The sequence below is a fragment of the Scyliorhinus torazame genome, chromosome 20 (assembly GCF_047496885.1).
Source record: "Scyliorhinus torazame isolate Kashiwa2021f chromosome 20, sScyTor2.1, whole genome shotgun sequence".
Lineage (NCBI taxonomy): Eukaryota > Metazoa > Chordata > Chondrichthyes > Carcharhiniformes > Scyliorhinidae > Scyliorhinus > Scyliorhinus torazame.
The window spans coordinates 97,185,558-97,473,915 of record NC_092726.1 but is presented as its reverse complement, the minus strand read 5'-3'; positions in this window follow the sequence as shown (position 1 = coordinate 97,473,915).

The window sequence follows — 288,358 nt, the reverse complement described above, 5'->3', positions numbered from 1 at the left end:
AAAGCAATAATATCGTCTCTCAAAGAGACGGTAAAAGGCTGGCAATTCTGTGGTCACTAAAAAAGTCTGTCCACCATCGACAAACCACAAATTTTGAGTGTGATGAAATTCTATCTAAATGCCTGGATGAGTGCAGCTCCCAAAAAAACCTCAACATTTTTGTCCACATCGAGTACAAAGCAGCCAACTTTACGGACCCCATGCATGACATTGTCAGTGCAGTCCATGCCTGCAAAGGCATAGCGGAGCAGTGTCTGCCATCAGCAGGGATGCTGCAACTCAGCAATGTTTCTTCAATAGCCCGTTCCAAACCAATTACCTCCACCACCTTGAAAATCAGGGCTGTCAGATGCACGGCATTACCTGCAAGTCCACTAAAAATCATACACCATCCTAACGTTAAACCACATACCGTCCCGGCACTGTCCGCTAGTCAAAATCGAAAATAAATCTTCATTAGAGCACTCTGTGTGTATCGAAACAGAGAAACATGGAAAATAGGAACAGGAAGAGGCCAATGATCCTTCGATTCTACTCCACCATTCATTATGACAATGGCTGATTATCTACCTCAATTGCCTAAATATCCATTGATCTCTTTCACTCTAAGTGATACATCTGACTGTTGAAAATGAATGTTTTGGCCTCAACTACTCCCTATTGTTACGTATTACACAGGCCAATCACTCCATGCATGAATAAATGTCTCCGAATCACTGTCCTAAATGTTCTACCCCATATTGTCAGATTGTGACCCTTCCTTCTGGCCAAACCCATCATCGGGAACATCCTTCCTGCATCAATATTATCTAGTCATGTTAAAATGTTACCAGTTTCTGTGAGGTTCCCACTCATTCCTCTGAACTCCATCGAATACAGTTTAAACCGATTCTAAATGGCCTCATATTTCAGTTCCGCCATCGCAGGAATCAGTCTGGTAAACCTTCACGGGAATTCTTCTTGAGCAAAACATCCTTCCTGAAATAAGGAGTCAAAGCTGCACAAAGTATATCAGTTCCCGCCTCAGTGAGGCTCTGTATAATTGCAGCAAAACAGCCCTGCTCCTGTACTCGATTTCTCTTGCTATGAAGGCCAATATACCATTTTCCTTCTTTAGCACTTGCTGGACCTGCATGCTTAATTTCAGTGACTAGTGTACGAGGACACCCAGGTCTCTTTCCCCTCTCCTAATTTATGGCCATTCCGATAATAGTCCGCTTCTCGGTGTTGCTGCGAAAGTGGATATTTTAAAAAATGATACGGCGCCTGCCATTTATTTTCCCACTCACTCAACTAGTTCAAATCATATTGAACGATCTCTGCATCCTTCTTACCGCTCACCCTCCCACCCAACTTGGTGTCATCTGTTAATTTGGAGATATGACATTTTGTTCCCTGCCTAAATGATATATATATATTGCGAATAACTGGGGTCCTTACACCGATCCTTGCGGTCCTCCACTAGTCACTGCCTGCCAATTTGAAGGAGACCCGGTAATTCCTCCTTTGTCCCTGACTGCCAGCCGGTTTTCTATCCATCTCAATACACGACCACTACTCCCATGCACTTTCATTTTCCACACTAAGATCTTATGCTGTACTGTGCCAAAAGCCTTCTGTAAGTCCAAATATAAAACATCCACGGATTCCGCCTTGTGAACACAGCTAGTTACATCATAGAAGAATTCCGCTAGATTGGACCTTGGGTAGGATGGTCACCTTCCTAACACGAGAAAGTTAGCTAGTTAACGGATGTCAAGTGGGATATGGGGCTGAGACTTATCGAGCTAGTTTTGTCACACAAAATGTCTCTAGAAGGGAGAGGGATAGCGACTGGTCTATAATAGTGAATAGCAGCATCTGTTGACTGGGAAGACGGCGGTGGAACAGACAGTGACCAGTTATTTTTTTTTTCTGCTTCACTATCTAGGTGGCTGGATCGCCATCTAATATGAGCATGCGGCCTGGGAATCATCGATGAAGCAATTACATTTTGCGGTTGTAATGGCTGACTCGAGACTGGGGGAGGGGGTAAGCGACGGCCTACAAGTCTGGTTAACTGCAATGTGCGGGTCTGTGGGGGGGGGGGGGGTGCAATCAAGACAGCGCAGGCTTTTGCTTATTTATAGAAATTAGGAGCGGATGTGACATTCCTCCAGGAGAACCGCATGCGCGACTGAGGTCAGGCGTGGCATTGGAAGGCTTGGTTGAGCAAAGTTTTCTATTCAGGATTTGACAGCAGGGCCCGGGTGGTGGCGATCCTCATTAAAAATGTTCCCAGTTTGATTCGGAGAAGGTATTGGCAGATGCGGGATTGAGGTATGTTGTGGTAACTGGCGTGTTAGAAGAGATACCGGTGGTGTTGGTGAATGTGTACGCACCGAGCTGGGATGCAATAATGTTCATCAAACGGTTACTTAACGAGAAAATGCTGTAAAATCTCAGCAGGTCTGGCAGCGTTTGTAGGGAGCGAAAAGAGCTAAAGTTTCGAGTCCAGATTACCCATTGTCAAAGCTAAAAGGCAGAGAAAGTTTGAGATACTTATACTGTGGGGTGACGGACTGAAAGATGACTATTAGCCACATAAACCAATGAAACGGGGTTCTAACAACCACAGAAACCGGGGAAAAAGAGCTAAGGTCAGTCCCCAGAGAGAATACAAGGTGTGAAAGGCCAAACAGCAGATAACCTAAAATCAGAGGGTTAGCTTGATCGTGTTGGGTGCGGGGGTGAGGAGGGGGCTGGGGGGGGGGGGGGGGTGAGGGCGGGGGGGGGGGGGTGGAGAGACAAAGCAAAGTGGAGAAAAGGTAAGGAGAGGGAAAAAGAACGAGGGATATATATAAATGATTTGGAGATGCCGGCGTTGGACTGGGGTGAGCACAGTACGAAGTCTTACAACACCATGTTAAAGTCCAACAGGTTTGTTTCGATGTCACTAGCTTTCGGAGCGCTGCTCCTTCCTCAGGTGAATGAAGAGGTATGTTCCAGAAACACATATATAGACAAATTCAAAGATGCCAAGCAATGCTTGGAATGCGACCATTAGCAGGTGATTACATCTTTACAGATCCAGAGATGGGGTAACCTCAGGTTAAAGAGGTGTGAATTGTATCAAGCCAGAACAGTTGGTAGGATTTCGCAGACCAGATGGTGGGGGAATGGATGTAATGTGACATGAATCCCAGGTCCCGGTTGAGGCCGTACTCATGTGTGCGGAACTTGGCTAAAAGTTTCTGCTCGGCGATTCTGCGTTGTCGCGGGTCCTGAAGGCCGCCTTGGAGAACGCTTACCCGGAGATCAGAGGCTGAATGCCCTTGACTGCTGAAGTGTTCCCCGACTGGAAGGGAACATTCCTGCCTGGTGATTGTTGCGCGATGTCCGTTCATTCGTTGTCGCAGCGTCTGCATGGTCTCGCCAATGTACCACGCTTCGGGACATCCTTTCCTGCAGCGTATGAGGTAGACAACGTTGGCCGAGTCGCCCGAGTTTGTACCGCGTACCTGGTGGGTGGTGTTCTCACGTGTAATAGTGGTATCCGTGTCGATGATCTGGCACGTCTTGAAGAGATTGCCATAGCAGGGTTGTGTGGTGTGGTCACTGGTCTGAAGACTGGGTAGTTTGCTGCAAACAATGGTTCGTTTGAGGTTGCGCGGTTGTTTGAAGGCAAGTAGTGGGGGTGTGGGGATGACCTTGGCAAGATGTTCATCTTCATCAATGACGTGTTGAAGGCTGTGAAGAAGATGACGTAGTTTCTCCGCTCCGGGTAAGTACTGGATGACGAAGGGTATTCTGTCGGTTGTGTCCCATGTTTGTCTTCTGAGGAGGTCGGTGCGGTTTGTCGCTGTGGCGCGTTGGAACTGTCGATCGATGAGTCGAGTGCCATATCCCGTTCGTACGAGGGCACCTTTCAACGTCTGTAGATGTCTGTTACGCTCCTTCTCGTCTGAGCAGATCCTGTGTATATGGAGCGCTTGTCCATAAGGGATGGCTTCTTTAATGTGTTGAGAAGCTGGAGAAGTGGAGCATCATGAGGTTATCCGTGGGTTTGCGGTAAAGCGAAGTGCTGAGGTGACCGTCCTTGATGGAGACGAGTGTGTCCAAGAATGCAACTGATTTTGGAGAGTAGTCCATGGTGAGTCTGATGGTGGGATGGAACTTATTAATGTTATCGTGTAGTTGTTTCAGTGATTCTTCGCCGTGGGTCCAAAGGAAAAAAATGTCATCGATGTATCTGGTATATAACGTCGGTTGAAGGTCCTGTGCGGTGAGGAGGTCCTGTTCAAACTTGTGCATGAAGATGTTGGCGTATTGGGTTGCGAATTTGGTCCCCATGGCTGTTCCGTGCGTCTGAATGAAGAACTTGTTGTCGAAGGTGAAGACGTTGTGATCCAGAATGAAGCGGATGTGTTGCAGAATTGCGTCTGGAGATTGGCAGTTGTCGGTGTTGAGTACTGAGGCTGTTGCAGCATTGTCGTCGTCATGGGGGATGCTGGTGTATTGTGCCGAGACGTCCATTGTGACGAGGAATGTTCCTGGTTCAACTGGTCCATAGTTGCTGAGTTTCTGTAGGAAGTCTGTCGTGTCGCGACAGAAGCTGGGCGTACCTTGTACGATGGGTTTGAAGATGCCCTCGATGTAACCAGAGAGGTTCTCACACAAGGTCCCATTGCCTGAAACGATAGGGCGGCCTGGTGTGTTGGCCTTACGTATTTTCGGAAGGCAATAGAGAGCTCCAATGCGGGGAGTACGTGGGATGAGAGCACGTAGGGTGCTCTGAAGATCTGGATCCAAGGTCTTGATCAGTCTGTTAAGTTGGCGGATGTGTTCCTTGGTCGGATCTGCGGGTAACTGTCTGTAGTGTTCTTGGTTGTTCAGTTGTCGGTATACTTCTTTGCAGTAGTCCGTTCTGTTCAGTATGACAGTGGCCCCCCCTTTGTCGGCTGGTTTGATGACGATGCTGCGGTTGGTCTTGAGAGCGCGGATGGCATTGCGTTGTGCTTGGGTGACGTTCGGGGCTGTCTTGTGAATGCGACTGATGAATCTGGCATTGACGCGACTCCTGACGACTTGAGCATACATGTCGAGTCTAAGGCAGCGGCATTCCGGAGGAGTCCAATTCGACTCTTTCCTCTTCGGTTGCCACACCGCAGGTCTCTCGGTCTGCTGTTCCGGTTCATTGATAGTCTGCTTGAGTTCGCTGTTGGCCTCTTGGGGTCTGTGGAAGAATTCCCGGAGCTTCATTCGCCTGATGAATTCCTCCGTGTCTGCCGCGAGACTGATGGGGTCCATTTTGGTGGTGGTGCAGAAATTGAGCCCTCTGCTGAGGACTTCGATTTCGTCTGGTTGAAGGGTGTAGTCTGACAAGTTGACAATAGATTTCCCTGTATTGTTTTCTACTGTGACACCGGGGGTGGCTTGGTTGCTGCCGGTGGTGATGCCAAGTTTCTCAAGCTTTCTGTCCTTGGTGTGCATATAGGTGGCATAGTATTGTTGTCTCATCTGTTTGGCGGTGTTCCGCAGCTGGTCTGCTGCATCCTGAGCGCAAGTTGAGAATATGGCCTCTATCTTGGTTTCCAGGTTGCGTCGTCTGCTGTAGAGCTGGCGGACGAGGTGGTTGAGGAGTGTGAGAGAGGTGCGACGGCAGAGTCTCTCAGCGTAGTCTGTGTTGTAGGTCGGTTTGTGATCTGTAGCCCTTTCGGGATCTTGTCTGCTTTCTTGCATCTTTGTAGAAACTTAATGTCAGTGTCTATATGCGTGATCTTCCTGGAGATCCTCTCCACTTTGAGCCGGCAGTTTGCGGTGTCGATGGTAGCCATGATGTGGAGATGCCGGCGGTGGACAGGGGTGAGCACAGTACGAAGTCTTACAACACCAGGTTAAAGTCCAACAGGTTTGTTTCGATGTCACTAGCTTTCAGAGCGCTGCTCCTTCCTCAGGTGAATGAAGAGTTATGTTCCAGAAACACATATATAGACAAATTCAAAGATGCCAAACAATGCTAGGAATGCGACCATTAGCAGGTGATTAAATCTTTACAGATCCAGAGATGGGGTAACCCCAGGTTAAAGAGCTGTGAATTGTATCAAGCCAGGACAAATGGTAGGCTTTGGCAGGCCAGATGGTGGGGGATGAATGTAATGCGACATGAATCCCAGGTCCCGGTTGAGGCCGCACTCATGTGTGCGGAACTTGGCTATAAGTTTCTGCTCGGCGATTCTGCGTTGACGCGCGTCCTGAAGGCCGCCTTGGAGAACGCTTACCCGGAGATCAGAGGCTGAATGCCCTTGACTGCTGAAGTGTTCTCCGACTGGAAGGGAACATTCCTGCCTGGCGATTGTTGCGCGATGGCCGTTCATTCGTTGTCACAGCGTCTGCACGGTCTCGCCAATGTACCACGGTTAAATAGACACAGTTTACTCTAAGGTTATGTTTAAATTGGCTCTCTGTTCTGCACGGCTCTTTGAACAGACTGTATTTATGGCACGATTCAGTTACATTGTTTCCTAGAGGAGACTGCCTAAGTAGACTGTGTACTGTAGGACACTGTTTCAATAGACTCGGTTTACTGTAGGGCACTGGTTAAAGTGATCCCGGTTAGTTCAGGACTCCGTTTCAACTGACTGTATATTCTCTTCGATAATGTCATTAAACTGCGCTTTCTTTCGGACACAGGTTAAACAGATTATCCTATTGTGCACTGCTTAGATACACTTTTTACTTTCGGTCATTTTTAGTAGACGACGCTAATAAGGTCTGACACTTCTTTAAAATATCATGGTTAATATGCCTCATTAGTTAGTTACACTCTGTTTCTTCCACGGCTATATTGAAATAGATTCTGCATACTGTAGGGCACTGCTGAAATGGATTCAGTTTAGTAGAGGACATTGGTTAATTACATGCTGTTTCATATACGGCTATAATGAAACATATTCTGTATCCTGTAGGACACTCCTGAAATGGATTCCGTTTCGTATAGAAGATTGGTTAATTACACTCTGTTTCTTGTACGGCTACATTGAAATAGATTCTGTATACTATAGGGCACTGCTGAACTGTATTCAGTTTAGTCGAGGACATTGGTTAATTACACTCTGTTTCTTGTACGGCTACATTGAAATAGATTCTGTATACTGTAGGGCACTGCTGAACTGTATTCTGTTTAGTCGAGGACATTGGTTAATTACACTCTGTTTCTTGTACGGCTACATTGAAATAGATTCTGTATACTGTAGGGCACTGCTGAACTGTATTCTGTTTAGTAGAGGACATTGGTTAATTACACATTGGTTAGCTCCACTCTTTCTTGCAGGGCTATATTGAAATCGATTCTGGAAAGTGTGGGACACTGCTGAAATGGATTCTGTTGAGTATAAAACATTGATTAGTTACACTGTGTTTCTTGTACGGTTAAATTGAAATAGATTCTGTATTCTGCAGGACACTGCTGCAATGGATTCCGTTTAGTATAGGGCATTGATTAAATAGACTCTATCTTGTGTAGGTTATTATTCAAATGGATTCTGTTTAATTTGAGGCATTTGAAGTCTGTTCCTTACACTCGAGGGCGAAATAGACCGTGCTTACTGTCGGGTATTGTTTAATTGGCAACAAGTTCAATTGTTTAAATTGGACACAATGGTCTGGATCTTCTCCATTCAGCGATTTAAGTGACTGGCGCGCTGCACAGACACAGCGTGACCTCCCGGAAGTCCGGACGTTCAGGCATCCACATTTTACCTTCCGGACGGTATTGCCCCCTGCACGAAGCGCTATGATGCGCTGGAGCTGCTGAATTAACCATCCAGGTGCAGCGCCAACTTAGTCAATGTACCCGCATTTCTGGTGAGTTTTTACAAATTTTCATTTACACTGAATATTTTCGGTCTGTCGGAGGCAGGAGACTTCGGGAGACATTTTTCGATAGGTTAAGGTTTATTATTCTTCTTCTTTACGTTTAGACATACATATAAGAGAAAATAAAATTAAAGCGAAAATAAACATATATGTATTTTTCTTTTTTAAATAATGGGTTTGTTAAGAGGCTTCTAATTCCATTACAGAAACTAATGGACAGGAAGCGGTGCTCACTCGCTTATGGGTAAGGTTGGCTACCTTCGCTGGTCAAGGTTTCTTTGGTCCTGGTGTCGTTGATTGGCCTAATCCTAGATGCGTAACTTCAATCATCACTCGGCAGGAGTTTTCAAAGTTGGGATTGGCGCATGAACACTAATTCGCAGGAATTTCTTTCTCAAGCTACTCTTCCGGACCTCCTCTTGCCGTAGAGTTTTACCAAAGAATCGTGATCCTATTGAATTTATTTAAACACATTCCCAACAGTGAATAAAGTCTATTTAAACAGTCACCTACAGTGGTCTGTACGTATATAAACAGTGCCCTATAGTAAACATTTTGTTCAAACAGTCAACCACAGAGGATTGGATCTGGTTAAACAGTGCCCTGCAGTCAACGGACTCCATTTAAACAGCTCAATAAAGAAAACGGAGTCTATTTAAACGGCCTGCCTGCAGTAAACAGATCATACATGAACCACGCCGGCAGTACAGTCACTTTAAACTTTAAACTAAACTTCACACAGCGTGCTACAGTAAACAAAGCCTACTTAAACAGACCCTTGCAATAAACAGCCTGATTAACCAGTGCGCGACAGTAATCAGACGCAATTTAATCAGAGCCATACAGCAACCAGTGTTTATGCAAATCGTGCACCATATTAAAAAGAGTCTATGTAAACAGTTCCCCAGAGTAAACAGAGTCAAAATAAACCGTGCCCTACAGTAAAGAGTCTGTGTAAACAATGAACTACAGTACAAAGAGTCTGTGTAAACAGTGCGCTACAGGAAACAGAATATCTGCAGACAGTGCCATACGGTAAACAAAGTATATGTAAACCGTGTACGATATTCTCATATTAACCTCTCTGAATGCAAACGGCAAATATGTCAAATTGCTTAACTTGATGAGAAAACTAATTTTATAAGAATATTAGCAGGATGCAAAATGTAGTAATTTATGAAGTCCAACTCTCCGAAAACCAGTGGGACATAACTCAAAATTCTTAAATAGATCAGAAAATCACTTTGGTTTCAAAATAAACATCTCGCAAAAAGTTCTTGACTAATAAGGGGATCAGGGGAGAAGGCAGGAGAATGGGGATGAGAAAATATCAACCATGGTTGAATGGCGGAGCAGGCTCGATGGGCCAAGTGGCCTAATTCTGCTCCTATGTCTTATCGTCTTATGGTCTTTTGATTTCACCGACTTTGAAAACAAACGGCAAGTAAGCAAAATGAGATAAAAAAAATCACTTTTGTTGCAAAATTAATATCTGGTTAAAAAGTAGTAAATTATGAAGTCCACGTCTCTTATGCCAACTGGCAAAGAACTCAAATTGCTTTACTCGATCGGAACATCACTTGAGTTACAGGATAAATCTGTGGCAAAAAGTAATAAATTATGATATCAGCGTCTCTGAAAACAAATATCATAACTCAAAAAGCTTAATTCGATGTGAAAATCACTATTGTTACAAAATACGTGTCTGTTAAAAAGTACTAAATTATGAAGTCCACCTCTCTGAAAACAAATGGCAAATAATTCAACATGCTATATTCTATTTACTGCCGGGCACTGTGCAAGCAGACACTGCTCTCATATGGATACGGATAAAGTCTATTCTGTTTAATGTAGTCTTCTGTTTAAAGAGACTTTGTTAAGAGCTGCTTTGAATAGACTTTGTTTCCAGTCGGAGACGGCTTAAGTAGATTAGATTTAAAGAGACTGTGTTAACTACTTTTTTTTCTATAGGGAGCTGCTTAAATAGACTTTATTTGTAGTAGGACACGGATTAAATCAACTAGATTTACTGCAGCGCACTTTTGAAAGACACTTTACTATAGACAGCTGGTTAAGTAGACTTTGTATAAAGTGGGACACCGTTTAAATCGACTCGATTTAATGTAGAGCACTGTTGAAATAGTTTCTGGTCACTGTTCAGATCCATTCTGTTTACTGTAGAGCTCTATTGAAATAAAGGCTGTTTATTGTAAATTACTGTTTTTCTGGATTGTGTTTTGCGTGCGGCTCTGGCTAAATACAATCGTTTTTACGTCGGACATCTGTTAAATGGAGTACGTTTAATGGAGAGGGAGGTCGAAATATACTCTGTTTTCTATATGGCGCTGTTTAAACTGTTTAATCTGGGGACTGTTGAAGAAGACTGAAAAGCACTGTGTCAAAAGGCTGTTTTGTGTGGTAAAATGTTTAAATCTGAACTGTCGACTGTCGGGCACTGGTTAAGTATACTTTCTGTTTCCTGTAGAGCACTGTTGAAATCGATTCCATTTACGGCATAGCGCTGTTAAGAAATCTGTTTACTGCAGAGATCTGCTTCAAAAGACTGTTTATTTAAATTCATATTATAGAGTACCGTTTTCGTAGATTGAGTTTACTGTGTGTCACTGTTGACATGGAGTCTATTTACAGCAGTGTATGGTTTACTTAAACATTGTTTACTCTGGGACACAGATTCAATAAACTCCGTTTACTGTAGGGCACTGTTTACATATAATATGATTATTTTAGGGCACAGTTTACGTAGACTCTGTTTTCTGCCGGACACGGTTATAATAAACTGCAGTTACTATAGTGCACTCTTTAGAGATACACTGTTTACTGTTGGACACTGTTTGCGTTGACACTGTTTTCTGTAGTATATTGATTACAGAGAATCTGTGCACTGTAGGCAATGTGTACATAGACGTTCTGGAATGTAGGGCATGCTTTACATTGACACTGTTTACTCGAGTGCACTGTTTCAATAGACTGTGCTTACTGTGGGGCACTTTTCACAGAGGCTCTGTTTACTGCAGGCCAATGTTCATATAGGCCTTGTTTGCAATAAGGAGCTGTTTACATATACTCTGTTTACATTCGGACACAGTTTACGAAGACTCTGTTACTGTTTAAATGAACTATGTTTACAGTAGCGCACTCTTCATATCGACCTTGTTTGCTGTTGAGCACTGTTTCTTTCGACCATGTGTACAACATAGAGAGAATGTGTGTGTGAGAGATACAGCAAGATAGAGAGAATGTGTGTGTGAGAGACACAGCAAGATAGAGAGAATGTGTGTGAGAGAAAGACAGCAAGATAGAGAGAACGTGTGTGCGAGATAGAGATACAGCAAGATAGAGAGAATGTGTGTGAGAGAGTGATACAGCAAGACAGAGAGAATGTGTGTGAGAGAGATACAGCATGGTGCAGCGAATGAGTTTTAGAGAGAGTGATACAGCAAGATAGAGAGAATGAGTGTGTGAGAGAGATACAGCAAGATAGAGATCATGAGCGAGAGAGAGATACAGCAAGATAGAGAGAATGTGTAAGTGAGAGAAACAGCAAAATAGAGAGCATGTGTGTGCGAGAGATACAGCAAGGTAGGGAGAATGTGTGTGTGAGAGAGATATAGCAAGATAGAGAGAACGTGTGTGCGAGAGAGCGATACAGCAAGATAGAGAGAATGTATGTGAGGGAGAGAAACAGCAAGTTAGAGAGAATGTGTGTGAGAGAGAGAGATACAGCACGATAGAGAGAATGAGTGTGCGAGAGATACAGCAAGATAGAGAGAATGTGTGTGCGAGATACAGCAAGATAGAGAGAATGTGAGTGAGAGATACACAGAAAGATAGAGAGAATGTGTGTGAGAGAGAGATAAAGCAAGATAGAGAGAATGTGTGTGAGAGAGAGATACAGCATGATACAGAGAATGAGTTTTAGAGAGAGAGATACAGCAAGATAGAGAGAATGAGTGTGTGAGAGTGATACATCAAGATTGAGAGAATGAGTGAGAGAGAGAGATACAGCAAGATAGAGAGAATGTGTGTGAGAGAGAAATAGAGCAAGATAGAGAGAATGAATGAGAGAGAGAGGTACAGCAAGATAGAGAGAATGAGTGTGAGGGAGAGAAACAGCAAGTTAGAGAGAATGTGTGTGAGAGAGAGAGATACATCACGATAGAGAGAATGAGTGTGCGAGAGATACAGCAAGATAGAGAGAATGTGTGTGCGAGATACAGCAAGACAGAGAGAATGTGAGTGAGGGATACACAGCAAGATAGAGAGAATGTGTGTGAGAGAGAGATACAGCAAGATAGAGAGAATGTGTGTGAGAGAGAGATACAGCATGATACAGAGAATGAGTTTTAGAGAGACAGATACAGCAAGATAGAGAGAATGAGTGTGTGAGAGAGATACATCAAGATTGAGAGAATGAGTGAGAGAGAGAGATACAACAAGATAGAGAGAATGTGTGTGAGAGAGAAATAGAGCAAGATAGAGAGAATGAATGAGAGAGAGAGGTACAGCAAGATAGAGAGAATGAGTGTGAGAGAGAGATACAGTAAGATAGAGAGAAGGTGTGTGCGAGAGAGAGATACAGCCAGATGGAGAGAATGTGTGTGAGAGAGAAACAGCAAGATAGAGAGAATGTGTGTGCGTGAGAGAGATACAGCAAGATAGAGAGAATGTGTGTGAGAGAGAGAGATACAGCAAGCTAGAGAGAATGTGTGTGTGAGAGAGATTCAGCAAGATAGAGAGAATGTGTGTGTGAGAGAGAGATTCAGCAAGATAGAGAGAATGTGTGTGTGAGAGAGAGATACTCAAGATAGGGAGAATGTGTGTGAGCGAGAAATACAGCATGATAGAGAGAATGAGTGTGAGAGAGAGAGATACAGCAAGATAGAGAGAATGAGTGTGAGAGCGAGAGAGAGATACAGCAAGAGAGAGAGAACGTTTGTGCGTAGAGAGATACTGCCAGGTAGAGAGAATGTGTGTGAGTGAGACACAGCAAGATAGAGAGAACGTGTGAGAGAGAGATAAAGCAAGATAGGGAGAATGTGTGTGTGAGAGAGAGATACAGCAAGATTGAGAGAATGTGTGTGAGAGCGAGAGATACAGTATAAAAAAGAGAATGAGTGTGAGAGAGAGATACAACAAGAGAGAGAGAATGTGTGTGAGAGAGAGATACAGCAAGAGAGAGAGAATGTGTGTGAGAGAGACACAGCAAGATAGAGAGAATGGGTGTGTGTGAGAGAGATACAGCAAGATAGGGAGAATGTGTGTGAGAGAGGTTCAGCAACATAGAGGAAATGTGTGTGTGTGTGAGAGATACAGCAAGATAGTGTGAATGTGTGTGAGAGAGAGATACAGCAAGATAGAGAATATGTGTGTGAGAGAGAGATACAGCAAGATAGAGAGAATATGTGTGAGACAGATACAGCAAGATAGAGAGAAAGTCTTAGAGAGAGAGAGATACAGTAAGATAGAGAGATTGTGTGTGAGCGAGAAATACAGCATGATAGAGAGAATGAGTGTGAGAGAGAGAGATACAGCAAGATAGAGAGAATGAGTGTGAGAGCGTGAGAGAGATGCAGCAAGATAGAGAGAACGCGTGTGCGAGAGAGAGATACTGCCAGATAGAGAGAATGTGTGTGAGTGAGACACTGCAAGATAGAGAGAACGTGTGTGAGAGAGAGAGATACAGCAAGATAGGGAGAATGTGTGTGTGAGAGAGAGATACAGCATGATGCAGAGAATGAGTTTTAGAGAGAATGATACAGCAAGATAGAGAGAATGAGTATGTGAGAGAGATACAGCAAGATAGAGATCATGAGCGAGAGAGTAATACAGCAAGATAGAGAGAATGTGTGAGAGATGCAGCAAAATAGAGAGCATGTGTGTGCGAGAGATACAGCAAGGTAGGGAGAATGTGTGTGAGGGAGAGATATAGCAAGATAGAGAGAACGTGTGTGTGAGAGAGAGATGCAGCAAGATAGAGAGAATGTGTGAGAGAGCGATACAGCAAGATAGAGAGAATGTATGTGAGGGAGAGAAACAGCAAGTTAGAGAGAATGAGTGTGAGAGAGAGAGATACAGCAAGATAGAGAGAATGTGTGTGTGAGAGATACAGCAAGATAGCGAGAATGAGTGTGCGAGATACAGCAAGAAAGAGAGAATGTGAGTGAGAGATACACAGCAAGATAGAGAGAATGTGTGTGAGAGAGAGATACAGCACGATAGAGAGAATGTGTGTGAGAGAGAGATACAGCATGATACAGAGAATGAGTTTTAGAGAGAGGGATACAGCAAGATAGAGAGAATGAGTGTGTGAGAGAGATACATCAAGTTGAGAGAATGAGTGAGAGAGAGAGATACAGCAAGATAGAGAGAATGTGTGAGAGAGAAATAGAGCAAGATAGAGAGAATGAGTGAGAGAGAGACGTACAGCAAGATAGAGAGAATGAGTGTGAGAGAGAGAGATACAGTAAGATAGAGAGAAGGTGTGTGCGAGAGAGAGATACAGCCAGATGGAGAGAACGCGTGTGCGAGAGAGAGATACTGCCAGATAGAGAGAATGTGTGTGAGTGAGACACTGCAAGATAGAGAGAACGTGTGTGAGAGAGAGATACAGCAAGATAGGGAGAATGTGTGTGTGAGAGAGAGATACAGCAAGATAGAGAGAATGTGTGTGAGTGATAGATACAGCAAGATAGAGAGAATGTGTGTGAGAGGGAGATACAGCATGATGCAGAGAATGAGTTTTAGAGAGAATGATACAGCAAGATAGAGAGAATGAGTATGTGAGAGAGATACAGCAAGATAGAGATCATGAGCGAGAGAGTAATACAGCAAGATAGAGAGAATGTGTAAGTGAGAGATGCAGCAAAATAGAGAGCATGTGTGTGCGAGAGATACAGCAAGGTAGGGAGAATGTGTGTGAGGGAGAGATATAGCAAGATAGAGAGAACGTGTGTGTGAGAGAGAGATGCAGCAAGATAGAGAGAATGTGTGAGAGAGCGATACAGCAAGATAGAGAGAATGTATGTGAGGGAGAGAAACAGCAAGTTAGAGAGAATGAGTGTGAGAGAGAGAGATACAGCAAGATAGAGAGAATGTGTGTGTGAGAGATACAGCAAGATAGCGAGAATGAGTGTGCGAGATACAGCAAGAAAGAGAGAATTTGAGTGAGAGATACACAGCAAGATAGAGAGAATGTGTGTGAGAGAGAGATACAGCAAGATAGAGAGAATGTGTGTGAGAGAGAGATACAGCATGATACAGAGAATGAGTTTTAGAGAGAGGGATACAGCAAGATAGAGAGAATGAGTGTGTGAGAGAGATACATCAAGTTGAGAGAATGAGTGAGAGAGAGAGATACAGCAAGATAGAGAGAATGTGTGAGAGAGAAATAGAGCAAGATAGAGAGAATGAGTGAGAGAGAGACGTACAGCAAGATAGAGAGAATGAGTGTGAGAGAGAGAGATACAGTAAGATAGAGAGAAGGTGTGTGCGAGAGAGAGATACAGCCAGATGGAGAGAATGTGTGTGAGAGAGACACAGCAAGATAGAGAGAATGTGTGTGCGTGAGAGAGATACAGCAAGATAGAGAGAATGTGTGTGTGAGAGAGATACAGCAAGATAGAGAGAATGTGTGTGCGAGAGAGAGATGCAGCAAGATAGAGCGAATGTGCGTGAGAGAGAGAAACAGCAAGATAGAGAGAATGTGTGTGAGAGAGAGATACAGCAAGATAGGGAGAATGTGTTTGAGAGAGAGAGATACAGCAGAATATAGAGAATGAGTGTGAGAGAGATACAGCAAGATAGAGAGAATGTGTGTGAGGGAGCGATACAGCAAGATGGAGAGAATGTGTGTGAGAGAGAGATACAGCAACATAGAGAGAATGTGTGTGAGAGAAAGACAGCAAGATAGAGAGAACGTGTGTGCGAGATAGAGATACAGCAAGATAGAGAGAATGTGTGTGAGAGAGTGATACAGCAAGATAGAGAGAATGTGTGTGAGAGAGAGATACAGCATGATACAGAGAATGAGTTTTCGAGAGAGTGATACAGCAAGATAGAGAGAATGAGTGTGCGAGAGAGATACAGCAAGTTTGAGAGAATGAGTGAGAGAGAGATACAGCAAGATCGAGAGAATGGGTGTGAGAGATGTTCAGCAAGATAGGGAGAATGTGTGTGAGAGAGACACAGCAAGATAGAGAGAATGTGTGTGTGAGAGAGAAACAGCAAGATAGAGAGAATGTGTGTGAGAGAGAGACACAGCAAGATAGAGAGAATTTGAGTGCGAGAGAGAGATGAAGCAAGATAGAGAGAATGTGTGTGTGAGAGAGATATAGCAGGATAGAGAGCATGAGCGAGAGAGAAAGATATAGCCAGATAGAGAGAATGTGTGTGTGAGGGAGACACAGCAAGATAGAGAGAATGTGTGTGCGAGAGACAGATGCAGCAAGATAGACAGAATGAGTGTGTGAGCGAGACACAGCAAGATAGAGAGAATGTGTGTGAGAGAGACACAGCAAGATAGAGAGAAACTGTGTGCGAGAGAAAGATGCAGCAAGATAGAGAGAATGTGTGTGTGAGAGAGATATAGCAGGATAGAGAGCATGAGCGAGAGAGAAAGAACTAGCCAGATAGAGAGAATGTGTGTGAGAGAGATACAGCAAGATAGAGAGCATGAGCGAGAGATAGAGATACAGCAAGATAGAGAGAATGTGTGTGAGGGAGACACAGCAAGATGCAGAGAATGTGTGTGCGAGGGAGAGAGATACAGCAAGATAGAGAGAACGTGTGTGCGAGAGAGAGATACAGCCAGATAGAGAGAATTTGTGTGAGTGAGACACATCAAGATAGAGAGAATGTGAGTGCGAGAGAGAGATAGAACAAGATAGAGAGAATGTGTGTGAGAAAAGAGATACAGCAAGACAGAGAGAACGTGTATGCGAGAGATTGATACGGCCAGATAGAGTGAATGTGTGTGAGAGAGCCACAGCAAGATAGAGAGAATGTGTGTGCGAGAGAGACATAGAACAAGATAGGGAGAATGTGTGTGAGAAAAGGGATACAGCAAGATAGAGAGGATGTGTGTGTGAGAGAGATATAGCAGGATAGAGAGCATGAGCGAGAGAGAAAGATATAGCCAGATAGAGAGAATGTGTGTGAGAGAGATAAAGCAAGATAGAGAGCATGAGCGAGAGAGAGAGATACGGCAAGATAGAGAGAATGTGTGTTAGAGAGACACAGCAAGATAGAGAGAAAGAGTGTGTGAGAGAGAGAGATACAGCAAGATAGAGAGAACGTGTGTGCGAGAGAGAGATACCGCAAGATAGAGAGAATGAGTGTGTGAGAGAGAGATACTCAAGATAGGGAGAATGTGTGTGTGAGAGACACAGCATTATGGAGAGAATGTGTGTGAGAGAGATACAGCATAATATAGAGAATGAGGGAGAGAGAGAGATGCAACAAGAGAGCGAGAATGTGTGTGAGAGGGCGATACAGCAAGAGAGAGTGAATGTGTGTGAGTGATAGATACAGCAAGATAGAGAGAATGTGTGTGTGACAGAGATACAGCAAGATAGAGAGAATGTGTGTGAGAGAGAGATACAGCAAGATAGAGAGAATGTGTGTGAGAGAGACACAGCAAGATAGAGAGAATGTGTGTGTGAGAGAGAAACAGCAAGATAGAGAGAATGTGTGTGAGAGAGAGACACAGCAAGATAGAGAGAATTTGAGTGCGAGAGAGAGATGAAGCAAGATAGAGAGAATGAGTGTGTGAAGGAGACACAGCAAGATAGAGAGAATGTGTGTGTGAGATAGAGATACAGCATGATACAGAGAATGAGTTTTAGAGAGACAGATACAGCAAGATAGAGAGAATGAGTGTGTGAGAGAGATACATCAAGATTGAGAGAATGAGTCAGAGAGAGAGATACAACAAGATAGAGAGAATGTGTGTGAGAGAGAAATAGAGCAAGATAGAGAGAATGAATGAGAGAGAGAGGTACAGCAAGATAGAGAGAATGAGTGTGAGAGAGAGATACAGTAAGATAGAGAGAAGGTGTGTGCGAGAGAGAGATACAGCCAGATGGAGAGAATGTGTGTGAGAGAGAAACAGCAAGATAGAGAGAATGTGTGTGCGTGAGAGAGATACAGCAAGATAGAGAGAATGTGTGTGAGAGAGAGAGATACAGCAAGCTAGAGAGAATGTGTGTGTGAGAGAGAGATTCAGCAAGATAGAGAGAATGTGTGTGTGAGAGAGAGATTCAGCAAGATAGAGAGAATGTGTGTGTGAGAGAGAGATACTCAAGATAGGGAGAATGTGTGTGAGCGAGAAATACAGCATGATAGAGAGAATGAGTGTGAGAGAGAGAGATACAGCAAGATAGAGAGAATGAGTGTGAGAGCGAGAGAGAGATACAGCAAGAGAGAGAGAACGTTTGTGCGTAGAGAGATACTGCCAGGTAGAGAGAATGTGTGTGAGTGAGACACAGCAAGATAGAGAGAACGTGTGAGAGAGAGATAAAGCAAGATAGGGAGAATGTGTGTGTGAGAGAGAGATACAGCAAGATTGAGAGAATGTGTGTGAGAGCGAGAGATACAGTATAAAAAAGAGAATGAGTGTGAGAGAGAGATACAACAAGAGAGAGAGAATGTGTGTGAGAGAGAGATACAGCAAGAGAGAGAGAATGTGTGTGAGAGAGACACAGCAAGATAGAGAGAATGGGTGTGTGTGAGAGAGATACAGCAAGATAGGGAGAATGTGTGTGAGAGAGGTTCAGCAACATAGAGGAAATGTGTGTGTGTGTGAGAGATACAGCAAGATAGTGTGAATGTGTGTGAGAGAGAGATACAGCAAGATAGAGAATATGTGTGTGAGAGAGAGATACAGCAAGATAGAGAGAATATGTGTGAGACAGATACAGCAAGATAGAGAGAAAGTCTTAGAGAGAGAGAGATACAGCAAGATAGAGAGATTGTGTGTGAGCGAGAAATACAGCATGATAGAGAGAATGAGTGTGAGAGAGAGAGATACAGCAAGATAGAGAGAATGAGTGTGAGAGCGTGAGAGAGATGCAGCAAGATAGAGAGAACGCGTGTGCGAGAGAGAGATACTGCCAGATAGAGAGAATGTGTGTGAGTGAGACACTGCAAGATAGAGAGAACGTGTGTGAGAGAGAGAGATACAGCAAGATAGGGAGAATGTGTGTGTGAGAGAGAGATACAGCATGATGCAGAGAATGAGTTTTAGAGAGAATGATACAGCAAGATAGAGAGAATGAGTATGTGAGAGAGATACAGCAAGATAGAGATCATGAGCGAGAGAGTAATACAGCAAGATAGAGAGAATGTGTAAGTGAGAGATGCAGCAAAATAGAGAGCATGTGTGTGCGAGAGATACAGCAAGGTAGGGAGAATGTGTGTGAGGGAGAGATATAGCAAGATAGAGAGAACGTGTGTGTGAGAGAGAGATGCAGCAAGATAGAGAGAATGTGTGAGAGAGCGATACAGCAAGATAGAGAGAATGTATGTGAGGGAGAGAAACAGCAAGTTAGAGAGAATGAGTGTGAGAGAGAGAGATACAGCAAGATAGAGAGAATGTGTGTGTGAGAGATACAGCAAGATAGCGAGAATGAGTGTGCGAGATACAGCAAGAAAGAGAGAATGTGAGTGAGAGATACACAGCAAGATAGAGAGAATGTGTGTGAGAGAGAGATACAGCACGATAGAGAGAATGTGTGTGAGAGAGAGATACAGCATGATACAGAGAATGAGTTTTAGAGAGAGGGATACAGCAAGATAGAGAGAATGAGTGTGTGAGAGAGATACATCAAGTTGAGAGAATGAGTGAGAGAGAGAGATACAGCAAGATAGAGAGAATGTGTGAGAGAGAAATAGAGCAAGATAGAGAGAATGAGTGAGAGAGAGACGTACAGCAAGATAGAGAGAATGAGTGTGAGAGAGAGAGATACAGTAAGATAGAGAGAAGGTGTGTGCGAGAGAGAGATACAGCCAGATGGAGAGAACGCGTGTGCGAGAGAGAGATACTGCCAGATAGAGAGAATGTGTGTGAGTGAGACACTGCAAGATAGAGAGAACGTGTGTGAGAGAGAGATACAGCAAGATAGGGAGAATGTGTGTGTGAGAGAGAGATACAGCAAGATAGAGAGAATGTGTGTGAGTGATAGATACAGCAAGATAGAGAGAATGTGTGTGAGAGGGAGATACAGCATGATGCAGAGAATGAGTTTTAGAGAGAATGATACAGCAAGATAGAGAGAATGAGTATGTGAGAGAGATACAGCAAGATAGAGATCATGAGCGAGAGAGTAATACAGCAAGATAGAGAGAATGTGTAAGTGAGAGATGCAGCAAAATAGAGAGCATGTGTGTGCGAGAGATACAGCAAGGTAGGGAGAATGTGTGTGAGGGAGAGATATAGCAAGATAGAGAGAACGTGTGTGTGAGAGAGAGATGCAGCAAGATAGAGAGAATGTGTGAGAGAGCGATACAGCAAGATAGAGAGAATGTATGTGAGGGAGAGAAACAGCAAGTTAGAGAGAATGAGTGTGAGAGAGAGAGATACAGCAAGATAGAGAGAATGTGTGTGTGAGAGATACAGCAAGATAGCGAGAATGAGTGTGCGAGATACAGCAAGAAAGAGAGAATTTGAGTGAGAGATACACAGCAAGATAGAGAGAATGTGTGTGAGAGAGAGATACAGCAAGATAGAGAGAATGTGTGTGAGAGAGAGATACAGCATGATACAGAGAATGAGTTTTAGAGAGAGGGATACAGCAAGATAGAGAGAATGAGTGTGTGAGAGAGATACATCAAGTTGAGAGAATGAGTGAGAGAGAGAGATACAGCAAGATAGAGAGAATGTGTGAGAGAGAAATAGAGCAAGATAGAGAGAATGAGTGAGAGAGAGACGTACAGCAAGATAGAGAGAATGAGTGTGAGAGAGAGAGATACAGTAAGATAGAGAGAAGGTGTGTGCGAGAGAGAGATACAGCCAGATGGAGAGAATGTGTGTGAGAGAGACACAGCAAGATAGAGAGAATGTGTGTGCGTGAGAGAGATACAGCAAGATAGAGAGAATGTGTGTGTGAGAGAGATACAGCAAGATAGAGAGAATGTGTGTGCGAGAGAGAGATGCAGCAAGATAGAGCGAATGTGCGTGAGAGAGAGAAACAGCAAGATAGAGAGAATGTGTGTGAGAGAGAGATACAGCAAGATAGGGAGAATGTGTTTGAGAGAGAGAGATACAGCAGAATATAGAGAATGAGTGTGAGAGAGATACAGCAAGATAGAGAGAATGTGTGTGAGGGAGCGATACAGCAAGATGGAGAGAATGTGTGTGAGAGAGAGATACAGCAACATAGAGAGAATGTGTGTGAGAGAAAGACAGCAAGATAGAGAGAACGTGTGTGCGAGATAGAGATACAGCAAGATAGAGAGAATGTGTGTGAGAGAGTGATACAGCAAGATAGAGAGAATGTGTGTGAGAGAGAGATACAGCATGATACAGAGAATGAGTTTTCGAGAGAGTGATACAGCAAGATAGAGAGAATGAGTGTGCGAGAGAGATACAGCAAGTTTGAGAGAATGAGTGAGAGAGAGATACAGCAAGATCGAGAGAATGGGTGTGAGAGATGTTCAGCAAGATAGGGAGAATGTGTGTGAGAGAGACACAGCAAGATAGAGAGAATGTGTGTGTGAGAGAGAAACAGCAAGATAGAGAGAATGTGTGTGAGAGAGAGACACAGCAAGATAGAGAGAATTTGAGTGCGAGAGAGAGATGAAGCAAGATAGAGAGAATGTGTGTGTGAGAGAGATATAGCAGGATAGAGAGCATGAGCGAGAGAGAAAGATATAGCCAGATAGAGAGAATGTGTGTGTGAGGGAGACACAGCAAGATAGAGAGAATGTGTGTGCGAGAGACAGATGCAGCAAGATAGACAGAATGAGTGTGTGAGCGAGACACAGCAAGATAGAGAGAATGTGTGTGAGAGAGACACAGCAAGATAGAGAGAAACTGTGTGCGAGAGAAAGATGCAGCAAGATAGAGAGAATGTGTGTGTGAGAGAGATATAGCAGGATAGAGAGCATGAGCGAGAGAGAAAGAACTAGCCAGATAGAGAGAATGTGTGTGAGAGAGATACAGCAAGATAGAGAGCATGAGCGAGAGATAGAGATACAGCAAGATAGAGAGAATGTGTGTGAGGGAGACACAGCAAGATGCAGAGAATGTGTGTGCGAGGGAGAGAGATACAGCAAGATAGAGAGAACGTGTGTGCGAGAGAGAGATACAGCCAGATAGAGAGAATTTGTGTGAGTGAGACACATCAAGATAGAGAGAATGTGAGTGCGAGAGAGAGATAGAACAAGATAGAGAGAATGTGTGTGAGAAAAGAGATACAGCAAGACAGAGAGAACGTGTATGCGAGAGATTGATACGGCCAGATAGAGTGAATGTGTGTGAGAGAGCCACAGCAAGATAGAGAGAATGTGTGTGCGAGAGAGACATAGAACAAGATAGGGAGAATGTGTGTGAGAAAAGGGATACAGCAAGATAGAGAGGATGTGTGTGTGAGAGAGATATAGCAGGATAGAGAGCATGAGCGAGAGAGAAAGATATAGCCAGATAGAGAGAATGTGTGTGAGAGAGATAAAGCAAGATAGAGAGCATGAGCGAGAGAGAGAGATACGGCAAGATAGAGAGAATGTGTGTTAGAGAGACACAGCAAGATAGAGAGAAAGAGTGTGTGAGAGAGAGAGATACAGCAAGATAGAGAGAACGTGTGTGCGAGAGAGAGATACCGCAAGATAGAGAGAATGAGTGTGTGAGAGAGAGATACAGCATGATACAGAGAATGAGTTTTAGAGAGACAGATACAGCAAGATAGAGAGAATGAGTGTGTGAGAGAGATACATCAAGATTGAGAGAATGAGTCAGAGAGAGAGATACAACAAGATAGAGAGAATGTGTGTGAGAGAGAAATAGAGCAAGATAGAGAGAATGAATGAGAGAGAGAGGTACAGCAAGATAGAGAGAATGAGTGTGAGAGAGAGATACAGTAAGATAGAGAGAAGGTGTGTGCGAGAGAGAGATACAGCCAGATGGAGAGAATGTGTGTGAGAGAGAAACAGCAAGATAGAGAGAATGTGTGTGCGTGAGAGAGATACAGCAAGATAGAGAGAATGTGTGTGAGAGAGAGAGATACAGCAAGCTAGAGAGAATGTGTGTGTGAGAGAGAGATTCAGCAAGATAGAGAGAATGTGTGTGTGAGAGAGAGATTCAGCAAGATAGAGAGAATGTGTGTGTGAGAGAGAGATACTCAAGATAGGGAGAATGTGTGTGAGCGAGAAATACAGCATGATAGAGAGAATGAGTGTGAGAGAGAGAGATACAGCAAGATAGAGAGAATGAGTGTGAGAGCGAGAGAGAGATACAGCAAGAGAGAGAGAACGTTTGTGCGTAGAGAGATACTGCCAGGTAGAGAGAATGTGTGTGAGTGAGACACAGCAAGATAGAGAGAACGTGTGAGAGAGAGATAAAGCAAGATAGGGAGAATGTGTGTGTGAGAGAGAGATACAGCAAGATTGAGAGAATGTGTGTGAGAGCGAGAGATACAGTATAAAAAAGAGAATGAGTGTGAGAGAGAGATACAACAAGAGAGAGAGAATGTGTGTGAGAGAGAGATACAGCAAGAGAGAGAGAATGTGTGTGAGAGAGACACAGCAAGATAGAGAGAATGGGTGTGTGTGAGAGAGATACAGCAAGATAGGGAGAATGTGTGTGAGAGAGGTTCAGCAACATAGAGGAAATGTGTGTGTGTGTGAGAGATACAGCAAGATAGTGTGAATGTGTGTGAGAGAGAGATACAGCAAGATAGAGAATATGTGTGTGAGAGAGAGATACAGCAAGATAGAGAGAATATGTGTGAGACAGATACAGCAAGATAGAGAGAAAGTCTTAGAGAGAGAGAGATACAGCAAGATAGAGAGATTGTGTGTGAGCGAGAAATACAGCATGATAGAGAGAATGAGTGTGAGAGAGAGAGATACAGCAAGATAGAGAGAATGAGTGTGAGAGCGTGAGAGAGATGCAGCAAGATAGAGAGAACGCGTGTGCGAGAGAGAGATACTGCCAGATAGAGAGAATGTGTGTGAGTGAGACACTGCAAGATAGAGAGAACGTGTGTGAGAGAGAGATACAGCAAGATAGGGAGAATGTGTGTGTGAGAGAGAGATACAGCATGATGCAGAGAATGAGTTTTAGAGAGAATGATACAGCAAGATAGAGAGAATGAGTATGTGAGAGAGATACAGCAAGATAGAGATCATGAGCGAGAGAGTAATACAGCAAGATAGAGAGAATGTGTAAGTGAGAGATGCAGCAAAATAGAGAGCATGTGTGTGCGAGAGATACAGCAAGGTAGGGAGAATGTGTGTGAGGGAGAGATATAGCAAGATAGAGAGAACGTGTGTGTGAGAGAGAGATGCAGCAAGATAGAGAGAATGTGTGAGAGAGCGATACAGCAAGATAGAGAGAATGTATGTGAGGGAGAGAAACAGCAAGTTAGAGAGAATGAGTGTGAGAGAGAGAGATACAGCAAGATAGAGAGAATGTGTGTGTGAGAGATACAGCAAGATAGCGAGAATGAGTGTGCGAGATACAGCAAGAAAGAGAGAATGTGAGTGAGAGATACACAGCAAGATAGAGAGAATGTGTGTGAGAGAGAGATACAGCACGATAGAGAGAATGTGTGTGAGAGAGAGATACAGCATGATACAGAGAATGAGTTTTAGAGAGAGGGATACAGCAAGATAGAGAGAATGAGTGTGTGAGAGAGATACATCAAGTTGAGAGAATGAGTGAGAGAGAGAGATACAGCAAGATAGAGAGAATGTGTGAGAGAGAAATAGAGCAAGATAGAGAGAATGAGTGAGAGAGAGACGTACAGCAAGATAGAGAGAATGAGTGTGAGAGAGAGAGATACAGTAAGATAGAGAGAAGGTGTGTGCGAGAGAGAGATACAGCCAGATGGAGAGAACGCGTGTGCGAGAGAGAGATACTGCCAGATAGAGAGAATGTGTGTGAGTGAGACACTGCAAGATAGAGAGAACGTGTGTGAGAGAGAGATACAGCAAGATAGGGAGAATGTGTGTGTGAGAGAGAGATACAGCAAGATAGAGAGAATGTGTGTGAGTGATAGATACAGCAAGATAGAGAGAATGTGTGTGAGAGGGAGATACAGCATGATGCAGAGAATGAGTTTTAGAGAGAATGATACAGCAAGATAGAGAGAATGAGTATGTGAGAGAGATACAGCAAGATAGAGATCATGAGCGAGAGAGTAATACAGCAAGATAGAGAGAATGTGTAAGTGAGAGATGCAGCAAAATAGAGAGCATGTGTGTGCGAGAGATACAGCAAGGTAGGGAGAATGTGTGTGAGGGAGAGATATAGCAAGATAGAGAGAACGTGTGTGTGAGAGAGAGATGCAGCAAGATAGAGAGAATGTGTGAGAGAGCGATACAGCAAGATAGAGAGAATGTATGTGAGGGAGAGAAACAGCAAGTTAGAGAGAATGAGTGTGAGAGAGAGAGATACAGCAAGATAGAGAGAATGTGTGTGTGAGAGATACAGCAAGATAGCGAGAATGAGTGTGCGAGATACAGCAAGAAAGAGAGAATTTGAGTGAGAGATACACAGCAAGATAGAGAGAATGTGTGTGAGAGAGAGATACAGCAAGATAGAGAGAATGTGTGTGAGAGAGAGATACAGCATGATACAGAGAATGAGTTTTAGAGAGAGGGATACAGCAAGATAGAGAGAATGAGTGTGTGAGAGAGATACATAAAGTTGAGAGAATGAGTGAGAGAGAGAGATACAGCAAGATAGAGAGAATGTGTGAGAGAGAAATAGAGCAAGATAGAGAGAATGAGTGAGAGAGAGACGTACAGCAAGATAGAGAGAATGAGTGTGAGAGAGAGAGATACAGTAAGATAGAGAGAAGGTGTGTGCGAGAGAGAGATACAGCCAGATGGAGAGAATGTGTGTGAGAGAGACACAGCAAGATAGAGAGAATGTGTGTGCGTGAGAGAGATACAGCAAGATAGAGAGAATGTGTGTGTGAGAGAGATACAGCAAGATAGAGAGAATGTGTGTGCGAGAGAGAGATGCAGCAAGATAGAGCGAATGTGCGTGAGAGAGAGAAACAGCAAGATAGAGAGAATGTGTGTGAGAGAGAGATACAGCAAGATAGGGAGAATGTGTTTGAGAGAGAGAGATACAGCAGAATATAGAGAATGAGTGTGAGAGAGATACAGCAAGATAGAGAGAATGTGTGTGAGGGAGCGATACAGCAAGATGGAGAGAATGTGTGTGAGAGAGAGATACAGCAACATAGAGAGAATGTGTGTGAGAGAAAGACAGCAAGATAGAGAGAACGTGTGTGCGAGATAGAGATACAGCAAGATAGAGAGAATGTGTGTGAGAGAGTGATACAGCAAGATAGAGAGAATGTGTGTGAGAGAGAGATACAGCATGATACAGAGAATGAGTTTTCGAGAGAGTGATACAGCAAGATAGAGAGAATGAGTGTGCGAGAGAGATACAGCAAGTTTGAGAGAATGAGTGAGAGAGAGATACAGCAAGATCGAGAGAATGGGTGTGAGAGATGTTCAGCAAGATAGGGAGAATGTGTGTGAGAGAGACACAGCAAGATAGAGAGAATGTGTGTGTGAGATAGAAACAGCAAGATAGAGAGAATGTGTGTGAGAGAGAGACACAGCAAGATAGAGAGAATTTGAGTGCGAGAGAGAGATGAAGCAAGATAGAGAGAATGTGTGTGTGAGAGAGATATAGCAGGATAGAGAGCATGAGCGAGAGAGAAAGATATAGCCAGATAGAGAGAATGTGTGTGTGAGGGAGACACAGCAAGATAGAGAGAATGTGTGTGCGAGAGACAGATGCAGCAAGATAGACAGAATGAGTGTGTGAGCGAGACACAGCAAGATAGAGAGAATGTGTGTGAGAGAGACACAGCAAGATAGAGAGAAACTGTGTGCGAGAGAAAGATGCAGCAAGATAGAGAGAATGTGTGTGTGAGAGAGATATAGCAGGATAGAGAGCATGAGCGAGAGAGAAAGAACTAGCCAGATAGAGAGAATGTGTGTGAGAGAGATACAGCAAGATAGAGAGCATGAGCGAGAGATAGAGATACAGCAAGATAGAGAGAATGTGTGTGAGGGAGACACAGCAAGATGCAGAGAATGTGTGTGCGAGGGAGAGAGATACAGCAAGATAGAGAGAACGTGTGTGCGAGAGAGAGATACAGCCAGATAGAGAGAATTTGTGTGAGTGAGACACATCAAGATAGAGAGAATGTGAGTGCGAGAGAGAGATAGAATAAGATAGAGAGAATGTGTGTGAGAAAAGAGATACAGCAAGACAGAGAGAACGTGTATGCGAGAGATTGATACGGCCAGATAGAGTGAATGTGTGTGAGAGAGCCACAGCAAGATAGAGAGAATGTGTGTGCGAGAGAGACATAGAACAAGATAGGGAGAATGTGTGTGAGAAAAGGGATACAGCAAGATAGAGAGGATGTGTGTGTGAGAGAGATATAGCAGGATAGAGAGCATGAGCGAGAGAGAAAGATATAGCCAGATAGAGAGAATGTGTGTGAGAGAGATAAAGCAAGATAGAGAGCATGAGTGAGAGAGAGAGATACGGCAAGATAGAGAGAATGTGTGTTAGAGAGACACAGCAAGATAGAGAGAAAGAGTGTGTGAGAGAGAGAGATACAGCAAGATAGAGAGAACGTGTGTGCGAGAGAGAGATACCGCAAGATAGAGAGAATGAGTGTGTGAGAGAGAGATACTCAAGATAGGGAGAATGTGTGTGTGAGAGACACAGCATTATGGAGAGAATGTGTGTGAGAGAGATACAGCATAATATAGAGAATGAGGGAGAGAGAGAGATGCAACAAGAGAGCGAGAATGTGTGTGAGAGGGCGATACAGCAAGAGAGAGTGAATGTGTGTGAGTGATAGATACAGCAAGATAGAGAGAATGTGTGTGTAACAGAGATACAGCAAGATAGAGAGAATGTGTGTGAGAGAGAGATACAGCAAGATAGAGAGAATGTGTGTGAGAGAGACACAGCAAGATAGAGAGAATGTGTGTGTGAGAGAGAAACAGCAAGATAGAGAGAATGTGTGTGAGAGAGAGACACAGCAAGATAGAGAGAATTTGAGTGCGAGAGAGAGATGAAGCAAGATAGAGAGAATGAGTGTGTGAAGGAGACACAGCAAGATAGAGAGAATGTGTGTGCGAGAGACAGATGCAGCAAGATAGACAGAATGAGTGTGTGAGTGGGACACAGCAAGATAGAGAGAATGTGTGTGAGAGAGACACAGCAAGATAGAGAGAAACTGTGTGCGAGAGAGAGATGCAGCAAGATAGAGAGAATGTGTGTGTGAGAGAGATATAGCAGGATAGAGAGCATGAGCGAGAGAGAAAGATATAGCCAGATAGAGAGAATGTGTGTGAGAGAGATACAGCAAGATAGAGAGCATGAGCGAGAGATAGAGATACAGCAAGATAGAGAGAATGTGTTTGAGAGAGACACAGCAAGATGCAGAGAATGTGTGTGCGAGAGAGAGATACAGCAAGATAGAGAGAACGTGTGTGCGAGAGAGAGATACAGCCAGATAGAGAGAATGTGTGTGAGTGAGACACATCAAGATAGAGAAAATGTGAGTGCGAGAGAGAGATAGAACAAGATAGAGAGAATGTGTGTGAGAAAAGAGATACAGCAAGACAGAGAGAACGTGTATGCGAGAGAGAGATACGGCCAGATAGAGTGAATGTGTGTGAGAGAGACACAGCAAGATAGAGAGAATGTGTGTGCGAGAGAGACATAGAACAAGATAGGGAGAATGTGTGTGAGAAAAGAGATACAGCAAGATAGAGAGGATGTGTGTGTGAGAGAGATATAGCAGGATAGAGAGCATGAGCGAGAGAGAAAGATATAGCCAGATAGAGAGAATGTGTGTGAGAGAGATACAGCAAGATAGAGAGCATGAGCGAGAGAGAGAGATACAGCAAGATAGAGAGAATCTGTGTTAGAGAGACACAGCAAGATAGAGAGAAAGAGTGTGTGAGAGAGAGAGATACAACAAGATAGAGAGAACGTGTGTGCGAGAGAGATACCGCAAGACAGAGAGAATGAGTGTGTGAGAGAGAGAGATACTCAAGATAGGGAGAATGTGTGTGTGAGAGACACAGCATTATGGAGAGAATGTGTGTGAGAGAGATACAGCATAATATAGAGAATGAGGGAGAGAGAGAGATGCAACAAGAGAGCGAGAATGTGTGTGAGAGAGCGATAAAGCAAGAGAGAGTGAATGTGTGTGAGTGATAGATACAGCAAAATAGAGAGAATGTGTGTGTGAGAGAGATACAGCAAGATAGAGAGAATGTGTGTGAGAGAGAGATACAGCAAGATAGAGAGAATGTGTGTGAGAGAGACACAGCAAGATAGAGAGAATGTGTGTGCGAGAGAAAGATGCAGCAAGATAGAGAGAATGTGTGTGTGTGAGATATACAGCAATATAGAGAGAATGTGTGTGAGAGAGACACAGCAAGATAGAGAAAATGTGTGTGAGAGAAAGAAAAAGCAAGAGAGAGTGAATGTGTGTGAGTGATAGATACAGCAAGAGAGAGAGAATGTGTGTGAGAGAGAGAGATACAGCAAGATAGAGATAATGTGTGGGAGAGAGAGATACAGCAAGATAGAGAGAATGTGTGTGAGAGAGAGATACAGCATGATACAGAGAATGAGTTTTAGAGTGAGAGATACAGCAAGATAGAGAGAATGAGTGTGTGAGAGAGATACAGCAAGATTGAGAGAATGAGTGAGAGAGAGAGATACAGCAAGATAGAGAGAATGTGTGTGAGAGATGTTCAGCAAGATAGGGATAATGTGTGAGGGAGAGACACAGCAAGATAGAGAGAATGAGTGTGTGTGAGAGAGAAACAGCAAGATAGGGCGAATGTGTGTGAGGTAGGTTCATCAAGATAGAGGGAACGTGTGTGTGAGTGAGAGACACAGCAAGATAGAGAGAATGTGTGTGAGAAATGTTCAGCAAGATAGGGAGGATGTGTGAGAGAGAGATACAGCAAGGTCGAGTGAATGAGTGTGAGAGAGAGATACAGCAAGATAAAGAGAATGTGTGAGAGAGAGAGAGATACAGCAAGATAGAGAAGCTGTGTGTGAGAGACATACAGCAAGATAGAGAGAATTTGTGTGAGAGAGAGTGATACAGAAAGATAGACAGAATGTGTGTGAGAGAGAGAGATACAGGAAGATAGAGAGAATATGTGTGAGAAAGCGATACAGCAAGATAGAGAGAACGTGTTAGAGAGAGACAGATACAGCAAGATAGATAGCATGTGCGAGAGATAGAGATACAGCAACATAGAGAGAATGTGTGTGAGAGAGACACAGCAAGATAGAGAGAATGTGTGTGCGAGAGAGAGATGCAGCAAGATAGAGAGAATGTGTGTGTGAGAGAGACACAGCAAGATAGAGAGAGTGGGTGTGAGAGAGACACAGCAAGATAGAGAGAATGTGTGTGCGAGAGAGAGATGCAGCAAGATAGAGAGAATGTGTGTGAGAGAGAGAAACAGCAAGATAGAGATAATGTGTGTGAGAGCGAAACATAAAGATAGAGAGAATGTGTGTGAGAGAGATACAGCAAGATAGAGAGAATGTGTGTGAGAGAGAGATACAGCAAGATAGAGAGAATGTGTGTGTGAGAGAGAGATGCTCAAGATAGGGATGATGTGTGAGCGAGAGACACTGCAAGACAGGGAGAATGTGTGTGAGAGAGATACAGCAAGAGAGAGAGAATGTGTGTGAGAGCAATACAGCAAGATAGAGAGAATGTGTGTGCGAGAGACACAGCAAGATAGAGAGAATGTGTGTGTGAGAGAGAAACAGCAAGATAGAGAGAATGTGTGTGAGGGAGACACAGCAAGATAGAGAGAATGTGTGTGCGAGAGAGAGATGCAGCAAGATAGACAGAATGAGTGTGTGAGAGAGACACAGCAAGATAGAGAGAATGTGTGTGAGAGAGACACAGCAAGATAGAGAGAATGTGTGTGTGAGAGGGACAGAGCAAGATAGAAAGAATGTGTGTGCGAGAGAGAGATTCAGCAAGATAGAGAGAATGAGTGTTAGAGCGAGAGATACAGCAAGATAGAGGGCATGAGCGAGAGAGAGAGATACAGCAAGATAGAGAGAATGTGTGAGAGAGAGACACAGCAAGATAGAGAGAATGTGTGTGTGAGAGAGAAACAGCAAGATAGAGAGAATGTGTGTGAGAGAGAGACACAGCAAGATAGAGAGAATTTGAGTGCGAGAGAGAGATGAAGCAAGATAGAGAGAATTGGTGTGTGAGGGAGACACAGCAAGATAGAGAGAATGTGTGTGCGAGAGACAGATGCAGCAAGATAGACAGAATGAGTGTGTGAGAGAGACACAGCAAGATAGAGAGAAACTGTGTGCGAGAGAGAGATGCAGCAAGATAGAGAGAATGTGTGTGTGAGAGAGATATAGCAGGATAGAGAGCATGAGCGAGAGAGAAAGATATAGCCAGATAGAGAGAATGTGTGTGAGAGAGATACAGCAAGATAGAGAGCATGAGCGAGAGATAGAGATACAGCAAGATAGAGAGAATGTGTGTGAGAGAGACACAGCAAGATGCAGAGAATGTGTGTGCGAGAGAGAGAGATACAGCAAGATTGAGAGAACGTGTGTGCGAGAGAGAGATACAGCCAGATAGAGAGAATGTGTGTGAGTGAGACACATCAAGATAGAGAGAATGTGAGTGCGAGAGAGAGATAGAACAAGATAGAGAGAATGTGTGTGATAAAAGAGATACAGCAAGACAGAGAGAACGTGTATGCGAGAGAGAGATACGGCCAGATAGAGTGAATGTGTGTGAGAGAGACACAGCAAGATAGAAAGAATGTGTGTGCGAGAGAGACATAGAACAAGATAGGGAGAATGTGTGTGAGAAAAGAGATACAGCAAGATAGAGAGGATGTGTGTGTGAGAGAGATATAGCAGGATAGAGAGCATGAGCGAGAGAGAAAGATATAGCCAGATAGAGAGAATGTGTGTGAGAGAGATACAGCAAGATAGAGAGCATGAGCGAGAGATAGAGATACAGCAAGATAGAGAGAATGTGTGTGAGAGAGACACAGCAAGATGCAGAGAATGTGTGTGCGAGAGAGAGAGATACAGCAAGATTGAGAGAACGTGTGTGCGAGAGAGAGATACAGCCAGATAGAGAGAATGTGTGTGAGTGAGACACATCAAGATAGAGAGAATGTGAGTGCGAGAGAGAGATAGAACAAGATAGAGAGAATGTGTGTGAGAAAAGAGATACAGCAAGACAGAGAGAACGTGTATGCGAGAGAGAGATACGGCCAGATAGAGTGAATGTGTGTGAGAGAGACACAGCAAGATAGAGAGAATGTGTGTGCGAGAGAGACATAGAACAAGATAGGGAGAATGTGTGTGAGAAAAGAGATACAGCAAGATAGAGAGGATGTGTGTGTGAGAGAGATATAGCAGGATAGAGAGCATGAGCGAGAGAGAAAGATATAGCCAGATAGAGAGAATGTGTGTGAGAGAGATACAGCAAGATAGAGAGCATGAGCGAGAGAGAGAGATACAGCAAGATAGAGAGAATGTGTGTTAGAGAAACACAGCAAGATAGAGAGAAAGAGTGTGTGAGAGAGAGAGATACAGCAAGATAGAGAGAACGTGTGTGCGAGAGAGAGATACCGCAAGACAGAGAGAATGAGTGTGTGAGAGAGAGATACTCAAGATAGGGAGAATGTGTGTGTGAGAGACACAGCATTATGGAGAGAATGTGTGTGAGAGAGATACAGCATAATATAGAGAATGAGGGAGAGAGAGAGATGCAACAAGAGAGCGAGAATGTGTGTGAGAGAGCGATACAGCAAGAGAGAGTGAATGTGTGTGAGTGATAGATACAGCAAGATAGAGAGAATGTGTGTGTGAGAGAGATACAGCAAGATAGAGAGAATGTGTGTGAGAGAGAGATACAGCAAGATAGAGAGAATGTGTGTGCGAGAGAAAGATGCAGCAAGATAGAGAGAATGTGTGTGTGAGAGATATACAGCAATATAGAGAGAATGTGTGTGAGAGAGACACAGCAAGATAGAGAAAATGTGTGTGAGAGAAAGAAAAAGCAAGAGAGAGTGAATGTGTGTGAGTGATAGATACAGCAAGATAGAGAGAATGTGTGTGAGAGAGAGAGATACAGCAAGATAGAGAGAATGTGTGTGCGAGAGAAAGATGCAGCAAGATGCAGAGAATGTGTGTGAGAGAGAGATACAGCAATATAGAGAGAATGTGTGTGAGAGAGACACAGCAAGATAGAGAGAATGTGTTTGCGAGAGAAAGATGCAGCAAGATAGAGAGAATGTGTGTGAGAGCGAGAGATACAGCATAAAAAGGAGAATGAGTGTGAGAGAGAGATACAACAAGAGAGAGAGAATCTGTGTGAGAGAGATACAGCAAGATAGAGAGAATGTGTGTGAGAGAGAGATACAGCAAGATAGAGCGAATGTGTGTGAGACAGATCGAGCAAGATAGAGAGCATGAGCGAGAGATAGGGATACAGCAAGATAGAGAGAATGTGTGTGAGAGTGACACAGCAAGATAGAGAGAATGTGTGTGCGAGAGAAAGATGCAGCAAGATAGAGATAATGTATGTGAGAACGAGAGATACAGCATAAAAAGGAGAATGAGTGTGAGAGAGATACAACAAGAGAGAGAGAATGTGTGTGAGAGAGAGATACAGCAAGAGAGAGAGAATGTGTGTGAGAGAGATACAGCAAGATAGGGAGAATGTGTGTGAGAGAGGTTCAGCAACATAGAGGAAATGTGTGTGTGTGTGAGAGATACAGCAAGATAGTGTGAATGTGTGTGAGAGAGAGATACAGCAAGATAGAGAGAATGTGTGTGAGAGAGAGATACAGCAAGATAGAGAGAATGGGTGTGTGTGAGAGAGATACAGCTAGATAGGGAGAATGTGTGTGAGAGAGGTTCAGCAACATAGAGGAAATGTGTGTGTGTGTGAGAGATACAGCAAGATAGTGTGAATGTGTGTGAGAGAGAGATACAGCAAGATAGAGAGAATGTGTGTGAGAGAGAGATACAGCAAGATAGAGAGAATATGTGTGAGACAGATACAGCAAGATAGAGAGAAAGTCTTAGAGAGAGAGAGATACAGCAAGATAGAGAGATTGAGTGTGAGCGAGAAATACAGCATGATAGAGAGAATGAGTGTGAGAGAGAGAGATACAGCAAGATAGAGAGAATGACTGAGAGCGTGAGAGAGATACAGCAAGATAGAGAGAACGCGTGTGCGAGAGAGAGATACTGCCAGATAGAGAGAATGTGAGTGAGTGAGACACTGCAAGATAGAGAGAACGTGTGCGAGAGAGAGATGCAGCCTGATTGAGAGAATGAGTGTGTGAGAGAGATACAGCAAGATAGAGAGAATGTGTGTGAGAGAGATACATCAAGATAGAGAACATGTGCGAGAGATAGAGATACAGCAACATAGAGAGATTGTGTGTGAGAGAGACACAGCAAGATAGAGAGAATGAGTGTGTTAGAGAGACACAGCAAGATAGAGAGAGTGGGGTGAGAGAGACACAGCAAGATAGAGAGAATGAGTGTGCGAAAGAGAGATGCAGCAAGATAGACAGAATGTGTGTGAGAGAGAGAATCAGCAAGATAGAGAGAATGTGTGTGAGAGAGAGAAACAGGAAGATAGAGAGAATGTGAGAGGGAGAGATACAGCAAGATAGAGAGAATGTGTGTGAGAGAGAGATACAGCAAGATAGAGAGAATGTGTGTTTGAGAAAGAGATACTCAAGATAGGGAGAATGTGTGAGCGAGAGACACAGCAAGATAGGGAGAATGTGTGTGAGAGAGAGAGATACAGCAAGATAGAGAGAATGTGTGTGAGAGAGATACGGCAGGAGAGAGAGAATGTGTGTGAGAGCAATCGAGCAAGATAGAGAGAATGTGTGTGCGAGAGACACAGCAAGATAGAGAGAATGTGTGTGCGAGAGATACACAGCAAGATAGAGAGAATGTGTGTGCGAGAGACACAGCAAGATAGAGAGAGTGGGTGTGAGAGAGAGACAGCAAGATAGAGAGAATGTGTGTGAGAGCGAGAGATTCAGCAAGATAGAGGGTATGAGCGAGAGAGGGAGATAAAGCAAGATAGAGAGAATGTGTGTGAGAGAGACACAGCAAGATAGAGAGAATATGCGTATGAGAGAGAAACAGCAAGATAGAGAGAATGTTTGTGCGAGAGCGACACAGCAAGATAGAGAGAATGTGTGTGAGAGAGAGAAACATAAAGGTAGAGAGAATGTGTGTGAGAGAGATACAGCAAGATAGAGAGAATGTGTGTGAGAGACAGATACAGCAAGATAGAGAGAATGTGTGTGTGAGAGAGAGATGCTCAAGATAGGGAGAATGTGTGAGCATGAGACACAGCACGATACGGAGAATGTGTGTGAGAGAGATACAGCAAGAGAGAGAGAATGTGTGTGAGAGCAATACAGCAAGATAGAGAGAATGTGTGTGTGAGAGAGACACAGCAAGATAGAGAGAATGTGTGTGCGAGAGACACAGCAAGATAGAGAGAATGTGTGTGCGAGAGAGGGATGCAGCAAGATAGAGAGATTGTGTGTGAGAGAATACAGCAAGATAGAGAACATGTGCGAGAGATAGAGATACAGCAACATAGAGAGATTGTGTGTGAGAGAGAGATACAGCAAGATAGAGAGAATGTGTGTGTGAGAGAGAGATGCTCAAGGCAGGGAGAATGTGTGAGCGAGAGACACAGCAAGATAGGGAGAATGTGTGTGAGAGAGATACAGCAAGAGAGAGAGAATGTGTGTGAGAGCAATACAGCAAGATAGAGAGAATGTGTGTGCGAGAGATACAGCAAGATAGAGAGAATGTGTGTGCGAGAGACACAGCAAGATAGAGAGAATGTGTGTGAGAGAGAGATGCGGCAAGATAGAGAGAATGTGTGTGAGAGCGCGAGATACAGCAAGATAGAGAGAATGTGTGTGAGAGCGCGAGATACAGCAAGATAGAGGGCATGAGCGAGAGAGAAGAGATACAGCAAGATAGAGAGAATGTGTGTGAGAGAGACACAGCAAGATAGAGAGAATGTGTGTGTGAGAGAGAGATGCAGCATGATAGAGAGAATGTGTGTGAGAGAAATACAGCAAGATTGGGAACATGTGCGAGAGATAGAGATACAGCAAGATAGAGAGATTGTGTGTGAGAGAGACACAGCAAGATAGAGAGAATGTGTGTGCGAGAGAGATTCAGCAAGATAGAGAGAATGAGTGTGTTAGAGAGACACAGCAAGATAGAGAGAGTGGGTGTGAGAGAGAGACAGCAAGATAGAGAGAATGTGTGTGCGAGAGAGAGATGCAGCAAGGTAGAGAGAATGTGTGTGAGAGAGACACAGCAAGATGGTGAGAATGTGTGTGAGATAGAGAAACCGCAAGATAGAGAGAATGTGTGTGAGAGAGAGAAACAGAAAGATAGAGAGAATGAGTGTGAGAGAGATACAGCAAGATAGAGAGAATGTGTGTGTGAGAGAGATACAGCAAGATAGAGAGAATGTGTGTGTGAGAGAGAGATGCTCAAGATAGGGAGAATGTGTGAGCGAGAGACACAGCAAGATAGGGATAATGTGTGTGAGAGAGAGATACAGCAAGATAGAGAGAATGTGTGCGGGAGACACAGCAAGATAACGACAATGTGTGTGCGAGAGATACACAGCAAGATAGAGAGAATGTGTGTGCGAGAGATACACAGCAAGATAGAGAGAATGTGTGCGGGAGACACAGCAAGATAATGAGAATGTGTGTGCGTGAGAGAGATGCAGCAAGATAGAGAGAATGTGTGTGAGAGCGAGAGATTCAGCAAGATAGAGAGAATGTGTGTGAGAGCGACACAGCAAGATAGAGAGAATGTGTGTGTGAGAGAGAGATGCTCAAGATAGGGAGAATGTGTGAGCGAGAGACACAGCAAGATAGGGAGAATGTGTGTGAGAGCGCGAGATACAGCAAGATAGAGAGAATGTGTGTGAGAGCGCGAGATACAGCAAGATAGAGGGCATGAGCGAGAGAGAAGAGATACAGCAAGATAGAGAGAATGTGTGTGAGAGAGACACAGCAAGATAGAGAGAATGTGTGTGTGAGAGAGAGATGCAGCATGATAGAGAGAATGTGTGTGAGAGAAATACAGCAAGATTGGGAACATGTGCGAGAGATAGAGATACAGCAAGATAGAGAGATTGTGTGTGAGAGAGACACAGCAAGATAGAGAGAATGTGTGTGCGAGAGAGATTCAGCAAGATAGAGAGAATGAGTGTGTTAGAGAGACACAGCAAGATAGAGAGAGTGGGTGTGAGAGAGAGACAGCAAGATAGAGAGAATGTGTGTGCGAGAGAGAGATGCAGCAAGGTAGAGAGAATGTGTGTGAGAGAGACACAGCAAGATGGTGAGAATGTGTGTGAGAGAGAGAAACCGCAAGATAGAGAGAATGTGTGTGAGAGAGAGAAACAGAAAGATAGAGAGAATGAGTGTGAGAGAGATACAGCAAGATAGAGAGAATGTGTGTGTGAGAGAGATACAGCAAGATAGAGAGAATGTGTGTGTGAGAGAGAGATGCTCAAGATAGGGAGAATGTGTGAGCGAGAGACACAGCAAGATAGGGATAATGTGTGTGAGAGAGAGATACAGCAAGATAGAGAGAATGTGTGCGGGAGACACAGCAAGATAACGACAATGTGTGTGCGAGAGATACACAGCAAGATAGAGAGAATGTGTGTGCGAGAGATACACAGCAAGATAGAGAGAATGTGTGCGGGAGACACAGCAAGATAATGAGAATGTGTGTGCGTGAGAGAGATGCAGCAAGATAGAGAGAATGTGTGTGAGAGCGAGAGATTCAGCAAGATAGAGAGAATGTGTGTGAGAGCGACACAGCAAGATAGAGAGAATGTGTGTGTGAGAGAGAGATGCTCAAGATAGGGAGAATGTGTGAGCGAGAGACACAGCAAGATAGGGAGAATGTGTGTGAGAGAGATACAGCAAGAGAGAGAGAATGTGTGTGAGAGCAATACAGCAAGATAGAGGGCATGAGCGAGAGAGAAAAGATACAGCAAGATAGAGAGAATGTGTGTGAGAGAGACACAGCAAGATAGAGAGAATGTGTGTGTGAGAGAGAGATGCAGCATGATAGAGAGAATGTGTGTGAGAGAAATACAGCAAGATTGGGAACATGTGCGAGAGATAGAGATACAGCAACATAGAGAGATTGTGTGTGAGAGAGACACAGCAAGATAGAGAGAATGTGTGTGCGAGAGAGATTCAGCAAGATAGAGAGAATGAGTGTGTTAGAGAGACACAGCAAGATAGAGAGAGTGGGTGTGAGAGAGAGACAGCAAGATAGAGAGAATGTGTGTGCGAGAGAGAGATGCAGCAAGGTAGAGAGAATGTGTGTGAGAGAGACACAGCAAGATGGTGAGAATGTGTGTGAGAGAGAGAAACCGCAAGATAGAGAGAATGTGTGTGAGAGAGAGAAACAGAAAGATAGAGAGAATGAGTGTGAGAGAGATACAGCAAGATAGAGAGAATGTGTGTGAGAGAGAGAGACAGCAAGATTGAGAGAATGTGTGTGTGAGAGAGATACAGCAGGATAGAGAGAATGTGTGTGTGAGAGAGAGATGCTCAAGATAGGGAGAATGTGTGAGCGAGAGACGCAGCAAGATAGGGATAATGTGTGTGAGAGGGAGAGATACAGCAAGATAGAGAGAATGTGTGCGGGAGACACAGCAAGATAAAGACAATGTGTGTGCGAGAGATACACAGCAAGATAGAGAGAATGTGTGTGCGAGAGATACACAGCAAGATAGAGAGAATGTGTGCGGGAGACACAGCAAGATAAAGAGAATGTGTGTGCGTGAGAGAGATGCAGCAAGATAGAGAGAATGTGTGTGAGAGCGAGAGATTCAGCAAGATAGAGAGAATGTGTGTGAGAGAGACACAGCAAGATAGAGAGAATGTGTGTGTGAGAGAGAGATGCTCAAGATAGGGAGAATGTGTGAGCGAGAGACACAGCAAGATAGGGAGAATGTGTGTGAGAGAGATACAGCAAAAGAGAGAGAATGTGTGTGAGAGCAATACAGCAAGATAGAGAGAATGTGTGTGTGAGAGAGATACAGCAAGATAGAGAGAATGTGTGTGCGAGAGACACAGCAAGATAGAGAGAATGTGTGTGCGAGAGAGAGAGATGCAGCAAGATAGAGAGAATGTGTGTGAGAGCGAGAGATACAGCTAGATAGAGGGCATGAGGAGAGAGAGAGATATAGCAAGATAGAGAGAATGTGTGTGAGAGAGACACAGCAAGATAGAGAGAATGTGTGTGTGAGAGAGAGATGCAGCATGATAGAGAGAATGAGTGTGTGAGAGAGATACAGCAAGATAGAGAGAATGTGTGTGAGAGAAATACAGCAAGATAGAGAACATGTGAGAGAGATAGAGATACAGCAACATAGAGAGATTGTGTGTGAGACAGAGATACAGCAAGATCGAGAGAATGTGTGTGTGAGAGAGAGATGCTCAAGACAGGGAGAATGTGTGAGCGAGAGACACAGCAAGATAGGGAGAATGTGTGTCAGAGAGATACAGCAAGAGAGAGAGAATGTGTGTGAGAGCAATACAGCAAGATAGAGAGAATATGTGTGTGAGAGAGACACAGCAAGATAGAGAGAATGTGTGTGCGAGAGACACAGCAAGATAGAGGGAATGTGTGTGCGAGAGAGAGATGCAGCAACATAGAGAGAATGTGTGTGAGAGCGAGAGATACAGCAAGATAGAGGGCATGAGCGAGAGAGATACAGCAAGATAGAGAGAATGGGTGTGTGAGAGACACAGCAAGATAGAGAGAATGAGTGTGTGAGAGAGAGATGCAGCATGATCGAGAGAATGAGTGTGTGAGAGAGATACAGCAAGATGGTGAGAATGTGTGTGAGAGAGAGAAACCGCAAGATAGAGAGAATGTGTGTGAGAGAGAGAAACAGAAAGATAGAGAGAATGAGTGTGAGAGAGATACAGCAAGATAGAGAGAATGTGTGTGTGAGAGAGATACAGCAAGATAGAGAGAATGTGTGTGTGAGAGAGAGATGCTCAAGATAGGGAGAATGTGTGAGCGAGAGACACAGCAAGATAGGGATAATGTGTGTGAGAGAGAGATACAGCAAGATAGAGAGAATGTGTGCGGGAGACACAGCAAGATAACGACAATGTGTGTGCGAGAGATACACAGCAAGATAGAGAGAATGTGTGTGCGAGAGATACACAGCAAGATAGAGAGAATGTGTGCGGGAGACACAGCAAGATAATGAGAATGTGTGTGCGTGAGAGAGATGCAGCAAGATAGAGAGAATGTGTGTGAGAGCGAGAGATTCAGCAAGATAGAGAGAATGTGTGTGAGAGCGACACAGCAAGATAGAGAGAATGTGTGTGTGAGAGAGAGATGCAGCAACATAGAGAGAATGTGTGTGAGAGCGAGAGATACAGCAAGATAGAGGGCATGAGCGAGAGAGATACAGCAAGATAGAGAGAATGGGTGTGTGAGAGACACAGCAAGATAGAGAGAATGAGTGTGTGAGAGAGAGATGCAGCATGATCGAGAGAATGAGTGTGTGAGAGAGATACAGCAAGATAGAGAGAATGTGTGTGATAGAAATACAGCAAGATAGATAGCATGTGCGAGAGATAGAGATACAGCAACATTGAGTGATTGTGTATGAGAGAGACACAGCAAGATAGAGAGAATGTGTGTACGAGAGAGAGATGCAGCAAGATAGAGAGAATGAGTGTGTTAGAGAGACACAGCAAGATAGAGAGAGTGGGTGTGAGAGAGACACAGCAAGATTGAGAGAATGTGTGTGCGAGAGAGAGATGCAGCAAGATAGACAGAATGTGTGTGAGAGAGAGAAACAGCAAGATAGAGAGAATGTGTGTGAGAGAGAGAAACAGAAAGATAGATAGAATGTGTGTGGGAGAGATACAGCAAGATAGAGAGACTGTGTGTTAGAGAGAGATACAGCAAGATAGAGAGAAGGTGTGTGTGAGCGAGAGATGCTCAAGATAGGGAGAATGTGTGAGCGAGAGACACAGCAAGATAGGGATCATGGGTGTGAGAGGGAGAGATACAGCATAAAAACGAGAATGAGTGTGAGAGAGAGATACAACAAGAGAGAGAGAATGTGTGTGCGAGAGAGAGATGCAGCATGATAGAGAGAATGTGTGTGAGAGAGAGATACAGCAAGATAGAGAGAATATGTGTGAGACAGATACAGCAAGATAGAGAGAAAGTCTTAGAGAGAGAGAGATACAGCAAGATAGAGAGATTGAGTGTGAGCAAGAAATACAGCATGATAGAGAGAATGAGTGTGAGAGAGAGAGATACAGCAAGATAGAGAGAATGAGTGTGAGAGCGTGAGAGAGATACAGCAAGATAGAGAGAACGCGTGTGCGAGAGAGAGATACTGCCAGATAGAGAGAATGTGAGTGAGTGAGACACTGCAAGATAGAGAGAACGTGTGCGAGAGAGAGATGCAGCCTGATTGAGAGAATGAGTGTGTGAGAGAGATACAGCAAGATAGAGAGAATGTGTGTGAGAGAGATACATCAAGATAGAGAACATGTGCGAGAGATAGAGATACAGCAACATAGAGAGATTGTGTGTGAGAGAGACACAGCAAGATAGAGAGAATGAGTGTGTTAGAGAGACACAGCAAGATAGAGAGAGTGGGGTGAGAGAGACACAGCAAGATAGAGAGAATGAGTGTGCGAAAGAGAGATGCAGCAAGATAGACAGAATGTGTGTGAGAGAGAGAAGCAGCAAGATAGAGAGAATGTGTGTGTGAGAGAGAAACAGGAAGATAGAGAGAATGTGAGAGGGAGAGATACAGCAAGATAGAGAGAATGTGTGTGAGAGAGAGATACAGCAAGATAGAGAGAATGTGTGTTTGAGAAAGAGATACTCAAGATAGGGAGAATGTGTGAGCGAGAGACACAGCAAGATAGGGAGAATGTGTGTGAGAGAGAGAGATACAGCAAGATAGAGAGAATGTGTGTGAGAGAGATACGGCAGGAGAGAGAGAATGTGTGTGAGAGCAATCGAGCAAGATAGAGAGAATGTGTGTGCGAGAGACACAGCAAGATAGAGAGAATGTGTGTGCGAGAGATACACAGCAAGATAGAGAGAATGTGTGTGCGAGAGACACAGCAAGATAGAGAGAATGTGTGTGCGTGAGAGAGATGCAGCAAGATAGAGAGAATGTGTGTGAGAGCGAGAGATTCAGCAAGATAGAGGGTATGAGCGAGAGAGGGAGATAAAGCAAGATAGAGAGAATGTGTGTGAGAGAGACACAGCAAGATAGAGAGAATATGCGTATGAGAGAGAAACAGCAAGATAGAGAGAATGTTTGTGCGAGAGCGACACAGCAAGATAGAGAGAATGTGTGTGAGAGAGAGAAACATAAAGGTAGAGAGAATGTGTGTGAGAGAGATACAGCAAGATAGAGAGAATGTGTGTGAGAGACAGATACAGCAAGATAGAGAGAATGTGTGTGTGAGAGAGAGATGCTCAAGATAGGGAGAATGTGTGAGCATGAGACACAGCACGATACGGAGAATGTGTGTGAGAGAGATACAGCAAGAGAGAGAGAATGTGTGTGAGAGCAATACAGCAAGATAGAGAGAATGTGTGTGTGAGAGAGACACAGCAAGATAGAGAGAATGTGTGTGCGAGAGACACAGCAAGATAGAGAGAATGTGTGTGCGAGAGAGGGATGCAGCAAGATAGAGAGATTGTGTGTGAGAGAATACAGCAAGATAGAGAACATGTGCGAGAGATAGAGATACAGCAACATAGAGAGATTGTGTGTGAGAGAGAGATACAGCAAGATAGAGATAATGTGTGTGTGAGAGAGAGATGCTCAAGACAGGGAGAATGTGTGAGCGAGAGACACAGCAAGATAGGGAGAATGTGTGTGAGAGAGATACAGCAAGAGAGAGAGAATGTGTGTGAGAGCAATACAGCAAGATAGAGAGAATGTGTGTGCGAGAGATACAGCAAGATAGAGAGAATGTGTGTGCGAGAGACACAGCAAGATAGAGAGAATGTGTGTGCGAGAGAGATGCGGCAAGATAGAGAGAATGTGTGTGAGAGCGCGAGATACAGCAAGATAGAGGGCATGAGCGAGAGAGAAGAGATACAGCAAGATAGAGAGAATGTGTGTGAGAGAGACACAGCAAGATAGAGAGAATGTGTGTGTGAGAGAGAGATGCAGCATGATAGAGAGAATGTGTGTGAGAGAAATACAGCAAGATTGGGAACATGTGCGAGAGATAGAGATACAGCAACATAGAGAGGTTGTGTGTGAGAGAGACACAGCAAGATATAGAGAATGTGTGTGCGAGAGAGATTCAGCAAGATAGAGAGAATGAGTGTGTTAGAGAGACACAGCAAGATAGAGAGAGTGGGTGTGAGAGAGAGACAGCAAGATAGAGAGAATGTGTGTGCGAGAGAGAGATGCAGCAAGGTAGAGAGAATGTGTGTGAGAGAGACACAGCAAGATGGTGAGAATGTGTGTGAGAGAGAGAAACCGCAAGATAGAGAGAATGTGTGTGAGAGAGAGACACAGAAAGATAGAGAGAATGAGTGTGAGAGAGATACAGCAAGATAGAGAGAATGTGTGTGTGAGAGAGATACAGCAAGATAGAGAGAATGTGTGTGTGAGAGAGAGATGCTCAAGATAGGGAGAATGTGTGTGAGAGAGACACAGCAAGATAGGGATAATGTGTGTGAGAGAGAGATACAGCAAGATAGAGAGAATGTGTGCGGGAGACACAGCAAGATAACGACAATGTGTGTGCGAGAGATACACAGCAAGATAGAGAGAATGTGTGTGCGAGAGATACACAGCAAGATAGAGAGAATGTGAGCGAGAGACACAGCAAGATAGGGATAATGTGTGTGAGAGAGAGATACAGCAAGATAGAGAGAATGTGTGCGGGAGACACAGCAAGATAACGACAATGTGTGTGCGAGAGATACACAGCAAGATAGAGAGAATGTGTGTGCGAGAGATACACAGCAAGATAAAGAGAATGTGTGCGGGAGACACAGCAAGATAGAGAGAATGTGTGTGAGAGAGACACAGCAAGATAGAGAGAATGTGTGTGAGAGAGACACAGCAAGATAGAGAGAGTGGGTGTGTGAGAGAGAGATGCTCAAGATAGGGAGAATGTGTGAGCGAGAGACACAGCAAGATAGGGAGAATGAGTGTGAGAGAGATACAGCAAGAGAGAGAGAATGAGTGTGTTAGAGAGACACAGCAAGATAGAGAGAGTGGGTGTGAGAGAGAGACAGCAAGATAGAGAGAATGTGTGTGCGAGAGAGAGATGCAGCAAGGTAGAGAGAATGTGTGTGAGCGAGACACAGCAAGATGGTGAGAATGTGTGTGAGAGAGAGAAACCGCAAGATAGAGAGAATGTGTGTGAGAGAGAGAAACAGAAAGATAGAGAGAATGAGTGTGAGAGAGATACAGCAAGATAGAGAGAATGTGTGTGAGAGAGAGAGACAGCAAGATTGAGAGAATGTGTGTGTGAGAGAGATACAGCAAGATAGAGAGAATGTGTGTGTGAGAGAGAGATGCTCAAGATAGGGAGAATGTGTGAGCGAGAGACGCAGCAAGATAGGGATAATGTGTGTGAGAGGGAGAGATACAGCAAGATAGAGAGAATGTGTGCGGGAGACACAGCAAGATAAAGACAATGTGTGTGCGTGAGAGAGATGCAGCAAGATAGAGAGAATGTGTGTGAGAGCGAGAGATTCAGCAAGATAGAGAGAATGTGTGTGAGAGAGACACAGCAAGATAGAGAGAATGTGTGTGTGAGAGAGAGATGCTCAAGATAGGGAGAATGTGTGAGCGAGAGACACAGCAAGATAGGGAGAATGTGTGTGAGAGAGATACAGCAAAAGAGAGAGAATGTGTGTGAGAGCAATACAGCAAGATAGAGAGAATGTGTGTGTGAGAGAGACACAGCAAGATAGAGAGAATGTGTGTGCGAGAGACACAGCAAGATAGAGAGAATGTGTGTGCGAGAGAGAGAGATGCAGCAAGATAGAGAGAATGTGTGTGAGATCGAGAGATACAGCTAGATAGAGGGCATGAGGAGAGAGAGAGATACAGCAAGATAGAGAGAATGTGTGTGAGAGAGACGCAGCAAGATAGAGAGAATGTGTGTGTGAGAGAGAGATGCAGCATGATAGAGAGAATGAGTGTGTGAGAGAGATACAGCAAGATTGAGAGAATGTGTGTGAGAGAAATACAGCAAGATAGAGAACATGTGAGACAGATAGAGATACAGCAACATAGAGAGATTGTGTGTGAGACAGAGATACAGCAAGATCGAGAGAATGTGTGTGTGAGAGAGAGATGCTCAAGACAGGGAGAATGTGTGAGCGAGAGACACAGCAAGATAGGGAGAATGTGTGTCAGAGAGATACAGCAAGAGAGAGAGAATGTGTGTGAGAGCAATACAGCAAGATAGAGAGAATATGTGTGTGAGAGAGACACAGCAAGATAGAGAGAATGTGTGTGCGAGACACAGCAAGATAGAGAGAATGTGTGCGCGAGAGAGAGATGCAGCAACATAGAGAGAATGTGTGTGAGAGCGAGAGATACAGCAAGATAGAGGGCATGAGCGAGAGAGATACAGCAAGATAGAGAGAATGGGTGTGTGAGAGACACAGCAAGATAGAGAGAATGTGTGTGTGAGAGAGAGATGCAGCATGATCGAGAGAATGAGTGTGTGAGAGAGATACAGCAAGATAGAGAGAATGTGTGTGATAGAAATACAGCAAGATAGATAGCATGTGCGAGAGATAGAGATACAGCAACATAGAGTGATTGTGTATGAGAGAGACACAGCAAGATAGAGAGAATGTGTGTACGAGAGAGAGATGCAGCAAGATAGAGAGAATGAGTGTGTTAGAGAGACACAGCAAGATAGAGAGAGTGGGTGTGAGAGAGACACAGCAAGATTGAGAGAATGTGTGTGCGAGAGAGATGCAGCAAGATAGACAGAATGTGTGTGAGAGAGAGAAACAGCAAGATAGAGAGAATGTGTGTGAGAGAGAGAAACAGAAAGATAGATAGAATGTGTGTGGGAGAGATACAGCAAGATAGAGAGACTGTGTGTTAGAGAGAGATACAGCAAGACAGAGAGAAGGTGTGTGTGAGCGAGAGATGCTCAAGATAGGGAGAATGTGTGAGCGAGAGACACAGCAAGATAGGGATCATGGGTGTGAGAGGGAGAGATACAGCATAAAAACGAGAATGAGTGTGAGAGAGAGATACAACAAGAGAGAGAGAATGTGTGTGCGAGAGAGAGATGCAGCATGATAGAGAGAATGAGTGTGTGAGAGAGATACAGCAAGATAGAGAGAATGTGTGTGAGAGAGATGCAGCAAGATAGAGAACATGTGCGAGAGATAGAGATACAGCAACATAGAGAGATTGTGTGTGAGAGAGACACAGCAAGATAGAGAGAATGTGTGTGCGAGAGAGAGATGCAGCAAGATAGAGAGAATGAGTGTGTTAGTGAGACACAGCAAGATAGAGAGAGTGGGTGTGAGAGAGACACAGCAAGATAGAGAGAATGTGTGTGCGAGAGAGATGTAGCAAGATAGACAGAATGTGTGTGAGAGAGAGAAACAGGAAGATAGAGAGAATGTGTGTGAGAGAGAGAAACAGAAAGATGGTGAGAATGTGTGTGAGAGCAATACAGCAAGATAGGGAGAATGTGTGTGTTAGATATACAGCCAGAGAGAGAGAATGTGTTTGAGAGAGAGAGACACAGCATAACATAGAGAATGAGTGTGAGAGAGATACAGCAAAGGAGAGAGAATGTGTGTGAGGGAGAGATAGAGCAAGATAGAGATAATGTGTGTAAGAGAGAGAAACAGCAAGATAGAGAGAATGTGTGTGAGAGAGAGATACAGCAAGATAGAGAGAATGAGTGTGCGAGAGAGAGATACGGCAAGATAGAGAGAATGTGTGAGAGAGAGAGACATACAGCAAGATAGACAGAATGTGTATGACAGAGAGATACGGCAAGATAGAGAGAATGTGTGTGTGAGAGAGAGATCCTCAAGATAGGGAGAATGTGTGTGAGAGAGACACAGCAAGATAGAGAGAATTTGTGTGAGAGAGAGATACAGCAAGATAGAGAGAATGTGTGTGAGAGAGAGAAACAGCAAGATAGAGAGAATGTGTGTGAGAGAGAGATACGGCAAGATAGAGAGAATGAGTATGCGAGAGGCAGATACAGCAAGATGGAGAGAATGTGTGAGAGAGAGATACAGCAAGATACAGAGAATGTGTATGAGAGAGAGATAAAGCAAGATAGAGAGAATGTGTGTGTGAGAGAGAGATACTCAAGATAGGGAGAATGTGTGTGGGAGAGACAGAGCAAGATAGAGAGAATGTGTGTGAGAGAGAGATCCAGCAAGATAGATAGAATGAGTGTGTGAGAGAGAGATAGAAAAAGATAGAGATAATGTGAGATTGAGAGAGAGATACAGCAAGATAGAGAGAATGTGTGTGTGAGAGAGAGATGCTCAAGATAGGGAGAATGTGTGAGCGAGAGACACAGCAAGATAGGGAGAATGTGTGTGAGAGAGATACAGCAAAAGAGAGAGAATGTGTGTGAGAGCAATACAGCAAGATAGAGAGAATGTGTGTGTGAGAGAGACACAGCAAGATAGAGAGAATGTGTGTGCGAGAGACACAGCAAGATAGAGAGAATGTGTGTGCGAGAGAGAGAGATGCAGCAAGATAGAGAGAATGTGTGTGAGAGCGAGAGATACAGCTAGATAGAGGGCATGAGGAGAGAGAGAGATACAGCAAGATAGAGAGAATGTGTGTGAGAGAGACGCAGCAAGATAGAGAGAATGTGTGTGTGAGAGAGAGATGCAGCATGATAGAGAGAATGAGTGTGTGAGAGAGATACAGCAAGATTGAGAGAATGTGTGTGAGAGAAATACAGCAAGATAGAGAACATGTGAGACAGATAGAGATACAGCAACATAGAGAGATTGTGTGTGAGACAGAGATACAGCAAGATCGAGAGAATGTGTGTGTGAGAGAGAGATGCTCAAGACAGGGAGAATGTGTGAGCGAGAGACACAGCAAGATAGGGAGAATGTGTGTCAGAGAGATACAGCAAGAGAGAGAGAATGTGTGTGAGAGCAATACAGCAAGATAGAGAGAATATGTGTGTGAGAGAGACACAGCAAGATAGAGAGAATGTGTGTGCGAGACACAGCAAGATAGAGAGAATGTGTGCGCGAGAGAGAGATGCAGCAACATAGAGAGAATGTGTGTGAGAGCGAGAGATACAGCAAGATAGAGGGCATGAGCGAGAGAGATACAGCAAGATAGAGAGAATGGGTGTGTGAGAGACACAGCAAGATAGAGAGAATGTGTGTGTGAGAGAGAGATGCAGCATGATCGAGAGAATGAGTGTGTGAGAGAGATACAGCAAGATAGAGAGAATGTGTGTGATAGAAATACAGCAAGATAGATAGCATGTGCGAGAGATAGAGATACAGCAACATAGAGTGATTGTGTATGAGAGAGACACAGCAAGATAGAGAGAATGTGTGTACGAGAGAGAGATGCAGCAAGATAGAGAGAATGAGTGTGTTAGAGAGACACAGCAAGATAGAGAGAGTGGGTGTGAGAGAGACACAGCAAGATTGAGAGAATGTGTGTGCGAGAGAGATGCAGCAAGATAGACAGAATGTGTGTGAGAGAGAGAAACAGCAAGATAGAGAGAATGTGTGTGAGAGAGAGAAACAGAAAGATAGATAGAATGTGTGTGGGAGAGATACAGCAAGATAGAGAGACTGTGTGTTAGAGAGAGATACAGCAAGACAGAGAGAAGGTGTGTGTGAGCGAGAGATGCTCAAGATAGGGAGAATGTGTGAGCGAGAGACACAGCAAGATAGGGATCATGGGTGTGAGAGGGAGAGATACAGCATAAAAACGAGAATGAGTGTGAGAGAGAGATACAACAAGAGAGAGAGAATGTGTGTGCGAGAGAGAGATGCAGCATGATAGAGAGAATGAGTGTGTGAGAGAGATACAGCAAGATAGAGAGAATGTGTGTGAGAGAGATGCAGCAAGATAGAGAACATGTGCGAGAGATAGAGATACAGCAACATAGAGAGATTGTGTGTGAGAGAGACACAGCAAGATAGAGAGAATGTGTGTGCGAGAGAGAGATGCAGCAAGATAGAGAGAATGAGTGTGTTAGTGAGACACAGCAAGATAGAGAGAGTGGGTGTGAGAGAGACACAGCAAGATAGAGAGAATGTGTGTGCGAGAGAGAGATGTAGCAAGATAGACAGAATGTGTGTGAGAGAGAGAAACAGGAAGATAGAGAGAATGTGTGTGAGAGAGAGAAACAGAAAGATGGTGAGAATGTGTGTGAGAGCAATACAGCAAGATAGGGAGAATGTGTGTGTTAGATATACAGCCAGAGAGAGAGAATGTGTTTGAGAGAGAGAGACACAGCATAACATAGAGAATGAGTGTGAGAGAGATACAGCAAAGGAGAGAGAATGTGTGTGAGGGAGAGATAGAGCAAGATAGAGAGAATGTGTGTAAGAGAGAGAAACAGCAAGATAGAGAGAATGTGTGTGAGAGAGAGATACAGCAAGATAGAGAGAATGAGTGTGCGAGAGAGAGATACGGCAAGATAGAGAGAATGTGTGAGAGAGAGAGACATACAGCAAGATAGACAGAATGTGTATGACAGAGAGATACGGCAAGATAGAGAGAATGTGTGTGTGAGAGAGAGATCCTCAAGATAGGGAGAATGTGTGTGAGAGAGACACAGCAAGATAGAGAGAATTTGTGTGAGAGAGAGATACAGCAAGATAGAGAGAATGTGTGTGAGAGAGAGAAACAGCAAGATAGAGAGAATGTGTGTGAGAGAGAGATACGGCAAGATAGAGAGAATGAGTATGCGAGAGGCAGATACAGCAAGATGGAGAGAATGTGTGAGAGAGAGATACAGCAAGATACAGAGAATGTGTATGAGAGAGAGATAAAGCAAGATAGAGAGAATGTGTGTGTGAGAGAGAGATACTCAAGATAGGGAGAATGTGTGTGGGAGAGACAGAGCAAGATAGAGAGAATGTGTGTGAGAGAGAGATCCAGCAAGATAGATAGAATGAGTGTGTGAGAGAGAGATAGAAAAAGATAGAGATAATGTGAGATTGAGAGAGAGATACAGCAAGATAGAGAGAATGTGTGAGTGAGAGAGAGATACTCAAGATAGGGAGAATGTGTGTGAGAGAGACACAGCAAGATAGAGATAATGTGTGTGACAGAGAGATACAGCAAGCTAGAGAGAATGTGTGTGAGAGAGATAGAGCAAGATAGGGAGAATGTGTGTCAGAGCAATACAGCAAGATAGAGAGAATATGTGTGAGAGAGATACAGCAAGATGGTGAGAATGTGTGTGAGAGCAATACAGCAAGATAGAGAGAGTGTGAGTGAGAGGGATACAACAAGATAGAGAGAATGTGTGTGCGAGAGAGAGATACAGCAAGATAGAGAGAATGTGTGTGAGAGAGAGGTACAGCATGATGGTGAGAATGTGTGTGTGAGAGAGATACAGCAAGTTGAGAGAATGTGTGTGAGAGAGATACAGCAAGATAGGGAGAATGTGTGTCAGAGCAATACAGCAATATAGAGAGAATATGTGTGAGAGAGATACAGCAAGATGGTGAGAATGTGTGTGAGAGCAATACAGCAAGATAGAGAGAGTGTGAGTGAGAGGGATACAACAAGATAGAGAGAATGTGTGTGCGAGAGAGAGATACAGCAAGATAGAGAGAATGTGTGTGAGAGAGAGGTACAGCATGATGGTGAGAATGTGTGTGTCAGAGATGCAGCAAGAGAGCGAGAATGTGTTTGAGAGAGAGAGAAACAGCATAACATAGAGAATGAGTGTGAGAGAGATACAGCAAGAGAGAGAGAATGTGTGTGAGGGAGAGATACAGCAAGATAGAGAGAATGTGTGTGAGAGCTAGATAAAGCATGATATAGAGAATGAGTGTGAGAGAGAGAGATACAGCAAGATAGAGAGAATGTGTGTGTGAGAGAGAGATACAGCAAGATCGAGAGAATGCGTGTGTGAGAGAGACACAGCAAGATAGAGAGAGTGGGTGTGAGAGAGACACAGAAAGATAGAGAGAATGTGCATGCGAGAGAGATGCAGCAAGATAGAGAGAATGAGTGTGTGAGAGATACACAGCAAGATAGAGAGAGTGGGTGTGAGAGAGACACAGCAAGATAGAGAGAATGTATGTGCGAGAGAGACACAGCAAGATAGAGAGAATGTGTGTGTGAGAGAGAGATGCTCAAGATAGGGAGAATGTGTGAGCAAGAGACACAGCAAGATACGGAGAATGTGTGTGAGAGAGATACAGCAAGAGAGAGAGAAAGTGTGTGAGAGCAATACAGCAAGATAGAGGGAATGTGTGTGCGAGAGACACAGCAAAATAGAGAGAATGTGTGTGCGAGAGAGAGATGCAGCAAGATAGAGAGAATGTGTGTGAGAGAGAGAGATACAGCAAGATAGAGGGCATGAGCGAGAGAGAGAGATACAGCAAGATAGAGAGAATGTGTGTGAGAGAGACACAGCAAGATAGAGAGAATGTGTGTGTGAGAGAGAGATGCAGCATGATAGAGAGAATGAGTGTGAGAGAATACAGCAAGATAGAGAGAGTGGGTGTGAGAGAGACACAGCAAGATAGAGAGAATGTGCGTGTGAGAGAGAAACAGCAAGATAGAGAGAATGTATGTGCGAGAGAGACACAGCAAGATAGAGAGAATGTGTGTGAGAGAGAGAAACATAACGATAGAGAGAATGTGTGTGAGAGAGATACAGCAAGATAGAGAGAATGTGTGTGAGAGAGACACAGCAAAATAGAGAGAATGTGTGTGCGAGAGAGAGATGCAGCAAGATAGAGAGAATGTGTGTGAGAGCGAGAGATACAGCAAGATAGAGGGCATGAGCGAGAGAGAGAGATAGAGCAAGATAGAGAGAATGTGTGTGAGAGAGACACAGCAAGATAGAGAGAATGTGTGTGTGAGAGAGAGATGCAGCATGATAGAGAGAATGAGTGTGTGAGAGAGATACAGCAAGATAGAGAGAATGTGTGTGAGAGAATACAGCAAGATAGAGAGAGTGGGTGTGAGAGAGAAACAGCAAGATAGAGAGAATGTATGTGCGAGAGAGACACAGCAAGATAGAGAGAATGTGTGTGAGAGAGAGAAACATAAAGATAGAGAGAATGTGTGTGAGAGAGATACAGCAAGATAGAGAGAATGTGTGTGAGAGAGAGATACTCAAGATAGGGAGAATGTGTGCTCAAGATAGGGAGAATGTGTGTAAGAGACAAAGCAAGATAGAGAGAATGAGTGTGAGAGCTAGATAAAGCATGACAGATAGAATGAGTGTGTGTGAGAGAGATGCAGCAAGATAGAGAGAGTGGGTGTGAGAGGCAGATACAGCAAGATAGATAGAATGAGTGTGTGAGAGAGAGATAGAGCAAGATAGAGAGAATGTGAGAATGAGAGAGAGATACAGCAGGATAGAGAGAATGTGTGAGTGAGAGAGAGATACTCAAGATAGGGAGAATGTGTGTGAGAGAGACACAGCAAGATAGAGAGAATGTGTGTGAGAGAGAGATACAGCAAGCGTGAGAGAATGTGTGTGAGAGAGATACAGCAAGATAGGGAGAATGTGTGTCAGAGCAATACAGCAAGACAGAGATAATGTGTGTGAGAGAGATACAACAAGATGGTGAGAATGTGTGTGAGAGCGAGAGATATAGCAAGATAGAGGGCATGAGCGAGAGAGAGAGATACAGCAAGATAGAGAGAATGTGTGTGAGAGAGACACAGCAAGATAGAGAGAATGTGTGTGTGAAAGAGAGATGCAGCATGATAGAGAGAATGAGTGTGTGAGAGAGATACAGCAAGATAGAGAGAATGTGTGTGAGAGAATACAGCAAGATAGAGAGAGTGGGTGTGAGAGAGACACAGCAAGATAGAGAGAATGTGCGTGTGAGAGAGAAACAGCAAGATAGAGAGAATGTATGTGCGAGAGAGACACAGCAAGATAGAGAGAATGTGTGTGAGAGAGAGAAACATAAAGATAGAGAGAATGTGTGTGAGAGAGATACAGCAAGATAGAGAGAATGTGTGTGAGAGAGATACAGCAAGATAGAGAGAATGTGTGTGTGAGAGAGAGATGGTCAAGATAGGGAGAATGTGTGCTCAAGATAGGGAGAATGTGTGTGAGAGACAAAGCAAGATAGAGAGAATGAGTGTGAGAGCTAGATAAAGCATGATACAGAGAATGAGTGTGTGAGAGAGAGATACAGCAAGATCGAGAGAATGCGTGTTGTGAGAGAGATGCAGCATGATACAGAGATTGTGTGTGAGAGAGGGAGATACAGCAAGATAGAGAGAGTGGGTGTGCGAGAGAGATGCAGCAAGATAGAGAGAATGTGTGTGAGAGAGAGAAACAGCAAGATAGAGAGATTGTGTGTGAGAGAGAGATACAGCAAGATAGAGAGAATGTGTGTGTGAGAGAGAGATTCAGCAAGACAGATAGAAAGTGTGTGTGAGAGAGATGCAGCAAGATAGAGAGAGTGGGTGTGAGAGAGACACAGCAAGATAGAGAGAATGAGTGTGTGAGAGAGATACAGCAAGATAGATAGAATGAGTGTGTGAGAGAGAGATAGAGCAAGATAGAGAGAATGTGAGAATGAGAGAGAGATACAGCAAGATAGAGAGAATGTGTGAGTGAGAGAGAGATACTCAAGATAGGGAGAATGTGTGTGAGAGAGACACAGCAAGATAGAGAGAATGTGTGTGAGAGAGAGATACAGCAAGCGAGAGAGAATGTGTGTGAGAGAGATACAGCAAGATAGGGAGAATGTGTGTCAGAGCAATACAGCAAGACAGAGATAATGTGTGTGAGAGAGATACAGCAAGATGGTGGGAATGTGTGTGAGAGCAATACAGCAAGATAGAGAGAGTGTGTGTGAGAGGGATACAGCAAGATAGAGAGAATGAGTGTGCGAGAGGCAGATACAGCAAGATAGAGAGAATGTGTGTGCGAGAGAGAGATACAGCAAGATAGAGAGAATGTGTGTGAGAGAGAGGTACAGCAAGATGGTGAGAATGTGTGTGTGAGAGATACAGCAAGAGAGAGAGAATGTGTTTGAGAGAGAGAGAAACATCATAACATAGAGAATGAGTGGGAGAGAGATACAGCAAGAGAGAGAGAATGTGTATGAGGGAGAGATACTGCAAGATAGAGAGAATGTGTGTGTGAGAGACAAAGCAAGATAGAGAGAATGAGTGTGAGAGCTAGATAAAGCATGATATAGAGAATGAGTGTTAAAGAGAGAGATACAGCAAGATCGAGAGAATGCGTGTGTGAGAGAGATGCAGCATGATACAGAGATTGTGTGTGAGAGAGGGAAACAGCAAGATAGAGAGAGTGGGTGTGAGAGAGACACAGCAAGATAGAGAGAATGTGTGCGCGAGAGAGAAACAGCAAGATAGAGAGAATGTGTGTGCGAGAGAATTGCAGCAAGATAGAGAGAATGTGTGTGAGAGAGAGAAACAGCAAGATAGAGAGATTGTGTGTGAGAGAGAGATACAGCAAGATAGAGAGAATGTGTGTGTGAGAGAGAGATTCAGCAAGTCAGATAGAATGAGTGTGTGTGAGAGAGATGCAGCAAGATAGAGAGTGGGTGTGAGAGAGACACAGCAAGATAGAGAGAATGAGTGTGTGAGAGAGATACAGCAAGGTAGAGAGAATGTGTGTGAGAGAGATGCAGCAAGATAGAGAGAATGTGTGTGCGAGAGAGAGATGCAGCAAGATAGATAGAATGTGTGTGAGAGCGAGAGATACAGCAAGATAGAGAGAGTGGGTGTGAGAGAGACACAGCAAGATAGAGAGAATGTGTGTGCGAGAGAGATGCAGCAAGATAGAGAGAATGTGTGTGAGAGAGTGAAACAGCAAGATAGAGAGAGTGTGTGTAAGAGAGAGATACAGCAAGATAGAGAGAATGTGTGTGTGAGAGAGAGATTCAGCAAGACAGATAGAATGAGTGTGTGAGAGAGAGATACAGCAAGATAGAGAGAATATGTGTGAGAGAGAGAAACAGCAAGATAGAGAGATTGTGTGTGAGAGAGAGATACAGCAAGATAGAGAGAAAGTGTGTGTGAGAGAGAGATTCAGCAAGATAGAGAGAATGTGTGTGTGAGAGAGAGATTCAGCAAGATAGATGAAATCAGTGTGTGAGAGAGAGATACAGCAAGATAGAGAGAATGTGTGTGAGAGAGAGAAACAGCAAGAGAGAGAGAACGTGTGTGTGAGAGAGAGATACAGCAAGATAGAGAGATTGTGTGTGAGAGAGAGATACAGCAATATAGAGAGAATGTGTGTGAGAGAGATGCAGCAAGATAGAGAGAGTGGGTGTGAGAGGGACACAGCAAGATAGAGAGAATGTGTGTGCGAGAGAGATGCAGCAAGATAGAGAGAATGTGTGTGAGAGAGAGAAACAGCAAGATAGAGAGATTGTGTGTGAGAGAGAGATACAGCAAGATAGAGACAATGAGTGTGTGAGAGAGAGATTCAGCAAGACAGATAGAATGAGTGTGTGAGAGAGAGATACAGCAAGATAGAGAGAATGTGTGTGAGAGAGAGAAACAGCAAGATAGAGAGATAGTGTGTGAGAGAGAGATACAGCAAGAGAGAGAGAATGTGTGTGTTAGAGATTCAGCAAGATAGAGAGAATATGTGTGTGAGAGAGAGATTCAGCAAGATAGATGGAATGAGTGTGTGAGAGAGAGATACAGCAAGATAGAGAGAATGTGTGTGAGAGAGAGAAACAGCAAGAGAGAGAGAACGTGTGTGTGAGAGAGAGATACAGCAAGATAGAGAGATTGTGTGTGAGAGAGAGATACAGCAATATAGAGAGAATGTGTGTGTGAGAGAGAGATGCTTAAGATAGAGAGAATGTGTGTGAGAGAGAGAAACAGCAAGATAGAGAGATTGTGTGTGAGAGAGAGATACAGCAATATAGAGAGAATGTGTGTGTGAGAGAGAGATTCAGCAAGATAGAGAGAATGTGTGTGAGAGAGAGAAAAAGCAAGATAGAGAGATTGTGTGTGAGAGAGAGACACAGCAAGATGGAGAGAATGTGTGTGAGAGAGAGAGATGCTCAAGATAGAGAGAATGTGTGTGTGAGAGAGAGATACAGCAAGACAGAGAGAATGTGTGTGTGAGGGAGAGATACAGCAAGCCAGAGAGAATGTGTGTGTGAGAGAGAGATACAGCAAGATAGAGAGAATGTGTGTGTGAGAGAGAGATACAGCAAGATAGAGAGAATGTGTGTGTGAGAGAGAGATTCAGCAAGACAGATAGAATGAGTGTGTGAGAGAGAGATACTCAAGATAGGGAGAATGTGAGAATGAGAGAGAGATACAGCAAGATAGAGAGAATGTGTATGAGAGAGAGATACAGCAAGATCGAGAGAATGTGTGTGAGCGAGAGATACAGCAATATAGAGAGAATGAGTGAGAGATAGAGATACAGCAAGATAGATAGTATGTGTGTGGGAGGGTGAGATAGAGCAAGATAGAGAGAATGTGTGTGAGAGAGAGAAACAGCAAGATAGAGAGATTGTGTGTGAGAGAGAGATACAGCAAGATAGAGAGAATGAGTGTGTGAGAGAGAGATTCAGCAAGACAGATAGAATGAGTGTGTGAGAGAGAGATACAGCAAGATAGAGAGAATGTGTGTGAGAGAGAGAAACAGCAAGATAGAGAGATAGTGTGTGAGAGAGAGATACAGCAATAGAGAGAGAATGTGTGTGTTAGAGATTCAGCAAGATAGAGAGAATATGTGTGTGAGAGAGAGATTCAGCAAGATAGATGGAATGAGTGTGTGAGAGAGAGATACAGCAAGATAGAGAGAATGTGTGTGAGAGAGAGAAACAGCAAGAGAGAGAGAACGTGTGTGTGTGAGAGAGATACAGCAAGATAGAGAGATTGTGTGTGAGAGAGAGATACAGCAATATAGTGAGAATGTGTGTGTGAGAGAGAGATGCTCAAGATAGAGAGAATGTGTGTGAGAGAGAGAAACAGCAAGATAGAGAGATTGTGTGTGAGAGAGAGATACAGCAATATAGAGAGAATGTGTGTGTGAGAGAGAGATTCAGCAAGATAGAGAGAATGTGTGTGAGAGAGAGAAAAAGCAAGATAGAGAGATTGTGTGTGAGAGAGAGACACAGCAAGATGGAGAGAATGTGTGTGAGAGAGAGAGATGCTCAAGATAGAGAGAATGTGTGTGTGAGAGAGAGATACAGCAAGACAGAGATAATGTGTGTGTGAGGGAGAGATACAGCAAGCCAGAGAGAATGTGTGTGTGAGAGAGAGATACAGCAAGATAGAGAGAATGTGTGTGTGAGAGAGAGATACAGCAAGATAGAGAGAATGTGTGTGTGAGAGAGAGATTCAGCAAGACAGATAGAATGAGTGTGTGAGAGAGAGATACTCAAGATAGGGAGAATGTGAGAATGAGAGAGAGATACAGCAAGATAGAGAGAATGTGTATGAGAGAGAGATACAGCAAGATAGAGAGAATGTGTGTGAGCGAGAGATACAGCAATATAGAGAGAATGAGTGAGAGATAGAGATACAGCAAGATAGATATTATGTGTGTGGGAGGGTGAGATAGAGCAAGATAGAGAGAATGTGTGTGTGAGAGAGATGTAGCAAGTTAGAGAGAATGTGTGTGTGAGAGAGAGATACAGCAAGAGAGAGAGAATGTGTGTGAGAGAGATACAGCAAGATAGAGAGAATGTGTGAGAGAGAGAGATACAGCTAGATGGAGAGAATGTGTGTGAGAGCAATACAGCAAGAGAGAGAGAATGTGTGTGCGAGAGACACAGCAAGAGAGAGAGAATGATTTTGTGAGAGAGATACAGCAAGATTGAGAGTATGAGTGGGGGTGAGAGATACAGCAAGATAGAGATAATGTGTGTGTGAGAGAGATACAGCAAAGATAGGGAGAATGTGTTTGAGAGAGAGAATGTGTGTGAGAGAGACAAAGCAAGATAGAGAGAATGAGTGTGGGAGAGAGATACAGCATGATAGAGAGAATGAGTGAGAGAGAGAGATACAGCAAGATAGAGAGAATGTGTGTGAGAGAGAAATAAAGCAAGATAGAGAGAATGCGTGAGAGAGAGATACAGCAAGATAGAGAGAATGCGTGTCATAGAGAGAGAGATACAGAAAGACAGAGAGAACGTGTGTGCGAGAAAGATACAGCCAGATGGAGAGAATGTGTGTGAGAGAGACACAGCAAGATAGAGAGAATGTGTGTGCGAGAGAGAGATACAACAAGATAGAGTGAATGTGTGTGAGAGAAGAGATACAGAAAAATAGAGAGGATGTGTGTGTAAGAGAGATACAGCAAGATAGAGAGAATGAGTGTCAGAGGATGAGAGATACAGCAAGACAGAGAGAACGTGTGTGCGAGAGATACAGCCAGATGGAGAGAATGTGTGTGAGAGAGACACAGCAAGATAGAGAGAATGTGTGTGCGAGAGAGTGATACAACACGATAGAGTGAATGTGGGTGTGAGAAGAGATACAACAAGATAGAGAGAATGTGTGTGTGAGAGAGATTCAGCAAGAGAGAGAGAATGTGTGTGCGAGAGAGAGATACAGCAAGATAGAGAGAATGTGTGTGTCAGAGACACAGCAAGAGAGAGAGAATGTGTGCTAGAGAGAGATACAGTAACATTGAGAGAATGCGTGCTAGAGAGAGATACAGCAAGATAGAGAGAATGCGTGTGAGAGAGATACAGCAAGATAGAGAGAATGTGTGTGTGAGAGAGATACAGCAAGATGGAGAGAATATGTGTGAGAGAGGCACAGCAAGATAGAGAGAATGTGTGTGTGAGAGAGATACAGCAAGATGGAGAGAATATGTGTGAGAGCAATACAGCAAGATAGAGATAACGTGTGAGAGAGAGTGATACAGCAAGATAGGGAAAATGTGTGTGAGAGAGATACAGCAAGATAGAGAGAATGTGAGTGAGAGAGAGTTACAGCAAGATGGAGAGAATGTGTGTGAGAGCAATACAGCAAGATAGAGAGAATGTGTGTGAGAGAGATACAGCAAGTTAGAGAGAATGAGTGTGAGAGAGAGAGATACAGCAAGATCGAGAGAACGTGTATGCGAGAGAGAGATACGGCCAGATAGAGTGAATGTGTGTGAGAGAGACACAGCAAGATAGGGAGAATGTGTGTGCGAGAGAGACATAGAACAAGATAGGGAGAATGTGTGTGAGAAAAGAGATACAGCAAGATAGAGCAAATGTGTGTGTGAGAGAGATTCAGCAAGACAGAGAGAATGAGTGTGTGAGAGAGAGATACTCAAGACAGGGAGAATTTGTGAGCGAGAGACACTGCAAGATAGGGAGAATGTGTGTGTGAGAGAGATACAGCAAGATAGAGAGAATGAGTGAGGCAGAGAGAGATACAGCAAGATAGAGAAAATGTGTGTGAGAGAGAAATAGAGCAAGATAGAGAGAATGAGTGAGAGAGAGAGGTACAGCAAGATAGAGAGAATGTGTGTGAGAGAGAGAGATACAGCAAGACAGAGAGAATGTGTGTAAGAGAGAGAAACAGCAAGATAGAGAGAATGTGTGTGAGAGAGAGATACAGCAAGATAGAGAGAATGAGTGTGCGAGAGAGAGATACAGCAAGATAGAGAGAATGTGTGAGAGAGAGAGAGATACAGCAAGACAGAGAGAATGTGTGTAAGAGAGAGAAACAGCAAGATAGAGAGAATGTGTGTGAGAGAGAGATACAGCAAGATAGAGAGAATGAGTGTGCGAGAGAGAGGTACAGCAAGATAGAGAGAATGTGTATGAGAGAGAGATACAGCAAGATAGAGAGAATGTGTGTGTGAGAGAGAGATCCTCAAGATAGGGAGAATGTGTGTGAGAAAGACACAGCAAGATAGAGAGAATGTGTGTGAGAGAGAGAGATACAGCAAGATCGAGAGAATGCGTGTGTGAGAGAGATACAGCAAGATAGAGAGAATGAGTGTGAGAGATAGATACAGCAAGATAGAGAGAATTAGTGAGAGAGTGAGATACAGCAAGATAGAGAGAATGTGTGTGAGAGAGAGAGATACAGCCAGATAGAGAGAATGTGTGAGAGAGACACAGCAAGATAGAGAGAATGTGTGTGCGAGAGAGAGATAGAACAAGATAGAGAGAATGTGTGTGAGAAAAGAGATACAGCAAGACAGAGAGAACGTGTATGCGAGAGAGAGATACGGCCAGATAGAGTGAATGTGTGTGAGAGAGACACAGCAAGATAGAGAGAATGTGTGTGCGAGAGTGACATAGAACAAGATAGGGAGAATGTGTGTGAGAAAAGAGATACAGCAAGATAGAGCAAATGTGTGTGTGAGAGAGATACAGCAAGACAGAGTGAGTGAGTGTGTGAGAGAGAGATGCTCAAGACAGGGAGAATTTGTGAGCGAGAGACACTGCAAGATAGGGAGAATCTGTGTGTGAGAGAGATACAGCAAGATAGAGAGAATGAGTGAGGCAGAGAGAGATACAGCAAGATAGAGAAAATGTGTGTGAGAGAGAAATAGAGCAAGATAGAGAGAATGAGTGAGAGAGAGAGGTACAGCAAGATAGAGAGAATGTGTGAGAGAGAGAGAGATACAGCAAGACAGAGAGAATGTGTGTAAGAGAGAGAAACAGCAAGATAGAGAGAATGTGTGTGAGAGAGAGATACAGCAAGATAGAGAGAATGAGTGTGCGAGAGAGAGATACAGCAAGATAGAGAGAATGTGTGTGAGAGACAGATACAGCAAGATAGAGAGAATGTGTGTGAGAGAGAGAAACAGCAAGATAGAGAGAATGTGTGTGAGAGAGAGATATGGCAAGATAGAGAGAATGAGTGTGCGAGAGGCAGATACAGCAAGATAGAGAGAATGTGTGTGAGAGAGAGATACAGCAAGATAGAGAGAATGTGTATGAGAGAGAGATACAGCAAGATAGAGAGAATGTGTGTGTGAGAGAGAGATACTCAAGATAGGGAGAATGTGTGTGAGAGAGACACAGCAAGATAGAGAGAATGTGTGTGAGAGAGAGATACAGCAAGATAGATAGAATGAGTGTGTGAGAGAGAGATACAGCAAGACAGAGAGAATGTGAGAATGAGAGAGAGATACAGCAAGATAGAGAGAATGTGAGAATGAGAGAGAGATACAGCAAGATAGGGAGAATGTGTGTGAGAGAGACACAGCAAGATAGAGAGAATGTGTGTGAGAGAGAGATACAGCAAGCTAGAGAGAATGTGTGAGAGAGAGATACAGCAATATAGGGAGAATGTGTGTCAGAGCAATACAGCAAGATAGAGAGAATGTGTGTGAGAGAGATACAGCAAGATGGTGAGAATGTGTGTGAGAGCAATACAGCAAGATAGAGAGAGTGTGTGTGAGAGGGGTACAGCAAGATAGAGAGAATGTGTGTGCGAGAGAGAGATACAGCAAGATAGAGAGAATGTGTGTGAGAGAGATACAGCAAGAGAGAGAGAATGTGTTTGAGAGAGAGAGAAACAGCATTACATAGAGAATGAGTGTGAGAGAGATACAGCAAGAGAGAGAGAATGAGTGTCAGAGGATGAGAGATACAGCAAGACAGAGAGAACGTGTGTGCGAGAGATACAGCCAGATGGAGAGAATGTGTGAGAGAGAGACACAGCAAGATAGAGAGAATGTGTGTGCGAGAGAGAGATACAACAAGATAGAGTGAATGTGCGTGAGAGAAGAGATACAACAAGATAGAGAGAATGTGTGTGTGAGAGAGAGATTCAGCAAGAGAGAGAGAATGTGTGTGCGAGAGAGAGATACAGCAAGATAGAGAGAATGTGTGTGTGAGAGACACAGCAAGAGAGAGAGAATGTGTGAGAGAGAGAGATACAATAACATTGAGAGAATGTGTGCTAGAGAGAGATACAGCAAGATAGAGAGAATGTGTGTGAGAGAGATACAGCAAGATAGAGAGAATGTGTGTGTGAGAGAGATACAGCCAGATGGAGAGAATATGTGTGAGAGAGACACAGCAAGATAGAGAGAATGTGTGTGTGAGAGAGATACAGAAAGATGGAGAGAATATGTGTGAGAGCAAAACAGCAAGATAGAGAGAATGTGTGTGTGAGAGAGAGAAACAGCAAGATAGAGAGAACGTGTGAGAGAGAGTGATACAGCAAGATAGGGAAAATGTGTGTGAGAGAGATACAGCAAGATAGAGAGAATGTGAGTGAGAGAGAGTTACAGCAAGATGGAGAGAATGTGTGTGAGAGCAATACAGCAAGATAGAGAGAATGTGTGTGAGAGAGATACAGCAAGTTAGAGAGAATGAGTGTGAGAGAGAGAGATACAGCAAGATCGAGAGAATGCGTGTGTGAGAGAGATACAGCAGGATAGAGAGAATGAGTGTGAGAGATAGATACAGCAAGATAGAGAGAATTAGTGAGAGAGTGAGATACAGCAAGATAGAGAGAATGTGTGTGAGAGAGAGAGATACAGCCAGATAGAGAGAATGTGTGTGAGAGAGACTCAGCAAGATAGAGAGAATGTGTGTGCGAGAGAGAGATAGAACATGATAGAGAGAATGTGTGTGAGAAAAGAGATACAGCAAGACAGAGAGAACGTGTATGCGAGAGAGAGATACAGCCAGATAGAGTGAATGTGTGTGAGAGAGACACAGCAAGATAGAGAGAATGTGTGTGCGAGAGAGACATAGAACAAGATAGGGAGAATGTGTGTGAGAAAAGAGATACAGCAAGATAGAGCAAATGTGTGTGTGAGAGAGATACAGCAAGACAGAGAGAATGAGTGTGTGAGAGAGAGATACTCAAGACAGGGAGAATTTGTGAGCGAGAGACACTGCAAGATAGGGAGAATGTGTGTGTGAGAGAGATACAGCAAGATAGAGAGAATGAGTGAGACAGAGAGAGATACAGCAAGATAGAGAAAATGTGTGTGAGAGAGAAATAGAGCAAGATAGAGAGAATGAGTGTGAGAGAGATGTACAGCAAGATAGAGAGAATGTGTGTGAGAGAGAGAGAGATACAGCAAGACAGAGAGAATGTGTGTAAGAGAGAGAAACAGCAAGATAGAGAGAATGTGTGTGCGAGAGAGAAGCAGCAAGATAGAGAGAATGAGTCTGTGAGAGACACAGCAAGATAGAGAGAATGAGTCTGTGAGAGACACAGCAAGATAGAGAGAATGTGTGTGTGAGAGAGATGCAGCAAGATAGAGAGAATGTGTGTGCGAGATAGAGACACAGCAAGATAGAGAGAGTGGGTGTGAGAGAGACACAGCAAGATAGAGAGAATGTGTGTGCGAGAGAGATGCAGCAAGATAGAGAGAATGTGTGTGAGAGAGAGAAACAGCAAGATAGAGAGATTGTGTGAGAGAGAGAGATACAGCAAGATAGAGAGAATGATTGTGCGAGAGAGAGATACAGCAAGATAGAGAGAATGTGTGAGAGAGAGAGAGATACAGCAAGGTAGAGAGAATGTGTATGAGATGGAGATACAGCAAGATAGCGAGAATGTGTGTGTGAGAGAGAGATCCTCAAGATAGGGAGAATGTGTGTGAGAGATGCAGAAGAGGGTGCAAAAGAGATTTACCAGAATGTTGCCTGGTATGGAGGGCATAAGCTATGAGGAGCGATTGAATAAACTCGGTTTGTTCTCACTGGAACGAAGGAGGTTGAGGGGCGACCTGATAGAGGTATACAAAATTATGAGGGGCATAGACAGAGTGGATAGTCAGAGGCTTTTCCCCAGGGTAGAGGGGTCAATTACTAGGGGGCATAGGTTTCAGGTGAGAGGGGCAAAGTTTAGAGTAGATGTACGAGGCAAGTTTTTTACGCAGAGGGTAGTGGGTGCCTGGAACTCACTACCGGAGGAGGTAGTGGAGGCAGGGACGATAGGGACATTTAAGGGGCATCTTGACAAATATATGAATAGGATGGGATTAGAAGGATACGGACCGAGGAAGTGTAGAAGATTGTAGTTTAGTCGGGCAGTATGGTCGGCACGGGCTTGGAGGGCTGAAGGGCCTGTTCCTGTGCTGTACATTTCTTTGTTCTTTGTTCTTTGAGAGACACAGCAAGATAGAGAGAATGTGTGAGAGAGAGAGAGATACAGCAAGATAGAGAGAATGTGATGTGAGAGTAGAGAAAGCATGATATAGAGAATGGGTGTGAGAGAGAGAGATACAGCAAGATCGAGAGAATGTGTGTGCGAGAGAGAAGCAGCAAGATAGAGAGAATGAGTCTGTGAGAGACACAGCAAGATAGAGAGAACGAGTCTGTGAGAGACACAGCAAGATAGAGAGAATGTGTGTGTGAGAGAGATGCAGCAAGATAGAGAGAATGTGTGTGCGAGATAGAGACACAGCAAGATAGAGAGAGTGGGTGTGAGAGAGACACAGCAAGATAGAGAGAATGTGTGTGCGAGAGAGATGCAGCAAGATAGAGAGAATGTGTGTGAGAGAGAGAAACAGCAAGATAGAGAGATTGTGTGTGAGAGAGAGATACAGCAAGATAGAGAGAATGTGTGTGCGAGAGAGATGCAGCAAGATAGAGAGAATGTGAGTGAGAGAGAGTTACAGCAAGATGGAGAGAATGTGTGTGAGAGCAATACAGCAAGATAGAGAGAATGTGTGTGAGAGAGATACAGCAAGTTAGAGAGAATGAGTGTGAGAGAGAGAGATACAGCAAGATCGAGAGAATGCGTGTGTGAGAGAGATACAGCAGGATAGAGAGAATGAGTGTGAGAGATAGATACAGCAAGATAGAGAGAATTAGTGAGAGAGTGAGATACAGCAAGATAGAGAGAATGTGTGTGAGAGAGAGAGATACAGCCAGATAGAGAGAATGTGTGTGAGAGAGACTCAGCAAGATAGAGAGAATGTGTGTGCGAGAGAGAGATAGAACATGATAGAGAGAATGTGTGTGAGAAAAGAGATACAGCAAGACAGAGAGAACGTGTATGCGAGAGAGAGATACAGCCAGATAGAGTGAATGTGTGTGAGAGAGACACAGCAAGATAGAGAGAATGTGTGTGCGAGAGAGACATAGAACAAGATAGGGAGAATGTGTGTGAGAAAAGAGATACAGCAAGATAGAGCAAATGTGTGTGTGAGAGAGATACAGCAAGACAGAGAGAATGAGTGTGTGAGAGAGAGATACTCAAGACAGGGAGAATTTGTGAGCGAGAGACACTGCAAGATAGGGAGAATGTGTGTGTGAGAGAGATACAGCAAGATAGAGAGAATGAGTGAGACAGAGAGAGATACAGCAAGATAGAGAAAATGTGTGTGAGAGAGAAATAGAGCAAGATAGAGAGAATGAGTGTGAGAGAGATGTACAGCAAGATAGAGAGAATGTGTGTGAGAGAGAGAGAGATACAGCAAGACAGAGAGAATGTGTGTAAGAGAGAGAAACAGCAAGATAGAGAGAATGTGTGTGCGAGAGAGAAGCAGCAAGATAGAGAGAATGAGTCTGTGAGAGACACAGCAAGATAGAGAGAATGAGTCTGTGAGAGACACAGCAAGATAGAGAGAATGTGTGTGTGAGAGAGATGCAGCAAGATAGAGAGAATGTGTGTGCGAGATAGAGACACAGCAAGATAGAGAGAGTGGGTGTGAGAGAGACACAGCAAGATAGAGAGAATGTGTGTGCGAGAGAGATGCAGCAAGATAGAGAGAATGTGTGTGAGAGAGAGAAACAGCAAGATAGAGAGATTGTGTGAGAGAGAGAGATACAGCAAGATAGAGAGAATGATTGTGCGAGAGAGAGATACAGCAAGATAGAGAGAATGTGTGAGAGAGAGAGAGATACAGCAAGGTAGAGAGAATGTGTATGAGATGGAGATACAGCAAGATAGCGAGAATGTGTGTGTGAGAGAGAGATCCTCAAGATAGGGAGAATGTGTGTGAGAGATGCAGAAGAGGGTGCAAAAGAGATTTACCAGAATGTTGCCTGGTATGGAGGGCATAAGCTATGAGGAGCGATTGAATAAACTCGGTTTGTTCTCACTGGAACGAAGGAGGTTGAGGGGCGACCTGATAGAGGTATACAAAATTATGAGGGGCATAGACAGAGTGGATAGTCAGAGGCTTTTCCCCAGGGTAGAGGGGTCAATTACTAGGGGGCATAGGTTTCAGGTGAGAGGGGCAAAGTTTAGAGTAGATGTACGAGGCAAGTTTTTTACGCAGAGGGTAGTGGGTGCCTGGAACTCACTACCGGAGGAGGTAGTGGAGGCAGGGACGATAGGGACATTTAAGGGGCATCTTGACAAATATATGAATAGGATGGGAATAGAAGGATACGGACCGAGGAAGTGTAGAAGATTGTAGTTTAGTCGGGCAGTATGGTCGGCACGGGCTTGGAGGGCTGAAGGGCCTGTTCCTGTGCTGTACATTTCTTTGTTCTTTGTTCTTTGAGAGACACAGCAAGATAGAGAGAATGTGTGAGAGAGAGAGAGATACAGCAAGATAGAGAGAATGTGATGTGAGAGTAGAGAAAGCATGATATAGAGAATGGGTGTGAGAGAGAGAGATACAGCAAGATCGAGAGAATGTGTGTGCGAGAGAGAAGCAGCAAGATAGAGAGAATGAGTCTGTGAGAGACACAGCAAGATAGAGAGAACGAGTCTGTGAGAGACACAGCAAGATAGAGAGAATGTGTGTGTGAGAGAGATGCAGCAAGATAGAGAGAATGTGTGTGCGAGATAGAGACACAGCAAGATAGAGAGAGTGGGTGTGAGAGAGACACAGCAAGATAGAGAGAATGTGTGTGCGAGAGAGATGCAGCAAGATAGAGAGAATGTGTGTGAGAGAGAGAAACAGCAAGATAGAGAGATTGTGTGTGAGAGAGAGATACAGCAAGATAGAGAGAATGTGTGTGTGAGAGAGAGATTTAGCAAGACAGATAGAATGAGTGTGTGAGAGAGAGATACTCAAGATAGGGAGAATGTGTGCGTGAGAGACACAGCAAGATAGAGAGAATGTGTATGAGAGAGAGATACAGCAAGATAGAGAGAATGTGTATGCGAGAGAGAGATACAGCCAGATAGAGAGAATGTGTGTGAGAGAGATACAGCAAGATAGAGAGAATGTGTGTGCGAGAGAGACATAGAACCAGATAGAGAGAATTTGTGTGAGAAAAGAGATACGGCAAGATGGAGAGAATGTGTGTGTGAGAGAGATACAGCAAGACAGAGAGAATGAGTGTGTGAGAGAGAGATACTCAAGATAGGGAGAATGTGTGTGTGAGAGAGATACAGCAAGATAGAGAGAATGTGTGTGAGAGAAATAGAGCAAGATAGAGAGAATGAGTGAGAGAGAGAGATACAGCAAGATAGAAAGAATGAGTGTGAGAGAGAGAGAGATACAGCAAGACAGAGAGAACGTGCGTGCGAGAGAGAGATACAGCCAGATAGATAGAATGTGTGTGAGAGAGACTCAGTAAGATAGAGAGAATGTGTGTGCGAGAGAGAGATAGAACAAGATAGAGAGAATGTGTGTGAGAGAAGAGATACAGCAAGATAGAGAGAATGTGTGTGAGAGAGATGCAGCAGGAGAGAGAGAAAGTGTGTGAGAGAGAGAAACAGCAAGATAGAGAGAATGTGTGAGCGAGAGATACAGCAAGATAGAGAGAATGTGTGTGAGAGAGAGAAACAGCAAGAAAGATAGAATGTGTGTGTAAGAGAGAGATACTCAAGATAGGGAGAATGTGTGTGTGTGAGAGACACAGCAAGATAGAGAGATTGTGTGAGAGAGATATACAGCATAATATAGAGAATGAGGGTGAGAGAGAGATACAGCTAGATGGAGAGAATGTGTGTGAGAGTGAGATACAGCAAGATCTGGAGAATGTGAGTGTGAGAGACACAGCAAGAAAGAGAGAATGTGTTTGAGAGAGATCGATACAGCATAATATAGAGAATGAGGGTGAGAGAGAGATACAGCAAGATAGAGAGAATGAGTGTGTGAGAGAGAAATACTCAAGATAGGGAGAATGTGTGTGTGAGAGACACAGCAAGATAGAGAGAATGTGATTGAGAGAGCGAGATACAGCATAATATAGAGAATGAGGGTGAGAGGGAGATAAAGCATGATAGGGAGAATATGTGTGAGAGAGACTTACAGCAATATAGAGGGAATATGTGTGAGAGAGAAATACAGCAAAATAAAGATAATGTGTGTGTGAGAGAGATACAGCAAGATAGGGAGACTGAGTGAGAGAGAGAGATGCAGCAAGATAGAGAGAATGTGTGTGTGAGAGAGAGATACAGCAAGATAGAGAGAATGTGTGTAAGTGAGAGATGCAGCATGATAGAGAGAATGAGTGTGAGAGAGAGAGAGATACAGCAAGATAGAGCAAATGTGTGTGTGAGAGAGATACAGCAAGACAGAGAGAATGAGTGTGTGAGAGAGAGATACTCAAGACAGGGAGAATTTGTGAGCGAGAGACACTGCAAGATAGGGAGAATGTGTGTGTGAGAGAGATACAGCAAGATAGAGAGAATGAGTGAGGCAGAGAGAGATACAGCAAGATAGAGAAAATGTGTGTGAGAGAGAAATAGAGCAAGATAGAGAGAATGAGTGTGAGAGAGATGTACAGCAAGATAGAGAGAATGTGTGTGAGAGAGAGAGATACAGCAAGACAGAGAGAATGTGTCTAAGAGAGAGAAACAGCAAGATAGAGAGAATGTGTGTGCGAGAGAGAAGCAGCAAGATAGAGAGAATGAGTCTGTGAGAGACACAGCAAGATAGAGAGAATGAGTCTGTGAGAGACACAGCAAGATAGAGAGAATGTGTGTGTGAGAGAGATGCAGCAAGATAGAGAGAATGTGTGTGCGAGATAGAGACACAGCAAGATAGAGAGAGTGGGTGTGAGAGAGACACAGCAAGATAGAGAGAATGTGTGTGCGAGAGAGATGCAGCAAGATAGAGAGAATGTGTGTGAGAGAGAGAAACAGCAAGATAGAGAGATTGTGTGTGAGAGAGAGATACAGCAAGATAGAGAGAATGTGTGTGTGAGAGAGAGATTTAGCAAGACAGATAGAATGAGTGTGTGAGAGAGAGATACTCAAGATAGGGAGAATGTGTGCGTGAGAGACACAGCAAGATAGAGAGAATGTGTATGAGAGAGAGATACAGCAAGATAGAGAGAATGTGTATGCGAGAGAGAGATACAGCCAGATAGAGAGAATGTGTGTGAGAGAGATACAGCAAGATAGAGAGAATGTGTGTGCGAGAGAGACATAGAACCAGATAGAGAGAATGTGTGTGAGAAAAGAGATACAGCAAGATGGAGAGAATGTGTGTGTGAGAGAGATACAGCAAGACAGAGAGAATGAGTGTGTGAGAGAGAGATACTCAAGATAGGGAGAATGTGTGTGTGAGAGAGATACAGCAAGATAGAGAGAATGCGTGTGTGAGAGAGATACAGCAAGATAGAGAGAATGAGTGTGAGAGATAGATACAGCAAGATAGAGAGAATTAGTGAGAGAGTGAGATACAGCAAGATAGAGAGAATGTGTGTGAGAGAGAGAGATACAGCCAGATAGAGAGAATGTGTGTGAGAGAGACACAGCAAGATAGAGAGAATGTGTGTGCGAGAGAGAGATAGAACATGATAGAGAGAATGTGTGTGAGAAAAGAGATACAGCAAGACAGAGAGAACGTGTATGCGAGAGAGAGATACAGCCAGATAGAGTGAATGTGTGTGAGAGAGACACAGCAAGATAGAGAGAATGTGTGTGCGAGAGAGACATAGAACAAGATAGGGAGAATGTGTGTGAGAAAAGAGATACAGCAAGATAGAGCAAATGTGTGTGTGAGAGAGATACAGCAAGACAGAGAGAATGAGTGTGTGAGAGAGAGATACTCAAGACAGGGAGAATTTGTGAGCGAGAGACACTGCAAGATAGGGAGAATGTGTGTGTGAGAGAGATACAGCAAGATAGAGAGAATGAGTGAGACAGAGAGAGATACAGCAAGATAGAGAAAATGTGTGTGAGAGAGAAATAGAGCAAGATAGAGAGAATGAGTGTGAGAGAGATGTACAGCAAGATAGAGAGAATGAGTCTGTGAGAGACACAGCAAGATAGAGAGAATGTGTGTGTGAGAGAGATGCAGCAAGATAGAGAGAATGTGTGTGCGAGATAGAGACACAGCAAGATAGAGAGAGTGGGTGTGAGAGAGACACAGCAAGATAGAGAGAATGTGTGTGCGAGAGAGATGCAGCAAGATAGAGAGAATGTGTGTGAGAGAGAGAAACAGCAAGATAGAGAGATTGTGTGTGAGAGAGAGATACAGCAAGATAGAGAGAATGTGTGTGTGAGAGAGAGATTTAGCAAGACAGATAGAATGAGTGTGTGAGAGAGAGATACTCAAGATAGGGAGAATGTGTGCGTGAGAGACACAGCAAGATAGAGAGAATGTGTATGAGAGAGAGATACAGCAAGATAGAGAGAATGTGTATGCGAGAGAGAGATACAGCCAGATAGAGAGAATGTGTGTGAGAGAGATACAGCAAGATAGAGAGAATGTGTGTGCGAGAGAGACATAGAACCAGATAGAGAGAATGTGTGTGAGAAAAGAGATACGGCAAGATGGAGAGAATGTGTGTGTGAGAGAGATACAGCAAGACATAGAGAATGAGTGTGTGAGAGAGAGATACTCAAGATAGGGAGAATGTGTGTGTGAGAGAGATACAGCAAGATAGAGAGAATGTGTGTGAGAGAAATAGAGCAAGATAGAGAGAATGAGTGAGAGAGAGAGATACAGCAAGATAGAAAGAATGAGTGTGAGAGAGAGAGAGATACAGCAAGACAGAGAGAACGTGCGTGCGAGAGATACAGCCAGATAGATAGAATGTGTGTGAGAGAGACTCAGTAAGATAGAGAGAATGTGTGTGCGAGAGAGAGATAGAACAAGATAGAGAGAATGTGTGTGAGAGAGATGCAGCAGGAGAGAGAGAAAGTGTGTGTGAGAGAGAAACAGCAAGATAGAGAGAATGTGTGTGAGAAGAGATACAGCAAGATAGAGAGAATGTGTTTGAGAGAGATGCAGCAAGACAGAGTGAATGTGTGTGAGAGAGAGAAACAGCAAGATAGAGAGAATGTGTGAGCGAGAGATACAGCAAGATAGAGAGAATGTGTGTGAGAGAGAGAAACAGCAAGAAAGATAGAATGTGTGTGTAAGAGAGAGATACTCAAGACAGGGAGAATGTGTGTGTGTGAGAGACACAGCAAGATAGAGAGATTGTGTGAGAGAGATATACAGCATAATATAGAGAATGAGGGTGAGAGAGAGATACAGCAAGATGGAGAGAATGTGTGTGAGAGTGTGATACAGCAAGATCTGGAGAATGTGAGTGTGAGAGACACAGCAAGAAAGAGAGAATGTGTTTGAGAGAGATCGATACAGCATAATATAGAGAATGAGGGTGAGAGAGAGATACAGCAAGATAGAGAGAATGAGTGTGTGAGAGAGAAATACTCAAGATAGGGAGAATGTGTGTGTGAGAGACACAGCAAGATAGAGAGAATGTGATTGAGAGAGCGAGATACAGCATAATATAGAGAATGAGGGTGAGAGGGAGATAAAGCATGATAGGGAGAATATGTGTGAGAGAGAGTTACAGCAATATAGAGGGAATGTGTGTGAGAGAGAAATACAGCAAAATAAAGATAATGTGTGTGTGAGAGAGATACAGCAAGATAGGGAGACTGAGTGAGAGAGAGAGATGCAGCAAGATAGAGAGAATGTGTGTGTGAGAGAGATACAGCAAGACAGAGAGAATGAGTGTGTGAGAGAGAGATACTCAAGATAGGGAGAATGTGTGTGTGAGAGAGATACAGCAAGATAGAGAGAATGCGTGTGTGAGAGAGATACAGCAAGATAGAGAGAATGAGTGTGAGAGATAGATACAGCAAGATAGAGAGAATTAGTGAGAGAGTGAGATACAGCAAGATAGAGAGAATGTGTGTGAGAGAGAGAGATACAGCCAGATAGAGAGAATGTGTGTGAGAGAGACACAGCAAGATAGAGAGAATGTGTGTGCGAGAGAGAGATAGAACATGATAGAGAGAATGTGTGTGAGAAAAGAGATACAGCAAGACAGAGAGAACGTGTATGCGAGAGAGAGATACAGCCAGATAGAGTGAATGTGTGTGAGAGAGACACAGCAAGATAGAGAGAATGTGTGTGCGAGAGAGACATAGAACAAGATAGGGAGAATGTGTGTGAGAAAAGAGATACAGCAAGATAGAGCAAATGTGTGTGTGAGAGAGATACAGCAAGACAGAGAGAATGAGTGTGTGAGAGAGAGATACTCAAGACAGGGAGAATTTGTGAGCGAGAGACACTGCAAGATAGGGAGAATGTGTGTGTGAGAGAGATACAGCAAGATAGAGAGAATGAGTGAGACAGAGAGAGATACAGCAAGATAGAGAAAATGTGTGTGAGAGAGAAATAGAGCAAGATAGAGAGAATGAGTGTGAGAGAGATGTACAGCAAGATAGAGAGAATGAGTCTGTGAGAGACACAGCAAGATAGAGAGAATGTGTGTGTGAGAGAGATGCAGCAAGATAGAGAGAATGTGTGTGCGAGATAGAGACACAGCAAGATAGAGAGAGTGGGTGTGAGAGAGACACAGCAAGATAGAGAGAATGTGTGTGCGAGAGAGATGCAGCAAGATAGAGAGAATGTGTGTGAGAGAGAGAAACAGCAAGATAGAGAGATTGTGTGTGAGAGAGAGATACAGCAAGATAGAGAGAATGTGTGTGTGAGAGAGAGATTTAGCAAGACAGATAGAATGAGTGTGTGAGAGAGAGATACTCAAGATAGGGAGAATGTGTGCGTGAGAGACACAGCAAGATAGAGAGAATGTGTATGAGAGAGAGATACAGCAAGATAGAGAGAATGTGTATGCGAGAGAGAGATACAGCCAGATAGAGAGAATGTGTGTGAGAGAGATACAGCAAGATAGAGAGAATGTGTGTGCGAGAGAGACATAGAACCAGATAGAGAGAATGTGTGTGAGAAAAGAGATACGGCAAGATGGAGAGAATGTGTGTGTGAGAGAGATACAGCAAGACATAGAGAATGAGTGTGTGAGAGAGAGATACTCAAGATAGGGAGAATGTGTGTGTGAGAGAGATACAGCAAGATAGAGAGAATGTGTGTGAGAGAAATAGAGCAAGATAGAGAGAATGAGTGAGAGAGAGAGATACAGCAAGATAGAAAGAATGAGTGTGAGAGAGAGAGAGATACAGCAAGACAGAGAGAACGTGCGTGCGAGAGATACAGCCAGATAGATAGAATGTGTGTGAGAGAGACTCAGTAAGATAGAGAGAATGTGTGTGCGAGAGAGAGATAGAACAAGATAGAGAGAATGTGTGTGAGAGAGATGCAGCAGGAGAGAGAGAAAGTGTGTGTGAGAGAGAAACAGCAAGATAGAGAGAATGTGTGTGAGAAGAGATACAGCAAGATAGAGAGAATGTGTTTGAGAGAGATGCAGCAAGACAGAGTGAATGTGTGTGAGAGAGAGAAACAGCAAGATAGAGAGAATGTGTGAGCGAGAGATACAGCAAGATAGAGAGAATGTGTGTGAGAGAGAGAAACAGCAAGAAAGATAGAATGTGTGTGTAAGAGAGAGATACTCAAGACAGGGAGAATGTGTGTGTGTGAGAGACACAGCAAGATAGAGAGATTGTGTGAGAGAGATATACAGCATAATATAGAGAATGAGGGTGAGAGAGAGATACAGCAAGATGGAGAGAATGTGTGTGAGAGTGTGATACAGCAAGATCTGGAGAATGTGAGTGTGAGAGACACAGCAAGAAAGAGAGAATGTGTTTGAGAGAGATCGATACAGCATAATATAGAGAATGAGGGTGAGAGAGAGATACAGCAAGATAGAGAGAATGAGTGTGTGAGAGAGAAATACTCAAGATAGGGAGAATGTGTGTGTGAGAGACACAGCAAGATAGAGAGAATGTGATTGAGAGAGCGAGATACAGCATAATATAGAGAATGAGGGTGAGAGGGAGATAAAGCATGATAGGGAGAATATGTGTGAGAGAGAGTTACAGCAATATAGAGGGAATGTGTGTGAGAGAGAAATACAGCAAAATAAAGATAATGTGTGTGTGAGAGAGATACAGCAAGATAGGGAGACTGAGTGAGAGAGAGAGATGCAGCAAGATAGAGAGAATGTGTGTGTGAGAGAGAGATACAGCAAGATAGAGAGAATGTGTGTAAGTGAGAGATGCAGCATGATAGAGAGAATGAGTGTGAGAGAGAGAGATACAGCAAGATAGAGAGAACGTGTGTGCGAGAGGTAGATACAGCAAGTTAGAGAGAATGTGTGTGTGAGAGAGATTCAGCAAGATAGAGAGAATGTGTGAGAGAGAAGAAATGCAGCAAGATAGAGAGAATGTGTGTGTGAGAGAGAGATAAGAAAGATAGGGAAAGTGTGTGTGTGAGAGACACAGCAAGATAGAGAGAATGTGTGTGAGAGAGAGAGATACAGCATAATATAGAAAATGTGTGTGTGAGAGAGACACAGAAAGAGAGAGATAATGTGTGTGAGAGAGGGATACAGCAAGATAGTGAGAATGAGTGTGTGAGAGAGAGATACAGCAAGATAGAGAGAATGTGTCTGAGTGAGAGATACAGCATGAAATCGATAATGAGTGTGAGAGAGAGATACGCAAGATAGAGAGAATGAGTGTTTGAGAGAGATATAGCAACCTAGAGAGAATGAATGAGAGAGAGATGCAGCAAGATAGAGAGAATGTGTGTGAGAGAGACACAGCAAGATAGAGAGAATGTGTGTGAGAGAGAGATACAGCAAGATAGAGAGAATGAGTGTGAGAGAGATACAGCAAGATAGAGAGAATGTGTGTGCGAGATAGATACACAGCAAGATAGAGAGAGTGGGTGTGAGAGAGACACAGCAAGATAGAGAGAATGTGTGTGCGAGAGAGATGCAGCAAGATAGAGAGAATGTGTGTGTGAGAGAGAAACAGCAAGATAGAGAGATTGTGTGAGAGAGAGAGATACAGCAAGATAGAGAGAATGAGTGTGCGAGAGAGAGATACAGCAAGATAGAGAGAATGTGTGAGAGAGAGAGAGATACAGCAAGATAGAGAGAATGTGTATGAGATGGAGATACAGCAAGATAGAGAGAATGTGTGTGTGAGACAGAGATCCTCAAGATAGGGAGAATGTGTGTGAGAGAGACACAGCAAGATAGAGAGAATGTGTGTGAGAGAGAGATACAGCAAGATAGAGATAATGTGTGTGAGAGAGAGAAACAGCAAGATAGAGAGAATGTGTGTGAGAGACAGATACGGCAAGATAGAGAGAATGAGTGTGCGAGAGGCAGATACAGCAAGATAGAGAGAATGTGTGAGAGAGAGAGAGATACAGCAAGATAGAGAGAATGTGTATGAGAGAGATATACAGCAAGATAGAGAGAATGTGTGTGTGAGAGAGAGATACTCAAGATAGGGAGAATGTGTGTGAGAGAGACACAGCAAGATAGAGAGAATGTGTGTGAGAGAGAGATACAGCAAGATAGATAGAATGAGTGTGTGAGAGAGAGATACAGCAAGATAGAGAGAATGTGAGAATGAGAGAGAGATACAGCAAGATAGAGAGAATGTGAGAATGAGAGAGAGATACAGCAAGATAGGGAGAATGTGTGTGAGAGAGACACAGCAAGATAGAGAGAATGTGTGTGAGAGAGAGATACAGCAAGCTAGAGAGAATATGTGTGAGAGAGATACAGCAAGATAGGGAGAATGTGTGTCAGAGCAATACAGCAAGATAGAGAGAATGTGTGTGAGAGAGATACAGCAAGATGGTGAGAATGTGTGTGAGAGCAATACAGCAAGATAGAGAGAGTGTGTGTGAGAGGGATAAGCAAGATAGAGAGAATGTGTGTGCGAGAGAGAGATACAGCAAGATAGAGATAATGTGTGTGAGAGAGAGGTACAGCAAGATGGTGAGAATGTGTGTGTGAGAGATACACCAAGAGAGAGAGAATGTGTTTGAGAGAGAGAGAAACAGCATTACATAGAGAATGAGTGTGAGAGGGATACAGCAAGAGAGAGAGAATGCGTGTGAGGGAGAGTTACAGCAAGATAGAGAGAATGTGTGTGAGAGTAGAGAAAGCATGATATAGAGAATGGGTGTGAGAGAGAGAGATACAGCAAGATCGAGAGAATGTGTGTGCGAGAGAGAAGCAGCAAGATAGAGAGAATGAGTCTGTGAGAGACACAGCAAGATAGAGAGAATGAGTCTGTGAGAGACACAGCAAGATAGAGAGAATGTGTGTGTGAGAGAGATGCAGCAAGATAGAGAGAATGTGTGTGCGAGATAGAGACACAGCAAGATAGAGAGAGTGGGTGTGAGAGTGACACAGCAAGATAGAGAGAATTTGTGTGCGAGAGAGATGCAGCAAGATAGAGAGAATGTGTGTGAGAGAGAGAAACAGCAAGATAGAGAGATTGTGTGTGAGAGAGAGATACAGCAAGATAGAGAGAATGTGTGTGTGAGAGAGAGATTTAGCAAGACAGATAGAATGAGTGTGTGAGAGAGAGATACTCAAGATAGGGAGAATGTGTGCGTGAGAGACACAGCAAGATAGAGAGAATGTGTATGTGAGAGAGATACAGCAAGATAGAGAGAATGTGTATGCGAGAGAGAGATACAGCCAGATAGAGAGAAAGTGTGTGAGAGAGATACAGCAAGATAGAGAGAATGTGTGTGCGAGAGAGACATAGAACCAGATAGAGAGAATTTGTGTGTGAAAAGAGATACAGCAAGATGGAGAGAATGTGTGTGTGAGAGAGATACAGCAAGACAGAGAGAATGAGTGTGTGAGAGAGAGATACTCAAGATAGGGAGAATGTGTGTGAGAGAGAGATACAGCAAGATAGAGAGAATGTGTGTGAGAGAAATAGAGCAAGATAGAGAGAATGAGTGAGAGAGAGAGATACAGCAAGATAGAAAGAATGAGTGTGAGAGAGAGAGAGATACAGCAAGACAGAGAGAACGTGCGTGCGAGAGAGAGATACAGCCAGATAGAGAGAATGTGTGTGAGAGAGACTCAGTAAGATAGAGAGAATGTGTGTGCGAGAGAGAGATAGAACAAGATAGAGAGAATGTGTGTGAGAGAAGAGATACAGCAAGATAGAGAGAATGTGTGTGAGAGAGATGCAGCAGGAGAGAGAGAAAGTGTGTGAGAGAGAGAAACAGCAAGATAGAGAGAATGTGTGTGAGAAGAGATACAGCAAGATAGAGAGAATGTGTGTGAGAGAGATGCAGCAAGACAGAGTGAATGTGTGTGAGAGAGAGAAACAGCAAGATAGAGAGAATGTGTGAGCGAGAGATACAGCAAGATAGAGAGAATGTGTGTGAGGGAGAGAAACAGCAAGAAAGATAGAATGTGTGTGTAAGAGAGAGATACTCAAGATAGGGAGAATGTGTGTGTGTGAGAGAGATCCTCAAGATAGGGAGAATGTGTGTGAGAGAGACACAGCAAGATAGAGAGAATGTGTGTGAGAGAGAGATACAGCAAGATAGAGATAATGTGTGTGAGAGAGAGAAACAGCAAGATAGAGAGAATGTGTGTGTGAGAGAGATACGGCAAGATAGAGAGAATGAGTGTGCGAGAGGCAGATACAGCAAGATAGAGAGAATGTGTGAGAGAGAGAGAGATACAGCAAGATAGAGAGAATGTGTATGAGAGAGAGATACAGCAAGATAGAGAGAATGTGTGTGTGAGAGAGAGATACTCAAGATAGGGAGAATGTGTGTGAGAGAGACACAGCAAGATAGAGAGAATGTGTGTGAGAGAGAGATACAGCAAGATAGATAGAATGAGTGTGTGAGAGAGAGATACAGCAAGATAGAGAGAATGTGAGAATGAGAGAGAGATACAGCAAGATAGAGAGCATGTGAGAATGAGAGAGAGATACAGCAAGATAGGGAGAATGTGTGTGAGAGAGACACAGCAAGATAGAGAGAATGTGTGTGAGAGAGAGATACAGCAAGCTAGAGAGAATGTGTGTGAGAGAGATACAGCAAGATAGGGAGAATGTGTGTCAGAGCAATACAGCAAGATAGAGAGAATGTGTGTGAGAGAGATACAGCAAGATGGTGAGAATGTGTGTGAGAGCAATACAGCAAGATAGAGAGAGTGTGTGTGAGAGGGATAAGCAAGATAGAGAGAATGTGTGTGCGAGAGAGAGATACAGCAAGATAGAGAGAATGTGTGTGAGAGAGAGGTACAGCAAGATGGTGAGAATGTGTGTGTGAGAGATACAGCAAGAGAGAGAGAATGTGTTTGAGAGGGAGAGAAACAGCATTACATAGAGAATGAGTGTGAGAGGGATACAGCAAGAGAGAGAGAATGTGTGTGAGAGTAGAGAAAGCATGATATAGAGAATGGGTGTGAGAGAGAGAGATACAGCAAGATCGAGAGAATGTGCGTGCGAGAGAGAAGCAGCAAGATAGAGAGAATGAGTCTGTGAGAGACACAGCAAGATAGAGAGAATGAGTCTGTGAGAGACACAGCAAGATAGAGAGAATGTGTGTGTGAGAGAGATGCAGCAAGATAGAGAGAATGTGTGTGCGAGATAGAGACACAGCAAGATAGAGAGAGTGGGTGTGAGGGAGACACAGCAAGATAGAGAGAATGTGTGTGCGAGAGAGATGCAGCAAGATAGAGAGAATGTGTCTGAGAGAGAGAAACAGCAAGATAGAGAGATTGTGTGTGAGAGAGAGATACAGCAAGATAGAGAGAATGTGTGTGTGAGAGAGAGATTTAGCAAGACAGATAGAATGAGTGTGTGAGAGAGAGATACTCAAGATAGGGAGAATGTGTGCGTGAGAGACACAGCAAGATAGAGAGAATGTGTATGAGAGAGAGATACAGCAAGATAGAGAGAATGTGTATGCGAGAGAGAGATACAGCCAGATAGAGAGAATGTGTGTGAGAGAGATACAGCAAGATAGAGAGAATGTGTGTGCGAGAGAGACATAGAACCAGATAGAGAGAATTTGTGTGAGAAAAGAGATACAGCAAGATGGAGAGAATGTGTGTGTGAGAGAGATACAGCAAGACAGAGAGAATGAGTGTGTGAGAGAGAGATACTCAAGATAGGGAGAATGTGTGTGAGAGAGAGATACAGCAAGATAGAGAGAATGTGTGTGAGAGAAATAGAGCAAGATAGAGAGAATGAGTGAGAGAGAGAGATACAGCAAGATAGAAAGAATGAGTGTGAGAGAGAGAGAGATACAGCAAGACAGAGAGAACGTGCGTGCGAGAGAGAGATACAGCCAGATAGAGAGAATGTGTGTGAGAGAGACTCAGTAAGATAGAGAGAATGTGTGTGCGAGAAAGAGATAGAACAAGATAGAGAGAATGTGTGTGAGAGAAGAGATACAGCAAGATAGAGAGAATGTGTGTGAGAGAGATGCAGCAGGAGAGAGCGAAAGTGTGTGAGAGAGAGAAACAGCAAGATAAAGAGAATGTGTGTGAGAAGAGATACAGCAAGATAGAGAGAATGTGTGAGCGAGAGATACAGCAAGATAGAGAGAATGTGTGTGAGAGAGAGAAACAGCAAGAAAGATAGAATGTGTGTGTAAGAGAGAGATACTCAAGATAGGGAGAATGTGTGCGTGTGAGAGACACAGCAAGATAGAGAGATTGTGTGAGAGAGATATACAGCATAATATAGAGAATGAGGGTGAGAGAGAGATACAGCAAGATGGAGAGAATGTGTGTGAGAGTGAGATACAGCAAGATCGGGAGAATGTGAGTGTGAGAGACACAGCAAGAAAGAGACAATGTGTTTGAGAGAGATAGATACAGCATAATATAGAGAATGAGGGTGAGAGAGATACAGCAAGATAGAGAGAATGAGTGTGTGAGAGAGAGATACTCAAGATAGGGAGAATGTGTGTGTGAGAGACACAGCAAGATAGAGAGAATGTGATTGAGAGAGCGAGATACAGCATAATATAGAGAATGAGGGTGAGAGGGAGATAAAGCATGATAGGGAGAATATGTGTGAGAGAGAAATACAGCAAAATAAAGATAATGTGTGTGTGAGAGAGATACAGCAAGATAGGGAGACTGAGTGAGAGAGAGAGATGCAGCAAGATAGAGAGAATGTGTGTGTGAGAGAGAGATACAGCAAGATAGAGAGAATGTGTGTAAGTGAGAGATGCTGCATGATAGAGAGAATGAGTGTGAGAGAGAGAGATACAGCAAGATAGAGAGAACGTGTGTGCGAGAGGTAGATACAGCAAGTTAGAGAGAATGTGTGTGTGAGAGAGATTCAGCAAGATAGAGAGAATGTGTGAGAGAGAAGAAATGCAGCAAGATAGAGAGAATGTGTGTGTGAGAGAGAGATAAGAAAGATAGGGAAAGTGTGTGTGTGAGAGACACAGCAAGATAGAGAGAATGTGTGTGAGAGAGAGAGATACAGCATAATATAGAAAATGTGTGTGTGAGAGAGACACAGAAAGAGAGAGATAATGTGTGTGAGAGAGAGATACAGCAAGATAGTGAGAATGAGTGTGTGCGAGAGAGATACAGCAAGATAGAGAGAATGTGTCTGAGTGAGAGATACAGCATGAAATCGATAATGAGTGTGAGAGAGAGATACGCAAGATAGAGAGAATGAGTGTTTGAGAGAGATACAGCAACCTAGAGAGAATGAATGAGAGAGAGATGCAGCAAGATAGAGGGAATGTGTGTGAGAGAGACACAGCAAGATAGAGAGAATGTGTGTGAGAGAGAGATACAGCAAAATAGAGAGAATGAGTGTGAGAGAGATACAGCAAGATAGAGAGAATGTGTGTGCGAGATAGAGACACAGCAAGATAGAGAGAGTGGGTGTGATAGAGAAACAGCAAGATAGAGAGAATGTGTGTGCGAGAGAGATGCAGCAAGATAGAGAGAATGTGTGTGAGAGAGAGAAACAGCAAGATAGAGAGATTGTGTGAGAGAGAGAGATACAGCAAGATAGAGAGAATGAGTGTGCGAGAGAGAGATACAGCAAGATAAAGAGAATGTGTGAGAGAGAGAGAGATACAGCAAGATAGAGAGAATGTGTATGAGATGGAGATACAGCAAGATAGAGAGAATGTGTGTGTGAGAGAGAGATCCTCAAGATAGGGAGAATGTGTGTGAGAGAGACACAGCAAGATAGAGTGAATGTGTGTGAGAGAGAGATACAGCAAGATAGAGAGAATGTGTGTGAGAGAGAGATACAGCAAGATAGAGAGAATGAGTGTGCGAGAGGCAGATACAGCAAGATAGAGAGAATGTGTGAGAGAGAGAGAGATACAGCAAGATAGAGAGAATGTGTATGAGAGAGAGATACAGCAAGATAGAGAGATTGTGTGTCTGAGAGAGAGATACTCAAGATAGGGAGAATGTGTATGAGAGAGACACAGCAAGATAGAGAGAATGTGTGTGAGAGAGAGATACAGCAAGATAGATAGAATGACTGTGTGAGAGAGAGATACAGCAAGATAGAGAGAATGTGAGAATGAGAGAGAGATACAGCAAGATAGAGAGAATGTGAGAATGAGAGAGAGATACAGCAAGATAGGGAGAATGTGTGTGAGAGAGACACAGCAAGATAGAGAGAATGTGTGTGAGAGAGATACAGCAAGCTAGAGAGAATGTGTGTGAGAGAGATACAGCAAGATAGGGAGAATGTGTGTCAGAGCAATACAGCAAGATAGAGAGAATGTGTGTGAGAGAGATACAACAAGATGGTGAGAATGTGTGTGAGAGCAATACAGCAAGATAGAGAGAGTGTGTGTGAGAGGGTTACAGCAAGATAGAGAGAATGTGTGTGCGAGATAGAGACACAGCAAGATAGAGAGAGTGGGTGTGAGAGAGACACAGCAAGATAGAGAGAATGTGTGTGCGAGAGAGATGCAGCAAGATAGAGAGAATGTGTGTGCGAGAGAGAAGCAGCAAGATAGAGAGAATGAGTCTGTGAGAGACACAGCAAGATAGAGACAATGAGTCTGTGAGAGACACAGCAAGATAGAGAGAATGTGTGTGTGAGAGAGATGCAGCAAGATAGAGAGAATGTGTGTGCGAGATAGAGACACAGCAAGATAGAGAGAGTGGGTGTGAGAGAGACACAGCAAGATAGAGAGAATGTGTGTGAGAGAGAGAAACAGCAAGATAGAGAGATTGTGTGTGAGAGAGAGATACAGCAAGATAGAGAGAATGTGTGTGTGAGAGAGAGATTTAGCAAGACAGATAGAATGAGTGTGTGAGAGAGAGATACTCAAGATAGGGAGAATGTGTGCGTGAGAGACACAGCAAGATAGAGAGAATGTGTATGAGAGAGAGATACAGCAAGGTAGAGAGAATGTGTATGCGAGAGAGAGATACAGCCAGATAGAGAGAATGTGTGTGAGAGAGATACAGCAAGATAGAGAGAATGTGTGTGCGAGAGAGACATAGAACCAGATAGAGAGAATTTGTGTGAGAAAAGAGATACAGCAAGATGGAGAGAATGTGTGTGTGAGAGAGATACAGCAAGACAGAGAGAATGAGTGTGTGAGAGAGAGATACTCAAGATAGGGAGAATGTGTGTGTGAGAGAGATACAGCAAGATAGAGAGAATGTGTGTGAGAGAAAAAGAGCAAGATAGAGAGAATGAGTGAGAGAGAGAGATACAGCAAGATAGAAAGAATGAGTGTGAGAGAGAGAGAGATGCAGCAAGACAGAGAGAACGTGCGTGCGAGAGAGAGATACAGCCAGATAGAGAGAATGTGTGTGAGAGAGACTCAGTAAGATAGAGAGAATGTGTGTGCGAGAGAGAGATAGAACAAGATAGAGAGAATGTGTGTGAGAGAAGAGATACAGCAAGATAGAGAGAATGTGTGTGAGAGAGATGCAGCAGGAGAGAGAAAGTGTGTGAGAGAGAGAAACAGCAAGATAGAGAGAATGTGTGTGAGAGAGATGCAGCAAGACAGAGTGAATGTGTGTGAGAGAGAGAAACAGCAAGATAGAGAGAATGTGTGAGCGAGAGATACAGCAAGATAGAGAGAATGTGTGTGAGAGAGAGAAACAGCAAGAAAGATAGAATGTGTGTGTAAGAGAGAGATACTCAAGATAGGGAGAATGTGTGTGTGTGAGAGACACGGCAAGATAGAGAGATTGTGTGAGAGAGATATACAGCATAATATAGAGAATGAGGGTGAGAGAGAGGTACAGCAAGATGGAGAGAATGTGTGTGAGAGTGAGATACAGCAAGATCGGGAGAATGTGAGTGTGAGAGACACAGCAAGAAAGAGAGAATGTGTTTGAGAGAGATAGATACAGCATAATATAGAGAATGAGGGTGAGAGAGAGATACAGCAAGATAGAGAGAATGAGTGTGTGAGAGAGAGATACTCAAGATAGGGAGAATGTGTGTGTGAGAGACACAGCAAGATAGAGAGAATGTGATTGAGAGAGCGAGATACAGCATAATATAGAGAATGAGGGTGAGAGGGAGATAAAGCATGATAGGGAGAATATGTGTGAGAGAGAGTTACAGCAATATAGAGGGAATGTGTGTGAGAGAGAAATACAGCAAAATAAAGATAATGTGTGTGTGAGAGAGATACAGCAAGATAGGGAGACTGAGTGAGCGAGAGAGATGCAGCAAGATAGAGAGAATGTGTGTGTGAGAGAGAGATACAGCAAGATAGAGAGAATGTGTGTAAGTGAGAGACGCAGCATGATAGAGAGAATGAGTGTGAGAGAGAGAGATACAGCAAGATAGAGAGAACGTGTGTGCGAGAGGTAGATACAGCAAGTTAGAGAGAATGTGTGTGTGAGAGAGATTCAGCAAGATAGAGAGAATGTGTGAGAGAGAAGAAATGCAGCAAGATAGAGAGAATGTGTGTGTGAGAGAGAGATAAGAAAGATAGGGAAAGTGTGTGTGTGAGAGACACAGCAAGATAGAGAGAATGTGTGTGAGAGAGAGAGACAGCATAATATAGAAAATGTGTGTGTGAGAGAGACACAGAAAGAGAGAGATAATGTGTGTGAGAGAGAGATACAGCAAGATAGTGAGAATGAGTGTGTGCGAGAGAGATACAGCAAGATAGAGAGAATGTGTCTGAGTGAGAGATACAGCATGAAATCGATAATGAGTGTGAGAGAGAGATAAGCAAGATAGAGAGAATGAGTGTTTGAGAGAGATACAGCAACCTAGAGAGAATGAATGAGAGAGAGATGCAGCAAGATAGAGAGAATGTGTGTGAGAGAGAAACAGCAAGACAGAGAGAATGTGTGTGAGAGAGAGATACAGCAAAATAGAGAGAATGAGTGTGAGAAAGATACAGCAAGATAGAGAGAATGTGTGTGCGAGATAGAGACACAGCAAGATAGAGAGAATGAGTGTGCGAGAGAGATGCAGCAAGATAGAGAGAATGTGTGTGAGAGAGAGATGCAGCAAGATAGAGAGAATGTGTGTGAGAGAGAGAAACAGCAAGATAGAGAGATTGTGTGAGAGAGAGAGATACAGCAAGATAGAGAGAATGAGTGTGCGAGAGAGATGCAGCAAGATAGAGAGAATGTGTGTGAGAGAGAGATGCAGCAAGATAGAGAGAGTGGGTGTGAGAGAGAAACAGCAAGATAGAGAGAATGTGTGTGCGAGAGAGATGCAGCAAGATAGAGAGAATGTGTGTGAGAGAGAGAAACAGCAAGATAGAGAGATTGTGTGAGAGAGAGAGATACAGCAAGATAGAGAGAATGAGTGTGCGAGAGAGAGATACAGCAAGATAAAGAGAATGTGTGAGAGAGAGAGAGATACAGCAAGATAGAGAGAATGTGTATGAGATGGAGATACAGCAAGATAGAGAGAATGTGTGTGTGAGAGAGAGATCCTCAAGATAGGGAGAATGTGTGTGAGAGAGACACAGCAAGATAGAGAGAATGTGTGTGAGAGAGAGATACAGCAAGATAGAGAGAATGTATGTGAGAGAGAGAAACAGCAAGATAGAGAGAATGTGTGTAAGAGAGAGATACGGCAAGATAGAGAGAATGAGTGTGCGAGAGGCAGATACAGCAAGATAGAGAGAATGTGTGAGAGAGAGAGAGATACAGCAAGATAGAGAGAATGTGTATGAGAGAGAGATACAGCAAGATAGAGAAAATGTGTGTGTGAGAGAGAGATACTCAAGATAGGGAGAATGTGTGTGAGAGAGACACAGCAAGATAGAGAGAATGTGTGTGAGAGAGAGATACAGCAAGATAGATAGAATGAGTGTGTGAGAGAGAGATACAGCAAGATAGAGAGAATGTGAGAATGAGAGAGAGATACAGCAAGATAGAGAGAATGTGAGAATGAGAGAGAGATACAGCAAGATAGGGAAATGTGTGTGAGAGAGACACAGCAAGATAGAGAGAATGTGTGTGAGAGAGATACAGCAAGCTAGAGAGAATGTGTGTGAGAGAGATACAGCAAGATAGGGAGAATGTATGTCAGAGCAATACAACAAGATAGAGAGAATGTGTGTGAGAGCGATACAGCAAGATGGTGAGAATGTGTGTGAGAGCAATACAGCTAGATAGAGAGAGTGTGTGTGAGAGGGTTACAGCAAGATAGAGAGAATGTGTGTGCGAGATAGAGACACAGAAATATAGAGAGAGTGGGTATGAGAGAGACACAGCAAGATAGAGAGAATGTGTGTGCGAGAGAGATGCAGCAAGATAGAGAGAATGTGTGTGCGAGAGAGAAGCAGCACGATAGAGAGAATGAGTCTGTGAGAGACACAGCAAGATAGAGAGAATGAGACTGTGAGAGACACAGCACGATAGAGAGAATGTGTGTGCGAGAGAGATGCAGCAAGATAGAGAGAATGTGTGTGCGAGAGAGAAGCAGCAAGATAGAGAGAATGAGTCTGTGAGAGACACAGCAAGATAGAGAGAATGAGTCTGTGAGAGACACAGCAAGATAGAGAGAATGTGTGTGTGAGAGAGATGCAGCAAGATAGAGAGAATGTGTGTGCGAGATAGAGACACAGCAAGATAGAGAGAGTGGGTGTGAGAGAGACACAGCAAGATAGAGAGAATGTGTGTGAGAGAGAGAAACAGCAAGATAGAGAGATTGTGTGTGAGAGAGAGATACAGCAAGATAGAGAGAATGTGTGTGTGAGAGAGAGATTTAGCAAGACAGATAGAATGAGTGTGTGAGAGAGAGATACTCAAGATAGGGAGAATGTGTGCGTGAGAGACACAGCAAGATAGAGAGAATGTGGATGAGAGAGAGATACAGCAAGGTAGAGAGAATGTGTATGCGAGAGAGAGATACAGCCAGATAGAGAGAATGTGTGTGAGAGAGATACAGCAAGATAGAGAGAATGTGTGTGCGAGAGAGACATAGAACCAGATAGGGAGAATTTGTGTGAGAAAAGAGATACAGCAAGATGGAGAGAATGTGTGTGTGAGAGAGATACAGCAAGACAGAGAGAATGAGTGTGTGAGAGAGAGATACTCAAGATAGGGAGAATGTGTGTGTGAGAGAGATACAGCAAGATAGAGAGAATGAGTGTGAGAGAGAGATACAGCAAGATAGAGAGAATGTGTGTGAGAGAGAGAAACAGCAAGATAGAGAGAATGTGTGTAAGAGAGAGATACGGCAAGATAGAGAGAATGAGTGTGCGAGAGGCAGATACAGCAAGATAGAGAGAATGTGTGAGAGAGAGAGAGATACAGCAAGATAGAGAGAATGTGTATGAGAGAGAGATACAGCAAGATAGAGAAAATGTGTGTGTGAGAGAGAGATACTCAAGATAGGGAGAATGTGTGTGAGAGAGACACAGCAAGATAGAGAGAATGTGTGTGAGAGAGAGATACAGCAAGATAGATAGAATGAGTGTGTGAGAGAGAGATACAGCAAGATAGAGAGAATGTGAGAATGAGAGAGAGATACAGCAAGATAGAGAGAATGTGAGAATGAGAGAGAGATACAGCAAGATAGGGAAATGTGTGTGAGAGAGACACAGCAAGATAGAGAGAATGTGTGTGAGAGAGATACAGCAAGCTAGAGAGAATGTGTGTGAGAGAGATACAGCAAGATAGGGAGAATGTATGTCAGAGCAATACAGCAAGATAGAGAGAATGTGTGTGAGAGCGATACAGCAAGATGGTGAGAATGTGTGTGAGAGCAATACAGCTAGATAGAGAGAGTGTGTGTGAGAGGGTTACAGCAAGATAGAGAGAATGTGTGTGCGAGATAGAGACACAGAAAGATAGAGAGAGTGGGTATGAGAGAGACACAGCAAGATAGAGAGAATGTGTGTGCGAGAGAGATGCAGCAAGATAGAGAGAATGTGTGTGCGAGAGAGAAGCAGCACGATAGAGAGAATGAGTCTGTGAGAGACACAGCAAGATAGAGAGAATGAGACTGTGAGAGACACAGCACGATAGAGAGAATGTGTGTGCGAGAGAGATGCAGCAAGATAGAGAGAATGTGTGTGCGAGAGAGAAGCAGCAAGATAGAGAGAATGAGTCTGTGAGAGACACAGCAAGATAGAGAGAATGAGTCTGTGAGAGACACAGCAAGATAGAGAGAATGTGTGTGTGAGAGAGATGCAGCAAGATAGAGAGAATGTGTGTGCGAGATAGAGACACAGCAAGATAGAGAGAGTGGGTGTGAGAGAGACACAGCAAGATAGAGAGAATGTGTGTGAGAGAGAGAAACAGCAAGATAGAGAGATTGTGTGTGAGAGAGAGATACAGCAAGATAGAGAGAATGTGTGTGTGAGAGAGAGATTTAGCAAGACAGATAGAATGAGTGTGTGAGAGAGAGATACTCAAGATAGGGAGAATGTGTGCGTGAGAGACACAGCAAGATAGAGAGAATGTGGATGAGAGAGAGATACAGCAAGGTAGAGAGAATGTGTATGCGAGAGAGAGATACAGCCAGATAGAGAGAATGTGTGTGAGAGAGATACAGCAAGATAGAGAGAATGTGTGTGCGAGAGAGACATAGAACCAGATAGGGAGAATTTGTGTGAGAAAAGAGATACAGCAAGATGGAGAGAATGTGTGTGTGAGAGAGATACAGCAAGACAGAGAGAATGAGTGTGTGAGAGAGAGATACTCAAGATAGGGAGAATGTGTGTGTGAGAGAGATACAGCAAGATAGAGAGAATGAGTGTGAGAGAGAGATACAGCATAATATAGAAAATGTGTGTGTGAGAGAGACACAGAAAGAGAGAGATAATGTGTGTGAGAGAGAGATACAGCAAGATAGTGAGAATGAGTGTGTGAGAGAGAGATACAGCAAGATAGAGAGAATGTGTCTGAGTGAGAGATACAGCATGAAATCGATAATGAGTGTGAGAGAGAGATACGCAAGATAGAGAGAATGAGTGTTTGAGAGAGATACAGCAACCTAGAGAGAATGAATGAGAGAGAGATGCAGCAAGATAGAGAGAATGTGTGTGAGAGAGACACAGCAAGATAGAGAGAATGTGTGTGAGAGAGAGATACAGCAAAATAGAGAGAATGAGTGTGAGAGAGATACAGCAAGATAGAGAGAATGAGTGAGAGAGTGAGATGCAGCAAGATAGAGAGAATGTGTGTGTGAGAGAGAGATACAGCAAGATAGAGAGAATGTGTGTAAGTGAGAGACGCAGCATGATGGAGAGAATGAGTGTGAGAGAGAGAGATACAGCAAGATAGAGAGAACGTGTGTGCGAGAGGTAGATACAGCAAGTTAGAGAGAATGTGTGTGTGAGAGAGATTCAGCAAGATAGAGAGAATGTGTGAGAGAGAAGAAATGCAGCAAGATAGAGAGAATGTGTGTGTGAGAGAGCGATAAGAAAGATACGGAAAGTGTGTGTGTGAGAGACACAGCAAGATAGAGAGAATGTGTGTGAGAGAGAGATACAGCATAATATAGAAAATGTGTGTGTGAGAGAGACACAGAAAGAGAGAGATAATGTGTGTGAGAGAGAGATACAGCAAGATAGTGAGAATGAGTGTGTGAGAGAGAGATACAGCAAGATAGAGAGAATGTGTCTGAGTGAGAGATACAGCATGAAATCGATAATGAGTGTGAGAGAGAGATACGCAAGATAGAGAGAATGAGTGTTTGAGAGAGATACAGCAACCTAGAGAGAATGAATGAGAGAGAGATGCAGCAAGATAGAGAGAATGTGTGTGAGAGAGACACAGCAAGATAGAGAGAATGTGTGTGAGAGAGAGATACAGCAAAATAGAGAGAATGAGTGTGAGAGAGATACAGCAAGATAGAGAGAATGAGTGAGAGAGAGAAATACAGCAAGATAGAAAGAATGAGTGTGAGAGAGAGAGATATACAGCAAGACAGAGAGAACGTGCGTGCGAGAGAGAGATACAGCCAGATAGAGAGAATATGTGTGAGAGAGACTCAGTAAGATAGAGAGAATGTGTGTGCGAGAGAGAGATAGAACAAGATAGAGAGAATGTGTGTGAGAGAAGAGATACAGCAAGATAGAGAGAATGTGTGTGAGAGAGATGCAGCAGGAGAGAGAGAAAGTGTGTGAGAGAGAGAAACAGCAAGATAGAGAGAATGTGTGTGAGAAGAGATACAGCAAGATAGAGAGAATGTGTGTGAGAGAGATGCAGCAAGACAGAGTGAATGTGTGTGAGAGAGAGAAACAGCAAGATAGAGAGAATGTGTGAGCGAGAGATACAGCAAGATAGAGAGAATGTGTGTGAGAGAGAGAAACAGCAAGAAAGATAGAATGTGTGTCTAAGAGAGAGATACTCAAGACAGGGAGAATGTGTGTGTGTGAGAGACACGGCAAGATAGAGAGATTGTGTGAGAGAGATATACAGCATAATATAGAGAATGAGGGTGAGAGTGAGATACAGCAAGATGGAGAGAATGTGTGTGAGAGTGAGATACAGCAAGATCGGGAGAATGTGAGTGTGAGAGACACAGCAAGAAAGAGAGAATGTGTTTGAGAGAGATAGATACAGCATAATATAGAGAATGAGGGTGAGAGAGATACAGCAAGATAGAGAGAATGAGTGTGTGAGAGAGAGATACTCAAGATAGGGAGAATGTGTGTGTGAGAGACACAGCAAGATAGAGAGAATGTGATTGAGAGAGCGAGATACAGCATAATATAGAGAATGAGGGTGAGAGGGAGATAAAGCATGATAGGGAGAATATGTGTGAGAGAGAGTTACAGCAATATAGAGGGAATGTGTGTGAGAGAGAAATACAGCAAAATAAAGATAATGTGTGTGTGAGAGAGATACAGCAAGATAGGGAGACTGAGTGAGAGAGAGAGATGCAGCAAGATAGAGAGAATGTGTGTGTGAGAGAGAGATACAGCAAGATAGAGAGAATGTGTGTAAGTGAGAGACGCAGCATGATAGCGAGAATGAGTGTGAGAGAGAGAGATACAGCAAGATAGAGAGAACGTGTGTGCGAGAGGTAGATACAGCAAGTTAGAGAGAATGTGTGTGTGAGAGAGATTCAGCAAGATAGAGAGAATGTGTGAGAGAGAAGAAATGCAGCAAGATAGAGAGAATGTGTGTGTGAGAGAGAGATAAGAAAGATAGGGAAAGTGTGTGTGTGAGAGACACAGCAAGATAGAGAGAATGTGTGTGAGAGAGAATTACAGCATAATATAGAAAATGTGTGTGTGAGAGAGACACAGAAAGAGAGAGATAATATGTGTGAGAGAGAGATACAGCAAGATAGTGAGAATGAGTGTGTGAGAGAGAGATACAGCAAGATAGAGAGAATGTGTCTGAGTGAGAGATACAGCATGAAATCGATAATGAGTGTGAGAGAGAGATACGCAAGATAGAGAGAATGAGTGTTTGAGAGAGATACAGCAACCTAGAGAGAATGAATGAGAGAGAGATGCAGCAAGATAGAGAGAATGTGTGTGTGAGAGACACAGCAAGATAGAGAGAATGTGTGTGAGAGAGAGATACAGCAAAATAGAGAGAATGAGTGTGAGAGAGATACAGCAAGATAGAGAGAATGAGTGAGAGAGAGAGATGCAGCAAGATAGAGAGAATGTGTGTGTGAGAGAGAGATACAGCAAGATAGAGAGAATGTGTGTAAGTGAGAGACGCAGCATGATGGAGAGAATGAGTGAGAGAGAGAGATACAGCAAGATAGAGAGAACGTGTGTGCGAGAGGTAGATACAGCAAGTTAGAGAGAATGTGTGTGTGAGAGAGATTCAGCAAGATAGAGAGAATGTGTGAGAGAGAAGAAATGCAGCAAGATAGAGAGAATGTGTGTGTGAGAGAGCGATAAGAAAGATAGGGAAAGTGTGTGTGTGAGAGACACAGCAAGATAGAGAGAATGTGTGTGAGAGAGAGATACAGCATAATATAGAAAATGTGTGTGTGAGAGAGACACAGAAAGAGAGAGATAATGTGTGTGAGAGAGAGATACAGCAAGATAGTGAGAATGAGTGTGTGAGAGAGAGATACAGCAAGATAGAGAGAATGTGTCTGAGTGAGAGATACAGCATGAAATCGATAATGAGTGTGAGAGAGAGATACGCAAGATAGAGAGAATGAGTGTTTGAGAGAGATACAGCAACCTAGAGAGAATGAATGAGAGAGAGATGCAGCAAGATAGAGAGAATGTGTGTGAGAGAGACACAGCAAGATAGAGAGAATGTGTGTGAGAGAGAGATACAGCAAAATAGAGAGAATGAGTGTGAGAGAGATACAGCAAGATAGAGAGAATGAGTGAGAGAGAGAAATACAGCAAGATAGAGCGAATGTGTGTGTGAGAGAGACACAGCAAGAAAGAGAGAATGTGTGTGAGAGAGAGAAACCGCAAGATAGAGAGAATGTGTGTGTGAGAGAGAGATACAGCAAGACAGAGATAATATGTGTGAGAGAGAGATACAGCAAGATAGTGAGAATGAGTGTGTGAGAGAGAGATACAGCAAGATAGAGAGAATGTGTCTGAGTGAGAGATACAGCATGAAATCGATAATGAGTGTGAGAGAGAGATACGCAAAATAGAGAGAATGAGTGTTTGAGAGAGATACAGCAACCTAGAGAGAATGAATGAGAGAGAGATGCAGCAAGATAGAGAGAATGTGTGTGAGAGAGACACAGCAAGATAGAGAGAATGTGTGTGAGAGAGAGATACAGCAAAATAGAGAGAATGAGTGTGAGAGAGATACAGCAAGATAGAGAGAATGAGTGAGAGAGAGAAATACAGCAAGATAGAGAGAATGTGTGTGTGAGAGAGACACAGCAAGAAAGAGAGAATGTGTGTGAGAGAGAGAAACCGCAAGATAGAGAGAATGTGTGTGTGAGAGAGAGATACAGCAAGATAGGGAGACTGAGTGAGAGAGAGAGATGCAGCAAGATAGAGAGAATGTGTGTGTGAGAGAGAGATACAGCAAGATAGAGAGAATGTGTGTAAGTGAGAGACGCAGCATGATAGCGAGAATGAGTGTGAGAGAGAGAGATACAGCAAGATAGAGAGAACGTGTGTGCGAGAGGTAGATACAGCAAGTTAGAGAGAATGTGTGTGTGAGAGAGATTCAGCAAGATAGAGAGAATGTGTGAGAGAGAAGAAATGCAGCAAGATAGAGAGAATGTGTGTGTGAGAGAGAGATAAGAAAGATAGGGAAAGTGTGTGTGTGAGAGACACAGCAAGATAGAGAGAATGTGTGTGAGAGAGAATTACAGCATAATATAGAAAATGTGTGTTTGAGAGAGACACAGAAAGAGAGAGATAATATGTGTGAGAGAGAGATACAGCAAGATAGTGAGAATGAGTGTGTGAGAGAGAGATACAGCAAGATAGAGAGAATGTGTCTGAGTGAGAGATACAGCATGAAATCGATAATGAGTGTGAGAGAGAGATACGCAAGATAGAGAGAATGAGTGTTTGAGAGAGATACAGCAACCTAGAGAGAATGAATGAGAGAGAGATGCAGCAAGATAGAGAGAATGTGTGTGAGAGAGACACAGCAAGATAGAGAGAATGTGTGTGAGAGAGAGATACAGCAAAATAGAGAGAATGAGTGTGAGAGAGATACAGCAAGATAGAGAGAATGAGTGAGAGAGAGAGATGCAGCAAGATAGAGAGAATGTGTGTGTGAGAGAGAGATACAGCAAGATAGAGAGAATGTGTGTAAGTGAGAGACGCAGCATGATGGAGAGAATGAGTGAGAGAGAGAGATACAGCAAGATAGAGAGAACGTGTGTGCGAGAGGTAGATACAGCAAGTTAGAGAGAATGTGTGTGTGAGAGAGATTCAGCAAGATAGAGGGAATGTGTGAGAGAGAAGAAATGCAGCAAGATAGAGAGAATGTGTGTGTGAGAGAGCGATAAGAAAGATAGGGAAAGTGTGTGTGTGAGAGACACAGCAAGATAGAGAGAATGTGTGTGAGAGAGAGATACAGCATAATATAGAAAATGTGTGTGTGAGAGAGACACAGAAAGAGAGAGATAATGTGTGTGAGAGAGAGATACAGCAAGATAGTGAGAATGAGTGTGTGAGAGAGAGATACAGCAAGATAGAGAGAATGTGTCTGAGTGAGAGATACAGCATGAAATCGATAATGAGTGTGAGAGAGAGATACGCAAGATAGAGAGAATGAGTGTTTGAGAGAGATACAGCAACCTAGAGAGAATGAATGAGAGAGAGATGCAGCAAGATAGAGAGAATGTGTGTGAGAGAGACACAGCAAGATAGAGAGAATGTGTGTGAGAGAGAGATACAGCAAAATAGAGAGAATGAGTGTGAGAGAGATACAGCAAGATAGAGAGAATGAGTGAGAGAGAGAAATACAGCAAGATAGAGCGAATGTGTGTGAGAGAGACACAGCAAGAAAGAGAGAATGTGTGTGAGAGAGAGAAACCGCAAGATAGAGAGAATGTGTGTGTGAGAGAGAGATACAGCAAGACAGAGATAATATGTGTGAGAGAGAGATACAGCAAGATAGTGAGAATGAGTGTGTGAGAGAGAGATACAGCAAGATAGAGAGAATGTGTCTGAGTGAGAGATACAGCATGAAATCGATAATGAGTGTGAGAGAGAGATACGCAAGATAGAGAGAATGAGTGTTTGAGAGAGATACAGCAACCTAGAGAGAATGAATGAGAGAGAGATGCAGCAAGATAGAGAGAATGTGTGTGAGAGAGACACAGCAAGATAGAGAGAATGTGTGTGAGAGAGAGATACAGCAAAATAGAGAGAATGAGTGTGAGAGAGATACAGCAAGATAGAGAGAATGAGTGAGAGAGAGAAATACAGCAAGATAGAGAGAATGTGTGTGTGAGAGAGACACAGCAAGAAAGAGAGAATGTGTGTGAGAGAGAGAAACCGCAAGATAGAGAGAATGTGTGTGTGAGAGAGAGATACAGCAAGACAGAGATAATATGTGTGAGAGAGAGATACAGCAAGATAGTGAGAATGAGTGTGTGAGAGAGAGATACAGCAAGATAGAGAGAATGTGTCTGAGTGAGAGATACAGCATGAAATCGATAATGAGTGTGAGAGAGAGATACGCAAGATAGAGAGAATGAGTGTTTGAGAGAGATACAGCAACCTAGAGAGAATGAATGAGAGAGAGATGCAGCAAGATAGAGAGAATGTGTGTGAGAGAGACACAGCAAGATAGAGAGAATGTGTGTGAGAGAGAGATACAGCAAAATAGAGAGAATGAGTGTGAGAGAGATACAGCAAGATAGAGAGAATGAGTGAGAGAGAGAGATGCAGCAAGATAGAGAGAATGTGTGTGTGAGAGAGAGATACAGCAAGATAGAGAGAATGTGTGTAAGTGAGAGACGCAGCATGATGGAGAGAATGAGTGAGAGAGAGAGATACAGCAAGATAGAGAGAACGTGTGTGCGAGAGGTAGATACAGCAAGTTAGAGAGAATGTGTGTGTGAGAGAGATTCAGCAAGATAGAGAGAATGTGTGAGAGAGAAGAAATGCAGCAAGATAGAGAGAATGTGTGTGTGAGAGAGCGATAAGAAAGATAGGGAAAGTGTGTGTGTGAGAGACACAGCAAGATAGAGAGAATGTGTGTGAGAGAGAGATACAGCATAATATAGAAAATGTGTGTGTGAGAGAGACACAGAAAGAGAGAGATAATGTGTGTGAGAGAGAGATACAGCAAGATAGTGAGAATGAGTGTGTGAGAGAGAGATACAGCAAGATAGAGAGAATGTGTCTGAGTGAGAGATACAGCATGAAATCGATAATGAGTGTGAGAGAGAGATACGCAAGATAGAGAGAATGAGTGTTTGAGAGAGATACAGCAACCTAGAGAGAATGAATGAGAGAGAGATGCAGCAAGATAGAGAGAATGTGTGTGAGAGAGACACAGCAAGATAGAGAGAATGTGTGTGAGAGAGAGATACAGCAAAATAGAGAGAATGAGTGTGAGAGAGATACAGCAAGATAGAGAGAATGAGTGAGAGAGAGAAATACAGCAAGATAGAGAGAATGTGTGTGTGAGAGAGACACAGCAAGAAAGAGAGAATGTGTGTGAGAGAGAGAAACCGCAAGATAGAGAGAATGTGTGTGTGAGAGAGAGATACAGCAAGACAGAGAGAATGTGTGTGAGAGAGAGATACAGCAAGATAGAGAGAATGAGTGTGAGAGAGATACAGCAAGATAGAGAGAATGAGTGAGAGAGAGAAATACAGCAAGAGAGAGAGAATAGGTACGAGAGAGAGAGAAACTACATTCCACTCCCCTCACTCACTCAATCCATTCCACTCCCCTCACTCACTCTCTCCATCCCACTCCCCGCACTCTCTCACTCCACCACACTCACATACCTCACTCACTCCATTTCACTCCCCTCACTCACTCACTCCACCCCACTCCCCTCACTCACTCACTCAATCCCACTCCCCTCACTCACTGCATCCCACTCCCCTCACTCACTCCACCCCACTCCCCTCACTCACTCCACCCCACTCCCCTCACTCACTCCACCACACTCCCCTCACTCACTCCACCCCACTCCAATCAGTCACTCACTCCATCCCACTCCCCTCACTCACTCACTCCACCTCGCTCCCCTCACTCGCTCCACCCCACTCCCCTCACTCACTCTACTACACTCCCCTCACTCACTCCATCCCACTCCCCTCACTCACTCACTCCATCCCGCTCCCCTCACTCACTCCACCCCACTCCCCTCACTCACTCACTCCATCCCACTCCCCTCACTCACTCACTCCATCCCACTCCCCTCACTCACTCCACCCCACTCCCCTCACTCACTCCTCCACACTCCCCTCACTCACTCACTCCATCCCTCTCCCCTCACTCACTCACTCCACCCCACTCCCCTTACTCACTCCATCCCACTCCCCTCACTCACTCACTCCACCTCACTCCCATCACTCACTCCATCCCACTCCCCTCACTCACTCCATCCCACTCCCCTCACTCACTCCACCCCACTCCCTTCACTCACTCCACCCCACTCCCCTCACTCACTCTACCCCACTCCCCTCACTCACTCACTCCACCCCACTCCCCTCACTCACTCACTCCATCCCACTCCCCTCACTCACTCACTCCATCCCACTCCCCTCACTCACTCCATCCCACTCCCCTCACTCACTCCACCCCACTCCCCTCACTCACTCCAAACCACTCCCCTCACTCACTTACTCCACCCCACTACGCTCACTCACTCCATCCCGCTCCCCTCACTCACTCACTCCACCCCACTCCCCTCACTCGCTCCATCCCACTCCCCTCACTCACTCACTCCACCCCTCTCCCCTCACTCACTCCATCCCACTCCCGTCACTCACTCAACCCCACTCCCCTCACTCACTCCATCCCACTCCTCTCACTCACTCCATCCCACTCCCCTCACTCACTCACTCCATCCCACTCCCCACCCTCACTCACTCCATCCCACTCCCCTCACTCACTCACACTACCCCATCCCTTCCCTCATTCACTCCATCCCACTCCCGTCCCTCACTCACTCCATCCCATTCCCTCACTCACTCCCTGCAGAGTGATAAAAGCCACTCTCTCAGTTGATGATTTGATGATTGTTCCGGGAGTTTTCCGGCTTAAGTTTGAGTTTAAAACCCCTCCGAATGCTGATACCGGACGATGGTGATGTCGGATTTGGGAAAATCATTGAAGATGCAATTTGTGGCACAGTGGTCTCTGGTTTGGGTGGCCGTGTCGTCTCTGGCCAGTATGGCAGAGTGGTATCTGGCTTGGGTGGCAGAGTGGTCTCTGGCTTGGATGGCCGAGTGGTCTCTGGCGCGTATGGCAGCGTGGTATCTGGCTTGTGTGGCCGAGTGGTCTCTGGTGTGGGTGACGGTGTGGCCTCTGTGCTGGGTGGCAGAGTGGCCTCTGGCTTGGGTGGCAGAGTGGTATCTGGTGTGGGTGGCAGAGTGGCCTCTGCCTTGGGTAGTAGAATGTTCTCTGGGGTGTATGGCGGAGTGGTATCTGGCTTGGATGGCCTAATGGTCTACGGTGTGTGTGGCGGTCTCTTATCTGGCGTTGGTGGCAGAGTGGTCTCTGGTATGGGTGGCGAAGTTGTCTCTGGCTGTGGTGGCGGTGAGGTATCTGGCTTGAGTGGCCGAGTGGCCTCTGGCGTGTTGGCAGGGTGGTCTAAGATGTGGGTGGCGGAGTGGTCTCTGTCTTAGGTGGCAGAGTGGTCTCTGGCTTGTGTGGTAGAGTGGTCTCTGTCGTGTATGGCGGAGTGGTATCTGCCTTGGGAGGCGGAGTGGTCTATGGTGTGGGTGGCGGTCTGTTATCTGGCGTTGGTGGCGGAGTGGTCTCTGGTGTGGGTGGCAGAGTGGTATCTGGTGTGGATGGCAGAGTGGTATCTGGTATGGCTGGCAGAGTGGCCTCTGTCTTGGGTGGCCGGGCGGCCCCTGGCGTGTAAGGCAGAGTGGTATCTGGTGTGGGTGTCGGAGTGGTCTCTGACTTGGGTGGTAGAGTGGTCTCTGGCGTGTATGGCGGAGTGGTATCTGACTTGGGTGCCCGAGTGGTCTCTGGATTGGGTGGCGGAGTGGTCTCTGGCTTGGATGGCCGAGTGGTCTCTGGCTTGGGTGGCCGAGTGGTCTCTGGCTTGTGTGAGCGTGTGGTCCCTGGCTTGGGTGGCTCAGTGGTCTCTGGCTTAGATGGCGGAGTGGTCTCTGCCTTCTGTGCCCGAGTCGTCTCAGGCTTGGGTGGCGGAGTGGTCTCTAACTTGGGTGGCCGAGTGGTCTCTGTCTTGGGTGGCCGAGTGGCCTCTGGCTTGGGTGGCCGAGTGGTCTGTGGTGTGAGTGGCGGTCTGTTATCTAGCTTTGGTGGCGGAGTGTTCTCTGGCTATAGTGGCAGGGTGGTCTCTGGCTTGGGTGGCCGAGTGGCCTCTGGCTTGGATGGCCGAGTGGTCTCTGGCGTGTATGGCGGAGTGGTCTCTGTCTTGGGAGGCCGAGTGGTCTGTGGTGTGAGTGCTGGTCTTTTATCTGGCGTGTATGGCGGAGTGGTATCTGGCTTGGATGGCCGAGTGGTCTACGGTGTGAGTGGCGGTCTGTTATCTGGCGTTGGTGGCAGAGTGGTCTCTGGTATGGGTGGCGAAGTTGTCTCTGGCTGTGGTGGCGGTGAGGTATCTGGCTTGAGTGGCCGAGTGGCCGCTGGCGTGTTGGCAGGGTGGTCTAAGATGTGGGTGGCGGAGTGGTCTCTGTCTTAGGTGGCAGAGTGGTCTCTGGCTTGTGTGGTAGAGTGGTCTCTGTCGTGTATGGCGGAGTGGTATCTGCCTTGGGAGGCCGAGTGGTCTAACGTGTGAGTGGCGGTCTGTTATCTGGCGTTGGTGGCGGAGTGGTCTCTGGTATGGCTGGCAGAGTGGCCTCTGTCTTGGGTGGCCGGGCGGCCCCTGGCGTGTAAGGCAGAGTGGTCTCTGGCGTGTATGGCGGAGTGGTATCTGACTTGGGTGCCCGAGTAGTCTCTGGATTGGGTGGCGGAGTGGTCTCTGGCTTGGATGGCCGAGTGGTCTCTGGCTTGGGTGGCCGAGTGGTCTCTGGCTTGTGTGAGCGAGTGGTCCCTGGCTTGGGTGGCTCAGTGGTCTCTGGCTTAGATGGCCGAGTGGTCTCTGCCTTCTGTGCCCGAGTCGTCTCAGGCTTGGGTGGCGGAGTGGTCTCTAACTTGGGTGGCCGAGTGGTCTCTGTCTTGGGTGGCCGAGTGGCCTCTGGCTTGGGTGGCCGAGCGGTCTGTGGTGTGAGTGGCGGTCTGTTATCTAGCTTTGGTGGCGGAGTGTTCTCTGGCTATAGTGGCAGGGTGGTCTCTGGCTTGGGTGGCCGAGTGGCCTCTGGCTTGGATGGCCGAGTGGTCTCTGGCGTGTATGGCGGAGTGGTCTCTGTCTTGGGAGGCCGAGTGGTCTGTGGTGTGAGTGCTGGTCTTTTATCTGGCTTAGGTGGCGGAGTTGTCTCTGGCTTGGGTGGCCGAGTGGTCTCTGGTATGGGTGGCGAGGTTGACTCTGGCTTGGGTGCAGTGTGTCCTCTGGCGTGTATGGCAGAGTGGTCTCTGGCTTGGGTGGCCGAGTGGTCTCTGGCTTGGGTGGCAGAGTGGTCTCTGGCTTGGATGGCCGCGTGGTCTCTGCATTGTGTGCCCGAATGGTCTCTGACTTGGGTGGCGGAGTGGTCTCTGCATTGTGTGCCCGGGTGGTCTCTGGCTTGGGTGGCTGAGTGGTCTCGGGCTTGTGTGCCCGAGTGGTCTCTGGCTTGGGTGGCCGAGTGGTCTCTGGCTTGGGTGGCGGAGTGGTCTCTAACTTGGGTGGCCGAGTGGACTCTGTCATGGGTGGCCGAGTGGCCTCTGGCTTGGGTGGCAGAGTGGTCTCTGGCTTGGATGGCCGAATGGTCTCTGGCTTGGGTGACCGAGTGGTCTCTGGCTTGGGTGGCTCAGTGGTCTCTTTCTTGGATGGCCGAGTGGTGTCTGGCTTGTGTGCCCGAGTGGTCTCTGGCTTGGGTGGCCGAGTTGTCTCTGACTTGGGTGGCCGAGTGGCCTCTGGGTTGGATGGCCGAGTGGCCTCTGGCTTGGGTGGCAGTGTGGTCTCTGGCTTGGTTGGCTCAGTGGTCTCTGGCTTGGATGGCCGAGTGGTCTCTGGCTTGTGTGCCCGAGTGGTCTCTGGCTTGGGTGGCCGCGTGGTCTCTGTCATGTATGGCAGCGTGGTATCTGGCTTGTGTGCCGAGTGGTCTCTGGTGTGGGTGACGGTGTGGCCTCTGGGCTGGGTGGCAGAGTGGCCTCTGGCTTGGGTGGCAGAGTGGTATCTGGTGTGGGTGGCAGAGTGGCCTCTGGCTTGGGTGGCAGAGTGGCCTCTGGATTGGGTGGCCGAGTGGCCTCTGCCTTGGGTAGTAGAATGTTCTCTGGCGTGTATGGCGTAGTTGTATCTGGCTTGGATGGCCGAGTGGTCTACGGTGTGTGTGGCGGTCTGTTATCTGGCGTTGGTGGCAGAGTGGTCTCTGGTATGGGTGGCGAAGTTGTCTCTGGCTGTGGTGGCGGTGAGGTATCTGGCTTGAGTGGCCGAGTGGCCTCTGGCGTGTTGGCAGGGTGGTCTAAGATGTGGGTGGCGGAGTGGTCTCTGTCTTAGGTGGCAGAGTGGTCTCTGGCTTGTGTGGTACAGTGGTCTCTGTCGTGTATGACGGAGTGGTATCTGCCTTGGGAGGCCGAGTGGTATAAGGTGTGAGTGGCGGTCTGTTATCTGGCGTTGGTGGCGTAGTGTTCTCTGGCTTGTGTGGCCGAGTGGTCTCTGGCTTGTGTGAGCGAGTGGTCCCTGGCTTGGGTGGCTCAGTGGTCTCTGGCTTGGATGGCCGAGTGGTCCCTGCCTTCTGTGCCCGAGTCGTCTCAGGCTTAGGTGGCGGAGTGGTCTCTAACTTGGGTGGCCGAGTGGTCTCTGGCTTGTGTGGCCGTGTGGTCTGTGGTGTGAGTGGCGGTCTGTTATCTGGCTTTGGTGGCGGTGTTCTCTGGCTTTAGTGGCCGAGTGGCCTCTGGCTTGGGTGGTAGAGTGGTCTCTGGCTTGGATGGCCGAGTGGTCTCTGGCGTGTATGGCGCAATGGTATCTGGCTTGGGAGGCCGAGTGGTCTGTGGTTTGATTGGCGGTCTGCTATCTGGCTTAGGTGGCGGAGTGGTCTCTGGTATGGGTGGCGAGGTTGTCTCTGGCTTGGGTGCATAGTGTCCTCTGTCGTGTATGGCAGAGTGGTCTCTGGCTTGGGTGGCCGAGTGGTCTCTGGCTTGGGTGGCAGAGTGGTCTCTGGCTTGGGTGGCAGAGTGGTCTCTGGCTTGGGTGGCGGAGTGGTCTCTGGCTTGTGTGCCCGAGTGGTCTCTGGCTTGGGTGGAAGAGTGGTCTCTGGCTTGGGTGGCCGAGTGGGCTCCGGCTTGGGTGGCGGAGTGGTCTCTGGCGTGTATGGCAGAGTGGTCTCTGGCTTGGGTGGCCGAGTTGTCTCTGGCTTGGGTGGCGGAGTGGTCTCTGGCTTGGGTGGCAGAGTGGTCTCTGGCTTGGGTGGCAGAGTGGTCTCTGGCTTGGATGGCCGGGTGGTCTCTGCATTGTGTGCCCGAATGGTCTCTGGCTTGGGTGGCGGAGTGGTCTCTGGCTTGTGCGCCCGAGTGGTCTCTGGCTTGGGTGGAAGAGTGGTCTCTGGCTTGGGTGGCCGAGTGGGCTCCGGCTTGGGTGGCGGAGTGGTCTCTGGCGTGTATGGCAGAGTGGTCTCTGGCTTGGGTGACCGAGTGGTCTCTGGCGTGTTGGAAGGGTGGTCTAAGGTGTGGGTGGCGGAGTGGTCTCTGGCTTAGGTGGCAGAGTGGTCTATGGTGTGAGGGACGGCCTGTTATCTGTCTTTGGTGGCGGAGTGGTCTCTGGCTTGAGTGGCAGAGTGGTCTCTGGCTTGGGTGGCCGAGTGGTCTCTGGCTTGGATGGCCGAGTGGTCTCTGGCTTGGATGGCTGAGTGGTCTCTGGCTTGGGTGGCTCAATGGTCTCTGGCTTGGGTGGCCGAGTGGTCTCTGGCTTGGATGGCCGAGTGGTCTCTGGCTTGGATGGCTGAGTGGTCTCTGGCTTGGGTGGCACAATGGTCTCTGGCTTGGGTGGCAGAGTGGTCTCTGGCTTGGGTGGCTCAGTGGTCTCTGGCTTGGATGGCTGAGTGATCTCTGGCTTGTGTGCCCGAGTGGTCTCTGGCTTGGGTGGCCGAGTGGTCTCTGGCTTGGGTGGCGGAGTGGTCTCAAACTTGGGTGGCCGAGTGGTCTCTGTCTTGGCTGGCCGAGTGGTCTCTGGCTTGGGTGCCCGAGTGGTCGCTGGCATGGATGGCCGAGTGGTCTCTGGCTTGTGTGCCCGAGTGGTCTCTGGCTTGGGTGGAAGAGTGGCCTCTTACTTGGCTGGCCGAGTGGTCTCTGGCTTGGGTGGCTCAATGGTCTCTGGCTTGGATGGCCGAGTGATCTCTGGCTTGTGTGCCCGAGTGGTCTCTGGCTTGGGTGGCCGAGTGGTCTCTGGCTTGGGTGGCGGAGTGGTCTCTAACGTGGGTGGCCGAGTGGTCTCTGTCTTGGCTGGCCGAGTGGCCTCTGGCTTGAGTGCCCGAGTGGTCTCTGGCATGGATGGCCGAGTGGCCTCTGGCTTGTGTGCCCGAGTGATCTCTGTCTTGGGTGGCCGAGTGGTCTCTGGCGTGTATTGCAGAGTGGTCTCTGGCATGGAGGGCCGAGTGGTCTCTGTCTTGCGTGACTGAGTAGTCTCTGGTTTGGATGGCCGAGTGGTCTCAGGCTTTGGTGACCGAGTGGTCTCTGGTTTGGGTGGCGGAGTGGTCTGTGGCTTGAGTGACCGAGTGGTCTAAGGTGTGAGTGGCGGCCTGTTATCTGTCTTTGGTGGCGGAGTGGTCTCTGGCTTGAGTGGCAGAGTGGTCTCTGGCTTGCGTGGCTCAATGGTCTCTGGCTTGGGTGCCCGAGTGGTCTCTGTCTTTGGTGGCCGCGTGGTCTCTGGCGTGTATGGCAGTGTGGTCTCTGGCTTGGGTGGCTCAATGGTCTCTGGCTTGTGTGCCCGAGTGGTCTCTGGCTTGGATGGCCGAGTGGTCTCTGGCTTGGATGGCCGAGTGGTCTCTGGCTTGGGTGGCGGAGTGTTCTGTGGCTTGAGTGACCGAGAGACCTCTGGCTTGGGTGACTGAGTAGTCTCTGGTTTGGGTGGCCCAGTGGTCTCAGGCTTTAGTGACTGATTGGTCTCTGGTATGGATGGGCGAGTGGTCTGTGGCTTGAGTGACCGAGTGGTCTCTGGCTTAGGTGGCCGAGTGGTCCCTGGCGTGTGTGCCCGAGTGGTCTCTGGCGTGGATGGCCGAGTGGTCTCTGGCTTGTGTGCCCGAGTGGTCTCTGGCTTGTGTGGCGGAGTGGTCTCTAACTTGGGTGGCCGAGTGTTCTCTGTCTTGGGTGGCCGAGTGGCCTCTGGCTTGGGTGGCAGAGTGGTCTCTGGCATAGATGGCCGAGTGGTCTCTGGCTTGTGTGTCCGAATGGTCTCTGGCTTGGGTGGCGGAGTGGTCTCTGGCTTGTGTGCCCGAGTGGTCTCTGGCTTGGGTGGCTGAGTGGTCTCTGGCTTGTGTGCCCGAGTGGTCTCTGGCTTGGGTGGCGGAGTGGTCTCTGGCTTGTGTGCCCGAGTGGTCTCTGGCTTGGTTGGCGGAGTGGTCTCTAACTTGGGTGGCCGAGTGGTCTCTGTCTTGGGTGGCCGAGTGGCCTCTGGCTTGGGTGACCGAGTGGCCTCTGGCTTGGGTGGCCGAATGGTTTCTGTCTTGGGTGGCCGAGTAGCCTCTGGCTTGGGTGGCCGAGTGGCCTCTGGCTTGGGTGGCAGAGTGGTCTCTGGCGTGTATGGCAGAGTGGTCTCTGGCATGGGTGACCGAGTGGTCTCTGGCTTGGGTGGCTCAGTGGTCTCTTTTCGGATGGCCGAGTGGTCTCTGGCTTGTGTGCCCGAGTGGTATCTGGCTTGGGTGACGGAGTCTAACTTGGGTGGCCGGGTGGTCTCTGACTTGGGTGGCCGAGTTGCCTCTGGCTTGGATGGCCGAGTGGCCTCTGGCTTGGGTGGCCGAGTGGTCTCTGGCTAGGGTGGCATGGTGGTCTCTGGCTTGGATGGCCGAGTGGTCTCTGGCTTGTGGGCCCGAGTGGTCTCTGGCTTGGGTGGCAGAGTGGTCTCTGACTTGGGTAGCCGAGTGGTCTCTGCCTTGGGTGGCCGAGTGGTCTCTGGCTTGGGTGGCAGAGTGGTCTCTGGCTTTGGTGGCCGAGTGGTCTCTGGCTTGGGTGGCCGAGTGGTCTCTGGCTTGGGTGGCCGAGTGGTCTATGGTGTGAGTGGCGGCCTGTTATCTGTCTTTAGTAGCGGAGTGGTCTCTGGCTTGAGTGGCAGAGTGGTCTCTGGCTTGGGTGGCTCAATGGTCTCTGGCTTGGGTGGCCGAGTGGTCTCTGGCTTGGGTGGCCGAGTGGTCTCTGGCTTGGGTGGCCGAGTGGTCTATGGTGTGAGTGGCGGCCTGTTATCTGTCTTTAGTAGCGGAGTGGTCTCTGGCTTGGGTGGCTCAATGGTCTCTGGCTTGGATGGCCGAGTGGTCTCTGGCTTGGGTGGCCGAGTGGTCTCTGTCTTGAGTGCCCGAGTGGTCTCTGGCTTGGGTGACTGAGTAGTCTCTGGTTTGAGTGCCCGAGTGGGCTCAGGCTTTGGTGACCGAGTGGTCTCTGGCGTGTTGGCAGGGTGGTCTAAGGTGTGGGTGGCGGAGTAGTCTCTGGCTTAGGTGGCCCATGTCTTGGGTGGTAGCGTAGTCTCTGGCTTGGGTGGCCGAGTGGTCTATGGTGTGAGGGGCGGCCTGTTCTCTGTCTTTGGTGGCGGAGTGGTCTCTGGCTTGAGTGGCTCAGTGGTCTCTGGCTTGGGTGGCTCAATGGTCTCTGGCTTGGGTGCCCGACTGGTCTCTGTCTTGGGTGGCCGAGTGGTCTCTGGCGTGTATGGCTGAGTGGTCTCTGTCTTAGATGGCCGAGTGGTCTCTAGCTTGGGTGGCAGAGTGGTCTCTGGCTTGGGTGGCCGAGTGCTCTCTGTCTTGGGTGGCAGAGTGGTCTCTGGCTTGGGTGGCCGAGTGGTCTCTGTCTTGGATGGCCGAGTGGTCTCTGGCGTGTATGGCCGAGTGGTCTCTGGCTTGGGTGGCGTTGTGGTATCTGGCTTGAGTGACCGAGTGGCCTCTGGCTTTTGTGGCTGAGTAGTCTCTGGTTTGGGTGGCCGAGTGGTCTTTGGCTTGGGTGGCCGAGTGGCCTCTGTCTTGGGTGGCCGAGTGGTCTCTGGCTTGTGTGCCCGAGTGGTCTCTGGCTTGGGTGGCCGTGTGGCCTCTGTCTTAGGTGGCCGTGTGTCCTCTGGCTTGGGTGGCAGAGTGGTCTCTGGCTTGGATGGCCGAGTGGTCTCTGGCTTGTGTGCCCGAGTGGTCTCTGGCTTGGTTGGCGGAGTGGTCTCTAACTTGGGTGGCCGAGTGGTCTCTTTCTTGGATGGCCGAGTGGTCTCTGGCTTGGGTGCCCGAGTGGTCTCTAACTTGGGTGGCAGTGTGGTCTCTGGCGTGTATGGCAGAGTTTTCTCTGGCTTGGGTGGCCGAGTGGTCTCTGGCTTAGATGGCCGAGTGGTCTCCGGCTTGGGTGGCGGAGTGGTCTCTGGCTTGGGTGGCGGAGTAGTCTCTGGCTTGTGTGCCCGAGTGGTCTCTGGCTTGGTTAGCGGAGTTGTCTCTAACTTGGGTGGCCGAGTGGTCTCTGGCTTGGGTGGCAGAGTGGTCTCTGGCTTGGGTGGCCGAGTGGCCTCTGGCGTGTTGGCAGGGTGGTCTAAGGTGTGGGTGGCGGAGTGGTCTCTGGCTTAGGTGGCAGATTGGCCTCTGGCTTGGGTGGTAGAGTGGTCTCTGGCTTGGGTAGCCGAGTGGTCTGTGGTGTGAGTGGCGGCCTGTTATCTGTCTTTGGCAGCGGAGTGGTCTCTGGCTTGAGTGGCAGAGTGGTCTCTGGCTTGGGTGGCCGAGTGGTCACTGGCTTGAGTGCCCGAGTGGTCTCTGGCTTGGGTGGAAGAGTGGTCACTGGCTTGAGTGCCCGAGTGGTCTCTGGCTTGGGTGGAAGAGTGGTCGCTGGCTTGGGTGACCGAATGGTCCCTGGTTTGGGTGGCTCAGTGGTCTCTTTATTGGATGGCCGAGTGGTCTCTGGCTTGTGTGCACGAGTGGTCTCTGGCTTGGGTGACGGAGTGGTCTCTAACTTGGGTGGCCGGGAGGTCTCTGACTTGGGTGGCCGAATGGCCTCTGGCTTGGATGGCCGAGTGGCCTCTGGCTTGGGTGGCAGTGTGGTCTCTGGCGTGTATGGCAGAGTTTTTTCTGGCTTGTGTGGCCGAGTGGTCTCTGGCTTGAGTGGCTCAGTGGTCTCTGGCTTGGATGGCCGAGTGGTCTCTGGCTTGTGTGGCAGAGTGGTCTCTAACTTGGGTGGCCGAGTGGTCTCTGGCTTGGGTGGCCGAATGGTCTCAGGCTTTGGTGGCCGAGTGGTCTCTGGCTTGGGTGGCAGAGTTGTCTCTGGCTTGTGTGCCCGAGTGGTCTCTGGCTTGGGTGGCGGTGGTCTCTAACTTGGGTGGCCGAGTGGTCTCTGGCTTGGATGGCCGAGTGGTCTCTGGCTTGGGTGACTGAGTGGTCTCTAACTTGGGTGGCCGAGTGGTATCTGGCTTGTGTGCCCGAGTGGTCTCTGGCTTGGGTGGCCGAGTGGTCTCTGTCATGGATGGCCGAGTGGTCTCTGGCTTGGGTGACTGAGTGGTCTCTAACTTGGGTGGCCGAGTGGTATCTGGCTTGTGTGCCCGAGTGGTCTCTGGCTTGGTTGGCGGAGTGGTCTCTAACTTGGGTGGCCGAGTGGTCTCTGGTTTGGATGGGCGAGTGGTCTCTGGCTTGAGTGCCCGAGTGGTCTCTAACTTGGGTGGCCGAGTGGTATCTGGCTTGTGTGCCCGAGTGGTCTCTGGCTTGGGTGGCCGAGTGGTCTCTGGCTTGTGTGCCCGAGTGGTCTCTGGCTTGGTTGGCGGAGTTGTCTCTAACTTGGGTGGCCGAGTGGCCTCTGGCTTGGGTGGGTCATTAGTCTCTTTCTTGGATGGCCGAGTGGTCTCTGGATTGTGTGCCCGTGTGTCCTCTGGCTTGGGTGGCGGAGTGGTCTCTAACTTGGGTGGCCGTGTGGTCTCTGAATTGGGAGGCCGAGTGGCCTCTGGATTGGAGGGTCGAGTGGCCACTGGCTTGGGTGGCTGTGTGGTCTCTGGCGTGTATGGCAGAGTGGTCTCTGGCTTGGGTGTCCGAGTGGTCTCTGGCTTGGGTGGCCGAGTGGTCTCTGGCTTGGGTGGCAGAGTTGTCTCTGGCTTGGGTGGCCGAATGGCCTCTGGCGTGTTGGCAGGGTGGTCTAAGGTGTGGGTGGCGGAGTGGTCTCTGGCTTGGGTGGCCGAGTGGTCTATGGTGTGAGTGGCGGCCTGTTATCTGTCTTTGGTGGCGGAGTGGTCTCTGGCTTAAGTGGCAGAGTGTTCTCTGGTTTGGATGGGCGAGTGGTCTCTGGCTTGGGTGGGCGAGTGAACTCTGGCTTGGGTGGGCGAGTGGTCTCTGGTTTGGATGGGCGAGTGGTCTCTGGCGTGTATGGCAGAGTGGTCTCTGGTTTGGGAGGCTGAGTGGTCTCTGGCTTGGGTGGCCGAGTGGTCTCTAACTTGGGTGGCCGAGTGGCCTCTGGCTTGGGTGGCTCAGTAGTCTCTTTCTTGGATGGCCGAGTGGTCTCTGGATTGTGTGCCCGTGTGTCCTCTGGCTTGGGTGGCGGAGTGGTCTCTAACTTGGGAGGCCGTGTGGTCTCTGACTTGGGTGGCCGAGTGGCCTCTGGATTGGATGGCCGAGTGGCCTCTGGCTTGGGTGGCCGAGTGGTCTCTGGCTTGGGTGGCCGAGTGGTCTCTGGCTTGGGTGGCAGAGTTGTCTCTGGCTTGGGTGCCCGAATGGCCTCTGGCGTGTTGGCAGGGTGGTCTAAGGTGTGGGTGGCGGAGTGGTCTCTGGCTTGGGTGGCCGAGTGGTCTATGGTGTGAGTGGAGGCCTGTTATCTGTCTTTGGTGTCGGAGTGGTCTCTGCCTTAAGTGGCAGAGTGGTCTCTGGTTTGGATGGGCGAGTGGTCTCTGGCTTGGGTGGGCGAGTGAACTCTGGCTTGGGTGGGCGAGTGGTCTCTGGTTTGGATGGGCGAGTGGTCTCTGGCGTGTATGGCAGAGTGGTCTCTGGTTTGGGAGGCCGAGTGGTCTCTGGCTTGGGTGGCTCAGTGGTCTCTGGCTTGGGTGGCCGAATGGTCTCTGGCTTGGGTGGCAGAGTGGTCTCTGGCTTGTGTGCCGGAGTGGTCTCTGGCTTGGGTGGCAGTGTGGTCTCTGCCTTGGGTGGCCGAGTGGTTTCTGGCTTGGGTGGCCGAATTGTCTCTGGCTTGGGTGGCAGAGTGGTCTCTGGCTTGGGTGGCCGAGTGGTCTCTGGCTTGGATGGCCGAGTGGTCTCTGGCTTGGGTGCCCGAGTGGTCTCTAACTTGGGTGGCCGGGTGGTCTCTGGCTTGTGTGCCCGAGTGGTCTCTGGCTTGGGTGGCAGTGTGGTCTCTGGCGTGTATGGCAGAGTTTTCTCTGGCTTGGGTGGCCGAGTGCTCTCCGGCTTGTGTGCCCGAGTGGACTCTGGCTTGTGTGGCCGAGTGGTCTCTGGCTTGGGTGGCGGAGTGGTCTCTGGCTTGGGTGGCGGAGTAGTCTCTGGCTTGTGTGCCCGAGTGGTCTCTGGCTATGTTGGCGGAGTTGTCTCTAACTTGGGTGGCCGAGTGGCCTCTTGCGTGTTGGCAGGGTGGTCTAAGGTGTGGGTGGCGGAGTGGTCTCTGGCTTAGGTGGCAGATTGGCCTCTGGCTTGGGTGGTAGAGTGGTCTCTGGCTTGGGTGGCCGAGTGGTCTGTGGTGTGAGTGGCGGCCTGTTATCTGTCTTTGGTAGCGGAGTGGTCTCTGGCTTGAGTGGCAGAGTGGTCACTGGCTTGAGTGCCCGAGTGGTCTCTGGCTTGGGTGGAAGAGTGGTCGCTGGCTTGGGTGGCCGAGTGGTCTCTGGCTTGGGTGGCCGAGTGGTCTCTGGCTTGGGTGGAAGACTGGTCGCTGGCTTGGGTGACCGAATGGTCTCTGGTTTGGGTGGCTCAGTGGTCTCTTTATTTGATGGCCGAGTGGTCTCTGGCTTGTGTGCACGAGTGGTCTCTGGCTTGGGTGACGGAGTGGTCTCTAACTTGGGTGGCCGGGTGGTCTCTGACTTGGGTGGCCGAATGGCCTCTGGCTTGGATGGCCGAGTGGCCTCTGGCTTGGGTGGCAGTGTGGTCTCTGGCGTGTATGGCAGAGTTTTTTCTGGATTGTGTGGCCGAGTGGTCTCTGGCTTGGATGGCCGAGTGGTCTCTGGCTTGTGTGGCAGAGTGGTCTCTAACTTGGGTGGCCGAGTGGTCTCTGGCTTGGGTGGCCGAATGGTCTCTGGCTTGGGTGGCCGAGTGGTCTCTGGCTTGGGTGGCAGAGTGGTCTCTGGCTTGTGTGCCCGAGTGGTCTCTGGCTTGGGTGGCGGAGTGGTCTCTAACTTGGGTGGCCGAGTGGTCTCTGACTTGGGTGGCCGAGTGGTATCTGGCTTGTGTGCCCGAGTGGTCTCTGCCTTGGTTGGCGGAGTGGTCTCTAACTTGGGTGGCCGAGTGGTCTCTGGTTTGGATGGGCGAGTGGTCTCTGGCTTGTGTGCCCGAGTGGTCTCTAACTTGGGTGGCCGAGTGGTATCTGGCTTGTGTGCCCGAGTGGTCTCTGGCTTGGGTGGCCGAGTGGTCTCTGGCTTGTGTGCCCGAGTGGTCTCTGGCTTGGTTGGCGGAGTGGTCTCTAACTTGGGTGGCCGAGTGGTCTCTGGCTTGGGTGGCTCAGTAGTCTCTTTCTTGGATGGCCGAGTGGTATCTGGCTGTGTGCCCGAGTGGTCTCTGGCTTGGGTGGCGGAGTGGTCTCTAACTTGGGTGGCCGTGTGGTCTCTGACTTGGGTGGCCGAGTGGCCTCTGGATTGGATGGCCGAGTGGCCTCTGTCTTGGGTGGCCGAGTGGTCTCTGGCGTGTATGGCAGATTTTTTTCTGGCTTGTGTGGCCGAGTGGTCTCTGGCTTGGATGGCCGAGTGGTCTCTGGCTTGTGTGGCAGAGTGGTCTCTAACTTGGGTGGCCGAGTGGTCTCTGGCTTGGGTGGCCGAATGGTCTCTGGCTTGGGTGGCCGAGTGGTCTCTGGCTTGGGTGGCAGAGTGGTCTCTGGCTTGTGTGCCCGAGTGGTCTCTGGCTTGGGTGGCGGAGTGTTCTCTAACTTGGGTGGCCGAGTGCTCTCTGACTTGGGTGGCCGAGTGGTATCTGGCTTGTGTGCCCGAGTGGTCTCTGCCTTGGTTGGCGGAGTGGTCTCTAACTTGGGTGGCCGAGTGGTCTCTGGTTTGGATGGGCGAGTGGTCTCTGGCTTGTGTTCCCGAGTGGTCTCTAACTTGGGTGGCCGAGTGGTATCTGGCTTGTGTGCCCGAGTGGTCTCTGGCTTGGGTGGCCGAGTGGCCTCTGGCTTGTGTGCCCGAGTGGTCTCTGGCTTGGTTGGCGGAGTGGTCTCTAACTTGGGTGGCCGAGTGGTCTCTGGCTTGGGTGGCTCAGTAGTCTCTTTCTTGGATGGCCGAGTGGTCTCTGGCTGTGTGCCCGAGTGGTCTCTGGCTTGGGTGGCGGAGTGGTCTCTAACTTGGGTGGCCGTGTGGTCTCTGACTTGGGTGGCCGAGTGGCCTCTGGATTGGATGGCCGGGTGGCCTCTGTCTTGGGTGGCCGAGTGGTCTCTGGCGTGTATGGCAGAGTGGTCTCTGGCTTGGGTGGCCGAGTGGTCTCTGGCTTGGGTGGCCGAGTGGCCTCTGGCGTGTTGGCATGGTGGTCTAAGGTGTGGGTGGCGGAGTGGTCTCTGGCTTGGGTGGCCGAGTGGTCCCTGGCTTGGGTGGCGGAGTGGTGTCTGGCTTGGATGGCCGTGTGGTCTCTGGCTTGGGTGGCGGAGTGGTCTCTGGCTTGAGTGACCGAGTGGTCTCTGGCTTGGGTGACTGAGTAGTCTCTGGTTTGGGTGGCCGAGTGGTCTCAGGCTTTGGTGACCGAGTGGTCTCTGGTTTGGGTGGGCGAGTGGTCTCTGGCTTGGATGGGCGAGTGGTCTCTGGCTTTGGTGAACGAGTGGTCTCTGGTTTGGGTGGGCGAGTGGTCTCTGGCTTGGATGGGCGAGTGATCTCTGGCTTGGGTGACTGAGTAGTCTCTGGTTTGGGTGGCCGAGTGGGCTCAGGCTTTGGTGACCGAGTGGTCTCTGGTTTGGGTGGGTGAGTGGTCTCTGGTTTGGATGGGCGAGTGGTCTCTGGTTTGGGTGGGCGAGTGGTCTCTGGCTTGGATGGGCGAGTGGTCTCTGGCTTGGATGGCCGAGTGGTCTCTGGCTTGGGTGGCCGAGTGGTCTCTGGCTTGGGTGACCGAGTGATCTCTGGCTTGGTGACTGAGTAGTCTCTGGTTTGGGTGGCCGAGTGGGCTCAGGCTTTGGTGACCGAGTGGTCTCTGGTTTGGGTGGGTGAGTGGTCTCTGGTTTGGATGGGCGAGTGGTCTCTGGCGTGTATGGCAGAGTGGTCTCTGGTTTGGGTGGGCGAGTGGTCTCTAGTTTGGATGGGCGTGTGGTCTCTGGCGTGTATGGCAGAGTGGTCTCTGGTTTGGGTGGGCGAGTGGTCTCTGTTTTGGATGGGCGAGTGGACTCTGGTTTGGATTGGCGAGTGGTCTCTGGCGTGTATGGCAGTGTGGTCTCTGGTGCTGGTGGCGGAGTTAGAATGACAGTTTCACCTGGAAATCAGGGACACAAAGGCGGGACAATGAGTGAGGAAAAAATCCTAACATCAGAGCAAAATAAAGAAAGTGCCGGGAATCTGAAGCCATTCGGAAGCTTCTGGAAAGTGTCAGTACATCTGGGAGCATCTGTGGAGCGAGGAACAGAGAGCCTTGCAGCTTGAGAAACTGTTGTCATCCGAGGGCCAGAAGCCTCTCCACAAACACTGCCAGACATGCTGAGTACTTTATTCTTCTCCACAATCACCAAACTCCACTTCAAACCCTTGCTAGAATTCAGCAAATGAGAGAGAGGAGGTAAAACAGCCTCTGCAATCATTTAAATGTAACCCCTACCCAGACTGGTCCCCAACGGGACATTCCACATCCTCCTGACCCCACAACAGACTCCTCCAACCCCCCCCCCCCATGGTATTCCCCAAACCCGACCCCAGATTTGGGGCCTCTTTTGTGATGCATGTACTGGGACCCCCAGATCCCTCTGTGCCTCAGAGCTTTGCAATCTCTCACCATTTCCATAATCAGCTTCTTTGTTATTATTCCTGCCAAAATGCAGTTTCCCACTTTCCCAAGTTACACTCCATTTTCCAGATGATTTCTGCCCCCACATTTACCCTCTAGATGTCCCTTTATATCCTCATTACGTCCTCACAATTTCCTCTCTTTACTGTCATTGTTTCGTCAGCAAAGTTAGTGAGCAGACATTCAGTCCATTCACCCGAATCCCTATCGCCATGTTCCTGAAATGTCTCCGGTGACTCAGCTTCCACAGGCCTCTGGGATAGAGAATTCCAAACAGTCGCAACCCTGTGACTTTATCATTTTTAAAACTCTCTCCCCCTCGGCCCTATTTGGCTTCCCCTTATTTTGTTTTTTTGCCCGGTGGTTCTGGATTCGCCGACCAGCGGAAACAGCTCCGCCGCATCGACCCTGTCTCTCCATTTCAGTGTGGTTTTGATTGCAGTGAGAGCTCAGAGCCACAGGGTTTTACAGCAGCGAATGAGGTTCTTCGGTCCACCGAGTCTGTGCAGACCATCAGGCTCCTAACCTTTCTAATCCTATTTCCCAGCTTTTGGCCTTTAGCCTTGTAAACTGTGGCATTTCACGCCATCAGCCATCTGTTACTTAAATGCTGTGAGGGTTCCCGCCCCGACCCCCCTTTCACAGAATCACAGAACAATACAGTGCACAGAAATCTCATCGATCCATCGAGTCTGCACCGACACATGAAAAACCCCTGTCCTGACGACCTAATCCCATTTGCCAGCACTTGGCCCAGAGGCTGGAATGTTGTGACGTGCTAGGTGCTGATCCAGGTACTTTTTCAAGGATGTGAGGCAACCCGCCTCTACCACCCTCCCAGGCAGCGCATTCCAGACCCTCACCACCCTCTGGGTAAAAAATAATTTCCTCAAACCCCCCATTAACATCCCACCCCTCACCTTGAAATTGTCTCCCCGTCAGAACCGACTCTTCAACTAAGGGGTACAGCTGCTCCCTATCCACGCTGTGCATGTTCCTCAGAATCGTGTACACCTCGATCAGGTCGCCCCTGAGTCCTCTCTGCTCCAGTGAAAACAACCCAAGCCTATCCAACCTCTCTTCATAACTTAAATGTTCCATCCCAGGCAACATCCTGGCGAATCGCCTCTGCACCCCCTCCAGTGCAATCACATCCTTCCTATAATGTGGTGACCAGACTGTACACAATACTCCAGCTGTGGTCTAACCATCATTTTATACAGCCCCAGCATAACCTCTTCAGCGATCCAAATCCCTCTGCAGACTTCCCGTATCCTCTGCACGGTTTTTGTACCACTCATCTTAGTGTCGTTTGCAAACTTGGACACATTGCACTTGGTCCCCAACTCCCAATCATCTCCGTAAATTGGTAAACAGAGCTCAAATTGTGGACAGCGAAAAATCCCTAGTCCAGCTCCTTGCGAGCTCCAAAAATCAGTTCAAATAGGATCCAATTCGTGGAAGAAGAGAATATATCAGATCCCGGCATTGCACCTGACATCACGCTCATCGTATCGCAAAAGCCTCCACGAAACACATCTTCCCCTCTCTCGAAACACCCCCACAATTTTTTTACATTCCTCAGGTACTGTTCCCTCCTTGACACCCTTATCCAATCCTCGACCACACGCAACGCTCCTTCCCACGGCACCTTCCCTTGCAATCACAGACGGTGAAACAACTGTCACTTTGCCTCCTCTCGTCTCATGGCCCCAGGCAGCAAACTGGCCTTTCTGGTGAAGCAGTATTTCACTTGTCCTTCCTTCAATCTGGACTCCAGCATCCGCTGCTCCCAATACCGTCACCTCTGCATTGGGGAAACTAAACACAGACTGGGTGACCGCTTTTCTGAACCACCTTCCCTCAGCCCGCAAGCATGACTCCAACCTTCATGATGCGGCCATTTTATCTCAGCACCTTGCTCTCCTGCCCACCTGTCTGTCCGTGGCCTGCTGAAAGAAACCAGGGAAGCCCAATGCAAGCTGGAGGAGCAGCATCTCACCTTCTAATTATACACGTCACAGCTCTCAGGGCACAACTTTCAGTTCAACAACTTTAGACTGGAAATTCCTCCTGTTCTTGTTCTTTTCCAACCATCTGTCAAAAATCGTTTGTGATAATTGAACTTCAACTTTATCTTCACTCTTTGATTTCTCCTCTTGTCTTAACCTGTGACTTTGCGATCTTGTTACTACACAATCCGGAAAAATCCCAGCGTATTCATCCTTCAACACTGCAGTTGTCTGATTTTCCACTGGCTTCTCAACCACAGTAGGCAACACTCCCACCTGCAATCCAGCCATATCATTACCCAAGATAAACCACATTCCAGGACAAATTCACGCCGACTACCACTTCACCACTCTTCACTGGACTATCCTACCTTATCTTATACAATGGAAGAATGTTCTTCTCACCCTGAATTCCAAGTATTACTACCTTGTCTGGCAATATTCCTCCCAAACTGCATAACTCCTCATCTCTTACCATCAACGATTGACTAGCTCCCGTATCTCTTAAAATGGTGACTTCTTTACCTACTCATTCTGGTACACATGAGTAGACTTTACAAGCACAAGTAAATTCTTTAAAGACATCTGGCACCTTCTTATCAATCTCCTCTTGATCAGGCTGTCTAATCTTTTGCACATCCTTCGCTTCACTTGGGCTTTCCTTTACCACTTTAACAAACCCCACTGACTATGCTGCTTTATGTCATCAGCCTTCCCTGTGCTTTTCTTCAACCACCAACACTGTGACTTTACGTGGCCAGTTTATAACAGTGAAAATATTTGAAACTTTTAATTTCTCTTCAATCCACCTAGAATTATGTTTTAATCTGAGGTACACTGTCCTTATTATCTCCCATCAGATCTCATTTGACTCTACCACTTGAGTATTTCTCTTTTCCCAGTTTCTGTCACTCACAGGCTGAAACTGAGGTCGGAAACCAAGCTCTGATTTCTGAACTAATTCATAATGATCTGCCATTTCTGTTGCTGGGCTCGCAGTTTATACCCTTTGCTCTTCCACATGAGTTCTCACTACATCAGAAATTGATTTTTTGAACTCCTTCCAAAGTATAATTTCTCTGAGCGCTTCATACGTTTGGTCTATTTTCAAAGCCCTTATGCACCTATCAAAATTACTCTGTTTGATCCTTTCGAACTCCATGTATATTTTACCAGGTTATTTCCTTACATTTCCAAACCTTTGTCTGTCGGCTTCATACACTAGTTCCTATGCACCTAAGATGGATTTTTTCTCAAACTCATGCGTCCCAGATACATCCGCAGATAGTGATGCAAACACTTCACTAGTAATACCCACATGTCCTGTGGCCATTTCATTTGTTTAGCTAACTTCTCAAATGAAATGAAAAATGCTTCTACCTCCTTCTCATCAAACCTTGGCAATACTTGAACATATTTAAATTGAACCCCAACAAGCCTTGGACTATGACTCTCTTTCTCTTTCTCTTCATCACTACCCTCAAACTGTACGCTTCCCTTTACATCCTCCAATTTTTATTGATCGTCATGTTTCATGGACATTTTCTGAAGATCAAACTCTCTCACTTTTTCTTATCGTCTCTCTTTTTCCTTTTCCTCTCTTTGTATTTATTTCTGGCGTGGGAGAGGAGCCGGAGATATAAAAGCGGGAGAGCAGACGGAGATTTTAAAACCGGAGCGGGGCCGGAGATTTAAAAGCGGGAGAGGAGCCGGAGTTTTAAAAGTGGGAGAGGAGCCGGAGATATACAAGCGGGAGAGGAGCCGGAGATTTAAAATCGCGGGAGAGCAGCTACCTTGTCTAACCTAAGGGGTTGAGCGAATACCAGGTAAGATCTTTCTTTCTTTTTCTTGTTTTATCCGCAAGTTATCTGGAGGGGATGGCCGGGAAGGCAGTGCAATTATTCTCCTGCAGAATGTTTGAGGTGAGGTACAATGTCAGTATCCCTGCTGATTTCATCTGTGGGAAGTGCACCCATCTCCAGCTCCTCAGAAACCGCGTTAGGGAACTGGAGCTGGAGCTGGATGAACTTCGGATCATTCGGGAGGCAGAGGTGGTTATGGATAGAAGCTTCAGGGATGTAGTTACTCCGAAGAATGAAGGTAAATGGGTGAAGGTGAGAGGAGCTGGGAGGAAGCAGTCAGTACAGGGATCCCCTGTGGTAGTTCCTCTTAGTAACACGTATACCGCTTTGGATATTGGTGGGGACGATGACTTTCCAGGGTTAAGCCATGGAGTACAGGTCTCTGGCACAGAGTATCTCCCTGTTGCACAGAAGGGAAGGGGGGGGAGAGGAGTAGAGCATTAGTCATTGGCGACTCCATAGTTAGGGGGATAGATAGGAGATTATGTGGGGTCGAGAGAGACTCGCGGTTGGTGTGTTGCCTCCCCGATGCCAGGATCCGTGATGTCTCTGATCATGTTTTCGGGATCCTTAAGGGGAGCAGCCCCAAGTCGTAGTCCACATAGGTACCAATGGCATAGGTAGGAAAAGGGATAGGGATGTAAGGCAGGTATTCAGGGAGCTAGGGTGGAATCTTAGAGCTAGAACAAACAGAGTTATTATCTCTGGGTTGTTACCCGTGCCACGTGCTAGCAAGACGAGGACTAGGGAGAGAGAGAAGTTGAACACGTGGCTACAGAAATACTGCAGGAGGGAGGGATTCAGATTCCTGGATAATTGGGGCTCATTCTGGGGGAGGTGGACCTCTACAAACGGAATGGTCTGCACCTGTACCAATATCCTGAGCTGGAGATTTGCTAATGCTCCTCGGGAGGGTTAAAACTTATTCAGCAGAGAGATGGGAACCTGAATTGTAACTCCAGTGTACAGTAGGTTGAGAGTAGAAAGGTCATGAATAAGGTTTGAAGGTCGCAAGAGTGTACCGGCAGGCAGGAAGGTGGTTTGAAGTGTTACTTAAACACCAGGAGAATGCGCAATAAGGTGGGTGAACTTGCAGCATGGGTAGGTACCTGCACCCAGAGAAACACACGGACAATTGGAACTGAATCACTGAATGGTCACAGTTACAGAGACAGCTACACCCCAGAGTGCAGTGGAACCACCCACAGAAACATACTGACAATAGAAACCGATTCACTGAATGTTCAGTTAAAGAGTCAGCTACACTTCAGACTGCAGTGCAACCACACAGAGCAACACACGAATAATTGGAACTGAGTCACTGAATGGGCACATTCGAGTGATGGATATCACTGAAACAATCTGGGATCTAGGAATGGGACTGATGGTATTTGAGTGGATATCACCCTTTCAGTTATTGTTAGGTGATCAATGTGATCAACGCAGTTTAGTGTTTGGAAAGTGATCACTCACTCAATTAGAAATATTTTCTTTCACTGAACCCAATGTCGTAATATGTTTGTTCATATCTTTAAAAAAGAAGTCATATGATGTTGCAACCTCAATACCCCTGAGGTAGTTCTTCAGGACCTAAATTAAAGGCTTTGGGAATATATAATCTCAGATCTTAAGACTGAGAGACTGCCAGGAGCACGAAGGGACACATCACTTCACACTGAACATGCTTGATCCAATTGATGTTGCTGAGAAATGTGTCTACCCTATCCTTGCTATTGTTGGTGTTCCTGGTAAGTGACTATCAGTATTCAAGTTGTGTAAATGTGTGTGTGAGCGGCTCCCTCATTTGAAACTGAGACTGAAAATGTTGATGCTGATCTCGTGTTCACTGTTATACAGACACCTGATTTAATTCACTGAAGTCAAATGTCTTTAAACATGCCTGTGGTTTGATTCCTTTTCGTCAGTGACAATAAACCTCTATTTGTAGCTCACGGAAGCTCTGATCAATAAAATTATTATATTGGGTGGAATTTTGTAAAATGGTAGATTGGATTTCAGTGAAGGCAATCTCGCGGAAGGGAAGTTCAGTTAGAGTAAGAATGAAACCACACTGCGTGTGACTAACCAGAGTGGAATATCTGACAGCACTGAAAAACTGAACGGCAAATATCTGTCAGTGTAGAATTGTATTGAATGTGACTCACTAACCAGAGTGGAATATCTGACAGTAATGAATAAGTATTACTGGAAGCATCTGTCAGTGTAGAATTGTACTGAATGTGGGTATGTCACCAGAGTAGAATATCTCGCAGCAGTGAATATGGATTACTGGAAGTATCTGTCAGTGTAGAATTATAGTGAATGTGGGTCTCTCACCAGAGTGGAATACATGATGAAATTTTCCAGCTGTTGCAGTGGAATGTGTCAATGTTGAAATATACTGAATGTGGGTCACTAATCAGATTGGAATATCTGACAGCGGTGAACAAGTATTACTGTATTCATCTGTTAGTGTAGAATTGTACTGAGTGTGGGCACTCCTCAGAGCGCTGACCTGGCAGTAGTGAATACGTATTGCTGTAAGTATCTGTCAGTGTAGAGTTGTACTGATTGAGGATCACTAACCAGAGTGGAATATATGATCAAATTATCCATCTATTGCAGAGGATATTTGTCAGTGCAGAAGTGTATGAATGTCGATTACTAACGAGAGAGGAATATATGACAAAACTAGGCAGTTTTTAACGGGACTACCCGTCCTGTGTGGGTCAGGAACTGGACTGACATAAGTTTGATTCTGATTTGAAATTATGTTTTTTTATTCCTGAGTAATCACTCCATTCTATGCAGCTCTCTCTCTCTGTTTTTGTAATTGAAATAGATTGGCTCTGTTTTGAAGATATTTTAAATGTATTGTATGAAGTGAAGTGTCTCGGTATCTGTGTTATCTATTGAACTGCTCCACCAGCAACAGTTCTCTCCCACATCCAGAAGTTTAATAAAACCAACAATCCAGGATTCCAATAGGATTACTCATTTATTTTCACCCTGACATGAACTCTAATGTTCGCTCAATTGCTGATTGAAACGATATGTGAATTTGTTCAACTAAACTCGGAAACACCTCCTGTCCATTCAGACATTTGTTTCCAAGGAGTGATTAGCCGACTTTTTGTTCTGATCAAATGTAGCAACGGACACTAAGTTGTCGGAAAATTAATTTCCCATTGAGCAAACACTTTGCAAGTTTATGGTTGATGATGAATGTGTGACTGTATTTCGTTGCATTCTTCCTCTTTATTCACTGTCACTCTCAATTTGTAGTTGTCTGTAAACTCTGTAATGATCATTCTGAGTCCCGATTCCATTTTTTGATGTAAATGATGGAGGAGAGTGATCCAAGTGCTTGTACTGTGGACACAACTGCTCACCTTCCACCTGTTAGACTAAATCCCTTTAACGCCTCAGTGTCTTTCTCCAGGTTGCTGTCCATTCTGCTGCTGTGTCCCCTAACTCCACTTGCTCACACATTACTCATGAGGCTGTTATTTTGGACCTTGCTGAAGGCGTTCAGAAAATAAAATTGTCGAAAATCTATCATACTAATCAAATCTATCATTTCTGGCAGTTATCAAAATAATTCATAAGAATCTGCAAGGAATAATACCTCTTCATTCACCTGAGGAAGGAGCAGCGCTCCGAAAGCTAGTGACATCGAAACAAACCTGTTGGACTTTAACCTGGTGTCCAAGACTTCGTACTGTGCTCTCCCCAGTCCAACGCCGGCATCTCCACATCAGGAACAATGTTGACTTTGGAATATGTGCAGAATACTTATTCTACTCTGTGTTACTAGATATTTTCTCATAATTAAATTCCAAATTTTCTGCTATTTCTTTCTTTTTATTTAATTTTTATAAATTTAGAGTACCCAAATCATTTTGTTCCAATTAAGGGGCAATTTAGTGTGGCCAATCCCCCTAGCCGTTACATCGTTGGGTTGTGGGGGAGAAACTCACGCAAACACGGGTAGAATGTGTAAAGTCGACATGGACAGTTACCCAGACCCGGGTTCGAACTCGGTCCCTCAGCGCCATGAGGCAGCAGTTCTCACCACTGCGCCACCGTGCTGCCCCTATTTTTCCTACTATTGACGTTGTGACTGCGAGTTCTTTTCAGGAGTTAATTTATTTTCTGTTTTCAGTTCAAGAATAACAGAAACTGACTGCTGCTTTTCAGGTTTTTGGTCACATTCTGATGGTGATTAGTGAATAGATAATAATGTCTCTGCTGATTCTCACTGTCAATTTTATGAATATTTGTGCTTGAAATCCATCCGTCTCCAATAATCTCCCTCTACCTGGACCCCGTCCTCTGGCCTCCTAGCTGCTCTTGATCTTTTCATTGAGATCTGTCAGTATGGCATCGACCGTCTCAATTTCTCTGCCAATCCCGTCCACTGTATCCTGTCTCCCTCTGAACATTCTCCAATCCTCTCTCCAATATAGGGCAGCACGGTAGCATTGTGGATAGAACATAGAACATAGAACGATACAGCGCAGTACAGGCCCTTCGGCCCACGATGTTGCACCGAAACAAAAGCCATCTAACCTACACTATGCCATTATCATCCATATGTTTATCCAATAAACGTTTAAATGCCCTCAATGTTGGCGAGTTCACTACTGTAGCAGGTAGGGCATTCCACGGCCTCACTACTCTTTGCGTAAAGAACCTACCTCTGACCTCTGTCCTATATCTATTACCCCTCAGTTTAAAGCTATGTCCCCTCGTGCCAGCCATTTCCATCCGCGGGAGAAGGCTCTCACTGTCCACCCTATCCAACCCGCTGATCATTTTGTATGCCTCTATTAAGTCTCCTCTTAACCTTCTTCTCTCCAACGAAAACAACCTCAAGTCCATCAGCCTTTCCTCATAAGATTTTCCCTCCATACCAGGCAACATCCTGAATAGCACAATTGCTTCACAGCTCCAGGGTCCCAGGTACGATTCAGGCTTTGGTCACTGTCTGTGCGGAGTCTGCACATCCTCCCCGTGTGTGCGTGGGTTTCCTCCGGGTGCTCCGGTTTCCTCCCACAGTCCAAAGATGTGCAGGTTAGGTGGATTGGCCATGATAAATTGCTCTTAGTGTCCAAAATTGCCCTTGGTGTTGGGTGGGGTTACTGGGTTATGGGGATAGGGTGGAGGTGTTGACCTTGGGCAGGGTGCTCTTTCCAAGAGCCGGTGCAAACTCGATGGGCCGAATGGCCTCCTACTACACTGTAAATTCTATGATATTCTATCTATGATATCCAACCCTGACCTGGTCACCTAAGCTGCTCACAAGGGTGATGCCTTTATTGTCTGGTGTACTGACCTCTTCCTCACAGAGGGTGAAAATCAACTCTCAGGACCATCCTGCTACCTCCTCCAGCACCAGGGCCCCACCACCAAACAACATGATGTTGTTTCTTGGACCTTAACTGACCTCATCGAATCTGGGAAACTTCCGTTCACATCCTCGTTCATCGTAGTCTCGCAATCCCACACATCCTGCATCAATCTCCAGCTTCTACCTTTTTCCCAAAATCCAGAAAGAGAACTGATCCGGTTTATTCACACATAGTAGCACACTCCTATTTACTTCGCACGATTCCAGTGTCTAGGTGTTTACATTGTATATGTTATGTTTTCCCTCTGTATTTCTATCATGTATGGGATGGTCCGTCTGGGCTGCATGCAGAACAATATTTTTCACTGCACCTTGGGACAGGGGAAATAAACAAATTCAATTCAATCTAAATGTTCAGAATGGAGTACAGTCACAAGTGTAGTACCACAAGGATCTGTTCTGGGGCCGTTGCTGTTTGTCATTTTTATCAATGACCTAGAGGAAGGCGCAGAAGGGTGGGTGAGTAAATTTGCAGACGATACTAAAGTCGGTGGTGTTGTCGATAGTGTGGAAGGATGTAGCAGGTTACAGAGGGATATAGATAAGCTGCAGAGCTGGGCTGAGAGGTGGCAAATTGAGTTTAATGTAGAGAAGTGTGAGGTGATTCACTTTGGAAGGAATAACAGGAATGCGGAATATTTGGCTAACGGTAAAGTTCTTGAAAGTGTGGATGAGCAGAGGGATCTAGGTGTCCATGTACATAGATCCCTGAAAGTTGCCACCCAGGTTGATCGGGTTGTGAAGAAGGCCTATGGAGTGTTGGCCTTTATTGGTAGAGGGATTGAGTTCCGGAGTCGGGAGGTCATGTTGCAGCTGTACAGAACTCTGGTACGGCCGCATTTGGAGTATTGCCTACAATTCTGGTCACCGCATTATAGGAAGAGGGTGAAGGCTTTGGAGCGAGTGCAGAGGAGATTTACCAGGATGTTGCCTCGTATGGAGGGAAAATCTTATGAGGAAAGGCTGATGGACTTGAGGTTGTTTTCGTTGGAGAGAAGAAGGTTAAGAGGAGACTTAATAGAGGCGTACAAAATGATCAGGGGGTTGGATAAGGTGGACAGTGAGAGCCTTCTCCCGCGGATGGATATGGCTGGCACGAGGGGACATAACTTTAAACTGAGGGGTAATAGATATAGGACAGAGGTCAGAGGTAGGTTCTTTACGCAAAGCGTAGTGAGGCCGTGGAATGCCCTACCTGCTACAGTAGTGAAATCGCCAACATTGAGGGCATTTAAAAGTTTATTGGATAAACATATGGATAATAATGGCATAGAGTAGGTTAGATGGCTTTTGTTTCGGTGCAACATCGTGGGCCGAAGGGCCTGTACTGCGCTGTATTGTTCTATGTTCTATGTAACCCAAGTCCCAATATATCCATTATCTCAGTCTCCTCCAGCCCCACCAAACTGAATTCTTCCTTTCTTGACTTCATCCTCTCTCCACTGTGACTGTCTATTCCCACCCCATGGCACGCTAGAACCGATGCTGACTCACAGAACCTGGGACACGCGTTCAATTCCCGCCTTGGGTGACTGTGTGGAGGTTACACCTTCTCCCCATATCTGCTTGGTTTTCTTCCGGATGCCCCGACAAAATATGTGTAGGTTAGGTGGACGGACCACGCTAAATTACTCCTCATTGTCCAAAATCATGTGTAGGTAAGACTAAGGAGTTACTGGAATAGGGCGGGGAACTGGGCTTGGGTGAAGTACTCTTTCAGAGGTTTCCTGCAGATGTAAATGGCCGAATGACCACCTTCTTCACTGTAGGGATTCTATAATTCCAGATTCCTCTGGGGCCGTATGTCTTATAAACAAAGTCCATTTCCGTGGCCATAACCGCCTAATCGTTACTGTGGTTGTCCTATCCCTCTACACTTCTGTTTCGCAACAGGTGGGCCTGAGGACTCCCAGCTTCTTCCTTGATCGCAGGCCGGGACAATCCGCGACCTCCACAATATTCCTCCACCTTTCTGTTACTCAATCATTTCTCCTTTAACTTACATGACTTCTTCCAAATAAAAGGGGTGACGATGGGTACGCTATGTCTGTAATTTTGTGGATTATGTGAACACCCCTTATTCCAATTCCAGTCAAGTCCCCTCCCACAACTCAATTGTTATTACAACGTTGACTGTATTCGTGACACTTCATGTTTCTGTCTTAACCTGGAAACATGAATAGACTTTGCTTCCAATTCCCCCCTCTCTCTCACCTTTACAGAGTCCTTTGGCGACCCTCCCCTTCCCTTCCTTGACCTGTCTGTCCCCATTTTCAGCGATTGACTGTGCACCTATATTCATACCTACCCGCCGAATCCATGCTACCTCGTATACAGATCCTCACACCCATTCTCCCAGTTCCTCCGCATCCATGGCCTCTGATTGATAAGGATAGGGCAGTGGATGTTGCCTACATGTACTTCGGAATGGCATTTTTCAAGGTCCCTTATGGCAGACTGGTCCCGAAGGTGATATCATACGGGATCAGAGGTGAGCTGGCAAGATGGATACTTAACTGGGTAGGCGATGGAGGACAGAGGGTGCGTGTGGAAGTAAGCAATTCTGAATGGAGGGCTGTGACGTGTGGCGATTCTCAAGGATCAATGCTGGGACTTTTGCTATTTGTAATAAATCAAATGATTTGGAGGAGACTTTAACTGGTTTGATTCGTACGTTTGTGGACGACACAAAAGTTGGTGGAATTGTGGCTAGAGATGCGCGGGGGTGGGGGGAGGGGCTTCTGTTGTAGGGGAAACTGGAAAACCAAATTCGAAGGAGGAGGCAAGAGTTCAATTTAGCAATGTGGTGGATGGTCACCAGGAAATCAAAATGAGGGACAGAACAGGCGACTGTCTTTCTGCACCAAGGAATAGTAGAAGGGTTGAGAAATCTAACTGTACAACAAATTTAAAAGCTTTGTGTCTAAATCCAAGAAGCAGTCGTAACATAATTAATGAGCTCCCAGCGCAAATAAAAACAGAAGATTATGACGAGTTGGGGATTACTAAAACGTGGTTACATGGAGACCAGATTTCGGAATTGATTATTCAAGAGTACACAGTATTTCGGAATGATATGCTGAAAGGAAAAGGATATTGCGTCTCCCTGCTGGTGATGAAAGGGACCATTGCTGTACTGAGAAATTCCATAAGCAGTGGAGATCAAGATGTCGAATGTCTGGGCAGAAATAAGAAATATCAAAGGGAAGTAGTCCTTGGTACGAGTCTTCTATAGGTCCCCAAACACTAGTTCTGCAGTAGGGCACATTATACATCAGCAAATACTGCGGGCTTGTAAGAAAGGGACGGCAATAAAAAAGGATAATATTAATATGCACAAAGACTTGAGGAATCAAATTAACAAGAGTGGCCTGGAGGCAGAGTTCATTGAATGCATTCGAGATTGTTTCCTGGAACAATAATGATAGGGAACCAACCAGGGAGGAGGCGACTCCCAATTTGGTATTTTGTAATGAGGCCGGATTAATTAATGGCCTCATAGCTAAGGATCCACTCGGAAAGAGTGACCATCGTATGGTAGAATTAATGATCAAGTTTGGAGGCGAAAACGTGGAGTCCCACACTATTCTTCTGGAATTAAACAAAGGAAATTGCATCGACTTATGGTCAGATTGGGCCCACATACTGGGCAAGAAGGCTAAGAGGTAGCGCAGCTGATGAGCAGTGGCAGTTGTTTCAGCAGATACTCAATTCCTCACAACTAAAATATATCCCCGTGAAGAAGAAATATGGGAGAAGGAAATAAAAAAACATCAATGGCTAAACAACGAGATGAAGGCCAATATAAAGACAAAAAAAGAACTTACATCATATTGCGAAGGTCACTGGCAGACTGGAAGATTGGGACTCTTTCAAACATAAACAGAGGAATACTAAAATAATAATAAAAACAACTAAGGAAAATTTCGACAACAAACGAGATTAGAATATCAAAAAGGATGGCAAAGCTTCTACAGGTACATAAAAGGGAATCGAGTCGCTTATGTGAATGTCGGCCTCTTGGAAGATGAAACTGGTGAGTTAAAAGTGGCGAACACAGAAATGTAGAGGTGCTGAAGCAATACTTTGCCTCAGTTTTCACGGTGGAGGACACCGGTACCATTCCTGTGGGAACAGGCATTTCAGAGTTAATTGAAAGGTTGGAACTTGGAACAAAGCTTCAATAGCGAAAGGGGACCCTCAACAAACTCTTGGGATTGAGGGAAGACAAGTTCCCGGGGCCTTATGGCCTACATCCTAGGGTGTTGAAGAAAGTGGCAGCAGAGATAGTGGATCCAGTGGTTATGATATTCCAAAATAACATGGACATGTGGAAGGTTCCAGTGGATTGGAAAAATGTTAACGTCCTTATTCAAAGATGGAGGGAGGCAGAATGAGGGAAATTACAGACCAGTTACTTTAACATCTGTTGTTGCAAAATTGTGAGAATCAGTTATCAATGCTGTAATATCAGGACCTTTGGAACGCAAAGACGTTCTCCATCAGCATTAGCATGTTTTATGAAGGGCAAATCATGTTTGACAATTTTGCTGAGTTTTTTGAAGATGTAATTATTACATGAAGGTGCAATTATTATTTGATTCCAGAAGGGCAGCACGGTCGCATTGTGGAGGTGTTCTTTACAGGAGGTGCTCTTTACAGGAGCCGGTGCAGACTCGATAGGCCACGTGGCCTCCTTCTGCACTGTAAATTCTATGAAAATTCTATGTAACGAGCAAAGTGGATAATGGTGATTATGTCGATGTTGTATATTTGGACTTCCAGCAGGTATTTGATAAGGTGCCGCACAGAAGCTTGATTCACATGCTGAGATCACATGAGTGTAGGTGTAATTTGTTGGCTTGGATAGAAGACTGGCTGACTGACAGGAGACAGAGGCGGGATGAATAGATTCGATTTCTGGATGGCAGAATGTAACTAACGGGGTGGCATATGGTTAGGTCCTTTGACCCTAGAAATTTACAATGTATATTAACGAATTGCTTACAGGGATAGACGTTTCGATTGCCAAATTTTCAGATGGCACTTAAATAGTTGGAACAGTAATATTAATAAGGAAGTAACAACGTTACAAATTGAAAGAGATAGGTGAGGAGAGTGGGCCAAAATGTGGCAGATGGAGGTAACGTGGATAAGTGTGAGGTCATGCATTTTGGTCGAAATAATATAAAGGAAACTTATTATCTCAATGGGGAGAGATTTCGGGAGCTCCGATGCAGCAGGATCTGGATGTAGTCGTGCATGAGTCACAGAAAACGAGCAGGCATGTGCAGCAGGTAAAAAGGAAAATAAATTGAATGTTAGCATTTATGGCAAAAGGAATTGAGTACAAAGGCAAGGAAATGTTACCGCAACTACACAATGCATTGGTAAGACCGCACCTGGAGTATCGTACACAGTTTTGGAGCCTTATTTGAGGAAATATGTAGTGACGTCGGGCCATTTCAGAAGAGGTTCACTAGATTCATTCCAGAAATGAGGGTTTGTCGTCTGAGGAGGGATTTAACAGTTTCGGCCTGTACTCTCTAGAGTTTAGAAGATTGAGGGAAGATCAAATTGAAGTAGAGATGCCAAAAGGCATGGATAAAATAGACGTAGAGTTGATACTTCCTCTTGTGCGGTATTCCAAAACGAGATGCCATGATTTTAGAATAAGATGAGGTGATGCCGGCTTTGGACTGGGGTGAGCACAGAAAGAAGTCTTACAACACCAGGTAAAAGTCCAGCAGGTTTGTTTCAATCACGAGCTTTCGGAGCTAGGAGGAAGGAGCAGCGCTCCGAAAGCTACTGTTTGAAACAATCCTGTTGGACTTTAACCTGGTGCCGTAAGACTTCTTACTTAGAATTAGAGGTAGCAAATTGAAAATAGATTTGAGGAAAAACTATTTCTCCAAAGGGTTGTGAATCTGTGGAATTCGCTATTCCAGACTGTGGTGGATGCAGGGACAGTGAGTAAATTTAAAGAGGTAGACAGATTTTAAATTGGTAATGGGTTGAAGCATTTTGGAGAACGGGCAGGACGGTGGATTTGAGGCCAGAATGGGACCAGCCATGATCACGTTGTGGGTGTTTGTTTCGGAAGGCTAAATGGTCTACTCCTGCACTTCGGTCATGTGTTCTAGGCAGGAGAAGCTTTGGATGACTTCGCAATCCAGTTCTTGGAATGTTACAGATGAGGAACATATCAGCCATGATATACTGGCGGAGCAGACTCGATGGATCGAATGTCCAAATTCCGATTATTTTTCAGATGAAGTTATGAATTTATGAACGGTCAGAGTATAACAGCGTATAGATCGGTTGGAGATTTGTACGGGGAGATGGCAGATGGCGTTTAATCAGGAAACATGTGATTTAATGCATTTCGGAAGGTCTAAGACAGATGGGAAATAGACTGAAAGTGGCAGAACCCTTTAGAATATTGATAGGCAGAGGGATCTGGGTGTACAGGTACACAGATCACTGAAAGTGTCAACGCAGGTGGAAAAGGTCGTCAAGAAGGCATACGACTAGATTGGGTTCAAAATTCTCACTTTCTATACCACCGGCCTCCGCATTCAAAGGATAAACCTCCACCATTGTTTCATTACTTTATCAGAGGTACAAAACTAGAGCTCAAAGTGTGGACAGCGAAAAATCCCTAATCCAGCTCCTTGCCAGCTCCAAAAATCAGTTCAAATAGGATCCAATTCATGGAAGAAGAGAATATATCAGATCCCGGCATTGCACCTGACCTCACGCTCATCGTATCGAAAACGCCTCCACGAAACACATCTTCCACTCCCTCGAACCACCCCCACATTATTTTGCATTCCTCAGGCACTGTTCCCTCCTTGACACCCTTATCCACTCCTCCACCACACGCAACGCTCCTTCCCACGGCACCTTCCCTTGCAATCGCAGAGGGTGATACAACTGTCCCTTTACCTCCTCCCGTCTCATGGTCGCAGGCAGCAAACTGTCCTTTCTGGTGAAGCAGTATTTCACTTGTACTTCCTTCAATCTGGTCTCCAGCATCCGCTGCTCCCAATACCGTCTCCTCTGCATTGGGGAAACTAAACACAGACTGGGTGACCGCTTTTCTGAACCACCTTCCCTCAGCCCGCAAGCATGACTCCAACCTTCATGATGCGGCCATTTTATCTCAGCACCTTGCTCTCCTGCCCACATGTCTGTCCGTGGCCTGCTGCAAGAAACCAGGGAAGCCCAATGCAAGCTGGAGGAGCAGCTTCTCGCCTTCTAATTGTACACGTCACAGCTCTCAGTGCTCAACTTTCAGTTCAACAACTTTAGACTGGAAACTTTCTCCTCCATCTTAACGCCCTTGATTTTGTAATATCCCATATATTTAATCGAATGAAATGAATCCGTGTCTGGAGAGAGTCTATTCCTGGCAAGTGAACCCTGGGAAATGGCCGATGCTGGAGAGAGAATATTGCTGAGGACAGCTTGTCAGGGACTGTTTCGACACTGGGAGAGGATGTATTCCAGGGAATAGTGTTATGTGGGATATTAGTAACATGACAATGGAGTATTTCTGGGAGAGGGTGCCTTATGAATTACAGTACCTGGGAATGTCTGCCCTGGGAATGTTCTGGAGACTGCACAGGCTCTATTCGTTCGATAATTATGAACTGGGGAGATCCTGGGCTTATTTTATTTTTTCCATTGATCGTGGAGGATTTCAATAATCCTGGCGTGTAGTGCAACTCAATCAGGAATAAAGAGCAGGGAATGGTTCAATATGCGCTGTGGTCCAATAATTCAAAGTGAGGAGGGATAACAATCTCTGGTATGTTTATATCCGGTTTGGGAAACTTGGCCATTCTCAGTTAATCCTGTAAATCCGACTAAATGAGAAATGTCCTCTCCGAAAGATACTTGAATCATGAACATTTTCATCCAACTGCCATCAAACTGATAGGGTTTCAATGCACACTTTCCCCTCTCCCACTTCTTAAACACTTGGGTTACATTTGCTACTTCCCCCTCTGCAATGTTAATCCCTGTGCCCACACTTCTACCAACACTGCCATCCACCCGCTGCGCGTTTTATAGATGCTGAAATCCAATCGTGGTTCAGACACGGAGAATGTTTAATCAGTAATTTACAGGCTATTCTCCATCCTCTCTCTAACAGTTAATTTACTGGGAATTGCGATCCTGTGTCGGGGCAAGTGTGGCCTCTCTACCTGCACCACTCGCTACCTGGTGGCCATGGCGGCGGCAGATTTGCTGTTTATTGTCACGAACCCTATACTGAACAAGATCAATGGTTATTTTTTCCCTCGGAATTTCCTGCATCTCACCCCTGTGTGTAGTGTTAATCTTGCCTTGGTGTCTTCAGCCGCGGACTGTTCTGTCTGGTTCACCCTCACTTTCTCCTTTGATCGATTTGTTGCCATTCGCTGCCAGAAACTGAAAACTAAATATTGCACCGGGAAAACTGCTACTGTGGTTCTCTCAACAAGTGGCCTCCTGCTCTGTGTAAAAAACATCCCCTGGTACTTTATATATGAACCTGGAGAGATATCCGACAATGTCCAGTGGTTCTGTTGGACAAAGGGCAGCTTTGTCACTGACTCCGGATGGGTTGTATTTAACTGGTTTGATCAGGTGTTAAACCCATTGCTCCCATTCTTTACAATCTTGTTGATCAACGCTCTCACAGTCAGACACATTTTACTCAGCAGTCGGGTCCGCAAGGCACTGAGGACTCAGAATCAGAGGGGCAATCGCATAGACCCAGAGATGGAGAGCAGAAGGAAGTCGATGATTTTACTCTTCAGCATCTCCGGAACTTTCATTCTCCTCTGGACCGTGTATGTTATCAAATTTTTCTATTTGGATTTGTCAGATATTTATTACCTCACTCTTCTTCAATATAATTTCCAACAAGTCGGATTTATGCTGCGGGATTTAAATTGCTGCACAAACACATTTATTTATATGGTGACTCAGTCACGGTTCAGGGAGCAGATCAAGATCGCGGTGAAATATCCGGTTACATCAATTATTGAATTAATCAATAAATACAACTGACGAACAAGCCCTTAGCCAATCAAGACCTCCAGCCGCTGATCGACAACTTCGCAGCAAATTAGAAGCTCCATCTTCAGGCTAAATATCACCTCAGCCAATCGGATGCCTCTCGTGCTGCCTGGCTACACTGTGGAGCCCATGAGGAGAACGAAAAACAAAGTCAGAACCGGGTGAGCCAATTAGGGAATTCGGAACATTGAATGACAGAACGGTCAGCCAATAAGAGGCTCCGCATTCAGACTGACAGGAGGTGGGACCTGCAGAGGTACGAGCGTTGGCGCTGGCGGGGGGGGGGGGGGGGAGCTGGCTGTGCCAGTAGTATTGGCTGGGAGGGGACACTGCCACTGCTGGCTTTGGGGGTCAATGACAGGTCTGACTGGTGATGGAGTACAATGGCAGGTCTGTATGCGGGATACTGGCAGATTTAGCTGGGGGGTCACTGGGAGGGCTGGCTGTGGAGAGCACTGGCAGGGCTGGCTGGCAGGGGCACTGGCAGTGATGGATCTAGATGCACTGGCAATGCTGGTTGGGCTTGGAAACTGGCAGTGCTGTTTGGTGGAAGATGGCAGGGATCTGGCGTGTCAGTGGCAGGGCTGTGGGGGTACTGTCAGTGATGGCTGGGGCTGTCAGCCAACGCTGGGGCGCACTAGCATGTCTGGCAGGGGAGGGGGCACTGTCAGTGCGGCTGTGGGCACTAGCAGTGCTTGCTGGGTGAGTACTGAGCTCAATGGGGGCTGGGCCGGCCGGCTGGGAAAGGCACTTGCAGGGTTGGCTAAAAGGAGCATTGGTGGGGCTGGTGGAGGCACTGGCAAGAAATGCTGGTAGGGCAGTGGCAGGGCTGACAGGGTAGGGCCACTGATAGGTCTGGCTGGCGGCTCTGGGAATGCTGGCTGGGGGCGGGGGTCACTGCCAGGGCTGGTTGTTGCACTGGCAGGCCTGGAGGCACATGAAAGGTTTGTTGGCGGGCAGAGGCAGTGTTGGCTGTGGTGAGACGGCACTGGCAGGAATGGCACAGATAGGGCTGGCGGAGAGGGAAACTGGGATTTCTATGCGTGAACTTCCAGGGATAGATTGGGTGAGAGGGGCACTGGCATGCCTATCTGGGGAGGGTAGTGCCAGGGATGGATGGTGGGGGCATAGACAGGGGGCGGGCTGTGGGCTCCCTGGCGGAATGGATAGGAAGAGCACCGGCCGGGCTGGGGGAACTGGCAGGACGGCTGGTATGGACACTTACAAGTCTGGCTGGGTAGGGAATCTGGCAGTACTGGCTGGGAGACCACTGGAAGGGAAGGCTTTGGGAGTCCCTGGCAGGGTTTGGTGTTGCAGTGGCCGGGCTGCTGGGGCAGTGGCAGGACTGGCGGGCAACGGAGTGTCTGGCTAGAGCGGGCTCTGGAAGAGACGGCGGGCTGAGGGGCGGGCACTGTCAGGGCTGGCTGGGGGGCACTCACAGTGCTTGCTTGGCTGGCTCTGGCAGTGCTGGCTGGGGGGCACTCAGTGCTTGCTTGGCTGGCTCTGGCAGGGCTGGGGGGCACTCACAGTGCTTGCTTGGCTGGCTCTGGCAGGGCTGGGGGGCTCTCACAGTGCTTGCTTGGCTGGCTCTGGCAGGGCTGGCTGGCTGGGGGCACTCACAGTGCTTGCTTGGCTGGCTCTGGCAGTGCTGGCTGGGGGGGGGGTCACTCACAGTGCTTGCTTGGCTGGCTCTGGCAGTGCTGGCTGGGGGCACTCACAGTGCTTGCTTGGCTGGCTCTGGCAGGGCTGGCTGGGGGCACTCACAGTGCTTGCTTGGCTGGCTCTGGCAGGGCTGTGGGGCACTCACAGTGCTTGCTTGGCTGGCTCTGGCAGTGCTGGCTGGGGGCACTCACAGTGCTTGCTTGGCTGGCTCTGGCAGGGCTGGGGGGGCACTCACAGTGCTTGCTTGGCTGGCTCTGGCAGTGCTGGCTGGGGGCACTCACAGTGCTTGCTTGGCTGGCTCTGGCAGGGCTGTGGGGCACTCACAGTGCTTGCTTGGCTGGCTCTGGCAGTGCTGGCTGGGGGGCACTCACAGTGCTTGCTTGGCTGGCTCTGGCAGGGCTGGCTGGGGGGGGGTCACTCACAGTGCTTGCTTGGCTGGCTCTGGCAGTGCTGGCTGGGGGCACTGACAGTGCTTGCTTGGCTGGCTCTGGCAGTGCTGGCTGGGGGGCACTCACAGTGCTTGCTTGTCTGGCTCTGGCAGTGCTGGCTGGGGGGCACTCACAGTGCTTGCTTGGCTGGCTCTGGCAGGGCTGGGGGGCACTCACAGTGCTTGCTTGGCTGGCTCTGGCAGGGCTGTGGGGCACTCACAGTGCTTGCTTGGCTGGCTCTGGCAGTGCTGGCTGGGGGGCACTCACAGTGATTGCTTGGCTGGCTCTGGCAGGGCTGGGGGGCACTCACAGTGCTTGCTTGGCTGGCTCTGGCAGGGCTGTGGGGCACTCACAGTGCTTGCTTGGCTGGCTCTGGCAGTGCTGGCTGGGGGGCACTCACAGTGCTTGCTTGTCTGGCTCTGGCAGTGCTGGCTGGGGGGCACTCACAGTGCTTGCTTGGCTGGCTCTGGCAGGGCTGGGGGGCACTCACAGTGCTTGCTTGGCTGGCTCTGGCAGGGCTGTGGGGCACTCACAGTGCTTGCTTGGCTGGCTCTGGCAGTGCTGGCTGGGGGGCACTCACAGTGATTGCTTGGCTGGCTCTGGCAGGGCTGGGGGGCACTCACAGTGCTTGCTTGGCTGGCTCTGGCAGGGCTGTGGGGCACTCACAGTGCTTGCTTGGCTGGCTCTGGCAGTGCTGGCTGGGGGGCACTCACAGTGATTGCTTGGCTGGCTCTGGCAGTGCTGGCTGGGGGGCACTCACAGTGCTTGCTTGGCTGGCTCTGGCAGTGCTGGCTGGGGGGGGGGGTCACTCACAGTGCTTGCTTGGCTGGCTCTGGCAGTGCTGGCTGGGGGCACTCACAGTGCTTGCTTGGCTGGCTCTGGCAGGGCTGTGGGGCACTCACAGTGCTTGCTTGGCTGGCTCTGGCAGGGATGGCGGGGGAGGGCACTGACAGTGCTTGCTTGGCTGGCTCTGGCAGGGCTGTGCGGACACTTACAGGATTGAGCGATCACTGGCAGATCTGGCTGGGATTAGGCGTCATTGGCAGGGCAGGATGGGAGGGGTACTAACAGAGCTAGCTGGGGAACTCTGGCAGTGCTGGGTAGGTGCTCTGGCTGGGGCGGGTCACTGACATGGCTGGCTGGGTGGATTTTACTGGCAGTGCTGGCTGGCGGGATCAAAGGCTGGGCTTGGCGATGCACTGGCAGGGCTGCGGGGGGTTGGCAGGACTGGGGGGCACAGGCAAGGCTGGCTGATGGGGTCACGGGCTGTGCTTGCTGGAGGTGCACTCGCATGACTGGTTGTGGGGGGGCACTGGCATGGCTACCTTGGGGGTGTCACTGGCACGGCTGCGGGGGGACTGACGTCTGAGCTGTGTGGGGGCACTGGCAGGGCTACCTGGATGAGTCACTGGCAGGAGTGGCTGGGGTCTTACTGACAGGGCTGGAGTGGAACGGGAAGGATTTGGGCGGCACCGGCACTGCTGGATGTGGGGACACGATCAAGGCTGACAGGTGTACGGGGACCACTGGCAGGGATGGCTGGGCTGTCCGGGTTTTGGTAAATTTAGAGTGCCCAATTAATTATTTCCAACTAAGGGGCAATTTAGCGTGGCCAATCCATCCGCCGTGCGCACCTTTGGGTGGTCGGGTGCGAAATCCAGGCAAACACGCGGAGAATGTACAAACTCCACACGCACAGTGATCCAGATGCGGGATCGAACCTCGGACCTCGGCGTCGTGAGACGGCTGTGCTAACCACTGAGCGACAGTGCTGTCCTCAGAAACTGAAAACTCAAATTTCACCGGGAAAATTGCGGCTGTGGTACTGTCAACAAGTGGCTTCTTGCTCTGTGCAAAAAACATCCATGTGTACTTTATATATGAATGGAGAGATGAGCGACAATGTCCACTGGTTCTGTCGGTCAAAGATAAGCTTTGCCACTGACCCCGGATGGATTGCATTTAACTGGTTCGATGAGGTTTTAACCCCATTGATCTGATTATTCTAAATCCTGTTGATCAACACTGACAATAACACACATATTATTCACCACTCAATTCCGGAAGGCACGGAGGGCTCAGAGTCAGGGAGACAATTGCACAGACACAGAGATGAATAGCAGAATGAAGTCAATGATTTGACTCTTCAACATTTCTAGAGCTTTAATTTTCCTCAGGACCGTGTCTGTTATTACATTTTTCTACTTGCATTTGGCAAATTTTATTACCTCGCCCTTCTGCAATATAACTTGCTACAAGTTGGAGTATGCTGCGGGACTTAAATTGCTAATCCAACCCATTTATTTATGTGTTAACTCAGCCCGGTTCAGGGAGCAGATCAAGATCGCGGTAAAATATCCGGTTACATCAATTATTAAATGATTCAGTAAATAAAACTCACTGATACACCCTTAGCCAATCAGGAGCTCCAGCCGCTGACTGACAAATGTCATTCAATCAGAAGAAACAGCTGCTGACTGACAGCTTCCCAGCCAATCAGGAGTTTCATTGTCAGATTAAATGCCGCCTCAGCCAATCAGAGGTCTCCCGCTCTGCCTGACAACACCGTGTCGCCAATGAGGAGGACGAACCACCGACTCACAGCCGGGTGAGCCAGTCAGGAAACTCGGAATACTGAATGTCAGAACGTTCAGCTAATTAGAGTCTCCTTTTTCAGACTGACATGAGGTGGGACCTGCCGAGGTAGTAGCAGGGGTGGCTGCAGATCACGTGCAGATAGGATATGTACCGGGAAATGCTGGGGGCACTGGCAGGGCTGTCTTGGGGCAAAGGCTGGTCTGGCTGCGGAGGAGCACTGGTATGGCTGGTAGGGTGCACTGGCCGGGAAGACCGGGGGTACTGGCTGGGCTGGCTGGTGTGGGGCACGGGCAGGGATTTCTGGAGGGCACTGACAGGGCTGGTTGTGGGTAAACTGGCAGGGCTGGCTATGGGGGTACTGGCAGGTCTGGCTTCGGAGGAGCGCTGGCATGGCTGGTGGGGGCACTCGCAGGGTTGGGCTGGTGTCTGGCAAGACTTTGGGATACTGGCTTGGCTTGTCGGGTCTCTCGCTGGGCTGTCTGTGTTGGCGCACTTGCAGTGCTTGCTAGGGGGTTCACTGGCAGGGCCGTCTGGAGAGTAACTGGCAGGGTTAGCTGATGGGATCACTGACAGTGCTGGTAGGGGCACTGGCAAGTTTGGGCTGGAAATTGGAAAGACATTGGGAGCACTGGCATGGCTGGCTGGAGTTGGTCACTGGCATGGTTGCACGGAGGTGGTACTGGCAGGGCTTGCTGGGGCAGCACGATCAGGACAGGCTGTGGTGAGGGGGCACTGGCAGGACTGGCTGGCAAGGCGCACTGGCAGTGCTGACTGGAGAGGCCCTGCCAGAAACTGAAAACGTAATATTGCACCAAGTAAACTGCTGCTGTTGTTCTGTCAACAACTGTCCCCCTGCTCTGTGACAAAAACAACCCCTGGTACTTGATATATGAACCAGGAGGCACTGTCTTGGCTGGTCGGGGCGCTCGCCAATGTCCAGTGGTTTGTCGACCAAAGAGCAACTTTGTCACTCACACGGGATGGCTTGTATTAAACTGGTTCGATCAGATTTTCACCCCATTGATCCCATTCTTCTAAATCCTGTCGATCAACGCTCTGACAGTCAGACACATTTTACTCACCAGTCGATTCCGTAAGGCACTGAGGCTCAGAGTCAGGGAGACACTGGGACAGACCCAGAGATGGAGAGCACAGGGAAGTCAATGATTTTACTCTTCAGCATCCCTGGAACTTTCATTCTCCTCTGGACCGTGTCTGTTATTACATTTTTCTATTTGTATTAAGCATATTTTTGGTCCCTCACCCTTCCTCCACATCAATATTACTGACAACAAGTCGGATTTATGCTGCGGGATTTATATTGCTGCACAAAGACATTTATTGATGTGGCGTCTCAGTCCCGGTTCAGGGAGCAGATCAAGGTCGCCTTGAAATACCTGATTACATCGATTGTTAAATGAATTAATGAATAAAACTGACCGATATACCCTTAGCCAATCAGGAGCTCCAACCGGATGACTGATAAGCCCATCAGTCATTCAGGAGCTACAGCCGCTGACCGACCGGCTCGCAGCCAATCAGGAGTTCCATCTTCATGCTAAAAGACGCCTCGGCCGATCTGGGGCCTCCGTACTGACGGACAGCACAGTGTCGCCAACCAAGAGCACGAACCAACGCCTAACAGCTGGGAGAGCAAATGTGGAAACTCGGAATACTGACTAACAGGCCGATCAGCCAATCAGAGGCTCCCTTTCAGATTACCAGGAGTTGGGACCTGCAGGGACATGCGCAGGGCTGGCCGGGAGGCGGGGGGGGGGGCGTTGAGGGGGGTGCAGTGGCAAGTCTGGCTGTCTGGGGTGTCATTGGCAGGAATGATTGTGAGCGGGCACTGGCAGGCTGGGCCTTGTCAGTGCAAACAAAGCTCCCTGCGTACTTTATATATCAACATGGAGAGATAAGTGATCATGTCCACTGGTACTTTCGGTCAAAGAGCAGCTTTGTCACTGATCCGGGATGGAATGTCTTAAACTGGTTCGATCAGGTTTTAACCCCATTGATCTGATTATTCTAAATCCTGTTAATGAACACTGACAGTTAGAGACATTTTACTCACCAGTCGAGTTCGGAAGACACTGAGGGCTCAGAGTCAGGGAGGCAATCGCAGAGACCCAGAGATGGAGAGCAGAAGGAAGTCAATGATTTTACACTTCAGCATCGACAGAGCTTTTCTTCTCCTCTGGACCGTGTATGTCATTATTTTTTTCTATTTGACTTTGGCAATGTTTTATTAAATCACCGTTCCTCAATATAAATTACAAGAGGTCACATTTATGCTGCGGGATTTAAATTGCTGCACAAACACTTTTATTGATGTGATGACAGTCTCGGTACTGGGAGCAGATCAAGATCGCGGTGAAATATCCAGTGACATCAATTATTAAATTAATTTATAAATAAAACTGCCTGACAGACCCTGATCCAATAAGGAGCTCCAGCCACAGTCCGATAGCCTCTCAACCAATGAAGAACTTCTTCTTCAATCTAAATGTCGCCTCACCAATCAGACGTCTCTCGTACTGACGGACGACGCAGTGTCGCCAATCTGGAGCACGAATCGCAACTCACAGCCGGATGAGCCAATCAGGGAACTCGGAACACTGACTTACACATTTGTAGACAATGAGAGGCTCCGTTTTCAGACTGACAGGAGGTAGGACCTACAGAGGCACTAGCAGGGATGGCATGGGGGCACTGGCAGGGTTTCATATGGAGGACCACAGGCTTGGTTGGGGGGGGGGCACTGGCAAGGAAGGCTGGTTGGGGCACTCGCTGGGCTGGCTGGGGCGTTAACTGGCAGGGATGGCTGGCAGCGTCAATGGCAGGGCTGGCTGTGCGTTTCACTGGCTTCGCTGGTAGGGGCACTGGTAGGGGTGTGATGGGAAATGTCAGGACTGTGGCCGCACAGGGAAGGCTGACTGGGGGCACTGGCATGCCTGTATGGGTGCAACTGACAGTATCCGCCTCCGGGCTACAACGGAAGCAAAGGCCAGAACGTCTGCCTCTTTCTCCTCCTGGATTCCCGGATCTCCCGACACCCCGAAATTCGTCGCCTCCGGACTCGGTGCCACCCTTGTTTTTACCACCGTGGAAATGACGTCTGCAAACCCCTGCCAGAATCCCCTGAGCTTTGGGTATGCACAGAACATATGGACATGGTTCGTTGGCCATCCCGCACACCTTACACACCTGTCTTCTACAACAAAGTATCTGCTCATCCGGGCCACTGTCATGTGAGCCCGGTGAACGACCTTGAACTGTATTAGGCTGAGCCTGGCACGTGTTGTGGACGTGTTGATTGTACTCAACGCATCCGCCCAGAGACCTCCATCTAACTCTCCTCCTAACTCCTCTTCCCATTTGCACTTCAGCTCGTCAGTCTGCGTGTCCTATGACCCCATCAGCTACTTATAGATGTCGGAGACTTGCCCTTCTCCCACCCCCACTCTAGAAACTACCCTATCCTGAATCCCCTTTGGTGGTAGGAGCGGAAAGGTTGAGACATGTCCACGTAGGAAGTCCTGCATCTGGAGGTAGCTAAATTCGTTTCCCCTCGCCAATCTGAAGTTGTTCTCCAGCTCCTCCAAGCTAGGAAAGCTCCCTTCTACAAACATAGCCCCCACCTCTCAATTTCTGCCCTCTGCCATCTCCGAAATCCCCCGTCCATCTTTCCCTGGGCAAACCGGTGGTTACAAATTGGGGACCAGACCGATGTGCTCTCTGCTCCCACATGCTTCCTCCATTGCACCCAGACTCTCAGGGCTGCCACCACCACGGGGCTGTTGGAGTACCGTGCCCGCGGGAATGGCAGAGGCGCCGTTATCAGCGCCCCCAAACTGGTGCCGTTACATGAAGCCGCTTCCATGCGCTCCCATGCCGACCCTTTACCCACCACCCACTTCCTGATCATGGCTATATTCGCCGCCCAATAATAGTTACTGAAGTTTGGCAGCGCCAGCCCGCCCTATCCCCGGCGCCGCTCAAACATCCCCTTTTTAACTCGCGGGGTCTTGGCCAGCCATACAAAGCCCGTTATAACTTTGTTAACTAGAACAAAGAAGCAGCGCGGAATAAAGATGGGGAGACACTGGAACACAAACAGGAGTCTCGGAAGGACCATCATCTTCACCGTGTGGACCCTCCCAGATAGTCTCAGCGGGAGCGCGTCCCATCTCCGCAGATCATCCTTCATTTAGTCCACCAGACGGGGCAGATGAAGTTTGTGTAATCCTTCCCGTTGCAGCGGCCCTTGTATGCCTAGTTACCTAAAGCCTCCCACTACCAGTCAGCGGCAGATACCCCAATCGCCTCTCCGGCCCCCTTGCATGGATCACAATATCTCGTTTTTCCCCATATTTAGATTGTACCCCGAGAACCGGCCAAATTCCCCCAGGATCATCAGGAATTCTTCCACCGCCCCAATGGGTCCGATACCTACAGGACAGGTCCTCTGCGGCAAGCTATACTCTGTGTTCCACTCCCCCCTCCTCCCCGGAATAACCCCTTCCAGCTCCCCCCTCCCCGGAATAACCCCTTCCAGCTACCCCCACCCTCCCCGGAATAACCCCTTCCAGCTCCCCCCGCCCGGAATAGACCCTTCCAGCTCCCCCTCCTCGGAATAATCCCTTCCAGCTCCCCCCCTCCCCGGAATAACCCCTTGCAGCTCACCCCCTCAGCGGAATATCCCCTTCCTGCTCCCCCTCCCCGGAATCATCCCTTCCAGCTCCCCCGTCCCCGGAATAACCACTTCCAGCTCCCCCTCCCCGGAATAAGCCCTTCCAGCTCCCCCTCCCCTCCCCGGAATAACCCCTTCCAGCTCCCCCTCCCCGGAATAACCCCTTCCAGCTCCCCCTCCCCTGAATAACCCCTTCCAGCTCCCCGCTCCCAGGAATAACCACTTCCAGCTCCCCCTCCTCCAAGGAATAACATCTTCCATCTCCCCCCCTCCTCGGAATAACCCCTTTCAGCTACCCCCTCCCCGGAATAACCTATTCCAGCTCCGCCTCCTCGGAATAACCCCTTCCAGCTACCCCCTCCCCGGTTAACCTCTTCCAGTTCCCCCCTTTCCCGGATTAACCCTTTCCAGCTCCCCCTCTCCGGAGTAACCCCTCCCAGTTTACCCTCCCTGGAATAACCCCTTCCAGCTCCTCCCTCCCCGGAATAACCACTTCCAGCTCACCTCCTCCCCGGAAAAACCACTTCCAGCTCCCCCCTCCCCGGAATACCACCTTCCAGCTCCCCGTAATAACCCATTCCAGCGCCCCCTCTAACCGGAATAACTCTTTCCATCTCCACCACCTCCACTGAATAACCCCTTCCAGCTCCCCCTCCCCGGAATAACCCCTTCCAGCTCCCCCCTCCCGGAATAACCCCTTCCAGCTCCCCCTCCACTGAATAACGACTTTCAGCTCCCACCTCCCCGGAATAACCCCTTCCAGCTCCCCCTTTCCCGGATTAAGCCCTTGCAGCTCCCCCTCCCTGGAGTAACCCCTTCCAGCTTACCCTCCCTGGAATAACCCCTTCCAGCACCTCCCTCCCCGGAATAACGACTTCCAGCTCCCCCTGCCCGGAATAACCCCTTCCAGCTCCCTCCTCCCCGGAATAACCCCTTTCCTGCTCCCCACTCCCCAGAATAACCACTTCCAGCTCACCGCCTCACCGGAAAAAACACTTCCAGCTCCCCCCTCCCCGGAATACCACCTTCCAGCTCCCCCATCCCCGTAATAACCCATTCCAGCGCCCCTCTCCTCGGAATCACTCTTTCCATCTCCACCACCTCCCCTGAATAACCCCTGCCAGCTCCACCTCCCCGGAATAACACATTCCAGCTCCCCCACCCTCCCCGGAATAACCCCTTCCAGCTCCCCCCTCCCCGGAATAACCCCTTCCAGCTCCCCCCTCCACGGAATGGCGACTTCCAGCTCCCACCTCCCCGGAATAACCACTTCCAGCTCCCTTTCCTCCGGAATAACCACTTCCCGCTCCCCCCCCCCGGAATAACCACTTCCAGCTCCCCCTTACCCGGAATAGCCCCTTCCAGCTCCCCCCTCCGCGGAATAACCCCTTCCAGCTCCCCCTCCCCGGAATAATCCCTTCCAGCTACCCCCCTCCCCGGAATAACCCCTTCCAGCTCCCCCTCCCCGGAATATCCCCTTCCAGCTCCCCCCTCCCCGGAATAACGACTTCCAGCTCCCTTTCCCCCGGAATAACCACTTCCCGCTCCCCCCCCTCCCAGAAATAACCACTTCCAGCTCCCCCTCCTCCAAGGAATAACATCTTCCATCTCCCCCCCCCTCCTCGGAATAACCCCTTACAGCTACTCCCCTCCCCGGAATAACCCCTTCAAGCTCCGCCACCCCGGAATAACCCCTTCCAGCTACCCCCTCCCACGGCTAACCTCTTCCAGTTCCCCCCTTTCCCGGATTAACCCTTTCCAGCTCCCCCTCCCCGGAGTAACCCCTTCCAGTTTACCCTCCCTGGAATAACCCCTTCCAGCTCCTCCCTCCCCGGAATAACGACTTCCCGCTCCCCACTCCCCGGAATAACCACTTCCAGCTCACCCCCTCCCCGGAAAAACCCCTTCCAGCTCCCACCCTTCCCAGAATAACCCCGTCCAGCTCCCCCCTCCCCGGAATAACCCCTTCCAGCTCCTCCTCGACTGAATAGCGACTTTCAGCTCCCACCTCCCCGGAATAACCCCTTCCAGCTCCCCTTTCCCGGATTAACCCCTTGCAGCTCCCCCTCCCTGGAGTAACCCCTTCCAGCTTAACCTCCCTGGAATAACCCCTTCCAGCTCCTGCCTCCCCGGAATAACGATTTCCAGCTCTCCCCTCCCCAGAATAACCCCTTCCAGCTCCCTCCTCCCCGGAATAACCCCTTTCCCGCTCCCCGCTCCCCGGAATAACCACTTCCAGCTCACCCCCTCCCCGGAAAAACCACTTCCAGCTCCCCTCTCCCCGGAATACCAACTTCCAGCTCCCCCATCCCCGTAATAACCCATTCCAGCGCCCCCTCTCCTCGGAATAACTCTTTCCATCTCCACCACCTCCCCTGAATAACCCCTCCCAGCTCCCCCTCCCCGGAATAACCCCTTCCAGCTCCCCCCTCCACGGTATAGCGACTTCCAGCTCCCAACTCCCCGGAATAACCACTTCCAGCTCACTTTTCCCCGGAATAAACACTTCCCGCTCCCCCCCTCCCCGGAATAACCACTTCCAGCTCCCCCCTCCCCCGGAATAGCCCCTTCCAGCTCCCCCCCTCCCCGGAATAACCCCTTCCAGCTACCTCCTCCCCGACATAACCCCTTCCAGCTCCCTCTCCCGGAATAACCCCTTCCAGCTCCCTCCCCCTCCCCGGAATAACCCCTTCCAGCTCCCCCTCCACGGAATATCCCCTTCCAGCTCCCCCTCCCCGGAATAACGACTTCCCGCTCCCTTTCCCCCGGAATAACCACTTCCCGCTCCCCACTCCCCGGAATAACCACTTCCAGCTCACCCCCTCCCCGGAAAAACCACTTCCAGCTCCCCTCTCCCCGGAATACCAACTTCCAGCTCCCCCATCCCCGTAATAACCCATTCCAGCGCCCCCTCTCCTCGGAATAACTCTTTCCATCTCCACCACCTCCCCTGAATAACACCTCCCAGCTCCCCCTCCCCGGAATAACCCCTTCCAGCTCCCCCCCTCCCCGGAATAACCCCTTCCAGCTCCCCCTCCCCGGAATAATCCCTTCCAGCTCCCCCCTCCACGGTATAGCGACTTCCAGCTCCCAACTCCCCGGAATAACCACTTCCAGCTCCCTTTCCCCCGGAATAACCACTTCCCGCTCCCCCCCCCTCCCCGGAATAACCACTTCCAGCTCCCCCTTCCCCGGAATAGCCCCTTCCAGCTCCCCCCCCTCCCCGGAATAACCCCTTCCAGCTCCCTCCACCCCGGCATAACCCCTTCCAGCTCCCTCTCCCGGAATAACCCCTTCCAGCTCCCTCCCCCTCCCCGGAATAACCCCTTCCAGCTCCCCCTCCACTGAATATCCCCTTCCAGCTCCCCCTCCCCGGAATAACGACTTCCAGCTCCCTTTCCCCCGGAATAACCACTTCCCGCTCCCCCCCCCCCCCCCCGGAATAACCACTTCCAGCTCCCCCTTCCCCGGAATAGCCACTTCCAGCTCCCCCCTCCCCGGAATAACCCCTTCCTGCCCCCCCTCCTCGGAATAAACCCTTCCAGCTCCCCCTCAACGGAATATCCCCTTCCAGCTCCCACCTCCCCGGAATAACGACTTCCAGCTCCCATCTCCCCGGAATAACCCCTCCCAGCTCCCTTTCCCCCGGAATAACCCCTTTCCGCTCCCCCCATCTCCGGAATAACCCCTTCCCGCTCCCCCATTCCAGGAATAACCCCTTCCAGCTCCCCCGTCCACGGAATAACGCCTTCCAGCTCCCCCTCCCCGGAATAACCCCTTCCAGCTCCCCCCCTCCCCGGAATAACCCCTTCCAGCTCCACCCCCTCCACGGAATGACCCCTTCAAGCTCCCCCCCCCCTCTCCCCGGAATAACCCCTTCCATCTCCACCCACTCCCCGGAATAACCCCTTCCAGCTCCCCCTCCCCCCGAAATAACCCCTTCCAGCTCCCCCTCCCCGGAATAACTCCTTCCAGCTCCCACCCCCTCCCCGCAATAACCGCTTCCATCTTCCCACCTCCCCGGAATATCGCCTTCCACCCCCCTCCCGGAATAACCACTTCTAGCTCCCCCCTCCCAGGAATAACCCCTTCCAGCTCCCCCCTCCCCGGAATGACCCCTTCCAGCTCCCCAATACCCGGAATAACCCCTTCCAGCTCCCCCCCGCCCCCGGAATAACCCCTTCCAGCTCCCCCCCCTACCGTCCCCGGAATAACCCCTTCCAGCTTCCCCTCCCCGGAATAACCCCTTCCAGCTCCCCCGTCCCCGGAATAACACCTTCCAGCTCCTCCCCCTCCCAGAATAACCCCTTCAACTCCTCCTCCCCGGAATAAGCCCTTCCAGCTCCCCCTTCCCGGAATAAGCACTTCGAGCGCCCCCCCCCCCGGAATAACCCCTTCCAGCTCCTTCCTCCCCTCCCCGGAATAACCCCTTCCAGCTCCCCCTCCCCGGAATAACCACTTACAGCTCCCCCCATTCCAGGAAAAAACCCTTCCAGCCCCCCTTCCCGGAATAAGCCTTTCCAGCTGCCACACCCTCCCCGGAATAACCCCTTCCAGCTTCCCCCTCACCGGAATAACCCCTTCCAGCTCCCCCCCATCCTCCCCTGAATAACCCCTTCCAGCTCCCCCCCTCCCCTCCTCGGAATAACAACTTCCATCTCCCCCCCTCCCCGGAATAACCCTTCCAGCTACCACCTCCCCGGAATAACCCCTTCCAGCTTCTTGAACTCTTAGCGTAATTGCCAGTGGTTCTGTAGCTTGCACGAACAACAGTGGCGAGAGGGGGCACCCATGCCTCGTCCCCCGGTGTAGCCTAAAATTGTCCAATGTCGTCCTGCTCGCCCGTACGCTCGCCACAGGAGCCTGATACAGCAACCTCACCCAGTCAATAATGCCCCGTCGAAATCCGAACCGTCCCAGCACCTCCCACATATATTCCCATTCTACTCGATCAAAAGCCTTCTCTGCGTCCATTGCAACCACTGCCTCCACCTCCCTACCATCTGGGGGCATCATGATCGCATTTAGCAACCTTCTCACATTGGACACCAACTACCTTCTCTGAACGAACCCCGTCTGCTCCTCCTCAATCACATCCGGAACACAATCTTCAATCCGAGAGGCCAAAATTCTGGCCAGCAGTTTGGCGTGCACACTCAATAGGGATATCGGCCCTTCGGATCCACACAGCTTATCCCGCTTCCGAATCAGCGATATCGTGGCCAGTGACATCGTCGGGGGAAGTACCCCTCTCTCCCTTGCCTCATTCAATATCCTCATCAACAACGGCCCCATTATACCAGATAACGTTTTGCAGAACTCCGCTGGGTACCCGTCCGGCCCCGGGGCTTTACCCGACTGCATGGCCTTAAGCCCCTCCACTATCTCTTCCAACCTGATCGGGGCCCCCAGCCCTTCTACCAGCTCTCCGTCCAAATCAGCCTCCCCTAGGAAGTGCCTCATCCTCTCTGGCCCCGGTGGGAGTTCCGACCCATACAGCCTACTGTAAAAATCCTTAAACGCCTTATTCACCCCTGCCGAGTCTCCCACCAGGTTCCCGTCTCCATCCTGTACTTTCGCGTTCTCCCTGGCTGTCTGCCCCTTTCTAAGCTGCTGTGCAAGCCTTCTGCTGGCCTTCTCTCCATACTCATAGATCGCCACCCTCGCCTTTCTAAGCTGCTCCATCGCTTTCCCTGTGGTTAACAAGCCGAACTCCACCTTTTGCGTCCGCCGTTCCCTTCGAAGCCCTGCCTCTGGGCTCTCCCCATACCTCCTGTCGAACTGTGGTACCTCATTTACCAGTCGATCCGTCTCTGTCCTGTTTACCTTCTCCCTGTGGGCCCGTATCGTGGTCAGCTCCCCTCTAACCACCGCCTTTAATGCCTCCCAGACCTCCGCTGCTGAAATTTGCCCCGTGTCATTGACCTCCAGGTAATTCTGAATACATTTCCTCAACCGCCCACACACCTCCTCGTCCGCTAAGAGCCCCACGTCGAACCTCCAGTGTGGGCGCTGGTTATTGCCTTTACTAACCTGTAGGTGAACCCAGTGCGCGGCATGGTCTGAGATTGTATCGCCGAGTACACCGTGTCCACCACCGCCTTCAGTAAAGCCCTGCTCAGAATGAAGAAATCGATCCGGGAGTACACGTTTTGCAGGTGTGAGTAGAAGGAGAACTCCTTTACACTTGGCTGCAAAATCTCCATGGGTCCACCCCTCCCTGCACCCCCCCCCCACCCACCCCCGCCATCTGTTCCATGAACCCGTTCACTTCCTTGGCCATTGCTGGCACCCTGCCCGTTTTTGAGCTTGACCGGTCTAAACCAGGGTCAATAACTGTATTGAAGTCCCCTCCCATGACCAACCTGTGCGAGTCCAAGTCTGGTATCTTCCCCAACGTCCTCTTTATAAACTCCACATCATCCCAGTTTGGCGCATATACATTTATTACTACCACCTGCACCCCCTCCGATTTCCCACTGATCATAATGCACCGGCCTCCCCCATCTAAAACTATTTTACCGCCCTCAAACACCGCCACTCGGTTGTTGATCAGGATCGCGACACCTCTTGTCTTTGAGTCCAGTCCCAAGTGGAAAACCAGTCCGACCCAAACTTTACTTAACCTAGTCTGATCAGCTTTCTATGGTGCGCCTCCTGCAGCATTACCATGTCCACCTTCAGTCCTCTCAGATGCGCGAACACGCGTGCCCACTTGGCTGGCCCATTGAGCCCTCTTACATTCCAGGTGATCAGTCTACTTGGAGAGCTTATCGCGCCCCCCCCCCCCCTTCGCCGATTAGCCATCCCCTCTCTTGGGCCAGTCACCAGCCCGCTCCCCACGCCTCCACCGACCTGCCCCCAGGCAGCATTCTCCCCCCCGACCTCCTCTCTGTCCCTCAGCAACAGTCCCTCCCTCGTCAGCAGAACATTTGTCTCCCTCCGCCCCCCTCCCCAGTAACAGCTCTAAATAAATCAACTCCTTTGATAAGCTCACCATCTGTTCACCCCCCACTACGCTTCCGTAAGCTAGCCCGCCCACCTAGCTTGGTGGCCCTCGCCCCTGGCGCCAGGCAATCTCCCACCTATTGTCCGTCCCCCCCCCCCCCGTCCCCCACCCTCATACATTTTTATTCAAATTAAAAACAATCCCAACACAACTGTCTGACAGAGATTTTAAAAAAAAACCCAGTTGAACTCAAACAAAGGAATAGGTCAAGCAAAATATCCAGCATCTGAACAAACACACCTGCATCCCTCAGCAGTGCAAATACAAAAGTTGACCTCCCTCAGCTCTGCAGCTGGTCCCAGATCCATACAGCAGGCAATACAAATCAGGTCCGGAACCCCCCCCCCCACAAGAAACAAGAAACGTTTTCTTTGCAAAACACAAACGATACAGCCAAATTCCAAGTTCCAAGTTCTCAGTCTGACACGAGTCCTTTCGTTTTCGCGAAGTCCGGTGCTTCCTCTGGCGATTCGAAATAGAAATGTTGTTCCACGTATGTGACCGAGAGGCGGGCCGGGTCCAACAGACAGAACTTCACCTTTTTCTTGAAAACTGTGTCCATGATCTGATTGAATCCCGCTCTTCTCCTGGCCACCTCCGCACTCAGGCCTTGATAGATCCGTAGGATACTGTTGTCCCAGTTGAAGCTCCGTGTCTGCTTTGCCCGATGTAAAACACGCTCCTCAGACAGATCGCTGTGGAATCTCACCAGCATTGCTCTCGGGGGGGAGGGGGGGGGGGGGGTCTCCCATTCGCGAATTCCTCGCAAGCACTCTGTGAGTCCTGTCCACCTCAAAAGGTCGGGCGAGTGCCCCATCCCCCTGCAGCTTCCCGTAAATGGCTGCTATATATGCCCAGCGACCGCTCCTTCGGATCCCTCCGGCAGCTCAATGATCCTCAGTGTCTGCCGGCGGGACCTGTTCTCTAGCCCCTCCACCTTCTCCAGGAGCCTTTCCTGTTGGTCTCTTAACATCCCCACCTCCAACTCCACCACTGTTTGATGTTCCTCCTGGTCAGCCAGCGTCTTCTCTACTTTCTGGATCGCCCGGTCTTGGGCATCCAATCTAAGTTCCAGCCGCGAAATTGCCTCTTTAATCTGGTCTAAGCAGTCTTGCGGCTGCCTGGCGAAGCCCCCCCCCCGGACAACTTGCATCAACTGCTCTGTTGACCACTGGGTCGACTTACCAGAGGTCCTGTCCTCCGCCATGCTGTCTCCCACTGCAGCTGCAGCACAAACCTTCTCCGTCTTTGTGTTTCTGCCTCCACGAGCACTTCATAGATTTCATAGAATTTACAGTGCAGAAGGAGGCCATTCGGCCCATCGAGTCTGCACCGGCTCTTGGAAAGAGCACCCTACCCAAGCCCACACCTCCACCCTATCCCCATAACCCAGTAACCCCACCCAACACTAAGGGCAATTTTGGACACTAAGGACAATTTAACATGGCCAATCCACCTAACCTGCACATCTTTGGACTGTGGGAGGAAACCGGAGCACCCGGAGGAAACCCACGCACACACGGGGAGGACGTGCAGACTCCGCACAGACAGTGACCCAAGCCGGAATCGAACCTGGGACCCTGGATCCTGGAGGACTTCTCGTCCTCCTCGCCACGCACCGATGTGGCAATTGAGTTCACAATTGCCTCTGTCATGAATTTTTCAAATCAAGTCCTAAAAAAAATCGGAGGAAGGTCCAAAAGTCCGACCCGTGCGGGAGCGACCAAATGAGCGACTTACTCCTTCATAACCGCCCCCGGAAGTCGTTCGACCAGGTTTTAACCCCCATTGATCCCATTCTTCTCAATCCTGTTGATCAACGCTCTGACTGTCAGACACATTTTACTCACCAGTCGAGTCCGGAAGGCATTGAGGGCTCATAATCAGGCAGCCAATCGTATGACCCAGAGATGGAGAGCAGAAGGAGGTCAATAAAATTTACTCTTCAGCATCTCTCTGACTTTCATTCTCCTCTGGACCGTATCGGTTCTTACATTTTTCTATTTGGATTTGGCAGATTTTTATTCGCTCACCCTTCCTCAATATAACTTACATCAAGTCTGATTTATGCTGCAGGATTTATATTTCTGCACAAACACATTTATTGATGTGGTGACTCAGTCTCGGTTCAGGGGGCAGATCAAGATCGTAGTGAAATATCCGGTTACATCAATTATTAAATAAATCAATACATAAAACTGACAGACACACACAATGTTCCCGTCAGCGAGCCCTGCCAGTGCCCCTCGCAGCAGATCAAGAGCCAGGCCAGTCAGGAGCTCCAGCCGGCGATCGACGGCATCTCAGCCGATCTGGTGCTCCACCTTCCTAAATGTCGCCTCAGGCAATCAGTGGTCTCCGTACTGACTGACAATACCGTGTCACCAACGCCGACTCAGCCCGGTGAGCCAATGAGGGATCTCGAAGCACTTACTGACTGACTGACATGCCAATCACAGACAACGCGTTCAGACTGATACAACAGTTGGGAGCTGCAGAGGCCCGGGCAGCGCTGGCTGGGGGAGGGGGGGGGTGCGCACTGGCATTTCGAGCTGTCTAGGGAGGCAATGGCAGGGGTGGTTGTGTGGGAGCACTGGAACGGCTGGGGCTTGTCACTGGCGAGGATGGGGGCACTGGCAGGGATGATTGGGGAGACACTGGCAGGGATGGCTACGGGGCTGGCAGGTCTGGCTGGGTAGCACTGGCAAGTCTGGTAGGGGGCCACTAGCAAGGCTATATAAGGAGGACACTGGCAGGGCTGGCAGGAGGCCACTGGAAGGGCTCGCTGGGGAGAGGCACTGGCTGGGCAGTATGTGGCGGGCACTTGCACGGCTCGCTGGGAGGGGCACTGTCAGGGCTCGCTGATGGGAACACTGGCAGGGTTAGGGGCACTGGCAACGAAGGCTGGTAGGGGCACCCGCACGGCTGGCTATGTGTGGCACTGGCAATGCAGATTGATGCAGGCCATTTAGGTGCCCCTCCCCACCACACCCGCAATGCAGTTACACAAATTCCAATCCCACACCACACCGAACAAGCCCACAGCCAGTACAGTACCGCCAGCCCGCCAGACCCAAGTATCGCACTCTTCATCCCCACACCCCAGTGGCAAACCCTTTGCCTCCACACACCAGCACTGCATTTACCAAATCTGCATACCAATATCACGCCAACAAACCCTCAACCCCTGTATCACACCCTCCACCCTCACACCCTAGAAACGCAGAATCCACCCCAAACCAAATATCGCACCCTCCACAATAATTCCGCAGCGCCGCACCATCCAGCCCCCGCACGGCAGCACTACACCCTCCACCCGCTAACACCACAGTTCCGCATCCTATACCCCTCACCCTAGCGCCGCACCCTCTGTCCCTGCAGCCCACCAAACCATCACATCAACCACCCCACTACGCCAGCGCCCACCCTGCCAATCTCCCCCCGAAAACCGGCAGCCACCCACCGATGGGGTAGCACACGACCCACCCAAGTCAAGGGACTCATTGGCCCCTTGAGGAGGGCGCCGGACGGATGCAGCGGAATGGCGCACCAGCACATGTAGTGCCAGCCAGCAGGGCTGGCAGCAGGGAGATCCCCATCGTGTGCGGGCTTGGAATGAGCCAGGGATGCGAAGGGCAATGTGCGAGGGGGTACTGCGGGTGGTTGACGTGGGAATTGGGGATGGGGTGACATGCGGGGGAAAGAGCTGCAGGGCAGACCGAGGCCATTATGTAGCCCAGTGGACCTGGTTGGGCCCGATGTACGCACCATGTTAATATCTCTGTCTTTCACCCCATATAGACAATGGATTTGGGAATCCAAGCTGGCATGGTGGCCTTTATCCTGGTCGCCTCAGTCCAGGGGGATGCATTGAGTCTCTACAGCCTGGATGCCCGGGCAGCGCGGTTCACTGCCATAGCCGAGATGTCGCAGGTCCAGGGGGTGATCGATGGGATGCATGTCCCCCATGGGATACCGGCAGCCCATTGCAAACCTGTCTTCTCAAACCAAAGGGGATTCCACTCAATGAACGGGCAGTTGGTGTGTGACCATCAGATGCGCATCATGCACGTCTACAACCAATAGGCCGGCAGCGTGCATGCATCGTCCATCCTGGCACACTCGCTGATTCCTTGCCTATTCGAGAGGCATTCCCGGCTGAGGGCTGGGCTCCTTGTCGACAGGGCTTATCTGCTGTGGTCGTGGCTGATGACGCCTAACCAGGGGCCACAGACTGACGCGGAGACTCGCTGCAATGACGCCCGTTAAAAAATGAAATTTAATAAAAATCGCTTATTGTCACAAGTAGACTTCAAGTGAAGTTACTATGATAAGCCCCGAGCGTCAGCCGCGGGACCGATCAGTGCTTTGGGTTCCTGAAGATGCGGTTCAGGTGTCTGACTACTCTGGAGGGGCTCTTCAGTACAGCGCTCGAGTTTCCCGCACCTTGGTGGCCTCCTGCATTCACCACAACATTGCGTAGCAGAGGCGCGACTGGCTGGAGGAGGAGGATGAACGTCATGCCTCGTTGGATAAGAAGGATGAGGGGTTTGGCGAGGATGGGCAGCACATGGGTCCTGGGCAGGCACAGGAGGCTGCACTAATTGGGTACCTGGGTCGCACGACACTCTAATCAGCGGCACAGTAGCACCGTGTTTCGTGCTTCACAGTGCCAGAGACCCGGGCTCGATTCGCGACTTAGATCACTGTCTGTGCAGCGTCTCCACGTTCTCCCTGTGTCTGCATGGCTTTCCTCCGGTTGTTCCTATTTCCTCCCACAGGTCCCAAAATATGTATTTGTTGGGTGAATTGGACATTCTGTATTCTCCCTCAGTGTACCTCAGCAGGCGCCGACATATGGCGACCAGGTAATTTTCACAGTACCTTCATTGCAGTGTTAATGGAAGCCAACTTGTGACAATAACAGAGATTATTATTCTTATCATGTTCCCGAATCTTACATCAGAATGGAATATGACGTTCCCGTACCAGCCTTCCCGAACAGGCGCCGGAATGTGGTGAGTAGGGGCTTTTCACAGTAACTTCATTGAAGCCTACTTGTGACAATAAGCGATTTTCATTTTCATTTCATTTTACTCATCGATCGACAGTTCCAATGCTCCACAGCAAATAAACGTACTGACCTCGTCACAACACAAACACGAGACAGCCGACAGAGTACCCTTTGTCTTCCAGTACTTCGACGGAGCGGAGAAACGACAACATCTTCTTCGCAGCTTTCAGCGCGTCATCGATTATGATGAACATCTTGCCAGGCTATCCCCACAACCCCGCTACTTGCCTTCAAACAACCGCGCCACCTAAAACATACCATTGTTTGCAGCAAACCTCCCAGCTTTCAGGAGAAAAGTGACCACGAAACCATACAACCCTGCCATGGCAATCTCTGTAAGATATGCCAGGTTATCGGCATGGATACCACCATTGCACATGAGAACACCACCCATCATGTACGCGGTACATACTCGTGCGGCTCGGCCAACATTGTCTCCCTCAAACGCTGCAGGAAAGGATGTCCCGAAGCGTGGTACATTGCCGAGACCATGCAGACGCTGAGGCAATGGATGAACGGACATCACGCGACAATCACCAGGCAGGAATGTCCATTTCCAATTGGGAAGTTCTTCAGCAGTGAAGCGCATTCAGCCTATGATCTCCGGGTATGCGTTCTCCAAGGAGGCTTTCAGGGCGCACGAGAACGCAGAAGGGCCGAGCAGAAGCTGATAGCCAGATTCCGCACGCATGAGTACAGCCTCAACAGTTGATTCACGTCGCACGACATTCAGCCCCCACCATCTGGCCTGGGCTTGCGAAATCTTTCCAACTGTCCTCGCTTGAGACAATTAACACCTCTTCAATCTATGATTATCTCTCTCTCCAGTTGCACCGTCTAGACCTGTAAATGCTTAATTAACAATAAAGAGTCGCATTTAAAGTATCACCTAGCATCATTAACGTTGTCTATAGATGTGGCTGTGGAACCCACCTCTTCATTCATCTGATGATGGAGTTGTGCTCCGAAAACTAGTGATTCCAAATAAATCTGTTGGACTTGAAGCTGGTGTTTCAAGGCTTCTTTCTGCGACACACAGCATAGAGTAGTCCCTTACTTCCCGCTGAGAGAGACGTCGAGCACCAAGCTTGTCCAGCTTATTTTTGATCGCTTGAAAGTTTGCCAGGAGTATCAAGTGGAGAGGATACTTGAAACTACATTGCTTTAGTCTCACCTGCAGAGCGCCATGCTTCCTCAGCGGCTGTGTCTGGATGGCACCGGGATCCGATGCGAGAAGTGGGAACTTCTGGAATGTAGGTTATAGTGTCTGGCAGGGTCTCGGATGATGGCTGCGGTATTGGGTGTGCTGCGAGGGTGTTGGTGAGGTGCATGTTTTCGATCCATTCGGCTCCCGGCGTTCTGCGAATACCCGTGTTCATTGCGCTGCATTCGTGTCCTCGGACAGAGTCTACACCATTTCAAGGATCTTGGGTCGCAGGCAGGGCTGCTCAATCCTTGGTGGCCCAGTCGGGTGCTCCTGGAATGGAGCCTTGGAGCAGGCCTGGGCCGGGCCTGCATGTGGATTCTTCTTTCCTCCATCATTAGACAAGACTTGGAGAAGCCAGGCCAGGCCTCTCCGGGTCGGGTCGGGCCGGGTCTCGTGGTCGGTGGCCGGGATGGGTGCTCCGCGGAGTGGATCGAGCGGTCATTAATTGGCGTCGGTACCTAGGCCAGGTGGGGCGCTCCAAGGTCCCGGTCGGATCGAAATCGGGGATAAATACAGAGTAAATCTCCCTCTTCACTGTCCCCATCAAATACTCCCAGGACAGGTACAGCACGGTGTTAGTTACAGAGTAAAGCTCCCTCTTCACTGCCCCCATGAAACATTCCAAGGACAGGTTCAGCACGGGGCCAGCTGCAGAGTAAAGCTTTCTCTGCGCTGCCCCCAAACAACACTCACAGGATACGTACAACACGCTGTTAGATTAAGAGTAAAATTCCCTCGACAAGAGGCAATCGTTTAGCATTGGACAATCCTCCTAACCTGCTCATAGTTGGACTGTAGGAGGAAACCAGAACACCTGGAGAAAATTCATGTAGTCGCAAGGAGGAATTGTCATACCCAAATGGACAGTGACCTGGGGCCGGGATTGAACCAGAGTCCACGGCGCCGTGAGGCAGCAATGCTAACCCTCTCCAAGGTGCCGTCCACACTTTCTAACCGTTTAAGAGCGACTATGCACAATTGCCACACAGATACAGAGGGAGAGAGGTGGGTTGAGGTCGGGAGAGATGGGTCCAACTGTTGGGACAGAGGTAACTGTGATAGTCTATTTCCTGGGCCGAGATGCGGTGAGTTTCCAATACAGTAGCACGGCTTTACATACATCCATGCTGTCACAATCAAACAAACGCAGGACAAGTACAGCACGGGAATAGACTCAGAGTAAAACTCCATCTGCCACCTCCCGAAATAGTCTCAGGACAGACACAGCGCAGGATTAGGCAGAGAATAGAACTCCTGTACAATGTCCCCATCAAATACTTCCAACCCTGACACCTTTCTGGTATATCGACAGGGAAAATCTCCCCCTGCAAAGTCCTCTGAAATCTTACCCAGGACAGCTGCAACACAGGATTAGATACAGAGTAAATCTCCCTTTGCACTGTTTACACTTCAGGACAGGTACAGAAGAGGCCATTCAGCCCGGTGAGCATGATGTGCTATACAGTACACAAGAACAGAGGAGGCCATCCAGTCCGGTGAGCATGCTGTGCTATACAGTACACAAGTACAGAGGAGGCCATTCAGCCCGGTGAGCATGCTGTGCTATACAATACACAGGTACAGAGGAGGCCATTCTGCCGGTGAGCATGCTGTGCTATACAATACACAGGTACAGAAGAGGCCATTCAGCCCTGTGAGCATGCTGCGCTATACAGTACACAGGTACAGAGGAGGCCATTCAGCCCGGTGAGCATGCTGTGCTATACAACACGCAGGTACAGAGGAGGCCATTCAGCCCGGTGAGCATGCTGTGCTATACGATACGCAGGTACAGAGGAGGCCATTCAGCCCGGTGAGCATGCTGTGCTATACAACACGCAGGAACAGAGGAGGCCATTCAGCCCGGTGAGCATGCTGTGCTTTACAATACGCAGGTACAGAGGCGGCCATTCAGCCCGGTGAGCATGATGTGCTTTACAATACGCAGGTACAGAGGAGGCCATTCAGCCCGGTGAGCATGCTGTGCTTTACAATACACATGTACAGAGGCGGCCATTCAGCCCGGTGAGCATGCTGTGCTATACAATACACAGGTACAGAGGAGGCCATTCAGCCCGGTGAGCATGCTGTGCTTTACAATACGCAGGTACAGAGGAGGCCATTCAGCCCGGTGAGCATGCTGTGCTTTACAATATACAGGTACAGAGGAGGCCATTCAGCCCGGTGAGCATGCTGTGCTTTACAATACACAGGTACAGAGGAGGCCATTCAGCCCGGTGAGCATGCTGTGCTATACAATACACAGGTACAGAGGAGGCCATTCAGCCCGGTGAGCATGCTGTGCTTTACATTACGCAGGTACAGAGGCGGCCATTCAGCCCGGTGAGCATGATGTGCTATACAATACACAGGTACAGAGGAGGCCATTCAGCCTGGTGAGCATGATGTGCTATACAATACACAGGTACAGAGGAGGCCATTCAGCCCGGTGAGCATGCTGTGATGTACAATACGCAGGTACAGAGGAGGCCATTCAGCCCGGTGAGCATTCTGTGCTATACAATACACAGGTACAGAGGAGGCCATTCAGCCCTGTGAGCATGCTGTGCTATACAATACGCAGGTACAGAGGTGGCCATTCAGCCCGGTGAGCATGCTGTGCTATACAATACACAGTTACAGAGGCCATTCAGCCCTGTGAGCATGCTGTGCTATACAGTACACAGGTACAGAGGAGGCCATTCAGCCCGGTGAGCATGATGTGCTATACAATACACAGGTACAGAGGAGGCCATTCAGCCTGGTGAACATGATGTGCTATACAATACACAGGTACAGAGGAGGCCATTCAGCCCTGTGCGCATGCTGTGCTATACAGTACACAGGTACAGAGGTAGCCATTCAGCACGGTGAGCATGCTGTGCTATACAATACGCAGGTACAGAGGTGGCCATTCAGCACGGTGAGCATGCTGTGCTATACAATACACAGGTACAGAGGAGGCCATTCAGCCCGGTGAGCATGCTGTGCTATACACTACACAGGTACAGAGGAGGGCATTCAGCCCGGTGAGCATGCTGTGCTTTACAATACACAGGTACAGAGGAGGCCATTCAGCCCTGTGAGCATGCTGTGCTTTACAATACACAGGTACAGGGGAGGGCATTCAGCCCGGTGAGCATGCTGTGCTTTACAATAGGCAGGTACAGAGGAGGCCATTCAGCCCGGTGAGCATGCTGTGCTATACAATACAAAGGTACAGAGGAGGCCATTCAGCCCGGTGAGCATGCTGTGCTATACAATACGCAGGTACAGAGGAGGCCATTCAACCCGGTGAGCATGCTGTGCTATACAATACGCAGATACAGAGGAGGCCATTCAGCTCGGTGAGCATGCTGTGCTATACAATACGCAGGTACAGAGGAGGCCATTCAGCCCGGTGAGCATGCTGTGCTATACAGTACACAGGTACAGAGGAGGCCATTCAGCCCGGTGAGCATGCTGTGCTATACAATACACATGTACAGAGGAGGCCATTCAGCCCGTTGAGCATGCTGTGCTATACAAAACGCAGGTACAGAGGAGGCCATTCAGCCCTGTGAGCTTGCTGTGCTATACTATACACAGGTACAGAGGAGGCCATTCAGCCCGGTGAGCATGCTGTGCTATACAACACACAGGTACAGAGGAGGCCATTCAGCCCAGTGAGCATGCTGTGCTATACAATGCGCAGGTACAGAGGAGGCCATTCAGCCCGGTGAGCATGCTGTGCTATACAATACGCAGGTACAGAGGAGGCCATTCAGCCCGGTGAGCATGCTGTGCTATACAATACGCAGGTACAGAGGAGGCCTTTCAGCCATGTGAGCATGCTGTGCTATACAATACGCAGGTACAGAGGAGGCCATTCAGCCCGGTGAGCATGCTGTGTTATACAATACGCAGGTGCAGACGAGGCCATTCAGCCCGGTGAGCATGCTGTGCTATACAATACAAAGGTACAGAGGAGGCCATTCAGCCCGGTGAGCATGCTGTGCTTTACAATACGCAGGTACAGAGGAGGCCATTCAGGCTGGTGAGCATGCTGTGCTATACAATACATAGGTACAGAGGAGGCCATTCTGCCCGGTGAGCATGCTGTGCTTTACAATACGCAGGGACAGAGGTGGGCATTCAGCCCGGTGAACATGCTGTGCTATACAATACGCAGTTATAGAGGAGGCCATTCAGCCCGGTGGGCATGCTGTGCTACACAATACGCAGGTACAGAGGAGGCCATTCAGCCCGGTGGGCATGCTGTGCTTTACAATACGCAAGTACAGAGGCGGCCATTCAGCCCTGTGCGCATGCTGTGCTACACAATACGCAGGTACAGAGGAGGCCATTCAGCCCGGTGGGCATGCTGTGCTTTACAATACGCAAGTACAGAGGCGGCCATTCAGCCCTGTGAGCATGCTGTGCTATACGATACGCAGGTACAGAGGAGGCCATTCAGCCGGTGCGCATGATGTGCTATACAGCACACAGGTACAGAGGAGGCCATTCAGCCCGGTGAGCATGCTGTGCTATACAATACGCAGGTACAGAGGAGGCCATTCAGCCCGGTGAGCATTCTGTGCAATACAATACACAGGTACAGAGGAGGCCATTCAGCCCGGCGAGCATGCTGTGCTATACAATACACTGGTACAGAGGAGGCCATTCAGCCCGGTGAGCATGCTGTGCTATACAATACGCAGGTACAGAGGAGGCCATTCAGCCCGGTGAGCATGCTGTGCATTACAATACGCAGGTACAGAGGAGGCCATTCAGCCCGGTGAGCATGCTGTGCTTTACAATACGCAGGTACAGAGGAGGCCATTCAGACCGATGAGCATGCTGTGCTATACAATACGCAGTTATAGAGGAGGCCATTCAGCCCGGTGAGCATGCTGTGCTATACAGTACGCAGGTGCAGAGGAGGCCATTCAGCCCGGTGAGCATGCTGTGCTATACAATACACAGGTACAGAGGAGGCCATTCAGCCCGGTGAGCATGCTGTGCTTTACAATACGCAGGTACAGAGGAGGCCATTCACCCCGGTAAGCATGCTGTGATGTACAATACACAGGTACAGAGGAGGCCATTCAGCCCGGTGAGCATGCTGTGCTATACAATACACAGGTACAGAGGAGGCCATTCAGCCCGGTGAGCATGCTGTGCTATACAATACACAGGTACAGAGGAGGCCATTCAGCCCGGTGAGCATGCTGTGCTATACAATACACAGGTACAGAGGAGGCCATTCAGCCCGGTGAGCATGCTGTGCTATACAGTATACAAGAACAGAGGAGGCCATCCAGTCCGGTGAGCATGCTGTGCTATACAGTACACAAGTACAGAGGAGGCCATTCTGCCCGGTGAGCATGCTGTGCTTTACAATACGCAGGTACAGAGGAGGCCATTCTGCCCGGTGAGCATGCTGTGCTTTACAATACGCAGGTACAGAGGAGGCCATTCAGCCCGGTGAGCATGCTGTGCTATACAATACACAGGTAAAGAGGAGGCCATTCAGCCCGGTGAGCATTCTGTGCTTTACAATATGCAAGTACAGAGGCGGCCATTCAGCCCTGTGAGCATGCTGTGCTACACAATACGCAGGTACAGAGGAGGCCATTCAGCCCGGTGGGCATGCTGTGCTTTACAATACGCAGGTACAGAGGCGGCCATTCAGCCCTGTGAGCATGCTGTGCTATACGATACGCAGGTACAGAGGAGGCCATTCAGCCCGGTGAGCATGCTGTGCTATACAATACACAGGTACAGAGAAGGCCATTCAGCCCGGTGAGCATGCTGTGCTATACGATACGCAGGTACAGAGGAGGCCATTCAGCCCGATGAGCATGCTGTGCTTTACAATACGCAGGTTCAGAGGCGGCCATTCAGCCCTGTGAGCATGCTGTGCTATACGATACGCAGGTACAGAGGAGGCCATTCAGCCCGGTGTGCATGATGTGCTATACAGTACACAAGAACATAGGAGGCAATTCAGCCCGGTGAGCATGCTTTGCTTTACAATACACAGGTACAGAGGAGGCCATTCAGCCCGGTGACCATGCTGTGCTTTACAATACACAGGTACAGAGGTGGCCATTCAGCCCGGTGAGCATGCTGTGCTATACAATACACAGGTACAGAGGAGGCCATTCAGCCCGGTGAGCATGCTGTGCTATACAATAAGCAGGTACAGAGGAGGCCATTCAGCCCGGTGAGCATGCTGTGCTATACAGTACACAGGTACAGAGGAGGCCATTCAGACCGGTGAGCATGCTGTGCTATACAATACGCAGGTACAGAGGTGGCCATTCGGCACGGTGAGCATGCTGTGCTATACAGTACACAGGTACAGAGGAGGCCATTCAGCCCGGTGAGCATGCTGTGCTTTACAATACGCAGGTACAGAGGAGGCCATTCAGCCCTGTGAGCATGCTGTGCAATACAATACATAGGTACAGAGGAGGCCATTCAGCCCGGTGAGCATGCTGTGCTTTACAATCCGCAGGTACAGAGGCGGCCATTCAGCCCGGTGAGCATGATGTGCTATACAATACACAGGTACATAGGAGGCCATTCAGCCCGGCGAGCATGCTGTGCTATACAATACGCAGGTTCAGATGAGGCCATTCAGCCCGGTGAGCATGCTGTGCTTTACAATACGCTGGTACAGAGGAGGCCATTCAGCCCGGTGAGCATGCTGTGATGTACAATGCACAGGTACAAAGGCGGACGTTCAGCCCGGTGAGCATGCTGTGCTATACAATACACATGTACAGAGGAGGCCATTCAGCCCGGTGAGCATGCTGTGCCATACAATACACAGGTACAGAGGAGACCATTCAGCCCGGTGACCATTCTGTGCTATACAATACGCAGGTACAGAGGAGCCCATTCAGCCCGGTGAGCATGCTATGCTTTACAATACACAGGTACAGAGGAGGCCATTCAGCCCGATGACCATGCTGTGCTATACAATGCACAGGTACAGAGGAGGCCATTCCGCCTGGTGAGCATGCTGTGCTATACAATGCGCAGGTACAGAGGAGGCCATTCAGTCCGGTGAGCATGCTGTGCTATACAATACGCAGGTACAGAGGAGGCCATTCAGCCCGGTGAGCATGCTGTGCTATACAATGCGCAGGTACAGAGGAGGCCATTCAGCCCGGTGAGCATGCTGTGCTATACAATGCGCAGGTACAGAGGAGACCATTCAGCCCGGTGAGCATGCTGTGCTATACAATGCGCAGGTACAGAGGAGGCCATTCAGCCCGGTGAGCATGCTGTGCTATACAATACGCAGGTGCAGACGAGGCCATTCAGCCCGGTGAGCATGCTGTGCTTTACAATACGCAGGTACAGAGGAGGCCATTCAGCCCGGTGAGCATGCTGTGCTATACAATACGCAGGTACAGAGGAGGCCATTCAGCCCGGTGAGCATGCTGTGCTATACAATACGCAGGTACAGAGGAGGCCATTCAGCCCGGTGAGCATGCTGTGCTATACAATACACAGGTACAGAGGAGGCCATTCAGCCCGGCGAGCATGCTGTGCTATACAATACACTGGTACAGAGGAGGCCATTCAGCCCGGTGAGCATGCTGTGCTATACAATACGCAGGTACAGAGGAGGCCATTCAGCCCGGTGAGCATGCTGTGCTTTACAATACGCAGGTACAGAGGAGGCCATTCAGCCCGGTGAGCATGCTGTGCTTTACAATACGCAGGTACAGAGGACGCCATTCAGCCCGATGAGCATGCTGTGCTATACAATACGCAGTTATAGAGGAGGCCATTCAGCCCGGTGAGCATGCTGTGCTATACAGTACGCAGGTGCAGAGGAGGCCATTCAGCCCGGTGAGCATGCTGTGCTTTACAATACGCAGGTACAGAGGAGGCCATTCAGCCCGGTGAGTATGCTGTGCTACACAATACGCAGGTACAGAGGAGGCCATTCAGCCCGGTGGGCATGCTGTGCTTTACAATACGCAGGTAAAGAGGCGGCCATTCAGCCCCGTGAGCATGCTGTGCTATACGATACGCAGGTACAGAGGAGGCCATTCAGCCCGGTGAGCATGCTGTGCTATACAATACGCAGGTTCAGAGGAGGCCATTCAGCCCGGTGAGCATGCTGTGCTTTACAATACGCAGGTACAGAGGAGGCCATTCAGCCCCGTGAGCATGCTGTGCTATACAATACGCAGGTACTGAGGAGGCCATTCAGTCCTGTGAGCATGCTGTGCTATACAATACTCAGGTACAGAGGAGGCCATTCAGCCCAGTGAGCATGCTGTGCTATACAATACGCAGGTACAGAGGCGGCCATTTAGCCCGGTGAGCATGCTGTGCTATACAATACTCAGGTACAGAGGAGGCCATTCAGCCCAGTGAGCATGCTGTGCTATACAATACGCAGGTACAGAGGCGGCCATTCAGCCCGGTGAGCATGCTGTGCTTTACAATCCGCAGGTACAGAGGAGGCCGTTCAGCCCCGTGAGCATGCTGTGCTATACAATACGCAGGTACATAGGAGGCCATTCAGCCCGGTGAGCATGCTGTTCTATACAATACTCAGGTACAGAGGAGGACATTCAGCCGGTGAGCATGCTGTGTTATACAATACGATCATGGCTGACCATCCACTTCAATGGATTTTCCCCCAACATTAGCCTTTATGTCATTGGGATTTAGAAACCTCTCAATCGCTGCTTTAAATCGAGTCAATATTTTTAGCATATTTGAGAGTGGCAGCATCACCAGGAATGTACGCGTTTATCTCCAGGGTTATTTTGGAGAAACGGGGCTTGTTCCCTTGAGTGATGATTTTCAAGAGGTGTCCACGATTAAATGACAGCCCGTCGCACCAGTATCGACACTTTTTAAGGGCAACTTCACTATTTCCATTCCTTCACCCTCTCCCCACATCCCGGTAAATATTTCCCCTTCAGTTTCCTAACAACATGAACCTTAATGGGGGTTTGAGTGGTCTGGATTTGATTTGGACAAGTTCAGTGAGTGATAAATAGATGACAAAGACAGTATAATATGGAAATCATAATGTCTGTATATTGTCTGTCCAGCACTGTTAGAATAAAGTACATTTGAATCAGATCTTCCCTCATCCTTGTATATTCCAGTCAATACAGACCCAGTCGAACCAATCTCTCCCTGTCAGACAGCACGGCAGCCTCACTACCAGCTGACTGAACCTCCGTTACGCTCCCGCTCTGAAAACGTCGTCCTTTCTTAGTTATGGAGACCAAAACTGACCGCAATACACACGGTGTAGTCTCACCGTGGCCTTGCATAATTGCAGTAAAACATCTCACTTCTGAACTCCAATCCCTCTTGAAACGAAGGTCAACGTATCACTGTCCTTCTTAACTGCTCACTACATCCAACATCCCACTTTCATTGACTGGCGTGCAAGGACCCCCATATCGCTTTGTAGATCCACATTCCCCAGCAGATCACCGTTTCAATTATAATCTTTCTTTCAATTTTTTAGCACCAACATGTTCAACTGTTAACAATGCCTCAGTCTTGTGTTCAGATGAAATGGCCACCACAAAATTACTTTAAGATGCGTGACTGCTGATTGTAGATTTTATATTGACAGATTCCCAGAGAGATAGAGAGGTACAAAGACGAGAGAGACGGGGAGACTGACAGAACACGTTGAGTCGAAATTTAGAAACTCCATTAAACACTACGAGCAAAGTTATAGAATGTAATAGAAAGAGAGTAAAATTCCCTCTCTTCTGTCCCCATCAAACACTCCCAACACAGATGCAGCACAGGATCATCACACGAATCGGCAGAATCCATTGGAGTATTGACAGCAGAGAGATCTGGGCGGACAATTCCACAGATCACGGAAAGCAGAAACGCAGGTGGATAAGGTTAGTCAAGGAGGCATATGACGATTGTCTTCATTGATCAAGGCATTGCGCATAGAAATTGACAAATTGTGCTTCAGCTCTACATAACCTTATTTAGGCCACACTTGGAATATTGCGTAAAATTCGGTTCACCACACCAGCAGAAGAATGTGGACGTTTTGGAAAAGTGAGAGAAGAGGTTAGTGTTTGGGCCGAGGTTCGTGGTTTGTGGCGGGGGTCCATTTGTTGCATGCGCCTCCCATGCGAACGAATGGGATGACCTCAGGGTATTTTAAGTTGCACAGCGGGACGAGGCAGCGGAGCTCCCTGTCGGTGCAATTATTTGCGTTCGCGCTTGAGCCCTTGGCGATGACATTTCCGGCCTCGGCTGTTTGGCGGGAGATTCTGAGATGGATTGGGAGCACCGGGTTGTGATGAGATGTATAACACGTCATGTACATAGTGATAGGCAAGACCTCCATTGAGCAGCTGACAGTGGAGGATACCCACTTTTACTGTTACCACAGGGCGTTGACAGAGGGTCTTCGTAGTGGATATGTATAATTTGCCGTAATTCGCCATTAATTTATGATAGTTGCAGGCTTCTGACAGTATTCTTATAGTTATCTTTACCACGTAATTGTTAAATAACAACATTCTGACCTGTTAAGAACGAGAGGTTCTTCAGTGTATTTATTCCAATCGGCCAAGCACCAGGACGTAACATAGTACCAGGATTCAAGATCGACTGAGAAAACAAGATTGCAATCAGAGCCTGCACGGACCAGCTGGCAGAGGTATTCGCGGACATCTTTAACCTGCCCCTACTCCACTCCGTGGTCCCCACCTCCTTCAAGAAGACCACCATCATACCGGTACCAAAGAAGAACCAGGCAACGTGCCTCAGTGACTACCGACCAGTGGCCCTGACTTCAGTCATAATGAAGTGCTTCTAGAGGTTGATCATGAAGCGCATCACCTCCATACCCCCAGAACGCCTTGATCCACTTCAATTCGCATACCGCTGCAACCGGTCCACATCAGACACCATTTCCCTGGCCCTACACTCATCCCTAGAGCAGCTCGAAAACAAGGACGCCTACATCAGACTCCTATTTATTGACTACAGCTCCGCCTTCAACACCATTATCCCAGCCAAGCTCAAAGCTCCAAAACCTAGGACTTGGCTCCCCACTCTGCAACTGGATCCTCGATTTTCTGGCCAACAGATCACAATCAGTAAGAATTAACAACAACACCTCCTCCACAATAGTCCTCAACACTGGCGCCCCGCAAGGCTGCGTGCTTAGCCCCCTACTCTACTCCCTGTACACACACGACTGCGTGGCAAAACTTGGTTCCAACTCATCTACAAGTTTGCTGACGATACGACCATAGTGGGCCGGATCTCGAATAACGATGAGTCCGAATACAGGAGGGAGATAGAGAACCTAGCGGAGTGGTGTAGCGACAACAATCTCTCCCTCAATGCCAGCAAAACTAAAGAGCTGGCAATTGACTTCAGGAAGCAAAGTACTGTACACACCCCTGTCAGCATCAAAGAGGCCGAGGTGGAGATGGTTAGCAGTTTAAAATTCCGAGGGGTGCACATCTCCAAAAATATGTCCTGGTCCACCGACGTCGACGCTGCCACCAAGAAAGCACAACAGCGCCTATACTTCCTCAGGAAACTATGGAAATTCGGCATGTCCACATTAACCCTTACCAACTTTTACAGATGGCCCATAGAAAGCATCCTATCTGGCTGCATCACAGCCTGGTATGGCAACTGCTCGGCCCAGGACGGCAAGAAACTTCAGAGAGTCGGGAACACCGCCCAGTCCATCACACGAACCTGCCTCCCATCCATTGACTCCATCGACACCTCCCGCTGCCTGGGGAAAGCGAGCAGTATCATCAAAGATCCCTCCCACCCGGCTTACTCACTCTTCCAACTTCTTCCATCGGGCAGGAGATACAGAAGTCTGAGAACACGCACGAACAGACTCAAAAACAGCTTCGTCCCCAGTCACCAGACTCCTAAATGACCCTCTCATGGACTGACTTCATTAACACTACACCCTGTCTGCTTCATCCGATGCCAGTGCTTTTGTAGTTACATTGTATATGTTGTGTTGCCCTATTATGTATTTTCTTTAATTCCCTTTTCTTCTCATGTACTTAATGATCTGTTGAGCTGCTCGCAGAAAAATACTTTTCACTGTACCTCGGTACACGTGACAAGAAACAAGTCCAATCCAATCCAATGCAATCCAATTCTTTGATGATCTGAGCAGCTGAGAATAAAAGCTGAGAAAATAAAAGAAATCTTTGTGAACTACTGGCAACTCGTACTCAACGCACAGCAAGACTTGAAAGTCCAGTATGAATGTCTGAAGGCACCAGACCAGCTTCGAGTCACTGGTGCTAAAGATGAGAATTGGAACGTTTATAAGCAGCAAATCACAATCTCCGTTTCAACACTCGGTCTGCAGGCACAGCCTGAGGAGAGGTGCATAGCGTTGCTACACACTGTCGCAGTCCCGTATGTGATAGAATTATTTAATCCATTCATTTTGACAACGATGCTTATAGCAAAAACGTCAATAAATGTGTAAAGAAATTCAAACGGCATTGCACACTAAAGAAAAACGAGACGTTTGAGCACTGTAATTTTTGCACACGCACCCAGAAAGCAGCGGAATTGTTTGAGAGTTTTTGACCGATTTGCGATTGAAGGCTCAGTCATGTAATTCTTCTGCCTTGCAGGGTCAATGATCCGCAATCAAACCATGCTTGGGATTTGTAACAACAAGGCACGGAAGGCCTACCTTCAGTCGTTGATGCTATTAAAATTTGCCACGTCAATCAGCTCACTGCGCGACAGATCAACACTCCAAACCTGAAGAATTTTGGCGCGAAGCTGAGAGAGGCAGCCGGCGCCATTAGTGTTGGGAAGCACCCAAAAGCAAAATGAGTTCCCAGCAGCGGCGGCCAGTTTAAGCAAGAAATCGAAACCTCCATTGAATGAAAGTGGTGTGGCCGCAAACATTTGCCATGGCATGTGTAGCATTTGGTAAAATCTGATCCAGGTGCAAGCAAAGGCAAAAATCATTTTGCGAAACAATCCTTTACTACTGAAAAAATCGGAAATAACCAAGTCAATCAACATGACGGATGAAATAAATTTCGAAGACACTTTTTCCACTGTTATGATTTCTAGTGAAAATACGCATTGTGACAGCATGCAAGTTCAACAGGCGTGAAACATGATTTGCAGTAACAACAATGCAGATGTCAGTGTTCAAAAATATAACTGGGCAGTTCCGTTGATGAATAATGAAACATTAATCGATCTCAAGCTAGCCACGGGAGCGAGAGCTAATTAAAACAGGATATCCGATTTTCAAGAAACGAAGGTTAAGCCACACTACAGTAAGCTACACTATTAAAAGATGATTTTGCCAAAATCATTCATGCAGTAGGCATCTGTGAAAGAGAGGTCTGTGCAAAGAACAAGGTGCGCTCATTAATGTTTGCAATTGTGGACGCAGAGTGTGAATCTTTATTGAGAGTGAAAGCATGTGAAGCACTTGCGCTAGTGAAAAGAGTTACACTGCAAACTGTAATATAAATACACAACAGACGTCGATGAATGAAATCTTGAAATAAATTCCTGAAATTTTTCAAGCATTCACGTATCGCATAGAATTGAAAAATAATGCACGACGAGTTATACACGCACCAAAACGTGTACCAGTTCCCCAGAAGGGACGATTTAAGAATGAGCTGGAGAGAATGACAAAACTAAGTTGCATCAGAGAACTAACTGATTGGGTGAACTCCATAACTTGCGTAAAAAATAGTAATCATGATCTATGTACCGAGATCCATCCGAAGAATCGAAATTCAAATATTTAAAGAGAGCACCATCCCAAGCTAAAGAGAGAAGACCTCACACGTGAGATGTCAGGAGCTAGATATTTTAGCAATCTAGATGCAACACAGGGGTTTTGGCAACTCAGGTTAGATGAGGAGAGCACAGAGTTGAGAATCTTCAATACACCATTCAGGGAATAGATTTTTCTCAGAATGCAACTTGGTATAATTTCAGCATCTGAAAGTTTCCAGCGGGCAATGGAACACATTGTAGAAAGCATTCCAGGCGTCAGACTATACGGTGACGATATTATTCTATGACGCTCGACAAGAGAATAGCATGACGAAAGGCGTTCGAAAGACAAACACGAAGTCCTCAGCATGCTTGGCATGGTACATTTTGTGGAACAGTTTATTCCGAATCTGTCAGTGAAAACAACTTGCCACAGAGAGTCAATAAAGAAAGATGCTGTGTTCCCGTGGTCGGACAGACATGAACATCAATGGCAAGTGTTACAAGAAGCATTAATTACGGCACATGTGTTAACGCTTCTTTATCCTACGAAGAGGACAACGATATTGACAGACACATCGAAAGGTGGGTTGTGAGCAGTATTATTGCAGCAGAGAATTGGCTAACGCTGTGCCTCCAGGTCAATGACTGACACAGAACGGCGATATGCTCAAATAGAAAAAGAATGTTGGGCTTGATTAATGGATTGAATGAATTCCATGACGACGTGTATGGCCTACCGCCATGTTTAGTGGATGCTGACCATAGACCACTTGTGGCAATAGTGTAAAATAATCTAAATGAGATGTCACCCAAGATATAACGCATGATAATGAAGTTACAAAGATATGATTTTGTTCTAATTTACACACCCGGTAAATATCTTGTTGCAGCGGATGCATTATCTCGTGCTATGGACATGAAAGAAAACCACCATTTGGATGAGAACAGACAAGCACATTTACATTTTGTGACGGAGCCTCAGGTGAGAAGTCAAAACTTATAAATTATGAAACGACTAAAGATGAAATCTTATAAAAGATAATGAAATATCTCAATGAGTGATGTCCGAAAGGATCATGCTCTAACTACTGTAATATCAGAGCAGAGCTAAGTGCCGCTAATGGGATTTTGCTAAGGCAAAATAGATTAGTAATTCCAAAATCATTACGACTAACGACTCTTAAAAAAATTCATGAAAGGTACTGAGGCACAGAGAAATATAAAAGGAGCCAGATTGATGCTATACTGGCCGGGTATCAATCAAGAAAGCCAAGTCATGATCGAAAACTGTGCAATCTGTAGAACATTTCAGAACAGAGAGTTTACAACTAACTCACCATACAATCCATTGGAACAAACAAATCGAAACCGTGTGAGGAAACTCACATTTCAAAAAAAAAAGTATTATGACAAAACGACAAGAGCTTGAAACCATTAAAAAAACATTTAACAAATAAGAAGTAACAGGGCTATGGGGAGGTTCAGCAACCTATTGTTACGGAACCACAAGATGACATTGTGAGCGGGACAAGAGAACCCCCTGTGTACAGAAGCAGAGCAAGATGAAAATGTGCAAAGTCAAGAAAAACAGCAAGAATCATCTTCGACAACAAATGACAACCAAGCAAACTCACAGGTCCAACCAATGCTCAGACGGTCGACACCCAGACAGATTGAACTTGTGATGGACTGCCAACTTGTAAATAAGAACACATTATAAGGAATAATAAAAATAAAAAAAAAGTTATTATTGTCAAAAGTAGACTTACATTGACACTGCAATTAGATCACTGTGAAAATACTGTGGAATTATGCCTTTCATGTATATTATATAGCAAATTGAGGCAATGTATGCATATCTTTACATTTCCAAAGGAAAGGGGATGTGATGATATGCATCAGCAAACATGCACATAATAATATACAAGACCCCAGACCAGCAGGTGGCAGGAGAGAACAACCACGTGTAACTATTACCTCGGGGAGTTGATAGAGGGACTTGGAAGTGGATAGTCATATTTTGTAGTAGCTAGTAATTAATTTTGTATAGTTAGTAGTTTTTGATTGCACTCGTGTAGTTATCTTCACCAGGCAATTACTAAATAATAAAACTTCAACTAGTCTAAGACCCAGGCACACTTTATTACATTTATTCCAATCGGCCAAGCACCAGAACGCAACACGGGTGTCGCAATATGCTGATGACCAGTTGATGCTCGTGTCAGACCCATTCGAAAGCATGGGCATATTCATGACATGACTGGAGAGATTTGGAGCCATTTCGACTTATAAGTTGAATGATGGGGAAATCACCAATAGAACATCAATGTCCCGCTCCCTTCCCGTCGCCCTGTATCAAAGCACAAAAAAATCACACTGCCATACAGTCTCCCCATCGCACTGTATCAATAACGAAACTAATCCCAAATCCCATTCTCACCCCGTTGACCCATATCAATCTGCAAACTAATCCCACTGCCCCACTCTCTCCCCATAGCCCTGTATCAATGTGCAAACGGATCCCACTGTCCCACTCTCTCCCCGTAGCCCTGTATCAATCCCCAAAATAATCCCACTGCTCCGCTCTCTCCCCATAGCCCTGTATCAAACCCCAAACTAATCCCACTGCCTCAATCTCTCCCCATAGCCCTGTGTCAATGTGCAAACGGATCCCACTGCCCCACTCTCTCGCCAAAGCTCTGTATCAATCCGCATACTAAACCCACAACCACATGCTCTCCCCATAACCCTATATTAATCTACAAACTAATCCGTTGCTCCACGCTGTGCCCATCACGATGAATCAATCTGAAAACTAATCCCACTGCCTCCCTCTCTCCTCATAGCCCTGTATGAATCATTAAAAAATCGCCTGTGCCACTCTCACCGCATCGCCCTGTATCCATGCCCAAACTAATCTCACTGCATCATGCTCTCCCATAGACCTTTGTCAATCCTCAAACTAATCCACTGCCTCAGTGCTCTCCCCATAGCCCTGTATCGGTCCTAAAACTAGTTCCACTACCCATGCTCTCCCCATAGCCCTGTATCAATCCCTAAAATAATTCACAACCCACACTCCTCAGGTTTCCTCCCGCAGTCCAAAGACGTGCAGGTTAGGTGGATAGGCCATGATAAATTATCCTTAGTGACCAAAAAGATTAGGAGGGGTTATTGGTTAATGGGGACAGGGTGGAAGTGAGGGCTTTAGTAGGTCGGTGCAGACTCGTTGGGCCGAATGGCCTCCTTCTGTACTGTATGTTCTATGTTCCGTAGCGCTGCATAAATCCTCATTCTAATCCCACTGTCTCACGTTCTCCCCATCGCGCTCGATGAGTGCCCAAACTAATCCAACTGGCCCACGCTCTCCTGATAGATCAGTATCAATCCCAAAGTAATCCCATTGTCCCACTCTCTCTGTCTAGTCCAGTATCAAACTAATCCCACTGCCCGCTCTCTCCCCATAGCCCTGTATCAATACCCAAACTAATTCCACGGATCCACTCTCTCCCCATAGCCCTGTATCAATACCCAAACTAATTCCACTGATCCACTCTCTATCCATAGCCATGTATAATTCCCCAAACTAATGTCACTGTCCCGCTCCCCCCTTCCCCCCCGCCCCCATAGTCCTGAAACAAACCCCAACACTAGTTTGGGTTTTCTTGTTTCTGTTTTCCAACGTATCTGTTTTCTAACGGATCTCAGGCTCAAGGCGCAGACCTTTAATGTTTCGCTATTGTTATACTGTTCTACGTGATCAGATTGTATTCGGTATTTAAAATGAAAAGCTGTGTGAAAGTTGCTCAGGCAACAGAAATCAACGCTCGAAGAAGCTATTAGGATGTTTCGTGCGAGCATTCTTGCAAAGAATCAATCCACCAAAATGTTGGCTCGCAAAAGTGGGGCGACAACGAACAACGAGGCTACAGCTGTGGCAGAGTTGAAAAGACAGCGCGCCACATGACGCAAACAGTGTCATGACTTTCAAACGTGGTGGCCACGTCCGCCCTGTGAACAAATCCACAGCCGTCGGGAAAGTATGTACAAAGTGTCACAGTCAGAATCATTTAGAACGGGAGCTACATCGCAACAGTATAAACAGAGAAGTTCAGTTACCAAAGACAGAACTGTACACGGAGGAAATCAAAAGAGAAAATGCTGGATAGTCTCAGCCGATCTGGAAGCATCTGTCAGGAGAGAAAAGTGCGACCGCTTCTCGTCCAGATGACCTTTGTCAAAACGTCATCTGGACTCGAAACGTTGGTTCTTTTCTCTCCTTCGAGATGCTGCCAGACCTGCTGAGAGTTTCCATCATTCTCTCTTTAGGCTTCAGATTCAAGCATCGGCAGTAATTTGTTTTTATACTGTGCAAGTCGGAAATGAAAATCACTGTGCAATTAAAGCGAGTAAACCCTGCACTATTCCAGATGAGTAAGACTTGGAAGGCACATTCTTTGCCGGCATTGTAGAAAAAATGCATGTTATTCCAATGGTTACTTCTACAAAGAGAAACTCAAAGCCAATATCGATTCTCAAACAGAAAGATGAGTGGACAATTTCATTGAAGATTAATGGAACGGGTATTCAATTGAAATTCGATACCGCTGCTCATGCTAATTTGAATAATACATGTAACCTAGCCAAATTAAACCAACAGCCTCAAATACATGACAAGGAGTGTCAGTTTAGAGACTCTAGCGGCAATGTCATTGATACATTGGGTACATGTTTTCTCACTGAACAAGTTAAAGTCATTGGGATGCCTTTACAATCCAAGATAGAGGTTCCGAAGCTTTCATCACTACTCGGTCTGCAGGCAAGCGAGTTACTGCAGCTGGTGAGGAGAATTCACAGCACAGACAAAATCTCAGTCAATGCAGAAGATCAAATAGATGTCAGAATTTAAACACTTCCAAGCGTATTTCATGGAATGGGTACGTTCCAATTTAAGTACAAAATACAGCTGAAGGAGAATGCCAAGCCTGTTATTCACACTCACCGTGGCGGGTACCTGTTCCTTTGAAAGAACGCCTCAAACATGAACTCAACCACATGCAGCAGCTGGGAATTATCACAAAAGAAATAGAGCCCACTGATTGGGTTAGTTCAGTGTTATGCGTCAGAAGCCGAACGGAGAGCTCCGAGTCTGCATTGATCTCACAGATCTCAAACAGAAAGGGATCATTACCCTATTCCAAAACGTGGACCGATTACAAGTGAAATAGCACACGCCAAGAGCTTTTTCGAAACTAGATGCCTCTGGAGTGTTCTGGCAACTGAAACTGGGTGGAACCTGCAGAACGTTTTGCAAATTCACTCTTCCCTCTGGTTGGTATTATTTCAAACAAATGCCTATTGGTACATTAGCCGCAGAGATATTTCATCGTTCAATGGAGCAAATAACTGAAGGTATTGAAGGAGCCAGAGTCTCCGCTGGCGATATAATTATATGGTCACCAACACGGAGTAACATACGCAAGACTTCTTCAACAAATAGACAAGTTTGATTTGAAGCTCATTCGGACCAAATGACAATTTGTTACATCCAAACTCATGTTTCTGTGTGACCAGATTTCCACACGACGAGTGCAGCCAGGTACATAACAATCTTTATTGTCACAAGGAAGCGTACATGAACACTGCAATAAAGTTACTGTGAAAAGCTCCTCGTCACCATATTCCGACGCCTGTTAGGATACACAGAGGGAGAATTGAGAATGGCCAAATTACCGAACAGCACGTCTTGCTGGACGAGTGGGAGGAAACCGGAGCACGTGGAGGAAACCCAAGCAGGCACAGGGAGTACATGCAGACTTCACACAGACAGTGACCAAAGGCCTGGGACCCGGGAGCTGTGAAGCAACAGTGCTAACCACTGTGCTACTGTTCCGCCCACCTCAAAAGTTGCAGCAATTAACGATATGTCTTTGCCTCAGGACAGAAAGCGGTTCTCAGACTGCTGGGTGTCGTAAAATTCTTAGCAAGTTTATTCTAACATACCCTCAAAAGCAACCGCTTTGAGACAGCTGATAAAGAAGAATGTTCTGTTTACGTGGTCGGAAGAACATGAAAAGGCGTGGCCTGACTTGAAGACAGCACTTACCAGTTCTATCATTCTTCAACCCAATGAGTGAAACGTAGGACTCGACCGATGAAAGTAAGGATGGGATAGGAGCTGCGTTACTTCAGAAAATTCCTGACGGGCAATTGCAACCCATAGCCTGAACGTCAAGAGCAATGCTAGCGACTGAACAGCGCTATGCACTGGTACATAGATACAGGGAAGTTGTGAGCAGGAGGAGGCCTTTTGGCCTTCGAGCATGTCCGTTATTTATCACGATCATGGCTGATGATCCAACTCAATAGCTTTATCCTGATTTCTCCCCATAGCCATTGACCCCATTCAACCCAAATGCAATATCTGCCGTCTCTGGAATATATTAAATGTTTTAGCATGAACTACTTCCTGTGGTAAAGAATTCCCCAGCCTCACCAATCTTTGGGTGAAGAAATGTTTCCTCATCTCTGTCCGAAATTGTTTACCCTGAATCCTCAGACTGTGAACGCTGGTTCTGGACACAGCCATCATTGGAAACATCTTCCCTGCATCTACCCTTTCTAATCCCGTTAAAATTGTATCAGTCTCTATGACATCACTCGTCATTCTTCTGAACTCCAGCGAGAACAATCCTATCCTAGTCAATCTCTCCTCATATGACAATCCCACCACCTTGTATTCAGTCTGAAAAACCGTTGCTGCACTCCCTCGAGTGCAAGAACTCCCTTCCTCAGAGAAGGAGACCAAAATTGCACACAATATTCTAGGTGAAGCCTCACCAAGCATTGTATAATTGCAGCAACACACCCCAGCTTCTGTACTTGAAACCCCTCGCAATGAAGGCCAACATACCATTAGTCTTCTTTACCACCTGCTGTACCTGCATGCTTACCTTCAGCGTCTGGTGCCCAAGGTCCCGCTGCACACCCCTCTCCCCAATGTACAACCATTTCGGTAGTAATCTGCCTTCCTGTTTGTGCTAACATAGTGAATAACCTCACACTTATCCAAATTATACTGCATCTGCCATTGATTTGCCCACTTTCCCTACCTGTCCAGATCATGCTGTATGACCCGTGCATCCTCGTCATAGCTCACCCTCCCACCCAACTTGCTACCATATGCAAACTTTTATGTGTTACATTTTGTTCCCGCATCCAAACCATTTATATATATTGTGAATAGCTGAGGTCCCAGCACCTATCCATAGGGCACCCCGCTAGTAACTGCCTGCTAAATTCTACTATTTGTTTCCTCTCTGCCAACCATTTTCCTATCCACCTCAATACTCTTCCCCAATCCCATGCTCTTTAATTTTGCACAACAATCTCTTGTGCGGGACTTTGTCAAACGCCTTCTGAAAGTCCAAATATACCACTTCGACTGGCTAATCTTTTCAACTGTACTGGGTACATCTTCAAATAATTTCCACTGATTTGTCGAGCACGATTTCCGCTTCATAAATCCATGCTAGCTCTGTCTGATCCTGCCACTGCTTTCTAAATGTTCCTTTATAAAGTGCTTGAAAATGGATTCAAACATTTGCGCCGCTACCGATGTTTGTCTATAATTCCCTGCTTGCTTTCCACTTCCGTTTTACAATATTGGGAGAGATAAGCAACCCTCCAACCTCTTGGGACTGTTCCAGAGTCTATAGAATCCCGAAAGATGACCACCAATGCATCCACGATTTCCAGAGGCTTCAATGCAATTAATTTTCCCAACAACATTTCTCTAGTCATATTGATCTCCCTTAGTCCTTCCCTCACCTTCCCTAAACCTTCCATGCTCCAACATTTCTGATATGTGATTGAACTCCCCTATTGTGGAGGCAGAACCGAAGCATGTATACAATTGCTCAGCAATTTCTTTGCCCCTTATTTTGCATTCTCCTCTTTCTGTCTGTAGTGGTGCTTACTTTTGTATTTAGAGAAAGAATGTCTATGTCTTCTATCAGGAATGGAGAAAATCCACAACTATGTGCACAGGTTACCGAGCTTTACGATAGAAACGGATCATCGTCCACTTATATAAATCATCAAAAAATAGTTTGAATGCTATGTCACCGAGACTACAACGAATCATAATGAACCTCGACGTTATGAATTCGAGCTTGTATTTACACCCGATAAGGACCTTGTGGTAACTGATTCACTGTCAAGTGCAACTGAAGAAGATGCTGGGATGAACGATATACTTCAGGTAGTAGATGCTCCAGTTAACCTATTAGTAGAAAATCTACCTGTCGCGGATGAAAAAATGAAATGATTAGAAAGAATAAACAACCAAGGATGACACATTGCAGCGTGTGCTGCGTTATATCAGAGATGGCTGGCCTAAAGGAAGTTGTTCTCGTAATTGGAACTTTCGAGCTGATCTCAGCAACATCAATGGATTCCTGCTTCGGCAATAAATCGTCATTCCAACAACGATGAGGCACATGATCCGAACCAAAGTACACGAAGGACACTCGGGAACCGATAAAGTGCAAATGTAGAGCTCGCCAGACAGTCTACAGGCCAGGCATTGATGCAGACATTCCTGACCTCATGTCAGAATGTAAAGCATGTCAACACAACAAGTCACAGAAACAAAAATAAACATTGACGATCCATAATCTTGGAAAAACCCCGTGGTCAAAGGTTGACACCGATCTTTGTTCATTTACTTAGCTTGATGTTCCCTGTTCAACACTACGTACTCAGGACATGCTGAAAGACAGAACAAAGAACATCACACTGTTCTGCAAGGTCCGTCTCAACCAGCTCGTGCTCGTACAGCCTCACCGCATCTCGCAGTGCTGACATGGCGACGTTAAAGGCCACCATGCTAGCCTGGATTCCGAAGTCCATTGTCTGCAAGGAGTGAAATGCAGACATGTTAACATAATGTGTACACCCATGCCCAACCAGGTCCACCGGGCTACATGTTGTCCCCGGACTGCACTTCAGCTCCTGCCCCACAAGTCCCCACTTCCCATGTCCTCGGCCGTTCTCCCTCGCGCTCTGTCCACTACATCCCTGGTTCTTCCGACGCTCCATCACCATGAGCCTTTGGTCCCGGCCCATCCCTACTTCCAGGGAACCCATTGGCTCGCACGACTCACGCAAGCATGAAGTTCCGTTGCCCAGATCCGGCGCCCTCCTATAGGGGACTCTGTGGATATTGCCCTTGGTTGAATTGCAGCCCGCGTGTTGGTGGCCGCTGGCTGGGGCTAGGGGGAGACAGTTGGCATGGGTGGCGTGCTGCGGTGTGCGGGTGATTGGTGCGATAGTAGGGTGCAGGCGCCCCCTCCATAGCCAGCGTTATCAGTGATCCCTCGCAGACAGCCCGACCATTATCCCTGCTGCCAGTGCCCCCTACCCCCAGCCATCCATTCCATTACCCGCACTGCCACAGCCCCCACCCTCAGTCAGCCCTGCCAGTGCCCCCGCCACCTATGCTAGTGCCGCGCTTCCAGTTCCCTCCACCCCAGCAAGCCCCACAGGTGCAGCCCTCCCCAAGCGAGACTTGCTAGTAACTCCCCGTAACTGGTCCGGCCAATGCACCCTCCACCCCCACAGCCAGCACTGTCAGAACCCCCCAGCCAGTCCTGCCAGTTCCCCCACAGCCAGTCCTGCCAGTACCACCCCGATCCACCACTGCCAGTGACTCCCCAGAGCCAGTCCTCAAGTGTCCTCCCGAACCAGCCCCCCAATGCCTGCCACCCAGCTAGGCGTGCTGCTGCGGCCCCAGACCTGTCAATGCACACCACGCCAACCGTGCCAGTGCCCACTCAACCCAATGTACGCCCAGCCACACACTCAACCCAATGTACGCCTAGCCACAGACCTCCAGTCAGAACTCTAGCCCATAGCCGTGCCTCTCCAGGTCCAAGCTCCAATCAGTCGGAAAGTGGAGTCTCTGATTTGGGAAAATTTTCACAGTCAGTGTTACGAGTTCCTTGTTTGGCTCACCCTGCTGTGAGCCAGAGGCTCGTGCTCCTGATTGGCTTGACTGTGATGTCAGGCAGTATGAACGACCTATGATTTGGTGAGGCGAGTTTCAGCCTGCAGACGGATCTCTTGATTCGCTGAAGAGCGTTCACTCTGAAGCTGGAGCTCCTGATTGGCTCAGGGACTGTCAGTCAAGGCTGGAGCTCCTGATTGGCTGAGGATCTGTCAGTCAGTTTTATTTATAGATTAATTTAACCACTGATGTTACAAGATACATCACCGTGATCTTGATCTGCTCCCTGAACCCGGACTGAGTCACCACATAAATAAATGTGTGTGTGCAGCAGTCTAAATCTCGCAACATAAATCCGACTTTCTGTACATTAATTTGAGGAAGGGTGAGGGGATAAAAATCTGCCAAATCCAAATGGAAAAAAATAATAACAACCACGGTCCAGAGGAGAATGAATGTTCCGGAGATGCTGAAAAGTAATATCATTGATTTCGTTCTGCTGTCCATCTCTGGGTCTGTGCTATTGGTTCCCTGACTCTGAGCCCTCAGTGCCTTCCAGACTCGTGAGTAAAATGTGTCTGACTGTCAAAGTGTTGATCAACAGCATTGCGAAAAATGGGATCAATGGGGTTGAACCATGATCGAACCAGTTAAATACAATCCATCAGTGGTCAGTCCAATAGCTGATCTTTGTGTCACAGCCCATCTGGACATTGTAGATTATGTATGCAGGTTGATTTGCAAAGTATCGTGGGGTATTTTTTAAAGCAGAACAGGAGGCCAGTTGTTGAAAGAACCACAGACGCAGTTTTCCCGGTGCAGCACGGTAGCATTGTAGATAGCACAATTGCTTCACAGCTCCAGGGTCCCAGGTTCGATTCCGGCTTGGGTCACTGTCTGTGCGAAGTCTGCACATCCTCCCCGTGTGTGCGTGGGTTTCCTGCAGGTGCTCCGGTTTACTCCCACAGACCAAAGATGTGCAGGTTAGGTGGATTGGCCATGATAAATTGTCCTTAGTGTCCAAAATTACCCTTAGTGTTGGGTGGGGTTACTGGTTTATGGGGATGGGGTGTAGGTGTTGACCTTGGGTTGGGTGCTCTTTCCAAGAGCCGGTGCAGACTCGATGGGACGAATGGCCTCCTTCTGCACTGTAAATTCTATGATTTCTATGAGTATTTAGTTTTCAGTTTCAGGCATCCAATGGCAACAGATCGATCAAAGGAGAAAGTGAGGGTGAACCAGACAAACATTGCACCACTGCAACCATCAGGACATGGTGAAAACGACACACAGCGGTCAGGTCCAGGACATTCAAGGGGAATTAATACATGTTGATCATTTTCAGTATGGGGTTAGTGATAACAAACAGCAGGTCCGCCGTTGCCATGGCCACCAGGTAGCGAGTGATGCAGGTAGAGAGGCCACATTTCCCCGATACCTAATCTCAATTCCCAGTAAATTAACTACCAGAGAGAGAAGAGAGAATATCCTGCAAATTACTGATTAATCATTCTCCGTGTCTGAACTAGGATAGGATTTCAGCATAAATTAAGCCGGCAGTGGGTTGGCGTGTTGGTAGAGGAGTGGGGGCAGAGATTAACAATGGAAAGAGGGAAGTAGCAAATGTAACCCATGTGCTTAAATCGTGGGAAGAAGGAAAGTGTGAATTGGAGCCCTGTCAGTTTGTTTGGCAGAAGGAGGAAAATGTTCATAATTCAAATAGCTTCAGGGCAGTACGGTGGGCGCAGTGGTTAACACTGCTGCCTCGTGGCGCCGTGGCTCCGTGGCTCCGGAGTCGATCGTGGCCCCAGGTGTCAATACGTGTGGAGTTAGCATATTCCTCCCCTGCGTATGTTGGTCTCACCCCTAGACCCCAAATATGTGCCGAGTAGGTGGGTTGGGCACGCCAAATAGCCCTTAATTGGAAAGAAAATAATAATTGGGTACTGTAAATATATATGTAAAAAATGCAAATACCTTTGTGGGAGGTTACATTTCTTATTCAGTCTAATTTACAGGATTAAATCAGATCGGCCAGGTTTCCCAAAGCAAATAACAACAATGAACTGAGGAGCATAAATTGTGAACAGTTCTTCTCAGGGCAATGCGAACAGTAATGTTGGCGTTGTTGAAGGAGCACTTTCTGCGAGTGTTGGTGAGTTTTGCCCCCCGGAGACAAGGAAGGAATAGAAAGGTAATGCAGTCTTAGATGACAAGAGAAGTGAGGATTCTAATTGAGAGGCAGAAGTGAGCTTGCGTAAGGTTGAGGAAACAAGGATCTGGCAGGGTTCTAGAGTGTTAAAAGGTAGCCAGGGAGGAACTAAAATTGATTTAGGAAAGCTAGAAGGGGGCATGAAAAATCCCTGGCGGCAAGGATTAGGGAAAATCCCAAGGCATTCTACACTTATGTGAGAAATATGAAGATGATAAGAGTGAGAGTAAGGCCAATCATCCATAGTTGAAGGGTCTTGTCTGAGGAGATGGAGTAGGCCCTAAATGTGTATTTTGCTGCAGTATTCACCAGAGACGCAACCTTGCTGCTCGTGGGAACGGCGTGAACCAGATAAATAGGCTCAAACAGGTTGATATTAAGAAGGAGGATGTGCTGGACATTTTGAAATTCATCAGGGTAGATAATCCCCAGAGGGGATTTATCCAAGGTAACTACGGGAAGCGAGAGAGGAGGTTGCTGCCCGTTTGCGATTGTCTTTGGGTCCTCTCTCTCCACTGGAGTAGTACAAGATGATTGGATGGAGGCGAGTGTTGTCCACTGTTCAAGAAAGGGAATAGGGAAATCACTGGGAATTGCAGATCGGTCAGTCTTCCATCTGTGGTGAGCAAAGTACGTGAAAGGAGTCTAAGAGAGAGGATTTATGATTATTCAGAAAAGCATAGTTTGAGAAAAGATAGTCAGCATGGCTTCGTGAGAGGCAGGTCATGCCTCACAAACCCGATTGAATTCCTTGAGGATACGATAAGGCACATTGATGAAGTTCGGGCAGTGGACATGTTGCATACAGATTTCAGTAAGGCATTTGATAAGGTTCCCCATGGTAGGCTGGTTCAAAATATCAGGGGGCATGGGGTACAGGGACATTTGGCTTTTTGGATACAAAGTTGGCTGCAAAAGAAGCCACCTAGTGGTAGTGGATGGAGTGTATTCCGCCTGGAGGTCGTTGACCAGTGGTGTCCCGCAGGGTTCTGCTCTGGGAATCTGCACTTCGTGAATTTTCTTAATGACTTGGATAAGGATAAGGAAATGGAACGGTGGGTTAATACGTTTATCGATGTTACGAAGATTGGTGGAGGTCTAGATAGTGTCGAGGGCTGTTGCAGGTGACAAAAGGACATTGGCATGATGCAGAGCTGGGATGAGAAGTGGCAGATGCAGTTCAGCCTAGATAAATGTGAAGTGATTAATTTTGGAATGTCGAATTTGAATGCAGAATACAGGGTTGAAGGCAGGATTCTTGGAAGAGTGGAGATTATAGAGAGATCTTGCGGTCCACGTACAGAGACCCTTAAAGTTACCACAAAGGTTGATATTGTTGTTCAGAATGCGTCTCGTGAGTTCACTTTCATGAACAGAGGGGTTGAGTTTAAGAACCGCGAGGTTTTGCTGCAGCTTCATAAAATGTTGGTTCGGTCACACTTGGAATATTGTGTCCAGTTCTGGCCTCATCGTTATAGGAAACATGTGGATGCTTCGGAAAGGGTGCTGAGGAGATTTACCAGGATATTACCTGGACTGGAACCGATGTCTTATGAAGGCTGGAGCGAAGAAGGAAGAGAGGTGACTTGATAGGGGTGTAAAAGGTGACGAGAGTCATGGATGGAGTGGATAGCCAGCGATTTTTCCCCAGGTCGGGAATGGCTGTCACGAGGGGACATAATGTTAATGTGATTGGAGGGTATAGGGGAGATGCCAGAGGTAAGCTATTTACAAGGAGAGTGGCGGTTGCGTGGAATGCATTGCCAGCGGACCTGGTGGAGTCATAGTCAGCAGTAACTGAGGAATAAAAAAAAAAATCAGGGGAGGGGTTTGGGCGGTAGGAGATAGGTGAAGATGTGTTGCGTGGTGACATCATTCTGGATTAGCAGAAATGGTGGAGGACGATCTTATCAATGCGGAGGCGGTGGTGTGTAAAGTGAGGATAAGGGGACAATGCCATATTTCCGGAGGCGGGGGCGTGGGGGGTGGGGGCGTGGGGGGGGGGGGGGGTGTGGTGTGTGAGGGTAGAGGTGCCAAAAATTAATTGAACACGATAAATTCGATCCCTCTAGCAATGAAGGACAACGCTCCAATCGCGTTCTTAATCACCTGTTGCACCTGCAACCCAACTTTTTGCGACTCATGCATTAGGACACCCAGGTCCCTTTGCACAGCAGCACGTTTTAATATTTTATCATTTGAATAATAATTCATTTTGCTGTTATTCCTAACAAAATGGACAACGTTACATTTGTCAAAATTGTCTTCCATCTGCGAAACCCTAGCCCATTCACTTAAACGATCCAAATCCCTCTGCATACTTCCAGTATCCTCTGCACATTTTGCTTTACCACTCATCTTAGTGTCGTCTGCAAACTTGGACACATTGCCCTTGGTCCCCAACTCCAAATCATCTATATAAATTGTCAACAATTATGGCCCAATACTGATCACTCAAGGATACCACTAGCTAATGATTGCCAACCTGAGGCACACCCATTAATCCCCACTCTTTGCTTTCCATTCATTAACCAATCCTCCATCCATGCTACCACTTTACTCTTAACGCCATGCATCTTTATCTTATGCAGCAACCTTTTGTGTGGCATCTTGTCAAAAGCTTTCTGGAAATCCAGATATACCACATCCATTGGCTCCCCGTTGTCTTCCCCACTGGTAATGTCTTTAAAAAAATGCCCTTTATGAACCCTGTCCAATGGGACAATTTCCATCTAGATGCCTTGCTGTTTCTTCCTTGAAGATAGATTCCATCATCTTTCCTACAACCGAAGTTAATCTAACTGGACTATAATTACCCGTTTGGTGCCGACCTCCTTTTTTAAACAGTGGTGTCACGTTTGCTAATTTTCAATCCGCCTGGACCACTACATAGTCGAGTGAATTTTGGTAAATTATCACTAGTGCATTTGCAATTTCCGTGGCCATCTCCTTTAGCACTCCGGGATGCATTCCATCTGGGCCAGGAGACTTGTCTACTGTTAACCCCTTTAGCTTGCCCATCACTACCTCCTAAGTGATAATAATCATCGTCTCAAGGTACTCACTTGTGATAGCCTCATTTCCATCAGTCATTGGGATGTTATTTGTGTCTGCCACTGTGAAGACCGACCCAAAAAACCTGTTTAGTTCCTCAGCCATCTTCTCATCTCCCATTATTAAATCTCCCTTCTCATCCTCTGATGCAACATGTGGATGTTTACCTGAACCTCTCTTTTTTGTTTCATATATTTATAGAAACCTTTACTATATGTCTTTATATTCTGAGCGAGTTTACTCTCATAATTTATCTTGCTCTTCTTTATAGCTTTTAGGTGTCCACAAAAGATTTCCCAATCCTCTAGTCTCCGTCTAAGCTTTGCCACTTTGTCTGCTTTTTCCTTCAATTTGATACTCTTCCTTATTTCCTTAGATATCCACGGTCGATTTTCCCTCTTTCTACCGCCCTTCATTTTTGTTGGTATAAACCTTTGCTGAGCACTGTGAAAAATCACTTGGAAGGTTCTCCACTGTTCCTCAACTGTTTCACAATAAAGTTTTTTCTCCCACTCTACCTTCTATCATCCCATTGTAATCTCCTTTCTTTAAGCACAAAACACCCGTGATTCATTTTGCCTTCTGACCATCCATCTCTAGTTTAAATTCCACCATATTGTGATCGATCCTTCCAAGAGGATCCCTAACTATGAGATCATTAATCTATCCTGTCTCAATGGGCTGGACCAGATCTAATACCACTTGTTCCCTCCTAGGTTCCATTACATACTGTTCTGGGAAACTATCGCATATACTATCGGTTTGCACTCAGTGCTGAATTTGGGGGTATGTTAGTGCTCGAGTGAGGGTTTGTTGACTGAGGGACATTAAAGGTTCATTTTTATCTATCGTCTAGTCTTTCTTTTATTTAGTTAATTAACTTTAAAGTTATTGTTTGGGTTCAGAAGAACATGAGTTTTCAATCAGTTTTAAACAGTTTCTACATGCAGCTACTTGCAGCTGCAGCTTATTAATTAGATAATCAGGCCAGTGTTCAGAGGCGAGAATCAGACAGTATTAAGGTGTGCCATCTCACAATGCTGACTCTGTTTGAGCTGAGTGCTGAATCTGGATGTGTTTGCGTGCTATAGTGAGAGTTTGGTGATTGAGGGAGTTAGGTGAGGGGGAAGTAAGGTGTTCCTTTCATTTCATTTCCTACATTTCCTCAAAGAGCGAGAAGGGAGCCGGGAGTTTACAGAGAGTGCAGCTGACTGGGAGCAGAGTCGGAGGGCGGAGTTCCAGTTGGTTCAAAGGGCAGCCAAATTATGTAAGGTAAGAGTTGTTTGTTTTGGGGTTCTTTAGTTTTGTTTTTAAATTTTGGTTAACATTTTATGTTTGGTGTTTGTTTTGTTTTTTGCGTGCAGAATTCTATCATTGTATTATTTGGCAGAATCGCCAATTTTCAGGGTTCACTTGGGGGAGTAGCAACAGTATATACATATATAGATATATATCCATTTAAAGGGCGCAACGGGTGTTTAATATTTTCTCCCCCCCCCCCCCTCCCTTTAAATCTCTTTGGCAATTCAGATCAGAGAGGATGGAAGCTGGGGCAGTTGCATGCTCCTCCTGTAGAATGTGGGTGGTGAGGGATATCACCGCTGTCCCCGCTGACTATACCTGCGTTAGGGAACTGAAGCTGGAGCTGGATGAAGTTCGGATCATCCAGGAGGCAGAGGGCATGAAGAGAAGAGTTACAGGGAGGTAACCACGCCGAAGGTGCAGGACAAGAGTAGCTGGGTTACAGTCAGTGGAACAAAAAGGAACAGGCAGACAGTGCAGGGATCCCTCGTGGGCTTTCGCCTTCAAAACAAGAAGATTTCATAGATTTCATAGAATTTACAGTGCAGAAGAAGGACATTCGGCCCATCGAGTCTGCACTGGCTCTTTGAAAGAGCACCCTACCCAAGCCCACACCTCCACCCTGTCCCCGTATACCGTTTTGGATGCTGTTGGGGAGCATGACCTACCGGGGGAAGGACCTAGAGTCCGGGTCTCTGGCACTGAGCCTGCCTCTGTGGCTCAGATGAGAAGGGAGAGAATAGAAAAGCAATTGTGATAGGAGATTCAATGGTGAGGGAAACGGATAGGAGACTCTGTGTTCGCCAACGAGACTCCCGGAAGATACCTGCCAGTAACCTTTATGTAAATCCAGATTAGAAATAAAAGCAGATTCTCTCTCTTTTCAATGCAATCCTCGGAACGTGGGGTAGGATAAGAGTCCATTCTTGTAACTGCATTAACCTTTCTACAGTCCACACACCAACCGTTTGGTACCCTCTGGTTTTGGTACCATCACTATGGGTGAGGTCCATTGGCAGCAGCCCACTTCAATTATGCCATTATTAAGAATACTGTCAATCTCTTTGTTAACCTGTGCCAATTTTAAATAGTTAAGTCTGTATGGATGTTGTTTGATAGGAACAGCATTGCCCACACCTACATCATGTATAGCCATTTTAGTACTTCCTAATTTATCTCCACAAACTTGCCCATGTGATATCAATATTTCCGGTCAGCCCGTTTTTCCTCAGGAAGGTAACTCAACAATTATCCAAATTTTTAAGAACATTCTCGTTTTCCAATTTAAGTTGAGATATGTCAAATTCACAGTCATCTGGATTTGGTTCGTCACTTTGAGTTAGAATCATGAAAACCTCCTTTTTCTCTCCATCCTTTTCAAAGTACCTTTTAAGCATATTCACATGACACACTCGGTGAGTCTTCCTTGTATCTGGTATTTTTACCACATAATTCAGCTCACTTAATTTCCTTTCAATCTGATAAGGCCAACAAAACCTTGCTTTTAAAGGTTCACCTACCACTGGTAACAATACGGAAACGTTATCTCCACTGACAAAACTATGAACTTTGGATTTCTTGTCCGCTATCCGTTTGATCACAATTTGTGCAACTTTTAAATGTTGTCTACCAATTCACCTGCACTAATTAATCGATCCCTAAAATTTGACACGTAATCAATAATGTAATTTCTGATTTCTCACTCACCAATTTTTCCTTAATTCATTTAAGTGGTCCTCTTACCTCATGACCAAAAATTGATTCAAAGGGAACTAAATTTGGTTGACTCATTAGGTGCATCCCGAATTGCAAACAGTACGAATGGCCCCTTAATGTCTTTAATGTCCGATGCCACCTTTCTAACGCTCCCCGCAAAACTGGATGGTACGCAGTTGATTTAAATTGTTTTATTCCAAAGCTATCCATAACTTCTTTGAATTACCTTGAGGTAAAATGTGATCCTTGATCCTATTGTATTTCTATGGGTAGTCCATATCTAGTAAAGAATTTAAGTAACTCCTCCACAATCCTTTTAGCTGTAATATTACGTACTGGAATGGCCTCTGGAAACCTAGTAGACAAATCCATTACACTCAAAAGATATTGATTCCCAATTTTCGTTTTAGGAAGCGGTCCTATGCAATCAATTACGGCCCGTGTAAAAGGTTCCTCAAATGCTGGAATGGATATTCAGGGCGCTGGTCTTATCACTGCTTGAGGTTTCCCTATCACTTGACATCTGTGACATGATTGACAAAATGTAACTACATCTTTATGTAGTCCAGGCCAATAAAAATGTATTTTTATTATTCCTTAATCCCAAATGACCTCCCAGTGGTACCTCATGTGAAACTCGCAACACCTCCTTTATATGCCCAACCCTACTTGAACCTCTGCCCACTTTTCATCCCCCTGCATTTGTAAGGGCCTCCATTTTCTCATCAAGACATCACTTTTACTGTAATAACACTCTGGTATGCACGCAAATTACTCTTCCGTACATGCTTTCTGATACATCCGGTTTATTTCTATATCTTTGTTTGTAACTCCGCCAACTTTCCTGAACAAAAAATATCCGCCTCATCCTCCACCTGTTCTTGTTCTTTTTCAACCATCTGATCAAAAATCGTTTCTGGTTTTTCTTCAACTTTATCTTCACTCTCTGATTTCTCCTCTTGTCTTAATCTGTGACTTTGAGATCTTGTTACTACACAATCCGGAAAATCCCAGGATATTCGTCCTTCAAAACTTCTATTGTCGGATTTTCCGTTTGGCTTATCAACCACAGTAGGCATCAATCCCACCTGTGATCCAGCTATATCATTACCCAAGATAAACTGTATTCCAGGGCAGGATATTTTCTCTATTACTCCTATTGCCACTTCACCACAACTACACTGGACTTTCCAACCTTACCTTATATAATGGAACACTAACCCTCTCACCCTGAATTCCACATATCACCACCTTTTCTGCCAAAATTCTTCCCAACCTACATAACTCCTCATCTCTTAACGTTAAAGATTGACTAGCTCCCTTATCTATTAAAATTGTGACTTCTTAACCTGCTCGTCCTAATACACACGAGTAAACTTTACCCACACATGTAAATTCTTAAAGAGATCTGACACCTTCTTATAAATCACCTCTTGATCAGGCTGTACAATCTTTTGCAACTCCTTTGATTCACTTGGGCTTTCCTTTACCACTTCAACAAACCCCACTGTCTTATCCTGTTTTACCACATCAGCCTTCGCAGTGCTTTTCGTCAACCACCAACACTGTCACTTTGCATGGCCTAGTTTATTGCAGTGAAAACATTTGAAACTTTACATTTCTTTTCCACCCTCTGGGATTTCTTTTCAAATCTGAGTTACACTCTCCTTATTATCTCCCATCCATCACCTTTGCCTTTATCACTTGAGTATTTATCATTTCCCCAGTTTCCATCCTTCACAGGATGAAACTGATGTCGGAAACCAAGCTGTGATTTATGAACTAATTCAGAATCATGAGCCATTTCTGCTGCTAATCTCGCAGTTTTAACCCTCTGCTCTTCCACATGAATTCTCACTATATCAGGAATTTATTTTGTAAATTCCTCCAAAAGTATAATTTCTCTGAGAGCTTCATACGTTTGGTCTATTTTCAAAGCCCCTATCCACGTATCAAAATTACTCTGTTTTATCCTTTCAAACTCCATGTATGTTTGACCAAATTATTTCCTTAAATTTCTAAACCTTTGTCTGTAGGCTTCAGGCACTAGTTCATACGCACTTAAGATGGATTTTTTCACCTCCTCATACGACCCAGATACCTTCTCCGGTAGTGATGCAAACACTTCACTAGCCCTACCTACCAGTTTTTTTGAATCAGTAATAAATACCTGTCCTGTGGCCATTACATTTGTTTTGCTACCTTCTCAAATGAAATGAAAAATGCTTCCAACTCCTTCTCATCAAAACTTGACAATGCTGGACATATTTTAATAGATCCCCACCAAGCCTTCGACAATGACGTTCTTTCTCACTATCCTCATCGCTATCATCCAACTGTATGTTTCCCTTTACGTCTGTCAATTTTAACTGACTGTCATGTTTCACGACCATCTTCTGAATTTCAAACTCTCTCTCTGTCTTTTTCCCTGATCTGTATCTCCCTTTCTCTTTCATTTTGTTCTGCTCGGTCTATTCTTTCTTTTCTTCTTTCTTCTCTATCCTTATCTTTTTCCTCTCTCTCTCTCTTTCGTATTCATGTTGCTTCAATTCCTTCTCATGTTCCATTTGTTCAAGTTGTAACTAACTTTTTGCCATTTCCAATGAGTCAAACTGTATGTCAGGCAACTTTACATGCTTAGCAACTGCCGTAATTACCTAATCTTTTCGCATTTTGTCAGGTAATGTTAACTGCAATTTTTTTGCCAAATCTAACAGTCTGCTTTGAGTCTCTGTACGTAAGGTACTGCGTATGACCGTCTCCACCCTCTAAAACTGCTGAGCCTCTGAAAGAGCCATTGTCCACAACACACTCCGTATTCAAACTAGGATACCACACCTGAAAAGCAACCACAATATGCTCACCCCTTACTGTCTTGAAGTTCACCAAGCCAATCCAATAGATAGACTTTCATCCCGGACGAGCCGCCAATATGTTATTGGCCAGGGTATAGAGAACCCCAAAGTGTATCATGGAGATCACCTGGCCCACAACTTTTAATAGATTGTGGTATGGGGAGCACACGGCCCACTCTACAGGTGTGGTACAGCAGAAATGGAAAAGTATTGTTTAAAGCAAAACAATGTTTATTCTATGAACTCAAGTTAACCTTTTTAAAACATACAGTAAACGTCATAGCAACCATTAAGTCAAATACAACCCCAAAAGAATACAACACTATGTAATCCTTAATAACATCCCAAACAACATCCAGAAGACAAAATACATACGTTTTAACAGAAGCACTTCATTCACTACTGAGAACATTTATAATTCTGAATTCACCAAATGATCAAGAGATAGTCTTTTCATGGCAGAGAGATCAACAGTACACCTGCTCCGTCTGGCTTCAGCTCCAACACTGAAAACGAAACTAAAACAAGCCCTGCAGCAAACAGCCAGAAACGAAAGTAAAAGGCTGACAGACAGCCCAGCTCCACTCACTCTCTGACATCACTGCAGTAGTAAACACCCATTTCTTAAAGGTACATTTCTGAATCACCCATTTCTTAAAGGTACTCTCACATGACAATAATTTTAAGGTGATTGGAGAAAGGTATAGGGGAGATATCATAGTTAGGGTGTTGACACAAAGAGTGGTTCATGCGTGGAATGCACTACCGCAAGCGGTAGTGGAGTCAGAGTCATTAGGGACATTTAAACGTCTCTTTGACAGGCACATGGACAGCTTGAAATATTTCTCATGTTCCATTTGTTTAATATGCAACTGAATTTTTGCCATTTCCCATGAGTCAAACTGTATCTGGGGCAACTTTAAATGCTTAACCACCGCCATAATTACCTCATCTTTTCGCATTTTGTCAGGTAATGTTAACTGCAATCTTTTTGCCAGGCCCAACAGTCTGCTTTTCGTCTCTGTCCGTAAAGTACTGCGTGTGACAGTCTCCACCCCCAAAAACTTCTGAGTGTCTGAAAGAGCCGTTGTCCATAACACACTCCCCACTTAAACTGAATTACCACACCGGAAAAGCAACAATCCTTCACTGTCTTCAAGTTCACATAAGTCAATCCAATAGATAGACTTGTATCCCCCTCGAGCCCACAATGGTTATGGGCGAGGCGTTTCCAGAACACCAAAATGTATCATGGAGTTCAACCAACCTCCCCCTTTAATGTCTTTATTGCTTTTCCTAGCACACAGCTTCTTCCCTCGGTGTGGGATTACAATTATGGACACGTAGGTTTTTAAACACAAAACAATATTTATTCCATGAATTCAACTTAACATCTTAAATAAACATTGGATCTCTTAACACCCCTTACTTCAAAGATAACTCTGAAAATATTGCAACAGTATATAATTCCTCAAAATGTTCCTTCAAACTTCCAAGAGACTTAACACCTTTAAACAGAATCACATCAGGTTAAAGGCTTTACTGTTATGAGTTTAAATCACCCAAATGATCCAGAGATAGTCTTTCATGGCAAAGATCCAGCTCACTGCAAACATAGTCACTCCCAAGCTCTTTTCAAACTGCAACAAAAACTGCAACTCTCTGGAAACACACAGACACACACAAGCTGTTTTTTCAAAACTGACACTTCAAAATGGCCGATCTAAAGCCCAGCTCCACCCACTCTCTGACATCACAGCTTTCTTAAAGGTACATTGCTTAAACATCCATGTCTTAAAAGTACTCTCACATGACAGGTAGCATATAGACCACTCCTATCAGTGACGTTTTCGCCTTACTATTCCTGATTTCTACCCAAATGTATTCAACTTATCCTCCTTAGCACCAATGTCATCCCTCACGACTGCCCAGGTGTCATCCTTAAATAACAGAGCTCCACCACCTCCCTTACCATCCATTCTGTCCTTCTGAATAGTTTGATACCCTCGGATATTTAACTCCCAGTCGTGACCATCCTTTAACAATGTTTCAGTAATGACCACTACATCATAGTCATTCACGGTGATTTGCGACATCAACTCATTTGATGCAGGGGGAAGTAGAAAGATGGGCCTGAGAGTAGGCACTCAGCCTCTGTGAGGAAGAGGTCAGTACACCAGAGAATAAAGCCACCACCCTGTGTGCAGCTTAGATCACCAGGTCAGGATTGGCTATTTGAGAGAGGATTGGAACAATTTCAGAGGGAGGCGGGGTAGTGTGGGTGAGAGGGGCAGAGACATTCCGATGGTCGATGTCGCACTGACAGATCTCAATGAAAAGATCAAGAACAGATAGGAGGCCAGACTGTGGGGTCCAGCGAGAGGGAGATTACTAGAGGCGGATGGATTTCACATGTAGAGAAAAGAGCGAACGTTTCGACTCCAGATGTCATTTTGTCAAAGCTGACATTTTCCAGCATTTTCTCTTTTAATTCCAGTTTCTATTAGTGTAGAATTTTACTGCTTGTGGGTCTCTCACCACGGTGGAATATCTGACTGCAGTGAAAAGGAAACTGGAAGTATCTGCCAGTATAGAATAGTACTGACTGTGGTCACTCACAAGAGTGGACGATCTGGCAGCAGTGAGAAAAGCATGACAGGAAACATCTATCAGTGCAGAATTGTATCTCTCACCAGAGTGATATATTTGATCCAATTAACCACCTATTATTGTTTCAATAACTATCAGAAATAATAGAATTGATTAGTATGATAGATTTTAAACAACTTGATTTTCTAAATGTCATCAGTCAGATCCGACATAACAGACCCATGAGTAATGTCACGGCCAGTGGACTTAGATGACACAAACAATGAAGAAGTGAATAGACAATGAAATAGTGTCACAATATCAATAGACAACTAATTAAAAACGAGAAAAGCGCGTTTCAAATAAGAACAGAGAAATTAACAGAACATCAGTGTTTGCAATAATCCGTATTCAAAGATGTAATTTTTTTAAAAATCGAATGCATGCAAAATGATGACGAAAATACGTCATACAGTCCAATAGGAAATTCTTGGTTACCCAATTGTCTTTATTTTACCAAGTAGCGTGAGTTAGCTTGATTATGATCATTGGATTCGACACAGAATGTATTGAGTTCTAAATGCTTCCGGTAGTGGGCGGTACAAAATGTTAATGGTTGTTTCCAGATCCACTGGAAGTGGGGACAAGCAAAAGAAAGAAAATAACGCTGGCTACAAAAACAGAGAGCATAGAGACTGTAAAATATTCAGTCAAACCAGCGAAAGACAGCGAGAATTCCACAATGATGGGAACCAGATTAGGAAGTTAGAGGTCAGTAAAGAGGCAGCAACTAATGCCATAAGGTACTAGATAATAAATTCAATGTGACTAAGAGGAAGATTAAACAGGGAAGAGATGATAAATGCAAAGGGGCAGGTGGTCTGATGTGCATTTGTTTCAATGCGAGAAGTGCAGCAGGTAAGGCAGATGAACTGAAGGCTTGGATTAGTACCTGGGAATATGATGTTATTGGTATTACTGAGACTTGATTGAGGGAAGGGTAAGATTGGCAACTAAATATCCCAGGATATAGATGTTTCAGGAGGGATAGAGAGGGAGGTAAAAAGGGTGGAGGAGTTGGATTACTGGTCAGAGATGATATCACAGCTGTGATTAAGGAGCGTACGATGGAGGATTCGTGCACTGAGGCAACATGGGTAGAGCTAGGAAATAGGAATGGTGCAGTAACATTGTTGGGGTTTTACTACAGGCCTCCAAAAAGCGAGCGTGAAGTATAGGTACAAATATGTACACAGATTATAGAAAAATGTCGGAGCAATAGGGTGGTCGTGAAGGGAGAGTTTAACTTCCCCAACATTGAATGGGACTCATGTAGTGTTGGAGATGTAGATGTAGCAGAATTTCTAAGGAGCTTCCAGGAGCGTTTGGCAGAGCAGCGTGGAACTAGTCCAACTCGGGAAGGGGCCATACTGGACCTGGTATTGGGGAATGATCCCGCCAGGTGGTTAAAGTTTCAGTCGGTGATAACTTTGGGAATAGGGATCACAATTCCGTAAGTTTTAGAATACTCATGGACAAAGACGAGAGTGGTCCCAAAGGAAGAGTGCTAAATTGGGGAAAGGCCAAGTATAACAAAATTCGGCAGGAGCTAGGGAATGTGGATTGGGAGCAGCTGTTTAAGGGTAAATCCACATTTGAAATGTGGGAGTCTTTTAAGTAAAGGTTGATTCGCGTACAGGACAGACATGTCCCAGTGAAAATGAGGGATAGAAATGGCAAGATTAGGGAACCATGGATGACGGATGAAATTGTGAGACTAGCTAAGATGAAAAAGAAAGCATACATAAGATATAGGCGACTTAAAACTGATGAAGTTTTGAAGGAATATCGGGAATGTAGGACAAATCTCAAACGCGCAATAAAGAGGGCTAAAAGGGGTCATGAAATACCTATGGCTAATACGGTTAAGGAAAATACCAAAGCCTTCTTTTCGTATATAAGGAGCAAGAGGGTAACTAGAGAAAGGATTGGCCCACTCAAAGACAAAAGAGGGAATTTATGCGTGGAGTCAGAGGAAATGGGTGAGATTCTTAATGAGCACTTTGCATCGTTATTCACCAAGGAGAGGGACATAATGGATGTTGAGGCTAGGGATGGATGTTCAACTCCTCCAGGTCAAGTCGGCATAAGGAAGGGGAAACTTTTGTGTATTCTAAAAGGCATTAAGGTGGACAAGTCCTCAGGTCCGGATGGGATCTATTCCAGGTTACTGGGGGATGCGAGGGACGAAATTGCTGAGTCCTGAACAGATATCTTTGCAGCATCCTTGAGCACAGGTGAGGTCCCGGAGGACTGGCGAATTGCTAATGTTGTCCCTTTGTTTAAGAAGCGTAGCAGGGATAATCCAGGCAATTATAGACCTGTGAGCTTGACGTCAGTTGTAGGCAAACAGTTGGAGAAGACACTGAGGGACCGGATCTATTCACATTTGGAAGAAAATAGACTTATCAGTGATAGGCAGCATGGTTTGGTGCAGGGAAGGTCATGTCTTACAAACCTAATAGAATTCTTTGAGGAAGTGACACAGTTAATTGATGAGGGAAGGGCTGTAGATGTCATATGCATGGACTTCAGTAAGGCGTTTGATAAAGTTTCCCATGGCAGATTCATTGAAAAAGTGAAGTCGTAAGGGGTTCAGAGTGTACTAAGTAGATGGATAAAGACCTGGCTGGGCAACAGGAGACAGAGAGCAGTGGTGGAAGGGAGTGTCTCAAAATGGAGAAAGGTGACTCGTGGTGTTCCACAGGGATCCGTGCTCGGACCACTGTTGTTTGTGATAAACATAAATGATCTGGACGAAGGTGTAGGTGGTCTGATTAGCAAGTTTGCAGATGATACTAAGATTGGTGGAGTTGCAGAAAGCGAGGAGGGCTGTCAGAGAATACAGCAATATATAGATAGATTGGAGAGTTGGGTAGAGAAATAGCAGATAGACTTCAATCCAGGCAAATGCGAGGTGATGCATTTTGGAATATCTAATTCAAGAGAGGACTACACGGTCAATTGAATAGTCCTGGTAAAATTGATGTACAGAGAGATCTGGGAGTTCAGGTCCATTGTACCCTGAAGGTGGCAACGCAGGTCGATAGAGCGATCAAGAAGGCATACAGCATGCTTGCCTTCATCGGACGGGGTATTGAGTACAAGAGTCGGCAGGTCATGTTATAGTTGTATAGGACTTTGGTTAGGCCACATTTGGAATACTGCGTGCAGTTCTGGTCGCCACATTATCGTAAGGATGTGGATGCTTTCGAGAGGGTGCAGAGGAGGTTCACCAGGACGTTGCCTGGTATGGAGGGATGGTTGAACCTATGAAGAAAGGTTGAGTGGTTTAGAATTGTTTTTGTTGGAAAGACGAGGTTGAGGGGGGACCTGATTGAGGTCTACAAAATTATGAGATGTATGTACAGGGTGGATAGCAACAAGCTTTTTCCAAGAGTTGGGGTGTCAATTTCAAGGTGTCGCGATTTCAAGGTGAGAGGGGGAAAGTTTAAGAGAGATGTGCGTGGAATTTCTTTTTACGCAGAGGGTGGTGGGTGCCTGGAACGTTTTGCCAGCGGAGGTGGTAGAGGCGGGCACGGTAGCATCATTTAAGCTGCATCTAGACAGATATATGAATGGGCGGGGAACAGAGAGAAGTAGATCCTTGGAAAATAGAAGACAGGTTTAGATAAAAGATCTGGATCGGTGCAAGCTGGGAGGGCCGAAGGGCCTGTTCCTGTGCTGTAATTCTCTTTGTTCTTTGTTCTTTTTAATCCCGCTCCACCCTCCCTTCCCCAGGAGAGTCTGAGGGCTCTCAGCTTCTTCCTTGATCAGAGACTGGGACAATCTGCGACCACCACCTTCTTTCGCCATTCTGTCACTCAATCATTTCTCCTTTAAACTGTCTCACTTCTTGCAAATAAAAGCCACACCATGTTCTACGCAGGCCCCACAACTCAGTTCCTGTTACAATGATGACTGCATTGGTAACACTTTATGTTTCTGTCTGCACCTGGAAACAAGAATCGATTTTGCTTCCAATTCGCTACCCCCTCTCTCTCACCTTCACGTGGTCCCTCTCCGTCACTTCCATTCCTTTACCTGTCTGTCTCCATTTCCAGCGATAGACGGAACACCTACATTCATGACAACCCAGCGAAACGAAAGCTACCTCGTGTGCAGATCCTCACGTCCTGCTCCTGCAAGGACTGAGTCCCATTCTCCCAGCTTTTCCGCCACCATCGCCTCTGCTGTGATGATAAAGTGTTTGAAAATAGCCCGTCTGGCATGTCTGCTTTTTCCTTACCGGGACTACTCCAACTTCCGTCCTTTGGTTAAGAGGACTCTCAACCGTGTTCAATTCATTTGTCGCATCTCTGTCCTCACACGTCCCCTTCGCTCCCGGAAACATTACAGTGACCTCCTACCCCCACTTTCCACAGCACCGGCCTCTGCATTGAAAGGAAAATCCTCCATCATTTCCGCCAACTCCAGCACGATGCAACCACGAAACACATGTTCACCTCTCTCCAACTGCACCTAACATTTTCTGCATTCCTCATGGACCGTCCATTCTTGACACGCTTGTGCATTTCTCCCTCACGCCCAACGCTCCTTCCCCCACTGTAAATAATGATATTCTACCCAGGGACCATTGTAAATAATGGTATGCTACCCCGGGGTCGCTGCTAATATTTATATATCATACATGGACCACTGATAATATTGATATTCTACCCAGGTGCCACTGTAAATAAAGATATACTGCCCAGGGACCACTGCAAATAGAGATATACTAACCAGGGTCCACTGTAAATAATGATATACTACCCAGTGACCACTGTCAATAGAGATATACCGCTCACGAGCCACTGTAAATAAAGACTTTTTGCACAAGAACCACTGAAAATAATGATATACTACCCAGGGACCACTACAGGCAATGATATACTACCCAGTGATCATTGAAAATAATGATATACTACCCAGGGTCACTGTAAATAATGATATACTGCCGAGGGACAACTTTAAATAAAAATATACTGCCCAGGGCCACTGGAAATAATGATATACTACACAGGGCACACTGTAAATAACGATATTCTACCCAGGGACCACTGTAAATAAAGATATACTGCCCAGGGACCACTGCAAATAGAGATATACTACCCAGGGACCACTGTAAATAAAGATATACTGCCCAGGGACCACTGCAAATAGAGATATACTACCCAGGGTCCACTGTAAATAATGATATACTACCCAGTGACCACTGTCAATGGAGATATACCGCTCACGAGCCACTGTAAATAAAGACTTTCTACACAAGAACCACTGAAAATAATGATATACTACCCAGGGACCACTGCAGGCAATGATATACTACCCAGTGATCATTGTAAATAATGATATACTACCCAGGGTCACTGTAAATAATGATATACTGCCGAGGGACCACTGTAAATAAACATATACTGCCCAGGGCCACTGTAAATAATAATAAACTACACAGGCACACTGTAAATAATGATATTCTACCCAGGGACCACTGTAAATAAAGATATACTGCCCAGGGACCACTGCAAATAGTGATATACAACCCAGGGTTCACTTTAAATAATGATATACTACCCAGTGGCCACTGTAAATAAAGGCTTTCTACACAAGAGCCACTGCAAATAATGATATACTACCCAGGGACCACTGCAGGCAATGATAATTATATACAAGCCAGTGATCATTGTAAACAATGATATACTACCCAGGGTCACTGTAAATAATGAGATACTGCCAAGGGACCACTGCAAATAAACATATACTGCCCAGGGCCACTGTTCATAATGATATACTACCAGGGACCACTGTAAATAATGATATTCTACCCAGGCAGCACTGTAAATAATGATATACAACGCACGGACCACTATAAATTAAGATAAACTATCCAGGGACCACTGTAAATAATGATATTCTTCCCAGGGGCAACTGTAAATAATGATATTCAACGCAGGTACAATTATAAATAATGATATGCTACCCAGAGAACACTGTACGCCGAGACCGCTGTTAATATTTATATATCACCCGGGACCACTGTTAATAATGATATCCTTCCCAGGGACCACTGTAAATAAAGATATACCACCCAGGGACAACTGTAAATAAGATATACTGCACAGGGCCGACTGTAAATAATGATGTAATAACCAGTGACCACTGTAAATAATGATATTCTAATCAGAGACAACAGTAAATAATGATATACTGCCCAGGGACCACTGTAAATAAAGACATACTACCCAGGGACTATTATAAATAATGATAAACGACACAGTGACCACTGTAAATAATCATATATTACCCAGGGACCACTGTCAATAATGATATCCTGATCAGGGATCACGGGAAATAATGACATGCTGCCCAGTGACCTCTGTAAATAATAATATACTACCCAGTGACCACTGTAAATAATGAAATACTACCCAAGGACCACTGTAGATAATGATAGATACTCAGGGTTCACTGTAAATAATGATGTACTGCCTCAGGTACGACAGCAAACAGTGATTTACTGCACAGGGCCCACTGTAAATAATGATATACTACACTGGGACCACTGAAAATAATGATATACTACCCAGTGACCACTATAAATAAAGATATACTGCACAGGGACCACTGTAAATAAAGATTTTCCACACAAGGCCAGCTGAAAATAATAATATACTACCCAGGAACCACTCTAAATAATGATATGCTACCCAGTCACGACTGTAAATAATGATATTCTACCCAGGGACCACGGGAAATAATGATTTTCTACCCATGGTCCACTGTAAATAATGGTAAACTAACCAGAGACCACTGTGAATAAAGATGGACTGCGCAGGGACCACTTTAAATCATGGTATACAGCCCACGGGCCTCTCTACATAATGATGTACTGCCCTGGGACCACTGCAAATAAATATATACTACACAGGGACCACTGTAAATAATGATATACTACACATAGACAACTGTAATTAATGAATTTCTACCTAAGGACCACTGTAAATAATGATATACTGCCCAGAGACCATTGCAGATAAAGATACGCTAAACACAGTTCGCTGTAAATAATGATATACAACCCAGGGTCACTGTAAATACTGATATTCTACCCAGAGACTGCTGTAAATAATGATATTCTACCCAGGGACCACTGTAAATAATGATATTCTACCCAGGGACCATTGTAAATAATGATATACTAACCATGGACCACTGAAAATAATGATATTCTATCCAGTGACCACTGTAAATAATTATATACTACATAGGTACCACTGTAAATATTATATACTACCCAGCAAACACTGAAAATAATGACATACTACCCAGGGTCACTGTAAATCAAGATATACTGCCGAGGGACCACTGTAAATAAACATATACTGCCCAGGGCCACTGTTAATAATGATATTCTACCCAGGGACCACTGCAAATAATGATATTCTACCCAGGGACCATTCTAAATAATGATATACTAACTAAGTACCACTGAAAATAATGATATTCTATCCAGTGACCACTGTAAATAATTATATACTACATAGGTACCACTGTAAATATTATATACTACGTGGGTATCATTGTAAATAATGATGTGGTACCCAGGGAACACTGAAAACAATGGTATTCTACCCAGGGGCCGCTGTTAATATTTATATATCACCCAGGGACCATTGTTGATAATGATATTCTACCCAGAGACCACTGTAAATAATGAAATATTGCACAGAGACTACTGTAAATAATATATACTGCCTAGGGACCACTGTAAATAATGAAATACCGCACAGAGACCACTGTAATTAATGATGTACTACCCAGGACCACTGTGAATAATGAAGTACTGCACAGAGACCACTGTAAATCATGACATACTACACAGGGACCACTGAAAATAATGATATTCTAACCAGGGGCCACTGTAAATAATGATTTCCTGCCCAGGGGCCACTGTAAAAATGATATACTACCCTGGGACCACTATAAATAATTATATACTACACAGGGACCACTGTCAATAAAGATATACTGCCCAGGGACCACTGTAAATAATGATATACTACGCAGGAACCACTGGAAATAAAGATAGACTACCCAAAGACCACTGTAAACGTTGTTAAACTCCCCAGGGAACTCTATGAATAATGATATTCAGCACATGGACTAAATTAAATAATGAAATTCTACCCAGGGACCACTGTAAATAATGACAGTCTACCCAGGGACCAGTGTAAATAATGACATTCTACCCAGGGACTAGTGTAAATAATGATATAATACCCAGAGTCCAGTGTAAATAATGATATACTGTGCAGGCACCACTGTAAATAATGAAATACTGCCCAGGGACCACGGTAAAGAATGACAGTCTGCCCAGGGACCACTGTAAAGATTGACATTCTGCCCAGGGACCACTGTAAATAATAATATACTGCCCAGGGACCACTGTAAATAATAATATACTGCACAGGGACCACTTTAAATAATGAAAAACTTCCCAGGAACCTCTGTAAAGAATGACACTCTGCCCAGGGACCACTGTAAATAATGATATTCTACGAGGGACCGCAGTAAATAATGATTTACGACACAGGGACTAATGTAAACATTGATATTCTACCGAGGGACCAATGTAAATAATGATATACTGCCCAGAGACCACTGTGAATGATGATATTCTACCCCGGGGTCGCTGCTAATATTTATATATCATACATGGACCACTGTTAATAATGATATTCTACCCAGGTGCCACTGTAAATAAAGATATACTGCCCAGGGACCACTGGAAATAATGATATACTACACAGGGCACACTGTAAATAACGATATTCTACCCAGGGACCACTGTAAATAAAGATATACTGCCCAGGGACCACTGCAAATAGAGATATACTACCCAGGGTCCACTGTAAATAATGATATACTACCCAGTGACCACTGTCAATAGAGATATACCGCTCACGAGCCACTGTAAATAAAGACGTTCTACACAAGAACCACTGAAAATAATGATATACTACCCAGGGACCACTGCAGGAAATGATATACTACCCAGTGATCATTGTAAATAATGATATACTACCCAGGGTCACTGTAAATAATGATATACTGCCGAGGGACCACTGTAAATAAACATATACTGCCCAGGGCCACTGTAAATAATGATATACTACCCAGGGTCACTGTAAATAATGATATACTGCCGAGGGACCACTGTAAATAAACATATACTGCCCACGGCCACTGTAAATAATGATATACTACACAGGCACACTGTAAATAATGATATTCTACCCAGGGACCACTGTAAATAAAGATATACTGCCCAGGGACCACTGCAAATAGTGATATACAACCCAGGGTTCACTTTAAATAATGATATACTACCCAGTGGCCACTGTAAATAAAGGCTTTCTACACAAGAGCCACTGCAAATAATGATATACTACCCAGGGACCACTGCAGGCAATGATAATTATATACAAGCCAGTGATCATTGTAAACAATGATATACTACCCAGGGTCACTGTAAATAATGAGATACTGCCAAAGGACCACTGCAAATAAACATATACTGCCCAGGGCCACTGTTCATAATGATATACTACCAGGGACCACTGTAAATAATGATATTCTACCCAGGCAGCACTGTAAATAATGATATACAACGCACGGACCACTACAAATTAAGATAAACAATCCAGGGACCACTGTAAATAATGATATTCTTCCCAGGGGCAACTGTAAATAATGATATTCAACGCAGGTACAATTATAAATAATGATATGCTACCCAGAGAACACTGTACGCCGAGACCGCTGTTAATATTTATATATCGCCCGGGACCACTGTTAATAATGATATCCTTCCCAGGGACCACTGTAAATAAAGATATACCACCCAGGGACCACTGTAAATAAGATATACTGCACAGGGCCGACTGTAAATAATGATGTAATAACCAGTGACCACTGTAAATAATGATATTCTAATCAGAGACAACAGTAAATAATGATATACTGCCCAGGGACCACTGTAAATAAAGACATACTACCCAGGGACTATTATAAATAATGATAAACGACACAGTGACCACTGTAAATAATGATATATTACCCAGGGACCACTGTCAATAATGATATCCTGATCAGGGATCACGGGAAATAATGACATGCTGCCCAGTGACCTCTGTAAATAATGATATACTACCCAGGGACCACTGTAAATAAAAGTATACTTTCGCGGGATCACTGTGAATAAAGACAGACTATCCAGGGACCACTGTAAATAATGATTTACTACCCAGTGACCACTGTAAATAATGAAATACTACCCAAGGACCACTGTAGATAATGATAGATACTCAGGGTTCACTGTAAATAAAGATGTACTGCCTCAGGTACGACAGCAAACAGTGATTTACTGCACAGGGCCCACTGTAAATAATGATATACTACACTGGGACCACTGTAAATAATGATATACTACCCAGTGACCACTATAAATAAAGATATACTGCACAGGGACCACTGTAAATAAAGATTTTCCACACAAGGCCAGCTGAAAATAATAATATACTACCCAGGAACCACCCTAAATAATGATATGCTACCCAGTCACGACTGTAAATAATGATATTCTACCCAGGGACCACGGGAAATAATGATTTTCTACCCATGGTCCACTGTAAATAATGGTAAACTAACCAGAGACCACTGTGAATAAAGATGGACTGCCCAGGGACCACTTTAAATCATGGTATACTGCCCACGGGCCTCTCTACATAATGATGTACTGCCCTGGGACCACTGCAAATAAATATATACTACACAGGGACCACTGTAAATAATGATATACTACACATGGACAACTGTAATTAATGAATTTCTACCTAAGGACCACTGTAAATAATGATATACTGCCCAGAGACCATTGCAGATAAAGATACGCTAAACACAGTTCGCTGTAAATAATGATATACAACCCAGGGTCACTGTAAATACTGATATTCTACCCAGAGACTGCTGTAAATAATGATATTCTACCCAGGGACCACTGTAAATAATGATATTCTACCCAGGGACCATTGTAAATAATGATATACTAACCATGGACCACTGAAAATAATGATATTCTATCCAGTGACCACTGTAAATAATTATATACTACATAGGTACCACTGTAAATATTATATACTACCCAGCAAACACTGAAAATAATGACATACTACCCAGGGTCACTGTAAATCAAGATATACTGCCGAGGGACCACTGTAAATAAACATATACTGCCCAGGGCCACTGTTAATAATGATATTCTACCCAGGGACCACTGCAAATAATGATATTCTACCCAGGGACCATTCTAAATAATGATATACTAACTAAGTACCACTGAAAATAATGATATTCTATCCAGTGACCACTGTAAATAATTATATACTACATAGGTACCACTGTAAATATTATATACTACGTGGGTATCATTGTAAATAATGATGTGGTACCCAGGGAACACTGAAAATAATGGTATTCTACCCAGGGGCCGCTGTTAATATTTATATATCACCCAGGGACCATTGTTGATAATGATATTCTACCCAGAGACCACTGTAAATAATGAAATATTGCACAGAGACTACTGTAAATAATATATACTGCCTAGGGACCACTGTAAATAATGAAATACCGCACAGAGACCACTGTAAATAATGATGTACTACCCAGGACCACTGTGAATAATGAAGTACTGCACAGAGACCACTGTAAATAATGACATACTACACAGGGGCCACTGTAAATAATGATGTCCTACCCAGGGGCCACTGTAAATAATGATAACTACCCGGGGACCACTGTAAATAATGATAAACTACCCAGGAACAACTGTAAATAAAGATATACTGCGCAAAGACGACTGCAAAAGTGACATACAGCACAAAGTCCACTCTAAATAGTGATGTACTACCCTGTGACCACTGTAAAAATGATATACTACCCTGGGACCACTATAAATAATTATATACTACACAGGGACCACTGTTAAAGATATACTGCCCAGGGACCACTGTATATAATGATATACTACGCAGGAACCACTGGAAATAAAGATATACTACCCAAAGACCACTGTAAATGTTGTTAAACTCCCCAGGGAACACTATGAATAATGGTATTCAGCACATGGACGAAATTAAATAATGCAATTCTACCCAGGGACCACTTTAAATAATGATAAACTTCCCAGGAACCTCTGTAAAGAATGACATTCTGCCCAGGGACCACTGTAAATAATGATATTCTACCAGGGACCACAGTAAATAATGATTTACGACACAGGGACTAATGTAAACATTGATATTCTACCGAGGGACCAATGTAAATAATGATATACTGCCGAGAGACCACTGTGAATGATGATATTCTACCTGGGACTTCAATAAATAATGATTTACTCCCCAGGGACTAATGTAAATAATGATATCCTACCGGGGGACCAATGTAAATAATGATATTCTACCCAGGGACCACTGTAAATAATGATATTGTACACCGGGACCGCTGTTAATATTTATATATCACCCGGGACCACTCTCAATAATGATATACTTAACAGGGACCACTGTAAATAAAGATCTACCACCCAGGGACCATTGCAATTAATGATAAACTACCCAGGAACCACTGAAAATAATGATATACTACCCTGGGACCACTGTAATTAATGATATACTACCAAGCGACCACTGTAAATAAAGATATACTGACCAGGGAACACTATAAATAAAGATTTTCTACCCAAGCACAACTGTAAAGAATGATATACTACCCAGCCACACACTCTAAATAATGATATGCTACCCAGGCACCACTGCAGATAATGATATTCTCCCCAGGGACCACTGGAAATAATGATAATCTACCCAGGACCACTGTAAATAATGATATTCTACCCACGGACCACTGTAAATAATGATATTCTACACAGGGAACATTGTAAATAATGATATACTAACAATGGACCACTGAAAATTAAGATATACTATCCTGGGACGACTGTAAATAATGATATTATTCCCAGGGACAACTGTAAATAATGATATTCAACCTAGGGACCACTGTAAATGATGATATACTAGCCATGGACCACTGTAAATGATGATATTCTGCCCAGTGACCACTGTAAATAATAATATACTCCATGGGTACCACTGTAAATAATTATGTACTACCCAGGGAACACTGTAAATATATATATACTACCCAAGGACCACTGTAAATAATTATATACTACACAAGTACCACTGTAAATAATGATATGCTCCCCAGGGAACACTGTAAATAATGGTATTCTACCCAGGGGCCGCTGTTAATATTTATATATCACACAGGGACCACTGTTAATAATGATATTCTACCCAGGGACCACTGTAAATAATAAAATACTGCCTAGGGGCCACTGCAAATAATAATATGCTACCCAGGGACCACTGTAAATAATGATATTGTGCGCCGGGACCGCTGTTAATATATAAATATCATCCGGGACCACTGGTAATAATGATATACTTCCCAGGGCCACTGGAAATAATGATAAACTACCCAGTGACCACTGTAAATAATGATATTCTAATCAGAAACAACAGTCAATAATGTTATACTACCAGGGACCACTGTAAATAAAGGTATACTGCCCAGGGACCACTGTAAATAAAGACATACAGCTCAGGGACTATTGTAAATAATGCTATACGACAAAGTGACCACTGTAAATAATGATATATTACCCAGGGACCACTGTCAATAATGATTTCCTGATCAGGGATCACGGAAAATAATGAAATACTACCCAGGTACCACTGTAAAAATGATATACTGCCCAGGGACAACTTTAAATAATGATACACTACCCAGGGACCTCTGTAAATAATGATATATTACCCATGGGCCACTTTAAATAATGCTATACTATCCCGGGACCACTTTAAATAACGATATACTACCCTGGGACCACTGCAGATAATGATATAATAACCACAGATCGCTGAAAATAATGATATTCAACCCAGGGTCACTGTAAATAATGACTTACCACCCAGTGACCACTGTAAATAATGATATACTACCCAAGGACCACTGTAGATAATGATATGCGACCCAAGGTCCAATGTAAGTAATGATATACTACCCAAGGACCAATGTAGAGAATGATATACCCCGAAAGGTCCAATGTAAATAATGATAGACTACTCAGTGACCATTGCAAAAAAGATATACTGCCTCAGGGTCGACAGCAAACAGTGATATGCTGCACAGGGCCCACTGTAAATAATGATATACTGCCCAGTGACCACTGTAAATAACGATATGCTGCACAGGTCCCACTGTAAATAATGATATTCTACCCAGGGACCACTGTAAATAATGATATTCTACCTAGGGACCACTGTAAATAATGATATTCTACCCAGGGACCACTCTAAATAATTATATACTACATAGGTACCACTATAAATAATTATGTACTACCAAGCAAACACTGGAAATAATGACATACTACCCAGGCACCACTGTAAACAATTATAGACTACGTAGGTACCACTGTAAATAATGATGTGCTACCCAGGGAACACTGTAAATAATGATATTCTACCCAGGGGCCGCTGTAAACTATGAAATACTGCACAGAGACCACTGAAAATAATATATACTGCCTAGGGACCACTGTAAATAATGAAATACTGCACAGAGACCACTGTAAATAATGATGTACTACCCAGGGGCCACTGTAAATAATGAAATACTCCACAAAGACCACTGTAAATAATGATATGCTACCCAGGGACGACTTTAACTAATGACATACTACACAGGGGCCACTGTCAATAATGATATACTACACTGGGACCACTGTAAATAATGATATACTACCCAGGACCGCTGTAAATAATGAAATACTGTACAATGACCACTGTAAATAATGATGTACTACCCAGGGACCACTTTAACTAATGACATACTACACAGGGGCAGCTGTCAATAATGATATACTACACTGGGACCACTGTAAATAATGATACACTACGCAGTGACCACTGTAAATAACGATATACTGCACTGGGCCCACTGTAAATAATAATTTTCCACACAAGGACAGCTGTAAATAATGATATACTACCCAGGGACCACACTAAATAATGATATTCAACCCAGGGACCACTGGAAATAATGATTTTCTACCAAGCGTCCACTGTAAATAACGGTAAACTAACCAGAGACCACTGTGAATAAAGATGGACTGCCCAGGGACCACTGTACATGACGGTATACTGCCCAGAGACCACTGCAGATAAAGATATACTAACCCCAGATCTCTGTAAATAATGATATACAACCCAGGGTCACTGTAAATAATGCTATTCTTCCGAAGGACGACAGTATATAAAGATATACTGCCCAGGGCCCACTGTAAATTATGATTAACTACCCAGGAACCACTGTAAATAATGATATTCTACCCAGGGACCGCTGTAAATAATGATATTCTACCCAGGGACCACAGTAAATAATTATATACTACATAGGTACCACTGTAAATAATTATTTTCTACCAAGCAAACACTGGAAATAATGACATACTACCCAGGGACCACTGTAAATAATTATAGATTACGTAGGTACCACTGTAAATAATGATGTGCTACCCAGGGAACACTGTAAATAATGGTATTCCACCCAGGGGCCGCTGTTAATATTTATATATCACCCAGGGACCACTGTGATAATGATATTCTACCCAGAGACCACTGTAAACTATGAGGTACTGCACAGAGACCACTGAAAATAATATATACTGCCTAGGGACCACTGTAAATAATGAAATACTGCACAGAGACCACTGTAAATAATGATGTACTACCCAGGGGCCACTGTAAATAATGATAAACTACCCAGGAGGACTGTAAATAATGAAATACTGTACCAGGGACCACTGTAACTAATGATGTTCTACCCAGAGACCACTGGAAATAATGATTTTCTACCCAGGGTCCACTGTAAATAATGGTAAACTAACCAGAGACCACTGTGAATAAAGATGGACTGCCCAGGGACCACTGTAAATCATGGTATACTGCCCACGGGTCTCTCTACATAATGAGGCACTGCACTGGGACCACTGCAAGTAAAGATATACTACTCAGGGACCACTGTAAATAATGATATACTACCCATGGACAACTGTGATTAATGACTTTCTACATAAGCACCACTGTTAATAATGATATACTGCCCAGAGACCACTGCAGATAATGATGTACTAACCACAGATCGCTGTAAATAATGATATACAAACCAGGGTCACTGTAAATAATTATATACTTCCGAAGGACGACAGTGAATAAAGATATGCTGCCCAGGGCCCACTGTAAATAATGATTAACTACCCAGGGACCACTGTAAATAATGATATTCTACCCAGGGACCGCTGTAAATAATGATATTCTACCCAGGGACCGCTGGAAATAATGATATTCAACCCAGGGACCACAGTAAATAATTATATACTACATAGGTAACACTGTAAATAATTATATACTACCAAGCAAACACTGGAAATAATGACATACCACCCAGGGACCACTGTAAATAATTATATACTACGTATATGGGGAACAGTCGTATATCATTATACACACTGTAAATAATGATGTGCTACCCAGGGAACACTGTCAATAATGGTATTCTACCCAGGGGCCGCTGTTAATATTTATATATCACCCAGGGACCACTTTTGATAATGATATTCTACCCAGAGTCCACTGTAAATTATATATACTGCCTAGGGACCACTGTAAATAATGAAATACTGCACAGAGACCACTGTAAATAATGATGTACTATGGAAGGGTTGAGTGGTGTCGTGGTCACTGTTCTGAAGACTAGGTAGTTTGCTGCAAACAATGGTTTGTTTGAGGTTGCGCGGTTGTTTGAAGGCAAGTAGTGGGGGTATGGGGATGACCTTGGCAAGATGTTCATCGTCATCAATGACGTGTTGAAGGCTGTGAAGAAGATGACGTAGTTTCTCCGCTCCGGGGAAGTACTGGACGACGAAGGATATGCTGTCGGTTGTGTCCCATGTTTGTCTTCTGAGGAGGTCGGTGCGGTTTTTCGCTGTGGCGCGTTGGAACTGTCGATCGATGAGTCGAGCGCCATATCCCGTTAGTATGAGGGCATCTTTCAACGTCTGTAGATGTCTGTTACGCTCCTCCTCGTCTGAGAATATCCGGAGTATAGGGAGAGCTTGTCAATAGGGGATGGCTTCTTTAATGTGTGTAGGGTGGAAGCTGGAGAAGTGGAGCATCGTGAGGTTGCGGGCGAGACCATGCAGACGCTGCGACAACGAATGAACGGGCATCGCGCAACAATCACCAGGCAGGAATGTTCCCTTCCAGTCGGGGAACACTTCAGCAGTCAAGGGCATTCAGCCTCTGATCTCCGGGTAAGCGTTCTCCAAGGCGGCCTTCAGGACGCGCGACAACGCGGAATCGCCGATCAGAAACCTATAGCCAAGTTCCGCACACATGAGTGCGGCCTCAACCGGGACCTGGGATTCATGTCGCATTACATTCATCCCCCACCATCTGGCCTGCGAAATCCTACCAACTGTCCTGGCGTGACACAATTCACACCTCTTTAACCTGGGGTTACCCCATCTTCTGGATCTGTAAAGAGTTAATCACCTGCTAATGGTCGCATTCCAAGCATTGTCTGGCATCTTTAAATTTGTCTATATATATGTTTCTGGAACATACCTCTTCATTTACCTGAGGAAGGAGCAGCGCTCCGAAAGCTAGTGACATCTAAACAAACCTGTTGGACTTTAACCTAGTGTTGTAAGACATCGTACTGTGCTCACCCCAGTCCAACGCCGCCATCTCCACATCGTAAATAATGATGTACTACCCAGGGACCACTGTAAATAACGAAATACTACGCAAAGACCACTGTAAATAATGATATACTACCCAGGACCACTCTAAATAATAAAATACTGCACGGAGACCACTGTAAATAATGACATACTACACAGAGACCACTGTAAATAAAGATATACTACCCAGGACCACTGCTAATAATGACATGCTACCCGGGGACCACTGTAAGTAATGATGAACTACCCAGGAACAACTGTAAATTATGATATACTGCCCAAGGAATAACTGCAAAAGTGATATATTGCACAGAGTCCACTGTAAACAGTGATGTACTACCCCGGGACCACTGTAAGAAATGATATACTACTCTGCGACCACTGAAAGAAATGGTATACTACACAGGGACCACGGCAAATAATCATATTCCACCCTGGGACCACTGTAAATAATGATATACAATCCAGGGACCACTGACGTTTTACCCAGGGACCATTGTAAATAATGATATTCTGCATAGGGACCACTGTACATAATGATATGCTACCAGGGACCACTGTAAATAATGATATACTACCCAGGGACCACTGTACATAATGATATGCTATCCAGGAACCACTGTAAATAATGATATACTACCCAGTGATTAATGTAAATATTGATATACTACCCAGGGACAACTGTAAACAATGATATACTGTCCATGGACCACTGTGATTAATGATATATTTCCCAGGGACGACTGTAAATAATGATATATTACCCAGGGACCACTGTGAATATAGATATATTCCCCAGGGACACTGTAAATAATTAAATACTATTCAGAGACCAAAGTAAATAAAGATGTACTACACAGCGCACACTATAATTGATGGCATGCTGTCTGGGGACCACTGTAAATCATGTTAAGTTACCCAGGGACCACAGTAAATAAAGATCTACGATCCAGGGAACACTGTCAATAATGATATCCTACCTAGGGAGAACTGTAAATAATGATATACTGCTCATGGACCACTGCAAATTATGATGTACTGCACAGGGAACCCTGTAAATAATGAAATACTACCCAGGGCCCACTGTAAATAATGATATACAACACAGGGACCTTTGTAAATAATGATATCTTACCCAGGGTCCACTGTAAATAACGATATACTGCCCAGGAACCACTGTAAATAATGATGTACTACCCAGGGATCACTGTAAATAATGATATACCACCCAGGGACCACTGTAAATATTGATATACTACCCAGGGGCCACTGTAAATAATGATATACTACCCAGGGTCCACTGTAAATATTGATATACTACCCAGGGATCACTGTAAATATTGATATACTACCCAGGGACCACTGTAAATATTGATATACTACCCAAGGACCACTGTAAATAATAATTAATGGCCAAGGGACCAGTGTAGATAATGATATCCTACCCCGGGACCACTGTAAATAATGATATTCTAACCAGGGAGCACTGTAAATAATGATATAACTACATAGGGACAACTGTAAATAATCATCCACTATCCAGAGACCACTGTAAATAATGATACACTATCCTGGGACCACTGTAACTGATGAAATGTCATCCAGTAACCACTGTAAATGATGATACCTACCCAAGGCCAATGCAAAAAATTGCACACTACCCTGGAGCCACTGTAAATAATGCTATACTACCCTGGGACCACTTCAAATTACGATATTCTACCCAGGGACCACTGCAAATAATGATATTTTACCATGGGACCGCAGTAGATAAATATATGCTGCACAGGGATCACTGTAAGTATTGATATACTACCCAGGGGCCACTGTAAATAATGATATACTACCCAGGGTCCACTGTAAATATTGATATACTACCCAGGGATCACTGTAAATATTGATATACTACCCAGGGACCACTGTAAATATTGATATACTACCCAAGGACCACTGTAAATAATAATTAATGGCCAAGGGACCAGTGTAGATAATGATATCCTACCCCGGGACCACTGTAAATAATGATATTCTAACCAGGGAGCACTGTAAATAATGATATAACTACATAGGGACAACTGTAAATAATCATCCACTATCCAGAGACCACTGTAAATAATGATACACTATCCTGGGACCACTGTAACTGATGAAATGTCATCCAGTAACCACTGTAAATGATGATACCTACCCAAGGCCAATGCAAAAAATTGCACACTACCCTGGAGCCACTGTAAATAATGCTATACTACCCTGGGACCACTTCAAATTACGATATTCTACCCAGGGACCACTGCAAATAATGATATTTTACCATGGGACCGCAGTAGATAAATATATGCTGCACAGGGATCACTGTAAGTATTGATATACTGCACAGAGACCACTGTAAATAATGACATACTACCTAGCAACCAGTGTAAATAATGCCATACTACCCAGGGACCACTGTAAATAATGATATTCTCCACAGGGAGCACGGTAAATAATGATATTCTGCACAGGGACCACGGTAAATAATGATATACCACCGTGGGACCACTGTAAATAATGAGCCAGGGAAAGGGTTGGCCCACTGAAGGATAGACATGGGAATCTGTGTGTGGAGCCAGAGGAAATGGGCGAGGTACGAAATGAATACTTTGCATCAGTAATCACCAAAGAAGGAATTGGTAGATGTTGATTCTGGAGAAGGGTTTGTAGATAGCCTGGGTCACATTGAGATCCAAAAAGACGAGGTGTTGGTCGTCTTAAAAAATATTAAGGTAGCTAAGTCCCCAAGGCCTGATGGGATCTACCCAGGGATACTGAAGGAGGCTGGAGAGGAAATTGCTCAGGCCTTGACAGAAATCTTTGGATCCTCACTGTCTTCGGGTGATCTCCCGGAGGACTGGAGAATAGCCAATGTTGTTCCTCTGTTTAAGAAGGGTAGCAAGGATAGTCCAGGACTACAGGCCGGTGAGCCTTACGTCAGTGGTAGGGAAATTACTGGAGAGAATACTTCGAGACAGGATCTACTCCCATTTGGAAGCAAATGGACGTATTAGTGAGAGGCAGCATGGTTTTGTGAAGGGGAGGTCGTGTCTCACTAACTTGATAGAGTTTTTCGAGGAGGTCACAAAGATGATTGATGCAGGTAGGGCAGTGGATGTTGTCTATATGGACTTCAGTAAGGCCTTTGACTAGTACAAAAGGCGAAGTCACACGGAATCAGGGGTGAGTTGACAAGGTGGATACAGAACTGGCTAGGTCATATAAGGCAGAGAGTAGCAATGGAAGGATGCTTTTCTAATTGGAGGGCTGTGACCACTGGTGTTCCGCATGGATCAGTGCTGGGACCTTGGCTGTTTGTAGTATATATAAATGACTTGGAGGAAAATATAACTTGTCTGATTAGTACGTTTGCAGACGACACACAGGTTGGTGGAATTGCGAATAGCGACGAGGACTGTCAGAGGATACAGCAGGATTTAGATTGTTTGGAGACTTGGGCGGAGAGATGGCAGATGGAGTTTAATCCGGACAAATGTGAGGTAATGCATTTTGAAAGGTTTAATGCAGGTAGGGAATATACAGTGAATGGTAGAACCCTCAAGAGTATTGAAAGTCAGAGAGATCTAGGAGTACAGGTCCACAGGTCACTGAAAGGGGCAACACAGGTGGAGAAGGTAGTCAAGAAGACATACGGCATGCTTGCCTTCATTGGCCTGGGCATTGAGTATAAGAATTGGAAAGTCATGTTGCAGCTGTATAGAATCTTAGTTCGGCCACACTTGGAGTATAGTGTTCAATTCTGGTCGCCACACTACCAGAAGAATGCGGAGGCTTTAGAGAGGGTGCAGAAGAGATGTACCAGAATGTTGCCTGGTATGGAGGGCACTAGCTATGAGGAGCGGTTGAATAAACTCGGTTTGTTCTCACAGGAAGGACGGAGGTTTGGGGCGACCTGATAGAGGTCTACAAAATTATGAGGGGCATAGACAGAGTGGCTAGTCAGGGAATTTTCCCCAGGGTAGAGGGGTCAATTACTAGGGGCATAGGTTTAAGGTGAGAGGGGCAAAGTTTAGAGTAGATGTACGAGGCACGTTTTTTACACAGAGGGTAGTGGGTGCCTGTAACTCGCTACCGGAGGAGGTGGTGGAAGCAGGGACGATAGTGACATTTAAGGGGCATCTTGACAAATACATGAATAGGGTGGGAATAGAGGGATACGGACCCAAGAAGTGTAGAAGATTGTAGTTTTTTCGGGCAGCATGGTCGGCAAGAGCTTGGAGGGCCGAAGGGCCTGTTCCTGTGCTGTACATTTCTTTGTTCTTTATTCTTTGATGGACTATCCAGTGACAACTATAAATAAAGATATACTACCGAGGGACCACTGTAATTAAAGATACACCATGCAGAGTCCACTGTAAATAATGAGATACGACCCAGGGTTCATGGTTAAATAATGATATACTACCCAGGGACCATTATAGATACTGATATACTACCCAGGAACACTGTAAATAATAATTAACATCCCAGGGAACACTGCAAATAATGATGTTCTACCCAGGGACCACTGTAAATATGATACATTGCCCAGAGACCACTGTAAATAATGATTCACTATACAGGGACCACTGTTAATATTGATATACTACATAGGTGTGAAAGTGTACAAACTCAGCAATAGCATGATGGGAAAAATAGCCAACTTATGTAACCATGTATAAGAAAGCTGTGTCAGCTATTACCAAGACCAGACCCTGACAAACTAGACAAAGCTAAGAATCCACATAATCGTATCATACAAGACCAGAAGAGGAAAAAGAAAGCCTGACCTTAGTAAAACCTGATAACTAAGTCACGACCTAGGAATGTCCTGATAACACAACCTCCTCCTGACCTAGGACCATCTGCGTCAAGGCATCATGAGGGCAGAGGTGAAAGCAAAATAGGACCACGTCTTAAACCCTCTAAAGACAAAATACTGTGAATAAGCCAAGTCAGGGTCTTTCCATGACAACATGTTTGGTCAGAAGTTATGACTGTATTGATGTCCTTACTACTGATTCCTTACTACTGATTACATTTTGAACAAGGTCTGTTTTTGTAAAATGATACAGCTTTTGTATAAATATTGAACGTTTTCTCCATGTCTTTGCGAGATTGAGGAAGAATTAGCAGTTTTGCATTAACTGCTCTCTGACTCCAAACTGTAGCCGTACTGCATGCAGACTTTGGTCAATAAAGACTAAGTTATTTTTATCGAAACAGAGTTGTAAAGTTGTTTTCTCCACAGTCTCGAAGTAGGAAAGATTTCCAATTCAACATTGGCGCTGCGAGCACTCACCAATACCCTAAGTGACTTCCGTGGGGGACCGAACAAGTGATCGAGCAGCGACCCTGAGAGTGGAGACGGACGGCGCAACAAGGTAAGCTTTAACCTTGGTCTCTCTCTCTCTCTCGGATCGGTGCTGTGACCACTCGTCCCTGACGGAGAACGCTGACAGGTGACGGTGTTCGAATCTAAATTTGACTGTGAGTAAAGTTCTTAGGGTCTGGGACCCGGTTGTCGTTCGTAGCCTAAGGTCAGGGACTCCCTGCTCTTGTTACCCCCCCCCCCCCCCCCCAGGACAGGGATACAGAGGCTTGGCTAGGGTCAGGGACCAGATTTTGATTTTTGACTTTTAAATTTACAAGGCAGTTTTTCCCCAATAGGACATTCGGATCTGAAGTTTGGCCACTAGGTGGTACCTGGAATTTAGAAAACTGCACCGCTGCAGAGACAGCCATTTGGACTAGGAATGCCGGAGCCAGATGGAAGAAATTAATCAACAAATGGCAAAAAGAATCAGACAGACGACGCAAACTGTCCTTATTAATGAGTTGGAGGGACAATGCCCGTAGGAGAGGGATTGCTGATTATATAGACGGACAAACCAAAGACTGGGAAACATTGAAATTCGAATGTGAACTATGGGACAGGAAAGATCCTAAGAAACAAGGGGGGATAATACTGCATCGGGTGATAAGCAGGAGGATCCTCCCACTAACTCTGGCATGCCGTTGTTTCCCTATTCGGTTGATACAGAGGAGGAGGAGGAGGAATTAAATCCCACGATGCCCCTATATCCGCCTCTTCCCACCTTGACGGTGCGGCAGCCCCGTTCTCCCCCTCCCCCTTGTAACAACCTTGCTGCCGATAATCTCCCTGCTGCTATTTCTCCCGTTGTAACACGCACTCGCTCAAAAGCACCCCCCCCCTTCCTCGAACAGCCCGTCACCTCTGTTAGTCAGGCTTTCCAAGAATTATCTATCCGCACAGCACCGGTAGAGGAGCCTTTTCCACCACCGCCTCCCCCTGCAAATTTTCCAATCCGACGTCTCGTTAACCCTCGAGCGACGGCCAATTTATTGAGACATGGCAGGCTTTTAAACCTCAGGAGCTCTGTTTGATCATGGCTCACTGTCCGTCACATAAAACGGACCCAGAGGGCTTTACTGAATATCTGAGGAGAACTGCGACCGTGTATGGTGCTACCCCTAGGGATCAGTATTCCCTTATTTTTTCGTCCCTTCCCCCAGATTTAGGTGAGAAATGGAAACGGGAATTAGGGGATCATGGGACCACATGGGATGCGTTTAAGACCAACAATCCATCAGATGAGGCTCAACTCACTTTAATGTTCCCAGCACTTAAGCGTGCTCTCCGTAAACCTGTAGATATCTCCAAAATTCTTGATTGTACACCCACTCCTAAGGAGGAGGGGCCTGAATTTTTTGACCGCTTTTGTGGAATTTACACTCTTTATTCCGGTGATGAGACTTTTAATGCGGGCTTGAAATCTCCCCAGTTCAATGCGCTGCTTATGCAGGCTGTGCCTGACCGCATAGCGACCAGTATTAAAACTAATAATATGGATTGGTATGATAGCTCCAAATCCCACATGCGACGTGCTATCTCTTATTACTGGAGCAATGGCCGTGACCGAGAAGCTTTCGGAAGGGACCCTCCTATACCCAAAATAAAGTCGGAGTTTGTCCAGCGACCCCCTCGCAGGAACCCCCCACCATATGAACGTCACCATGTCCCTCCCCGGCCTTGTCCTCCAACCTTAGACAGTGTCACTTGCTTTAATTGCAGACGGACGGGTCACTACGCTAGGGATTGCCCTGCTCCACGCAGAGACAGAGCACCCCCTCCACGGCGGTATGCTCCCTTCACTGACTCCCACCCCTATTGACTGGCCCGCTCCAATTTCCCGGTTCTCTCTGGCGACCACTCTGAGGAACCCACAGCTACAATTCACATTGAGGGTATTCCCATCCCCTTCCTCATTGACACAGGGGCAACTGCTTCTGCGTTGAATTTGACGTTAGTTAAACAATATTGTTTCCCTCTCTCAGACGATTATGTGGAACCTTCTGGTTTTATGGGTGAGGGGGGCTATATACCAACTCACGAAACCCCTTCTGGTTCAATTTAATGACCGTAAATGTTGTATTCCCCTTCACTGTCACGCGTACCCTCGGTGTTAATCTTGCTGGCCGTGATCTGTTATGTCCCTTACAAGTTGAGATTGTTTGCCTTGACGACGGCGTCGCGATCTCCACGGCTCCACAAGTCCAGCCTCGAAATTTACCACTTTTCTTCACTCCCCAATGGTGGTCCGTTTATTTTGATCCCTCCAATTTTTCGCCTCCCTTGCATGTTCCTCATCCTCACATGACCCTTTGCTATGACCACATGGGGTGCTCGCCCGATTTGGAGACCGTCTACCAGGACTCTCTCGGGTCCACGGTGGCGGTTACTTTAATCGCTCATGCTGAGGGAAAAGAGGGCTCTGCATTTCTTGTTGAAGTGCCCCGAGTATTCTGGAATCAGTCTGGACTAGTGGCACCTCACGTTACTCTCACTGTCAATGCAGTCTACAGTGGCAGGTCACTGGGCTTTCTGGTTGCTACCCTCCAAGGAAAATGTCATCCTTTTTATACTGGACGACAGACCTTCCCTGAAGGCACGTTGCAGTATTTTTCACAGCCCTTTTGTGTTGATGGTACATTGAACCACCATCGGACCAATCGTTCCCCATCCCCAGAGATTCCTGCAGACCTATGGGCTGCTTTCAAACACGAAGTTGGTCTTACCAATGTGCCTCCAGTTCTCATTGAGGTTAAGTCCGGTGTGCCCCTGCCCTCCATTTCTCAGTACCCTATGCGCCCTGACGCTGAGGAGGGAATCTCCAGCATGATACAGTCCTTCCTTCAACAGGGAATTTTGGTTCCGTGCCAATCGCCCTGTAACACCCCTATTCTTCCCGTTCCTAAGGTTGGGCGGCCGTCTGAATGGCGTTTGGTCCATTGATACCTCCGCCGTATCAATCAGATCGTTGAACCCTTGCATCCCCTGGTCCCTAACCCAGCTACAATCCTCAGTAATATCCCGCCTGAGGCAGCTGTCTTTACCCTTGTGGACTTACTACACGCCTTTTTTGCGATACCCCTTGCCGCTGAATCCCAGTATTCCTGGGGATATGTAATACCGCCTAATAAAGTACACAAAGGACAGAGGCAGGTTAAATTTCTGGGCGTTCTGATAAGCGCTACTGAACGTTCCCTTACGCAGGATCGTATTACTCCCATTTTGAAAACCGCACTTCCTACCTCGCCAAAGCAGATGAGAGCCTTTTTAAGTTGAGTGAACTTTTGCAGACAATGCATTCCGAATGTTACTGCTCATACCAAGGAGCTTACTCCTTATTCCTCCCAGAATTCACCCCTTAAGTTTGAACTACGCGATTTAGCACAGCAATCTTTTGTTACTCTCAAGAACGCGCTGGCTTCCGCCCCGGCTCTAGGACGACCTCTTTATGACAGGCCCTTCCAGTTGTATTTAATGTCCTTGACCTATGTGCCACGGGTGTCTTGACACAGGAACATGGTGACCAACGCCGTCCGGTTGCCTATTATTCTACTAAATTGGATCCAGTAGCTTGTGGTTTGCCCCCCTGCACTCAAATTCTCACTGCTGTACATGTGTTAGCTCAGGCAGCCTCTAAATTGACCCTTCATCAGCCCGTGCATGTGTATACCTCACACTCTGTTGTGGCTCTCCTTACATCTCAGCAGACCCAGCATCTGACACAGGCCCGCTTGAGCCGATATGAGGTTTCACTATTACAGAATCCATATCTGTCTTTCCATTACTGTTCCACTTTAAATCCCGCAGCATTCCTCGAACATCCCCCTGACGTACTTGTTAATCCACCACATGATTGTTTGCTTAGGAATCACTTCCTTACCGCACCTCGTCCCAATTTAACTGACCACCCTCTTGATAATCCTGATCTCACTTTTTATGTTGATGGCAGTTCTTCTATTTCCCAAATGGGTGTCCCGCAATCGGGATATGCCATTGTTACAGACACTGACATTCTGGAAGCAGCTGCTTTCCAGATTCCAGTCTCGGCGCAGAAAGCCGAGCTATTCGCCCTTACTAGAGCTTGTGTTCTGGCCAAAGACCAAAGTGCGAATGTGTACACAGACTCTAGGTACGCTTTTGGTGTCACCCACGATTTTGGCCGCCTCTGGCAGCAACGCGGATTCCTTACCTCTGCAGGCTCTCCCATTCTAAATGCTATTTGGGTTAAAAAATCTCCTCGTTGCTATTCAACTTCCTCGTCAATTGACTATCATTAAATGTGCTGCGCACACTTCCGGGGACACTCCTGTGCAATTAGGAAACGCCCGTGCGGATTCAGCCGCTAAGTCTTCATCAGCCTCTATGATTGTTCCCGATGGGGGTACACAGGCTTTAAATCAGCTACCTATTCTAGCAACAAAGGGCATGCCAGAGTCAGCTGAAATTCAAAGGTAACAGAGGGACGCCTCTGATTCTGAGCGCACACTATGGAAGTCAATGGGGTGTTCGCACTCGTTGACACAAAACCTCTGGCTTACCCCAGTAGGTCAAGTTTGAGTTCCAGATTCGTTATTGCCGATACTTATTGATTATTTGCATTCTTGTACACATCTTGGCAAGGAGGGAATGGTACAGCTACCTTTGCAAACTTGGTGGCACCCAGATCTGAATACAGCAGCACAAATGCGGCTGGATCGATGTCTTATTTGCATGAAAAATAATAAGGGTAAAGGCATTAAATGCCCTCCCGGAACAACCCCCTTGCCAGATGGTCCTTTTGCCTGCATACAGCTTGATTTTATTGAATTACCTAAAGTACAATGCTATAAATATTGTTTAGTGATCATTGATGTATTTAGTAAATGGATTGAAGCCTTCCCCACCACCAACTGGACTGCACATATGGTGGTAAAATTCCTACTGGCAGAAATTATTCCCCGGTTTGGGATTCCCAGAACGATGAGCTCAGACAATGGAACACATTTTGTGGCTCGAATCAATTCTGAATTGTGCAAAGCACTCAAAATTAAACAACAACTGCACTGCGCGTATCATCCACAGGCAGCAGGAATTGTAGAAAGAGCAAATGGGACCTTAAAAGAAAAATTATCTAAATTGACCGAAGAAACTGGATTAAATTGGCTAAAGATATTGCCTTTGGCACTGTTTCACATGACGGTTACTCCACATTCGCTGTCCGGACTGTCAGCTGCAGAGATAGTCTACGGTCGGCCAATGAGGACTCCCTGGGATGCCCATGAAGAACCCCTAAAGGGAGTAGACCTCCACGTTATGGGAGATAAAATGCTGAGTTATTTGAAGCAATTAACATTTTCTTTGAAGTTTCTCCTCTCGCAGGTAAAACAGGCCCATCTCCCAGCAACAGCCGGAACAAAGATCCCTCGATATCCAGTAGTCAAACCAGGAGACTACGTGCTGATAAAGAATTGGGACAGAGAGAAGTTAGGGCAACGCTGGGGCGGCCCTTTTCAAGTACTGCTGACTACACCGACTGCCGTTAAACTCGAAGGACGTTCGAGTTGGGTACACCTATCGGATTGTAAGAAGATTGGTTCCAGCCCCAACGACGACGCAGAATGAGGATCTTCATTATCACATTTGGACTATTTGGACTAATTGGTCTTAATGGCCATTCGACAGTAGGCGAACAAACTGACCAAGAGCTGCGTGCTAATAGCTTTCTATATATGTCATATATTTATGCTGACAGATTAAATGTAAGTAACTGTTGGGTTTGTACCGGTATCCCCACCCATTCCAAGGAGGGGCTACCTCTCCAATCACTCCCATTCCACTTAGCAGAAACAGTTGAGTGGATACTGCGTCAAAACCGAACACAGGGGTTCGGTGGAGATATGAACATTTGGAGATCGGCTGGCTATGGGATGACTAGATTTTCAGCCTGGTATCAACCTGGATATCCCCATGTCTCGAATTCCCCTGCCCTTACCATCCCATCGAGCACTGCGCAAGGATCCCTATGTTTGAGTAAATCAGGAGAAGGACCATCAATGGGGCAGAGTAGGTGTAATCTTACAACTGAATGGCAGGGCCCGATACCAAACCCTCCAACAAGGGTATGTTTGTTCTTGATTGGTCCAGGGTGTGGAATAAAACATCAAATAGCTCATGAACGCATAATTCCCAGGTACCCTGGATGGCAATGGCTGAGAATTTTACGGCATATAACGGGACCTATTTCATATGTGGCACTAAAGCATACTCCTGGCTTCCCAGAAATTGGACAGGGTCCTGTTATCTAGGATATGTCGTACCCTGCATGCACCACCCACTCTCCCTTAAACAACACTCCTCACGAATCAGGAGGACCATTAGTAAAACCGAGGAGTTCTTTATGATCGCCTTTCCACAATACGGAACAGGCAAGGCAGCAAACGAACTGATCCTTATGGCCTCGGCATTGGAACAACTGTCGAGCATAACAGCAGCAGAATCCAGGGCAACCGGACGGGCACTAGCCGAGGTCTCGGCTGAGCTGGTGGCTGTCCGGACTGTGGCATTACAAAATCGAATGGTTCTGGATTATCTGTTAGCCTCACAGGGAGGAACGTGTGCCATTATAGGTCAGGAATGCTGCACTTATATCCCAGATGCCTCTGAAAATATTACCAACCTAGCTGACCATATAAGAAGACAGGCGGATCAACTTCAAGAAATTGGCCAAGAATTTCACAATTATAACCCACCAGGTTGGTTAGGTTGGCTGTGACACGGATTGTTCGATTGGATCTTTAAGACCTTCATATTATTACTATCATTACTATTAGCAATAGGATTGTTTGGATGCTTGTGTCAATGTATTTACACCCGTCTCCTGAATATCCCTATTTGAACAAATTGAGTGGTTGTCCTGATGGGACAATGGAGGGAATGTGAAAGTGTACAAAATTAGCAATAGCATGATGGGAAAAATAGCCAACTTATGTAACCAAGTGTAGGACAGCTGTGTCAGCTAGTGCCAAGACCAGACCCTGACAAACTAGACAAAGCTAAGAATCCACATAATTGTATCATACAAGGCCAGAAGAGGGAAAATAGTGCCTGACCTTAGTAAAACCTGATAACAAAGCCACGATCTAGGAATGTCCTACTAACACAACCTCCTCATGACCTAGGTCCATCTGCGTCAAGGCATCATGAGGGCAGAGGTAAAAACAAAATAGGACCACGTCTTAAACCCTCTAAAGACAAAATACTGCAAATAAGCCGAGTCAGGGTCTTTCCATGACAACATGGTTGGTCAGAAGTTATGACTGTATTGTCATTTTTGAACAAGGTCTATTATTGTAAAATGATACAGCTTTTGTATAAATATTGAACGTTTTCTCCATGTCTTTGCGAGCTTGAGAAAGAATGAGCAGGTTTATCTTCACAGCTCTTTCTCTCTCTCTAACCTGTAGCCATCTGCATGCAGACTTTGGTCAATAAAGACAAAGTTATTTATCGAAACCGAGTTGTAAAGTTGTTTTCTTCACAGTCTTGGAGTAGGAAAGTTTTTAAAAGACGACACTCTCAATTATCGCTGGGAGCAGGGGACAGGCACTGTGGCCTCGGGAGCTCCCAAATAAAAAGCTGTTTCAGAGACCTCTGTGCTGTATATAGTTAACCATTAACTTCTCAATAATCCCTGGGAGCAGGGGACAGGCAGTGTGGCCTCGGGAGCCCCCAGTTAAAAAGCCGTTTCAGATACCTCTGTGCTGTATATATTTAACCATTTACTGATCAATAGTCCCTGGGAGCAGGGAACAGACAGTGTGGTCCGGGAGGCCCCAATTAAAAAACTGTTTCAGTGACCTCTCCGCCTGTATATAGTTAACCACTTCCTGCTCAATAATACCTGGGAGCAGGGGACAGGCAGTGTGGTCCTGGAGCCCCAATTGAAAAGCTACTTCAGTGACCTCTGTGCTGTATATGTTTAACCATTTACTGCTCAATAATCCCTGGGAGCAGGGGACAGGCAGTGTGGTCCGGGAGCTCCCAATTAAAAAGCTGTTTCAGAGACCTCTCTTCTGTACATAGTTAACCATTTACTGCTCAATAATCCCTGGGAACAGGGGACGGACAGTGTGGCCTCGGGAGCCCCCAATAACAAAGCTGGTTCAGAGAGGTATGTGCTGTATATAGCTAACCATTTACTTCTCAATAATCCCTTCGAGCAGGGGAAAGGCAGTGCGGTCCGGGAGCCCCCAATTAAAAAGCTGTTTCAGAGACCTCTGTGCTGTCGTTAGTTAACCATTTACTGCTCAATAAAAACTGAGAGCAGGGGACAGGCTGTGTGGCCTCGGGAGTCGCCAATTAAAAAACTGTTTCAGTGACCTCTCTGCCTGTATATAGTTAACCACTTTCTGCTCAATAATACCTGGGAGCAGGGGACAAGCAGTGTGGTCCTGGAGCCCCAATTGAAAAGCTGCTTCAGTGACCTCTGTGCTGCATATGTTTAACCATTTACTGCTCAATAATCCCTAGGAGCAGGGGACAGGCAGCGTGGCCTCGGGAGTCCCCAATTAAAAAGCTGTTTCAGAGACCTCTGTGCTGTATATAGTTAACCATTTACTGCTCAATAGTCCCTGGGAGCAGGGAACAGACAGTGTGGCCCGGGAGCTCCCAATTAAAAAGCTGTTTCAGAGACCACTGTGCTGTATATAGTTAACCAATTACTGCTTAATAATCCATGGGAGCAGGAGACAGGCAGTGTGGCCTCGGTAGCCCCCAAGTAAAAAGCTGTTTCAGAGACCTCTCTTCTGTATATAGTTAACCATTTGCTGCTCAATAATCCCTGGGAGCAGGGGACAGGCAGTGTGGACACGGGAGACCCCAATTAAAAAGCTCTTTCAGAGACCTCTGTGCTGTATATAGTTAACCATTTACTGACCAATAATCCCTGGGAGCAGGGGACAGGGGATGTGGCCTCGGGAGCCCCCAATTAAAAAGCTGTTTCAGAGATCTCTGTGCTGTCTATAGTCAAGTATTAACTGCTGAACAATCCCGGGGAGCAGGTGACAGGCAGTGTGACCTCGGGAGCCCCCAATTAAAAAGCTGTTTCAGAGACCTCTGTGCTGTATATAGTTAACCATTGACTGCTCAATAATCTCTGGGAGCAAGGGTCAGGCAGTGTGGTCCGGGAGCTCCCAATTAAAAAGCTGTTTCAGAGACCACTGTGCTGTATATAGTTAACCAATTACTGCTTAATAATCCCTGGGAGCAGGAGACAGGCAGTGTGGCATCGGTAGCCCCCAAGTAAAAAGCTGTTTCAGAGACCTCTCTTATGTATATAGTTAACCATTTACTGCTCAATAATCCCTGGGAGCAGTAGACAGGCAGTGTGTCCTCGGGAGCCCCCAATTAAAAAGCTGTTTCAGAGACCTCTCTTCTGTATATAGTTAACCATTTACTGCTCAATAATCCCTGGGAGCAGGGGACAGGCAGTGTGGACTCGGGAGACCCCAATTAAGAAGCAGTTTCAGAGACCTCTGTGCTGTATATAGTTAACCATTTACTGCTCAATAATCCCTGGGAGCAATGGACAGGGGGTGTGGCCTCGGGAGCCCCCAATTAAAAAGCTGTTTCACAGATCACTGAGCGGTATATAGTCAACTCTTTACTGCTCAATAAACCCGGGGAGCAGGGGACAGGCAGTGTGACCTCGGGAGCCCCCAATTTAAAAGCTGTTTCAAAGACCTCTGTGCTATATATAGTTAACCATTTACTGTTCAATAATCCCTGGGAGCAGGGGTCAGGCAGTGTGATCTGGGAGCCCCCAATTAAAAAGATCTTTCAGAGACCTCTTTGCTGTATATAGTTAACCATTTGCTGCTCAATAATCCCTTGGAGCTGGGGTCAGGCAGTGTGATCTGGGAGCCCCCAATTAAAAAGCTGTTTCTGAGACCTCTGTGCTGTATATAGTTAACCATTTACTGCTCAATAATCCCTGGGAGCAGGGGACAGGCAGTGTGGCCTTGGGAGCCCCCAATTAAAAAGCTGTGTCAGAGACCTCTGTGCTGTACCTAGTTAACCATTTACTTCTCAATAATCCCTGGGCGCAGGGGTCAGGCAGTGTGGTCCGGGAGCTCCCAATTAAAAAGCTGCTTCAGAGACCACTGCGCTGTATATAGTTAACCATTTACTGCACAACAATCCCTGGGAGCAGGGGACAGGGGGTGTGGCCTCAGAGCCCTCAAATAAAAAGCTGTTTCAGAGATCTCTGTGCTGTCTATAGTCAACTATGCACTGCTCAACAATCCCGGGGAGCAGGAGACAGGCAGTGTGACCTCGGGTGCCCCCAATTAAAAATCTGTTTCAGAGACCACTGTGCTTTATATAGTTAACCAATTACTGCGTAATAATCCCTGGGAGCAGGAGACAGGCAGTGTGGCCTCGGTAGCCCTCAAGTACAAAGCTGTTTCAGAGACCTCTCTTCCGTATATAGTTAACCATTTACTGCTGAATAATCCCTGGATCATGGGACAGGCAGTGTAGTCTCTGGAACCCCCAATTAAAAAGCTGTTTCCGAGACTTCTGTGCTGTATATAGTTAACCATTTACTGCTCAATAATCCCTAGCAGTAGGGGACAGGCAGTGTGGCCTCGGGAGACCCCAAATAAAAAGCTGTTTCAGAGACCTCTGTGCTGTATATAGTTAAACATTTACTGCTCTCCAATCCCTGGGAGCAGGGGCCAGGCAGTGTGGCCTCGGGAGTCCCCAATTAAAAAGCTGTTTCAGAGACCTCCGTGCTGTATATAGTTAACCATTTACTTCTCAATAATCCCTGGGAGCAGGGGACAGGCAGTGTTGCCTCGGGAATCCCCAATTAAAAAGCTGTTTCAGAGACCTCTGTGCTGTATATAGTTAACCATTTACTGCAAAATAATGTCTGGGAGAGGTGGACAGGCAATGTGGCCTCGGGAGCCCCCAATTAAAAAGCTGTTTCAGAGACCTCTGTGCTGTATATGGTTAACCATTTCCTGCGCAATAATCCCTGGGAGCAGGGGACAGGCAGTGTTGCCTCGGGTGCCCACAATTAAAAAGCTGTTTCAGTAACATCTGTGCTGTATATAGTTAACCATTTACTGCTCAATAATCTCTGGGAGCAGTGGACAGGCAGTGTGGCCTCGGGAAACCCAATTAAAATGCTGTTTCCGAGACTTTTGTGCTGTATATATTTAACCATTTACTGATCAATAATCCCTGGGAGCAGGGGACAGGCAATGGTGCCTCGGGAGTCCCCAACTAAAAAGCTGTTTCAGTGACCTCTGTGCTGTATATAGTTAACCATTTACTGCTCAATAATCTCTGGGAGCAGTGGACAGGCAATGTGGCCTCTGGAGCCCCCAATTAAAAAGCTGTTTCAGAGAACTCTGTGCTGGAAAGTTGAACATTTTCTGCTCAATAATCCCTGGGAGCAGGGGACAGGCAGTGAGGTCTCTGGACCCCCAATTAAAAAGCTGTTTCCGAGACTTCTGTGCTGTATATAGTTAACCATTTACTGTTCAATAATCCCTGGGAGCAGGGGACAGGCAGTGTGGCCTCGGGAGTCCCCAATTAAAAAGCTGTTTCAGAGACCTCCGAACTGTATATAGTTAACCATTTACTGCTCAATAATCCCTGGGAGCAGGGGACAGGCAATGTGGCCTCGGGAGTCCCCAATTAAAAAGCTGTTTCAGAGAACTCTGTGCTGTATATAGTTAACCATTTACTGCAAAATAATCTCTGGGAGCAGGGAACAGGCAGTGTGGCCTTGGGATCCCCCTATTAAAAAGCTTTTTCAGAGACCTCTGTGCTGCATATAGTTAACCATTTACTTCTCCATAATCCCTGGGAGCAGGGTAAAGGCAGTGTGGCCTCGGGTGCCCCCAATTACAAAGCTGTTTCAGTGACCTCTGTGCTGTATATAGTTAACCATTTATTGCTCAATAATCTCTGGGAGCAGTGGATAGGCAGTGTGGCCTCGGGAGCCCTCAATTAAAAATCTGTTTCCGAGACCTCTGTGATGTATATAGTTAACCATTTACTGCTAAATAATCCCTGGGAGCAGGGGACAGGCAGTGTGGCCTCGGGAGTCCCCAGTTAAAAAGCTGTTTCAGAGACATCTGTGCTGTATTTAGTTTACCATTTCCTGCTCAATAATCTCTGGGAGCTGGGTACAGGCAGTGTGGCCTCGGGAGCCCCCTATTAAAAAGCTGTTTCAGAGACCTCTGTGCTGGAAAGTTGACCATTTTCTGCTCAATAATCCCTGGGAGCAGGGGACAGTCAGTGTGGCCTCGGGAGTCCCCAATTAAAAAGCTGTTTCAGAGACCTGTCTGCTGTATATAGTTAACCATTTACTTCTCAATAATCCCGGGGAGCAGGGAACAGGCAGTGTGGCCTCGGGAGGCCCCCATTAAATAGCAGTTTCAGTGACCTCTGTGTCTGCCTGTAGTTAACTATTTGCTTCCTCTCAATTATCCCTCGGAGCAGGGGACAGGGGGTTTGGCCTACGGAGCCCCCAAATAAAAAGCTGTTTCAGAGACCTCTGTGCTGTATATAGTTAACCATTTACTTCTCAATAATCCCTTGGAGCAGGGGTCAGGCAGTGCGGACCGCGAGCCCCCAATTAAAAAGCTACTTCAGAGTACTCTGTGCCTGTAAATAGATAACCTTTAACTGTTCAATAATCCCTGGGAGCAGGGGTCAGGCAGTGTGATCCGGGAGCCTCCAATTAAAAAGCTGTTTCAGGGACCTCTGTGCTGTATATAGTTAACCATTTACTTCTCCGTAATCCCTGGGAGCAGGGGACAGGCAGTGTGGCCTCGGGAGCCCCCAATTAAAAAGCTGTTTCAGAGACCTCTGTGCTGTATATAGTTAACCATTTACTTCTCCATAATCCCTGGGAGCAGGGGGCAGGCAGAGTGGACTCGGGAGCCCCCAATTAAAAAGCTGTTTCAGAGACCTCTGTGCTGTATATGGTTAAACATTTACTGCTCAATAATCTCTGGGAGCAGTGGACAGGCAGCGTGGCCTCGGGAGCCCCCAATTAAAAAGCTGTTTCCGAGACATCTGTGCTGTATATAGTTAGCCATTTACTGCTCAATAATCCCTGGGAGCAGGGGACAGGCAGTGTGGCCTCGGGAGCCCCCAAATAAAAAGCTGTTTCAGTGACATCTGTGCTGTATATAGTTAACCATTTACTGCTCAATAATCTCTGGGAGCAGTGGACAGGCAGTGTGGCCTCGGGAGCGCCCAATTAAAAAGCTGTTTCCGAGACTTCTGTGCTGTATATCGTTAACCATTTACTGCTCAATAATCCCTGGGAGCAGGAGACAGGCAGTGTGGCCTCGGGAGTCCCCAATTAAAAAGCTGTTTCAGAGATCTCTGTGCTGTCTATAGTCAACTCTTTTCTGCTCAATAATCCCGGGGAGCAGGGGACAGGCAGTGTGGTCCGGGAGACGCGATTCAAAAGCTGTTTCAAAGACCTCTGTACTGTATATAGTTCACCATTTACTGCTCAATAAAAACTGGGAACAGTGTCAGGCAGTGTGGCCTCGGGAGCCCCCAATTAAAAAGCTCGTTCAGAGCCCTCTGTGCTGTATATAGTTAACCATTTACTGATCAATAATCCCTGGGAGCAGGGGACAGGGGATGTGGCCTCGGGAGCCCCCCATTAAAAAGCTGTTTCAGAGATCTCTGTGCTGTCTATAGTCAACTCTTTTCTGCTCAATAATCCCGGGGAGCAGGGGACAGGCAGTATGACCTCGGGAGCCCCCAATTTAAAAGCTGTTTCAGAGACCTCTGTGCTAAATATAGTTAACCATTTACTGCTCAATAATCCCTGGGAGCTGGGGTCAGGCAGTGTGATCTGGGAGCCCCCAATTAAAAAGATCTTTCAGAGACCTCTTTGCTGCATATAGTTAACCATTTGCTGCTCAATAATCCCTGGGAGCTGGGGTCAGGCAGTGTGATGTGGGAGCCCCCAATTAAAAAGCTGTTTCAGAGACCTCTGTGCTGTATATAGTTAACCATTTACTTCTCCATAATCCCTGGGAGCAGGGGACAGGCAGTGTGGCCTCGGGAGCCCCCAATTAAAAAGCTGTTTCAGAGACCTCTGTGCTGTATATGGTTAAACATTTACTGCTCAATAATCTCTGGGAGCAGTGGACAGGCAGCGTGGCCTCTGGAGCCCCCAATTAAAAAGCTGTTTCCGAGACATCTGTGCTGTATATAGTTAGCCATTTACTGCTCAATAATCCCTGGGAGCAGGGGACAGGCAGTGTGGCCTCGGGAGCCCCCAAATAAAAAGCTGTTTCAGTGACATCTGTGCTGTATATAGTTAACCATTTACTGCTCAATAATCTCTGGGAGCAGTGGACAGGCAGTGTGGCCTCGGGAGCCCCCAATTAAAAAGCTGTTTCCGAGACTTCTGTGCTGTATATAGTTAACCATTTACTGCTCAATAATCCCTTGGAACAGGAGACAGGCAATGTGGCCTCTGGAGTCCCCAATTAAAAAGCTGTTTCAGAGATATCTGTGCTGTCTATAGTCAACTCTTTTCTGCTCAATAATCCCGGGGAGCAGGGGACAGGCAGTGTGGTCCGGGAGCCCCCGATTCAAAATCTGTTTCAAAGACCTCTGTACTGTATATAGTTCACCATTTACTGCTCAATAAAAACTGGGAGCAGTGTCAGGCAGTGTGGCCTCGGGAGCCCCCAATTAAAAAGCTCTTTCAGAGACCTCTGTGCTGTATATAGTTAACCATTTACTGATCAATAATCCCTGGGATCAGGGGACAGGGGATGTGGCCTCGGGAGCCCCCAATTAAAAAGCTGTTTCAGAGATCTCTGTGCTGTCTATAGTCAACTCTTTTCTGCTCAATAATCCCGGGGAGCAGGGGATAGGCAGTATGACCTCGGGAGCCCCCAATTTAAAAGCTGTTTCAGAGACCTCTGTGCTAAATATAGTTAACCATTTACTGCTCAATAATCCCTGGGAGCTGGGGTCAGGCAGTGTGATCTGGGAGCCCCCAATTAAAAAGATCTTTCAGAGACCTCTTTGCTGCATATAGTTAACCATTTGCTGCTCAATAATCCCTGGGAGCTGGGGTCAGGCAGTGTGATGTGGGAGCCCCCAATTAAAAAGCTGTTTCTGAGACCTCTGTGCTGTATATAGTTAACCATTTACTGCTCAATAATCCCTGCGAGCAGGGGACCGGCAGTGTGGCCTCGGGAGCCCCCAATTAAAAAGCTGTGACAGAGACCTCTGTGCTGTATCTAGTTAACCATTTACTTCTCAATAATCCCTGGGAGCAGGGGTCCGGCAGTGTGGTCCGGGAGCCCCCGATTCAAAAGCTGTTTCAGAGACCTCTGTACTGTATATAGTTCACCATTTACTGCTCAATAAAAACTGGGAGCAGTGTCAGGCAGTGTGGCCTCGGGAGCCCCCAATTCAAAAGCTGTGTCAGAGACCCCTGTGCTGTATATTGTTAACCATTTACTTATCAAAAATCCCTGGGAGCACGGGACAGGCAGTGTGGTCCGGGTGCACCTAATTAAAAAGCTATTTCAGAGACCTCTGTGCCTGTATATAGTTAACCATTTACCGCTCAATTATCCCTGGGAGCAGGGGACAGGCAGTGTGGACTCGGGAGACCCCAATTAAAAATCTGTTTCAGAGACCTCTGTGCTGTACATAGTTAACCATTTACTGCTCAATAATCTCTGGGAGCAGGGGACAGGCAGTGTGGCCTCGGGAGCCCCCTATTAAAAAGCTGTTTCAGAGACCTCTGTGCTGCCTATAGTTAACCAACATACTGCTCAATAATCACTGGGAGCAGGAGACAGGCAGTGTGGCCTCCGGAGCCCCCAATAAAAAAACTGTTTCAGAGACCTCTCTTCTGTATATAGTTAACCATTTACTGCCCAATAATCCCTGGGAGCAGGGGACAGGCAGTGTGGCATCGGGAGCCCCCAATTAAGAAGCTGTGTCAGGGACCTCTGTGCTGTATATAGTTCACCATTTACTGCTCAATAGTCCCTGGGAGCAGGGATCAGACAGTGTGGTCCGGGAGCTCCCAATTGAAAAGCTGTTTCAGAGACCACTGTGCTGTATATAGTTAACCATTTACTGCACAATAATCCCTGGGAGCAGGGGACAGGCAGTGTGGACTCGGGAGACCCCAATTAAGAAGCTGCTTCAGAGACCTCTGTGCTGTATATAGTTAACCATTTACTGCTCAATAATCCCTGGGAGCAGGGGACAGGGGGTGTGTCCGTGGGAGCCCCAATTAAAAAGCTGTTTCAGAGATCTTTGTGCGGCATAGAGTGAACTATTTACTGCTCAATAATCCCGGGGAGCAGGGGACAGGCAGTGCGGCATCGGGAACCCCCAATTAAAAAGCTGTTTCAGATAACTCTGTGCTGGAAAATTGACCATTTTCTGCTCAATAATCCCTGGGAGCAGGGGACAGGCAGCGTGGTCTCTGGAACCCCCAATTAAAAAGCTGTTTCCGAGACTTCTGTGCTGTATATAGTTAACCATTTACTGCTCAATAATCCCTGGTAGTAGGGGACAGGCAGTGTGTCCTCGGGAGACCCCAATTAAAAATCTGTTTCAGAGACCTCTGTGCTGTATATAGTTAACCATTTACTGCTCTAATATCCCTGGAAGCAGTGGACAGGCAGTGTGGCCTCGGGAGTCCCCAATTAAAAGGCTGTTTCAGAAACCTCTGTGCTGTATATAGTTCACCATTTACTGCTCAATAGTCCCTGGGAGCAGGGAACAGACAGTGTGGTCCGGGAGCTCCCAATTAAAAAGCTGTTTCAGAGACCACTGTGCTGTATATATTTAAGCATTTACTGCTCAATAATCCCTGGGAGCAGGAGACAGGCAGTGTGGCCTCCGGAGCCCCCAATTAAAAAGCTGTTTTCGTGACCTCTCTTCTGTATATAGTTAACCATTTACTGCTCAATAATCAATGGGAGCAGGGGACAGGAAGTGTGGCATCGGGAGCCCCCAAGTAACACGCTGTCTCAGAGACCTCTGTGCTGTACATTGTTAACCATTTACTTCTCAATAAAAACTGGGAGCAGGGGACTGGCAGTGTGGGCTCGGAAGCCCCCAATTAAAAAGCTGTGCCAGGGACCTCTGTGCTGTATATAGTTCACCATTTACTGCTCAATAGTCCCTGGGAGCAGGGAACAGACAGTGTGGTCCGGGAGCTCCCAATTAAAAAGATGTTTCAGAGACCACTGTGCTGTATATAGTTAAGCATTTACTGCTCAATAATCCCTGGGAGCAGGAGACAGGCAGTGTGGCCTCCGGAGCCCCCAATTAAAAAGCTGTTTCAGAGACATCTGTTCTGTATATAGTTAACCATTTACTGCTCAATAATCCCTGGGAGCAGATACAGGAAGTGTTGCATCGGGAGCCCCCAAGTAACACGGTGTTTCAGAGACTTCTGTGCTGTACATTGTTAACCATTTACTTCTCAATAAAAACTGGGAGCAGGGGACTGGCAGTGTTGGCTCGGGAGCCACCAATTAAAAAGCTGTGTCAGGGACCTCTGTGCTGTATATAGTTCAGCATTTACTGCTCAATAGTCCCTAGGAGCAGGGAACAGACAATGTGGTCCGGGAGCTCCCAATTAAAAATCTGTTTCAGAGACCACTGCGCTGTATATAGTTAACCATTTACTGCACAATAATCCCTGGGAGCAGGGGACAGGGGGTGTGGCCTCGGGAGCCCTCAATTAAAAAGCTGTTTCAGAGATCTCTGTGCTGTCTATAGTCAACTATGCACTGCTCAACAATCCCGGGGAGCAGGAGACAGGCAGTGTGACCTCGGGAGCCCCCAATTAAAAAGCTGTTTCAGAGACCACTGTGCTGTATATAGTTAACCAATACTGCTTAATAATCCCTGGGAGCAGGAGACAGGCAGTGTGGCCTCGGTAGCCCTCAAGTAAAAAGCTGTTTCAGAGACCTCTCTTCCGTATATAGTTAACCATTTACTGCTGAATAATCCCTGGGAGCAGGGAACAGGCAGTGTGGACTCGGGAGACCCCAATTAAGAAGCTGTTACAGAGACCTCTGTGCTGTATATAGTGAACCATTTACTGCTCAATAATCCCTGGGAGCAGGGGACAGGGGGTGTGGCCTCGGAGCCCCAATTAAAAAGCTGTTTCAGAGATCTCTGTGCGGCATATAGTCAGCTATTTACTGCTCAATAATCTCTGGGAGCAGTGGACAGGCAGTTTGGCCTCGGGAACCCCCAATTAAAAAGCTGTTTCAGATAACTCTGTGCTGGAAAGTTGACCATTTTCTGCTCAATAATCCCTGGATCATGGGACAGGCAGTGTAGTCTCTGGAACCCCCAATTAAAAAGCTGTTTCCGAGACTTCTGTGCTGTATATAGTTAACCATTTACTGCTCAATAATCCCTGGCAGTAGGGGACAGGCAGTGTGGCCTCGGGAGACCCCAATTAAAAAGCTGTTTCAGAGACCTCTGTGCTGTATATAGTTAAACATTTACTGCTCTCCAATCCCTGGGAGCAGGGGCCAGGCAGTGTGGCCTCGGGAGTCCCCAATTAAAAAGCTGTTTCAGAGACCTCCGTGCTGTATATAGTTAACCATTTACTTCTCAATAATCCCTGGGAGCAGGGGACAGGCAGTGTTGCCTCGGGAATCCCCAATTAAAAAGCTGTTTCAGAGACCTCTGTGCTGTATATAGTTAACCATTTACTGCAAAATAATGTCTGGGAGAGGTGGACAGGCAATGTGGCCTCGGGAGCCCCCAATTAAAAAGCTGTTTCAGAGACCTCTGTGCTGTATATGGTTAACCATTTCCTGCTCATTAATCCCTGTGAGCAGGGGACAGGCAGTGTGGCCTCGGGTGCCCCCAATTAAAAAGCTGTTTCAGTAACATCTGTGCTGTATATAGTTAACCATTTACTGCTCAATAATCTCTGGGAGCAGTGGACAGGCAGTGTGGCCTCGGGAACCCCAATGACAATGCTGTTTCCGAGACTTTTGTGCTGTATATATTTAACCATTTACTGATCAATAATCCCTGGGAGCAGGGGACAGGCAATGGGGCCTCGGGAGTCCCCAATTAAAAAGCTGTTTCAGTGACCTCTGTGCTGTATATAGTTAACCATTTACTGCTCAATAATCTCTGGGAGCATTGGACAGGCAATGTGGCCTCGGGAGCCCCCAATTAAAAAGCTGTTTCAGAGAACTCTGTGCTGGAAAGTTGAACATTTTCTGCTCAATAATCCCTGGGAGCAGGGGACAGGCAGTGTGGTCTCTGGACCCCCAATTAAAAAGCTGTTTCCGAGACTTCTGTGCTGTATATAGTTAACCATTTACTGCTCAATAATCCCTGGTAGTAGGGGACAGGCAGTGTGGCCTCGGGAGACCCCAATTAAAAAGCTGTTTCAGAGACCTCTGTGCTGTACATAGTTAACCATTTACTGTTCAATAATCCCTGGGAGCAGGGGACAGGCAGTGTGGCCTCGGGAGTCCCCAATTAAAAAGCTGTTTCAGAGACCTCCGAACTGTATATAGTTAACCATTTACTGCTCAATAATCCCTGGGAGCAGGGGACAGGCAATGTGGCCTCGGGAGTCCCCAATTAAAAAGCTGTTTCAGTGACCTCTCTTCTGTATATAGTTAACCATTTACTGCTCAATAATCAATGGGAGCAGGGGACAGGAAGTGTGGCATCGGGAGCCCCCAAGTAACACGCTGTCTCAGAGACCTCTGTGCTGTACATTGTTAACCATTTACTTCTCAATAAAAACTGGGAGCAGGGGACTGGCAGTGTGGGCTCGGAAGCCCCCAATTAAAAAGCTGTGCCAGGGACCTCTGTGCTGTATATAGTTCACCATTTACTGCGCAATAGTCCCTGGGAGCAGGGAACAGACAGTGTGGTCCGGGAGCTCCCAATTAAAAAGATGTTTCAGAGACCACTGTGCTGTATATAGTTAAGCATTTACTGCTCAATAATCCCTGGGAGCAGGAGACAGGCAGTGTGGCCTCCGGAGCCCCCAATTAAAAAGCTGTTTCAGAGACATCTGTTCTGGATATAGTTAACCATTTACTGCTCAATAATCCCTGGGAGCAGATACAGGAAGTGTTGCATCGGGAGCCCCCAAGTAACACGGTGTTTCAGAGACTTCTGTGCTGTACATTGTTAACCATTTACTTCTCAATAAAAACTGGGAGCAGGGGACTGGCAGTGTTGGCTCGGGAGCCACCAATTAAAAAGCTGTGTCAGGGACCTCTGTGCTGTATATAGTTCAGCATTTACTGCTCAATAGTCCCTAGGAGCAGGGAACAGACAATGTGGTCCGGGAGCTCCCAATTAAAAATCTGTTTCAGAGACCACTGCGCTGTATATAGTTAACCATTTACTGCACAATAATCCCTGGGAGCAGGGGACAGGGGGTGTGGCCTCGGGAGCCCTCAATAAAAAGCTGTTTCAGAGATCTCTGTGCTGTCTATAGTCAACTATGCACTGCTCAACAATCCCGGGGAGCAGGAGACAGGCAGTGTGACCTCGGGAGCCCCCAATTAAAAAGCTGTTTCAGAGACCACTGTGCTGTATATAGTTAACCAATACTGCTTAATAATCCCTGGGAGCAGGAGACAGGCAGTGTGGCCTCGGTAGCCCTCAAGTAAAAAGCTGTTTCAGAGACCTCTCTTCCGTATATAGTTAACCATTTACTGCTGAATAATCCCTGGGAGCAGGGAACAGGCAGTGTGGACTCGGGAGACCCCAATTAAGAAGCTGTTACAGAGACCTCTGTGCTGTATATAGTGAACCATTTACTGCTCAATAATCCCTGGGAGCAGGGGACAGGGGGTGTGGCCTCGGAGCCCCAATTAAAAAGCTGTTTCAGAGATCTCTGTGCGGCATATAGTCAGCTATTTACTGCTCAATAATCTCTGGGAGTAGTGGACAGGCAGTTTGGCCTCGGGAACCCCCAATTAAAAAGCTGTTTCAGATAACTCTGTGCTGGAAAGTTGACCATTTTCTGCTCAATAATCCCTGGATCATGGGACAGGCAGTGTAGTCTCTGGAACCCCCAATTAAAAAGCTGTTTCCGAGACTTCTGTGCTGTATATAGTTAACCATTTACTGCTCAATAATCCCTGGCAGTAGGGGACAGGCAGTGTGGCCTCGGGAGACCCCAATTAAAAAGCTGTTTCAGAGACCTCTGTGCTGTATATAGTTAAACATTTACTGCTCTCCAATCCCTGGGAGCAGGGGCCAGGCAGTGTGGCCTCGGGAGTCCCCAATTAAAAAGCTGTTTCAGAGACCTCCGTGCTGTATATAGTTAACCATTTACTTCTCAATAATCCCTGAGAGCAGGGGACAGGCAGTGTTGCCTCGGGAATCCCCAATTAAAAAGCTGTTTCAGAGACCTCTGTGCTGTATATAGTTAACCATTTACTGCAAAATAATGTCTGGGAGAGGTGGACAGGCAATGTGGCCTCGGGAGCCCCCAATTAAAAAGCTGTTTCAGAGACCTCTGTGCTGTATATGGTTAACCATTTCCTGCTCATTAATCCCTGGGAGCAGGGGACAGGCAGTGTGGCCTCGGGTGCCCCCAATTAAAAAGCTGTTTCAGTAACATCTGTGCTGTATATAGTTAACCATTTACTGCTCAATAATCTCTGGGAGCAGTGGACAGGCAGTGTGGCCTCGGGAACCCCAATGACAATGCTGTTTCCGAGACTTTTGTGCTGTATATATTTAACCATTTACTGATCAATAATCCCTGGGAGCAGGGGACAGGCAATGGGGCCTCGGGAGTCCCCAATTAAAAAGCTGTTTCAGTGACCTCTGTGCTGTATATAGTTAACCATTTACTGCTCAATAATCTCTGGGAGCATTGGACAGGCAATGTGGCCTCGGGAGCCCCCAATTAAAAAGCTGTTTCAGAGAACTCTGTGCTGGAAAGTTGAACATTTTCTGCTCAATAATCCCTGGGAGCAGGGGACAGGCAGTGTGGTCTCTGGACCCCCAATTAAAAAGCTGTTTCCGAGACTTCTGTGCTGTATATAGTTAACCATTTACTGCTCAATAATCCCTGGTAGTAGGGGACAGGCAGTGTGGCCTCGGGAGACCCCAATTAAAAAGCTGTTTCAGAGACCTCTGTGCTGTATATAGTTAACCATTTACTGTTCAATAATCCCTGGGAGCAGGGGACAGGCAGTGTGGCCTCGGGAGTCCCCAATTAAAAAGCTGTTTCAGAGACTTCCGAACTGTATATAGTTAACCATTTACTGCTCAATAATCCCTGGGAGCAGGGGACAGGCAATGTGGCCTCGGGAGTCCCCAATTAAAAAGCTGTTTCAGAGAACTCTGTGCTGTATATAGTTAACCATTTACTGCAAAATAATCTCTGGGAGCAGGGAACAGGCAGGGTGGCCTTGGGATCCCACTATTAAAAAGCTTTTTCAGAGACCTCTGTGCTGCATATAGTTAACCATTTACTTCTCCATAATCTCTGGGAGCAGGGGACAGGCAGTGTGGCCTCGGGTGCCCCCAATTACAAAGCTGTTTCAGTGACCTCTGTGCTGTATATAGTTAACCATTTACTGCTCAATAATCTCTGGGAACAGTGGATAGGCAGTGTGGCCTCGGGAGTCCCCAGTTAAAAAGCTGTTTCAGTGACCTCTCTTCTGTATATAGTTAACCATTTACTGCTCAATAATCCCTGGGAGCAGGGGACAGGAAGTGTGGCATCGGGAGCCCCCAAGTAACACGCTGTTTCAGAGACCTCTGTGCTGTACATTGTTAACCATTTACTTCTCAATAAAAACTGGGAGCAGGGGAATTGAGTGGCGAATAATATGTGTGTTACTGTCAGTGTTGATCAACAGGATTTAGAATAATCAGATCAATGGGGTTAAAACCTCATCGAACCAGTTAAATGCAATCCATCCGGGGTCAGTGGCAAAGCTTATCTTTGACCGACAGAACCAGTGGACATTGTCGCTCATCTCTCCATTCATATATAAAGTACACATGGATGTTTTTTGCACAGAGCAAGAAGCCACTTGTTGACAGTACCACAGCCGCAATTTTCCCGGTGAAATTTGAGTTTTCAGTTTCTGAGGACAGCACTGTCGCTCAGTGGTTACCACAGCCGTCTCACGACGCCGAGGTCCGAGGTTCGATCCCGCATCTGGATCACTGTGCGTGTGGAGTTTGTACATTCTCCGCGTGTTTGCCTGGGTTTCGCACCCGACCACCCAAAGGTGCGCACGGCGGATGGATTGGCCACGCTAAATTGCCCCTTAGTTGGAAATAATTAATTGGGCACTCTAAATTTACCAAAACCCGGACAGCACAGCCATCCCTGCCAGTGGTCCCCGTACACCTGTCAGCCTTGATCGTGTCCCCACATCCAGCCGTGCCGGTGCCGCCCAAATCCTTCCCGTTCCACTCCAGCCCTGTCAGTAAGACCCCAGCCACTCCTGCCAGTGACTCATCCAGGTAGCCCTGCCAGTGCCCCCACACAGCTCAGACGTCAGTCCCCCCGCAGCCGTGGGAGCAGGGGACAGGCAGTGTTGGCTCGGGAATCCCCAATTAAAAAGCTGTTTCAGAGACCTCTGTGCTGTATATGGTTAACCATTTCCTGCGCAATAATCCCTGGTAGCAGGGGACAGGCAGTGTTGCCTCGGGTGCCCACAATTAAAAAGCTGTTTCAGTAACGGCTGTGCTGTATATAGTTAACCATTTACTGCTCAATAATCTCTGGGAGCAGTGGACAGGCAGTGTGGCCTCGGGAACACGAATTAAAATGCTGTTTCCGAGACTTTTGTGCTGTATATATTTAACCATTTACTGATCAATAATCCCTGGGAGCAGGGGACAGGCAATGGTGCCTCGGGAGTCCCCAACTAAAAAGCTGTTTCAGTGACCTCTGTGCTGTATTTAGTTTACCATTTCCTGCTCAATAATCTCTGGGAGCTGGGTACAGGCAGTGTGGCCTCGGGAGCCCCCTATTAAAAAGCTGTTTCAGAGACCTCTGTGCTGGAAAGTTGACCATTTTCTGCTCAATAATCCCTGGGAGCAGGGGACAGTCAGTGTGGCGTCGGGAGTCCCCAATTAAAAAGCTGTTTCAGAGACCTGTGTGCTGTATATAGTTAACCATTTACTTCTCAATAATCCCGGGGAGCAGGGAACAGGCAGTGTGGCCTCGGGAGGCCCCCATTAAATAGCAGTTTCAGTGACCTCTGTGTCTGCCTGTAGTTAACTATTTGCTTCCTCTCAATTATCCCTCGGAGCAGGGGACAGGGGGTTTGGCCTACGGAGCCCCCAAATAAAAAGCTGTTTCAGAGACCTCTGTGCTGTATATAGTTAACCTTTAACTGCTCAATAATCCCTGGGAGCAGGGGTCAGGCAGTGTGGTCCGGGAACCCCCAATTAAAAAGCTGCTTCACAGACCTCTGTGCTGTATATAGTTAACCATTTACTGCTCAATAATCCCTGGGAGCAGGGGTCAGGCAGTGTGGTCCGGGAGCCTCCAATTAAAAAGTTGTTTCAGGGACCTCTGTGCTGTATATAGATAACCATTTACTTCTCCATAATCCCTGGGAGCAGGGGACAGGCAGTGTGGCCTCGGGAGCCCCCAATTAAAAAGCTGTTTCAGAGACCTCTGTGCTGTATATAGTTAACCATTTACTTCTCCATAATCCCTGGGAGCAGGGGACAGGCAGTGTGGCCTCGGGAGCCCCCAATTAAAAAGCTGTTTCAGAGACCTCTGTGCTGTATATGGTTAAACATTTACTGCTCAATAATCTCTGGGAGCAGTGGACAGGCAGCGTGGCCTCGGGAGTCCCCAATTAAAAAGCTGTTTCCGAGACATCTGTGCTGTATATAGTTAGCCATTTACTGCTCAATAATCCCTGGGAGCAGGGGACAGGCAGTGTGGCCTCGGGAGCCCCCAAATAAAAAGCTGTTTCAGTGACATCTGTGCTGTATATAGTTAACCATTTACTGCTCAATAATCTCTGGGAGCAGTGGACAGGCAGTGTGGCCTCGGGAGCCCCCAATTAAAAAGCTGTTTCCGAGACTTCTGTGCTGTATATCGTTAACCATTTACTGTTCAATAATCCCTGGGAGCAGGAGACAGGCAGTGTGGCCTCGGGAGTCCCCAATTAAAAAGCTGTTTCAGAGATCTCTGTGCTGTCTATAGTCAACTCTTTTCTGCTCAATAATCCCGGGGAGCAGGGGACAGGCAGTGTGGTCCGGGAGACGCGATTCAAAAGCTGTTTCAAAGACCTCTGTACTGTATATAGTTCACCATTTACTGCTCAATAAAAACTGGGAGCAGTGTCAGGCAGTGTGGCCTCGGGAGCCCCCAATTAAAAAGCTCTTTCAGAGACCTCTGTGCTGTATATAGTTAACGATTTACTGATCAATAATCCCTGGGAGCAGGGGACAGGGGATGTGGCCTCGGGAGCCCCGCATTAAAAAGCGGTTTCAGAGATCTCTGTGCTGTCTATAGTCAACTCTTTTCTGCTCAATAATCCCGGGGAGCAGGGGACAGGCAGTATGACCTCGGGAGCCCCCAATTTAAAAGCTGTTTCAGAGACCTCTGTGCTAAATATAGTTAACCATTTACTGCTCAATAATCCCTGGGAGCTGGGGTCAGGCAGTGTGATCTCGGAGCCCCCAATTAAAAAGATCTTTCAGAGACCTCTTTGCTGCATATAGTTAACCATTTGCTGCTCAATAATCCCTGGGAGCTGGGGTCAGGCAGTGTGATGTGGGAGCCCCCAATTAAAAAGCTGTTTCAGAGACCTCTGTGCTGTATATAGTTAACTATTTACTTCTCCATAATCCCTGGGAGCAGGGGACAGGCAGTGTGGCCTCGGGAGCCCCCAATTAAAAAGCTGTTTCAGAGACCTCTGTGCTGTATATGGTTAAACATTTACTGCTCAATAATCTCTGGGAGCAGTGGACAGGCAGCGTGGCCTCTGGAGCCCCCAATTAAAAAGCTGTTTCCGAGACATCTGTGCTGTATATAGTTAGCCATTTACTGCTCAATAATCCCTGGGAGCAGGGGACAGGCAGTGTGGCCTCGGGAGCCCCCAAATAAAAAGCTGTTTCAGTGACATCTGTGCTGTATATAGTTAACCATTTACTGCTCAATAATCTCTGGGAGCAGTGGACAGGCAGTGTGGCCTCGGGAGCCCCCAATTAAAAAGCTGTTTCCGAGACTTCTGTGCTGTATATAGTTAACCATTTACTGCTCAATAATCCCTTGGAACAGGAGACAGGCAGTGTGGCCTCTGGAGTCCCCAATTAAAAAGCTGTTTCAGAGATATCTGTGCTGTCTATAGTCAACTCTTTTCTGCTCAATAATCCCGGGGAGCAGGGGACAGGCAGTGTGGTCCGGGAGCCCCCGATTCAAAATCTGTTTCAAAGACCTCTGTACTGTATATAGTTCACCATTTACTGCTCAATAAAAACTGGGAGCAGTGTCAGGCAGTGTGGCCTCGGGAGCCCCCAATTAAAAAGCTCTTTCAGAGCTCTCTGTGCTGTATATAGTTAACCATTTACTGATCAATAATCCCTGGGAGCAGGGGACAGGGGATGTGGCTTCGGGAGCCCCCAATTAAAAAGCTGTTTCAGAGATCTCTGTGCTGTCTATAGTCAACTCTTTTCTGCTCAATAATCCCGGGGAGCAGGGGACAGGCAGTATGACCTCGGGAGCCCCCAATTTAAAAGCTGTTTCAGAGACCTCTGTGCTAAATATAGTTAACCATTTACTGCTCAATAATCCCTGGGAGCTGGGGTCAGGCAGTGTGATCTGGGAGCCCCCAATTAAAAAGATCTTTCAGAGACCTCTTTGCAGCATATAGTTAACCATTTGCTGCTCAATAATCCCTGGGAGCTGGGGTCAGGCAGTGTGATGTGGGAGCCCCCAATTAAAAAGCTGTTTCTGAGACCTCTGTGCTGTATATAGTTAACCATTTACTGCTCAATAATCCCTGCGAGCAGGGGACCGGCAGTGTGGCCTCGGGAGCCCCCAATTAAAAAGCTGTGACAGAGACCTCTGTGCTGTATCTAGTTAACCATTTACTTCTCAATAATCCCTGGGAGCAGGGGTCAGGCAGTGTTGTCCGGGAGCCCCCGATTCAAAAGCTGTTTCAGAGACCTCTGTACTGTATATAGTTCACCATTTACTGCTCAATAAAAACTGGGAGCAGTGTCAGGCAGTGTGGCCTCGGGAGCCCCCAATTCAAAAGCTGTGTCAGAGACCCCTGTGCTGTATATTGTTAACCATTTACTTATCAAAAATCCCTGGGAGCACGGGACAGGCAGTGTGGTCCGGGTGCACCTAATTAAAAAGCTATTTCAGAGACCTCTGCGCCTGTATATAGTAAACCATTTACCGCTCAATCATCCCTGGGAGCAGGGGACAGGCAGTGTGGACTCGGGAGACCCCAATTAAAAATCTGTTTCAGAGACCTCTGTGCTGTACATAGTTAACCATTTACTGCTCAATAATCTCTGGGAGCAGGGGACAGGCAGTGTGGCCTCGGGAGCCCCCTATTAAAAAGCTGTTTCAGAGACCTCTGTGCTGCCTATAGTTAACCAACATACTGCTCAATAATCACTGGGAGCAGGAGACAGGCAGTGTGGCCTCCGGAGCCCCCAATAAAAAAGCTGTTTCAGAGACCTCTCTTCTGTATATAGTTAACCATTTACTGCCCAATAATCCCTGGGAGCAGGGGACAGGCAGTGTGGCATCGGGAGCCCCCAATTAAGAAGCTGTGTCAGGGACCTCTGTGCTGTATATAGTTCACCATTTACTGCTCAATAGTCCCTGGGAGCAGGGAACAGACAGTGTGGTCCGGGAGCTCCCAATTGAAAAGCTGTTTCAGAGACCACTGTGCTGTATATAGTTAACCATTTACTGCACAATAATCCCTGGGAGCAGGGGACAGGCAGTGTGGACTCGGGAGACCCCAATTAAGAAGCTGCTTCAGAGACCTCTGTGCTGTATATAGTTAACCATTTACTGCTCAATAATCCCTGGGAGCAGGGGACAGGGGGTGTGTCCGTGGGAGCCCCAATTAAAAAGCTGTTTCAGAGATCTCTGTGCGGCATAGAGTGAACTATTTACTGCTCAATAATCCCGGGGAGCAGGGGACAGGCAGTGCGGCCTCGGGAACCCCCAATTAAAAAGCTGTTTCAGATAACTCTGTGCTGGAAAATTGACCATTTTCTGCTCAATAATCCCTGGGAGCAGGGGACAGGCAGCGTGGTCTCTGGAACCCCCAATTAAAAAGCTGTTTCCGAGACTTCTGTGCTGTATATAGTTAACCATTTACTGCTCAATAATCCCTGGTAGTAGGGGACAGGCAGTGTGTCCTCGGGAGATCCCAATTAAAAATCTGTTTCAGAGACCTCTGTGCTGTATATAGTTAACCATTTACTGCTCTAATATCCCTGGAAGCAGTGGACAGGCAGTGTGGCCTCGGGAGTCCCCAATTAAAAAGCTGTTTCAGAAACCTCTGTGCTGTATATAGTTCACCATTTACTGCTCAATAGTCCCTGGGAGCAGGGAACAGACAGTGTGGTCCGGGAGCTCCCAATTAAAAAGCTGTTTCAGAGACCACGGTGCTGTATATATTTAAGCATTTACTGCTCAATAATCCCTGGGAGCAGGAGACAGGCAGTGTGGCCTCCGGAGCCCCCAATTAAAAAGCTGTTTCAGTGACCTCTCTTCTGTATATAGTTAACCATTTACTGCTCAATAATCAATGGGAGCAGGGGACAGGAAGTGTGGCATCGGGAGCCCCCAAGTAACACGCTGTCTCAGAGACCTCTGTGCTGTACATTGTTAACCATTTACTTCTCAATTAAAACTGGGAGCAGGGGACTGGCAGTGTGGGCTCGGAAGCCCCCAATTAAAAAGCTGTGCCAGGGACCTCTGTGCTGTATATAGTTCACCATTTACTGCTCAATAGTCCCTGGGAGCAGGGAACAGACAGTGTGGTCCGGGAGCTCCCAATTAAAAAGATGTTTCAGAGACCACTGTGCTGTATATAGTTAAGCATTTACTGCTCAATAATCCCTGGGAGCAGGAGACAGGCAGTGTGGCCTCCGGAGCCCCCAATTAAAAAGCTGTTTCAGAGACATCTGTTCTGTATATAGTTAACCATTTACTGCTCAATAATCCCTGGGAGCAGATACAGGAAGTGTGGCATCGGGAGCCCCCAAGTAACACGGTGTTTCAGAGACTTCTGTGCTGTACATTGTTAACCATTTACTTCTCAATAAAAACTGGGAGCAGGGGACTGGCAGTTTTGGCTCGGGAGCCACCAATTAAAAAGCTGTGTCAGGGACCTCTGTGCTGTATATAGTTCAGCATTTACTGCTCAATAGTCCCTAGGAGCAGGGAACAGACAATGTGGTCCGGGAGCTCCCAATTAAAAAGCTGTTTCAGAGACCACTGCGCTGTATATAGTTAACCATTTACTGCACAATAATCCCTGGGAGCAGGGGACAGGGGGTGTGGCCTCGGGAGCCCTCAATTAAAAAGCTGTTTCAGAGATCTCTGTGCTGTCTATAGTCAACTATGCACTGCTCAACAATCCCGGGGAGCAGGAGACAGGCAGTGTGACCTCGGGAGCCCCCAATTAAAAAGCTGTTTCAGAGACCACTGTGCTGTATATAGTTAACCAATACTGCTTAATAATCCCTGGGAGCAGGAGACAGGCAGTGTGGCCTCGGTAGCCCTCAAGTAAAAAGCTGTTTCAGAGACCTCTCTTCCGTATATAGTTAACCATTTACTGCTGAATAATCCCTGGGAGCAGGGAACAGGCAGTGTGGACTCGGGAGACCCCAATTAAGAAGCTGTTACAGAGACCTCTGTGCTGTATATAGTGAACCATTTACTGCTCAATAATCCCTGGGAGCAGGGGACAGGGGGTGTGGCCTCGGGAGCCCCAATTAAAAAGCTGTTTCAGAGATCTCTGTGCGGCATATAGTCAGCTATTTACTGCTCAATAATCTCTGGGAGCAGTGGACAGGCAGTGTGGCCTCGGGAACCCCCAATTAAAAAGCTGTTTCAGATAACTCTGTGCTGGAAAGTTGACCATTTTCTGCTCAATAATCCCTGGATCATGGGACAGGCAATGTAGTCTCTGGAACCCCCAATTAAAAAGCTGTTTCCGAGACTTCTGTGCTGTATATAGTTAACCATTTACTGCTCAATAATCCCTGGCAGTAGGGGACAGGCAGTGTGGCCTCGGGAGACCCCAATTAAAAAGCTGTTTCAGAGACCTCTGTGCTGTATATAGTTAAACATTTACTGCTCTCCAATCCCTTGGAGCAGGGGCCAGGCAGTGTGGCCTCGGGAGTCCCCAATTAAAAAGCTGTCTGAGAGACCACCGTGCTGTATGTAGTTAACCATTTACTTCTCAATAATCCCTGGGAGCAGGGGACAGGCAGTGTTGCCTCGGGAATCCCCAATTAAAAAGCTGTTTCAGAGACCTCTGTGCTGTATATAGTTAACAATTTACTGCAAAATAATGTCTGGGAGAGGTGGACAGGCAATGTGGCCTCGGGAGCCCCCAATTAAAAAGCTGTTTCAGAGACCTCTGTGCTGTATATGGTTAACCATTTCCTGCTCATTAATCCCTGGGAGCAGGGGACAGGCAGTGTGGCCTCGGGTGCCCCCAATTAAAAAGCTGTTTCAGTAACATCTGTGCTGTATATAGTTAACCATTTACTGCTCAATAATCTCTGGGAGCAGTGGACAGGCAGTGTGGCCTCGGGAACCCCAATGACAATGCTGTTTCCGAGACTTTTGTGCTGTATATATTTAACCATTTACTGATCAATAATCCCTGGGAGCAGGGGACAGGCAATGGGGCCTCGGGAGTCCCCAATTAAAAAGCTGTTTCAGTGACCTCTGTGCTGTATATAGTTAACCATTTACTGCTCAATAATCTCTGGGAGCATTTGACAGGCAATGTGGCCTCGGGAGCCCCCAATTAAAAAGCTGTTTCAGAGAACTCTGTGCTGGAAAGTTGAACATTTTCTGCTCAATAATCCCTGGGAGCAGGGGACAGGCAGTGTGGTCTCTGGACCCCCAATTAAAAAGCTGTTTCCGAGAACTCTGTGCTGTATATAGTTAACCATTTACTGCTCAATAATCCCTGGTAGTAGGGGACAGGCAGTGTGGCCTCGGGAGACCCCAATTAAAAAGCTGTTTCAGAGACCTCTGTGCTGTATATAGTTAACCATTTACTGTTCAATAATCCCTGGGAGAAGGGGACAGGCAGTGTGGCCTCGGGAGTCCCCAATTAAAAAGCTGTTTCAGAGACCTCCGAACTGTATATAGTTAACCATTTACTGCTCAATAATCCCTGGGAGCAGGGGACAGGCAATGTGGCCTCGGGAGTCCCCAATTAAAAAGCTGTTTCAGAGACTCTGTGCTGTATATAGTTAACCATTTACTGCAAAATAATCTCTGGGAGCAGGGAACAGGCAGGGTGGCCTTGGGATCCCCCTATTAAAAAGCTTTTTCAGAGACCTCTGTGCTGCATATAGTTAACCATTTACTTCTCCATAATCCCTGGGAGCAGGGGACAGGCAGTGTGGCCTCGGGTGCCCCCAATTACAAAGCTGTTTCAGTGACCTCTGTGCTGTATATAGTTAACCATTTACTGCTCAATAATCTCTGGGAACAGTGGATAGGCAGTGTGGCCTCGGGAGCCCTCAATTAAAAAGCTGTTTCCGAGACCTCTGTGATGTATATAGTTAACCATTTGCTGCTCAATAATCCCTGGGAGCAGGGTACAGGCAGTGTGGCCTCGGGTGCCCCCAATTAAAAAGTTGTTTCAGTGACCTCTGTGCTGTATATAGTTAACTATTTACTGCTCAATAATCTCTGGGAGCAGTGGACAGGCAGTGTGGCCTCGGGATCCCCCAATTAAAAAGCTGTTTCCGAGACATCTGTGCTGTATATAGTTAACCATTTACTGCTAAATAATCCCTGGGAGCAGGGGACAGGCAGTGTGGCCTCGGGAGTCCCCAGTTAAAAAGCTGTTTCAGAGACATCTGTGCTGTATTTAGTTTACCATTTACTGCTCAAAAATCTCTGGGAGCAGGGTACAGGCAGTGTGGCCTCGGGAGCCCCCTATTAAAAAGCTGTTTCAGAGACCTCTGTGCTGGAAAGTTGACCATTTTCTGCTCAATAATCCCTGGGAGCAGGGGACAGGCAGTGTGGTCACTGGAACACCCAATTAAAAAGCTGTTTCCGAGACTTCTGTGCTGTATACAGTTAACCATTTTCTGCTCAATAATCCCTGGGAGCAGGGGGCAGTCAGTGTGGCCTCGGGAGTCCCCAATTAAAAAGCTGTTTCAGAGACCTGTGTGCTGTATATAGTTAACCATTTACTTCTCAATAATCCCGGGGAGCAGGGAACAGGCAGTGTGGCCTCGGGAGTCCCCCATTAAAAAGCAGTTTTAGAGACCTCAGTGTCTGCCTGTAGTTAACCATTTGCTTCCTCTCAATTATCCCTCGGAGCAGGGGTCACGGGGTGTGGCCTTGGGAGCCCCCAATTAGAAAGCTGTTTCAGAGACCTCTGTGCTGTATATAGGAAACCATTTACTGCTCAATAATCCCTGGGAGCAAGGGCCAGGTAGTGTGGCCTCGTGAGGCCCCCATTAAATAGCAGTTTCAGTGACCTCTGTGTCTGCCTGTAGTTAACCATTTGCTTCCTCTCAATTATCCCTCGGAGCAGGGGACAGGGGGTTTGGCCTACGGAGCCCCCAAATAAAAAGCTGTTTCAGAGACCTCTGTGCTGTATATAGTTAACCATTTACTTCTCAATAATCCCTTGGAGCAGGGGACAGGCAGTGCGGACCGGGAGCCCCCAATTAAAAAGCTACTTCAGAGTACTCTGTGCCTGTAAATAGATAACCTTTAACTGTTCAATAATCCCTGGGAGCAGAGGTCAGGCAGTGTGATCCGGGAGCCTCCAATTAAAAAGCTGTTTCAGGGACCTCTGTGCTGTATATAGTTAACCATTTACTTCTCCGTAATCCCTGGGAGCAGGGGACAGGCAGTGTGGCCTCGGGAGCCCCCAATTGAAAAGCTGTTTCAGAGACCTCTGTGCTGTATATAGTTAACCATTTACTTCTCCATAATCCCTGGGAGCAGGGGACAGGCAGTGTGGCCTCGGGAGCCCCCAATTAAAAAGCTGTTTCAGAGACCTCTGTGCTGTATATGGTTAAACATTTACTGCTCAATAATCTCTGGGAGCAGTGGACAGGCAGTGTGGCCTCGGGAGCCCCCAATTAAAAAGCTGTTTCCGAGACATCTGTGCTGTATATAGTTAGCCACTTACTGCTCAATAATCCCTGGGAGCAGGGGACAGGCAGTGTGGCCTCGGGAGCCCCCAAATAAAAAGCTGTTTCAGTGACATCTTTGCTGTATATAGTTAACTATTTACTGCTCAATAATCTCTGGGAGCAGTGGACAGGCAGTGTGGCCTCGGGAGCCCCCAATTAAAAAGCTGTTTCCGAGACTTCTGTGCTGTATATAGTTAACCATTTACTGCTCAATAATCCCTGGGAGCAGGAGACAGGCAGTGTGGCCTCGGGAGTCCCCAATTAAAAAGCTGTTTCTGAGACCTCTGTGCTGTATATAGTTAACAATTTACTGCTCGATAATCTCTGGGAGCAGTGGACAGGCAATGTGGCCTCGGGAGCCCCCAATTAAAAAGCTGTTTCCGAGACCTCTGTGCTTGAAAATTGACCTTTTTCTGCTCAATAATCCCTGGGAGCAGGGGACAGGCAGAGTGGTCTCGGGAATCCCCAATTAAAAAGCTGTTTCAGAGACCTCTGTGCTGCATATTGTTAACCATTTACTTCTCAATAATCCCTTGGAGCAGGGGACAGGCAGTGTGGTCCGGGAGCCCCCAATTAAAAGGTTGTTTCAGATACTCTGTGCTGTACATAGTTAACCATTTATTGCTCAGTAATCTCTGGAAGCAGGGTACAGGCAGTGTGGCCTCGGGAACCCCCAATTAAAAAGCTGTTTCCGAGACTTCTGTGCTGTATATAGTTAACCATTTCCGACTCATTATTCCCTGGGAGCAGGGGACAGTCAGTGTGGCCTCGGGAGTCCCCAATTAAAAAGCTGTTTCAGAGACCTCTGTGCTGTATATCGTTAACCATTTACTGCTCAATAGTCCGTGGGAGCAGGGAACAGACAGTGTGGTCCGGGAGCTCCCAATTAAAAAGCTGTTTCAGAGACCACTGTGCTGTATATAGTTAACCATTTACTGCTCAATAATCCCTGGGAGCAGGGGACAGGCAGTGTGGCCTCGGGAGCCCCCAATTAAAAAGCTGTTTCAGAGACCTTTCTTCTGTATATAGTTAACCATTTACTGCTCAATAATCACTGGGAGCAGGAGACAGGCTGTGTGGCCTCGGGAGACCCCAATTAAAAAGCTGTTTCAGAGACCTCTGTGCTGTATATAGGTAACCATTTACTGCTCAATAATCCCTGGGAGCAGGGGACAGGCAGTGTGGCCTCGGCAGCCCCCCATTAAAAAGCAGTTTCAGTGACCTCTGTGTCTGTCTGTAGTTAACCATTTGCTTTCTCTCAATTATCCCTCGGAGCAGGGGACAGGGGTGTGGCCTCCGGAGCCTCCAATTAAAAAGCTGTTTCAGAGACCACTGTGCTGTATATAGTTAACCATTTACTTCTCAATAATCCCTTGGAGCAGGGGACAGACAGTGCTGTCCGGGAGCCCCCAATTAAAAAGCTACTTCAGAGACCTCTGTGCCTGTAAATAGTTAACCTTTAACGGCTCAATAATCCCTTGGAGCAGGGGTCAGGCAGAGTGGTCCGGGAGCCCCCAAGTAAAAAGCTATTTCAGAGACCCCTGTGCTGTATATAGTTAACCATTTACTGCTCAATAACCCCTGGGAGCAGGGGTCAGGGAGTGTGATCCGGGAGCCCCCAATTAAAAAGCTGTTTCAGCGACCTCTGTGCTGTATATTGTCAACCATTTACTTCTCCGTAATCCCTGGGAGCAGGGGACAGGCAGGGTGACCTCGGGAGCCCCCAATTAAAAAGCTGTTTCCGAGACTTCTGTGCTGTATATAGTTAACCATTTTCTGCTCAAAAATCCCTGGGAGCAGGGGACAGGCAGTGTGGCCTCGGGTGCCCCCAATTAAAAAGCTGTTTCAGTGACCTCTGTGCTGTATATATATAACCATTTACTGCTCAATAATCCCTGGGAGCAGGGGACAGGCAGTGTGGCCTCGGGAGCCCCCAATTAAAAAGCTGTTTCAGAGACCTTTCTTCTGTATATAGTTAACCATTTACTGCTCAATAATCCCTGGAAGCAGGAGACAGGCAGTGTGGCCTCGGGAGACCCCAATTAAAAAGCTGTTTCAGAGGCCTCTGTGCTGTATATAGGAAACCATTTACTGCTCAATAATCCCTGGGAGCAGGGGACAGGCAGTGTGACCTTGGGAGCCCCCAATTAAAAAGCTGTTTCATAGACCTCTGTGCTGTATATGGTTAACCATTGACTGCTCAATAATCCCTGGGAGCAGGGGACAGGCAGTGTGGCCTCGGGTGCCCCCAAATAAAAACTGTTTCAGTGACCTCTGTGTCTGTCTGTAGTTAACCATTTGCTTTCTCTCAATTATCCCTCGGAGCAGGGGTCAGGGGGTGTGGCCTCCGGAGCCCCCAATTAAAAAGCTGTTTCAGAGACCACTGTGCTGTATATAGTTAACCATTTACTTCTCAATAATCCCTTGGAGCAGGGAACAGGCAGTGCGGTCCGGGAGCCCCCAATTAAAAAGCTACTTCAGAGACCTCTGTGCCTGTATATAGTTAACATTTAACGGCTCAATAATCCCTTGGAGCAGGGGTCAGGCAGAGTGGTCCGGGAGCCCCCAATTAAAAAGCTATTCCACAGACCTCTGTGCTGTATATAGTTAACCATTTACTGCTCAATAATCCCTGGGAGCAGAGGTCAGGCAGTGTGATCCGGGAGCCCCCAATTAAAAAGCTGTTTCAGCGACCTCTGTGCTGTATATAGTTAACCATTTACTTCTCCGTAATCCCTGGGAGCAGGGGACAGGCAGTGTCACCTTGGGAGCCCCCAATTAAAAAGCTGTTTACGAGACTTCTGTGCTGTACATAGTTAAGCATTTTCTGCTCAATAATCCCTGGGAGCAGGGGACAGGCAGTGTGATCCGGGAGCCCCCAATTAAAAAGCTGTTTCAGCGACCTCTGTGCTGTATATAGTTAACCATTTACTTCTCCGTAATCCCTGGGAGCAGGGGACAGGCAGTGTGGCCTCGGGAGCCCCCCATTAAAAAGCAGTTTCATTGACCTCTGTGTCTGTCTGTAGTTAACCATTTGCTTTCTCTCAATTATCCCTCGGAGCAGGGGACAGGGGGTGTGGCCTCCGGAGCCCCCAATTCAAAAGCTGTTTCAGAGACCACTGTGCTGTATATAGTTAACCATTTACTTCTCAATAATCCCTTGGAGCAGGGGACAGACAGTGCGGTCCGGGAGCCCCCAATTAAAAAGCTACTTCAGAGACCTCTGTGCCTGTAAATAGTTAACATTTAACGGCTCAATAATCCCTTGGAGCAGGGGTCAGGCAGAGTGGTCCGGGAGCCCCCAATTAAAAAGCTATTTCACAGACCTCTGTGCTGTATATAGTTAACCATTTACTGCTCAATAATCCCTGGGAGCAGAGGTCAGGCAGTGTGATCCGGGAGCCCCCAATTAAAAAGCTGTTTCAGCGACCTCTGTGCTGTATGTAGGTAACCATTTACTTCTCAATAATCCCTGGGAGCAGGGGACAGGCAGTGTGGCCTCAGGAGCCCCCAAATAAAAAGCTGTTTCATAGACCTCTGTGCTGTATATGGTTAACCATTGACTGCTCAATAATCCCTGGGAGCAGGGGACAGGCAGTGTGGCCTCGGGTGCCCCCAATTAAAAACTGTTTCAGTGACCTCTGTGCTGTATATAGTTAACCATTTACTGCTCAATAATCTCTGGGAGCAGTGGACAGGCAGTGTGGCCTCGGGAGCCCCCAATTAAAAAGCTGTTTCCGAGACTTCTGTGTTGTATATAGTTAACCATTTACTTCTCCGTAATCCCTGGGAGCAGGGGACAGGCAGTGTCACCTTGGGAGCCCCCAATTAAAAAGCTGTTTCAGAGACCTCTGTGCTGTATATAATTAACCATTTGCTTCTCCATAAACCCTGGGAGCAGGGGACAGGCAGTGTGGCCTCGGGAGCCCCCAAATAAAAAGCTGTTTCATAGACCTCTGTGCTGTATATGGTTAACCATTGACTGCTCAACAATCCCTGGGAGCAGGGGACAGGCAGTGTGGCCTCGGGTGCCCTCAATTAAAAACTGTTTCAGTGACCTCTGTGCTGTATATAGTTAACCATTTACTGCTCAATAATCTCTGGGAGCATTGGACAGGCAGTGTGGCCTCGGGAGCCCCCAATTAAAACGCTGTTTCCGAGACCTCTTTGCTGGAAAGTTAACCATTTCATGCTCAATAATCCCTGGGAGCAGGGGACAGGCAGTGTGGTCTTTGGAACCCCCAATTAAAAAGCTGTTTCCGAGACTTCTGTGCTGTATATTGTTAACCATTTCCGACTCAATAATCCCTGGGAGCAGGGGACAGTCAGTGTGGCCTCGGGAGTCCCCAATTAAAAAGCTGTTTCAGAGACCTCTGTGCTGTATATCGTTAACCATTTACTGCTCAATAGTCCGTGGGAGCATGGAACAGACAGTGTGGTCCGGGAGCTCCCAATTAAAAAGCTGTTTCAGAGACCACTGTGCTGTATATAGTTAACCATTTACTGGTCAATAATCCCTGGGAGCAGGGGACAGGCAGTGTGGCCTCGGGAGACCCCAATTAAAAAGCTGTTTCAGAGACCTCTGTGCTGTAAATAGGTAACCATTTACTTCTCAATAATCCCTGGGAGCAGGGGACAGGCAGTGTGGCCTCGGGAGCCCCCAAATAAAAAGCTGTTTCATAGACCTCTGTGCTGTATATGGTTAACCATTGACTGCTCAATAATCCCTGGGAGCAGGGGACAGGCAGTGTGGCCTCGGGTGCCCCCAATTAAAAACTGTTTCAGTGACCTCTGTGCTGTATATAGTTAACCATTTACTGCTCAATAATCTCTGGGAGCAGGGGACAGGTAGTGTGGCCTCGGGAGCCCCCCATTAAAAAGCAGTTTCAGTGACCTCTGTGTCTGTCTGTAGTTAACCATTTGCTTACTCTCAATTATCCCTCGGAGCAGGGGACAGGGGGTGTGGCCTCCGGAGCCCCCAATTAAAAAGCTGTTTCAGAGACCACTGTGCTGTATATAGTTAACCATTTACTTCTCAATAATCCCTTGGAGCAGGGGACAGACAGTGCGGTCCGGGAGCCCCCAATTAAAAAGCTACTTCAGAGACCTCTGTGCCTGTAAATAGTTAACCTTTAACGGCTCAATAATCCCTTGGAGCAGGGGTCAGGCAGAGTGGTCCGGGAGCCTCCAATTAAAAAGCTATTTCAGAGACCTCTGTGCTGTATATAGTTAACCATTTACTGCTCAATAATCCCTGGGAGCAGAGGTCAGGCAGTGTGATCCGGGAGCCCCCAATTAAAAAGCTGTTTCAGCGACCTCTGTGCTGTATATAGGTAACCATTTACTTCTCAATAATCTCTGGGAGCAGGGGTCAAGCAGTGTGAACCGGGAGCCCCCAATTAAAAAGCTGTTCAGCGACCTCTGTGCTGTATATAGTTAACCATTTACTTCTCCGTAATCCCTGGGAGCAGGGGACAGGCAGTGTCACCTTGGGAGCCCCCAATTAAAAAGCTGTTTCAGAGACCTCTGTGCTGTATATAATTAACCATTTGCTTCTCCATAAACCCTGGGAGCAGGGGACAGGCAGTGTGGCCTCGGGAGCCCCCAAATAAAAAGCTGTTTCATAGACCTCTGTGCTGTATATGGTTAACCATTGACTGCTCAATAATCCCTGGGAGCAGGGGACAGGCAGTGTGGCCTCGGGTGCCCTCAATTAAAAACTGTTTCAGTGACCTCTGTGCTGTATATAGTTAACCATTTACTGCTCAATAATCTCTGGGAGCAGTGGACAGGCAGTGTGGCCTCGGGAGCCCCCAATTAAAACGCTGTTTCCGAGACCTCTGTGCTGGAAAGTTAACCATTTCATGCTCAATAATCCCTGGGAGCAGGGGACAGGCAGTGTGGTCTTTGGAACCCCCAATTAAAAAGCTGTTTCCGAGACTTCTGTGCTGTATATAGTTAACCATTTCCGACTCAATAATCCCTGGGAGCAGGGGACAGTCAGTGTGGCCTCGGGAGTCCCCAATTAAAAAGCTGTTTCAGAGACCTCTGTGCTGTATATCGTTAACCATTTACTGCTCAATAGTCCGTGGGAGCATGGAACAGACAGTGTGGTCCGGGAGCTCCCAATTAAAAAGCTGTTTCAGAGACCACTGTGCTGTATATAGTTAACCATTTACTGGTCAATAATCCCTGGGAGCAGGGGACAGGCAGTGTGGCCTCGGGAGCCCCCAATTAAAAAGCTGTTTCAGAGACCTTTCTTCTGTATATAGTTAACCATTTACTGCTCAATAATCCCTGGGAGCAGGAGACAGGCAGTGTGGCCTCGGGAGACCCCAATTAAAAAGCTGTTTCAGAGACCTCTGTGATGTAAATAGGTAACCATTTACTTCTCAATAATCCCTGGGAGCAGGGGACAGGCAGTGTGGCCTCGGGAGCCCCCAAATAAAAAGCTGTTTCATAGACCTCTGTGCTGTATATGGTTAACCATTGACTGCTCAATAATCCCTGGGAGCAGGGGACAGGCAGTGTGGCCTCGGGTGCCCCCCATTAAAAAGCAGTTTCAGTGACCTCTGTGTCTGTCTGTAGTTAACCATTTGCTTTCTCTCAATTATCCCTCGGAGCAGGGGACAGGGGGTGTGGCCTCCGGAGCCCCCAATTAAAAAGCTGTTTCAGAGACCACTGTGCTGTATATAGTTAACCATTTACTTCTCAATAATCCCTTGGAGCAGGGGACAGACAGTGCGGTCCGGGAGCCCCCAATTAAAAAGCTACTTCAGAGACCTCTGTGCCTGTAAATAGTTAACCTTTAACGGCTCAATAATCCCTTGGAGCAGGGGTCAGGCAGAGTGGTCCGGGAGCCTCCAATTAAAAAGCTATTTCAGAGACCTCTGTGCTGTATATAGTTAACCATTTACTTCTCAATAATCCCTGGGAGCAGAGGTCAGGCAGTGTGATCCGGGAGCCCCCAATTAAAAAGCTGTTTCAGCGACCTCTGTGCTGTATATAGGTAACCATTTACTTCTCAATAATCCCTGGGAGCAGGGGACAGGCAGTGTGGCCTCAGGAGCCCCCAAATAAAAAGCTGTTTCATAGACCTCTGTGCTGTATATGGTTAACCATTGACTGCTCAATAATCCCTGGGAGCAGGGGACAGGCAGTGTGGCCTCGGGTGCCCCCAATTAAAAACTGTTTCAGTGACCTCTGTGCTGTATATAGTTAACCATTTACTGCTCAATAATCTCTGGGAGCAGTGGACAGGCAGTGTGGCCTCGGGAGCCCCCAATTAAAAAGCTGTTTCCGAGACTTCTGTGTTGTATATAGTTAACCATTTACTTCTCCGTAATCCCTGGGAGCAGGGGACAGGCAGTGTCACCTTGGGAGCCCCCAATTAAAAAGCTGTTTCAGAGACCTCTGTGCTGTATATAATTAACCATTTGCTTCTCCATAAACCCTGGGAGCAGGGGACAGGCAGTGTGGCCTCGGGAGCCCCCAAATAAAAAGCTGTTTCATAGACCTCTGTGCTGTATATGGTTAACCATTGACTGCTCAACAATCCCTGGGAGCAGGGGACAGGCAGTGTGGCCTCGGGTGCCCTCAATTAAAAACTGTTTCAGTGACCTCTGTGCTGTATATAGTTAACCATTTACTGCTCAATAATCTCTGGGAGCATTGGACAGGCAGTGTGGCCTCGGGAGCCCCCAATTAAAACGCTGTTTCCGAGACCTCTTTGCTGGAAAGTTAACCATTTCATGCTCAATAATCCCTGGGAGCAGGGGACAGGCAGTGTGGTCTTTGGAACCCCCAATTAAAAAGCTGTTTCCGAGACTTCTGTGCTGTATATAGTTAACCATTTCCGACTCAATAATCCCTGGGAGCAGGGGACAGTCAGTGTGGCCTCGGGAGTCCCCAATTAAAAAGCTGTTTCAGAGACCTCTGTGCTGTATATCGTTAACCATTTACTGCTCAATAGTCCGTGGGAGCATGGAACAGACAGTGTGGTCCGGGAGCTCCCAATTAAAAAGCTGTTTCAGAGACCACTGTGCTGTATATAGTTAACCATTTACTGGTCAATAATCCCTGGGAGCAGGAGACAGGCAGTGTGGCCTCGGGAGACCCCAATTAAAAAGCTGTTTCAGAGACTTCTGTGCTGTAAATAGGTAACCATTTACTTCTCAATAATCCCTGGGAGCAGGGGACAGGCAGTGTGGCCTCGGGAGCCCCCAAATAAAAAGCTGTTTCATAGACCTCTGTGCTGTATATGGTTAACCATTGACTGCTCAATAATCCCTGGGAGCAGGGGACAGGCAGTGTGGCCTCGGGTGCCCCCAATTAAAAACTGTTTCAGTGACCTCTGTGCTGTATATAGTTAACCATTTACTGCTCAATAATCTCTGGGAGCAGGGGACAGGCAGTGTGGCCTCGGGAGCCCCCCATTAAAAAGCAGTTTCAGTGACCTCTGTGTCTGTCTGTAGTTAACCATTTGCTTTCTCTCAATTATCCCTCGGAGCAGGGGACAGGGGGTGTGGCCTCCGGAGCCCCCAATTAAAAAGCTGTTTCAGAGACCACTGTGCTGTATATAGTTAACCATTTACTTCTCAATAATTCCTTGGAGCAGGTGACAGACAGTGCGGTCCGGGAGCCCCCAATTAAAAAGCTTCTTCAGAGACCTCTGTGCCTGTAAATAGTTAACCTTTAACGGCTCAATAATCCCTTGGAGCAGGGGTCAGGCAGAGTGGTCCGGGAGCCTCCAATTAAAAAGCTATTTCAGAGACCTCTGTGCTGTATATAGTTAACCATTTACTGCTCAATAATCCCTGGGAGCAGAGGTCAGGCAGTGTGATCCGGGAGCCCCCAATTAAAAAGCTGTTTCAGCGACCTCTGTGCTGTATATAGGTAACCATTTACTTCTGAATAATCCCTGGGAGTAGGGGACAGGCAGTGTGGCCTCAGGAGCCCCCAAATAAAAAGCTGTTTCATAGACCTCTGTGCTGTATATGGTTAACCATTGACTGCTCAATAATCCCTGGGAGCAGGGGACAGGCAGTGTGGCCTCGGGTGCCCCCAATTAAAAACTGTTTCAGTGACCTCTGTGCTGTATATAGTTAACCATTTACTGCTCAATAATCTCTGGGAGCAGTGGACAGGCAGTGTGGCCTCGGGAGCCCCCAATTAAAAAGCTGTTTCCGAGACTTCTGTGCTGTATATAGTTAACCATTTACTGCTCAATAATCTCTGGGAGCAGGGGTCAGGCAGTGTGATCCGGGAGCCCCCAATTAAAAAGCTGTTTCAGCGACCTCTGTGCTGTATATAGTTAACCATTTACTTCTCCGTAATCCCTGGGAGCAGGGGACAGGCAGTGTCACCTTGGGAGCCCCCAATTAAAAAGCTGTTTCAGAGACCTCTGTGCTGTATATAATTAACCATTTGCTTCTCCATAAACCCTGGGAGCAGGGGACAGGCAGTGTGGCCTCGGGAGCCCCCAAATAAAAAGCTGTTTCATAGACCTCTGTGCTGTATATGGTTAACCATTGACTGCTCAATAATCCCTGGGACCAGGGGACAGGGAGTGTGGCCTCGGGTGCCCTCAATTAAAAACTGTTTCAGTGACCTCTGTGCTGTATATAGTTAACCATTTACTGCTCAATAATCTCTGGGAGCAGTGGACAGGCAGTGTGGCCTCGGGAGCCCCCAATTAAAACGCTGTTTCCGAGACCTCTGTGCTGGAAAGTTAACCATTTCATGCTCAATAATCCCTGGGAGCAGGGGACAGGCAGTGTGGTCTTTGGAACCCCCAATTAAAAAGCTGTTTCCGAGACATCTGTGCTGTATATAGTTAACCATTTCCGACTCAATAATCCCTGGGAGCAGGGGACAGTCAGTGTGGCCTCGGGAGTCCCCAATTAAAAAGCTGTTTCAGAGACCTCTGTGCTGTATATCGTTAACCATTTACTGCTCAATAGTCCGTGGGAGCATGGAACAGACAGTGTGATCCGGGAACTCCCAATTAAAAAGCTGTTTCAGAGACCACTGTGCTGTATATAGTTAACCATTTACTGGTCAATAATCCCTGGGAGCAGGGGACAGGCAGTCTGGCCTCGGGAGCCCCCAATTAAAAAGCTGTTTCAGAGACCTTTCTTCTGTATATAGTTAACCATTTACTGCTCAAGAATCCCTGGGAGCAGGAGACAGGCAGTGTGGCCTCGGGAGACCCCAATTAAAAAGCTGTTTCAGAGACCTCTGTGCTGTAAATAGGTAACCATTTACTTCTCAATAATCCCTGGGAGCAGGGGACAGGCAGTGTGGCCTCGGGAGCCACCAAATAAAAAGCTGTTTCATAGACCTCTGTGCTGTATATGGTTAACCATTGACTGCTCAATAATCCCTGGGAGCAGGGGACAGGCAGTGTGGCCTCGGGTGCCCCCAATTAAAAACTGTTTCATAGACCTCTGTGCTGTATATGGTCACCATTGACTGCTCAATAATCCCTGGGAGCAGGGGACAGGCAGTGTGGCCTCGGGTGCCCCCAATTAAAAACTGTTTCAGTGACCTCTGTGCTGTATATAGTTAACCATTTACTGCTCAATAATCTCTGGGAGCAGGGGACAGGCAGTGTGGCCTCGGGAGCCCCCCATTAAAAAGCAGTTTCAGTGACCTCTGTGTCTGTCTGTAGTTAACCATTTGCTTTCTCTCAATTATCCCTCGGAGCAGGGGACAGGGGGTGTGGCCTCCGGAGCCCCCAATTAAAAAGCTGTTTCAGAGACCACTGTGCTGTATATAGTTAACCATTTACTTCTCAATAATCCCTTGGAGCAGGGGACAGACAGTGCGGTCCGGGAGCTCCCAATTAAAAAGCTACTTCAGAGACCTCTGTGCCTGTAAATAGTTAACCTTTAACGGCTCAATAATCCCTTGGAGCAGGGGTCAGGCAGAGTGGTCCGGGAGCCTCCAATTAAAAAGCTATTTCAGAGACCTATGTGCTGTATATGGTTAACCATTTACTGGTCAATAATCCCTGGGAGCAGGGGACAGGCAGTGTGGCCTCGTGAGCCCCCAATTAAAAACCTGTTTCAGAGACCTTTCTTCTGTATATAGTTAACCATGTACTGCTCAATAATCCCTGGGAGCAGGAGACAGGCAGTGCGGCCTCGGGAGACCCCAAATAAAAAGCTGTTTCAGAGACCTCTGTGCTGTAAATAAGTAACCATTTACTGCTCAATAATCCCTGGGAGCAGGGGACAGGCAGTGTGGCCTCGGCAGCCCCCCATTAAAAAGCAGTTTCAGTGACCTCAGTGTCTGTCTGTAGTTAACCATTTGCTTTCTCTCAATTATCCCTCGGAGCAGGGGACAGGGGGTGTGGCCTCCGGAGCCCCCAATTGAAAAGCTGTTTCAGAGACCACTGTGCTGTATATAGTTAACCATTTACTTCTCAATAATCCCTTGGAGCAGGGGACAGACAGTGCGGTCCGGGAGCCCCCAATTAAAAAGGTACTTCAGAGACCTCTGTGCCTGTAAATAGTTAACCTTTAACGGCTCAATAATCCCTTGGAGCAGGGGTCAGGCAGAGTGGTCCGGGAGCCTCCAATTAAAAAGCTATTTCAGTTACCTCTGTGCTGTATATAGTTAACCATTTACTGCTCAATAATCTCTGGGAGCAGTGGACAGGCAGTGTGGCCTCGGGAGCCCCCAATTAAAAAGCTGTATCAGTGACCTCTGTGCTGTATATTGTTAACCATTTACTGCTCAATAATCCCTGGGAGCAGGGGACAGGCAGTGTGGCCTCGGGTGCCCCCAATTAAAAAGCTGTTTCAGAGACCTCTCTGCTGTATATAGTTAACCATTTACTTGTCTATAATCTCTGGGAGCAGTGGACAGGCAATGTGGCCTCCGGAGCCCCCAATTAAAAAGCTGTTTCAGAGACCTCTGTGCTGGAAAGTTGACCTTTTTCTGCTCAATAATCCCTGGGAGCAGGGGACAGGCAGTGTGGCCTCGGGTGCCCCCAATTAAAAAGCTGTTTCAGAGACCTCTCTGCTGTATATAGTTAACCATTTACTTCTCAATAATCCCTTGGAGCAGGGGACAGACAGTGCGGTCCAGGAGCCCCCAATTAAAAAGGTACTTCAGAGACCTCTGTGCCTGTAAATAGTTAACCTTTAACGGCTCAATAATCCCTTGGAGCAGGGGTCAGGCAGAGTGGTCCGGGAGCCTCCAATTAAAAAGCTATTTCAGAGACCTCTGTGCTGGAAAGTTGACCTTTTTCTGCTCAATAATCCCTGGGAGCAGGGGACAGGCAGTGTGGCCTCGGGTGCCCCCAATTAAAAAGCTGTTTCAGAGACCTCTCTGCTGTATATAGTTAACCATTTACTTGTCTACAATCTCTGGGAGCAGGGGCAAGGCAGTGTGGCCTCGGGAGCCCCCAATTAAAAAGCTGTTTCAGAGACCTCTCTTCTGTATATAGTTAACCATTTACTGCTCAATAATCCCTGGTAGCAGGGGACAGGCAGTGTGGCCTCGGGAGACCCCAATTATAAAGCTGTTTCAGAGACCTCTGTGCAGTATATAGTTAACCATTTCCTCTGCAACCCGGTCCTCTGCAGCTCGGTCCTCTGCATCCCGGTCCACTGCAGCCCGATCCTCTGCAGCCCGGTCCTCTGCAGCTCGGTCCTCTGCAGCCCGGTCCTCTGCAGCCCGGTCCTCTGCAGCCCGATTCTCTGCAGCCCGATCCTCTGCAACCCGGTCCACTGCAGCACGGTCCCCTGCAGCTCGGTCCTCTGCAGCTCGGTCCTCTGCAGCCCGGTCCCCTGCAGACCGATTCTCTGCAGCTGAGTCCTCTGCAGCCCGGTCCTCTGCAGCCCGGTCCTCTGCAGGCCGGTCCTCTGCAGCCCAGTCCTCTGCAGCCCGGTCCTCTGCATCCCGGTCCTCTACCGCACGGTTCTCGACACCCTGTTTCTCTGCAGCTCGGTCCTCTACTCCACGGTCCTCTGCAGCTCGATCCTTTGCAGCCCGGTTCTCTGCAGCCCGGTCCTCTGCAGCCCGGTCCTCTGCAGCCCGGTCCTCTGAAGCCCGGACCTCTGTAGCCCGCTCGTCTACCGCACGGTTCTCGACAGCCTGTTTCTCTGCAGCTCGGTCCGGTACTGTACGGTCCTCTGCAGCTCGATCTTCTGCAGCCCGGTCCTCTGCAGCTCGATCCTCTGCAGCCCATACCTCTGCAGCTCAGTCCTCTGCAGCCCGGTCCTCCGCAGCCAGGTCGGTGGGGAGAGTGTGACAGAATGGTCAGCTCGCAGGCAGGGATCACCCAGGTGGATGGGGACAGTGTGATAGAATTGCCAGCTCGCATGCAGGGGTCAACCTGGTGGATGGGGAGAGTGTGATAGAATGGCCAGCTCGCATGCAGGGCTCACCCAGGTGGATGGGGACAGTGTGATAGAATGGCCAGCTCGCATGCAGAGTTCACCCAGGTGAATGGGGATAGTGTGATAGAATGGCCAGCTCGCATGCAGGGATCACCCAGGTGGATGGGGACAGTGTGATAGAATGACCAGCTCGCATGCAGGGATCCCCCAGGTGGATAGTGGACAGTGTGATAGAATGGCCAGCTCGCATGCAGGGATCACCCAGGTGGATGGGGACAGTGTGATAGAATGGCCATCTCGCATGCAGGGATCACCCAGGTGGATGGAGACAGTGTGATCGAATGACAAGCTCGCATGCAGGGGTCACGCAGCTGGATGGGGACAGTGTGATAGAATGGCCAGCTCGCATGGAGAGATTACCCAGGTGGATGGGGACAGTGTGATAGAATGACCAACTCGCATGCAGGGAACACCCAGGTGGATGGGGACAGTGTGATAGTATGACCAGCTCGCATGCAGGGATCACCCAGGTGGGTGGGGACAGTGTGATAGAATGACCAGCTCGCATTCAGGGATCACCCAGGTGGATGGGGACAGTGTGATAGAATGGCCAGCTCGCATGCAGGGATCGTCCAGGTGAATGGGGACAGTGTGACTGAATGGCCAGCTCGCATTCAGGGATCACGCAGGTGGATGGGGACAGTGTGATAGAATGGCCAGCTCGTACGCAGGGTTCAGCCAGGTGAATGGGGACAGTGTGATAGAATGGCCAGCTCGCATGCAGGGACCACCCAAGTGGATGGGGACAGTGTGATAGAATGGCCAGCTCGCATGCAGGGATCGCCCAGGTGAATGGGGACAGTGTGACTGAATGGCCAGCTCGCATGCAGGGATCACCCACGTCGTAGGGACAGTGTGATAGAATGACCAGCTCGCATGCAGGGATCACCCCGGTCGTAGGGACAGTGTGATAGTATGACCAGCTCGCATGCAGGGATCGCCCAGGTGAATGGGGACAGTGTGACTGAATGGCCAGCTCGCATGCAGGGATCACCCTGGTGGATGGGGACAGTGTGATAGAATGGCCAGCTCGCTTGCAGGGATTACCCAGGTGGATGGGGACAGTGTGATAGAATGGCCAGCTCGCATGCAGGGATCACCCTGGTGGATGGGGACAGTGTGATAGAATGGCCAGCTCGCTTGCAGGGATCACCCAGGTGGATGGGGTCAGTGTGATAGAATGGCCAGCTCGCATGCCCGGATCACCCAAATGGATGGGTACAGTGTGATAGAATGGCCATCTCGCATGCAGGGAGCACGCAGGTGGATGGGGACAGTGTGATAGAATGACCAGCACGCATGCAGGGATACCCCAGGTGGATGGTGGACAGTGGGATAGAATGGCCAGCTCGCATTCAGGGATCACGCAGGTGGATGGGGACAGTGTGATAGAATGGCCAGCTCGCATGCAGGGATCACCCTGGTGGATGGGGACAGTGTGATAGAATGGCCAGCTCGCTTGCAGGGATCACCCAGGTGGATGGGGTCAGTGTGATAGAATGGCCAGCTCGCATGCCCGGATCACCCAAATGGATGGGGACAGTGTGATAGAATGGCCATCTCGCATGCAGGGAGCACGCAGGTGGATGGGGACAGTGTGATAGAATGACCAGCACGCATGCAGGGATACCCCAGGTGGATGGTGGACAGTGGGATAGAATGGCCAGCTCGCATGCAGGGATCACCCAGGTGGATGGGACAGTGGGATAGAATGGCCAGCTCGCATGCAGGGATCACACAGGTGGATGGGACAGTGTGATAGAATGGCCAGCTCGCATGCAGGGATCACATAGGTGGATGGAGACAGTGTGCTAGAATGGCCAGCTCGCATGCAGGGATCACCCAGGTGGATGGGACAGTGTGATAGAATGGCCAGCTCGCATGCAGGGATCACCCAGGTGGATGGGTACAGTGTGACTGAATGGCCAGCTCGCATGCAGGGATCACCCAGGTCGTAGTGACAGTGTGATAGAATCACCAGCTCGCAAGCAGGGATCACCCAGGTGGATGGGGACAGTGTGATAGAATGACCAGCTCGCATGCAGGGATCACCCGGGTGGATGGGGTCAGTGTGACAGAATGACCAGCTCGCATGCAGGAATCACCCAGGTGGATGGGGACAGTGTGACTGAATGGCCAGCTCGCATGCAGGGATCGCCCAGGTGGATGGGGACAGTGTGATAGAATGACCAGCTCGCATGCAGGGATCACCCCGGTGGATGGGGTCAGTGTGACAGAATGACCAGCTCGCATGCTGGGATTGCCCAGGTGGATGGGGACAGTGTGACTGAATGGCCAGCTCGCATTCAGGGATCACGCAGGTGGATGGGGACAGTGTGATAGAATGGCCAGCTCGCATGCAGGGATCACCCTGGTGGATGGGGACAGTGTGATGGAATGGCCAGCTCGCATGCCCGGATCACCCAAATGGATGGGGACAGTGTGATAGAATGGCCATCTCGCATGCAGGGAGCACGCAGGTGGATGGGTACAGTGTGATAGAATGACCAGCACGCATGCAGGGACCCCCAGGTGGATGGTGGACAGTGGGATAGAATGGCCAGCTCGCATGCAGGAATCACCCAGGTGGATGGGACAGTGGGATAGAATGGCCAGCTCGCATGCAGGGATCACACAGGTGGATGGGACAGTGTGATAGAATGGCCAGCTCGCATGCAGGGATCACATAGGTGGATGGAGACAGTGTGATAGAATGGCCAGCTCGCATGCAGGGATCACCCAGGTGGATGGGACAGTGTGATAGAATGACCAGCTCGCATGCAGGGATCACGCAGCTGAATGGGGACAGTGTGATAGAATGGCCAGCTCGCATGGAGAGATTACCCAGGTGGATGGGGACAGTGTGATAGAATGGCCAGCTCGCATGCAGGGATCACCCAGGTCGTGTGGACAGTGTGATAGAATGGCCAGCTCGCATGCTGGGATCGCGCATGTGGATGGGTACAGTGTGACTGAATGGCCAGCTCGCATGCAGGGATCACCCAGGTGGATGGGGACAGTGTGATAGAATGACCAGCTCGCATGCAGGGATCACACAGATCGTAGTGACAGTGTGATAGAATGACCAGCTCGCAAGCAGGGATCACCCAGGTGGATGTGGACAGTGTGATAGAATGACCAGCTCGCATGCAGGGATCACCCCGGTGGATGGGGTCAGTGTGACAGAATGACCAGCTCGCATGCAGGGATCACCCAGGTGGATGGGGACAGTGTGACTGAATGGCCAGCTCGCATGCAGGGATCGCCCAGGTGGATGGGGACAGTGTGATAGAATGACCAGCTCGCATGCAGGGATCACCCCGGTGGATGGGGTCAGTGTGACAGAATGACCAGCTCGCATGCTGGGATCGCCCAGGTGGATAGGGACAGTGTGACTGAATGGCCAGCTCGCATGCAGGGATCACCCAGATGGATGGGGACAGTGTGACTGAATGGCCAGCTCGCATGCAGGGATCAACCAGTTGGATGGGGACACTGTGATAGAATGGCCAACTCGTATGCAGGGCTCACCCAGTTGGATGGGGACAGTGTGATAGAATGGCCAGCTCGCATGCAGGGATCAGCCATCTGGATGGGGACACTGTGACAGAATGGCCAGCTCGCATGCAGGAATCACCCTGGTGGATGGGGACAGTGTGTTAGAATGGCCAGCTCGCATGCAGGAATCACCCATGTCGGTGGCGACAGAGTGATAGAAAGGCCAGCTCGCATGCAGGGATCACCCAGGTGGATGGGGACAGTGTGATAGAATGACCAGCTCGCATGCAGGGATCACCCAGGTCGTAGTGACAGTGTGATAGAATGACCAGCTCGCAAGCAGGGATCACCCAGGTGGATGGGGACAGTGTGATAGAATGACCAGCTCGCATGCAGGGATCACCCCGGTGGATGGTGTCAGTGTGACAGAATTACCAGCTCGCATGCAGGGATCACCCAGGTGGATGGGGACAGTGTGACTGAATGGCCAGCTCGCATGCAGGGATCGCCCAGGTGGATGGGGACAGTGTGATAGAATGACCAGCTCGCATGCAGGGATGACCCCGGTGGATGGGGTCAGTGTAACAGAATGACCAGCTCGCATGCTGGGATCGCCCAGGTGGATGGGGACAGTGTGACTGAATGGCCAGCTCGCATGCAGGGATCACCCAGGTGGATGGGGACAGTGTGATAGAATGACCTGCTCGCATGCAGGGATCACCCAGGTGGATGGGGACAGTGTGATAGAATGGCCATCTCGCATGCAGGGAGCACGCAGGTGGATGGGGACAGTGTGATAGAATGACCAGCACGCATGCAGGGATCCCCCAGGTGGATGGTGGACAGTGGGATAGAATGGCCAGCTCGCATGCAGGGATCACCCAGGTGGATGGGACAGTGGGATAGAATGGCCAGCTTGCATGCAGGGATCACACAGGTGGATGGAGACAGTGTGATAGAATGACCAGCTCGCATGCAGGGATCACCCAGGTGGATGGGACAGTGTGATAGAATGGCCAGCTCGCATGCAGGGATCACCCAGGTGGATGGGGACAGTGTGATTGAATGACCAGCTCGCATGCAGGGATCACCCAGGTGGATGGGACAGTGTGATAGAATGGCCAGCTCGCATGCAGGCATCACCCAGGTGGATGGAGACAGAGTGATAGAATGACCAGCTCGCATGCAGGGATCACGGAGCTGGATGGGGACAGTGTGATAGAATGGCCAGCTCGAATGGAGAGATTACCCAGGTGGATGGGGACAGTGTGATAGAATGGCCAGCTCGCATGCAGGGATCACCCATGTCGTGTGGACAGTGTGATAGAATGGCCAGCTCGCATACTGGGATCGCCCAGGTGGATGGGTACAGTGTGACTGAATGGCCAGCTCGCATGCAGGGATCACCCAGGTGGATGGGGACAGTGTGATAGAATGACCAGCTCGCATGCAGGGATCACCCAGATCGTAGTGACAGTGTGATAGAATGACCAGCTCGCAAGCAGGGATCACCCAGGTGGATGGGGACAGTGTGATAGAATGACCAGCTCGCATGCAGGGATCACCCCGGTGGATGGGGCCAGTGTGACAGAATGACCAGCTCGCATGCAGGGATCACCCAGGTGGATGGGGACAGTGTGACTGAATGGCCAGCTCGCATGCAGGGATCGCCCAGGTGGATGGAGACAGTGTGATAGAATGACCAGCTCGCATGCAGGGATCACCCCGGTGGATGGGGTCAGTGTGACAGAATGACCAGCTCGCATGCTGGGATCGCCCAGGTGGATGGGTACAGTGTGACTGAATGGCCAGCTCGCATGCAGGGATCACCCAGGTGGATGCGGACAGTGTGACTGAATGGCCAGCTCGCATGCAGGGATCAGCCAGGTGGATGGGGACACTGTGATAGAATGGCCAACTCGTATGCAGGGCTCACCCAGGTGGATGGGGACAGTGTGATAGAATGGCCAGCTCGCATGCAGGGATCAGCCATGTGGATGGGGACACTGTGACAGAATGGCCAGCTCGCATGCAGGGATCACCCTGGTGGATGGGGACAGTGTGTTAGAATGGCCAGCTCGCAAGCAGGAATCACCCATGTCGGTGGGGACAGAGTGATAGAATGGCCAGCTCGCATGCAGGGATCACCCAGGTGGGAGGCACAGTGTGATAGAATGGCCAGGTCGCATGCAGGGATCACCGTGGTGGATGGGGACAGTGTGACAGGATGGCCAGCTCGCATGCAGGGATCACCCATTTGGATGTGGACAGTGTGATAGAATGACCAGCTCGCATGCAGGGATCACCCAGGTGGATGTGGACAGTGTGATAGAATGACCAACTCGCATGCAGGGATCACCCAGGTGGCTGGGGACAGTGTGATAGAATGGCCAGCTCGCATGCAGGGATCACCCAGGTGGATAGGGACAGTGTGATAGAATGGCCAGCTCGCATGGAGAGATCACCCAGGTGGATAGTAATAGTGTGATATAATGACCAACTCGCATGCAGGGATCACCCAGGTGGATGAGGAAAGTGTGATAGAATGGCCAACTCGCATGCAGGCATCACCCATGCGGATGGGGACAGTGTGATTGAATGGCCAGCTCGCATGGAGAGTTCACCCAGGTGGATGGGGACAGTGTGATAGAGTGACCAGCTCGCATGCAGGCTTCAGCCAGGTGGATGGTGGATAGTGTGATAGAATGACCAGCTCGCATGCAGGGATCACCCAGGTGGATGTGGACAGTGTGATAGAATGACCAGCTCGCATGCAGGGATCATCCACGTGGGTGAGGACAGTGTGATAGAATGGCCAGCTCGCATGCAGTTATCCCCCAGGTTGATGGGGACATTGTGATAGAATGACCACCTCGCATGCAGGGATCACCCAGGTGGATGAGGACAGTGTGATAGAATGGCCAGCTCGCATGCAGGGATCACCCAGTTGGATGTGGACAGTGTGATAGAATGACCAGCTCGCATGCAGGGATCACCCAGGTGGATGTGGACAGTGTGATAGAATGATCAGCTCGCATGCAGGGATCATCCAGGTGGGTGAGGACAGTGTGATAGAATGGGCAGCTCGCATGCAGTGATCCCCCAGGTTGATGGGGACTTTGTGATAGAATGACCACCTCGCATGCAGGGATCACCCAGGTGGATGGGGAGAGTGTGATATAATGGCCAGCTCTCATGCAGGGATCACCCAGGTGGATTTGGACAGTGTGATAGAATGACCAGCTCGCATGCAGGGATCACCCAGGTGGATGGGGACAGTGTGACAGAATGCCCAGCCCGCATGCAGAGACCATCCAGGTGGATGGGGACATTGTGATAGAATGGCCAGCTCGCATGCAGTGATCACCCAGGTGGATGGTGACAGTGTGATAGAATGGCCATATCGCATGCAGGGCTCAGCCATGTGGATGGTGGATAGTGTGATAGAATGACCAGTCGCATGCAGGGATCACCCAGGTGGATGTGGACAGTGTGATAGAATGACCAGTTCGCATGCAGGGATCACCCAGGTGGTTGAGGACAGTGTGATAGAATGGCCAGCTCGCATGCAGTGATCCCCCAGGTGGATGGGGACATTGTGATAGAATGACCAGCTCGCATGCAGGGATCACCCAGGTGGATGGGGAGAGTGTGATAGAATGGCCAGCTCGCATGCAGTGATCACCCTGGTGGATGGGGACACTGTGACAGAATGGCCAGCTCGCATGGAGAGATCACCAAGGTGGATGGGGATAGTGTGATAGAATGACCAACTCGCATGATGGGATTTCCCAGATGGCTGGGGTCGGTGTAATGGAATGGCCAGCACGCATGCAGGGATCACCCAGGTGGATGGGGACAGTGTGTTAGAATGACCAGCTCGCATGCAGGGATGACCCCGGTGGTGGGGTCAGTGTGACAGAATGACCAGCTCGCATGCTGGGATCGCCCAGGTGGATGGGGACAGTGTGACTGAATGGCCAGCTCGCATGCAGGGATCACCCAGGTGGATGGGAACAGTGTAATAGAATGACCACCTCGCATGCAGGGATCACCCAGGTGGATGGGGAGAGTGTGATATAATGGCCAGCTCTCATGCAGGGATCACCCAGGTGGATTTGGACAGTGTGATAGAATGACCAGCTCGCATGCAGGGATCACCCAGGTGGATGGGGACAGTGTGACAGAATGCCCAGCTCGCATGCAGAGACCATCCAGGTGGATGGGGACATTGTGATAGAATGGCCAGCTCGCATGCAGTGATCACCCAGGTGGATGGTGACAGTGTGATAGAATGGCCATATCGCATGCAGGGCTCAGCCATGTGGATGGTGGATAGTGTGATAGAATGACCAGTCGCATGCAGGGATCACCCAGGTGGATGTGGACAGTGTGATAGAATGACCAGTTCGCATGCAGGGATCACCCAGGTGGTTGAGGACAGTGTGATAGAATGGCCAGCTCGCATGCAGTGATCCCCCAGGTGGATGGGGACATTGTGATAGAATGACCAGCTCGCATGCAGGGATCACCCAGGTGGATGGGGAGAGTGTGATAGAATGGCCAGCTCGCATGCAGTGATCACCCTGGTGGATGGGGACACTGTGACAGAATGGCCAGCTCGCATGGAGAGATCACCAAGGTGGATGGGGATAGTGTGATAGAATGACCAACTCGCATGATGGGATTTCCCAGATGGCTGGGGTCGGTGTAATGGAATGGCCAGCACGCATGCAGGGATCACCCAGGTGGATGGGGACAGTGTGATAGAATGACCAGCTCGCATGCAGGGATGACCCCGGTGGATGGGGTCAGTGTGACAGAATGACCAGCTCGCATGCTGGGATCGCCCAGGTGGATGGGGACAGTGTGACTGAATGGCCAGCTCGCATGCAGGGATCACCCAGGTGGATGGGGACAGTGTGATAGAATGACCTGCTCGCATGCAGGGATCACCCAGGTGGATGGGGACAGTGTGATAGAATGGCCATCTCGCATGCAGGGAGCACGCAGGTGGATGGGGACAGTGTGATAGAATGACCAGCACGCATGCAGGGATCCCCCAGGTGGATGGTGGACAGTGGGATAGAATGGCCAGCTCGCATGCAGGGATCACCCAGGTGGATGGGACAGTGGGATAGAATGGCCAGCTTGCATGCAGGGATCACACAGGTGGATGGAGACAGTGTGATAGAATGACCAGCTCGCATGCAGGGATCACCCAGGTGGATGGGACAGTGTGATAGAATGGCCAGCTCGCATGCAGGGATCACCCAGGTGGATGGGGACAGTGTGATTGAATGACCAGCTCGCATGCAGGGATCACCCAGGTGGATGGGACAGTGTGATAGAATGGCCAGCTCGCATGCAGGCATCACCCAGGTGGATGGAGACAGAGTGATAGAATGACCAGCTCGCATGCAGGGATCACGGAGCTGGATGGGGAAAGTGTGATAGAATGGCCAGCTCGAATGGAGAGATTACCCAGGTGGATGGGGACAGTGTGATAGAATGGCCAGCTCGCATGCAGGGATCACCCATGTCGTGTGGACAGTGTGATAGAATGGCCAGCTCGCATACTGGGATCGCCCAGGTGGATGGGTACAGTGTGACTGAATGGCCAGCTCGCATGCAGGGATCACCCAGGTGGATGGGGACAGTGTGATAGAATGACCAGCTCGCATGCAGGGATCACCCAGATCGTAGTGACAGTGTGATAGAATGACCAGCTCGCAAGCAGGGATCACCCAGGTGGATGGGGACAGTGTGATAGAATGACCAGCTCGCATGCAGGGATCACCCCGGTGGATGGGGCCAGTGTGACAGAATGACCAGCTCGCATGCAGGGATCACCCAGGTGGATGGGGACAGTGTGACTGAATGGCCAGCTCGCATGCAGGGATCGCCCAGGTGGATGGAGACAGTGTGATAGAATGACCAGCTCGCATGCAGGGATCACCCCGGTGGATGGGGTCAGTGTGACAGAATGACCAGCTCGCATGCTGGGATCGCCCAGGTGGATGGGTACAGTGTGACTGAATGGCCAGCTCGCATGCAGGGATCACCCAGGTGGATGCGGACAGTGTGACTGAATGGCCAGCTCGCATGCAGGGATCAGCCAGGTGGATGGGGACACTGTGATAGAATGGCCAACTCGTATGCAGGGCTCACCCAGGTGGATGGGGACAGTGTGATAGAATGGCCAGCTCGCATGCAGGGATCAGCCATGTGGATGGGGACACTGTGACAGAATGGCCAGCTCGCATGCAGGGATCACCCTGGTGGATGGGGACAGTGTGTTAGAATGGCCAGCTCGCAAGCAGGAATCACCCATGTCGGTGGGGACAGAGTGATAGAATGGCCAGCTCGCATGCAGGGATCACCCAGGTGGGAGGCACAGTGTGATAGAATGGCCAGGTCGCATGCAGGGATCACCGTGGTGGATGGGGACAGTGTGACAGAATGGCCAGCTCGCATGCAGGGATCACCCATTTGGATGTGGACAGTGTGATAGAATGACCAGCTCGCATGCAGGGATCACCCAGGTGGATGTGGACAGTGTGATAGAATGACCAACTCGCATGCAGGGATCACCCAGGTGGCTGGGGACAGTGTGATAGAATGGCCAGCTCGCATGCAGGGATCACCCAGGTGGATAGGGACAGTGTGATAGAATGGCCAGCTCGCATGGAGAGATCACCCAGGTGGATAGTAATAGTGTGATATAATGACCAACTCTCATGCAGGGATCACCCAGGTGGATGAGGAAAGTGTGATAGAATGGCCAACTCGCATGCAGGCATCACCCATGCGGATGGGGACAGTGTGATTGAATGGCCAGCTCGCATGGAGAGTTCACCCAGGTGGATGGGGACAGTGTGATAGAGTGACCAGCTCGCATGCAGGCTTCAGCCAGGTGGATGGTGGATAGTGTGATAGAATGACCAGCTCGCATGCAGGGATCACCCAGGTGGATGTGGACAGTGTGATAGAATGACCAGCTCGCATGCAGGGATCATCCACGTGGGTGAGGACAGTGTGATAGAATGGCCAGCTCGCATGCAGTTATCCCCCAGGTTGATGGGTGGGGACATTGTGATAGAATGACCACCTCGCATGCAGGGATCACCCAGGTGGATGAGGACAGTGTGATAGAATGGCCAGCTCGCATGCAGGGATCACCCAGTTGGATGTGGACAGTGTGATAGAATGACCAGCTCGCATGCAGGGATCACCCAGGTGGATGTGGACAGTGTGATAGAATGATGAGCTCGCATGCAGGGATCATCCAGGTGGGTGAGGACAGTGTGATAGAATGGGCAGCTCGCATGCAGTGATCCCCCAGGTTGATGGGGACTTTGTGATAGAATGACCACCTCGCATGCAGGGATCACCCAGGTGGATGGGGAGAGTGTGATATAATGGCCAGCTCTCATGCAGGGATCACCCAGGTGGATTTGGACAGTGTGATAGAATGACCAGCTCGCATGCAGGGATCACCCAGGTGGATGGGGACAGTGTGACAGAATGCCCAGCTCGCATGCAGAGACCATCCAGGTGGATGGGGACATTGTGATAGAATGGCCAGCTCGCATGCAGTGATCACCCAGGTGGATGGTGACAGTGTGATAGAATGGCCATATCGCATGCAGGGCTCAGCCATGTGGATGGTGGATAGTGTGATAGAATGACCAGTCGCATGCAGGGATCACCCAGGTGGATGTGGACAGTGTGATAGAATGACCAGTTCGCATGCAGGGATCACCCAGGTGGTTGAGGACAGTGTGATAGAATGGCCAGCTCGCATGCAGTGATCCCCCAGGTGGATGGGGACATTGTGATAGAATGACCAGCTCGCATGCAGGGATCACCCAGGTGGATGGGGAGAGTGTGATAGAATGGCCAGCTCGCATGCAGTGATCACCCTGGTGGATGGGGACACTGTGACAGAATGGCCAGCTCGCATGGAGAGATCACCAAGGTGGATGGGGATAGTGTGATAGAATGACCAACTCGCATGATGGGATTTCCCAGATGGCTAGGGTCGGTGTAATGGAATGGCCAGCACGCATGCAGGGATCACCCAGGTGGATGGGGACAGTGTGATAGAATGGCCAGCTCGCATGGAGAGATCACCCAGGTGGAATGAGATAGTGTGATATAATGACAAACTCGCACGCAGGGATCACCCAGGTGGATGGGGAAAGTGTGATAGAATGGCCAGCTCGCATGCAGGCATTACCCAGGTGGATGGGGACAGTGTGATTGAATGGCCAGCTCGCATGGAGAGATCACCCAGGTGGAATGAGATAGTGTGATATAATGACCAACTCGCACGCAGGGATCACCCAGGTGGATGGGGAAAGTGTGATAGAATGGCCAGCTCGCATGCAGGCATCACCCAGGTGGATGGGGACTGTGTGATTGAATGGCCAGCTCGCAAGGAGTGTTCACCCAGGTGGATGGGGACATTGTGATAGAATGGCCAGCTCGCATGCAGGGTTCAGCCAGGTGGATGTTGGATAGTGTGATAGAATGACCAGCTCGCATGTAGGGATTACCCAGGTGGATGTGGACAGTGTGATAGAATGACCAGCTCGCATGCAGGGATCACCCAGGTGGATGTGGACAGTGTGATAGAATGACCAGCTCGCATGCAGGGATCACCCAGGTGGGTGAGGACAGTGTGATAGAATGGCCAGCTCGCATGCAGTGATCCCCCAGGTTGATGGGGACATTGTGATAGAATGACCAGCTCGCATGCAGGGATCACCCAGGTGGATGGGGAGAGTGTGATAGAATGGCCAGCTCTCATGCAGGGATCACCCAGGTGGATGGGGACAGTGTGATAGAATGACCAGCTCGCATGCAGGAATCACCCAGGTGGATGGGGACAGTGTGACAGAATGCCAAGCTCGCATGCAGAGACCACCCAGGTGGATGGGGACATTGTGATAGAATGGCCAGCTCGCATGAAGGGATCACCCAGGTGGATGGGGACAGTGTGATAGAATGACCAGCTCGCATGCAGGCATCACCCAGGTGGGTGAAGTCAGTGTGATAGAATGACCAGCTCGCATGCAGTGATTCCCCAGGTGGATGGGGACATTGTGATAGAATGAACAGCTCGCATGCAGGGATCACCCAGGTGGATGGGGAGAGTGTGATAGAATGGCCAGCTCGCATGCAGGGATCACCCAGGTGAATGGGGACAGTGTGATAGAATGACCAGCTCTCATGCAGGGATCCCCCAGATGGATGGGGACAGTGTGACAGAATGGCCAGCTCGCTTGGAGTGATCACCCAGGTGGATGGGAACAGTGTGATAGAATGGCCAGCTCGCATGCAGGGATCACCCAGGTGGATGGGACAGTGGGATAGAATGGCCAGGTCGCATGCAGGGATCACACAGGTGGATGGGACAGTGTGATAGAATGGCCAGCTCGCATGCAGGGATCACATAGGTGGATGGAGACAGTGTGATAGAATGGCCAGCTCGCATGCAGGGATCACCCAGGTGGATGGGACAGTGTGATAGAATGGCCAGCTCGCATGCAGGGATCACCCAGGTGGATGGAGACAGAGTGATAGAATGACCAGCTCGCATGCAGGGATCACGCAGCTGGATGGGGACAGTGTGATAGAATGGCCAGCTCGCATGGAGAGATTACCCAGGTGGATGGGGACAGTGTGATAGAATGGCCAGCTCGCATGCAGGGATCACCCAGGTCGTGTGGACAGTGTGATAGAATGGCCAGCTCGCATGCTGGGATCGCCCAGGTGGATGGGTACAGTGTGACTGAATGGCCAGCTCGCATGCAGGGATCACCCAGGTGGATGGGGACAGTGTGATAGAATGAGCAGCTCGCATGCAGGGATCACCCAGGTCGTAGTGACAGTGTGATAGAATGACCAGCTCGCAAGCAGGGATCACCCAGGTGGATGGGGTCAGTGTGATAGAATGACCAGCTCGCATGCAGGGATCACCCCGGTGGATGGGGTCAGTGTGACAGAATGACCAGGTCGCATGCAGGGATCACCCAGGTGGATGGGGACAGTGTGACTTAATGGCCAGCTCGCATGCAGGGATCGCCCAGGTGGATGGGGACAGTGTGATAGAATGACCAGCTCGCATGCAGGGATCACCCCGGTGGATGGGCTCAGTGTGACAGAATGACCAGCTCGCATGCTGGGATCGCCCAGGTGGATGGGGACAGTGTGACTGAATGGCCAGCTCGCATGCAGGGATCACCCAGGTGGATGGGGACAGTGTGATAGAATGACCTGCTCGCATGCAGGGATCACCCTGGTGGATGGGTCAGTGTGATAGTATGACCAGCTCGCATGCAGGGGTCACCCAGGTGGGTGGGGACAGTGTGATAGAATGACCAGCTCGCATGCAGGGATCACCCAGGTGGATGGGGACAGTGTGATAGAATGGCCAGCTCGCATGCAGGGATCGCCCAGGTGAATGGGGACAGTGTGACTGAATGGCCAGCTCGCATTCAGGGATCACGCAGGTGGATGGGGACAGTGTGATAGAATGGCCAGCTCGCATGCAGGGATCACCCTGGTGGATGGGGACAGTGTGATAGAATGGCCAGCTCGCATGCCCGGATCACCCAAATGGATGGGGACAGTGTGATAGAATGGCCATCTCGCATGCACGGAGCACGCAGGTGGATGGGGACAGTGTGATAGAATGACCAGCACGCATGCAGGGATCCCCCAGGTGGATGGAGAACAGTGGGATAGAATGGCCAGCTCGCATGCAGGGATCACCCAGGTGGATGGGACAGTGGGATAGAATGGCCATCTTGCATGCAGGGATCACACAGGTGGATGGGACAGTGTGATAGAATGACCAGCTCGCATGCAGGGTTCACCCAGGTGGATGTGGACAGTGTGATAGAATGACCAGCTCGCATGCAGGGATCACCCGGGTGGATAGGACAGTGTGATAGAATCGCCAGCTCGCATGCAGGGATCACCCAGGTGGATGGAGACAGAGTGATAGAATGACCAGCTCGCATGCAGGGATCACGCAGCTGGATGGGGACAGTGTGATAGAATGGCCAGCTCGCATGGAGAGATAACCCAGGTGGATGGGGACAGTGTGATAGAATGGCCAGCTCGCATGCAGGGATCACCCAGGTCGTGTGGACAGTGTGATAGAATGGCCAGCTCGCATGCTGGGATCGCCCAGGTGGATGGGTACAGTGTGACTGAATGGCCAGCTCGCATGCAGGGATCACCCAGGTGGATGGGGACAGTGTGATAGAATGACCAGCTCGCAAGCAGGGATCACCCAGGTGGATGGGGACAGTGTGATAGAATGTCCAGCTCTCATGCAGGGATCACCCAGGTGGATGGGGACAGTGTGATAGAATGACCAGCTCGCATGCAGGAATCACCCAGGTGGATGGGGACAGTGTGGCAGAATGCCAAGCTCGCATGCAGAGACCACCCAGGTGGATGGGGACATTGTGATAGAATGGCCAGCTCGCATGCAGGGATCACCCAGGTGGATAGGGAGAGTGTGATAGAATGGCCAGCTCGCATGAAGGGATCACCCAGGTGGATGGGGACAGTGTGATAGAATGACCAGCTCGCATGCAGGCATCACCCAGGTGGGTGAAGTCAGTGTGATAGAATGACCAGCTCGCATGCAGTGATTCCCCAGGTGGATGGGGACATTGTGATAGAATGAACAGCTCGCATGCAGGGATCACCCAGGTGGATGGGGAGAGTGTGATAGAATGGCCAGCTCGCATGCAGGGATCACCCAGGTGAATGGGGACAGTGTGATAGAATGACCAGCTCTCATGCAGGGATCCCCCAGATGGATGGGGACAGTGTGACAGAATGGCCAGCTCGCTTGGAGTGATCACCCAGGTGGATGGGGACAGTGTGATAGAATGGCCAGCTCGCATGCAGGGATCACCCAGGTGGATGGGACAGTGGGATAGAATGGCCAGCTCGCATGCAGGGATCACACAGGTGGATGGGACAGTGTGATAGAATGGCCAGCTCGCATGCAGGGATCACATAGGTGGATGAAGACAGTGTGATAGAATGGCCAGCTCGCATGCAGGGATCACCCAGGTGGATGGGACCGTGTGATAGAATGGCCAGCTCGCATGCAGGGATCACCCAGGTGGATGGAGACAGAGTGATAGAATGACCAGCTCGCATGCAGGGATCACGCAGCTGGATGGGGACAGTGTGATAGAATGGCCAGCTCGCATGGAGAGATTACCCAGGTGGATGGGGACAGTGTGATAGAATGGCCAGCTCGCATGCAGGGATCACCCAGGTCGTGTGGACAGTGTGATAGAATGGCCAGCTCGCATGCTGGGATCGCCCAGGTGGATGGGTACAGTGTGACTGAATGGCCAGCTCGCATGCAGGGATCACCCAGGTGGATGGGGACAGTGTGATAGAATGAGCAGCTCGCATGCAGGGATCACCCAGGTCGTAGTGACAGTGTGATCGAATGACCAGCTCGTAAGCAGGGATCACCCAGGTGGATGGGGTCAGTGTGATAGAATGACCAGCTCGCATGCAGGGATCACCCCGGTGGATGGGGTCAGTGTGACAGAATGACCAGCTCGCATGCAGGGATCACCCAGGTGGATGGGGACAGTGTGACTGAATGGCCAGCTCGCATGCAGGGATCGCCCAGGTGGATGGGGACAGTGTGATAGAATGACCAGCTCGCATGCAGGGATCACCCCGGTGGATGGGCTCAGTGTGACAGAATGACCAGCTCGCATGCTGGGATCGCCCAGGTGGATGGGGACAGTGTGACTGAATGGCCAGCTCGCATTCAGGGATCACCCAGATGGATGGGGACAGTGTGATAGAATGACCTGCTCGCATGCAGGGATCACCCTGGTGGATGGGTCAGTGTGATAGTATGACCAGCTCGCATGCAGGGGTCACCCAGGTGGGTGGGGACAGTGTGATAGAATGACCAGCTCGCATGCAGGGATCACCCAGGTGGATGGGGACAGTGTGATAGAATGGCCAGCTCGCATGCAGGGATCGCCCAGGTGAATGGGGACAGTGTGACTGAATGGCCAGCTCGCATTCAGGGATCACGCAGGTGGATGGGGACAGTGTGATAGAATGGCCAGCTCGCATGCAGGCATCTCCCTGGTGGATGGGGACAGTGTGATAGAATGGCCAGCTCGCATGCCCGGATCACCCAAATGGATGGGGACAGTGTGATAGAATGGCCATCTCGCATGCAGGGAGCACGCAGGTGGATGGGGACAGTGTGATAGAATGACCAGCACGCATGCAGGGATCCCCCAGGTGGATGGAGAACAGTGGGATAGAATGGCCAGCTCGCATGCAGGGATCACCCAGGTGGATGGGACAGTGGGATAGAATGGCCAGCTTGCATGCAGGGATCACACAGGTGGATGGGACAGTGTGATAGAATGACCAGCTCGCATGCAGGGATCACCCAGGTGGATGTGGACAGTGTGATAGAATGACCAGCTCGCATGCAGGGATCACCCAGGTGGATAGGACAGTGTGATAGAATCGCCAGCTCGCATGCAGGGATCACCCAGGTGGATGGAGACAGAGTGATAGAATGACCAGCTCGCATGCAGGGATCACGCAGCTGGATGGGGACAGTGTGATAGAATGGCCAGCTCGCATGGAGAGATAACCCAGGTGGATGGGGACAGTGTGATAGAATGGCCAGCTCGCATGCAGGGATCACCCAGGTCGTGTGGACAGTGTGATAGAATGACCAGCTCGCATGCTGGGATCGCCCAGGTGGATGGGTACAGTGTGACTGAATGGCCAGCTCGCATGCAGGGATCACCCAGGTGGATGGGGACAGTGTGATAGAATGACAAGCTCGCATGCAGGGATCACCCCGGTGGATGGGGTCAGTGTGACAGAATGAGCAGCTCGCATGCAGGGATCACCCAGGTGGATGGGGACAGTGTGACTGAATGGCAAGCTCGCATGCAGGGATCGCCCAGGTGGATGGGGACAGTGTGATAGAATGACCAGCTCGCATGCAGGGATCACCCCGGTGGATGGGGTCAGTGTGACAGAATGACCAGCTCGCATGCTGGGATCGCCCAGGTGGATGGGGACAGTGTGACTGAATGGCCAGCTCGCATGCAGGGATCACCCAAGTGGATGGGGACAGTGTGACTGAATGGCCAGCTCGCATGCAGGGATCAGCCTGGTGGATGGGGACACTGTGATAGAATGGCCAACTCGTATGCAGGGCTCACCCAGGTGGATGGGGACAGTGTGAGAGAATGGCCAGCTCGCATGCAGGAATCACCCATGTCGGTGGGGACAGAGTGATAGAATGGCCAGCTCGCATGCAGGAATCACCCAGGTGGGAGGCACAGTGTGATAGAATGGCCAGGTCGGATGCAGGGATCACCGTGGTGGATGGGGACAGTGTGACAGAATGGCCAGCTCTCATGCAGGGCTCACCCAGGTGGATGTGGACAGTGTGATAGAATGACCAGCTCGCATGCAGGGATCACCCAGGTGGATGTGGACAGTGTGATAGAATGACGAACTCGCATGCAGGGATCACCCAGGTGGCTGGGGACAGTGTGATAGAATGGCCAGCTCGCATGCAGGGATCACCCAGGTGGATAGGGACAGTGTGATAGAATGGCCAGCTCGCATGGAGAGATCACCCAGGTGGATAGTAATAGTGTGATATAATGACCAACTCGCATGCAGGGATCACCCAGGTGGATGAGGAAAGTGTGATAGAATGGCCAACCCGCATGCAGGCATCACCCATGCGGATGGGGACAGTGTGATTGAATGGCCAGCTCGCATGGAGAGTTCACCCAGGTGGATGGGGACAGTGTGATAGAGTGACCAGCTCGCATGCAGGCTTCAGCCAGGTGGATGGTGGATAGTGTGATAGAATGGCCAGCTCGCATGCAGGGATCACCCAGGTGGATGTGGACAGTGTGATAGAATGACCAGCTCGCATGCAGGGATCACCCAGGTGGATATGGACAGTGTGATAGAATGACCAGCTCGCATGCAGGGATCATCCAGGTGGGTGAGTACAGTGTGATAGAATGGCCAGCTCGCATGCAGTGATCCCCCAGGTTGATGGGGACATTGTGATAGAATGACCACCTCGCATGCAAGGATCACCCAGGTGGATGAGGACAGTGTCATAGAATGGCCAGCTCGCATGCAGGGATCACCCAGGTGGATGTGGACAGTGTGATAGAATGACCAGCTCGCATGCAGGGATCACCCAGGTGGATGTGGACAGTGTGATAGAATGACCAGCTCGCATGCAGGGATCATCCAGGTGGGTGAGGACAGTGTGATAGAATGGCCAGCTCGCATGCAGTGATCCCCGAGGTTGATGGGGACATTGTGATAGAATGACCACCTCGCATGCAGGAATCACCCAGGTGGATGGGGAGAGTGTGATAGAATGACCAGCTCGCATGCAGGGATCACCCAGGTGGATGGGGACAGTGTGACAGAATGCCCAGCTCGCATGCAGAGACCATCCAGGTGGATGGGGACATTGTGATAGAATGGCCAGCTCGCATGCAGTGATCACCCAGGTGGACGGTGACAGTGTGATAGAATGGCCATATCGCATGCAGGGATCACCCAGGTCGTTGAGGACAGTGTGATAGAATGGCCAGCTCGCATGCAGTGATCCCCCAGGTGGATGGGGACATTGTGATAGAATGACCAGCTCGCATGCAGGGATCACCCAGGTGGATGGGGAGAGTGTGATAGAATGGCCAGGTCGCATGCAGGGATCACCCTGGTGGATGGGGACAGTGTGATAGAATGGCCAGCTCGCATGGAGAGATCACCCAGGTGGATAGTAATAGTGTGATATAATGACCAACTCGCATGCAGGGATCACCCAGGTGGATGAGGAAAGTGTGATAGAATGGCCAACTCGCATGCAGGCATCACCCATGCGGATGGGGACAGTGTGATTGAATGGCCAGCTCGCATGGAGAGTTCACCCAGGTGGATGGGGACAGTGTGATAAAGTGACCAGCTCGCATGCAGGCTTCAGCCAGGTGGATGGTGGATAGTGTGATAGAATGGCCAGCTCGCATGCAGGGATCACCCAGGTGGATGTGGACAGTGTGATAGAATGACCAGCTCGCATGCAGGGATCACCCAGGTGGATGTAGACAGTGTGATAGAATGACCAGCTCGCATGCAGGGATCATCCAGGTGGGTGAGGACAGTGTGATAGAATGGCCAGCTCGCATGCAGTGATCCCCGAGGTTGATGGGGACATTGTGATAGAATGACCACCTCGCATGCAGAAATCACCCAGGTGGATGGGGAGAGTGTGATAGAATGGCCAGCTCGCATGAAGGGATCACCCAGGTGGATGGGGACAGTGTGATAGAATGACCAGCTCGCATGCAGGGATCACCCAGGTGGGTGAAGTCAGTGTGATAGAATGACCAGCTCGCATGCAGTGATTCCCCAGGTGGATGGGGACATTGTGATAGAATGAACAGCTCGCATGCAGGGATCACCCAGGTGGATGGGGAGAGTGTGATAGAATAGCCAGCTCGCATGCAGGGATCACCCAGGTGGATAGGGACAGTGTGATAGAATGGCCAGCTCGCATGGAGAGATCACCCAGGTGGATAGTAATAGTGTGATATAATGACCAACTCGCATGCACGGATCACCCAGGTAGATGAGGAAAGTGTGATAGAATGGCCAACTCGCATGCAGGCATCACCCATGCGGATGGGGACAGTGTGATTGAATGGCCAGCTCGCATGGAGAGTTCACCCAGGTGGATGGGGACAGTGTGATAGAGTGACCAGCTCGCATGCAGGCTTCAGCCAGGTGGATGGTGGATAGTGTGATAGAATGGCCAGCTCGCATGCAGGGATCACCCAGGTGGATGTGGACAGTGTGATAGAATGACCAGCTCGCATGCAGGGATCACCCAGGTGGATGTGGACAGTGTGATAGAATGACCAGCTCGCATGCAGGGATCATCCAGGTGGGTGAGGACAGTGTGATAGAATGGCCAGCTCGCATGCAGTGATCCCCCAGGTTGATGGGGACATTGTGATAGAATGACCACCTCGCATGCAGGGATCACCCAGGTGGATGAGGACAGTGTGATAGAATGGCCAGCTCGCATGCAGGGATCACCCAGGTGGATGTGGACAGTGTGATAGAATGACCAGCTCGCATGCAGGGATCACCCAGGTGGATGTGGACAGTGTGATAGAATGACCAGCTCGCATGCAGGGATCATCCAGGTGGGTGAGGACAGTGTGATAGAATGGTCAGCTCGCATGCAGTGATCCCCGAGGTTGATGGGGACATTGTGATAGAATGACCACCTCGCATGCAGGGATCACCCAGGTGGATGGGGAGTGTGTGATAGAATGGCCAGCTCTCATGCAGGGATCACCCAGGTGGATGGGGACAGTGTGACAGAATGCCCAGCTCGCATGCAGAGACCATCCAGGTGGATGGGGACATTGTGATAGAATGGCCAGCTCGCATGCAGTGATCACCCAGGTGGACGGTGACAGTGTGATAGAATGGCCATATCGCATGCAGGGCTCAGCCGTGTGGATGGTGGATAGTGTGATAGAATGACCAGTCGCATGCAGGGATCACCCAGGTGGTTGAGGACAGTGTGATAGAATGGCCAGCTCGCATGCAGTGATCCCCCAGGTGGATGGGGACATTGTGATAGAATGACCAGCTCGCATGCAGGGATCACCCAGGTGGATGGGGAGAGTGTGATAGAATGGCCAGCTCGCATGCAGTGATCCCCCAGGTGGATGGGGACATTGTGATAGAATGACCAGCTCGCATGCAGGGATCACCCAGGTGGATGGGGAGAGTGTGATTGAATGGCCAGGTCGCATGCAGGGATCACCCTGGTGGATGGGGACACTGTGACAGAATGGCCAGCCCGCATGGAGAGATCACCAAGGTGGATGGGGATAGTGTGATAGAATGACCAACCCGCATGATGGGATCACCCAGGTGGCTGGGGTCGGTGTAATAGAATGGCCAGCACGCATGCAGGGATCACCCAGGTGGATGGGGACAGTGTGATAGAATGGCCAGCTCGCATGGAGAGATCACCCAGGTGGAATGAGATAGTGTGATATAATGACCAACTCGCACGCAGGGATCACCCAGGTGGATGGGGAAAGTGTGATAGAATGGCCAGCTCGCATGCAGGCATCACCCAGGTGGATGGGGACTGTGTGATTGAATGGCCAGCTCGCAAGGAGAGTTCACCCAGGTGGATGGGGACATTGTGATAGAATGGCCAGCTCGCATGCAGGGTTCAGCCTGGTGGATGGTGGATAGTGTGATAGAATGACCAGCTCGCATGTAGGGATTACCCAGGTGGATGTGGACAGTGTGATAGAATGACCAGCTCGCATCCAGGAATCACCCAGGTGGATGTGGACAGTGTGATAGAATGACCAGCTCGCATGCAGGGATCACCCAGGTGGGTGAGGACAGTGTGATAGAATGGCCAGCTCGCATGCAGTGATCCCCCAGATTGATGGGGACATTGTGATAGAATGACCAGCTCGCATTCAGGGATCACCCAGGTGGATGGGGAGAGTGTGATAGAATGGCCAGCTCTCATGCAGGGATCACCCAGGTGGATGGGGACAGTGTGAAAGAATGACCAGCTCGCATGCAGGAATCACCCAGGTGGATGGGGACAGTGTGACAGAATGCCCAGCTCGCATGCAGAGACCACCCAGGTGGATGGGGACATTGTGATAGAATGGCCAGCTCGCATGCAGGGATCACCCAGGTGGATAGGGAGAGTGTGATAGAATGGCCAGCTCGCATGAAGGGATCACCCAGGTGGATGGGGACAGTGTGATAGAATGACCAGCTCGCATGCAGGGATCACCCAGGTGGGTGAAGTCAGTGTGATTGAATGGCCAGCTCGCATGGAGAGTTCACCCAGGTGGATGGGGACAGTGTGATAGAATGACCAGCACGCATGCAGGGATCATCCAGGTGGGTGAGGACAGTGTGATAGAATGGCCAGCTCGCATGCAGTGATCCCCCAGGTTGATGGGGACATTGTGATAGAATGACCACCTCGCATGCAGGGATCACCCAGGTGGATGAGGACAGTGTGATAGAAAGGCCAACTCGCATGCAGGGATCACCCAGGTGGATGTGGACAGTGTGATAGAATGACCAGCTCGCATGCAGGGATCACCCAGGTGGATGTGGACAGTGTGATAGAATGACCAGCTCGCATGCAGGGATCATCCAGGTGGGTGAGGACAGTGTGATAGAATGGCCAGCTCGCATGCAGTGATCCCCGAGGTTGATGGGGACATTGTGATAGAATGACCACCTCGCATGCAGGGATCACCCAGGTGGATGGGGAGAGTGTGATAGAATGGCCAGCTCTCATGCAGGGATCACCCAGGTGGATGGGGACAGTGTGAAAGAATGTCCAGCTCGCATGCAGAGACCATCCAGGTGGATGGGGACATTGTGATAGAATGGCCAGCTCGCATGCAGTGATCACCCAGGTGGACGGTGACAGTGTGATAGAATGGCCATATCGCATGCAGGGCTCAGCCATGTGGATGGTGGACAGTGTGATAGAATGACCAGTCGCATGCAGGGATCACCCAGGTGGTTGAGGACAGTGTGATCGAATGGCCAGCTCGCATGCAGTGATCCCCCAGGTGGATGGGGACATTGTGATAGAATGACCAGCTCGCATGCAGGGATCACCCAGGTGGATGGGGAGAGTGTGATAGAATGGCCAGCTCGCATGCAGTGATCCCCCAGGTGGATGGGGACATTGTGATAGAATGACCAGCTTGCATGCAGGGATCACCCAGGTGGATGGGGAGAGTGTGATAGAATGGCCAGGTCGCATGCAGGGATCACCCTGGTGGATGGGGACACTGTGACAGAATGGCCAGCTCGCATGGAGAGATCACCAAGGTGGATGGGGATAGTGTGATAGAATGACCAACTCGCATGATGGGATCACCCAGGTGGCTGGGGTCGGTGTAATAGAATGGCCAGCACGCATGCAGGGATCACCCAGGTGGATGGGGACAGTGTGATAGAATGGCCAGCTCGCATGGAGAGATCACCCAGGTGGAATGAGATAGTGTGATATAATGACCAACTCGCACGCAGGGATCACCCAGGTGGATGGGGAAAGTGTGATAGAATGGCCAGCTCGCATGCAGGCATCACCCAGGTGGATGGGGACAGTGTGATTGAATGGCCAGCTCGCATGGAGAGATCACCCAGGTGGAATGAGATAGTGTGATATAATGACCAACTCGCACGCAGGGATCACCCAGGTGGATGGGGAAAGTGTGATAGAATGGCCAGCTCGCATGCAGGCATCACCCAGGTGGATGGGGACTGTGTGATTGAATGGCCAGCTCGCAAGGAGAGTTCACCCAGGTGGATGGGGACATTGTGATAGAATGGCCAGCTCGCATGCAGGGTTCAGCCAGGTGGATGGTGGATAGTGTGATAGAATGACCAGCTCGCATGTAGGGATTACCCAGGTGGATGTGGACAGTGTGATAGAATGACCAGCTCGCATGCAGGGATCACCCAGGTGGATGTGGACAGTGTGATAGAATGACCAGCTCGCATGCAGGGATCACCCAGGTGGGTGAGGACAGTGTGATAGAATGGCCAGCTCGCATGCAGTGATCCCCCAGATTGATGGGGACATTGTGATAGAATGACCAGCTCGCATGCAGGGATCACCCAGGTGGATGGGGAGAGTGTGATAGAATGGCCAGCTCTCATGCAGGGATCACCCAGGTGGATGGGGACAGTGTGATAGAATGACCAGCTCGCATGCAGGAATCACCCAGGTGGATGGGGACAGTGTGACAGAATGCCCAGCTCGCATGCAGAGACCACCCAGGTGGATGGCGACATTGTGATAGAATGGCCAGCTCGCATGCAGGGATCACCCAGGTGGATAGGGAGAGTGTGATAGAATGGCCAGCTCGCATGAAGGGATCACCCAGGTGGATGGGGACAGTGTGATAGAATGACCAGCTCGCATGCAGGGATCACCCAGGTGGGTGAAGTCAGTGTGATAGAATGTACAGCTCGCATGCAGTGATTCCCCAGGTGGATGGGGACATTGTGATAGAATGAACAGCTCGCATGCAGGGATCACCCAGGTGGATGGGGAGAGTGTGATAGAATGGCCAGCTCGCATGCAGGGATCACCCAGGTGAATGGGGACAGTGTGATAGAATGACCAGCTCTCATGCAGGGATCCCCCAGATGGATGGGGACAGTGTGACAGAATGGCCAGCTCGCTTGGAGTGATCACCCAGGTGGATGGGGACAGTGTGATAGAATGGACAGCTCACATGCAGGGATCAGCCAGGTGGATGAGGTCAGTGTGACAGAATGGCCAGCTCGCATGCAGGGCTCACCCAGGTGGATGGGGACAGTGTGACAGAATGGCCAACTCGCATGGAGAGATAACCCAGGTGAATGAGGACAGTGTGACAGAATGGCCAGCTCGCATGCAGGGGTCACCCAGGTGGATGGGTCAGTGTGATAGAATGGCCAACTCGCATGGAGAGATCACCTAGGTGGATGGGGACAGTGTGATTGAATGGCCAGCTCGCATGCAGGGATCGCCCAGGTGGATGGGGACAGTGTGATAGAATGGCCAGCTCACATGCAGGGACCACCCAGGTGGATGGGGACAGAGTGATAGAATGTCCAGGTCGTATGCAGGGATCACCCAGGTGGATGGGGACAGTGTGATAGAATGGCCAGCTCGCATGCAGGGATCACCCAGGAGGATGTGGACAGTGTGATAGAATGACCAGCTCGCATGCAGGGATCACCCAGGTGGATGTGGACAGTGTGATAGAATGACCAGCTCGCATGCAGGGATCACCCAGGTGGATGTGGACAGTGTGATAGAATGACCAGCTCGCATGCAGGGATCACCCAGGTGGATGAGGACAATGTGATAGAAAGGCCAGCTCGCATGCAGGGATCACCCAGGTGGATGTGGACAGTGTGATAGAATGACCAGCTCGCATGCAGGGATCACCCAGGTGGATGTGGACAGTGTGATAGAATGACCAGCTCGCATGCAGGGATCATCCAGGTGGGTGAGGACAGTGTGATAGAATGGCCAGCTCGCATGCAGTGATCCCCGAGGTTGATGGGGACATTGTGATAGAATGACCACCTCGCATGCAGGGATCACCCAGGTGGATGGGGAGAGTCTGATAGAATGGCCAGCTCTCATGCAGGGATCACCCAGGTGGATGGGGACAGTGTGACAGAATGCCCAGCTCGCATGCAGAGACCATCCAGGTGGATGGGGACATTGTGATAGAATGGCCAGCTCGCATGCAGTGATCACCCAGGTGGACGGTGACAGTGTGATAGAATGGCTATATCGCATGCAGGGCTCAGCCATGTGGATGGTGGATAGTGTGATAGAATGACCAGTCGCATGCAGGGATCACCCAGGTGGTTGAGGACAGTGTGATAGAATGGCCAGCTCGCATGCAGTGATCCCCCAGGTGGATGGGGACATTGTGATAGAATGACCAGCTCGCATGCAGGGATCACCCAGGTGGATGGGGAGAGTGTGATAGAATGGCCAGCTCGCATGCAGTGATCACCCTGGTGGATGGGGACACTGTGACAGAATGGCCAGCTCGCATGGAGAGATCACCAAGGTGGATGGGGATAGTGTGATAGAATGACCAACTCGCATGATGGGATCACCCAGGTGGCTGGGGTCGGTGTAATAGAATGGCCAGCACGCATGCAGGGATCACCCAGGTGGATGGGGACAGTGTGATAGAATGGCCAGCTCGCATGGAGAGATCACCCAGGTGGAATGAGATAGTGTGATATAATGACCAACTCGCACGCAGGGATCACCCAGGTGGATGGGGAAAGTGTGATAGAATGGCCAGCTCGCATGCAGGCATCACCCAGGTGGATGGGGACAGTGTGATTGAATGGCCAGCTCGCATGGAGAGATCACCCAGGTGGAATGAGATAGTGTGATATAATGACCAACTCGCACGTAGGGATCACCCAGGTGGATGGGGAAAGTGTGATAGAATGGCCAGCTCGCATGCAGGCATCACCCAGGTGGATGGGGACTGTGTGATTGAATGGCCAGCTCGCAAGGAGAGTTCACCCAGGTGGATGGGGACATTGTGATAGAATGGCCAGCTCGCATGCAGGGTTCAGCCAGGTGGATGGTGGATAGTGTGATAGAATGACCAGCTCGCATGTAGGGATTACCCAGGTGGATGTGGACAGTGTGATAGAATGACCAGCTCGCATGCAGGGATCACCCAGGTGGATG